Source organism: Urocitellus parryii, chromosome 2 (assembly GCF_045843805.1).
Source record: "Urocitellus parryii isolate mUroPar1 chromosome 2, mUroPar1.hap1, whole genome shotgun sequence".
NCBI classification, from domain to species: Eukaryota; Metazoa; Chordata; class Mammalia; order Rodentia; family Sciuridae; genus Urocitellus; species Urocitellus parryii.
The window spans coordinates 167,250,188-167,500,794 of record NC_135532.1 but is presented as its reverse complement, the minus strand read 5'-3'; the positions used below and the strand labels follow the sequence as shown (position 1 = coordinate 167,500,794).

The 250,607-nt window shown below is 40.4% G+C and overlaps 5 protein-coding genes and 2 non-coding genes across 9 annotated transcripts; 3 read left to right on the top strand and 4 right to left on the bottom strand.

The window, feature by feature from the left end:
• The first annotated feature begins 18,787 nt into the window (after positions 1-18,787).
• Positions 18,788-29,109, top strand: Cd80 (CD80 molecule). The gene is made up of 5 exons (XM_077795532.1): positions 18,788-18,836; positions 18,995-19,312; positions 23,102-23,383; positions 27,331-27,429; positions 29,042-29,109. The coding sequence occupies exons 1-5, from the start codon at positions 18,788-18,790 to the stop codon at positions 29,107-29,109; spliced, it is 816 nt and encodes a 271-aa protein (XP_077651658.1).
• Positions 29,110-39,374: 10,265 nt separating this feature from the next.
• Positions 39,375-61,455, bottom strand: Timmdc1 (translocase of inner mitochondrial membrane domain containing 1). 2 transcript variants are annotated; one of them, XR_003301315.2, is made up of 8 exons: positions 61,038-61,455; positions 59,849-60,014; positions 57,318-57,406; positions 56,343-56,410; positions 44,388-44,466; positions 41,852-41,962; positions 40,281-40,538; positions 39,375-39,488 (listed from the first exon to the last, which is right to left on the bottom strand). XR_003301315.2 is itself a non-coding variant. In XM_026394161.2 (7 exons), the coding sequence occupies exons 1-7, from the start codon at positions 61,229-61,231 to the stop codon at positions 40,388-40,390; spliced, it is 858 nt and encodes a 285-aa protein (XP_026249946.2). In that variant the 5' UTR covers positions 61,232-61,455; the 3' UTR covers positions 39,871-40,387. The 2 variants fall into 2 exon arrangements, 1 of the variants encoding a protein (XP_026249946.2); XM_026394161.2 differs by lacking the exon at positions 39,375-39,488 and having other exon boundaries at positions 39,871-40,538.
• On the top strand, positions 42,152-42,224 carry Trnaa-agc (transfer RNA alanine (anticodon AGC)). Its single transcript has one exon. It is a non-coding gene; the product is annotated as a tRNA-Ala (tRNA).
• A 3,518-nt stretch (positions 61,456-64,973) lies between the features above and the next one.
• Poglut1 (protein O-glucosyltransferase 1) lies at positions 64,974-90,702 on the bottom strand. 2 transcript variants are annotated; one of them, XM_026395737.2, is made up of 11 exons: positions 86,580-86,751; positions 85,756-85,846; positions 83,923-84,066; positions 80,388-80,523; positions 77,983-78,104; positions 74,221-74,280; positions 72,815-72,914; positions 70,123-70,181; positions 68,798-68,965; positions 67,842-67,898; positions 64,974-67,168 (listed from the first exon to the last, which is right to left on the bottom strand). In XM_026395737.2, exons 1-11 carry the CDS (start codon positions 86,662-86,664, stop codon positions 67,012-67,014), a joined length of 1,179 nt encoding a protein of 392 aa, XP_026251522.1. In that variant the 5' UTR covers positions 86,665-86,751; the 3' UTR covers positions 64,974-67,011. The 2 variants fall into 2 exon arrangements, with proteins under 2 accessions (XP_026251522.1, XP_026251533.1); XM_026395748.2 differs by lacking the exons at positions 85,756-85,846; positions 86,580-86,751 and adding an exon at positions 90,656-90,702.
• A 70-nt stretch (positions 90,703-90,772) lies between these two features.
• On the top strand, positions 90,773-118,704 carry Tmem39a (transmembrane protein 39A). Its single transcript, XM_026395730.2, has 9 exons — positions 90,773-91,049; positions 92,397-92,583; positions 100,410-100,632; positions 103,549-103,632; positions 108,988-109,142; positions 111,346-111,694; positions 112,493-112,680; positions 114,613-114,733; positions 117,703-118,704. Exons 2-9 carry the CDS (start codon positions 92,471-92,473, stop codon positions 117,934-117,936), a joined length of 1,467 nt encoding a protein of 488 aa, XP_026251515.2. The 5' UTR covers positions 90,773-91,049; positions 92,397-92,470; the 3' UTR covers positions 117,937-118,704.
• A 5,692-nt stretch (positions 118,705-124,396) lies between these two features.
• Positions 124,397-233,351, bottom strand: Arhgap31 (Rho GTPase activating protein 31). The gene is made up of 12 exons (XM_026394100.2): positions 232,675-233,351; positions 165,186-165,288; positions 162,591-162,735; positions 151,947-152,029; positions 150,850-150,957; positions 150,059-150,201; positions 146,546-146,744; positions 145,070-145,194; positions 143,544-143,606; positions 140,654-141,229; positions 134,417-134,697; positions 124,397-131,360 (listed from the first exon to the last, which is right to left on the bottom strand). Exons 1-12 carry the CDS (start codon positions 232,772-232,774, stop codon positions 128,946-128,948), a joined length of 4,341 nt encoding a protein of 1,446 aa, XP_026249885.2. The 5' UTR covers positions 232,775-233,351; the 3' UTR covers positions 124,397-128,945.
• On the bottom strand, positions 211,970-212,076 carry LOC113188265 (U6 spliceosomal RNA). The gene has a single exon (XR_003301520.1). It is a non-coding gene; the product is annotated as a U6 spliceosomal RNA (small nuclear RNA).
• Positions 233,352-250,607: the final 17,256 nt, after the last annotated feature.

Below are 250,607 nucleotides of genomic sequence, written 5' to 3'. Positions count from 1 at the left end.
GGAAATTCCCTTTTCCATTCAAGCCATGCAATTTCTCTTTATTTTTTTATGAACAGAATTAAATTCCCCTTTTTTTGGAAACTGGAAACCATGACCTTTTATTAAAGATCATTTTTATGTTACATTATGAATAAGAAATGAATGGCTACTGTCTGGTTTACTTTTCCGAAAAATATGCAAGAAGGAAGAAGGAGGAGTGAGGGAGAAGGGAGGGGGTGGGAAGGAAGAAGGAGGAGGCCGTGTACTTCATTTTTGGAATGAGTGAATAGCTCAGTGTGTGTAAGCAGTAAATAACACCCTACTGAACAGGCCGCACCCTGGGGCTCTCCAGGTGGCACTCAGCATGGCCGGCCACACTCTCTTGTTTTGAAAGCACCAAGTTAATCTCTGACTTTCTACAAGTTCATCTGACATTCTCCTTCTGCCCACTCATTGTATCCTTACTGTTTCTCAAGAAACATGAAATAGAAAATGAAAAAAGAGTGACTTTTGACCTTTGTTAGTAATGGGGTGAAATGGGGCAGCCAATGGTTGTAGTAACTTTTCATCCAGAACCCTGGACTTGTTCGGGTTCCAGAGCAGGCAAGAAGTTCAGCTCTCCTGGACACAGGTTTGCTTCTTCTTTTCTTTTACTTTTTTTTTTTTTTCCTTCTTGTTTTGTAGCGCTGGAGATTGAACCCAAGGTCTTATGCATGCTAAGCAAGTGTTCTATCACTGAGGACTCTACCAGCCCGCTCTTCTTCTTTTTAAATCAGGGATTAAACTCAGGAGGCATTTAACCACTGAGCAACATCCCCAGCCCTTTTAATTTTTTTTTATTTTGAGACAGGATCCCATTAAATTGCTTAGGGCCTGGCTAAGTAGCTGAGGCTGCCTTTGAACTTGCCATCCTCCTGCCTCAGCCTCCGGAGCCACTGGGATTATAGAAGTGAACCACCATCTTCTTTTTTAAAAGCACCAAGGCAATAAAACTGCAACCTTCTTTTAAACATTGCCCTTTCCAGTTTCACCACAAAAAAAAAAAAAAAAAAAAAGTCTTCCTTAAACTCAATGAAAATTTCTCCTGCTTGAATTTCGGCTGATTTTCTCCAGTTTGGTTGTCTGTTGCATTCTGAAAACAAAGCTCAAAACCAAACATCATCAGGCAATGGAGGCTCAATAGTAAACCATCTGGCAGGTCTAACAGATCTCAGCTCTCCTTTCCTCTATTCCCTGTCTGTTTTAGCATCCTCTTTGTTATTACTTGTTACTTTTCTCTGGAAACTCTCCATTTTTCTACATATAGTTTGAAACTGGATGTAATATTTCATTAAAGATCTGGGCTCACACAGAAAGAATTGAACCCATAAAGATAATCCCTGGCCCTGCTAGGTCATATTTCCATTCATATTTCACCATGTTCTGTTGGCATTTTCGCCTTCACAGCAGACTTACATTCGGCTTATTGCCCTGGCCTTCATCTGCTATTGCTTGGCCCCACAGCCCTTGGGATCCGTCCACCTGTGCTCATCTCTCCGGGTCTAGTCATCTTTGCATCAATACTGAGCACAGTTCCAGGCACACAGTAGGCACTCAACAGATTGGGGAGGAGGAGGAATGGATTGATATGCTAAATGAGTAGTAGTACAGACATTAGGAGTTCAGAGAAGGGAAAGAGCACACAGGAAGGAGAGACTAGGAAAACTTCTTGAGGGTAGAGCATTTGGTCTGGTCCTTTAAGGAAGGAAGGTGTTTGGATGGGCAGAGAGCCAGGGAAAAGCCTGTCTAGAAAGTGGAAGGACAGTGTGTGGAGATTTACAGGCAGAGAGAGGGCAGATCCAAGTGGAGGAGGGGGAGTGAGCAGTGAGCCGTGTAAAGAGAGTCCTGATTTAAACAGGGTAGGCTCTGAATGTTCACTTCTTTTTTCACTTTAAGCATTTCGGTGATTTCCGTCTCAAAGAACCAGAAAGAGTGTGACAGTGTTTAAGAGGAAAAAGAGGTGACCAGTCTCACTGTCCACCAACTTCAGCCCACTGTGGCACTACTTGGAAGCACTGTGGACTTAAAGCCCAGGTCTGGCCTCCATGAGCTGGGTGAAGACTTTGTAGACATGGTTCTGAGAAGCTGAAGGTCATTGTGGTCATATTACTGGCAGAAATCAGGGTGCTGGTTGCCAGGCGTGTCTTGAAACAGTACCCAGAGAGCTTCTTGTGACTCTGCACCGCCAAGACTCTTCATACCCCCAAATGAATTTCTAGACCCCCTGGGAAGATCATGTTGAAAATGAAAAACAAAACTTCCCTGAAAATTTTTGTCACTGTAATAATGAGTTTTGTTTCCTTGGCAGCGGAGAACCCACAGTGGGAAAGGGGTTTTCCCCGGCATCTAGTGGGACCCAGGATCTTAGACCCTGGGTAGTCAATATGCAAATAGTTGAAATTCACAGGAATTCCAAAGCCTCCCTGCCCTGGGAACTCTAGAAGGAAGAGTAAGAGGTCTGAGCTCAGCCTGGCATTATCAGTTGGAGGCAGTGAAACAGCTCTAAGGCCAAGAGAGGAAAGAGTGAATATCATTTCTAGAGAATTCATGTCATTCAGGGGACAGAGCCAGGATGAGGTTTGCCCACACATACCATCAGGTGTTTTCTAAATGGCAGGGCTGCATCTCCCTTCTAATTGTCCTTTCCTGGAGGGCTCTCTATCACACACCCAGTCTGTAACTGTCTTAATTTCTTTTTTTGGTATTAGGGATTGAACCCAGGAGTTATTAACCACTGAGCCACATCCCCAGCCCATTTTTATTTTTTATTTTAAGACAGAGCCTCACTAAGTTGCTGAAGCTGGCTTTGAACTTGTGATCCTCCTGCCCCAGCCTCTGGAACCGCTGGGATTACAGGAGTGTGCCACCACATGCTGCGTAATTTCATTTTTGATATTTTTCATTGTATAAATATTTGTACTAGGATGAATTTTAATTTATGTGCCTTTCTTTTTCATGGCTTCCAGGTTTTGTGTCTTGCTCTCTCAACCCAGGATTATAAAAAATACTTTCACAAATTTATACTTTAATTTTTTTCCTTAACAATTTAAAACATAATTTCTTTTGCTTTTTACAAAGTAAAACTATGAGTGGATTGAATATCAGTGGGGCTGAAGAACTTAACTGAGCAGTAACTGCAGGCCTGCTCCTAGAACAAATTCCTTTGAACTCTTTCAACTGATTTTTCCTTTTGATCATCCAGGAGCTCAGACTTTGGTTTTCTTTGTGCTGTCTCATACATCACCTCCATCCACTTTGCAGTCTCCAAAAATTTACTCTAGAAATCTTTGGTCCATAGATTATTCTATTCTCATTGTGATTATGGACATACTCTTTCTTGTGTGTGTGTGTGTGTGTGTGTGTGTGTGTGTGTGCATGTGCACGCAGTAGGGATTGAACCCAGGGGTACTTTGTCGCTGAGCTTGATTCCCAGCCCTTTCTATTCTTTTTATTTTGAGATAGGATTTCACTAAATTGCCAAGGTTAGCCACAAACTGGCAATCCTTCTGCTTCTGCCTCTGGAGTTGCTGAGTTTACAGGTATGTGCCACCATACCCAGCAACCAAGTAATTATATATATATATATATATATAATATTTCATAAATATATTTATAAATTTGCATATATTAATGCACCACATCCTATTAGTGCAAAGTCTTGGAAGAGAGGTTTTCTGTATTTTACAATCAGGAAGCGGGAACTAACTGTAAAATACCTAACACGTGGCCCTTTCCTTACAGCCTCTCTGATAAATTCACACTGAGGCACTGATGGCAAAGGTTGTTGAATAAGTGCTTCCCCAGAACACAGCAGATTTTACTGGAACTCTTAAAACTTGAGTGTGTCTTGTGGCCTTTGAAATGTTTGCTCAAATATTGTCAAATGAAATTTATAAAACTGTGAATTTCCTTACTCATTTAAAAGACATCTATAATTTTACATTATTTTAAATATCTACAAAAGATATAATTTCCCACGTGTTATGCCATTTTCCTTTTAGAGAAAAGTTACATCGTTCTTAAACATAATGTGCAAAATCGAAAGTGGCACAAATTTGGCAAAAATCAGCAAAAATACTTTTTCTAAGATCTGAATAAATGTTCAAGAGAACATAAAACACACACTTACCTCTGATATATACCCTTTACTTGAAAATGTACTGTTGCTCTCCTAGAGGTAAGGAAGAAGCTGTTACATCCTTCCTCCTGGTAATTATTCAAATATGCATCTGAGACACAGGCCAAGACCTGGGTGAATGAGAGTGCTCATCAGGCCCCGTCTTATAGAGAAGATGAATAATGCAGTGTGGTCCTTGCACCACGAGGTGTGCGGCCTTCTTTCCATAGCTTCAATATGCCAAACTGGAGGCAAATAGAGCAGTCGTCCTCAAAGCCCTGCCACACACACCCCCCCTTTTTTTTTCTCTCTCCCTTCTCTCTGGGGGGGGGGGGGGGTGTTAGTTTCTGTGACCCTGCACAGGAAGTAGGAGAGACAAAGTTCATTGAATAAAAGCTGCCATTATCCTGCTATCCCAGTCTACAATACATCTATTTCCAATACCATTTTCTACTTAGTAAAAATATGGACAAAACAGGAGGGACACAAAACCCTACCTTGGGCACATGTTATCTTGATTTAAGGAGACCAGATTGATTAAAACACTACATTTCAAATTGTGCCTCTACTTGACACACCCTGAAGTATTTTGTACTTTTCCCCCCAAACATTTTACCACAATCAGATTCAAATTGGGTAAAGGATAAGCGTTTCTTTTTAAATAGGGAGAAGGCCAAAAAATCCTTCTTGCCGTAGGAAAATTTTAGGAAGGAATACATAAATAAAGTGAAAATGTGGAAACTGATTCTTTAAAAATTATTGAAACCCTATACCCTTTGAAAATGGTCAGGTGCCCCACAGGGTAGCAATAACTCAGTTTGAAGACCCAGCCTCTTCTGGCAGGGAAGCACATGCACTGGTGGCTGCCAGCAGAAGGGATTCTTGGGAAGTGGACCTGCCAGATCACATCATATGAGCTGCCACTCACTCTGCAAAAGATTTGCCTTACATGCGGACAATGATTTGCAGAGGTGTGGGATGTATCCTTTTTAGAGAAGGTCCATGCTGGCCATCCCCAGGCCTGAACAGAGCCTAAGCCCAATCCCCATGTGGAAAAATCTTTATTCTTCCATCTTGAGGATATTTTCACATCTCCCTACCCTAGGCACATCTGCAGGCCTTACACCCCTGTTTTTTACTTAAAGAGATCTCAGTGCCTACGATAATGCTGACAAACATAGAACGCATAACAGCTCAAATTGTGAAATTTTTTTCAAAAAAGCTTGTTTTCTAATAGCTTTAAGTCAATAGTTCAGATTTTTCTGTATTATATTACCATGTTTGCCACATTTATGCACCATATCTACTATCATTTTCTTTTTTTCTTTCTCTAAATTCACCTTACTACATTTTTTTTTTTTTTTGGTGCCAGGATTGAACCCAGGGGTGCTTAACCACTGAGCCACATCCCCAGCCATTTTTTAAATTCTTACATTTTTGAGATAGGGTCTCACTAAGTTGCTTCACTAAATTGCTTCACTCAGTTTTCTCACTAAATTCCTAAGGCTGGCTTTGAACTTTTTTTTTTTAATAGTTTTCACTGTGGATGTGAAAACTATTAATTTATAGATTTCTTTTATTTATTTATATGTGGTGCTGAGAGTTGAATCCAGTGCCTCACACACGCTAGGCAATAGCTCTACCACTGAGCCACAACCCCAGCCTTGGCTTTGAACTTTTGATCCTCTTGCCTTAGCCTCCTGAGTCGCTGGGATCACAGATATGCACCACCACGCCCAGCTCACCAACACATCATACTACTTTTGCAATTTTACTTTAGAAGGAAAATTATGTTTCTCTAACATACCAAGTACCTGGTCTTAGCCTGGATTCTCTGGAAAGCAAAGCTAGAGAGAAAGTCCTGAGTAAAACAGTTTTTTTTTAAAAAAAATTGAGCCCAGTGATGGAGGACAGAGAGCGAGACAGGGAAGGAGGGAAAGCCAGCGGAAGAAGCCTTGCCAGGTTGACCACCCTCAAAGCAACGGGTATTCAACCCACCTGGGCTTTCTGGGGAGTCTCATGACACGTCTCTCAGATGCTCCACCTGGGAGCAGCTACTATCTGTTTCCAGCCCCCTTTGGTCAAGTGAAGGCCCTGGGCACTGACTTCCTCACGTTGGGTCCACATGCTTGAATGCAGAACCCCCAAGGGTCTCTCCATGCCAAGGCAACAGAGAAGGTCTTGGTGGAACCAGAAATAGATTGAGAAAAAAGAACAGGCCCCTGCTGGGGGGCTGTCAGATTCTACCTGCAAAGAGGTTTGTGTTCCAGAAGGATCAGCTGCTTGGTCCTGAATCCTCCAGAATCCTACATAGAGGGGCACAGGAGTAGTGGGCAGATGGAAATTGTGGTGGGGGCCGGGGCGGGGGCTGGATAGGAACTGAAATCTTCCTCACCCCATCCCTTGGTGCTATCACTTTGCTCACCTGAGGCGCACTTAACCATGGTAAGAATAAATGGAAACACTGTCCAACTGGCTGCCAGGAGCCAGCTCTGTGAAGATAGAAGGGACATGGGGGCAGAGGGCTGCAGTTAAGGGGGAGGTCTTGTGAGCTGAGCACTCTCCCCAAAGTGGCCACTGTGTATTGGGTAGATGATCATTCCTGCAGCGGCCTAATACTAGTGAAGAGGAAAGAGCAATTCTGACCATGGAAACAAAACTGGAGACCAGCACAGCATTGCCCGGACAAGTCTAGGCTGCTCCCTTCCTCAAAATGGTGCCTCTCCTCCTCTCCTCATCCTCAAGCGCCCAGAACCTTTGGTGCTTAGGTTTGCTAGTTGGTGGTGGGGAGGGCAGCTGGGTGTCTTGCCCAGGCCACACCCTCCCAGGAGGCTGCTGAGAGAGCAGCAAAGCAGAGGAACCTTCCTAAAACACCCTCTCTAGCCCCAGCTTGACTTACGTATTTATGAGTGAACTCAGTCCTCTTCAAATAAAGGGAAGTTGGGAGGGGGAAATGCCACCTCTGGTGACTTGCCATTACTTGTGAGACAGCAAGAAGAGAACTTCGCTGAAGCTGAGTGTCATCCTTTGACTTTTAACACAAAAGAGGATTTTTTTTTCTTCAGCAAGTAAGTACACTTACTATTATCTTACTACAGGGTTAGCTTGGTAGAATAGGTTACCAACAACTTGACTGTTTCTGGAACAAACACAGCACCATGACTGCCTCCAGGGGCCACGTTTGTCCCCAGAAGAGGCTTCTGGAGTCTCTCAGTCCCCAAAGAGTCTGTGGCTTCTCAACGCCTTTAGAGAATCACCTTCAGCAGTGTGGCGCATGACTCTTAAATTTCTTAGGTGGTAGCAAATATTTTTGTAGGCTGAATTCGAGTTTTGCATATCAACAAAATCCTGGTGACTAAGTTCCTCCAGGCGGATCCTGGTTAACATGGACTGTGGCTAATGAGACAATCTGGGATGGCGGGAATGCAAGAGGAAAGCCACATGCCCTCCGGTCCACAGGGGAGTGAGTTGCTGGGAAGAGACTGAGGGGTGACCGAGGAGCAGAGTAGACATTTTCATTTCTCAATTTTGATGCATTTACTGGGGGGGGGGGAACACCCCAGCCTGTTCAAGTTACACCACATGATACAAATAAGCAATGTTTGCACTGTGTCTCTTCTTTCCTCCCTTTTGACTGGTAGAGGTTTCTGTTGATGGCTTTTCTGCCCCTGCAGGAAACATTATCTGAGTGGTGTTCGAGAATCGAGACGCTCACTTTTCTGTTAACATGTTGAGAAAGTTGTTTCAGGACTTTTGACCGACCCCCTTGGACACACGCAGCCCTGCCGGTGGCTCTGTGTTCCTGGGTATGTCTGGAAGATGATCTGAGCTTTCCAGGGTTGGTTAACAGCTTTTGAAGGTCCTTAGGGTGCTCTGGTGGGAACAAAGTTAACCACACCTAATAACTAGAAAGCCATTTCACAGAAGAGCTGTGGTTGGTTCTTAAAACCGTCAGGGTGACCGATTAAGGTCGCCTCCTCACAGAGTTCTCTCAACCTTTGTTTTCCCTTCATGCTCATGCCCAGGTTTAGAGGTCACTCAAGTTAAGATCTCTGACTTATTGTAGGTAGGTGACTGGAGGGTTTTCAACCCACAGTAGACAGACTTTCTTTCCTGGGTGACCTGTACTATTTTCTGTTTCAGCTTCTGGAAATAAATCCACAATCTCTGGAGACTCAAGAGCACTATCCATCCTTGTCAGTGTGTGTTAGAACCATCACCCTTGAACCCTCTAAGTGGAACAATTGAATCACCTTCTGCCTCTGCCTGGTGTGCACCACCCCGCTTGCTCTGCTGCCTTGTTTAACTCCCTTTTGTGTGCTAGGAGGTGCCCCAAACCTCTTGGTTCTGGATCACTGGCTTTGGTGGTCCATCCCGAGCCTCTGCAATCATGGATCCCATATTGATGTGGAAGACACTCCCCAAGCTCTCTTGGCTCATGGTGCTGCTGGCTGCTCTTTTCCACTTCTCTTCGGGTAAGCAACGTTCAGGAACTTAACTAAGTCTTCACTTAATATCTCTGGGGTTAAGAGAAAAGTAGAGCTGTTCCCTGTGCCACCGCTTCTGTCACCTTTGTGAGCTAAAATGGACACATTCAGGGTGTTCCACAATGATTTAGAGCTAAGAAACTGGTCCAGAGAGGTTGTTGGATTTATCTACAACCACACAGCAAGTGAGAGGCCAGATTAACTCAAGATTCCAGGCTTTCAAGAAAGAGGTGGGGAGTATGTGTTTTGTTGTTATTGTTGTTGTTTTGTGGGGTTTTTTTGGTGCCAGGGATTTAAACCAGGGGCACGTTCCACTGAGCCACATTTCACTGAGCCACATCCCCACCTCTTTTTTACACTTTATTTTGAGGTAGAGTCTCACTAAGTTACTTAGGGCCTTGCTAAATTGCTGAGGCTGGTTTTGAACCTGAGATCCTCCTGCCTCCCAAGCTGTGTGGATTACAGGCGAGCACCACCGTGAACTGATTCCAAAGACTAGCTTAGAGCTGTGGCCTTTTCAATGAATACTAGGTATTCATTTGCATGTTGTGGTGCTCCAAGGTGTTGGCCTTGACATTTGGTTTCCAAACTACATCTCTATGCTACAGCTCAGCTGATACGTTCTGCCTCAAAAATTGAACAATAATGATCTCTTCAACTGGCAGGGGGCAGGGAGAATGGTTGAGGAATATAATCTTCTTAAAGTTCAATCTTTCTCTTAATATTTATTATTGTGCCTTGTGGGTTAATTGGCCTATGACATTAAGTAGTTTCTGAATTAGAACAAAATTATATTTTAGTTATTTTTATTTAAATTTTATTTTTATTTTGATACCAGGGATAGACCCCAGGACTCTTAACCAATGAGCCACATCCCCAGCTCTTTTTTAATTTTTTTATTTTGAAACAGGGTCTCACTAAGCTACTTCAGGCCTTGCTAAGTGGCTGAGGCTGAATTTGAACTTCTGATCCTCCAGCCTCAGCCTCCCAAGACGCTGGGATTAAAGGCATGGACCGCTGCATCTGGCTTTAGTTATTTTTAGTTGATGATATAAGTGCGGGGGAGGCTACGCCCTATTTCTCAAAAACAGAGAAGACCTGGGTGCCCTCATGGTTTGCCAGTCTGCAGAGCTCTATCAAAGGTCTTTGTCAGTTTAATCCTGCCCAGAATCCCTAAATTTGAAGGGTAAGGAGGGAAGAGGAGCCGGGCACACAGATGACCTGACTGCATTAGTGGTCATTTTAAGTTTTCTTCTCTGAGTTGCAAGGCTTGCTCTTTCATACCATCGCAAAACCAAGAAAACCACGTAAACATTTCATAGTTTACACATCAGATTTTGTATATATTTGATGGTTATATTATTTTTCCAAAAGGTGTAAAGTTACAGTTTTCTTCTGGGAAATTGGGGATGCATTCCCAATCTAGAATCTTAAACCCAGAAATAGGCGTGAGGAGGGAGAACATTAAAAAAGAGAAAGAGGATGGGAGTTCAAAACCCACTTGAATCAAATGTATGAAATATGATATGTCAAGAGCTATGTAATGTTTTGAACAACTAATAAAAAAAAAAGAGAGAAAGAGGGTGGGGCTGGGGCTCAATGGTAGAGTGCTCGCCTATCCAGTGCGAGGCCCTGGGTTCAATCCTCAGCACCACATAAAAATAAATAAAATAAAACTATTGTGTCCAACTACAACTAAAAAATAATTTATTAAAAAAGAGAGAAAGAAACACACAAGAAAAGCTAAACCAAGTCTTTAGTAATTGTCTCAGAAAAATGAGTCAGAGGCAAACAAAAGAAGAGCTTTGAGTTTAAGAAGGTGCTCAGGAAAGTACCTTGTTCTCTACTTAACATCCAGATTTCCCGGTTGCCAAGTCAGCAAACCAATCTGCTAGCATCTTAGGCCTGAACGCACACTTTGGGCCAGGTAGGCCATAAAAGATGAGCCTGGAATTCCTGTTCTCAAAGAGCTTTGCATATAATTGGGGAAAGCAAAACTAACCACAAAAAGCAAGCAAAGATCAGTGAGGTCCTGAGTCTTGACGGTGAAAATCTGGGAAGGAGGGTCCAGGGTGGCCTAGAGCAGCGGGAGCAGGCTTGTGTTGATGAAAGACAGTTGTTGGAGAGAAGATTCTGGGCAGCACAATAGCCTGATCAAAGGCATCAAGGTGAAGGGCACTGGTAGGACTATTCATTATTTTGTTTAATTATTTAATTCCGTAAACAGTGGGCATTTCCTATGTACAGGATTATTTTCTTGGTCCTCCCAGGTCCTCCTCATATTGTGAGCAAAATGGTCATGACCCTTGCCATGACCATTTATGGCCATTGGGAAGAAGAAGAGGAGAAATGCACTGAATCACTGCACTCAATGTGTGACCACACAGAGATGAGTGCTTTGAAGGCAAGGTACAGGCACTCTCAGAGGAAGTGCTGGTTTCCCCTGTGAAGGGAACTGCAGAGTGAGCAAGGACCTGCAAAGGGTTAGTGATGGAGCATGTCACAACTGGGAGGAGGTCAAGCCCAGGGCCCTTCAGGACTTGCAGACCACAATCAGGAATCAGAGTGTTATTTGCACAGCACCGGGAAACCATGGGAGAGTTTTAGGCAAGAGACTGGCATGGTCTATGTTGGTGCTGTTACTTGATTTATGCATATCAATCACCAGGGGGTCTTGTTAAAAGTGCAGTTTCTAGCACAGGGAATTTTTTAGAGAAGTGAAACTGATTTGCAAAATACTACAATGATGGTTATAAGTCATTATACATTTTTTAAACCCATGACATAAATCACCAAGAATGAATTCTGAAATTAACTGTGGATTTGGTGATAGTGATGGGTCAGCACAGCTTCTTTGACTCTACCTACTATTCCACTCTGGTCTAGGATGTCAATGGTAGGGGAGGCTATGAATGTATGGGGAGGGAGTCCATGGGAAACCTCTGTATTTTCCACTCACTTTTTCTACGAACCTAAAACTGCTCTGAAATATGACATCCATTTTAAAATTTTATTCTAAGTGGTGTTTCTTTTTAGATGAGTCTGGGAGCGGGGCCTGAGATTCTGCACTTCTGATAAGCACTCAGGTCATGCTGAGGCTACTGGATCATATATCTCTAATTCCAGTAGTAAGTCTGAAAATGACATTTAAAAAAAAATAACCAGAATTTCTGAAGCATAAAAAAAAAAATGATGTGTCGGACAGCCAGAGTGATTGTGAAAACACGACTGGGTGGCTTTTTGAGTAGCACCCTTTAGTAACTGACAGTACATGAGGATGATTTGGGGGATGGAGTCAGGGAAATGGATGGATGGTTTGTGTACAATGTGAATTTGGTGAAGATTTACCCAACTGGAGCTTGGGTGTAAGTTGTCCACAGTCTGTGGCGATGAGTATGTGGTGTCTGGCTTTTTTCACTTAACATTATGTCTTCAAGTTTCATCCACGCTGTAGTCTATATCCGAACACTTGTTCTGATAGCTTTGCAAAATATTCTGTGGAAGACTAAATTTTAGAGGTGCATTATTTGTCTAAAACTGATGGTCTTTGAGTTTATTGGCCAACAGCTTTCTCTCCTGGGGGATTAGTTGTCAGGAGTTGAAGTGTTCATCTCAGGAAGGTGACAAAAACAGGGACTGGAGGCTAACACTGTTGAGTGTCCCCAGGGTACCATACAGGAAGGCACTTTGCACACATTCACCAGGAAAGATGATCAGTGTTGCCTTCTATGTCTGCCTTCTCTCCCCTCACAGCCTCTGTTCCCATCTGACTGCTGCTGAGTACAAGTGATCAGATGGGTGCCCCATGCCAGTCAATTACCATGGGTCTGTCCTGGGTGTGGTTCAACAAAGCCAGCCCCTGTGCATGAGGAGAATGGAGATCAATGCAGCATAGCCGGGCCTGTAATCCCAGCAGCTCGGGAGGCTGAGGCAGGAAGATCACAGGTTTGAAGCCGGCCTCAGCAACTTAGTGAGGACCTAGGCAACTTGGCAAGACCCTGTTTCAGAATAAAAAATAAGAAGGGTTGGGCATGTGGTTCACTGGTTGAGCACCCTTGGGTTCAATTCCTGGTTCATAAAAACATAAACAAATAAACAAACAAACAAACAAACAAATGAATAAATAATAAGGTCTATGTAGCATCTTACAGCAGACAGAGTGCTTGCCATCTGGTGCCATGATCACTGTTATGATTATGTGAGGTGGGGAAGATAGTGTGCCCATTTTACAGAAAGGATACCCAAGGCCCAAAGAGTTTAACAGCCTTGTTCATTGCCTAGCCATGCATTCGGGAAGTGTTCTTGGAGCACGTGGTAGGCCAGGCCCTGTTGTTAACAAGACAGTTAATGACAATGAATGAAGCAAAGCCCCTGCTTTCATGGCCCATAGGTACTTACATGTCACATGTATATATACCTGTAAATAGATAGTCCCCATGCAAACAGACATCAGCTGGAGACAAGCTTGAAAAGAAATAAATCAGGGCAAGAGACTAAAGAGTGGCAGGACTGACGGAGCCAGGGAATACAGAGCTGTTAGGAAGACTCAGAGAAGGCCTCTCCCACAAGGGGACACCAGGAAGACCTGAATACCGTCACCCCTGAGCCTTACGGATCTCAGGACAAGACTCTGTGTCCTAGAACATCTTGGGCACTATGAGAAGTTTTCCACCGAATGTTTCATTTAAATCCTCAGCCTGCTGTGTGGGGCGATGTTGAATACCTGATCGTGTACAATGACATCCATGACATAGCGAGGTTTCAGTTACCTGACTTCCCTTCAGAGTCATCGATGCAGGCAAAACCCTTCGGAAATGTCTCAGCCGTTTTCTCATGACTCTGCGTGTATGTGGAGTGGAGCCCCTGAGCACGGGGTGCCAGGCTCCCGTGGGAATTTCCAAATTGCCCAGAAGATTTTCTTCGTTCCTCTTTTCAGTCTGGTTCTTCCTCAGACCGGTGCTGGTGAGCAGAGGCCCTCGGCTGGGAATGTGGAGCTGCCCATTGAGGGTGCACCATGACCTTTTCATACCCACGCTTCTCCTCTGACGGCTGGACAAAAACTTCTTACAAACTATCATTGAAATATGAGGGATTCACTTTCAGTTATGATTTCTCTTTTGCTCACGTTATCACATGAGAATCAGTTAGAAATACTGGATTCTTTGGGGGTGGGAACAAGAAGTTCAACAGGGAAAGACCCCATTATTGGGGGCCCAAATTGAGCTGCTTTCTGTTATGGTGTCAGTCTGACTCATAGCAAGACCAGAATCCTTTATATCCGACACAACCCCTGAGTGACAAAAAGAACCAGATGATTGAACTGGGTAAGAAGAGGGGGGGACAAAAAAAAAAAAAAAAAAGGAAACTCTTACAGAAGATCTTCTCTAAATGTCCTTGGGACTTTTCTATTTATAGCATTGAATCGAGTTAGATTTTACCATGATCCTGAGGGGTGGGTATCATGCCCACTTTCCACTTAAACAAGCAGATCAATCAGGAAGTGGCTGAGCTGGAACTAGTCAATGAGAATGCATAGCCCATGCCCCTTCTACATGCTGTTTTGCTTCCCTTATGTCCCTAAGGGTGTCCAGGTATGTACCTTGACCTCTAACTATTACATCCTCATTATGAAATTGCTCCCCTTAAGTTTATCTCTTCATTTCCTCCCCTTTCAGTTATATTCCCTAAAGCAGGGACTGGCAGTGTTCAGGGAGTCACCAAAGTGGGGAGCCTTAGCTCCTTTTGAGTCACCTCACTTCCCTATGAAAATACCCACTGTCATAAAACCCTCTTCCTGTGACGGAGCCACATCCATCCAGTCTGGTAGACGCCTGAGAGTGGCAGTGGTATAGAAAGGGGATAGGGCCCCACCGTTCTGCTTCCTAAGGAAAAGGAAGACCTGAAGATGCAGCCCCAAATGGCCTTCACACAAGCATCTGGGTGGCTCCAGGGCTCTAGGGCAAGGAAGGCCCCGCAAGACCCAAGACTACGTGACCTCTCTGGGTCAAGGGGGCTTGTTCCAAGAGCCTGGGCTCTAGAGGGACACTGCTTTTAGGTACTGCACAGTACAGGAAGAGCGATCATGCTTTCTGAACCAAAAATCAAAAACATAGACTGATAGGGAATTTTGTGCTATCCATGAGGGCCAGGAGCTAATGAGAGAATGGAGTTGGGACACTAGCATGTTGGTATTTCTAGCATGTTGGTATTTCTAGCATATGCTGATGGGGAAGTGAGCAGAATATTTAAAATGGAGCCCTCAGAGCAAATGCAAGCTATAGGGTAACTGAATGCATGGATTGTAGACAGCCGAGAGCCGTAGCAACAGGAGAGGACCCGCTTAGGGTAGCTGAAGGGGGAAGAAACAGTCCCATGGGGGACTGGATCATGTCTGGTGATGAGGACAGTCAGCTCAGTCCAGAGCCATGGGGCTAACCTAAGCATGGAAAGAAAAGGGCTTTTTCTTAAAGCAAAACAGCTACAGCTAGGTGGCAGTGCTAGGGCAGGGTGGGGACAGAGTCAACTTACTCATTTTGAAACTCAGGCCTAAAACCGGGGAAATCAATAAAAAAGAGAGTGCTTTGAAAGGCTGGGGCCAGAAAGAAATAGATGTGTACATCCAGAGCCGTTTCATTTCCTGAGCTTCATTTTCTCATCTGTAAAACAGGGTCACCAGAATGAATAATTGTGGAAGTCCCTTCCAGATCTTGCATTCCTAATGGTGACTTCCCTGTCCCCTGGACAGAGCACGTTATTCAGTCCTTGTTGCACTTCTGTCCAGGTCTCCTAAAGTCTGTCTTCCTTCTAATAGGACCAGTAGACTACCTGCCTCACTGTGTGTTCCTGCTCGTGTCCCACACTCCTGCCATAGGTGGTCCTCTACGTACTTGAGAAGATGCCTTTCCATATTTCCGAATGCTCAAGATATGTCATCAAATGGAGAGATAGGGAAAGGGAAGATTCTGGATAATTCTTTGCAGGTGACATCCCTGGAAAAGAGCTACCAGTTTGGTGGGATATTGGATTAGATGGCATGTGTGGGTGGAAAAATAGGCAATTTATTTGTCCATATAGTCAATAGTACATTGAAGTTAGGAGGTGACTGCTAAAGTATTGAATTCAACTTTAAGCTGAATAAATAGGAGATAAGGGAGATGACAGCTCAGCTCTCCTAAACCAGTCACACAGCAGATGTCAGGTGCAGTCTCATTTCCTGTCTCAACCCCAACTGTATAAGGAGGAAAGTGAAAATACTCAAAAACCAGGTCAGTATTGGACAGGTAGAGGAACTTGCAGGAGACCTGAGAGAGGAAATAACTATCCTCAGATATCTACAGTCTCATTACATAAGAAGAATGAGGTGTGTTTTGTAAACAGACTTCAACTCAGAGCAAAGCAAAGCCTCCTGGGTCCAACTGCCAAAGATGGAAATAGGATGAGAAGTTAGTAAATTCCCCTTCTCATGGAGAAAGGAAACAGGATTCATATTTGGTGATTGCCTAGGCACTGAATTGCTATTAAACCATCTCATCTAATCCTTGTGATTATGATTGAGAAAATTGGAATTCAGAGAGGTTAAGTAAATTGCTTAAGGTCAAATAGCTACTGTAGAGTTTATTGAACACCAAAAAGCCCATGTCTTTTTCATTCCTACTTACTTACAGACCTCTCTATGAGGATTATATTTATATCTACACTTAGGATTATATTTAAGCTCTTGCTCAGTCCTGAGAGCTTCAGATTCTAAATCAGGGTGGGGGGTGGTGGTACACATTTGTAATTCCAGTGACTAGGGAGGCTGAAGCAGGAGGATCACAAGTTCAAAGCCAGCCTGAGCAACTTAGCAAGGCCCTAAGCAACTTAGTAAGACCCTGTCTCAGCATAAAAAAAATAAAATGGGCTGGGGGATGTAGTTCAGTGGTTAGGCACCCCCTAGGTTTAGTCCCTGGTATCAAAAATAAATAAATAAAACCAGTCAAGTGAAAAGAGGAAGAATCAAGGTATGTGATAAGGTGACAGATGAAGGCTTTATTCCTAGATAAGACAATGAAGTCACATGAGTCAGAGTCTTTAGCTCACCTAATCTGCATAAAAACTCTATCCTTGTTAGCTGGGTGACACACACCTGTAATCCCAGCAGCTCAGGAGGCTGAGACAGGAGCATCTTGAGTTCAAAGACAGTCTTAGCAAAAGGCGAGGCACTAAACAACCTCAGTGAGACCCTGTCTTTAAATAAAATACAAAATAGGGCTGGGGATGTGGCTCAGGGGTCAAGTGCCCCTCAGTTCAGTTCCAGGTACCCGCCTCCCAAAAAATCCTCCATCCTTGGATTCTCCCTTGGTTACAAGATTAAAAGAGTGTGTGTTTATGTGTAAATGTGTGTGCAGCACTGTACCACATACAGTGGGAGGAGAGGGCATGTAAAAGAAATGAGAGGGGAAAAAGCAGGGACTCCAATGGTTCAGTTTTTAACAGAAAGAATATTCCTTGCTTCTCAGGGCAGTGGCATTTCAAAATTACCTAAGCAAGTGACCAGGGAACAGAGACAAGAAAAGACCTTCTGCAAGTGGGCTTCTTGGTGTTTTATGTCTGGGTGCCGTGGCACACACCTGTAATCCCAGACACTTAGGAGCCTGAAACAGAAAGATCACAAGTTCAAGACTAGTCAGCCTCAGCAACTTAGTGAGACCCTGACTCATCAAAAAAATTGAAAGGACGAAGGACTGGGAATACACCTCAGTGGTAAAGTTTCCCTGGGTTCAATCCCCAGTACCAAGAAGGAAAAGATAAAAGGATATCATTTATTCTAAAAAGATATGCTCCTTTGGCCCATAAAGAATGCTTTTTGTTATTGTTTTCCATGCTGGTGATTGAATCCAGGGCCTTTGCTTGATAATTGTGCATTCTACTACTGAGTTATACCCCTAGCCCTCAAGAGTATACTTCTCTTCCTCCTCTCCCTCCTCCTCCTCCTCCTCCTCCTTCTTCTTATTCAACTTAGGGTCTCACTATTTGGCCCATGCTGGCCTTAAACTCCTGGACTCAAGGGAGCCTCCTGGCTCAGCCTCATGAGTAGCTGGGACTGCAGGCACATGTCATCACACCTAGCAGATAGTATAAAGTAGGTAATGTGAATACTGTTGGTTCTCATTTTTTGCAGTACTTATGTTCTACAAATTGCCATACCAGGGTGGGGATGTGGCTTAGTGGTAGAGTGCATTCCTAGCAAGCGCAAGGCCCTGGGTTCAATCTCTAGCACCAAAAAAAAAAAAAAAAAAAAAAATTCCATGACCACTGCATTAGCAAATACTAACCTGAACCACTGCTCCCAGGGAAAATGCAGGGAGCCTATAGTAACAGCACAAGCATCAACTCATCAGCTCTTGTATTATATGTGTTTCTTTGGAAGACCCCTTACTGAACAGATGTTGTTGGTTTACTAACACTGGACTCCCAGCCAGCAGCGTTATTACCCAAGTCCAAGAGAAGCTTACTTCACATTTATTTTCTCTGTAAGGTGCGACACAGCCTCTTGGGCTTAGGAATACCAGATTGCACTTCCACACTGTTTTGGGACCATTTGGGGGAAAAGTGGAATTGGGGATTGAACCCAGGGTGCTTTACCACTGAGCCACATCCCTAGCCCTTTTTATTTTTTAATTTTGAGACAGAGTCTTGCTAAGTTACTGAGGGCCTGGCTAAGTATCTGAGGCTGATGACGGGGATGTAGCTTTAGTGGTAAATCACCCCTGGGTTCAATCTCCAGTAAGGAAAAAAAAAAATAAAACTACTATATGATCCAGCAATTCTACTTTGGGTATGTATCCAAAAGAATTGAAAACAGGGTCTTGAAGAGACATTTGCATGCCCATTTTCATAATAGCACTATTCACAATAAATAGCCAAGAGGTGAAAGAAACTAGGTGTCCATTGACAGATAAATGGATTGAAAAATGTGGTTTGTATATTTAGTGAGATATTATCTTCATTCCTTACAAGGGAATGAAGTCTTGTCATATGACATGACATGGATGAACCTTGAGGGCATTAGGCCAGCCAAAAGGACAAGCATTGTATGGTCCCACTTATATGAGCACATTAGTCAAATCCATAGAAACAACGGTAGAATGCTGGTTACCAGGGCCAAGGGAAAGGGGAAAGGATGATGGTGTTTAAAGGGGACAGAGATTACGATCTGCAAGATGAAACACTCTGTAAACAAACAACCAAACAAACAAACAAAAATCCCAAACTGGATTCTCTCATCATGTTTTCTCTTTAGATAACAATGATCTGAGTTCTGTTGCTGTCTGCCCCTGTAAGAATCTGTATTTAGTAAAAATAAAACCTTGTTGTCTTTGTCTCTCCTTAGGCATTAGCCAGGTGACTAAGACAGTTCAAGGAATGGCAAAACTGTCCTGTAACTACAACATCTCTGTTGATGAGCTATCAAGAGTTCGCATTTACTGGCAAAAGGAAAACAAAATGGTGCTGAGTGTTATATCTGGGAGAGTACAGGTGTGGTCCCAGTACCAGAACCGGACCATTCCTGAAATCACTAACAACCTCTCCCTGGTGATCTTGGCCCTGCGCCTGTCAGACAGGGGCACATATACCTGTGTGGTTCAGAAGACTAAAAAAGGATCTTTCCAAGTGGAACACTTGACTTCTGTGATGCTGTCTATCAAAGGTAGGTGATTTGTTTTCTAATCTGATAGATCCTCCCCCGCCCCTGGTTTTTGTTTTGTTTTTGTTTTTGTTTTTTAATTCGTACTCAACCAGATTCTTTTACAGTCTTTTTAAAAAAAAAAAAAAGATTGATTGATTCTTAATGCCCTAAAAGACACTATGTCTATTGTTTCAATCAGAAATTTTACCCAAAAGGGATGTATCTTATTTCATTTTCTTCTTAGGGTCGGTCTGCAGTGTTCCAGTGCATCCTCACTGATTTCTCAAAATGGAAATATCTGTTAGTGTGCATTTCTTGTACTCTGACAACCCAGAGTCATGGCAATCATCCTGGGCAGTGTAATGGCTTGAGACGCCTTCTGAATCTCAGGAGGGCGTCTTTGTTCTCGTGTAGCTGTGCTATTAACTCCACCTGAGCAGGCCAAATGTGCCTGTAGTGCCTCATTGGAAAAGAGAAAAGAGCAATGCAGGCATGGTTTTCAGATTGTATCTGAACACCTCGTACAATGGCTATCTTACTATTATAATCTAAAGTTTTCAAAATGATAACTTACTGAATATTTGAAACTCCCATCTAACAGCCCCTCCTGTGAAGTTAGAGGTTAGAGAATTGGTTTGATGAGTCACTCCTGCCCCAGAAAGAAGCCCTATTTATACCCTTAGTGTGAAGGGCTAATATGGCTTATATTGGATAGGAAGGAATGTTCCGTGGTCACAGTTTCTACAAGACACTGATGCAGCCCACGTCCTTGTTGAGAAATGACAGCCTCAGCTATTTCCTCGCACTTGAAATTCAAACAATTCTTTTACTTTCTGGGCACTTAAAGCTTTTGTGAAAACCAAACCTTATACTTACTAAAATGTAATGATGAATCTTGATCATAGATGACTTTGGCAGATTCTTAGTGAATTCCTCACTGTTCTTCCCCACTTCAGTCATTAGCTATGAATCTTTTTCTGTGGCAATCAGATCACACCTAAAGCTTAGGGGGTAAGCCAGAGGACATGGAATTATCTTACACTTCACTCTGTTTTTTCTGCTTGTTGTTGGAATAAATGGTTATATGATGATGTGGTCTGAGGAGGATTAAGAAGCTCTCCTCTTCCAAAATGCATTAATTCCTGAAATGCTCATCTTTATAGTGCTCCTGAGAGTTTCACCATTTCTCCCAGAAAAGCCCAGTTAAAAGTGAAACTGTGTGACCTGTGGGAGGTGGCACCACAAACATATTAGCCTGCACACTAGTTAATTACATTAGGCATAGGGTCCTCTAACAGAATGCTCAGAGAGAAGCAGAGTCAAAGAAAAGACAAAGAAGTCCGGGTGCAGTAGCTCACACCTGTAATCCCAGCTACTCAGAAGGCAGAGGCAAGAGGATCGTGAGTTCAAAGCCAGCCTCAGCAACTTAGTAAGACCCTCTTTCAAAAATAAAAAAAAAAAAGAACTAAGGATGTAGCGGATGTTGCACAGCAGTTAAGTGCCCCTGGGTTCAATCTCTTGTACAAAAACAAAGACCAAAAAAAAAAAAAAAAAAGGAAAGAAAGCTGAGCATGGTGGTGCACACCTGTAATTCCAGCTACTGGGAGGCTGAGGCAGGAGGATGACAAGTTCCTGACCAGCCTTGGCAACTTGAATGGGACCCTGTCTCAAGATAAAATAAAAATCTTGGAATAGAACCACCCTTTGACCCAGCTACCCCATTCCTCAGTTCATACCCAAAGGACTTAAAATCAGCATACTAGACCCGGTCGTGGTGGCGTACATCTCTAATCCCAGCAGATCTGGAGACTGAGAGAAGAGGGTCATGAGTTCAAAGCCAGCTTTAGAAAAAAGTGAGGCACAAAACAATTCAGCAAGACCCTGTCTCTAAATAAAAAATACAAAATAGAACTAGGGATGTGGCTCAGTGGTCGAGTATCCCTGAGTTCAGTCCCTGGTACCAAAAATAAAATAAAATAAAAATCACCATACTACAGTGACTCAGCCACATCAATGTTTATAGCAGCTTAATTCACAATAGATAAATTATGGAACCAACCTAGATGCTCTTCAACAGATGAATGGATAAAGAAAATGTGATATATATACACAATGGAATAGTATTTAGCTTTAAAGAAGAATGAAATTATGGCATTTGCAGGTAAATGGAGCTGGAGAATATTATGCTAAGTGAGATAAACCAAACTCCCAAAACCAAAAGCCAAATGTTTTCTCTGATAAGCAGATGCTGATCCATAATGTGGGGGCCGGGCAGAGTGGTGAAAGTAGGGAAGAATGGAGGAACTTTGGACTGGGGGAGGGGAGTGAGGGAAGGGGAAGACTGTGGGGGTGGGAAGGGTGGTGGAATGAGATGGACATTATTACCCTATACACATGTATGGTTACACAACTGTTGTGACTCTGTACCATGTACAGCCAGAGGAATGAGAAGTTGTGCTCCATTCATGTATAATGTGTTAAAATGCATTCTACTGTCATGTACAACTAATTAGAACATTTTTTTAAAAAGTAGAAAAAATAAAAAAGGCTGGGGATGTAGTTCAGTCCTTGCCTAGCATGTGAGAGATCCTGGGTTCAATTACCAGCATCACATACACACATGCAAAAAAAAAAAAAAATCCAAGAAGAGGAAGAGAAAACCTTTTAGGGAGGGCTGGCTCTGGTGGCAGATTACAGTAGAAGACCAAGGACAGCTAAAGATAAAATTAGTGGTGTCCTGGAATGGGGGTGGAGAGACATCAGTTAAAAGAAAACAAAATGGGAAAAGTGACCTACTTCACCCAGAACCATTCTGAATTTTCTAAATTGTGTCCATTGAAGTGGTATTTCTCAAATGTTTATGTGTCTGTAAACTATCTGACTTCGAATAATTTAGAATATGATTTATTTGATTTGTTATTCCAGGTTATAACCCATGTCATAATGATGTGAAAAGAAACAAATGTATGAAAGTAATGATTTGGTCTTATGGGTAGATTAACAAGTAGGAAATAATAATAATGCCAACTAAAAATGGCTCAGGAGGGTGGTGGCTTTACCAAATAAACAGATCAAATAGAAGAGAGGTACTTTTTTACTTCAAGTGACAGAAAAAAAGGAAAAAAAAGGGACAGCAAGGACAAAGCTCTGGTGTCAGGAAAACCTGAATTCAGACCCCAGTTGTTACCTACCAGTTTTGATTTCTCCAGATCTCAGTTTATTATTTATAACATGGAAATTATATTAGGTTACATCTTATAAAGTTACTGACATTCAACCCTTTAATTATATATATTTTTAAGGGACAAGGTCTTGCTGCTTTGCCCAAGCTGGCTTCCAACTCCTGGGCTCAGGTAATCCCTCTGCCTCAGTTTCCCCAGTAACTGGGACTATAGGTGTGCACCACTGTGTATTTATTGCTTGATATCTGACCTTTTTTGATCTATATGTACCTTTAGTGTTGCTGTGAAGACAAAATAAGATAATGTCCAGACCTAAGTGAATAGAGCTCAATAAATGTTTGCTATTTTTTCTGTTTGCCTCTAACAGTCACAAGTACTCTGTCAACATTTAGTCACATGAACCTATTTCTTTCTCTAAGTGCCTTCTGATCTTCATCAAAAGTGGTGAAAAAATGGATACAACCAATTCAAATTGAAGTCTTTGGATTATACACAGCTATTAATGACTTATGAGGAGTTGCAAATTATATCTCACTTTATCATTCTTAATAAAACTAAATAATTGACCAAGAATATAAAGCCATATGCCTAGATATCTGACTCTAGTTCTATCCTGTTCTTTCTTTAGCTGACTTCCCTACCCCCAGCATAACAGACTCTGAACATCCATCTCCTGACCTTAGAAGGATAACATGCTCCACCTCTGGAGGATTTCCTAAGCCTTATCTCTTCTGGTTGGAAAATGGAGAAGAAGTAAAAGCTGTCAACACTACAGTTTACCAAGATCCTGAAACTGAGTTGTACACTGTTTACAGCAACCTGGATTTCAATGTCACCAGCAACCACAGCTTTGTGTGTCTCATCAAGTATGGAGACTTATCAGTGTCACAGATATTCAACTGGGAAAAACGTAAGCCACCTTTTCCTGGGGATATTTTACTGCATGGAATCTGAAAAGAACTCAGCCAGATATGCTTTTAGATCAAACTTACTGATAGTAATTTTACAGTCATTTTAGACACACAAGTTAGGCTATTATGTCTTGTTAAGTTTATTGCACAAATGTGATGATAATGTTCCTAGAATAAATATTCTAAAATTTATATACTTAATAACTGCTATTTATCAGGTAGTCATTGTAGGTGAGTTATTGTAATAATATTGTTTTTTAGTAAAAGCACTAAAATTTGCCTCATCATGGTGGCACACACCTGTAATCCTGTGACTGTGAGCCAAGAGGATCACAAGTTCAAGGCCAGCCTCAGCAACTTAGTGTGACCCTATGTCAAAATAAAAAAAATAAAAAGGGCTGGGGAGATAGCTTAGTGGTAGAGAGGCTTTGGGTTTAATACCCAGAACCAGAAATAAATAAATAAAGCAGTAACATTTGTATTTCTTTGGAATTTCCTTCAGGGTTCTGGCACTTTCTTTTAGAGCAGCCTACCTCAATGGGCCATGGTAAAAATCTTTGTCTTTTGTGACTGAATGTGCTTAATAGGAACTACTGGTTCATTCAGAACCAAGTCTGGTAAAAAAAAAAAATGTGAATGATTAAAAATTTTGTGGGCGATACTATAGAATTCTCTTTCCCTAAGAAATGAGATCATCTGAGATTATAAAATGAAAAAGTTGGGTTTAGAGGTATGTTAAACCCATGTCGGTTATCACAGGAGAACTCAGATACTTGAAATTCATTTTCTAACTCATATGGCTAACCATAACAGAGGACCACTGGGATCCTCCCCCAACCCCCAGCTCCACTCCCAAAGATACATTTTGTTGTCTGCTTAATAAGAAAGACTGTACCAAGCAAGATATTCAGTGGTTTGTAAATATGGAGCATAATACATGGTATGGCTTATGCCTTCTTGTTGTTGAGATATTTTAGATGGCATACTACTTCATTCTAGTGTATCTATTCTAGAGTTTTCAGTCTTGGGGTAGATTCTTAAACTATTTTCCTCAGTAGGTAATGAGATAAAATTTCCTGGGAAAATTAGTCCAATATAAACCAAAATTTGACATGGTTTCTTTCATCAATACTCCAAACTTCTTTCTCAATCATATTTATATATATTCTAAAAATTTATAAAAATAAGATTTGAATCATACAGTAATGAAGGTTTATTAATTCAGGAGTTTTTTTTTTTTTACTTTAGATATTTATCATTAGTCAGCCAATTTTAGATTATCCTGTATGTGGGAATTAGTACAGAGATTAATCAGTAACAATAGCTTGAATCCTGTTTTACTTTGGACATTATTTATGTTTGGAAGATGGGTATATGTGACATTTTAGGACAAAGGTTGCCAAAAATTTTTATGATAAGAGTCAGATAGTAAATATTTCAGACTTTACAGGTCTGAGCTATTCTGCAATAGCTCAGTTCTGCTGCTGTACATGAAGCAGCATTGACATGTCAATGAGTGACATGTCTGTATTTGAATAAAACCTTATTTAAAATAGGTGGTAGTCCAGATTTGGCCCAGGCACTGTTGCTAGCTAATGTGTAGGCTTTGTCTTTGTGGTTGGAGAACTTTAGAGTATAAATACCTTAAATCTCACTAACTGGGCTGCAGACATCATTTAGAGTTGAGTCGAAAGTAAATAATGCATTTGTATGTGGTCAAGGGTGACCATATAAACATACATAGGTTAGGTGTGTATAGTTCATAAAAATGTTATGGGTTAATATGAGTAAACCTTTGCTATAAGAATACCTGATGTGGCATACTACAGCGATGCAGCCAATTCAATGTTTTTAGCAGCTCAATTCATAATAGCTAAACTGAGGAAACAGCCTAGATGCCCTTCACTAGATGGATGGATAAAGAAACTGTGGTATATATACACCATGGAACACCACTCAGCCTTAAAGAAGAGTGAAATTATGGCATTTATGGGTAAATGGACAGAGTTGAAGAATATCATGCTAAGCGATGTAAGCCAATCCCAAAAACCAAAGGCCAAATGTTTTATCTGATCAGTGGATGCTGATCAACAATGGGCAGGGGGCATGGAAAGAATGGAGGAACTTTGGATTGAGCAGAAGGGAGGGAAGGGAGGGAGAGGAGAGGACAGGCAGAGTGTGTGGGGGAAGATGGTAGAATGAGATGAACATTATCGCCCCTACAAATGGGTATGTTTGCAAGAATGGTATGACTCTATACCATGTACAATCAGAGAAATGAAAAGTTGTGCTCCATTTAGGTAAAAACATAATAATCAAAGTAATTAAAAAATACCTGATCTGGTGAAAAAATCCAATAATTAATTAAACAGATTGGGTATATGATTTTTGTAGTCTAGACCTGCCAAATTTGATAAACTTGATAAACTGGAAAGAGGTAAACCGGGGACCCCGACTCATGGTGTCTAAAGAAGCTTTAGGCTCAGGTGTCCCGGCTCAGTGTGCTCTGGCTTCTGAGTCTGCCCCTGAGGTGTGTCATAGCATCCAGGCAGGGCCAGTAGACTGCTGCCAGGTATGGTTCCTTCTTTCCCTCACTCCCACAAGGTCCCTCAGGCTAAATGAAGCTCCCAGGTGGGTGTGAATGGCTTCTGAGAGGACGGGTGTGAGCCAGAGGCTGTGAAATTTCAGAATCCCAGGATAACCAGGTGGGCAGGTGAAGGCCTCTTTGTTATTTTGTGTGTCATTCTGGATGACAGAGGCCTACCTTGGTAATACCTTGATGTCTCCTTGTAATGTAGTATTTAACCAAAAAAAAAAAAAAAAGAGCCAACTTTCCCTAATCTGTCATTAGTAGGTATGCTGTGATCAGAAACACATTCTAGAATAATGACTGTAGCAGCAATGTGTAGGAATTGTCACAGCCTAACACACCTGAGGCAGAGACCAGTTTGGAGGATACTAAGTAGGAAATGAGAAAAGTCCAAACTAAAGCAGTCCCTGAAAGAGATTTGGGAAAAAGCAATCAGCACCAGAGGTACTGTGTATACAAAAGCCCATGGTAGGCTACTGGGAAGTGAATACCAAGAAAACATATCATGCCTGGGGGTAACTAATGGTGGCACTCACTGCCTGGTGAATACAGGTGGCAGATGTGCTTTCGGAAAGAATATAGTGAGTTCCGTTTTAATCAGGTGGAGAAGCCGACCTCCAACTATCTCGTCAGGCCCCGAAACTACAAAATCTGGAGCTTGGAAATCAGATCAGAAATATGATAACACATGGCATTTGAAGCCCTGGGAATGGATGAGATCATCCAGGAAGACTGCCATCCCAGACAGTAGTATGTGTGGGAAGAGAACATGCTAAGAGAAAGGTAGAAAGCAGGACAGAACTAGAGAAGGAAAAATAAAGTATATGTAGAATGGGACATCAGCTAAGTATTAGTAGGAAGACAGTAGTGATGAAGACAAAATGCCTTTTGCAGTATCTCCTCAGACTCTTTCCTTTTTTGTGGGGGATGGGGTACTAGGGATTGAAGCCAGGGGCACTTTATCACTGAGCTGCAAACTCAGCCCTTCTTATTTTTTTATTTTGAGACAGGATATCTCTAATGTCAAGGTTGGCTTCAAACTTGCCAACCTCCTGCCTCAGCCTCCCGAGTCGCTGGGATTACGGGAGTACGCAGCACCAGGCATTAGACTCTTTCTTTTGCTCACTTAGCTCAGATGCAAAAGTTCAAACGGTCCTTCTCATATTCAGTGACTGAGATCTGAAGATTAGTTGCCCTCAGTATGTGTCTGATTGAAGAATTATACAAGAAAGTTGTTAGCAGCTGTGTCTTGGTGGGGTGAGGAGGCACAGAAGTGAATAATTCTCCTCATGTGTATATAGAAGAGGACAGGATGGAAATCAAGCTGTAGCTGACGTTTTTCTTTTCCCTCCACAGCCAAGGAAGATCCTCCTGATGATCAGCTCTGGAAGAGAAAGATCCTAATCCCAGTGTGTGTAGGCATCGCTATAATACTTGGGACCTGTTTCATTTGCAGTAAGTACTACCTTTATATCATCATGATCTCAATTCCTGGAAGCCCAGACTCTATTAGTGTATTTCAGCATCTCTCTGTCATTTTAGCTTATTCTCTTCTTGTTATGGTTTGGATGTGAGGTTTCCCCCAGAAGCTCATGTGGGAAACCATGCAAGAAGGTTCAGAGGAGAAATGATTGGGTTGTAAGAGTCTTAACTCAATCAGTCATTTAGTCCCTTGATAGGGATTAACTGAGTGGTAACTAAAGTGGTAGGGTGTGGCTGGAGGGGGTGGGAATTGGAGCATGGCTTGGGGAGTCTGTCTCTGTTTCCTGAACATCACAGGAGCTGCTTCCCTCTGCGACACTGTTCCTCCATGATGTTCTACTTCCTCTTGAGCCGCAAGGAATTGAGCCAGCCTTCTGAAACCTTGAGCCCTCAAATAAACCTTTCCTCCTCTACAATTGTTCTAGTCAGACCTTTTTAATCACAGCAGTGAAAAAGCTGTCTAAAACACTTCTCATGTTTGAGCAAGTCTATGATAACTTCAATGTCTTTTTTAACTTGTCTCAATAAGTTCTTTTCATTCTCTGCACAAATATTTTTGATACCTACTATGTGCCTGGCACTTTCCTAGGTGCTGGAAGTTAACAAAGACAAGAAGTCAGTACCCTTAATATGCATTCTACCGTGGCCCTTTTATTTTCCCTAATTTTGTATTTTCTTGGAGATACTGAGGCTTGCTAACTAATTTGAAAACATCTCCAGTGCTAATTGATATTTTTAATCTTTGGTTTGGAGTTAGAGGAAAGGCAGAACATCAAGATTTCAAGGGCAAGAGTTATTTTCTTGAAGGACAACAAGATGCACTAATGAAGTTGAGAAACTATATGGTCACAGTTGCTCACCGATGCTCAAGTCTTCAGAACACATTTTTGGATAAAAGATGAGGAAAAGTGGTTGATGAAAATACATTTAGGATATTTTACTCTAGGAAGTTAAACTTGTGGCCTTTGATACATTCTGCCTTAGATCTCTGTGACTAAATGAAGAGGAACTGCTAGGCCAAAGCTATAGCTGTAATTACCAGGAAGGGATTCTGAAACTTCCTGGAGTTGAAATCACACACACTGAGTGAAGAAAATTAGAAGACCACCTTCTGCTGATTTTTCTAGCTTTCAGCACACTCACAAAAATGTCAATGCTCAGAGAAAGTCAAAAGTGACTGTGTTATGAGCAAATTACTCTATGGGTGGGACTCAAGAGTATTTCAAATACAAACTATTCAATCTTACCCTCTAATTCAGGGATCCTCATTCTGAGCACTATTAATATCCACATTTTGGGCCGAATAATTCTTTGTTTTAGAGTGCTGTTCTGTATCCTATAGGATGCTTAGCAACTTGCCTAGCCTCTACTCACTAGGTGCCAGGAGCACCTTTGCCAGGGTTGTGACAACCAAATGTCTTTTTTGAAGTATTACCAAATGTCCTCTGGTGGGAGAGGATGAAAGTTCCCCCTGGTCTAAGAACCACTGCTCTAGATGTAAGACAGTCTGAAGTCTTGCTGAAACACACAGCCATGATTTAAGGTAGACTTAATATCATTTTTATTGTTCATGTTTATCTCCAAGTACTACACATGCGCATGCAGAGAAGGAATGAGGAAGGAGTAGAGATGAGGACGACAGCCCACATTTAAAGAGGACCTGCAGAAGCCTGAGGCTAAACATAATATGAACAGGTAGCTTTCTCTAGCTCTTCTCTACCCCTGTGGGACATATGGGATGGTGCTGATCTGAGGCACTCTTTCTTCCTCTTAGTATCAAAAGTGAGCTCTTTTACTTACTACCTCACCTCAAAAACTTTATTCATATTACTCTAAACAGATTTCATTCAAAATGAAAAATAAAAGCCCCTCTCTCTTCCTTTGAAGGTGCTATTCTGACATCTTTTTTTTTTTTTTTTTTTTTTTTTGTGGTGTTGAGGATTGAACCCAGGGCCTTGTGCATGCAAGGAAAGCACCCTACCAACTGAGCTACATCTCCAGCCTGAAATCTTCTCCTCTTGTCAGCCAACTCAGTATCTTTATTTATAAAACTCCTGAGCTAACTTCTTATTTCAATCATTCATTTTCCCTATATCTCTCACTTTTCGTGGACACAGATTGGGATCAGTTCGTACTGACGTGATTACATCTTCCTTGATTTCTCTGCCTCTTCCTGACAGACTCATCCTTCTGAACAATCACTCAGCCAAATTACATCAAGAAGTATTCTGCCATGTCCTTTACTCACTTAAAAACTCAGAAGAGACCCCAATGCCTACAGGAAAAGTTTTGAAACTTTTAATTCTATATGCCAGCTGATCTCTTCAGTCTAAACATCCTCGGTCCTTACCAGTGTTCACATAGCCTCATTTCCAGGCACTAGATGCTAGTGAATGGAGTTCAAGACTTTTAGATCTGTCTTAGTGACTCTACACACAGGAGGAAATCACAATCTAGGATCTGGAATATTCTTTCTTTTAGCTTTTGTGAGAAATTTAGCTTTTGTGAGAGTTACACTGTTGACTATCAATTTGGTGTTCTCCTAAAAGACAGTGGTCTTTATGTAAGAGAAACATTGGAACATTGAAATCTTTACTGATATCAGGTGTAGAGTATTTATAACACTCATGTTTAGCTTTAACTTATGAAGTTTCAGGTAATCCCTGCATGAGAAATGAGAACCTGTAGAATTTCCTTTAAAAATAAAGGAAAATGAAAAACCCCTTAGGTTTTTCAAAAACACCATATCATTTTTTTTTTTTTTTTTTTTTTGGTAGTAGGGATTGAACCCAGAGGTGCTTTACCACTGAGCTACATCCCCACCTCTGCCCTGCACTTTTTTTTGAGAAGGGTCATGCTAAGTTGCTCCGGGCCTCTCTAAATTGCTGAGGCTGACCTTGAACTTGCTATCCTCCTGCCTCAGCATCTGGAGATATTGGGATTACAGATGTGCGTTAACATGCCCAGCCTACCATGTCATCCTAGTCTTATAAAAATCTCTATGAGCTACTCAGGAGGCTGAGGCAGGAGGATCACAAGTTTGAGGCCAGCTTTAGCAACTTAGTGAGACTCTGTCTCAAAATGAAAAATAAAAATGACTAGGGATTCTTGTCCATGTCCCACACGGGCTGTGAAATTTGGGTTTTCTCTGTGTGGAGCAGGCTGGCTGCGAAATAATGCTAAGAAAAGAATTCGGAAAAAAAAAAAAAAAAAATCACCCTACACAGAAAGTAGTTTTGAAAAGTGAGGATATGATGGCTCTGCAACCCTAGGGGTCCTGCTTCCACACTGGAGAGAGAGAAGAGCCCACATTTGCTTTATTTATACAAGAGGGCTTCTTCAAAGGTTTTCCATGGAATGTTCTTTTGCCAAATAAGGTAGGAGGTGAGCTGTCCAAGCCCAGTGGGTATGCCAACTCCAGAGATACAGAGCAGCCTCCCTAGCCAACCAAAGACTGAGGTCACAAAGTGCTTTGCGTAATCCATTAAGTGGGGGAAGCCTGTTGCAATGGGCAAAGGTGTGACATATGCAGTCGAGGGGAGAAATAAAGAATGTCTATGTGCTAATGCCCTTTTTGATGCTTTTTTCACTCAAATTATTCAATACCATTTCACTCTTTAGGTTCTTAATCAAGAAAACAACAATCCTTAATGCTGAGCCCTGCAATAGACATAATCAATCCAAAACAAATAATTCTAAGTCCATTCTAAGCACTGCAAACACCCTTAATCATGACAGACTCATGACACACATTCCCTCTGCATGCTAAGCTCAAGTGCCAGATCTAAAGTCTCAAGCCTTAGGCCTTAAGTCCAGCAGATGCACATTCACTCAGACCACTGTGATCAGGTCAGGAACCAATGGAGGCTTCTCCTGGGGTGGAGAGAATGACCCACTGAGGAGAGGGTTGTAAGGAGAAGTCACTGTTCTCACCAGGGTCAAGATATGGCTATAGAGTTTGAGAGTGGTGAGGATGATGTAGAGGATCAAGCAGATGATGAGAAGAGTTGGGATGTCAGTCCAGGTCCTCATCTGGCTCTCTAACATGTGGGCATGAGCGTCGGCTGACTAAATGTCTGTTCATTTGCTCCATCATTTATGCTAAATTTTGGGGCTTCTACCCGCCCTTTCATTCCCTATCAGCCATTACCAGGTTTCTCAGTGATGTCTTTTATTCTAGGGTCAGGACATCTGGTCTGGTGGTTTCTGCCCTGATCTCTCACTTCTGACTTTATCAGGGCGAAAGTAAATGACAGTGACTTCACTCTGAGTTTTATCAGGGTTGTGGAAGGTGACTTATCAGGCTATGCCTGATGAGAACATTGGAGGGCTCTGAAGCTTGTGTAGTGGGGACTGCTGTTTTATTTTAAAATGGAGTTACTTAGGCTAAGGCCCTTCTTAGGTTAAGGTCATCCTTACAAAGCCACAAAATGACTTGCCATGCCAGACCAAAATCTCCTTGGTTCCAAGGCTGAGTGGAGGCTTTTCAGATAGCTCTGGGTGGCCCCACACAGGGGATTGTCACCAGCCGTTCTTATAGTCAGAGAAGTAGTTAGATTCAATCAAATCCATTTTATTAATGCTCATCACACGTCAACACACACATCCTAATTCTAAGTCCTGAGTCTATACCCAAGGGTCCCAGATGCTCACCTATGCTAGAACTCGACCCAGGCCAGAGGAGTCTGGTACAGGTGGGGTGGCAAAAGCAATGGAGGTATCTCAGTCCTGTCAGCCCCACCAGCTCACAGAATTCTAGGTTTTTAAAGCCCTCATTCAGCTGTGTCTCCAGATGTTAGCTGGGTGGCGTCTGGGGCGTACCTGGTTACACCCTGGGTGTATCCTCTTACATCACTAACTTAAGTCTATCTAAGTTCTGCAGTTCACATTACATCATTGGCACACTGCTTACATCACTCAATATTTAATCAATAATCAGTATAGTTAATAATCAATTCTCATAATATTTCTGGTACTCATATCAGGGATGAAGCTCAGTGGTAGAGCACTCCTGGGTTTTGTCTTCTGTATCACAAAATAAATAAATAAAATAAAAATGTCTTTGAGCAATATCTTTCTATTTCTATTTTATGGGGAGAAACCCAAGACTCCCAGAGGTGAGTGATTTGGCTGAGATTATACAGAGAAGGAGCTAAAGCAGGGCTCAAACTGGACTTTAAGCTCCTTTCACTACACATTTCTCCAATCTTCCAAACACTTACCCTGTTTTCTTTTTATTTCAGTGTATTGCTCATTTCTTGATACTGAAATCTGTCCTTTCCCCCCAAGAAGACCCAATAACTACCACATGGTTTTGAGAATTTGGCCTCTGAAATTCTGTATAGCCCAGAATTTATTTTCATGTCTTATACCCTTTACAGACTTCTACCTATGGAAAAGGGCAACCATGTCTAATGCCTCTTTGCCCCCCCTCCCCCCACAGGAGAGTCTTGATCAATAGCATTTGATTGTTTAGTGTAACTGCTTTAATAAACACTTGCTTGACCATATATTTCATGTGGAGAAAATTAGTCTAGTTCTAAGTTCTCTCATACTTCCAAACTTCCTTCATATTCTTTAGCTATTAAGATTTATATCTATAACATTACCTCAAGATACCTTTGAGGTTAAAATTAATAGTAATAATTACCTTGAGATTAAAAGTGCACAATTTATTTTTTTTCTCCCTTGCAAATTTAGGGCTTAGAAAACTCATTTATTTATTTTGTTTCCTCAGGTTCCACCTCCGTTTGGGTGAGGTAGCTCTGGTAACCTTGATGAGCTCAGCCTGAATTTTTTTTTTTTTTTTTATATTGAAGGCTGTACCACAAAACTTCATCCCCAGCACACAGACACGTCATCTTTTTCTGTGTTCATTTTTGGGACAGAGTGTTGCTGAGTTGCCCAGGCTAAACTTGAACTTGTGACCTTCTTGTGTCAGCCTCCTGGGTAGCTGGGTACAGACAATAAGCCAATGAGGCTGGCTCATTTAATATTATATTTTTTTTCCTTTTTGCTCTCCAACTTCCTCATCAGATTCGGAGAAAACTGAAATATCCAAAATTAATTTCCTCTGATGTATGAGTGCATATCTTTTGTACCTCAAAGCAATAACGAAGTTGGAGAGGGACAGTTTTAAGTCATAGTTTACTGGTTCATATTGGACTGATAATGTTGGTAAATGACAACAGATGAGTTTGACCTCATTTATAAAATGTTTTTAGAAAGTTCTCATTTAAAATGAGATTTTTTTTTTAAATAGTAAGCTATCTTCTGAGGTAATAGCCTTAAAAGTTGTGTTCCTTCTTGGTGTTCCTGGAGCCTACACAGAATTGAAAAGAAGAAAGTAGTCAACTGTGTTCCTATGTTACTTATAAGTCCTCTTTCCCTGAAACTGCCTTCCACTGGACCAGGAGTGGACCCAGCTAACACCGGGGAAGATATTCTCATCTGAAAATGGAACTGGAGAGCAAGATGACCAAGTTTCTCAAATGTGACTGGATTTAAGATGTTTCATTTTGGCAGCATTCTAATGGGGCCATATTCTAGGAAACATGGGTACGCTTTTAAGTGGTTGCTTTCAGAACAAATCATTGAAAAAAATAAAGGTAGTGGGCTGACAAGAACTTAAGGTAAAGACTCAAACATCAAAAAATAAACAATAAAACTAAAAACACCAGGAGCTGCTGCTGCATTTAAGGTTTACAATCCTTAAACAATATCTTAAGGAAACCTCAAGAAGAAATTTGTAATATTTCAAATATAAATAATATATAAATTATATTAAATTATTATTGTTATACTTGATAACTATGTTAGCTCTGAAGGGTTATGGGAAATAATATGCCTGTAAGACCAAGCTACACTGTCCTTCTGTTTTTCCCAGGGGCTGTCATGTAGGAATATTATTTTCTATAACTCTTCAAGCTCTAATTTTAAAAAGTTTTGCTTTACTTGTATTATTGTGATGTTTTTGTGATATGAATAAAAATATTTTTAAAAACAACTCTTTCCTTTTATAATTTCTACTTGAAAGATTTGGTTTATATGTGACTGTGAATAAAACAACAACAGCTGGGAGCAGTGCTGCAGATCTATATTCCCAGCACCTCGGGAAGGCTGAGGCAGGAGAATCACAAATTCAAGGCCAGCTGCAGCAACTTAGCAGGACACTGTCTCAAAATAAAAAATAAAAAGGACTAGAATGTAGTTCAGTGATAAAACACCCCTGGGACCAATCCCCACTACTAAATAATAAGGATAATAATAAAATTGAACAATGAACAGATTGGCTAACTGCCCCTTTGTCAGCAATTTATAAATGGAATAATTAAGCATCAGATCCCATAGGTTAATGGCTTCAAAACAAATAGGTTCTAGAACAGGGAATAAAATGGATAAACTCTCCGGCCTTAATTCATGATCTGTTACTAAATTTTAGTTTTCCTCCTCCTCCACTTTTTTTTTTTCTTTCTTTCTTTTCTCTTTTCTTTTTGCAATACTAGTGATTGAACCCAGGGGCACTCTACCACTGAGCTATACCCTCAACCTTTTATATTTTGAGATATAAAAAATTTTATTTTGAGACACGGTCTCCCTAAGTTGCTGAGGCTGGGATTGAAATGTTAATGCCTTTAGAGCCCTTCCTCCACCCTTATCAAAATAACCTACCCCTTCCCAATCTGTTGCTAAGATAACCTGTCCCTGGAATTGTCCCTCTCCTACAGGGAGTTATGAAGTTGTTAATTAATACCTCCAGGGTTGCTTCCTGCCCAGATCACTCCATTTGGCTCTTAACCCAGCCCATCTGCTTCTCACCCTTTGGCCATCCCACAGGGCCATCTCCAGAGCCTAGTCTTATGTGTAGAAAAAGAGAACTAAGAGGGAAGAAGTGGGGAGATAGGGATATAGCTCAGTTGGTAGAGTGTTTGCAGTTGGTAGAGTGCTTGCAGTTGGTAGAGTGCTTGCACAAGGCTGTTGGCTCAATCCCCAGCACCACCACCAAAAAAAAAAAAAAAAAAAAAGAGGGAAGAAGGTAGGAAAACAAAGAAAGTCTAGGATGTATAAAAGGGGCAGGACACCCTCATTTCTTGGTATACCAGGATACCAGCTCCCTCCTGGGAGAAACTGTGCTGCTCTCTTTAAATAAACCCTGCTTTATATGCTTGCCTAGGTAATGTTCAAACTTCAACATGTGAGGAAGTAGTTTTGTCACCAAAAACCGGCGCTATCAACATTACTATATCTGAGGTAATAATAGTCTTCCATAGGGTTTCCTTAGATCCCTAAAAGTGGCTCTGCCTCCATGGTATTTCTGGACCCTTCTGAAATTGAAGGACCCTACACAAGCACCGGAGATGTTTATCTGATGATCAGTTAAGGGTAGCCAGTTGAGAACAGGATGGTTGGGAAAGAACAGAAAGCCAGGCCCCAGGACATGCCTGAACAAGCAGGAACAGAAAGAGCAGAGTGCAATTATGTGGTTTTTGGAATGCAGACCTGTACCCCCTAGGTGGCCTATATGCTAGATTTAAAGAAACCAATAAGAAACCTGTTGCTTCCCGCGCGCGCGAAATCTGTCCTAAACCCTATAAAAATCTCTGTATCCCCAAGCCCGTGTGCCAGTTCACCAAAGCTCCGGCTGAGGTTCTACTGGGCACCCGCAGGCGCCTGTGTTTCAATAAACCACCTCTTGCTTTTGCAGCCAGTGTTTCGTGTGATTCTCCTTGGACAGGGAAACGGAGGGTCTTTCAAAATCAGCACAGAATTAAAAAGAAGGAAGTAGTCAACTTGTGTTCCTATGTTATTTATGACTCCTGTTCCACAAGTCTCTTCCACAAGAAAGAAACTTCTCAAATAAGTTATCATAAAAGGATCAGACCCTAGTTGGGTGAGATAGCACAAGCCTGTAATCCCTGCTATTTGGGAAGCTGAGACAGGATGATTATGAGTTCAAGGCCAGCCTGGCCTCAAAATAAAAGGGCCAGGATGTAGATCAATGGAAGAAAGATTAACCCCCCACACTTCTCCCCCATTCAATCCACTGTACCACAAAAGACAAGAACAACAGCAAAAAAAAACCCAAAACCCTGACTCTCCCAGCCCTAGTCACTCAATAAAAGGCTGGGCCAATCTTGTGTTCACAGGCAGTTTTGACTTCTCTTTCAATCTTGGCTGCCGGTTTTCTGTTCTCAAGACTAAAAGGCTCAGGGGTCACTCTAGTTAAACTGGGCTAACTGGGCTGCACGAAATAATCACACAAGAGACACAAATACCTTTTTCTTTGGGGGTGCTGTGACGGCTCCTCTGACCTTAAGGGTCCACAGAAAGAGAGAGCACACGCTCTGACCCCTTTTATTGAGGAGAAGCTATTCAAATGAGGCAAGGGGTCAGGTTTCAGGGGGCTGAGTCTGTCTTCATGATGTCCACTGTCAGCAGGTTGACTGACATCTGAGTAGGCCACACCCAAGGGCACAATAAGAGAAGGGGACACACACAAGGCACTTCCATGGAAGATTCTATCCTAAACAGGGCAAGGGGTTCTATTACAAAGGAACAGGTGAGCATAGCTTCACCCATGGGGCTGTAGCAAGATACACCCATTTCTGTGACTGAGCGCCTCAGCACCCAGCTGGGGAGTAATTCAGTCACCCTTAAGGTTGGCCTCCCACACTTGGCTGTTCCCTTCAGCTGGAGGCAAAGGCCCTTCCTTCTCTGCCCCTGCCCCCAATGCTTTGCCTATATACTCCTGCTCACTTGAAGTAATAAGGTTGTGCCATTAATATAGACTGGACATATTTGTGACTTCCCACAGGGTCACAATTTATTGAATAATAACAAATTCACAAGCTGTATCACTTTCATAGGTTACCATTCTTCAAGTACTGAATGGGTCCCTTGGTAGGAACAAGTCAGGTTCTTTCATTCCAATCTTAATTACTAAGATCTAGAACATTCAAGTCACACATGGCACCTTACACACTGATAAGGTATATAGCTTGCAGAAAAGTGAAGAAGGGTTAAGGTGGTTAGAGTTCTAGGGGGCTGCTCTGAGAGTAAAGACAGACAGCAAATACAAACTCAAGAGATACTGCAAGTGGTCAGATTGGAATTACTAAACATCCCCAGAACTTCAGGGTCCAGAGCAGGGAACTTATTCTAGGCCAAGGTCCAGACAGCAGGCAAGCAGTTTCAAAGTGGGCTGCATCAAACAGGAAGATCAAGCTGAGTGGAAACCTGGGGACTCTGATGGTCTGTTGGCAGGTTGGTAGGTGCCCCATGGGCCCCCATAACCAGTTTTGGGATGCTTTTCCTTTCGTGAATTTCAGGTAAGGGGGTTGTATCTGGTGAGAATAATAAGTTCATGGGTCTCAATTTCTTGATAAGCTCATGCATCCATGTGCTTCTGATTTAAATCAATACATTCACCGGTAGTCATTTTTATTAGCACTATTAATTTATCAGTTTGTGCCTTATGGTTATGCTGTGCAGATGGTGGGGTTTTTTGTACACATCAGGTACGAACAAGGGATATTGTCATTCTATTTTAGCCCATTTACACTCAAAACAGAGCAATCCTAGCAAATTACTGCTTTCCAAAATGGAGTAGTTCAGAGGTAGGCAGGTCCTGAAAACTGCTGTTCTAGTCATCATGGAGTAACTCAAGGCAGGGCACAGCCTGCTCTCCATATTACTTCACTCAGATTCCATTCTTACTGGCTGGCACTAAGTCAAAAGTTCCAATCTCTGGTATCACCTTACAAGGGCTCCTACTTTAGATGCCAGTCGCCAGCCCTAGGTTGTTGCACCTGTGCTTCCTACTGACCAGCTATATAGTTGGGTTCCCATGACATCTCCTTAGGTTTAATTTACTTAAATAGCTTATAGAACAAAAACACTTTACTGGTTTATTATAAATAATATTACAAAGGAAACAGATGAAGAGATGCATAGTTAAGCAGGGAGAAGGGGCACGGACGTTCCATGCCCTTTTTGGGCAGGCCACTCTCTAGGAACCTCCTCAGGTTCAGCTATCTGGAAGCTTTCCAATCCCTGTCCTTTGGGGGATTTTATAGAGGATTTATTACATATGCCTGATTGATTAAATCCTTGGCCATTGGTGATCAACCTTAACCTTTGGTTCCTTTCCCCTTAACCAGAGTTTGTGGGGTGGGACTAAAAATGCTTGCCCTCCACTTCTGCTTGGGTCTTCTGGGTGAACAGCCACATCCCCTCTGGAGATGGATGCTAGCTATCACTCAACTAATTCACATACAAAAAGACATGATCTCTTTGGAGATTCCAAGGATTTTAGGAGTTGTATGTCAAGGATAAAGACCAAATATACAATTCACAATATTATACTTGACCTAAATAATTTCACTTAGTATCCAATCTCAAGAAGATGCTATTTCTTGGCAGGTTGAGAAATCTGAGAGGTAAAGTAAAATGGCTTTGCTATAGTTCACATGGCTGAAATGGAGAGCCAGTGTTCTGCTTCTGGAGCCCATGACTGTAGCTACTATTTACCCATCTCCGTAGACCTAACTCTTGGGGAACAACAGTATTCTTAAAGTAGGAGCAGAGAGGCCCAACACTAAAACAAAATACTAGCAGCTTTCCCCCCTTTATATAGTAGTCTCCCCGAGATACATTTCAAAACCCCCAATGGATGCTTGAAACTGTAGACAATTCAGAACTTTATATAGGTGTTGCTACTAGTGATGAATGAATGGGTAGAACATAGACATGCTGGAAAAAGGAATGATTCCTGTCCTGGGAGGCAAGGCATGAGAGTTTATCGCTCTACTCAGGAAGGCACACAACTCAAAACTTATTGCTTATTTATTTCTGGAATTTTTCATTTAATATTTTCAGACCATAGTCTGAAAGTGGAACTTCCAAGGTGGGGAATGCTGAACACCTAGTCCAGTTTTGTTTCCTTCTCATTTACTAACTGCTGAAATCTGCAAGACAGCTTTCTTAGGCAGCAGCTCCAAGTGTAGGTATGGTGTCTCTCTTCTACACAGCTCCTGCAACAATACGCACACACTTTTTATCAGCAAAACTGAGAGGAAACAAAGTCAGACTGTTTCTTCAATAATGTGACTTACTTCCTTTTTGTTAACTTTGTATTTTATTTCAAATGGCATAGAAGTCATCTTTGATTCTTATTAGAACAAAGCAAAACACTACTATACATTAGCCCACAAGGGCCCAAGAGTTTTACAGACGACCTTCAATTACAGCCTGGTCCTGCTGGCTGGTTGTTTCTTTTCCTGCTGATACCTAGTTTTTTTTTTTGTTTGTTTGTTTGTTTTTGTTTTTTTGGTGGGAGGTGGTAACTGGGAATAGAATCTAGGAGTGCTTTACTATTGAGTTACATTCCAGCCACATCCACCCCCCCACCCCCCGTTTTTTTTTTTTTTTTTTTTTAATTTTGAGACAGGATCTCAGTAAGTTGCTTAGGGCCTTGCTATGTTGCTGAGACTGGCCTCAAATTTGCAATCCTCCTGCCTTGGCCTCCCAAGTTGCTGGGATTATAGATGTGCACCAGCACACCAGGTTAAGGTACCCATCAAAGGACTACATGAGCAAATATACAGCCTATAGAATTCAACTTTAATACTTTGGGAATTTTTTTACTTATATTTGTAAAATCCAGGGTAAAGAAATATAAGCATACAAATGGGTCAAAAGATCAATACAGATATAAGTATGTATTTAAATTTAAGGATAAATAAAATGAGAATTGAGCAGCTCAATTCTTGATTTAAAAAAACAGAGAGGAGCAAGTCACTGCCACTACAGGAGCCAGTGCATACATGTGTCAGCAGGCTGGTCCAATGCCAGAGGAGACGGGCACTGGCATTCATAGCTACAGCAACATAGCTCCTTTGACTCTCCCATGAGTTTCAAGTCTGGAACATTCTCAATCCTTATCATGTTTATCTGGTGATGAAGGGTTTCTAGGAAGGTTTAGCAGGACTTCAATTTTCTTAGCATCCTCCTCAGATTGATTTTTCTGTAGGCTGTTTTCAATTTCCTGAGGGAGGAGCTCAGTAAGTTGCAGTCTGGCTTTCCTGTAATCAAAGAGTAAAAAGGATGTAAGTTATCCATTTCTTAGTTCTTACAGAGATTTAAAACAAAAATTATTTGTCTTACTTTCCCTGCTTTGGTAGGCAACTTATGAGCAAACACTATTCCTTGAGTTTCATATACAATGACTTTTCTCTCTCCTGACCTGTTCCACTCACAAGCCAATCACACATGATTCCCACATTATCAAAACGGATGGTGTCATGGTGAAGGAAGCCATATGTACTCAGGAGTACTAGACAGCAGCTCATTATGCTAATCTTACATAGAATCTGCACAGAGTCTGCACTAAGTCTGAATACCCTACCCAGTAAATAGAAATTAGTGTACCCCAGGAAATGACCAGGTGGGATACACAAAAATTTTCATGCTCCTTCCTCAGTGACATCCCATTCATTAACAGCCACTATGTCTATTCAATTCCTCTGTGCCTACTGCAAGAAGGAAAAAAAAAAAATTTTTTTTTGGCACTGGAGATTGAACTCAGGGGCACTTGGCCAATGAGCCACATCCTTAGCCCTATTTTGTATTTTATTTGGAGACAGGGTCTCACTGAATTGCTTAGTGCCTCGCTTTTGCTGAGGCTGGCTTTGAACTGGTGATCCTCCTGCCTCAGCTCCCAAGCTGCTTGGATTACAGGAGTGCGTCACCATGCCTGGCTGATGTATAATTTTTGAATGTAGGAATTTAACATGTTTTGTATTCCTATAGATGTAAACAACATAGGGGCTACCACTTTTTAAACAAGCCAAGTAAAGCCCCTTGATGTGTATTACTTTTAAGTAATTTTGTATGTAGTCAAGAACATAGGAAAAGAAAAATATGCAACCAAATGAAACTTTAGGTTACAAAGTATCTAAAGAAAGATCCTCACCAAACTGAAATTAAAGTTAGTGCCTTTCATGTTTCTTTTCTCCTTAATTAAAGAGAATAAGACCAAGAAGAGTAAACTTTTCTTACCCGGGTATAATGACATGACATGCCTGTCATCCCAGCAACTTGGGAGGCTGAGGCAGGAGGACTGCAAGTTCAAAGCAAGCCTCAGCAATTTAGCAAGGCCCTAAGCAACTTAGTGAGACCCTGTTTTGAAATGAAAATAAAAATTGCTGGGGAAGTGGCTCAATAGTTAAGAGCCCCTGGGTTCAATCCCTAGTATCAACCCCACCCCCCAAAAAAAACAAAAAAAAAACCCTTTTTTGTGTTGGGTGGCAAGTTAGAGTACTTGGGTCAGCAGAGCATCACCCACCAAACAGCTGAAATTGGAAAGCCAGATCCCCTAGTCTTAACATCTCCTTACCATTCTTCCTGTTTCAGCTCATAGAATGCCTTTCGATCCTTCTGTTTTCTCTCCTGAACAGTCTCACCATAGTACTTCTGAAGTGCCATCATCAGGCCTCCTACAGGAGTGCTGAGGGAAAGTGGAGAGAAAGCTTAGGGAAAGAGTCCTCAGACCCCATGACATGTGAGCAACTCTACTAAGTAACAGCACTGACACACTTGTTCACTATCAGATAAAAGAACTTTAATAATTAAAGCATCTTTGTTAATGTACTTAACATCACTGAACAGTACACTTAAAAATGGTTAAGATTGAGGCTGGGGTTGTGGCTCAGTGGTAGAGCATTTGCCTAGCACGCATGAGGTACTGGGTTCGATTCCCAGCACCACATTAAAAAAAAAAAAAACAAATAAACAAAGGCATTGTGTCCATCTACAACTAAGAATATTTTTAGAAAATCGTTAAGATGGTAAAAACTATGTAATATGATTTTATAATAAAAAATTTGCAGTTAACTTCAATACCTTGCCCCTATAAGTCAAGCTGGTATATTACCACTACAACAAAAATAATGTCAACAGTGGATGTGGCATGTTGAATTTTTTTAATTAAAATTTTTAAAAAGAACCCCAAAATCTATAGTATTACCCCCCCTCCTGAAAAAGGGGTGGGAAAAGGAAGTAGATAGGAAGAGAAAAAGGAAGAGAGAAAGGAGAACGTTTTTTTATTCATATGAATGTCAACTAATGAAAACAGAAGGATTAATAGAATTATCATAACAATAGTTTGTAAACATAGTCAATTACAGCATGGATCATTAATGGATCATAAAAGCCACTAGAGGAAAAAGTTGGACAGTAGGATATTAACATAGTCTTATTCTACAGACACTTAGTATTCATGACTGGAAGGGAATACCTTTGCAATGGATAAATTTAGTAGATACTGCCTTAGCAGAATTCTAAAATAGTCTCCCCAAATTTGCTTTCTTAATTCCTTCACTGTGAACAGGATGAGATATTATGCCTATAACTGCATTAAGTTACATGGCAAAATGGATTTTACAAATATAATTAAGGTGACTATTCAGTTAAATTTGAGTTCATCTGGCAGACAGAAGCAGAAGATTCAAAGTACAAGGAGTACAAGAAGGTTTCAAGGTGCTGCTGCTGGTTTCAAACTGGAGGGGACCTGTGGAAGGAATGTGGGTGGCCTCAAGGAATAGAAAGCAACATCTGCTTCATGGGAAGCAAGGACACAGGGACTTTGGGCCTATCGACATGAAGAGCTGGATTCTTTCAACAGCCTGTATGAGCTTGAAAGCAGATTCTTCTCCAGAACCCTGAGATAAGAGCACAGCCTGGCTAACGCCTTGATTTTTACCTTGTGAAACCCTAAGCAAATAAGCTCATCCAGGGCTGGGTTGTGGCTCAGTGATAGACTGCTTGCCTAGCATGCTTGAGGTATGATTCCCAGAACCACATTAAAAAACAAACAAACGAAAAACCTAAACAAAATAAAGGGTATTGTGTCCATCTACAACTAAAATAAATAAATAAATAAATAAATAAGCAAGCTCACGAGACTTCTGTTCTGTGGGATAATAAGTGAGTATTGTTTTAAGGAGTTAGTCTGTGGTAATTTGTTACACAGCAATATAAAACCAAAGCATCAAGTAATTAAAGTTAATATTACTTAAAATGGGTGACATGTCTCTTGATGTGATACAAAGAGGGTACTGCTTCACCTATGCTGTATTCCCAAAAACATAACCTAAATCTAATCATAAGGGGACAATCAAATTTATTTGAGAAATAATCTGAGCATTATAGTGATAACTGAGGAATTTTGAATATGGATCCTATCTTAGTAGTATTAGAACAATGTTTATTGTAATAATTGTATTTTGATTTCATCCTAGGAGACACTGGTATATTTAGGGGTAAAGTATCATGAGGTCTCAAAAGCTTTATTCAAGGAAAAAAAAAAAAAAAGGAAATGAAAAAACATACTTATATCCCACACATATACAGAGATACAGAAAACAAATGTGGCAAGATGTTAACAATTGGTGAAACTGGGTGAAAGGAATATACTAATTCATTCAACTTTTCTGCAGGTTTGAAATTGTTCAAAATTAAATGTTGGGAAAAAAATTAATCTATTAAGTTAAACCAAACCTAACCAAAAAATTTCATAAAATGTGCCTATTAACTGTTTTATTCTTCCAGCTCCTTCTAACTACCTTCATTCAAATTACAAATAATCTCAGGTATTAGTGATATATAAATAGTTTTTGTTCAGTGAAAAGGAATTTTGAATATAGACTCTATCTTAGATAGCTGTATTAAATCAATCTTAAATTATTTATTGTGATATGTAAAAACAATTAGGGTAGAATTAGAATTGGACAAAGTCACTGCCAATACAAAACTAACAATCTTTTATAGGCTCTCATTATTAAATATGTCCTTTGAAAATGAATGATAATTTTAATAGGCAAGGCATTAATAAAAGATGTACAAATTTAAAATACGATCATTTTAACACTTACCCCAACAAGCCTCCAATTATACCACCAGCCACCAGGCCTCGAATGCCTAAATTTATTCTGAAAAGACCTCCAGTGACAGCTATTTAAAAAGAATAAAGTTAAAATTAAATAATCTTTGAATACAATAATTCCATTTTAAATTTTTCCTTCTATAATACAGTCCCCTAAGTGAGCTTCCTGAGCCTACTATTAACATACCACTACAAGAAAATAGCCCATACATAACTTTCCATCTACCTTGCAGATTCAAAAGAAGAAATCTCTTTTACAAAAATAAACGCTAGGGACTAGGGTTGTGGCTCAGTGGAAGAGTGCTCGCCTGGCATGCATGAGGCACTGGGTTCGATCCTCAGAACCACATAAACATAAAATAAAGATATCATGTCCACCTAAAACTAACAAAATAAATATTTAAATAATAAATAAATAAATAAACGCTATTTTAATGGATCCAATCTCTTCTCATTTTGCTCGGTGTTTGTCTATTTACATTTTAAAATCTGCATTTTATTCACTTCCATCTCTTCTATTTCTTCCTTTTTCAGGGAAAGTTCACCCCCAACAAAAACCAAATCTTCAAGTAGCCCCAGTGGCTAATGCCTTTTCCCAGCCTCATCCAGTCTGCAGCTGCACTGCAGCTCAGACAGGCCTGCAAAGCAATGGCCTACAGTGCCCCCTTGTGGCCGATGGAATGGTATGCACCTCTTTAATTTCCACTGGGATTGCATACATTTTATGTTCATTCATTTTCCTCTTTCAAGAAGCACAATGCAACTAATACCATTATGAATGGCAATATTTGAGGCTTATAGTTTTATTTGAATACTCTATATTTATTCTTTACATTTTCTAAGTGAACAAGAACAAAAATCATTACCCAGAGATAGTAATTTGGTCTTATTTCCTAGTCTTACAAACAAAATCTTTTTATAATGGGGCCACACTGTACATACTACACCTTTTATTTTCTTTGAACACATTATTAAATTTCATATCACTAAATTTTCTTCCACAATTCTATTCCATGGATGTACTACAAATTATTGTCCATCATAGGTATTCTATTTATGGATGTTTTAAATAAAGGTGCAATAATTCCTGTACATAAATCTTTGTACATTAGAATAAACTCATAGAAATGGAATTCCTAGGACAAAAGACACAAAAATTTTAAAGGCTCTTTTTTGGGGGAGGGTACCAGAGATTGAATTCAGGGGCACTCAACCACTGAGCCAGCCCTATTTTGTACTTTATTTAGAGACAGGGACTCACTGAATTGCTTAGCACCTTGCTGTTGCTGAGACTGGCTTTGAACTCGAGATCCTCCTGCTTCAGCCTCCCAAGCCACTGGGATTACAGGTGTGCACCCATTCCCCACAAAGGCTTTTGACTTAAATTACTAGACTGCTATTCAAAAAAGTTGCACTGTTACTTTCCCATTAAAAATATGCAAATGCCCTGTTCTGTGTTCTCTTATCTTTCCCACTTTAATAGACCAAAAGTGGTATCTAATTTAAGTCACATTTCCCAAGTAGCAGAGAAAGATAGTTGTTCTACCACAGGTTTACAAGTTATCTGTGTCATGTATTTGAAAGAACAAATTCATGTTCTTTTTCCTATTTCCAACTGAGATATCCTTCTCTTTGATGTGTAAGAGATTTTACTGATTACCTGCTTACGTTATTTTGGGATTGTTTACATACTTCTGTAGTACTTGATATAGATAAGTTTAAAATTTTTATGTGGCTGAGTCTGCTAATAATTTCCTACTTATATATGTATACATACACATGTGTATATACATACATACATTAACATATACTCCCACTTAGAAATAAGACATACATCTACTTCTATTTGTCTCCAAATATTCTGTGGATTTTTTACGTAACCATTTTAATGAATTTTAATTTGTTTTGTTGTAATGAATAGTTACAATTTCATTCCTTTCTAAACAGCTAATAATTGTTTCAGTCCATGATTCTTTCACCATCAGTCTGAACAATCACCTTTGCTCTAGTTTAGATGTTTGGGTGTGCTTCGTTTGTTCCTGATCTTTAAATTCTGTTTCACAGATCTGCCAATACTCCACTGTTTTTGTTGTAATTTTATTCACATTTCAATTTATAATAGTTGCAAGATCCCCTAATTATTCATGGAAATTTTTTGCTATGCTCACAGAATCTGAATTTTAAAGGCTTTAACACTGTATGAAGTTCTTTTTTTAAAAAAAATCTAATTTTGATTTAAATTATTTTCAATGAAACTGGGTTAACTGTATTAAATGCAACTCCATATTTATTATTATTTTATGATTTGTAATTTTCTTCATAGAAGTTGTACATTTATTAAATTTATTCCTTACGTTACACTTCTGTTACTATTATAAATATAATTATTATATAAATATAATAAATATTATATGAATATTATAAATATAATTATTTTTCAAAGCATCACTCTAGGAATCTATATTGTTTCTTCCTTTCTAAAGCATTGCCTTTGTCCCTTCGGTTAATATATTTTTAAATTTTACTGAGGCATAATTTGCATACCACAAAATTAATCTAAATGAACAATTCAATGATTTTTTAGTAAAAATATTTAATGGATTCAGTGTGCAAAGGTCAGCATATTTTAGAACATTTCCGTCCTCACAAAAAGATTTCTTGCGTCTGCTTGCATTTACTCCTGTTCCCAACTTCTTCTTAGGCAATCTAATTCACTTGCTAGCTGATTGATTTTCCTATTCTGGGCATGTCTCTTTTTCTTTTCTTTCTTTCTTTCTTATTTATTTATTTATGTGGTGCTGAGGATCGAACCCAGAGCCTCATGCATGCAAGGCAAACGCTCTACCACTGAGCTACAACCCAGCCCCCTTTCTTTTTTTTGATACTGGGGATTAAACCCAGGGGTACCTATCCTCAGCCATATTTAATTTTTATTTTTGAGATAGGGTCTCATTAAGTTGCTCAGATTGGCCTCAAACTTGTGATCCTCCTGCCTCAACCTTCTGAATTGCTGGGATTATAAAGGTGTGCCACCAGGCCCAGTTCCATTTTCTTAATAATGCCTTCTTTTGAAATATAAAATTTTGATGAAATCCAATTTACATCAACTTTTTCTTAACTAATTATGCTATCATATATAAGTCTTTGCCTAATAAAATGTCACAAAGTTTTACTCTTGCATGTTCTTTCTAGTTTTATAGTTTTAGCTCCTACATTGAAGTCTTTGATCTCTTAAATTAATTTTTGTGTATGGTATGAGGGAGCAAAGTTCACCCCTTGTACAAGGGACTATGCAATACTCCACCACTCCACATGCCTGCCACCATTGAATTAGTTTGGCATCTCTGGAAGCCAACTGACAAGAAATATAAGATACAGATTTCTGGACTCTCCATTCTGTTTCACTTACCTATCCTTAGACCAATATAGTGCCTTGATTACTACAGTTTTATAGTTTTATAGTAAGTTTTGAAATTGGAAAGTATACGTCCTCCAACTTTATTTTTTTCTTTTTCAAAATTGTTTTGCTTTCTCTGTGTTCTTTGACTCTCCAAATAAATAAATAAATCAGCTTGTTAATTTCTGCAAAAGATATTTTAAGCTTCTTGAGATTCTGACAGGGTTTTAACTTTAGATCAATCTGGGGAGAATCACCTTCTTAATAATATTTAATCTTCACACCTAAAATCTGGATCATATACCAAAATGCTAAAATTGCACTAATAGGATATTAAAAGGTTTATTACACACACAACGAAACTTAAGGAGGAGACCAAGGTAGGTTTCTAATTATAAAAATGATCCAAAAATGGCGTTAAAGAGCCATTAACCCAGGGTGACTGGCCTGGGTTTTTATGGTGGTGGAAGGTAGGATTAGAGTGAAAGCTTTGTACAGACTGGAGCTTGCATGGTTTAAACCACCTGCTGGCACCAATAAAGGTGGCCCATAGCACTTGGGCTTTTTTATGGGAGGAGGAGGAGACAGTATTGGGATTTGAACCCAGTGGAACTCTATCACTGAGCTACAATCCCAATTCTTATTTATATTGAGACAGGGTCTCACTAAATTGCCCAGGCTGGCCTTGAACTCGTGATCCTCTTGCCTCATTCTCCAGAGATGCTGGGATTACCATGCCTGCTAGCACTTGGGCTTTCTTGTCTTTAATTTTTTTTTTTTTTTTTTTTTAAGAAGAGGAAAAGTTGGGCTGGGGCTGGGGCTCAGCAGTAGCACACTTGCCTGGCATGTGTGAGGCACTGGGTTTGATTCTCAGCACTGCATATAAATAAATAAATAAATAATAAAGATCTAGTGACAACTAAAAAAATTTTAAAAATTTTTAAAAAGAAGAGGAAAAGTTTATTTTTGCTCATAGTTTTAGAGGTTTAGTCCATGACTGGCCCGGTCCACTGCTATGGGCCCAAGGTAAGGAAGAACAACATGGTGGAAGGTTGTAGTAGAAGAACTGTGTTCACTTCATGGTGGCCAGGAAGCAGAGAGCACTTGGGCTTTCTTATTGTCATGTTAAGATGTGGGACACAAAGAAAGGGGACTTCCAGTTTTTGATGTGGAATAAGATTAGAATTTATCACTCCATCCTAATAAGTAAAAAGCTAAATAAATTGAAAACAACTACAACTCTTTTCTTAGATCTATCACAGATGTGAGGTCACAAGGTAAACTGTTGACCTCAAAATTGAGAAGGCAGACAGATGAATATAGAGAATCACAACTTGCTGGAGTAGTTCCATGGGAACTGGTATTGAGTAGGAAAACCTGAACTATAAATGACAAATTGCTGGAAGCTCAGAGTAGGGGAGTCTGAGAGAGAAAAACTCCAGGTTGCTCAGTCACAGAGGATCCCACACTGTTGAGTTTTATCTTCAAGAGTTCTACTAAGTTATTACAGTGAAGATCTAAGAAAAATCCCATCGCCCATATTGAACTACACCAGAGCAGCTGCCCTCAAGATAAGTGATTTTACAGATAAATTTATTTATCAGAGGTTTTTATATAAACCTAGGGAATATCCAACTTCAACCTGCTTTAGCCTTCCACGTGGAAGAAGGGAAATATCCAATTCTAGTCTACACTACCCATTTGGTCCCACCTAAGGAAAACATAAGACACACTTGTGAAGCTATCAGAGGCACATGTTTACCGCAATGGAGACCTAATCATGGGACTACAGAAGGTTTTACTCTAGCACACCTTGCCACCACGTTACTAAAGTCCTACTTGCTATAGCTCCTTTTACTTAGTATAATATGCCCAGCTATCAAGTTACATGGCACACAAAAAAGGCAAAATCATCACTTGAAGAGACAGAATAAGTATCTTAACCAAACCCAGTTGTGATAGAGATGTGGGAATTATCAGATTGAGAATATAAATACTATAATTAATATGCTAAGGATTATAGTGGATAAAGTAGACAGCATGAAAGAACAGGTGATACAAACAAAGAAATGGAATTTTAAGGAAGAACCAAAAAGAAATGCTGGAGATCAAAAACTGTAAAAGCAATGAATAATGCCCCTGTATGGGCTCATTGGTAGAAGGAACACAGCTGGTAAAAAGACTCTCTTGGCTTTAACATGTGTCAACAGAAATTTCCAAAACAGAAAAGCAAAACGGTGGAGCGGGGGGGGGGTACTCCAGAGTATCCAAGAACTGTGGGACAACTTCAAAAGGTTTAACATGAGTAGATGGAATGGAAGAAGAAAGAAAGGAACTCAGGAAATGTTTGAAACAAATAGAATCCCCCTACATTAATGTCAGAAAACAAACCACATTTAGGAAACTCAAGAAACACCAAGCAGGATAACTGGCCCCCCAATTACACATGAGCATACCATTTTCAAACTGTAGAAAATCCCAAGATAAAGAAAGAAATACTAGGTTGGAGATATAGTTCAATGGTAGGGTAACTTGCTTAGCATGTGTAAGACCCTGAGTTTAATCCTACACACACACTTTCTTAAGAAGCCAGAGAGGAATAGGGGGACACCTTCCTTACCTGCAAAGATATCTACATAAGACTTCTAGAAACCACACATGCAAAGTGAGAGCAGGGAGAAATATTTAATGTTAAGAGAAAAAAAATCACCAATGATGTTCAATCCATTCATGTAATATTATTACTGATATGGTTGGATTAAGGCCTGCCATTTTGTTATTTCTTTTCTGTTTCTTCTTCAACTCCATTTTGATCTTTCTGACTTAAGCTTCACCCCCAGTCATTGTTATTTTCCATTTTCAGACAGGGTCTTTTTTGAGTTGCCCAGGCTGGTCTCAAACTTGATGATCCTCCTGCTTCAGCTTCCTGGAGATCACAGGTGCTCAGGATGCCCATACTTCTAAAGTTACTGTCTTATTACTTTGTTCCAATGAAACAATACTCTTCTATCACTTTTGTGCTCTTGTTGTCCTATCTGTGGTGTATGTAGTTAAATTCAACGATACAATGTTATAATTATTGTTTCATACAACCTTATGTATTTTTAAAGTTAAGAGTCAGAAGAAAAAAATTATTTTTACAATATTTTATAATAACCTACCCATTTACCATTTCTAGCACTTCCATCTCCTCCTGTGGACTCAGGTGACAATTTGGTGTCATTCCCTTATTACAATATAACTGCACTCTTTCCCTCTCCTTTTTGTTACTATTGTTCCAGATATCATTAAATGTTATATACTTGATATTATATTTTTATTATTTTTGTCTGTTATTCTTTTTAGAATCTACATATTGCCTTTAATAGTTTTACATAACCACCTTTATCAATACTCTTAACTAACTCTTCATGTAGATTTAAGTTAATCTCTGGTATCACTTCCATTTTTAAAGGCAGATTTGCAAGCAATTAATTATCTTTATTTATCTGGCAATGTCTTTATTCTGCCTTTTTTTGGCGGGGGGAGAGGGGTACTGTGGATTTAACCCTGGAGTGCTTAACCACTGAATTATCACCTTTTTCTTTTTTGAGACAGGAGAGTCTTACAAAGTTGCTCAGGATGTCACTAAATTCCTGCCTCAGTCTTCAGAGTTGCTGGTATTACGAGTAAGTGCCACCATTTCATTTTTTATTTTTTTACTTTTTAGTATTGGGGATTGAACCCAGGGGCGCTTAACAACTGAGCCACATCCCCATCCCTTTTTCTTTTTTGAGACAGGGTCTCATTAAATTGCTTAGGGCCTCACTAAATTGCTGAGGCTGGCCTTGAGCTTGCCATCCTCCTGTCTTCAGAATTGCTAGAATGCCTTGAGCCCAGTGAGGAAGGAATTGTTTTTCTTGCTGCTTTCAAGATTTTCCTTGTTTTTCAATAGTTTTAAGTATGACATATCTAGGTACAAATCTGTTTTATGTTTTCCTTGGAGTTTGTTACATTTCTTGGATATGTAGATTAATGTTTCTCATCAAATTTGGGAACCTATGGCTATTATTTCTTCAAATACTTTTCCTATTTCCTTTCTCTCTTTCCACACTCCATCTGGTATACCCATTCTGTATGTGTTGGAATGCTTGATGGTGTCCCATAGACCTCTGATGTTCCATTTGTCTTTGTTCACTTTTTAAATTTTGTCCTTCAGAAGAGATCATCTATCTTCAAGTTCACTGAACTTTCTTCTGCTACCTCAAATCTATTGCTGAATTTTTCCTCTTCAGTAAATTTTAAATTTCTATTATTGTACTTATTACCTCCAGAATTTCCACTTAATTACTTTTATGATTTCTTTCTTTACCGATATCTATATGTTAACTCACTGTCCTCATACTTTTAAGAGCCATCATGTGAAGTCTTTTGTTAGTTATGTACACAGACAGGCCCCATCAGAGGAAATTCCCATTGCTTTTTTCCTAGTGTTTCAATGTGACTTTGTTGTGACTGTTAAAAACTGGACATTTTAAGTAATATACCACAGCAACTCTGGAGTTAGAACATGTCCCCTTTAGGGGCATGGTTGTGGTTCTTTATTTATATGGTAACTTGCCTAGACCAGATTTGTGGAGTCTATTTTGCTACAGAGTATAGCCACTGATGTCTGCTCTCAGTTTTTATTTTTATGTCTCCCATCCTAGGAATTGCACCAGCTTAGTTGTCAATGATTCATTAAAACAATAAGACTTGTATCCTTTACAAGTGAATTTGTCTGTGGCTTAGGGAATACATTTAAAAGTTATTCAGTTTACATATTTTTTTTGGTTTTTACTTTTTGTGTTCACAAGGACTCACATCTACCCAAAAAGTAGCTTGTTAGAGCCCTAACCTGAGTATACTTGGAACCTTACCATGTGCACAAGCTTCCAGGGCATATGGGGTAAATATGATCTCATTATGGTCCTTTTTGGCTTTCTCTCTTGAAGACAGGATCTCACTATATTTCCCAGGCTGGTCTTGTTATAATTATTGTTATATTGTTATTATTAATTATCCCTCTGTCTCTGCCTCCCACACAGGGACTACAGGCATATCAATGCAACGCACCAAGCTGTTTCTTTGGTATTACTGTTCCTAAGATCCTCATTAAAATTCTGTCTCATTCACTGGTCTATGGCTTTTCCTGAAACAGTATCAAAACCCCAGGCTAGCTGTGTGATGTTTGAATTCCTTGATTGAAATTGCTTTCAGCAACTTCCCTACACACGGAATTTTCTGTGCTCTGCTCCAAATGTCAGCCCCCTCGAGTAACAAAACCCTCTCAGCCTACCCTTCCTTTGTGGGACTTCTGCACCACAGAGCTGGAGGCTCAGGGGTTGGAACAGCCTCAGGATAAATCACCACAGACTCATTGCTCTTACCAAGATTCAGTAGACATTCTTGAATAAATGCTTCTCAATTTGTCAGGTGCCTTGGATCAATTTCCAGTATCTTTAAAAAGTTGTTTTTTTGATAATGATTTTCAGTGTTATTGGTTCTTTTTGGGAAGAGGGTTTTCCAAGATCCTCACTAAGCCATTCTGGATGTTGAATGTTTTTTTGTTTTGTTTTGTTTTTTAATATCCAGACCAATGCCAAACAATTATCAAAGAGACATTCTTGATATTATTCTGACTTTATGGGAAATTACTCTAGCATTACACTATCATATAGAATGTTGATTGCTGTTTGAGATAAATATTGATATTGTATCAGATACACCTTGCTTATTTTACAAATCATTTTCACAAACAAGATATATTTATTCTAAGACAGATATGGTGGTACACACCTAAAATCCTACTCATTAACAAGGCTGCCAAGAAGATTGCAAGTTCCTGGCCAGCCTCAATATCTTAGCAAGAACCTGTCTCAAAAAATAAAAAAAGGCTGGAGAGGTAGCTTAGTGATTGAGCACTCCTGGATTCAATCTTTAATACTGAAAAAAAAGAAAAGTCTATTTGGCTGTGTCAAATGATTGTGAAATGAAAAAATGAAAGACAAATACTTCCTATGAATTCATTAAGTTGGTTTGGCAGAGAAGCAAAACAAGTTAACAGCTACCATATAATGTTTTAAGTATTTTAATAAAACTATAGTTAATTATGGAAACACAGGGAAAAGACACCTAAGCAGAACTAAAGGAAGAAAAATGGGGGTGAGGGAGAACTCCTTGGGGAAGAAGCTAAGGCTGACAAATGACCTGGACTTTGAAAGATAAGTAGAAGCTGGGTGTGATGAAACATGCCTATAATTCCAGCAACTTAGAAGGTTGAAGTAGGAGGATCACAAGTTTGAGGCCAGACTAAGCAACTTAGCAAGATCCTTAGCAACTCAGCAAGACCCTGCCTCAAAGTAAAAAAGTTTTAAAAAGGACTGAGCATATAGCTCAGTGGTAAATCGCCCCTGGATGCAATCCAAAGGAAGAAAAGAAAAGAAAGAGGGAAAGGGAGGAAGACATGAAGAAAGAAAAAAAGAAAGAAAGAAAAGTAGGAGCTGAACAAAGTGTTTGCAGGACTGGGAAAGGGTATTCAATAGCAGTAACCAAATCATGTAAAGCAAGAATATACTGGATTTGGAAAATTCAAAATTTATAAAGCTAAGGCCAAAAAGTGGTAAATGAAAACTAGATAAAGAATTGATATTAATGTGATGGGAAACAACAGAAGAACTCCTGACAGAAAGTCTTAAAATCCCAGTCAGATTTTGAAAAAGACAGTGCAATGGCTCGGTACAGTGGTACAACTTGAAAGGCTAGGAAGGACAGCATATTGGAGGATAGCCTGGGCAACTTAGCAAGATGCTGTGACAAAACAAAATATAAAAAGGGTTAGGATAAAGCTCAGTGGCAAAATGTTCCTAGGTTCATACCCCACCAAAAAAAAAAAAACAAAGGAAGACAGGAAGGAAGAAAAACAAAAAGAAAGCATGCACCCAGGGGCAAGATGATGTTAACAATGGCTAAATCCCTACAGGTAAAAGGGTATGTAGTGTTCTTTGTATTATTATTTTATTTTGGGGATTGAACCCAGGGGCATTTTAACACTGAGCTAAATCCTCGGCCCTTTTTATTTCTGATTTTGAGATAAGATCTTTTGGAGCTGCAGAGGCTGGGCTCAAACTTGGCAATGCCCCTGCCTTAGTCTCCTGAGTCACTGAGATTACAGGCATGTGCCACAATGCCCAGCTAATTTTGCAACTTTATGTAAGCTTGAAATTATTTCCAAATTAAAAAAGAAAATTTCAAAATAGATCTTTTAAAAAAAATTTTAGTTGCAGATGGACACAATACCTTTATTTTATTTACTAACTTTTATATGTTGCTGAGGCTCACAGTGCTTCACATGTGCTAGGCAAGCGCTCTACCGCTGAACTACAATCCCAGCCCCCAAATAAAAAGTTTTAAATGTGGCATATGTATGTGTGTGTGTTTTTTTATGCGAGAGAATGTACGTGAGTTAGTGGACAATTGAGTGTATAAGACACTTAGCTTCATTTATCTTTCTGAAAACATTGTGTTTTTTTTTAATGTTTATTTTATATATATATATATATATATATACACACACACACACACACACACACATATATACTTACACCTATGTATGTATAATATACATAAATGTATTTTGAATTGACAAATAGAAATTATATGTGTGTATGGTATATGATATGATGTTCTGAAATATGTATACACCAATAATGGCTAAATAAAGCTAATTAACATAAACATTTCCTCCCATATTCATTTTGTTTGCTAGTAAAAACACTTAAAAAATCTTCTCTCTTAGCAACTTTGAAGTATACAATAGATCAATGTTAACTAGTCACTATGTTGTACAACAAATATCTTAAAACTTATTCTTCCTACCTGAAATTTTGTATCCCTTGACCAACATCTTCCCAATTCTCCCAAACTCCAATCCCTGGTAATCACCATTCTATTCTCCATTTTTAATGAACACTTTAAAAAGGGCATATCTAGTAGAGGAAGAAGCTTTAAAAGAAAAATCATAACTCTTACCACGAAAATATGGTTCTTGCTACTTCATATGACCAGTCTCATCCCAAGCTACTCTTCCCTTCACTATGTTTGAACCACATTAACCTGTTTCTAAGGAACTTTATTGCCATAGAGTCCTCCCCTTGATACTTCTGCTGCTCTTTTTTACATTCTTCAGATGTCAGCTTAAATGTTAACTTTCTCAGAAAGGCATTCTCTGACCACCTACTTCACTTTAAATCCCCTTGTCCTATGTATTTGATGCTTCCTATCACAGGAACCTGTTTTTTTCCCATCCTCATGAGACTTTAAAATTCAATGAAAAAGAAAAGGATCTCATCTGTTTATTCACTAAGCATACCAAGGGCCAAACCCAAAGCTGTCCATAAACACGTTTGTATTGAATGTTGAATGAAGTACGATATGAAGCCAACCAAAGAACTCAGTACTTCTGATCTGCAAGTCCTTACATATTTTCTAAGCCAAATTTGAGGTTGAAAAACAACAAAAATGTCTTACCTCCTGCAATGACAAAATGGCTCATAGCATTTTTATTTCGGTACACAGTTAATCCAGTGTTCACTGAGCTGGGATGGAAGAAAAGCATACAATTCAAAGCATATCCCATTTACCTTCTTGACTGCTGTTCTCATTAAAATGATAGGTATGACAAAATCGAATCTTTTTTTTTTTTTTGAGGGAAAAAAAAAAAACATTCTGGTCTATTCAGCTAGAAATTAGCCATATTAAACTACTGTCACATCAAAAGAGAAAAAGCCAAAAGGAAAAAGACAAAGAAATTTAAAACTTAAGCAGGTTAGAATAAATTCTATTGAAATTCAAAAGAAAAATCACTGTCTTCCTCCCTCAAGCTCTTCCTGCCTCCAGAACACATGAACCTATAGTTGTTAGGTTAAGAAACATTTATTGCTGGGTGTGGTGGTGTACACCTATAATCTCAGTGGCTTGGGAGGCTGAGTTCAAAGCCAGCTCAGCAAAAGCAAGGAGCTAAGCAACTCAGTGAGACGCTTTCTCTAAGTAAAATACAAAATACGGCTGGGGATGTAGCTTAGTGGTAGAGTGCCCCTGAGTACAACATTAAAGGTAATTGTCTCATTTTTCAAACTATTAGTTTTATTTTTCCCCCATCCCTTTTTTTAAAAAATAAAATTCCATTTGATTTTAATAGTCTTATAGCCATTATCATCATCATCAATAAATGATGAAAAATTTTTGAATATTCAGAAATAAAAACATAAAAAATTGAAACAGAAAGGTTTTGAAATTTCTCTTTCTTAGGAACCTTATATGTATTTTGATACTAGTTGGTAGACCTCTATCAGTTATACCAAAAACTACAATTGGATCAACCTCTTACATAAACAAAAGTTCTTGAGAAAAAGGCATTATGAATCCCTTCAACATGTTTTTTATAATCTCAAAAGATGCACTACAAAAATTTCAAGACTCTCTCTCAAAACTCAGATAACTTACTTGAATATAGTCACAAACACTGCAGTTCTCCAACTCCAGCGCCAGCCATACCGAATGAAGCCTCGTGTGGCAGCACGATGCGCACATTGCTAAAGTTTATAAAAAAGCTGTGAGATTCCAAAACACCTTGATGCTTTCCTTATTCTAAAAATTATGGGGGCAGGAGGAATGCCAGCTATAAATTAGTCAGATAGAAATTGTTATGGGCCAGGCTATATGGGCAATGACCAAACAGCTCCATTTTACCCTGGGACTCCATGTCATATAAGAAATGCTTCTCCCACGGGAACACTCTGCCTCTATCAAGAGTTGCTTAGCATAGCATGTTTGGCAACACAAAATGGCAATTCTCATTCAATGTAAAATTGTTCTTTCTTTGGTTCCCATTTTTCTTGGGCAATGTACCCTGCCTGTCAGAGACTGATTGTCTAGACACCAGTAACCATTCTCTAACTCATACTCAAGTAGGGTCATTTCGACCCACTTCCCTTCTGCTTGCTTGCTGCTATGCCAACCTAAAAGTCCCATGGGAAATACCAATGTACCCATTGCATTGTTATGCTAACTGCTGAATTCAGCTTCTGTACCCCTGCTTGTTTGCAGCTATATCAACCCGGATGTGGTTTTTGCAGTTTTTGCCTTTAAAGAACCTGAAATGCTCAGGCTTGATGCTGTTGCTTGAACAGACAGTTATGGGTCCTGCGGGGAGCAGTTGCAGGCCAGCCAGCTAAATAGACTCTCCAATTTGGACAAAATGGACTTGGTATATTTTCTGAGAGGTCTGTCCCATAACAGAAATAACATAAAAATCTCTAGAATTATCATTCTTTAAGTACTAAGGTTTAAATAAGTCTCTTGTGCATCCTGTTTTATCAGGAGATGGAAAAGAAACAGAACTGCCAATGTCAATTGCAAGTAATCCATCAACTAAGTATCTAAGGGAATCTAACTGGCAAACACCATGACAGACATAAATCAGTATTAGACATGTTCTTCATAAAAAAAAAAAAAAAATACTCCCAGTGGCACACACCAGTAATCCCAGCGGCTCGGGAAGCTGAGACAGGAGAATCTTGAGTTCAAAGCTAGCCTTAGCAAGAGCAAGGTGCTAAGCAACTCACTGAGACCCTAAAGTACAAAAAAAAGGCTGGGGATGTGGTTCAGTGAGTGGTCAAGTGCCCCTGAGTTCAAGCCTTGGAACCAAAAAAAAAAACAACTGGGGGGTCATACACCCTTCACATCCTGAGTTCAAACCCCCAGTACCCCCCCACACACAAAAGGATGATGAGATTAGAAAATGGCCATTTGGCAACCACCACAATAATAACTAGTTCAAGCAAGAATTGAATGCCAAAATTAGATTTAAAAAATTGAATATTTACTAATCTCAAAAAGTCTAACAAGTATCTATAAAATACTTTCTATTAGAGAGAGGAAAAAACAGTAATTTTATGGTGGCTAAACTTGGCAGATATCATCATAACCAAGTAACTACAGTAAAAATCACCAGTAAAAGGATAAATTGATATCATGTGCTTCTGATCAACTGTGCTGAGAATACAGTATCAATTAATAATAAGTATCAATAGGGTAACCTGCCAAAAAAGTATAGCATGAGTCAAATTGAAGGGCATTCTACAAAATATATGATCCACAGTCTTCAAAACTGTCAAGGTCAGAAAAGGCAAAGAAAGAGAAATAATTCCAGACTAAAAGAAACTAAAAAGCGGCATAAAAGACAAATTTAACATGTAATCTACAGGTCCTAGATCAGATAAAAATTTTTCTTTACTTTTTAAATAAATGAGATAAGCTGAAGAGCTAGCAAAATTTATATAAGGTCCACATATAATAGTGGATCTTATGTAAATAAGGTAACAGACCTTATGTAAATAATGGTCCACTACAATATTAATTTCCTGAATTTGATCATTATAAGCTAGTTTTATAAGAAATGGCCTTGGCTTTTGGAAATATACACTAAATTATTTATCATGACTATAACTTACTCTCAAACAGTCCAGAAAAAAAAAATAGTATTTATTATACAGAGAGAATGATAAAACAAACATGGTAAAACATTAAATTTTACAGAATCTGGATGAAAGGTATGTAGGGAATCTTGTGCTATTTTTTGCAACTTTTCCTTAAGCCTGATGACTTCAAAATAAAAAGTTAAAAAAAGAAACTTTTCTTGGGACACAGTGATACATGCTTATGACAGCAACCATGGAGGCTGAGGCAGGAGGATATCAAGTCCAACGCCAGCCTCAGCAATCAAGCAATACCCTGTCTACAAATAAAAAATAAAAAGGGCTGGAGAAGTTCAATCCCAGTCATAGTTGTGATCCTATATGCCTATTTTGAAGAAGTCTAATAAACAATGTATACACATTACACATCAGCATTAGGACTTCTGTTGTTATTTAGATTTTTAAAAAACCCTCCTAAACTACAACCTAACAGAATGACTAAGTGTAAATAGCTAAGTTTGTATGCCCCTAAATACTATTTAAATCACCAGTACTTACCACAGCATCAAACCGGTTATGATAAATTTCTGCTTGGCTCTGCTCAATGTAGCGTTGTTTAGCATGAATAAAAGCTGGTATTCCACCATATGCCCAGCCAATGATGCCTGCTGAAGCTGCTGCCCTATAGATATTCTCAAGTTCCTTTGAAATTCTCTGTTGTTCACTAAAACATCAAAAAGATAACATGTTGAGACATTATCCAAAACACTATGAAGAACTATCCAAAATGCTACCAAGCCCGGTGGTGCATGCCTGTAATCCCAGCAACTCAGAGGGCTGAGGCAGGAGGATCACAAGTTGAGAGACAGCCTCAGCAACTCAGCAAGGCCCCAAGATGAAGCCTAAATAAAATAATTAAACACAAGTCTGTCAGTTCCCTTGCTACAACTATCTCCGAAATATTATAAAGCTTCAATTTTAATTTAACCCCTTGATAACAGCGTAGTATAGTAAATTACTTCATGATAGGGTAATCTTTTCACAAGTGATTAATAATTTAATGAATTAAGTTTTTTGAATTATTATAAATAAATCCAATCTAAAGGGTTATCTTCTATTTTAAAATCTAGTTATCTTTTCTTCTATAAGATGATGAGAAATGGCAGAAGGGTGTAGCTAAACACTACACTGGTTTAGCTCAGTGTTACAATGTTTGCCTAGCAAGAATAAGGCTCTGAGCTCATTCTAAGCACAGAACAAAAACAACAACCCAATAGTTGATACTGTTTAATTCTTCCTTAGGCAAAATAAAAAACTGACAACCTTCTCTGGCCCTCTTCAATCTCCACTTGAGGGGCGGTGAAGGAACATTATTGGTCATGAAATACCAACAAGTCTGGGATCAAATGAAATACAAAAAAGAATATTGGAGTAGATTTCTGCAGACAGGGATGTCAGTAGTTTCTAGTTTGGCCCAACTTTTCTTACCTGTAAAATTAGGGCACTGATTTCAATAGGAATACATCCCTATGTACCTAAGTATCCATCCCTAGGAGCTCTTTCAGTGAGTGAGCCTTAACATTAAAAACCTATCAATCAACTATCAAATGGCAAAGTCAAGATACAACCTTCTTCCACAAATATTAGAACCTCTAATCTCACTTAAAAATAAACCACCACCCCTGGGTTCTTGGCCCCAGGCTAACTCTTAAGTGGCCCCTCCCCACAGACCCTGGGCATTTTTTACTCTCTGACAAACAGCTCCCGGAGGCGATCCCAACCGGATTCCGGGTAATAGGGTTCTTGGACTAAGGAAGGCAACTTCTGATTCTCCACCAGAGATTCCGAGTCGGCAGCCACAGCTCCGGCAGCAAAGACTCGGGGGGAAGGACGCCGTGCCCTGCAAAAGACGCTCGGGGGAGCCGGTGGCGGCTCCTCCATGCCCTTTCTCGACCTGCGGACACACACTCTTGCGTACTCAGAACACCAAGGCCGCCTGAAAGCGCCTTTGAAGAGAGTGTGGATAACTGCACGAATCAGTGAGAACTACGGCAGCAGGCCCGAACTAATGCACTGCTTGATCCGCTGCCACAGGACTTAGACATTCTCCCTCTCAGTCCTAGTATCCCTTTGGAGGTCCCAGGGAACACGAAACAGGAAGTCCCGCCTCCGTCAGGACAGAGGCAAAAGACGGGGCTACTGCAGAGACTGCGCAGAAAATACTTCCTGTCGGGGCAGGACGGGCGGCCGAGGTGCTGGACCGCCCCGGAAGTGAGTTAGCAGTCAGTGGCTGCGTCCTCTTTCTGGGCCGCCTAGTCTCACGTACATGGGTTTGGGGCAGGTTTTGCGTATTTGAAGGTGGTCACGTACTGAAGTAGGTTATCGTATTTAAAACGCCAGAGCCGGGCACGGTGTCGCAGGCCTGGAATCCCAAGGGCTCAGGAGGATAAGGCTGGAGAAACACAACTTTAAGGCCAGCCTCTGCATCTGAGGTCCTAAGCAACTTAGTGACACCCTGTCTCAAAACAAAAGGCGGCTGGGTTGATAGAGCCCTCGGGTAGCATGTGTGAGGCCCCGGGTTCGATCCCCAACACCAAGTAAAAGTAAATATAAACAAAATAAAGGTGTAGTATCCATCTACAACTAAGATATTAAAAAATAAAAACATGAGTGTAGCTCAGTGGTTTTGGACCCCTGGGTTCAATCTCCAGTTTAAAAAAAAAAAATGCCAAAAATTCCATGTAAAAGAATCAAGTGCAATTTTGAGTGCAAGTGGAAAGGAGAGATTTGTTTAAAAACAAGTCATCTACACACACACCACCCCCGTATGGAGTCAAGAAGCCACATGGACTGAGCATGATCCATTTCTACCCAGTCTGTTCTTTCTGTAAAGGATCCAGGAGCTGGGGGGTGGGTCCAACATTTGTTTGGTACTAGGAACTGAACTAACATCCCCAACCCTTTTTTTGCAAATTTGAGACAGGTCTCACTAAATTGCTGAGGCTGGCCTCAAACTTGCAATTCTGCCTCAAGGACCTGAGTTACAGGTGGGTGTGTGCTACTACTACCAGGGTCCAAGATTTTGAGATCGCTTTTTTTTTTTTTTTCTTTCTTTTTTGAGTCAGCTTTGGGCATTTCTTCACAACGTGGATTTCATTCCCCTTAGTTCATAAGCTTCTCAGAGGGCAGGAGAATTTCTGGAACTTTTAGCAAGTGTTTTGAGAATCTGATTTCCTATCACTATAGCCTCTGGGAACTTGTTCTTTTGAGGTATAGTTGTTATTAAAATGTATTAATTTTGTTGTGTGCCTGTAATCCCAGCTACTTGGAGGTTGAGGCAGGAGGACACAAGTGTGAGGCCATCCTGGCAACTGATCAAAATAAAAAGGGCTGAGGATATGACTTGATGATAAAGTACCCCTGGGTTCAAGTCCTATACTGGTAAATAAATAAAATTACTATACTTTTTAATATGAATATGGTAAGTAGAATTCTAGGATTTGCTAGCTGGAATTCTATATATAAGACCCAGAGAAGTGTCTGGCTAGAGTGACTAGCTGAATTATGACAGTGCTATTAGGAGACAGACAGCTACAAATGAAACATGAAGTTATGGGAATAATTCTTTGAAACAAGCCCACTCTGTTGACTCCCCCACATCCTCCCATGCTTTCTTTTTACCTGACTTAAGTGGACAGGCACATGCATTCCTCAACAAACTACCTGTTAACCACAGGAGAAATGCAGACCCAAAATAATGTTGATGAGAGGAACCCAAGCTACTTGAAGGGGGAGACTTGTGTGCTTTTTCACAGACCAGATCCTGAAATTTAGGGAGATAAGGACAATTCCTCCTAATCATAAAATCTGTAAGAATTTAAAATTAAGAATCCAATTAGAATCAATCATCATGGGCCAAAGTGACCTAGAGTTGTCATGGCAGTGGGGACTTGAAAGTAATGTCATTTTGCTGTCAGACAAAAATCATGTTGGTGGGACTGCCTGGAAACTTCTCTGGGATCCCCAACAAAATTGGAATGCAGAAAGAGGCACACTGTCCCTTATCATCTCTGAGAGGACCCACTCTCTCTCTTGACTGAGTGCTGCTTTCCCTTTTCCTATCTCTTTAATAAACTGTTGCCTGTTACCCTGAAATCTTTCTGACTTGATTGTAAGAACAGTTTCCCAGAAGGCCCCAGCTCTATAACAGTGTTACGAAGATTCCTCTGGTGTTTTAAGAAAAAAAGTAGATTCTTTGCTCATCATAGCACTTACTCCATTATGCCATTATTTTCTATTTGCTGATCTCTCTCAGTAAACTACTTTGGAGCTCAGAGACCATAGATACTCATCTCCATCTCCAGGACCTACCAGTATCTGACACGAAGTAGGTGTTCAGTAAATATTTGTTGAAGAAGAATTCAGATTCCCTCACTCCTGGCACCAGGTTGCTGTTTATCCCTTGTTAAGTAGAGGTAGAAGTGGTACCAGCATAAGGTCCTGAGGTCTGAAAGTCCAAAAACAATGGCTGTGCAGCCTGCCTTCATGTAAAAAACAAAACAAAACTAAATGCTTAAAATAAACCCAGAATCATCCTGGAATGAAGATGGGGAATGGGGATAGGGTGGAGGTTGGGCAAATGCTGAAATCATTTACATATAACTCAAATATCCACAGGGGTCTCTAGCCTGTAACTACAAATGAGGTCATATTAACAGGCAAATTTCACTAATTCCATAGGTGCTTCCTTGCGTGGGTAACTAGAGACCCTTGTAAGTCTCCCTTTGCTACCCAGTAACTTGTAAAAGTCCCCTGTCTATTGGCTACTGCTCACACTAATGTTGTTCCACCTCAGCTCTCAGACTGTCACACTCCAGCATTTCCTATTTCCCCAAGCTCTTAGGGCTTACCTTCTTTTTAGTACTAGGGAAAATACTCTCCCTCCTCTGAGCTTATCTTTTTGAAATGTCTCAGGGCAACTCTGTCCAAACCAATAGATGTTAGAGGTTTAATTGGACCATACTGTAACACATAACTCTCTCATCAGAATATATATCTGCCAGCAGAAAAACTGATCAGGGAAGGATTTTAGTAGTCACCATTCTGTGTCTGGAACCATTGTCCTAATCCTCAGCCCTTGTTTCTGAGATCTGCTCATAGAACTCAGTAACTTCAGTGAATTTTCTCCCAGGGGTCAATAGGTTCCCTTTCTCAGCAAGGTTCACTGAGTATAGTCCTTGCCAAACACAGTAATCCCAGGAACTTGGGATGCTGAGGCAAGAGGATCACAAATCTGAGGCCAGCCCCAGAAATTTAGCAAGACTCTGTCTCAAAAAAAGGATTGGGAATGAAACTCAATGGTAAAGTGCCCCTGGTTTCAATCCCAGTACTGCCCCTGAAAAAAAAAAATAAATAAATACACACACACACACACACACACACACCTCTCTCTCTCTCTCTTCTCTCTCTCTCACACACACACACACACACACACACACACACACACCTTTGCTATATATATAAATATAAATAAATAAATAAATATATATTTATATTTATATATATATATTATATATATTTATTTATATATATATAAAATCCTTGCTACATGTATTACATTAGTTATATTATACACAACATAAGCCTTTTCCACAAATAGAGAAAATGAATTTTTGAAGAGGAAGAGGTAAGTTTGGGTCTGAGCTAGTATTAATGTCAACAAACTTCAAAAGTTGTGGGGATACAAATTATTTTCAAAACATACACTTTACACATTGTTATACATCATCCTTATACAATCAACACTGAGGTAAACAGATGAACAAGTATAAAATATGAGTAATTTGCTGTATGTAAAGACAAAGATGCCCTAGTTGACTCTTTGGAGGGCAAGTGAGGATTGTATGATCTAATTTTTAACAAATTTTATTCAATCCCCCTTGGAGCCAATGGCTGGGCAATCTATAAATAGAATCTAGTAAAGCCAAATGTCTCCATATCACCCATCCATCCATCCTTCAAACACTTCAGTATTTACTCTGTGTGAGGCACTGTGCTGGACAGTAGACATCAGGATGAGTAAAACATGATTTTCCACCCATCAGTATCTCAGAACAAAAGGAGAAATAGTCAAGTAATTATAATATAATGTGATGTCATATAACGCAGGCATAAGCAAAATATTATGGTAATCCTTGCCTAGAAGAATGAAAGGAAGAATTCAAAGAGAAGGTGTTTGAGCTGCAACTTGAAACAAAATGGAAGTGTTCCCAGAGAAATGAAGCTTTAGTTCCTATTCTAAAAGACAACAAGGCAGGTGTGGTGGCATACAACTGTAATTCCAACAAAACAGGAAGCTGAGACAGGTGTATCGTAAGTCCGAGGCCAGACTCGGCAACTTAGCAACCCTGTTTCAAAAATAAAATAAAAAGGGCTGGGGATATAGCTCAGAGATAGACTGCCCCTGGGTTCAATCCCCAGTACCACAATAAATAAATAAAAACAGAAGAAAAATTTCTTCCTATTTTATTTATCTATTTTTGTGCGGTACTACAAATTGAAACCAGGCCACTCTACCACTGAGCTATATCCCTAGCCCTTTAGTTTTTGAGACAGAGTCTCATAGAGTTGCTGATGCTGGCCTTGCATTTGTGACCCTCCTGCTTTAGCCTACTGATTTGCTGGGATTATAGGCATTGTACCTGGCCCAAATGTCTTTTTCAAAAAAAGGAAAAAAATAAGAAAGGACTCCAACAATGATTTGCAGAACAAATATCTCCTATATAAGTAAATGTAAAAGGTGAATGCTCTGAATTACCAACATAATGATGTATTCCCATATGGAAACTCCTTGTAGTCTCTGCACAATGTTGATCAATAACCCTGATGCTGTCAATTTAAGAAGGAAAAACACTAAAGTGTGCAAAGGGTAAGATAAAAGTTGTTCAACTAAGCACAGTTCCTTAAAGTGTGAGGACTACTTCCTAAATTTATTAGGAATTTTTTGTCTTTTTTTGTTCTTGTTGCTCTTTAAAGAGACAGTTAAAAGGGATTAAAGGCACAAGATGGGAACTTAAAATCCAATTGCAATAATTACTCATGTGATTAGCCCCTTTTTATGTGGCATTATAGAAACCTCCTGAGTACCAGTTTATGCTTTTACAAAACAGAACTCCTATATCATTGCACAGCACAACTGCTGCTTCCTTGAACTTTCAGAAAATGATCCCCAGGTATTTTTCACAAATCCCATAGGGTTTCTACATTAAAATAAAGCAACAGTTATCAAGTCTAGAATAATATCAGAACTGCAGAAATGAGTTGTACTAGTTCCAAGTACTGAATTTTATGTTCCAAAAAAGTGGAACAAAGTGCATCTCTCCTGGACACAGTCATTTTCACAGTGATGAACATATACATGTAGATGATCTGAGGCACACGCTGTGATTGATCATAAGAAAATGAAAGTAGAATCAGATTCAAAATCCACATTTCATGATTCTGGGTCCTTCTTCAGCCAGAGTTGAACTACTTCACATCTCTGTATTACACATATTTTAGATCTTTCTTAAGAGTAGCTCTGAGTGCAGCATGATAAGGAAAATCAGATGTTTGGCTTGATAAAAGGTGTTCAAGGTATAGGTGCCACACTCATAGTAAGCTTCTTACCACAGGATAGCAGATCTGCTGCCATAGGGAGGATTCTTGTCCTATGATGAGTACTACAGTTCAGTTTTCAAAATTTTGGGAACAATCTGGTCATAGCCTTTCCTTCTTGTTACATTATAGGACAGGAATTTAGAGTATTCAGTTAAGAGGTTTTCCCAGTAACAGGTGATGTCTTCCATCTGCAAGTGGTCCATAATAAACTGGCTTCCCCTAGAGGAAAGATTAACAAGAATATTTTGAAACACAGAACTTAACTTAATAATAGCCTACATGTTAATAAGCTATCTTATGCCAAAACTTATTCAGAGTACTTTACATGAATTTAATTAATTTGATCCTCAGAATCAACCCTATAGCCATCATATCTATATATATTTGCATTTATCAATACAACATAACATTTCCCCCCCTAAAAACAAACACATTAATAGCTGGTGATCACAGCTAGGCAAAATGGTTCATGCCTATAATTCTAGCAACTCAGGAGGCCAAGGCAGGATCTAAAAGTTTGAGGCCAGCCTCAGCAGCTTGGTGAGACCCTGCCTCAAAAAAGAAAAAAAGAGCTGGGAATGTAGCTTGGTGATAAATTGCCCCTGGGTTCAATTTCCAGGACTGGGGAAAAAAAGGAAAGAAAATGAAAAAAGTCACTGATCATAAAAAGTACTTATTGAAATATCTTAAAGATTCCAATCTATTTCTATAAAGTTTGGGGCATATTAGTGTGTGGATATGTTTTCCCCCTCCTCTGGAGAGTTTTAACTCTGCATTATCTCTGTACGATAAGCTGATAGACAGATATCATATGGCGATAATATTCGGATAACATTAGCTATGGCAAAATGGGGATGATAAAGTAAGAGAAGGGAAAATGAAAAGAATTTACCTTTCAGCAATTTCTTGAGCTATATCATCATTTGCTTTTACAAATTGCAACAGCTCCCTAAAAGGAAAATAATTATTTGAACTCAAAATGTATAGCAAACTTATTAGTACCAAGTCAGAAAAATCATAGCTTGATCTCTAGATATGTGGATAGTGGAATATTTCTTTAAAGCAAGCCCACATACATATAAAAGGCGGCCTATTATAGATTTGGGACATAATAGAGAAAAAACAGAAATGTTCACAGATATAAATAAGAAATCAAAAGTGAAAACTTCCAACCTGTCTCCAAATTCTTCTTCTAGTCCCTAGGAGATAGAAGTGGGTCCACATTTCTGGCCCTTCTCCAATCTCATCCCATCAAGAGAAAATTTGCCTAAGCTTCACTGGGGTCAATTCTCATGCTATATCTGAAACAATGTTGATAATATAACAAGATCAAATATCCCTATCTTTAGCTTTTGAGAGATTAGAGTTTTTTTTACTTTGTACTGTCTACATGTTATACATTGGAACCAGGATTAAAGCACTTTTCAAATTTAAATCCCACTTACAGCATTCTTAGACACTATAACCACTATACAATATATGCAAACCAAATAAGAGGTGGGAAAAAGCTTTTTCTGGAAAAATTCATCAAGGGTAAATTCCTATGCCAAGCATAGTGATGCACACCTGTAATCCCAGTGACTCAGAAGGTTAAGACAGGAGGATTGCAAGTTTGTGATAGCCCCAGTAACTTAGTGACACCCTGTCTCAAATAAATAAATTTTAAAAAGGGGCTAGGGATGTAACTCAGTGGTGAAGTACCCCTGGGTTCAATTCCCAGCACCAAGAGATAAAAATAGAAGAGTAAATGCCTTGTAATCCCAGTGACTTGGGAGTCTGAGAGAGGAGGATCACAAGTTTGAGGCCAGCCTTGGCAACTTAGAAGCAAATGATAGGATAGATGCTTACTGGACATTGGAGAGGTCTGTTTTGACTGGGATATAGTGAACCCAAGGCTTCAGTTGTGGATAGAAGAATTCTAGCCACTCATCACCAACATGGAAAACAAGTGAACCACAGAGGAAGAGGTGTTTGAACCGGAAACTTGCAGCTACGCCTCGAAAATTAAACAGATACCTACAGGGGAAAAAAAAAAGCAAAATATATTTGATACTCTTTATGCTTGCTGCCACAAATATGACCTTTTTCTTGTTCCCTCCTTCCCTTTTCTCCTTTTATGATTCTCTCCTTTCCCTTTTTATTTTCAGAACACATTATTAGTATGTCTCTGCAAGGTTTCCACAAACAGCCTGCTTTTCCAGGCTTGGGACTACAGGTTGCTCTGAGAATATCAGGGTACAGGAAAAGGGGAAATACCTTCTCCAGACAGAGCTAGATAGGTTCAGAAGCTCGGCTGCTGGGTGGAAAGAATATAGGTTCAGAAGGGATTGTGAATACCTTTGAATGTAGATTTTGGACATATCTGAGAAAATACAGAAATGTGCAATGATACAATCAAAAATCAAGAGTGAAAAAAAAATCACATGCTTCTCTGTATGGGTATAATATCTCTATAGTCATGACCCCAAAGCCCTGTTTTTCCTTCAGTATACCCCCTCTGGTCAAAGGCACTCCCTGTTTCCTGGATGGTACCCTGAAGTTTAGGGAGAAGAACAAGTCTACCCTAATCCATCTTCAAAGAAACACTCCTTGGAAAACTGCTGTCACAGACTATAACACTTTTTTCTCAGCACTTCTCACATCTGCACTCCTGTCTCCAACCAGAGTTGCTCTTACACTATAGTTATCCTTGAGCATATAACCAGCATTTTTACCTTTGAGTCCCCCAGTTATCCTCCTCTGAGCCTTTACTTGTTCAACTAATATCTAGTCCTAGAATTTCATTATATTAGTGATTGATTAATTGGTTGATTGCAGTGCTGGGAACCCAAGCCTCATGCATGGTAAGTACATACTCTATCACTGAGCTTCATCGCCAACCCCTCAATATATTTATTACCCTGATAAATATTCAATCTAATGTCAACTATTGGGTCAGAGGGATATGGAGAGGTAAACTCATCACTTTAACTAACAGCAAGTTCTCTGGAAGCAGGAAACATGTTTCATTCCTCTCTACAGTCCCTGTAGAACTCAGGTCAGTGCACATAGGCCCTCAGTAAAAGGCAGCTAAATGAATCAATGCTAGATATTAGTATTAAAATTCTTACCCAAAGTAAAGCTGTTTCAAAAGAAAAATGGAAACCAAGAGTCAGGAGTTTTAGAAGTCTTACTTGTATTTGCAGTGATCCACAAGATGGACATCCTTAGCAGCTGGCTTTCCCAAGGTATCCTTTATGTGAAAGGGAAGTTATTAGTATTAGTACAAATAGCATTTATGGGCAACCAATGTGCAGCAAGCATTGTAAAACATTTCTTCAACATAATCTCACTTAAGCCTCATAATAAACATACTCAGGAGGTATTATTATCTCATTAAACAGATGAGGAAGCTAAGATTTAAAGGAGTTGGGACACTTGCTCAGGATCACTGGCCCTAAGTAGAAATGCTAAGGTTTTAATCATGGTCTGTAGCACATTTCACTCTGTGTAAATTACACACACAGAAGATCACAAGCAATGGCTAGTAGACTTAGGGATATAGTCCATACACAAATATTTTGGGGCATGGAATATATTTTTAAATAAATATTCAAACTGACTGGACATGGCAGTGCATGCCTATAATCTCAGCTATTCAGGAGGCAGAGGCAGAAACATCCCAAGTTTGAGCTCAGCCTGGGCAACTTTGTGATCATTTGTCTCAAAATAAAATTTTAAAAAGGCTTGGGGAATTAGCTCAGTGGCAGAGTGCCCCTAGAATCAATCCCAAATACCACAAAAATAATTTTTAAAAAATTGACACCATTTATAGTGGCAGGATACTTCTCGCAAAAATCCAGATCTCCAACTTCTCTTAGAAAAAAATAAATAAAAAGGAGTATCTGGCAAACTGGACTCCCACTTCCACTTGGCAGCAATCAAATGGAGCTGTTAGTGCTCTCTCTGACTCCTTTACATCACCTGCTGGCCTTTCAGGGAATTTGATTTAGGACCCCTATGTACATTCCACCCTCCTTAGAAGATAGTAAAATGAACGAGGGGAATAAGTCTGTGTGCTTTTGCTGCCCCCCACAGTAGATGCTAACAAACTGTGTGCGGAATACATTCTTTCATATTTTTATTATTTGACCAGATTTCTTAAATCTAATATTTCCTATTAATTGAAACTATATCAGATTGCCAGAGGTGGTAACCTATTCCTGTAATCCCAGCTATTAAGGAGATAGAAGCAAGAGGATTGCAAATTGGAGGCCAGTCTGGGTAATTTAGCAAGACTCAATACCAAAAAAAAAAAAAAAGGGGGGGGGCAGGGGGTGGACTGGGGATGTAGTTCAATGGTACAACACTCCTGGGTTCAATTCCCAGTACTGAAAGAGAGAGAGAAAAAAAGAAACTGTGTCAAAAAATATATAACATCTTGAATATATTTGATTTTTCCTTAAGAAGTTTCAATTTTATTTATTTATTTTTGGTATTAGGGATTTAACCTGGAGCCACATCTCCAGCCTTTTTATTTTTTATTTTGAGACAGGGGTTCAAAAAGTTGCTGAGGCTGACTTCAAACTTGCAATCTTCCTGCCTTAGCCTCTGAGTCACTGGGATTACAGGTGTATGCCATGACACCTGGCCCATTCAATCTTTTTCTCAGAGCATCTTCATATAGTTTATGGAAATTTCAAGTGAGAAAATAATAGGATTTTCAGATCTTTAATTAAGGCAAGAAGTCATAGTTAAGAGGACACAGATGGACTCTAAACTAATAAAGTCCCAATGTCTGGCTTTGCCTTAGAATTATTTAGGAAATTTTAAAGAAATGAAGATCCCTAGACTCCCAAAGATTTTGATTCATTTGACTCATTGTTTAGGCCCTCTGGTTATACTATATAGTCACAGTAGCTAATCATTGGTTTAAACCAAGGGTTGGGAAATCTCAGCTGACAGCCCAAATCCAACCCACTACTTGGCTTTGTAGAACCGAGGGACTAAACATTTTTACATTTTCAAGTGGTTGGAAAAAAACAAAAGAAAAATATTTTATGTGTCAGCTGTAGTGTTACACATCTGTAATCCCAGCAATTTGGGAGGCTGAGGCAGAAGGATCATAATTTTGAGTTCAGTCTCAGCAATTTAGCAAGACTTTATCTCATTATAAAAAATAAAAAAGGTTGGGAATGTAGCTCAGTGGTAGAGTATCCTGCCACAGAGGTGAATAATGAGAACAGAAACCATATGATCTATGAAGCTCAAAATATTTGCTATCTGGCCTTTTTCATAAGAAACTTCCAAACTCTGGTTTAAACCTTTAAAGTAGTGTAATATAATTATGCTAGGAATAATTTGGCCAGAAAAGCAAGGTGGGTTGAAAAAGAAGAATTTATAGATATGCCAATATTGGTTTATCAAAGTTTCTCTACATTCATCTCACCACTGAGAGGAAACCTAATCTCAAATTCTACCCAGTTGACAATGCTCTTTTTTTTTTTTTTTTCCAAAGAGAGAGTGAGAGAGGAGAGAGAGAGAGAGAGAGAGAGAGAATTTTTAATATTTATTTTTTAGTTCTCGGCGGACACAACACCCCTGTTGGTATGTGGTGCTGAGGATCGAACCCGGGTCGCACGCATGCAAGGCGAGCGCGATACCGCTTGAGCCACATCCCCAGCCCGACAATGTTCTTTAGGTGAACATTCATCTCACCACTGAGAGGAAACCTAATCTCAAATTCTACCCAGTTGACAAGGTTCTTTAGGTGAACATTCATCTCACCACTGAGAGGAAACCTAATCTCAAATTCTACCCAGTTGACAATGTTCTTTAGGTGAGCACATTCACTGCTATAGTTTTATTCAGATGATTGCTGATTACTTTCATAGATTTCCAGGCCTGGTTTTTGGTATACTCTGCATCAACAAGTTTTGGATTTTTCCGAGATAGAAGGATGAGAGGATCCCGTTCTGGATTTGTCCTGAAAAGAAACACAAGACATAAAACTATGTGCCATGGACCATAATACTGTCCCCAATATCTCAAAGGTAAGCAATATTAGAACCCATGCAAACAGTGGATAATTCACTGGTTTCTGTGACAGTAGGGAAGGGCATTCTGAGTACTGCAGCACCTATGTGGTCCAGGCTGTCCCCACTTTATCCTTTAGGGATAGGAGGTATTTGGCCCTTCTTTGCTTACATCTGGTCTTTAAGGACATGCTGTTCTGGTCACTACAGCTACTTCCCAGGAAATGACTTCCCTTTCAGGAAGATTCTCATAGCCTCTATAATTACTAGTATTCAGAGCTGTGTAACTAAGTAATCACCACTCACCAAAATAGCTATATGACTTTTGTTCTGTAGGCTCTATAAAGTCCAGGGCTTATGTAGTTTTTTGTATGTAGACTGTATGTAGAAAAAGTGTTAGTTGTAGTACAGGTAGCAGAGGGGCTTGATATATGAGGGGTCATGGATTCCCTGAGAATCTGAAAAATCACATATCTCTATATAATTTTAAGGAAGTCCTAAAATTCTTGGAGCCCAGATACAGTCTCCAAGTGAAGATTCTGTGTTCTCAAGAGCTGAGAACCAGAGAAATTGGTAAGAGACAGTAAGCAGTGAATAGTGGGCCCATGTGCGTACTGAAGTCCACTTCCAAAGCAAGGAGGAGAGTGGCTAAAGAACGATCTCTGATACACACCACATATGCTACAAAACCTTTCTCCCTTCATGGTCTTCCCTATCATCTGCATCACAGATATTTACTGTGTATCTACGTGCCAGTTACTGTTCTTGGCACTGGAGATATGGAGCTGAACAAAGCTCCCTTTTCCATTTCTCTCTTCTCTCTACTTCCTTCTCCATTTTCGCCAGCCTCAGCCTATGTTATTAAACACTGTTTGGCAGCCACATGGTCTGACAAAAAGTAGGGAGACTTGACTCCTGCTCTTCATTAACCAGCAGAGTGATAGTGGCTACTCCCAGGAAACTGCAAACAAGAAGACATTCATCTTCTGTTCAACATCATATAATCAGTGTCCAACACAGCCTTAGCACTCTAAAAATATCTGTTGAATGACTACTGGAGGAACTTTACTTCTTTGAATTTCAGTTAAATGAAGAGTGATTTGGGCAAAAAATTCTCAATCTAAGATTCTAGGCTTGTACATTTATTTTTTAGTTATTTTAGCTTTCCCCTTTCCCTTGGGATCATGCCCTCAAGATTACTTATATATCACACACTGCTAGGAGCAATTTTTATAAGAGATTAGAAAATATAATCACCTTGATCCTCGAAAATATGCTGTGGAATTTTTCTTTCTCCATGGCCACTGTGCTGCTGACCTAAAAACACAGTTTTTGATTAGTTTCTGTGCTTTTTTTCTCAACTCTATAAGGATATGTTTTAACCATGTCTAAAAATTAGTTCAGGGCTTTATATTTTTAAATAAATCTGATCAAGGGTACTCAAAAGAAAAATCTCACTGGACATGGTAGCACACATCTGTAATTCCAGCAGTTCAGGAGGCTGAGGCAGGAGGATCACAAGTTCAAGGACAGCCTCAGCAACTTATGGAGGCCCTAAGCAACTTAGCAAGACCCTGTCTCAAAATAAAAAATTTAAAAAAGGGCTGGAGATGTAGCTTAGGGGTTAAGCACCCTGAGTTCAATCCTGGTAACAAAAATAAAACAAAAACAAAAAATAAAACAAAACAGAAGATAAAGAAAAAAGAAAACTCCTGAATGATATTACCATCCCTTTTTTTTATCATTTCATTCTTCTGGAGGGGCTCACCAGGAATATCTACATGTCTACTGCCCTGTTAATAAGTAACAACATTAACTTGGTGGGAAAAAAAAAAAAAGCTCCCAAACTCTGAATGGCATGTTGGGGGCTGTTTGACACAATGAAGATTTACTCTCTACTTTAACAATGATATTGATAGAATTAAGTGAAGAAAACTGAGAAGAACATTAGAAATTGAATGAAAGGGAATTCACTCCCTGACTTCATGTTTTGGAGATGTAGGTGTCAACAGATTTACTGACATTTGCAAAGCACCCTGGTATTATTACAGCTGTATGAAATGCTCTAGAAAGATAAAGTTCCTGAAACTCAGGTTTCAGTACACATTAGCATGACCAGCCTTCCTTGCTGAAATTGCTACTCAGCTGCATCATTTCTGACTTTGTTCATAGGAACTGTCCTTTCACAGAAGACTGCAGTACTTATCTCTGAAAAAGGAAAGGAAGGCTGAGTGAATGAGGGATTGGTGAACTATATTACTGGAATGGAGGAACACAGGATGTAGGAACACAGGATGTAGGTTCTTTTCTGATACCTAGTATCATGGAATTCACTTTTGCTCAGCTGAGAGCATTTCTCATTATTTCCCAGGCCCTCAGACCTCTAACCTCAGCTAATCTGGCTCATTTTCTAACCCTTTCTTTTTTCTTTTCTTCCTTTTCTTGGGGGGGGGGGTGGCATTAGCAATTGAGCCCAGGGACACTCTACTACTAAGTAATATTCCCAAATCCCCAATCCTTTTCTTTTCTTTTGACACCAGGATTTAATCCAGGGGTGCTTAACCTCCCCAGTCCTTTTTATTTTTTTCTTTTTATTTTGAGACAGGATCTTGCTAAATTGCTTAAGTTACTGTGGCTGGCCTCAAACCTGTGATGCTCCTACTTCACCCTCCTGAGTCACATGGTGGTGTGTGCCACCATGTCCAGCTTCTCCTCTAGCTCTTTCTTTTTAGATCACCTTTACCTGATCCTCCAGTTCAATGCCAGAACTATCTCTTGTTTCTCCTCATACTTCTTCCCATCAAAATATGAACATCATAGCACTAGATTTTTTTTATTGTGGAAAAATGACAGGTTCATTATATTAAATTCTAACTGAAAAAGATAAAAGTAAAAATTCATTTGGACTCTCTCTACCCACAGGTAAGAATATAAAGTTCTATGAAGAATTTCTTTTCAATCACACTTCTCTATATCAATGCTTTTCTTTCTCTTGCAGAGCTGCGGATTGAATCCAGGATCTTGTATGTTAGGTAAACCCTCAACCACTGAGCCACACCTGTTATTTGGAGTGATTTTATTTCTCCATCCTTACTCAGGGCCCACAGACATTTCTGATTATTACAACTGGAAGATTACTAGTGGCATTTAGTGAGTAGAGGCAAGAGATGCTGCTGAACATCCTATAAGGAATAGGACAGCTTCCCATAACAAAGAATTAAATTATCAAGTCCAAAATGTGAATAGTGCCAAGACTGATAAACCTTACTTTGTATAACAAGTCATTCCATATATGATAAAATAATTATATAACCAAATTGAAGTTTTTTATTCTGCAATTTCTTTAGACATGTATATATATTTATATATAAAAATATATGATCAATAATTATATAACCCACACCTATACTTCCTATGTCCTGGATACTGTTTTATGTATATGCTTTATGTATATCAAATCATTTCCACAACCTTATAACATGAGTTTAATTAACTAATTGTAGTACTGAGGATCAAACCCAGGGGCACTCTACCACTGTGCTACAACCTTTTTGTTTTTTATTTTGAAACAAGTTCTCCCTAAGTTGCCCAAGCTGGCCTTGAATTAAACTGGGATTATAAGCTGGGTGCAACTGCACCCAGTTAAAGTGGGTTTTATTACCCCTTTTTTACAGGCGAACACCTTGAGAGGAACAACTTGATCAGAGTCACACAGCTAATCAGGACCAAGATTTGAATCCAGAGTCCTGGTTTTTAACTCCTTTTTCTACCCTGCCTTTCCATTCATTCATAGTATTCCATTTTAGAATCATGACATAATTCATGTCATCCCTTATTTATAGGTTTGAAAAGTTTCCAATTTTTTTTTTTTTTTTTGGTATCAGGGATTGAATTCAGGAGTGTTTAATTACTGAGCCACATCCCCAGCCCTTTTTTATATTTTATTTAGAGACAGGGTCTCACTGAGTTGTTTAGGACCTCACTAAATTGCTGAGGCCGGCTTTGAACTTGCTATCCTCCTGCCTCAGCATCCCCAGCTGCTGGGATTATAGGCATGTGCAACCATACCCAGCGGTAGTTTCCAACTTTTTGCTCTAAGAAATATATGAGTAAACATCCTAGTATGTACATCTTTGCACACTTGTCATATTAGTTCCTCAGGAACTTATGCTAGCTGGGCATGGTGGTACACGCCTGTAATCCCTAGGACTTGAGAGGCTGAGGCAGAATGATTGCAAGTTCAAAGCCTGCCTGGGCAATTAAATGAGACCCTGTCTCAAAATTTTTAAAAAGGGCCAGGGATGTAGATTAGTGGTATAGTATCCCTTTGTTCAATCTTCAGTACTGCAAAAATAAATAAACAAAACATAATAAAATAAAAAACAAAGAAAAGGAAAAAAGCACCAACACTGAATCATTATTACTGTGAAATATAGCTGGATAAGGAATAAAGGAATACCTATGGCTTGGATGATGAGATCATCTAAAAACCAAAACCATGGAAGGAAGATATCAACAGGCCAAAGTATGTTTAAGTCATGAACAGAGAGGATCTGGAATAAGCTTGCACTTGAGATACTTACAGGATAACTATGCTCCCACATACCTGCCTAAATTATCAAGTACATTTATACTCTTCCAAATATTTTCTGTGTTCTCCCATTACAATATGTTTATTCACTTTCTCTTATTATGAAAGTAATTTGCTCTTGAGATCTTTAAAGTACAGAAATATTTTAAAAGAAAATAAAAGGGTCCTGTAATCTCTCCCACAGAGGCACTGCTGACAGTTTAGGATAGATTCTTCTGCAATTTCTTTAGACATGTATATTTTTATATGTACACAAAATTGCTTTTGCTATGAACAGTCTTATTTTTAACTTAAAAGTCAATATTTTTAAAGTAAAAAACTTAGTTATACTATACTGTTTATAGCCATGTGCCACTACACTCAGCTCTACTGCTTATTTCAACAAAACCCACAAAGAGAAAAATACAAAACCTTTCTAAAGGACCTACCTTACTAGATCTTCTCTGAAGAGGTCCCACCGTCCAAGACCAGTAGGATAAATTGGCCAAACAGCAGGTCCCCCTTCCCAAAATGTCCAAGCGGGATACATGATATCATGGTACTCGGATGTCTTCAACAGAAACAGAAAGGCCATTCTAAGTAAGTCTTGGAACAGAGCAAGAAGAAGCAAACTGCATTCATGACATGAGATACAGACAAAGGCCCTGCTGTAGTGTCCACTTGCCAAAGATACATTTCCCCTAGTCTGCAAGGTCCACACTCTAGACATTACAAGGCAAAAGTGACCATGGGTTAAAATCCACAGGATCACCATAGCCCAGAATTTAGAATAATATTAAAGGTCAACTTCTTCAGTTCCCCAAACTTCTGTTTTTTGTACAGGAGATATACATACTGTTAAGATTTTATTTTAAGGAAATAATCTACCCACTTCTGTCATCATTTTACTGCTATTACATTTGGAGTTTTCACGGCCTTACCAGTTCTTTGTTATTTTCCAGTGGGTCCTTTGAGAGTAAGAACCAGGAAATACAGTACAATGATTAAGAGTGTGGGCTCTTGGGACAGATTGTGAGAGTTTGAATGCAGCCTCAACCGCTTTACAACTCTAGGCAAATTACTTAATCTCTCTCTGCCTCAGTTTTATTTATCATTGTATTGTGAAAATCTTATCAATAATACTCTCTATTTTTAGGCTGATTTTGAATACAAAGTGTCTTAATACAAGCTTAGGGCAGTGTCCAGCACTTAAAAACAATTTAATAAGTGTTGGCTAGTGGTTCCTGACACAGTTAAGCTCACATGGTTGGACAGTAAATCCTCAGCTATTTACTCACTGATCAGGGTGAGAAGTACCAATGGGCAGATAAGAGTATAATCACACATCTTTCGAAGAAAGTTTGAAACCACCTATTATTTTTCTTAACAATATTTTTTTAGTTGTAGGTGGACACATACCTTTATTTATTTATTTTTTATGTGATGTTGAGGATCAAAGCCAGTATTTCACACATGCTAGGCAAGTGGTCTACAACTTAGCTATAACTCCAGCCCTTCATTTGTTACTTCTTATGATTTCTCTGTTAATATCTGGTCACTGATAAACCTCTAACAACTATTTCTGCTTTGGGATTACATGTGCAATATGCTGTTTAACTTCTCTTAAATACTTAAAAAATATTAAGTAATTCATCAAGCATTTCCACATAACAGCTATTCAATGGAAGCTACATAATTAACTACAAAGTTAACATATTAAAATCCCTCCCTTTGAAACTACAAATCGGTTTTTAAAAAATAGAAGGGAGGAAAGATAAAAGGAAAGTTAGTATACTGATGGTCATACTTTATTATCCACAGAAATAACAGATAAAAATAATAGACACCAAGTCCTTACTGACTTACATGGGAGCCTCTATCTGTTCTTCTTGAAGAGTTTCACGACAAACAATGAGACCAAGCACTTTTGAGAAATGAGGCTAAACCATGGACAATGCAATACAAAATGTGGCCTCAGCCCACTTGCAACACAGGAAATAAATAAGTCTAGAGAGAAAGTAAACTGTGATAAAGAAAAAAAAGTGAGAATAAAAGGTCCTTCTGCTTTGGAAAAACCAAGTCAGAGATGATGTTCCTTTTTAAAAATCCATGGGGTTTTCCTAAATCCACTTTCCACTCTTCCCGCATACTATTATTTATTTATTTTGTACTGGGGATTCAACACAGGGGATACTTTACCTGTGAGCTACATCTGCAGTCCTTTTTTGTTTTTTATTTTGAGATACAGTCTCACTAAATTGCTGAGGATCTCGCTACAGTGCTGAGGCTGGTCTCAAACCTATGGTTCTCCTACTTTAGCCTCCCAAGTGCTGGAATTATAAGCATGTGCCACTGTGCCCTGCTTTTTTTTGGTGGGGGCAGGAGGTGGTGGCACTAGAGATTGAACCCAAAGTCACTCTACCATTGAACTACATCCTCAACTCTTCTTTGCTTTTGAGACAGGATCTCACAAAGTTGCCAAGGCTGGCCTTGATCTTGAGATTCTCCTGCCTCAGCTTCCCATGTCACTGGGATTACAGGGTTGTGCCACCACGCCTGGCTCTCTGAGCCCTACTTCCAAAGCCCTGTAGTTTCCTCAGGCCTCTTACTCCCTAGCCTCCATCCCTAGCACACAGACATGTAAGCAATCTTACATTGTTTATGGATCCTCAACTCCATCTTCTCTGTCTTATTGCTCAACCACTGTGAACTTACGGGGACAGAGAACCCACTCCTGGACCTCAGGGGTCATCTTTACTATTACCCACTAGACTCTGCCACAAGACGATGATCTTTTCTCATATTCTAAAGGAACACCCTCCACCCTTCCCTTATGGTTCTTTTTTGCGCTTACCTTACTGAAGGAGAAGACTGGGATGACAGGCTCCATCCATTTAGGAACCTGAGGATAGTCTCGTACATTGATTACCATCTCCATGTCAGGGAGGTGCCCAATAACTTCCAAAATAAAGTGCTCAACACCACTACATCTGTCAATGAGAAAAACTACAGTCACCAGAGTAGTGTCTGCAGAGTCTAGGATAAAGGGTCCCAGTCATACTTCAAAATGAGACAAGCCAGTGTTCAGATCATTAGCTTACTGCAAAGTGTCCTGAAAACAATGCTGCTGCTTCTTTTTTTTTAAAATATTTTTAAAGTTATTGACAGACTTTATTTTATTTATTTGCATGCAGTGCTGAGAATCAAACTCAGTGCCTCAAACATGCTAGGCAAGCGCTCTACCACTGAGCAACAACCCCAGCCTGCTGAAAGCAATGCTTCTGAAGTACTTTACAAAGTTATATTGTATAAATTATCATCTCTAGCTAAGCTATTCCAGCTTATAACACGTAATAAAATTTTCCAAATAAATAATATCTTTGAAGGGAATATGATTGCAACTTCTACTACTTTTACTCTATTCGTTCCCAGATATTTCTTTATTTCCTTTTTATGGATTAGTTAAATATTAACTAAAGTTACAGATTCTGATAGGAACTAGAAGAGCTAATTTTCTAATTGTGTTCCCGAGCTTTGCTTCTCACAAAGGCACTGCTATAGTTTGAATCTGGAAGGCCCCATGTGCTAAACGCTTGGTCCTCAACTTGGCTCTATTGGGAGTTAGTGGAAAATTAAGAGAATTATAAGAAGTGGGTACAGTGAGAGGTTTTAGGTCTTTGGGAGGTGTGCTCTTAAAAGAAACTGGAACACCATATCCATCTCTTTCTCTCTCTCTCTCTTTGCTTCCCAGACACATTAAGGCAAACTATTTGCTCCACTACACACTCTCTGCCATGATACACTGTCTTGCTACAGACCCAAAAGCATTGGGGCCAACTGATCATGGACTGAAATCTCTGAAACATAATATATTTAAGAGAGAGCAGCTTCCATTAAAGAAAGGGACACGCCATTCTTTTCTCTTTTTAAGTTAATTTTCTCAGGTATTCTATTACAGTCATGTAAAACTAACACTGACACCATGTTATTTCCACAATTGTCATAGTTTATGGGGAGAGAAAATCTCTCCTCATTATCTTCAACTTAAATACAGAACACTATTAAAATTAGTTTTTTAAATCAGAAAGAAGTGTTTGCATAATCACAAAGGCTGTAACATTACTTCCTGACTGAACTGTCTCAGGAAATCACAGAGGATTTCTTTAAAGAAAGAGAAGACACACAGACAGTTTAGTTTGTTTCCGCACTATCCTTCAAGGTCCTGAACAGCACCACACTAGGGTAGCACTCCAAGCATTGATCAAAATTTTCTGGCCACATGGAAATGACTGATTTAAGATAATTTTATATACAAGGAGATGATTACAAAAAAATACCAATAGTTCAAAAACAGAGGTAAAGATGATCAATAGTACTAAAAATAAAATGTCATCCCCCCACTATGTACAACTATAATGCACCAATTTTAAAAAGGAAAGAAAATAAAATGTGACCTGGATGCAATGGCATATGCTTGTAATCCCAGTGAATTGTAAATTGAAGCAAGAGGATCACAAATTTGAGGCTAACCTCAGCAAGTTGGTGAGACCCTGTCCCAAAATAAAAAATAAAAAGGGTTGGGAATGTGACTCAGTAGTAGAGTGCCTCTGAGTTCAATACCTAGTACTGCAAAATAAAAGAAAGAAATGTCAAAAAACACATTCTGATTTTACCAATCAGATTGGCAAAGATCAAAAAGTCTGGTACACAATGTTGGTAAGGCTACAAGGTCTATTCAGAGTATGTGAAACAAGGACGGCAGAAATATGAACAGGTATCGCCATCTATCTATGCTGGCAACCTAACCCAGGTTCACAAAATCTGACTATTCCAATAACTTAAGAAAATGGTGAAGGAAGCATGCAAACACACAGAAGCCCCTTTTCAAAATCCAGGGACGGCTCTGTGACCTTAGGGGTCCTGAAAGCAATGCTTCTAAAGTACTTTACAAAGTTAGGATAAAGTACTATCTTAACCTTTATATTGTGTAAATTATTATCCCTACAGAGCCACTGGAAGTCTTTATTCTTATAAATATATAAGATCAAAAATAAGATATGTATCCTATATAGGGTACATAAAAGGCGATGTTCCATGGAACATTCTATCCACAAAAGGGCAAAGAGGTAGGATTAGAAGGAACAGGTGGGTGTAATACAGTCCAATTGGATGACACCCACTCCTGGAGCAACATCTTCCTTATCTGAGTGGAGATAAAGCCCAATGTATTGCAGGGTGCAATAACTGTTCAGTACCCCTTTACTCAGGACTTAAAGGCGTGCACATAGCTTCTGTTCAGAGTGGCTCCTGACAATCAAGAACAACCTCTCTGAACAATTTATTTTTTTATTTTTCATGATTTTAAAAACATATTAATTGACTTAGTTATTCCACTTCTAAAAACTTAGCTTACATATATATTTATAGAAATGCTCCAAGGTATAAGTACAAGAATATTCACTGCAGTGCTATTTCTGGTAGCCAAATATCACAGGGACAGGAGTATGGTGAGAAATAATTTAAATGCCCTCTGGCAGAGGTCCCAATAAAGAAATCCATATATTAGATCATTATACAGCAGTGAAATGGTGAGCTGTTCTCTCTGTACCTGGTCCATAATAGACATTCAGTAAATACCTATACTTTTCTTCCTCCTTCAGCCAAGCTCACCCCTGCTAGGTTCCATCAGCCTGTGTCCTGCAGCTACTCTAGCCAGGGACAGAAGAGACGAAAGGGAAAGGACAGTTTAGCCAATATATCCAGTGATGTGTCCAAACCTCATAAAGAGAGAGGAGATAGACTTCAATAGACGAGCTGGAAGCTGAGCATGGTAATGTATGCCTGTAATCCCAATGATTCAGGAGGCTGAGGCAGGAGGATCCCAACTTTGAGGCCAGCCTCAGCAACTTAGCAAGGCCCTAAGCATCTTAGCAAAGCTCTGTCTCAAAATAATATATAAATAAAAAAGGCTGGGGCTGGGATGTGGCTCAAGTGGTAGCGCGCTCGCCTGGCATGCGTGCAGCCCGGGTTCGATCCTCAGCACCACATACAAACAAAGATGTTGTGTCCGCCAAGAACTAAAAAAAAAATAAATATTAAAATTCTCTCTCTCTCTCCAAAAAAAAAAAAAAAAGGCTGAGGATGTAGCTCAGTGGTAAAATGCCCTGAGTTCAATCCCTAGTACAAATAAGGAAAAAAAAAAAAAAAAGGAGCTGGCAAGAAAAATTCCCAGACATGTGAAAGAGCTTATCAACTCACCCATGGTAGCAGTCTTCTGGAAATGTAAGGAGGGATTCACTTGTCAGGACCCTGAATGGGCTTCTAAAAGCAGTATCAAGTAGGCCTATGTGTAATAAGGTCAGAAGATGCATCTACCTCATAACTCTTACCTTGAGGGAAACATGCAGTCATATTCTCGGTATAATTTGTTCTTAATGATCTGATAATGGGTCCCTAGCTTTCGTCTGACTACTTCCGCCATCATCTTCTTGGAGATTCCTCCTCGGAAAGGAATCAGATCCTCTTCTATAACACTGGAAAGGAGTAAGAATTGTGAAGGAAAGCAGGCTAGAAGCAGTACCATTCCATGAACTTCCCAAATGCATTTACATTTAGTACTAGAGAACACAGTAAACTGAGGCAAAGAGGGGTCAGGGACCGGAGAGTAGTTCAGAGGTAGTGTACTTGCTTAGTAAGTACGAGGCTCTGCATTTCATTCCTAAGCACCTTAAAAAAAAAAAAAAAAGCAATGAGCAAGAATGAGCAACTCTCTTCTCCAGAAGTACGATGGGTAATCAAAAAACATCAAACCTGCAGGGTATGGTGGCACAGCAATCTGGGAAGGCTGAGGCAGGAGGATCACAAGTTTAGGACCACCCTCAGCAACTTAATAAAACCCTGTCTCAAAATAAAACTTTTAAAAAGGCAGGGGATGGGGGAAGGGCATTGGGGATGTAGAAGTAAATTGCTTCTGGATTCAATCATCAGTTGAGGGCAGGCATCAAACACAACAAAAGTACAAAAAGTTAATAGTCAAGTAAATGTCTCTTCTTCTTTCCTCTATCTGGACTGCTTCTTCCTTGTTAAATTCATAGTCCTCTGTTTATGTCATGTCCAAGTCCTCCCAGCCACTGCAAACCTACTGACATATATCCCTTTGTCTGGACACCCACAAAAATTATGGTTCATGTTTCACAGTCTAGCAGTCTATCCCCCACCCTGCCCATACACATGCTCTAAAAACCTGACAGAGGGCTGGGGATGTGGCTCAGCGGTAGCGCGCTCGCCTGGCATGCGTGCGGCCCGGGTTCGATCCTCAGCACCACATACCAACAAAGATGTTGTGTCCGCCGAGAACTAAAAAATAAATATTAAAAAAAAAATTCTCTCTCTCTCCTCTCTCACTCTCTCTTTAAAAAAAAAAAAAAAAAAAAAAAAAAACCTGACAGAAAATAAACTATTTTGTATCTCCCTGGAAGCTCAGTACATAGTAAGTTTGCAATAAGTATCAGGTGAATATTTGAGGAGTCAGAATAATACAATGAGAAGTCACCCTGCTGATGACCAATCTGAGATCCAAAGAAATTAAATGTCTCTTTTAATGTAGTTATCTTTCTACCATACCAAGTTCCAGTCCTAATTTGCACACATTAAAGGTAACCAACATGAAATTAATGATTGGATTCATTGATAAATATGTGCATTCTTTCAACAATTTTTATCGAGTGCACTTACTGAGGTGCAACAAAAAATAAGACATAGACCCAGACATCAAGAAATTTTCAATCCATGGGATGAAATCATGATTCATGATTTCCACAGGATGTTCCACAGGATGAAGTAATGCTGAGACCACAGGGCCCATTCCAGAGTCAGAGCATTTGCATTCCTTAGAATTAAGAGAACCACCTCAGTCATCCTTTCTGCTCTGAATATAGGTTTGGCTCTCTGACTATTGCAATCAAAGTCTCTCAAGGATTATTCTTTTGTTCCTTACCAGGGATTGAACCCAGGGGTGCTCAACCACTAAGCTACATCCCCAGCCATTTTTATTTTTTAAATTTTGAGACAAGAGTCTGGCTAAGTTGGTCTGGAATAAGTTCTCCTTCTGTCTCACCTACCAAGTCGCTGGGAATACAGGTATAAACCACTCCAGCTCAGCTCTCAGTAGGGCACAACCTTCGGACAAGAATTCAACTCAAAAGTCACATCAAAAAACTCACCCATGGTAGCAGCTGCAGTTTTGACTTGAACATGGTTCATAATTCTCCAAAGACCTGTTAATTTGGTCAATAAATATTTTCCACTTTGAACCTTCAAAAAGTGAAATGAGAGTCAACTAAATATCTCTGAGCATTTTTTTTTTTTTTGCTTGCTGTATGCAGATAGGGCCAACAAAAGGTCTACACTTTCAGAAATCCCCTTCCTATCCTACTCTTTGAAACAAAGCACCAGGAAGGATTCTGTAACTCGCCAGCACTTTAGTCAGATCTGCTCCTTTATGGGGCCATTAGGAGTCCAAGAAATTGGAAAATCCACGAGGTTAATGCTCAGCCTTCATTCAGAAGGCTATGGATAAACTGGATGGGACAGAGACTCTCATCTTCTAATCAAATTGAGTCCGATAAAAATGGCTCAATCAAAAGTCATGGACATTAACCTTCCCTTCATCCCTTCTGACAACACACACACACACACACACACACACACACACACACACACACACACACACACTCACACAGCCCACCCACCCGCTTCTCCCAGTGGGTTCTAAGGAGGTACAGAACAGCCGAGCGCGGGCGATACCTCCTGCGCGGGAAGAGGGGTTTCCCTCTCCTCGCTATCACCGAGCATTCCGGGGATGGGTTGCCCGCCAGGGTCCTGGGCAGAAGCAGAGCCCCAGACACCCTCTCTCCACTTCAAGACGCCAGTGGCCGCTGCCCAACTCTGCGCTACAGCGGCCATAGCATCCTCCAGGACGCCTGCCACGGGGGGAGCGCCTCCAGGCCCGAGCCCAGCCGCAGACTCGGCCCTGCCGGGAGCCCACCTGACTCCTTCTGGCGGCCCTGCACTGGGAGCAGGAGTAGCAACAGCAGCCAGAGCCGAAGCCGAGCGCTGATCCGCCGCTCCATCGCCGGCCGACCTGCTGCTGACTCCCTGCCGCCCCGCACAAAGATGGCGACCGGCTCCGCAACCCGGAGACGCGCGGGCTGCACCGCACTGAGGGGGCCCCCGCGCGCGCCCGGGCGCAGGCCTGCGGAGATGCCAGCTGGAAACCAGGAGCCCGCACGCCGGCGGGCAAGTACCTCCAACAACGTCTATTCCTTCCATTCTACTACATATTACAAATATTCTTTACTGCCAGAAAACTGAAGATCAGAGAGTACTTTGCTCCTACAGCTTCACAGTCAGTGACACAACCAAGTCTTGTCGTTGAGCCTAGATTTGTTGAGCATGTGAATGTGCATAGCACAGTTTGCATGGCTACAATCCCAGTGACCAGGGAGGCTGATGCAGGAGAATCCAAAGTTCGAGGCCAGCCTCAGCAATTTAGCAAGATCCTGTTTCAAAATAAAAAATAATAAAGGGCTGGGAAGGTAGCTCAGAGGCAGAATGCTCCTGGGTTCTAGTCCCCAAACTGCAAAAACAAAACAAGATCTCCAAATATTGCAAATAGTTTATTACGAGTCCCTTTGTAATAGGAATTTATAACAGGTGGGTGACTTAGGCATAGAAAAAAAAATCAGTGGTGTTAAATAAAATTCACAAAAAGCCATTATTTGAACTGAGCTCCTGCAGTGTGCACCGACCAGACCAAATCAGAATGAAGTCACTTGACCTAGATACCAGTAATCAAACTGGTCTTTAAATGGTCTCCTTTAACAAAACAAAACAAAACAAAACAGGAGATTCACAGCAACCAATCAGAAAGAGCTCAGTCTAGTGGGCCAGCATAATAAAGAAGTTCCTGTTTTAACCCTCTAAGGAAAGTTAACTTTCATCCTGCTTTTCATTTTTTATTTCTTCATCCCTTTTCTGCCTGTTTAGCTAACCACCTCTGCTCAGATCTTGGAACAACTATTTTCATAGATGAGATGCCACCAGAACAACTATTTTCATAGATAAGATGCCACCAGAACAACTGTTTTCATAGATGAGATGCTGCCAGATTCATAGCTCACTAATGAAAGCCAATTAGATCTTTATTTTTTGACAGGTGACAACATAAAACTGGATATTATACTTAATATTACCCAGATATAGGTTATGTAGGCATGTATTAGTGATCATATAGTTCTTTATCCTTGTATAAATAACCTTAGGCTTTGCAGAACTACATGGAAGTACCAAAATCAAATTTGTGCCCTGGAATTTAGAACTATTAGAGAAAACAAATGCTTCCCTGGAGATAGTTTACCTTTATTTTTTGGTCGGGTCAGGGTGAGTACTGCAGATTGAGCCCATGGATGCTCTACCACTGAGCTACGTGCTCAGACATTTTTTGAGACAGGTTCTCACTAAGTTGCCCAAGCTGGCCTCAAACGTGGGGATGTAGCTCAGTGGAATAGTGCCCCTGGGTTCAATTCCCAGTGCCCCCTTCTCCCCAAAAGCAAATACTGTGGTTTATTTATTTTTTTTCTTGAGTTAGGGTCTCACTAAGTTGTGGAGGCTGGCCTCAAATTTGTAATTCTCCTGCTTCACCCTCCCCAGTAGCTGGGATTGCAAGTATGTATGTAATAGGGGTTCACTTGATGCTTTGACTATATATATTCCTTGTGGCTGTGAAACTTACATGTTTTTTTCTTTTCCCCAAATCTTCTTTTTCCTAAAACTTCTGCTCCCTGATCTTCTTTTCCTTAAACTTCTTGCTTATCTCTCCTCCCTAATCTCATTTTCTCTGAATCACCTCTATAAAAGCCCCCTTTTTTCATACTTTTATGACAGAATCACAGCTGTTGGGATAGGAATCCCCTGCATTTCTCCTTTGCTAGCAAAGTAATAAATCTTCTTTTTCCTTTTTCACAAAACCGTGTCCTCGCTATTGGATTGGCATCGGGGACAAGGAGCAAGCTTTCAGCAACATGTACTACAAGGTCAGGCTCAAATATTGTTGTTTAAAAGTACTTGCTTGAGTCTTCAAATTCATTTCATGTTACATTGCCTTTGATTATCATGATTCAGTCATACAGTAGGTTGCTTTACAAAAGTGCTCAGATCTCTGCATAAATTTTGTTTCTATTTCTATTGGACTGCTTTTCCTGTGTGTGTGTGTGTGTGTGTGTGTGTGTTAGGGGGTATAGAGATGGTACCACTCACTACATTCTCAGTCTTTAAATTTTTTTTTTTTTTTTTTTTTAATTCTGAGGCAGATTCTTACTAAGTTGCCCCAGCTGGCCTCAAGCTTGTGATCTTTCTGCTTCCTCCTCCTGAGACACTGGGATTACAAATGCATACCACCGCTCTGGGCTAGACAGCTTTCTCTTCCATTGTTGCATTACTGGTTCCTTCCAAACCTTCAGGTTTCTACTGAATATCTTTGCCTCAAAAAGACATCCCCCCAAATAGTACTCTCTCATTATTTACCTCAGCCCCTTGTTTGTCTCTTTCATAATACCTATAATTTCTAATTGTTTTTTATATTAAATATTTTCCTCTTTAGAATATAAGCTACAGGAGGGCAGGGATGTACCTGTCTTGATCACTAACAGTGTCTGGTACACAGTAGGCACTAAATAACTAATTGCTGAATGAAGGAAGGATGCTGGTGAACCAACAGAAAAGATCAAAGGAGTTTCAATGTAGCAGGTTAGGAAGCAGTTAACAAACAGCAAATGTACAAAATTCCTTATGGCAAGAAGTGAATATAATGAAAATATGTAATAATCTATGTTGGGTTTTATATATTCATGAATGAAGGCTCTGTGATACATTAGGATACTATAAATATTGGGGAATATTACTATCTTTAGTGGTTTTGATTAGTAGTCATTCTGGCTCTGTCTAGCTGGGTTATTTTTAACAGAATACTTCTTTTCCTCTGAAATGGAAACCATGGTAGCATCTATCAAAGCTTTGTGAGACTTCTCTCTCTCATCTCCTCCCTACTGAAAGTTCAACCCAGGGCTTCACAGATGCTAGGCAAGCATTGTACTGTTTAACTACATCCCCAGCCCAGCCCTACGAGATTTAAATGAAACCTGTAAAGTTACTTGTCTAGTGTCTGACACAGCAACAACCTTCAATAAAAGTTAAGTAATTATATGATCAATATAAGGAGATCCTCACCCCACCCAGTGCTGAGAATTGAACACAGGGATGCTTTACCGCTCAGGTACATCTCCAGCCCTTTTTATTTTTTGAGACAGGATCTCACTAAATTGCCGAGTCTGACCTAGAACTTGCGATCCTCCAAGTAGCTGGGATTACAGGCTTGTGCCACTGCGCCAGGCAGAGGCTTTCTCTTAAAAGATTATGTTTGTGGAGTAGGTAAGTCTTACATAAATGCTCCTTTTAATACTCTTACTCTTCTAATACCAAACTATTGGCTCATCAGGATTGAGCCTAAGGCCTGATGCATGCTAAGCCCAACCTGTATCATTGAGTCTTTCTTACCTCTTTATCTGCCACTTCCTCTCCATTCTCCTGCAAAACTGCCTACTCATTCATGGAGTCTTGGCTTAAACCCCAAGTTCTCTACGAAGCTTTGTTTGGCACTCACTCCACCACCATCTCCAAGTTCATTACTAGAGATAGTTCATTTTACTATATCTGGACCTTGAATATAATAACGTTGCATTTATTGTAATAAACCCAAATTATTCTGTTTTCCCGTTATCTGGTCCTTTCCTCTAGACTCGGAGCTTCTGTGGTATTCACTTTTTAATCCTAGCATAATCTAGTCCTTTACAGTAAGCACGAGGTTGGCTGCTGAAGAGTTACTGAGCCCCTGAAATATTAAATAGGATAGTGATGGGAGCTTAGATGATGTCTCCCAGTCCTTATTTGAATGGGACAACAACTCGTACAGAGCTAGTCATTGTACAACTAGGCGGCCGAAGCCAGAGTAGGAAATACACCCGCCAGCTCGCGCAGGGAAAGTGAGATGACTGCGCAAGCTCATACCGGAGGCTGGAGGTCCATTCCTCCTGCTGCGAGTGCAGTTCCGGGGCTCCCTGCAACTGGGGCGGGCAGCAGTCGCGGAGCTGACGTCATCACCGTGCGCTGCCACGTCTGCTCAGCTCCGCGGTAATGGAGGCTGAGGATGAGTGCTGACGGGGCTGGGTTCTGGTTCTAGCTTTAGCTCTGCCACTGACTCGGGGTCTAGGTCTGGGTCTGGGTCTAGCGGCCTGAAACCTGGACGCCCTGCTTCAGCCCTCCAGGCGGGGACAGCCTGCATACAGGCAGCTGGTTTGGAGAGCTTTAACGCCGGGAGCTAGTTATCTTGCCTGGGGTCCAGTCTTTAAAGCCATCTCCTCCTCCCAGGGATCCCGCCCCACTGGCCGGGCCTCCTCCATGCGTGAGTATTACCTAGCTGCCGCGTCCGACTGTCCCTGGTCTGCTTTCGTCCTCCCGGGTGGGCTACGGGGACCGCTTTGTCGTCTTCTTTTAGGGGCCGGTCTCTTGAAGTTTGTGGTTTCTCGCCATCTACCTCCCCGCATCTCATATTCTCTCTTCTCTCCCAGTGTTCCCCTCATTTTTCTTTCCCTTTTTTTTTGTTGAGCAAGAACCAGCGACCCCAACACCCAACAGTTTGAATGCTGTTTCTCACCTTGGGTTTGTTAGTGTGCAGCCGAAGGCTGTTAGGAATAGGGAACATCAAATCAATCTGCAGTAGTGTTTTGAAAATCAGGGTTTTTCCAGCGTGTGATTCTTCAGTTTTTGGTTGTACTGTTTTAGGAAACATTTGGTGTTCATATTGGCGGAACTATGATTTTTGCCTTAGTTTGGTGAGGACACCAATTCTTTTCAGTGAGGATCTTTGTTACTTGCCTTATAATCTTGTAATTTCAAAATGACGTTACCCGTTTTCCTGAAGTAGGCATCCACTTGAGTTCCTTTTGGTACTTTTGCTCTAACATGTGGAGGAGATACCACTTGAACAATTTACTTTTTTAAAGAGTTTAAGGGCCTATAGGTCCCCTTTTTCCCATCTTCAGCAGTCCTGACAAAACACCATAGAAAAGGGGACCCTTTTTTTCCTGATGAAGAAACTAATTTAGACTTTAAATCAATCAAGGTCAGATTACATGTGGTACATGTTAACTCAGAACAGAATCACTTGATAACAAAATCTAATTTTGAGAATGGGTGCTGTGGTGGGGATTGAATCTAGGACCTCTAGGACTGCTCACATGCTGGGCTAGCGTTCAACCACTGAACTTCATCCCCAGCCCCAATTATTTTAATTTTGAGATTGGCTTTTCTTAGGTTTCAGCTTCTTGTGATTCTTCTGCCTCAGCCTCCTGAGTATCTGGGATTACAGGGGCACACTGGCTAAAGCCTAACATTATGGACAGTGATGAACTTCCTGTATTTCAAGTTACTTAACCTGAAATATTAAATAGGAAATGTTTAAATTGTGGTCTTGTAAAATTTTACCTGACTGTACTTTCTTTCATATGATACAAGTCAACTGACAAAAGAGACAAATTGCAGCTTGCCTAACACTGGACAAAATTTAGGATTCTGACCCATTAGAATCTGAATAGTCTTTTCATTAGAATAAAGTAGGTAATTGACACAGAGAGTGTTTGTTTGAAAATCTGGTTTTACAAGGCCTACTTACTCAGTTTTCTGGTTATTTTGTTACATTGCCTACTTTAAAGATAGTTAACTGATATTTACATTTTTTGTTGTTGTTCAGAGTTGAAACAGGTTGACAACCATTAACGTGGGTTGCAACTACAGGTGGCACTGGAAGCAGACTGGTTCCCGGACATGCCCGGTGGAAGGAGGGGCCCTAGTCGGCAGCAGCTAAGCCGTTCAGCTTTACCTTCTTTACAGACTTTGGTTGGTGGGGGCTGTGGCAATGGAACAGGCTTGAGAAACAGGTAAAGAAGAAATAAAGCTATGCATAATCTGTACTATCCCGTGATCAGTAAGACTAACATAAACATCATCATGGTGTTCAGATAGTTGCTTATCAAGCTTTATTCTTTGACACTGAGGTAGAAATTCTGCCTTTTTAAGACGGAAAGCTTAGCATTTTAGCATACTTTGGAGAGAGAGATGATATGGACTCATGAAGTAAACAAAGCCCTATTCTTATGACTGATAATCCAAATTCTAGTCATTACTTTGTGTGTGTGTGTGTGTGTGTGTGTGTGTGTGTTTATGTTACTGAGAATCAAACCCAAGGCCTTGCATATAAGTAGGCAAGGGCTCTGCAACTGAGTTTCATTGCCAGCCCTAATCATCACCTTTTTAGCTATTAGAAGAAGGGACAAGTGGATGAAAGTACAGGGCAAATGCGATGGTTTGGACTCCTTTCCTTTTAGTACTAGCGTTTGAACCCAGGGGCATTCTGCCACTGAGCCCAGCCCTTTTAAAATTATTTTTTTATTTTGAGATGCTGCTTACTAAGTTGCTGAGGCTGGCCTGGAATTTATCATCTTCCTGCCTTGGCCTCCTGAGTCTCTGGGATTACAGGCATGCGCCACCACATCTGGCAAATGTGATGGTTTATCTGCTTATTGTCATTATTTTTATTTTTTGAGGGCAAATTAAAATTGACAGCTAACATGAAGTTCTAAAATTATAAGTCAGGGCTGGGGGCTGTAGCTCAGCGGTAGAACACTTGCCTTGAACATATTAGGTACTGGGTTTGATTCTCAGCATCACATTAAAAATAAATAAATAATAAATATTTCACTCTCCACTCCAAAATACTTAAAATAAAATAAAATAAATTATAAGTCAGATTTCTTCAAGGGTTTCAAAAATTATTTTGTCAGAAAACTGCTTAATATTAATAAACTGTTAGCTGTAGCCTAAATAAACATCTTAAGATTTGTGTCATGTTATATGAGAATAAAAAATTTGATCTTTTAATATAAATATATTACAAAGTTCCTAATTTTCAGAAATTAGGATGAGCGATTTCTTTTTTGAAGGTATTGAGTATTGACCCCAGGGCTTTGCATTTGCTTAGTTATCACTGACTTACACCCCAGTCTAAGATGAATTTTCTTTTTTTCTTTTATTTTTTAACAGTACTAAGGATTGAACCCAAGGGTACACTATCACTGAGCTATATCCCAAACCCTTTATATTTTTATTTTGAGATAGGGTCTAGCTAAGTTGATGGGGCTAGCTAGCCTTTCACATTTGATCATCTTGCCTCAACCTCTCAAGTAGCTGGAATTAACAGGTATGTGCCACCACACCTGGCAGGATGAATTATTTCTAATCTTATGTGGGGTAACTCACATCATCATAAAGCTTGATCATGTAGCAGTGCAGCAGTGGGTTCAATCCTGAGTACCAAAAATAAATAAATAAAATTTCAAAATTTCTTTAAACTAGAATTTCAGGGAAAATCCCACTGAAATAAAAATAAACTAATTTTTTTTTTTTTTGTATGGTGATGGGAATTGCTTGCATGTAATAGGCAAGCACTTGTCACTGAGCCACACTCCCAGCCCACCAGAACAAATTTCAAAGATTGTGTAGAACTAAGGTTGTAAAGTCAGGAAGTGGGAGATCAGTCCAAGAAGTATACAAATATGCCAGGAGGGCCTGAAAGATGAAATGGTACTAACAGCTCTGAAAATTAAATTGAGATGAAAAAAACTCTGTTTAGGGAGGAAGTAGAAACTAGCTGGCAAAAATTTCTTGTTCATACAATTGATCAGTGCATTGCTGCACTATTACATGATCAAGGTGTTAGTGAGACTCTGCCTCAAAATAAAATGAGCAGCGGGTATAACTCAGTGGTAAAGCACCCCTGGGTTTAATCCCTGGTGCCCCTTCCCTCTTCTTTAACATAGAGTGTTTTAAATTATTTTATTTATTTATTTTTTTTGGTACTGGGGATTGAACCCCTGGGCATTTAAACACTGAGCCACATTCTCAGCCCTTTTTTGTATTTTATTTAGAGTCAGGGTCTCACTGAGTTGCTTTGGGCCTTGCTAAGCTGAGAGTCTGCTTTGAACTCGGGATCCTCTTACCTCAGCCTCCTGAGCTGCTAAGATAACATAATTCTTTTGCAATTAATTTGAGATTGTGTGTGTGTGTGTGTGTGTCTAAGAACAAATATTTCAACTGATTAAAGTGTTCATAGTTTGAAAAATTGAGACTTTTATTGAATGATTCTTTTGTAACATGTTTACCTTAAGAGATTATTTTGGAAAAAAGTTTCTGTGTGGTTTTTGTTTGTTTGTTTCTGGTACTGGAGATTGAACTCAGGGCCTTGAATATGCTAGGCAGGTACTGAGCTACATTCCCAGTTTTGTTTTGTTTTTAACTTTATTTTGAGACTAGATCTTGAAATTGCCTAATCTGGCGACAGATTTTCGATCCTTCTGCCTGAGTCTCTTGAGTAGTTAGATTACAGAAGTGTGCCTGCCCAATTTCTATTTCTTTTCTTTTTTGTTCTTTTTAGAATATCTTTGTTTCTTTTTGTGGATGTGTGTCGGGAGATACTAGGGATTGAACTCAGGGGCACACAACATTGAGCCACATCCTCAGCCTTTTTTTTTTTTTTGTATTTTATTTATAGACAAGATCTCACTGAGTTGTTTGTGTCTTGCTTTTTGCTGAGGCTAGCTTTGAACTCTATCCTCCTGTCTCAGCCTCCCGAGCTGTTGGGATTACAGGCATGCACCACCATGCCCAACATATCTTTGTTTTTTGATGAGATGGAATTGGCTGGATTGGTTGGAATAGGTTATTGTATAAAACCTGGGGTAGAGATATAAAAATATATAAATAAAGGAAATGTTAGATAGCTTAGAATATAGCTTTAGAAAAAACGTATACAAAGAAAGTGTGTCCATATGAGAGAAATCACTTTTGGAGTATCTGTAGGGTAGTGAAGAAAGAAATTGAGTTCCTTAAAAATGGTATAATTTTGATATATTTGATTCTGCATGACATAGCCAATTGGAGAACAAAGCATTTGCCCCTGGTTGCCTGTTTGGTAGATGTTTGTGGCCTAATTGGTAAAGTGGTGAAGTTAAACTTGAGAATGTTGAGGAGCTACTTTGAAAGATTGAATTCCAAAAGTTGCCTGTTGTATTTTCTACCTTTGGGGAACAGGGCATTGTTGTTCATTTGTTTTTTTCATTCTTTTTTTTTTGGGGGGGGGGGTTCTATAGATTAAAGCTGGTGGCTGTCTACTACTGAGTCATACCCCCAGATTTATTTATTTGGTACTGGAGATGGAACCACAGAACTTTACCACTGAGCTATATCCCAATCTTTTTTGAGACAGGGTCTCATTAAGTTTCTGAGGCTGGCATCGAATTGGGATACTTCTGCCTCAACTTCCCTAGTTGCTGGGATTACAGGTGTGTGTCATCATGCCCAGCCAGGATTTGTTCTTGCAAATGTTCTTAGATAACGTGTCTTTTTAAAAAAGAAAGGTGTAGCTGATGGTACACAATTATAATCCCAGGTATTCTGGAGGCTGAGGCTGGAGGATCATAAGTTTTGAGACCAAACTAGGTAACTTAGTGAGACCCTGTCTCAAATTAAAATAACAAGTGCTGGTGATAATAGCTCAGTTATAGAGTGCTCCTGGTTTTACTCCCCAAAGCTTAAAAAAAAAAAAAAAAAAAAGTACTGTTTGTGAGTTTCATAGAGAGTTCCTACAGGGAGATTTTTACTTGTTTGAAGTTTTGTTTGTTTGTTTAGTCCTTGCATATATTTTCTGATAATATCACCAAACATGTCCAAATACCACTGTTTTCTCTGTCTCTTCTAATTTCTCTTTATCCCTTTGAATCTTTTTTAAAAAATATTTTTATAGTAGTTGAACATAATTCCTTTATTTTATTTTTATGTGGTGCTGAGGATCAAACCCAGTGTCTCAAATGTGTTAGGCAAGTACTCTACAAACTGAGCTATCACCCGGGTAAATCTTTGAATCTTTCTTGCTTTATCCATTTGCATACTTAAATTGTGCTGCTCATGACTCCATAAGGACCAGTTTAAAGCCTGCTGCAAGGATAAAGCAGATGTTCAGTATAAACCACCATTTTTTATATAGTTCATCCACAGTGACCCATTCTTTTTTTTGGGTGTCTAGTACTGGAAATTGAACTAGGGGCACTCTACTACTGAGTAACATCCCCAGCCCTATTTTGTATTTTATTTAAAGACAGAGTCTCACTGCGTTGCTTAGCACCTTGCTATTGCTGCAGTTGACTTTGAACTTGAGATCCTCCTGCCTAAGCCTCCTGAGCTGCTGGGATTATAGGTGTGCACCACCATGCCCTGCTGACCTGTTCTTATTATAAGGAAAATTTTATATCAATGGAAGGAACTGTTCCCAGATGCAAGCCTTGTAAGCAGGGCTTTTTAAGGAAAGCTACACTGAATACCTTCCTTCTTTGGAGAGTCTAGAATTTTGGTATTGGTAGGAAAGGATGCCTGTGTAATCAGCCCTCACAATAAAAACCTTCTAATGAGCTTTCTTGGTGGACAACATTTCAAATGTGTAGTCACAACTTGTTGCTGTTTGAATTAAGTGCATCCTGAATAGATTCTTGAATCTATTTTTATAACATGTTAGAAAAATAATATTTTTTCTAAATAATACTTCTGTAGCTATTTTTTTGAGATATATATTGGCCAACTCTGTTTAAAAGTTTAATTTTTTATTGACTCAGTAATTATACCTAAATGGAATATAGTATGATATTTTAATACATGTAGGCATTGTGTATTTATTCACTTATTTGTTTATTTAAAGAACTTTGATGTTTTCCCTCTCCAGCTTTGAACTTTATCAGTTAGATGGAGAACACTTAATCTCATCAGTTATCTTTACATAGGCATGATTTCTTTTTTTCCAACTGGTGCTTTGAATCACTTTGTTTGACCTATGTCTGTTTGGTCTTCTGGCTTCAAGTTTAATAGCCAAATTTATAGAGTGTATTACAAGTGTAGAACTTTTGTACTTTTGTTTTGAATATATTTTTTGAATTCCAGTATTTTGTTGAGTTTGTTAATGGCAGAAGCATGTATGTTCCAGAAAGCAAGTCTGCTTTACGTGGAAACATTTTTATAATCTTTTTTTTTTTAACTCTTAAATCATAACAGAGAGCCAGGTATGCTGGCGTATGCCTATAATCCCAGCTACTCAGGAGGCTGAGGCAGGAGGATCACAAGTTTGAGGCCAACCTGGGCAACTTAAAGAGACCCTGTCTCAAAATTTTAAAGTGGGCTGGGGTGTTGCTCAGCGGCAGAGCTTGCCTAGCATATGTGAAGCCCTGAGTTCAAAAATTATGACAGTTTATCATACTTTCCCTCTTTCCTTATTTTTGACTGAAGTTGAATAAGATTTTTAGTTTGTTTAGATTGGAGGCTTTTAACATTGTAACATCTCATCAGAAATTTTTATTTCAGTATCTTACAGTTAACTGGAGTGAGGCAGTAGATTGGTTGCTGGCATTAATCCTGTGCATTCAAGTCATAGTATTCTTAACTATTCAGAATGAGCAGAGCTCATATTCCTATGAGTTGCTTAAAGTACTATAAGTCCCACATACCCATGCTAGAATTCTATATTTGGAAATTTTAGAGAAGAAAGTAATGCTACTATTGTTCCTTATCTTAAATATGTTTTTTTAGAATGGGGTTTACTGGAGATTGAACCTAGGGGCACTTTACTACTGAGCTGCATCCCAAGTCCTTTTTATTTTTTTCTTTTGAGACAGGGTCTCAGTTGTTGAGACTGATTTTATTTATTTATTTTTTTTTTAAATATTTATTTTCTAGTTCTCGGCAGACACAACATCTTTGTTTGTATGTGGTGCTGAGGATCGAACCCGGGCCGCACGCATGCCAGGCGAGCGCGCTACCGCTTGAGCCACATCCCCAGCCCCAAGACTGATTTTAAACTTACAATCTTATCTCAGCTTCCTGAGTCACTGGGAATTGAGTCTACTTTCCTTGTTGTATAAACAATAGTAGACCTTAGATCTCTGTAACTATCCTGTGCATATAAACAATAGAAAGTTTATTCTTTATCCCTATCTGTCACTTCAAATAGTCTAGCTGTTTCTGACCTATAAGTGAGCTTAGAAGAAAGAACAAAATAGGGATTAATACTTCTATATGTTTGTTTTTGTGTTAAGAGTTGTCTGTTTTTCATGAGTGCATTAGTCTTTTGATGTCTCAACCTAAAAGTATATATTTGCAGTGAACTAAGAAAAGTAGTTTCTGGCCTTAGGTTTATGGTCTGATAGCCAAGTTATAGATGTGTACAAAAATTATGTTATAGTATGAAAAGCACAATAATAAAGACTTACACATATATGATGGTGGCACAAAGGAGAGATGAATAAGTTTGAGGGAGTCGGAGTAAGCTTCACAGAGGATGTGTTTGAAGAGCTGAAGAGCCATTTATTTATTTAATTTTTGTGTGTATGCTCATGGTACTGGGAATTGAACCCAGAGCCTCATACATGCAAGCATTCTACCACTAAGCTGTACCCCAAATCCCTTAAAAGTTTTGAATAATGAGTGAAAAAAGGTTTGGAGGGATTTTTTCAGTAAATGTGTGTGTGAGAAGTTAAGGAAAGTATAATTATGGGGGATATTTCATTTCAAGGGAATAAAGTGCACAGTAAAATAGAACATATGTTCTAGACAGCACGTAGCATGAGTATCGTAGGTGCATGTGGAGGAGTGATATGTGGGGAGGCTACTATATTGAACAGAGGGCTTCATAGAACATACTCAAAGTTTTTTTGATATTATCCTAATCGCAGTAAAGAGAGGTGGAGAGTAACACTGTTATGCCAGGCGGGCACTCTACCACTGAGGCTCTGAGTTTAATCCCCAGCACAACAACAAAAAACAAACAAAAACAGTAAGAATAAGACAGTAACACTACCAGTTTCACTTTAGAAAGATCCCTAAGGGCAGCTTGGTGGGTTTGATGAAAGTAGAGTTGAATTTAGGAGAATTACTGCCAGTAATTTAGATGAAAATTGGTGAATGCTTGAACTGAAACAGTGGATTGAGAAGGGAGGATACAGTTGAAGAAAATTTTGTGAAATAGGATTCAATTCTTTATTTTTCTTTTTGCAGTAGTGAGGATTGAACTCAAGGGTAATTTACCACTGAGCTACATTCCCAGTTTTTGTTTGTTTTGTTTTTCATACCAGGGATTGAACCCAAGAGCCTTCACAACTGAACCACATCCCCAACCCTTTTTTATATTTTATTTAGAGGCAGGGTGTCACTGAGTTGCTAAGTGCCTCTCTAAATGGCTGAGCCTGGCTTTGAACTTGCAATCATCCTGCCTTAGACTCCTGAGTAACTGGGATTTTAGGCATATGCCATTACGCCTGAGTTGAATCCAGTTCTTTAGAAAGTGATTGGATATGGAGTGGAAGAAGAAATGTTCTAGGATCCTGATTTGGGCAGCTAACAGGGTGGGCCACGAAGATGTCTAGCAGGTAGTTGCATAATAGGGGTCTAAAACTCTGCTGTGATATAAAGATAAATTTTATTTTTCAGTATGCCTAAGATGATGAAAATCATGGTTGCATCTTAGATCATTGAGACAATATGTAGAGGAAGGATCCCAGAGTAGAGTCTTGGAGAGGCCATCAGTTAAGGTTAGGTAGTGGAGATAGAAGGGGCTCTTTGCTCTGACATGAAGGATATCACCATTTGAGTTTACCATAGTTTTCTCTTTCAGGAATGGTAGCACTATTGGCCTTCCAGTTCCACCTATCACAGCCTTAATCACCCCAGGTCCTGTGCGTCATTGCCAAATTCCTGACTTGCCTGTGGATGGGAGCCTGCTTTTTGAATTTCTTTTCTTCATCTACCTTTTGGTTGCTCTGTTCATTCAGTACATCAACATCTATAAAACCGTGTGGTGGTATCCTTACAATCATCCTGCCTCTTGTACTTCACTGGTAAGTCGTCATAGGCCTCTAAATTTTTTATGTCACTCAGGTAAATTTTGTTCTTAATAATTTTTCTTCTAAAAACTGGTTTTCTAATAAACATCAGATTACTTTTTAGAAATAAAACTTCATGATAAGATTGTTGAAGTATAAATTAAAATGCAGAAAACATTTAAATAATTTATTGTAATAATATTGCAGAAAGGTTTCCATATCTAACTTTCTCTATCCATGTTAAATTTGAACTATATACTTTATCCATCCTTGGCTAGAAGTTAAATTTGTTTAACATGGGATAGAGAAAGTGTAACATGTAATGTTAACTTGTCATTATGATTAAATTCTAGCAGCTTTACCTTTTAAATGACTGAATTAGGATAATGGTAGCTTCTATAACAAATAAGCCAAAAATTGTATAATGTTTCTAACATATAACAGTCTGAGACAGTTGTCCTGGTTGGTAGGAATTCTTCCATGTGGTCAGTCACGGGACCCAGGGTGGTAAAGACTGCTATTTTCTAACATATGGCCTTTAAGGTGGCTGTAGTTCATTACTATTAGCCATAAAGGTGAAAGAGCAAAGGGCATTTATAAAGGAGAGTTTCTTACAGTCCAGGCTCCCATCATTTCCATATGTCCACTCATAACTATAAGAGAAGCTAGAAAATATTGTACTTTAACTGGGTGCATTGTTAACTTGAATGAAATTGAATTCTTTTACAAAATAAAATTGAGATGGAAACTAGCTATTTCTTAAGAACTTAAAAAACATGTTGTAGGTTTCTTCTGGTTTCTCTTCATTTATTTAGGAGAGCCCTGGTAATCCTTTTTTTAAATATTTTTAATCAGTTTTTCTATAACTTTATTTTACTTATTTATTTTTTAATGTGGTGCTGAGGATTGAACCCAGGGCCTCGCACGTGCTAGGCGAATGCTCTACCACTGAGCCACTACCTCAGCCCTGGCCCTGATAATCTTGATACAAAGAAGGTTCTCCATAGATGAGCATATAAAATATCTAAAAGGCTAGTCAGATGACTTACATGTATGTGATTGGCAATGGCAGATTTGGATGGGTGATAGAGATATTCTTTGGGGCAAAGAATACTTTTGTTCTGAACATTTTGTATGTGTGTTTGGGACTCACAAAAAATCTGAAAACCTTTCTAAATGTGGTAGACATAGAAAAGGAAATGTGGTCCCAAATCTTCAAGATAATATGAGAAAGGAGTTGGGCATGGTGGTGCATTCCTGTAATTCTGGCAACTCAGGAGACCAAGGCAGAAGGATTGTAAATTCAAGGCCAGCCTCAGCAACTGTCTTAAAATAAGAAATAAAAAGGGCTGGAAATGTGGTTGTAGTAGAGCACTCCTGAGTTCAATACTTGTATCACTTGATTGTTCCTAGGATTAGCTATTAAGACTTTTCTTTCTGCTGAAATACATAAAAATATGTTGTAGGTTTTGTTTTTTTTTTTAATGTACTTTAAAAAGAAAAGTGTTAAGTTAATTTCAGGAACAACCAAGTAATGTTAAGTATTGATCACATATATACTTAATATGTGATGAGAGTCTCTGTTTCTTTAAGAATTGTAATGACTTGGTGCCAGATTTATTTTTATTTACATATATATCTATATATATAGATATATATGTATTTATGTATTTTTCCCCCTACCTGGATTGTAAGTTTATTGAGTATAGAAACTATATACTTCATTCATCCTTGACTAGAAGTAGTTTTTTGCAAGGGAATTTGGGCAAGGAACCCAAGGAGGCAGTGCCTTGTTAAATTCTACTATGATGGTAGAAGAAACAAGTAATAATCTCTACCATTTCCATTGCCAAGAGAAAAAAACCTTGATTTTTGTTTTCAGCACTTTACCCTTAGTGTTGAGACTAGTACCTGTCTGGGCACGCCTATAATATCAGCAACTGGGGAGACTGAGATAGGAGGATCATGAGTTCAAAGCCACCCTCAGCAAAAGGAAGGCACTAAGCAAGTTAGTGAGACCCAGTCTCTAAATACAATAGAAAATAGGGCTGGGAATGTGGCTCAGTGGCCAAGTGCCCCTGAGTTCAATCCCTGGTACCCCCCCCAAAAAAAGAAGAGTACCTGGCATATTTAGTTTATTGAATTAATTAATTGAAAAATTCAGTTTTTCATTTGGGAAGAAAATGTAGAAACCTGCAAGCCCTTTGACCATCAAGAGGAAAATATATCTCGATTTCATTGGTTTCTAAGATATTATTACTAACGATTTTGTTTGCTATTATCACAATTTTATATATATGTATGTGTATATATATATTTATATGTGTATATATATGTATATATGTATACACACACGTATGCATAACAAAGGAACTATATATGACATCTAAGTAATGGTTTAATTTTATAGAGGAGATCAAATGTAAGGCATATTTTTAAATAATTATAAAGATTAAATAAATATAATTGATGTACCAACTAGTAGTTTAGTTGATGCACAGTTAGACTAACATAAGTTTGAATAAAGAAACAACCACAGTAACTCCTAAAAACTATGAATCCTGACTGATTTAATTTGACACATAATAAATCAGTTAGTTTAGATGAATTATTATTGTCATAATACTTTGGGTTATGACTTGTTAACTCAAAGCTATCTTTTTCTTTTAATATAGTAGAGTTTCAAAAAAAAAAAAGGATAGTAATACTTTCCAGATAGTCTAAAACAGTGTTTGGAAAGTTTAAGCAATAAGTCACAAAAGGAGAGGTGCAAGGTAGGCAGTCTCTTCATGATCTCTCAAATTTCTGTGTTCTGTAAGGGTAGGATGAACTAAGGAAGATCTTTTGAGGGAGCAAACCTCTGTTTGTGTAGTAGTTCAGCTTAATAAACATTGTATTTCTTTTTGATGACATTCTTTGTTTCTTTTATAGAATTTTCATCTCATTGATTATCACCTGGCAGCGTTCATTACAGTGATGCTCGCAAGGAGGCTTGTGTGGGCCCTCATCTCCGAAGTAAGTTTATTCACTGTGTTCTCCTACTTGTTGTAACTTGTAGTTACTAGAAAGGGTTCAGACTGAAAATGTAAAATGTCCAATATAATTTGAAAACAACTTTAAATTAATTTCTTTATTCCTATGTGAGTTGTGCTAATACTTTATTTTTTTTTAAAGAGATAGTGAGAGAGGGAGAGAGAGAAAGAGAGAGAATTTTAATATTTATTTTTTAGTTATTGGCGGACACAACATCTTTGTATGTGGTGCTGAGAATCGAACCCGGGCCGCACGCATGCCAGGCGAGCGCACTACCCCTTGAGCCACATCCCCAGCCCCGTGTGCCAATACTTTAAAAAAAATGGTTTCCTGCAATATATTTAAAATTCAAAGGTGCAATAACTCAAGAACTATTAGATATTGAATTTGTAGGAGTTTAATTTAAACTTCTGGATTTGGGGGCATAATTTTTTTAATTTTAATAGTTCTAGGGAAATAGGATAAATTCAATTTTAGATAACATTCACTTGAAATGGTTTATATGCCATTTGTGAAATTTCCTAACAAAAAACATTTGTAGCCAAGTGAGGTGGTGCACACCTGTAATCCCAGCAACTTGGGAGGCTGAGGCAGGATGATCACAAGTTTGAGACCAGCCTCAACAACTTAGTGAAGCCCTAAGCAACTTGGTGAGATCCTGCCTGAAAATAAAAAATAAAATGGGCTGGGGATGTGGCTCAGTGAAAGTGCCCCAGGTTGATTGGTTTGTATTTATTAAAACTTAGAATTTAAATTTATTAAAAGTTAGAATTTTTAAAAGGCAATGTTAAAATTTGCCTAGGAATAATCACAAGATTAGAAAATAAGTTTACTGGACAGAGGAGGAAAGATTTGGAACATTAAATTATTAATTTAAAAGTTGCTGGTAGATTTGGCTTTGGGTATCATTTTTCATATAAACTCCAGCGAGAGAGAAAAATGTACTTTCATAAGATTTTATATATTGTACCCTAAAGTGTTTATGAAAACAAAAATGTTAACTTAGCTAAAGCAGCTAATAATTTGGATCTTGGAAATTATATTTCAGTTTGAAATTTTTAAATGAATAGTTACTGTAATGAAAATCGAGAGTTTACTTTTTCTTCCAAAACATACACAGAAGCCTTTGTGAGTATAAGCTCTGATTCCTGTGATTACAGATAATTGAAGATGTTAAGTCATGATCTAAAAGCCATTAAGATAACTGGAAAATAGTGGTAGTGTTGGTAGAGAACTGTTTCTCCTGGTAGGAAAGGATGTAACTCAGCCTTTCTCTCAGGTTCAGTATTTAGGTGATGAAAACAGGTACTTATTTTTGGATATATTGAGAAAGAACTTTCTCTAGAAGAATAGAATAGATTTTTTGTTTACATCTGTTAAAACAGGCAGGAAATTATTATGTTTCATCTGTTCAGTTGCTTAGAAATGGTATTGGCATATGTCAGTTTAGTTGCTTCATGTTAATGTGTAAACCCTTCATAACTATAGTTTCTACTTTGCTGCTACAAAGTCTATAACTTGAAGCATTTTATTGCCTTTGAGTGTGTGTATGGTACTAAGGATTGAACCCAGGGCCTAGTGCATGCTAGGCAGGTACTCTACCATTGAGCTACATCCCCGGCCTTTTTTATTCTATTTTGAGATAAGGTTTCATCAAGTCACTCGAGCTGGTCTCAAACTGTGAACTTCTTGACTCAGCCTCCCAAATTGCAGGAATTACAGGTGTGCATCACTGCACCTAGCTTCCTACTTTATTTTAAACACTGTTTAAAAAGCATTTTGTTTGCTGGATGTGGTGGTGTACACCTTTAATCCCAGCAGCTCAGTAGGCTGAGGCAGAAAGATAAATTTTGCTAGCTTCAGCAACTTAGTGGTACTCTCAGTAACTTAGCGAGATCTTGTCTCAAATTTAAAAATAAGAACTGGGTATGTAGCTTAATGGTAAAGTGTCCCTGGGTTCAATCCCCAGTACTCCCCCCCTCCATAAAAAGGCAGATAGAGGGAGCAAAATGTATTTGTTTATATACAAATAACTTGTCCCTGGAAAGAGATATGGAGTAATAATGGACTGCTGGTGGCTGGGAGACAGGAGCAGCATGAATCACTACTAGCACTCTAGGATTTGTCTTTTGAGTGATGTGGTTATATTATCTATTTGAAAATTTAAAATCGGCTATATAGTGATTCTTTCCTAATATATCTAAATTAATTGATTAAACCCATCATAATCTTTTTTTCCCCTTCCATTAAAATATGTTTGCATTCTTATATCACAGAAAAGATTGTAACCCTGAGAAAGACCTTTTTGGGGGGGAGGGTACCAGGGATTGAATTTAGGGGCACTTGACCACTGAGCCACATCCCACCCCTATTTTGTAGTTTATTTAGAGACAGAGTCTCACTTTGTTGCTTATGCCTTGCTATTGCTGAGGCTGGCTTTGAACTCACAATTTTCCTTTCTTAGCCTCTGAAGCCACTGGGATATTATAGGCATGCACCACCATGCCTGATTGAGAAAGACCATTTTTTAAGGAGAGCTGGAGGTAATTAATTTGAAAGATAAATATTCAGCTGGAGAATTCAGCTGGACAACCACCTCTCCGCCTAGCTAGACTTTTGTTTATTTACCTCCTAGCCAACACTGCTTTTGTGTACTTTCTACACAAGACTAAAAATAAATCCAACTATTTTACCAACTTGAGGCAACTCTCTTAAAAAAAAAAAAGTTTTTATTTTATTTTTATTTGTTTGTTTTGTATGGGGTCCTTTACCCCAGCTACATTCTCAGTCCTTTTTTCTTTTTTCTTTTGAGATAGGGCCTCACTAAGTTGCTGAGGCTGGCCTTGAATTTAAGAACCTTCTACCTTAGCCTCCTGAGTTGATGGGAATACAAGTGTTCCCTAGCACACCTGGCAAAACATTGTTTTTCTAATACAAAAACAGTATATTTTATTGAAAAGATTGAGATTGTTAGACCCTAGAATGTAAAGCAGAAAATTGAAAATTACAACCTCATTACTGAGAATCACATTTTTGGTTTTATTTCCTTCTAATGTATATATATATTAAAGATTTATGTACATATATATTTAAATGTATTTATTATAGTATTATGAATAATTTTCTAACCTGACTAGCTCTTATTTGTCTTTTAGGTTTCAACACAAATATTGCTTTCTAAGAAAGCCTTCCCAAGTAGGGTCTCCTATTACTTATTCTCCTGATAACTTATGCTTTTCCTGTAACACTCATCACATTATAAAAATAATTGTCCAAATTTAAGTTTAGTATGTGTTTTTCTTGGCTGGGTAGCTTCATAAAGATAAGTTCTTATTTGTCTTGGTTACCACTGTATCGCCAGGGTCTGTCACATATAGCACAGTGAGTGGTTAAAGAATGTAGGTTCTAGAATAAGACAAAATCAAACTCTGCTGCTCTGCTGGCATGGAGTAGAAACAGTCTTTTATTTCTAACCTTGTACTTTTGAGAATAGAAGTAATAGAATAACTCCAGGGCTTACGTAACTTCCCTAGACTTTAAAATACAAGGTACATTGGTATGAGGTACCTATCAAGGGAGTGATATAGAACTATTTGCCATGCTATGACTGAGAACAGCTTGGGTCTTTTTCATAGTTTGAGGCTTAAGCAGTTTATTATGGTATTTGTTTAACTGCTTCACATTTTGAAGTACCCATATATACTATGTGTCTCTATAGTTTGTATTATCCCCCCACACACACACAGTCATGTGTCACCTAACTATAGAGACAAGAAAGACATCACTAGGTAGATATCCTCATTGTGCAAACATCATAGAGCATATTGACACAAACCTGGATATCATACCTTAATCATTCCTTGTGGCCTCTTGATGTGATCAAGAGCTGTGGTAAATGCAAGCTGTGTAAATTTGCTGCCAGAGTTACACAGTATGGTGTTTTATAGTAAACTTTATTTTTTTTTTAGTGAGTAGGAGCATACTTTTAAACAGTGTATTAAAAATATAGTAAGTACATAAACAAGTAATAGTAATAGGCAACTATAGTTGTTTGTTTCATTATCAAGTATTACGTACTTACTATATAGGACTGGAAACACAGTAGGTTTGTTTACACCAGCATTACCACAAACACATCAGTAATAGTATGTGCTTTGATGTTATGGCAGCCGTGATGTCACTAGGCAAGAAGAATTTCCAGCTTTATTTAATTATTATTTATTTTTATTTTATTTTGAGATGTGGTATTACTTATATTGTCCAGGCTGGCCTCTGACTCCTGGGCTTGAATGATCCTCCTGCCTCAGCCTTCTGAGTAGCTGGGATTGCAGGCATGTGCTGTGCAACAGACTCTCCCTGTAGTTTTATGGGACCACAAGTTTTATGGTGGATTTTTTTTAAAATATTTTTATTCTAATTTGTAAGTTTTATGTTTTGACAAATATATTTTCTTACTATATTTGGTCAGTTTTAAAGATTTAGGATTTAAGAAGAATATTTGAGATATGATATAAAGAATTAGAAGTATTTATACATTATTTATTTATTTTTTATTTTTTTAGTTATAGATGGACACAATATTTTATTTTTATTTATTTATTTTCAATGTGGTGCCGAGGATCGAACCCAGGGCCTCACACATGCGAGGCAAGCACTTTACCACTGAGCTACAACCCCAACCCCAGCCCTACACATTATTTTTGTATGTGCAAAAGTTAAACATATAGAGGTCTGTCAAAGAAGATGTGATTATTTTGTAAAATTTTTGTAATATTTTAAACGTCAACTCAGCAAGCAGATTAGAGGTGAGAATTCAAAGAAAAATAGAAGTACTCTTGCTGCTATTGAGGCCCTTGGCATTCTAGTAGGAAGTAAGGTAGATAAATTATTGGCTCTCCATCTGTATATACATACAAATCACCTGAGAGATTGTTAAAATATAGATTCCTTGACTCAAATTTTTTCCCCCTACATTCAAAGAGAAAAGTTGTTAGGAACTTACATGTTCATAAGCAACTCAAGTGATTCTGATGACTGGTCCATGGACCATACTTTGATGAGAAACCCTAGTGAAAACAAATTAGATGATAATGATGAAAAGTTGAAGCAGGTCTGTGTGGGTACAAGGAGGAGATGACTAATTGCCTGGAGAGGGTTGAATTTTCAAGAATTAGGAAGATAAGGTGGGATGAAACAGTTTTCTTTTATTTTTCTTTCTTTCTTTTTTTTTTTGGATACAGTTTAGCTTCCATTTAAACCTACTACCCTTATTTATGTTACATTGCTTTTAAATAAGATAATTTATAAAATTTACCTTTGATGCTTCTAAACTTTCAGGCCACCAAGGCGGGTGCAGCATCTATGATTCACTACATGGTTCTGATATCAGCTCGCTTGGTGCTTCTCACTTTGTGTGGATGGGTACTTTGTTGGACCCTAGTCAATCTCTTTCGAAGCCATTCAGTACTTAATCTCCTCTTCCTTGGCTATCCGTGAGTACTCCTGTTTTGCAATTAACAAATCTTTAGAAGTTTTTTGGGTCATGCAAATAATACTATAAAAACAAGGGAGAATTAAATTCTTCAAATATAAATTAAGAGTTTAAAAAATTTGAAAACTAGTGTATATGATAACCATATAATTTGTTTTCTAAACTAGATTAGTTGAGACAACAGACATAAACTAGAACTATCCTAGGGAAACTGAGAAGTATGGCTGTCCTACCAGTGGAGAGGTTGCGATACTGGGGATTGAACCCAATAGTGCTTTACCACCAAGATACATATCTGGCCCTTTTTTAATTTTAAATTTACAGGGGCTGGGGTTATGGCTCAGAGTAGAGCGCTCACTTAGCACGTGCGCGGCCCTGGGTTTGATCCTCAGCACCACATAAAAATAAACAAAATAAAGGTATTGTGTACAACTAAGAAATAAATATTTAAAAAAATTAAAATTTACAGTGCCTCACTAAGTTGCCTAGGCTGACTTTGAATTTGTGATCCTCTTAGACTCCCGAGTCCTTGAGATTACAGGTGTGCTATAGGTGTGTACATTTGTGTCATCTAGTGGAAAGTATTTATTTATTTTATAGTACTGGGGATGGACTCAGGGCCTCATGCATGCTTGCCAAGCACTCTGCAGAGTTACATACCATGTCCTTTTGAAATTTTGAGACAAGGTCTTGCCAAATTGCCCACGTTGGCCTTGAATTTGGGATTGGACTGCCTCATCCTCCTGAGTAGTAGGATTATAGGTGGACACTAACACAGCTAGTGAGAATATTTTAATTGAGCTCTAATTAAGTTTAATAGGATTACCATCATCAAAATGGCTAGCAATCTTTTTCAATTTAAGTATATAAAGAAATAAATTATTATTATTATTATTATTATTATTATTATTATTATTTGGTACTGGGGATTGAACCCAGGGATACTTAACCACTGAACCACATCCTTAGACCTTTTTATTTTTTACTTTGAGATAGGGTCTCATTAAGTTGCTGAGACTGGCTTTGAACTTGGAATCCTCCTGCCTCAGCCTCTCAAGTTTCTGGGATTACAGGCATGCCTCACTGTGCCCAGCATTTATAGTTTAAATTGTAATGAGGGTCCAGGCACAGTGGTGCACACTTGTATTCTCATTGACTTGGAAGGCTGAGGCAGGAGGATCACAAGTTCTGGGCCAGCATACATACCTTAGCAAGATCCTATCTCAAAAAATAGAGCTGACGATGTTGCTCCGTGGTAAAACACCCCTGAGTTAAATTCTTAATACCAAAATAATAATAATAATAATAATAATAATAATAATAATAATAATAATAATGGAAGATAGAACAAGAAAAAATAATCACCCCAGAATAAAAAACCTAATAAACATGTATGGAGTGGTAAAATCTGTGGAGAAAAATAACTGCAAAAGGAGAGTGCTTTTGGGAGTGGGGTAAGTGATACACAGTTTGCAGGCAGGAGAGCCCCTCACTATGGAGACATTTAAGTTGAAGGGCAAGCCATATCAAAAATTTCTAAACATACACAAAGATCCACATTAGGAGAATACTTGTCATGTTATTTATGCTAGTGGAAAATAAGAAACAACTTTTTTTTCTGGGCTGAGATGTAGCTCAGTGATATAATACTTATCTAGCATGTGCAAGGCCTTGGGTTTGCTCCCCATAAAAAATGTCATGTGAAACCCACAGAAACAGCATGTTTCTATCAAGTGAGAAATGGATAAATTATGTATGTCAATATATGAATCCTATAATGTTTTTAAAAGTTCTTACAGAAAAATATTTAGACATAAGAAAATACCCATTGTATACACACAAGGTGAAATAGCAAGATGCAAAACAGTTTGTACTATATGAGATCAAATACATAAAAGACAAAAGCATACATGACTATATATAAAGTTTATATGTTGGACAAATGTGTACCCACTAATAAAAATGATTATTTCTAGGTAGTTTATATTTTGTAATTGAAACTTTTTTATTTTCCTCTTTTGCAATGAATATGTTCTGCTTTTGTTGTAAGAAATGGAAGACTTTCCTTCTCAGAAAAGGAATTTACCCTCGGAAAGTTCCTATTATGTTTACTCTGGTGCATCAAGACTGTTATATTGACATAATTATACAGTGTTCTTAGGTGTTTTCTGTGGTATTATTTTCATATTTACCTTGTCTTACAGGTTTGGTGTTTATGTTCCTCTCTGTTGTTTTCACCAAGATAGTAGAGCTCATCTTCTTCTCACAGACTATAACTATGTGGTACAGCATCCGGCGGTAGAGGAAAGCGCCTCAACTGTGGGTGGCTTGGCCAAATCCAAAGACTTCCTCTCCTTATTGCTGGAGTCTTTAAAAGAACAGTTTAATAATGCCACACCCATCCCCACCCACAGCTGCCCCCTATCTCCAGATCTCATTCGAAATGAGGTAGAATGTCTGAAAGCCGATTTCAACCACAGAATCAAAGAAGTTCTCTTCAACTCCCTCTTCAGTGCCTACTATGTTGCATTTCTCCCTCTGTGTTTTGTGAAGGTAAGCAGATATTTTGCTTTGTGTGCTCCCTGGATTGTGTGTGAATTAAATAAACTGGGTATTTCTTGTTTAATCCCCCTTTTCTCTGTCTCCCCTTTGGCAGCCTGGATGGTGGAGTTCGGCTGCATCTGGAGTGCACTAAAACCGCTCCTGGTTGGCGGATAGGTATTTCCGTATATGTGATGCACCCCGTGGTGGTCCCCTCTTTCTTTTTTTCCTTTCTTTCCAATTTTTTTTCTTATTTTCTTTTTTTTTTTTCTTTTTAGTTTCCGGGGAGAGTAAAGATTATAATTATTATAGGAAAAAATATGTAGCAGCTTAAGAGAACCAAGGATTCAATAAAATCCAGGTTATTGTGATTGATCTAACAGGGTTATGAGGAATTTCTTGAATTTAATCTAACCTTTATTTATCTAAACTTCAATTTACTTCAGTGGAGAAGAAAAATGGTCTGGATGTCATTTGGGCCCAAAATCTTTTGGGACATTTTAATGTCCTTCCTTCACCCATTCAGAAGCACTTCTGCAGCCGGAGTGGTCCTTCAGAAGCACTCGGTTCTTCTAGAAAGGAAACACTTAAAATATAATTGCCTCTCCCTCCCAGCCCTAATTCATACAGCCAGAAAGTCAGGTTGAAGGATTTTGGAGGACTCTGCTCTTGAACTTTCTGCACGGACATCAGGACAACCAGTGCATGTTGACTAAGTGTGGCATTTGTCTGCAGGGCATATATACACGTACCCATCCTGTGTCTGATGCTGGTGCATGGATCATTTCTGTCTCTTTTGATCTCTTTCAGAGTACCCAGTACTATGACATGCGCTGGTCATGTGAACACCTCATTATGGTGTGGATCAATGCTTTTGTCATGCTTACCACACAGTTGCTGCCATCAAAATACTGTGATTTGCTACATAAATCAGCTGCTCACCTCGGCAAATGGCAGAAGCTAGAACATGGGTCCTACAGCAATGCTCCACAGCACATGTGAGTAGCTAGAGGGTAAAACCATGTAACACGTTTCTACATGCTGCTGATCATGTTTATTTGCTTTGTATGTCATTCTGTTCTTGGCTTTGAACATTTTTTAGTTTTTGTCTACATGGATGCTTGTCATCATTGCTAAACTGAATACAGGATACATTAACTCATTTCTACCACCATACCCAGCCCCTTCTCAAATGCGTCCTACCTTTCAGCTGCCCAGTCACTCTAGAGTGTATAATTTGTGCCCCAAGCAGTACTTCAGAGTTGTCTTTCAGTCTTAACTGTTTGCCCAAATTCAAAGAGTCATGATATATTTTAAATTCTTTTTATAAGATTTTTAAGGTTTATCTTCTCATTTTCATTGCCACAGCTAAGTTGATAGCTACTCATCTCACACCTAAGACAGCTGGACTTTGCTTTTCTCATCTTTTCTAATACATGCAGATTTGGATTAGTAATTTTTCCTGCCTATAATTTTTTCTGTTTCTTTTTCTTTTTTTTTTTCCTTCCTAATCTCTCTACTATTTCCCTGCCTCTCCTGTATTTCAGTGAAAACTGTCCCTGGCTGTGAGTTCTAAGTATTATTCTTATTGTGTCCCCTTATCAGACATTTCTCTGCATGGCCCCTGTGATCCAAAGTGGCTAACTTTTTTTTCTGTCACTTTTGAGTCCATCATCATGCCTATCTCTCAGACCCAGACCATCTGCATCTTCCTCCCTTGTGTAATTTGAACATTTCACAAATTTCATCCCCTACCAGTTTTTTCCTAATTAAGTGGGACAGATTGAGGTGACCTTCCCTTCCCCTCTCCCCCTCAGAGTTCTCCCTTCAATTATCTGCCTTGATGTCTGATACAGATTAGCACAGGCCTTCAAGCCCAGGAACTGAAAGAGATTGGGCCAGGCTGAAAAGAAACCCGACTGTGGGCAAAGGACAGATTTCAATAAAAATTGAAAATACAATCCACAGTACTAGTACTGTACATCTTCAGGCTACTGATGGCACATGGCCATGAGGTGTATCATCACTTTAATGCTGGTAAGTGTGAGCAAGGCTGGCGGAACATTTTCTGAACTGGGGAAGCTTCAGGGTGCTAGAATATATTTTTTAACATATCTAAACTGCTGCCCCAGTTCTTACTCTAGGAAACTAACCTTTTGAAAATCAGGAAGAAATGAATTAACTTAGGTTTGTTTTTTTTTTTTTTTTTTTTTTAATAAAGCTTAACCTGAAGATCCCCATCCCCATCCCAACTCCATTACATTGATGCTGAAAAGACTGAAGCTTTTTCTTCCCTAACTTCTTTTCCCTAGAGAAACCTCTATAAAAATGAGTCCAGAAAGCAGTAAAAAGAAAACTCTGTGTCAGTACCTTGTGTGTGTCTTTGTTCTACTGTATAGCTTCTCACATCTTTGAGGTATTTGAATTATCTGATGAGCAAACTGATTTTCAATAAGTTTTAGCGATATAATTCTACAGTGAATATCACATTAGTTTGACAGTGTGTTAATTTCTTCTCTGTTCTTGTTGCCATTGGCTTTCTCCTCTTGTTTGTTCCCTCTATCATGTCAACCAGTAGACTGTTCACTTGGGATGGAGACAGAAGTCCGCCTGCTTACATTCTATTTTCTGGCCCATGGATGCCTTACTGAAACGATTTTATCTGCTCATTCTGCTAAGCCTCTTAAGTCCTTCAACACTGAGTTAACTGTATTACTTTACAGTCTCTCTGACTACATAGCAATGAAGTTTACCATAACAGATCCTTTCTAACTCCTTCAAGTTTGACCATGGAATTACTATATTTTCAGAATTCAGACAGATGAAGCCTTGAATATTTAATTCCTTTCATAGAAATATAACTGGCCTTGCTAGACACAGTCTTATTTGTAATTGTCAATATGCTAACATTGCATTTCTTTCTCCTTTAGTTGGTCAGAAAATACAATATGGCCTCAAGGGGTGCTGGTGCGGCATAGCAGATGTTTATATAGAGCCATGGGGCCTTACAACGTGGCAGTGCCTTCAGATGTATCCCATGCCCGTTTTTATGCAAGTACCATTTATTTATTTTTAAGCATAAGTTTAGGAGTAAGTGTTAGAAGGCCATTCTGTATATATGCACATAGCACAGTGAGTAACACATACTAGGAATTTGAGGCATGATAATTTTTGCTGTAACTATAACAATGGTCCTGGGCCCATGGAGGTGTTTTCTGAAAAGCAGTTTGGAGGTCATATATCATTATTGTAGTCTCAATAGCTTGGGTGGTTTCTCTAGTTACATTGGAATTTATTAAATGTAATTTTGCGTCAAATAAGCTGTCCATTATATAAGACTTCCTTTTTCATCTTACAATTTTATTTTGTAATAGTTGGGTTTAGTGATGTCCTTAAGATATATTGTATCTGTGTGTATCTTTAAGTAATATTTAATATAGTAATAATGTAGTTTTTATTAATTTTTTTATTTGTCAGATATTTGTGTGTGTTATTTTTATTTTTTTCTTCTCTTTAAAATACCTTAACTTACCCCTTTGGAAGTCAGACAAATGTTATGATCTATAGCCTTTTATCTTTACATGGATTCAAAAGAGAAAAGCTTCAAAGTTAGAAAAGGAAAAAGCAGTCTATCCACTGAACCCTGCTTCTTTCTCACTTGCACTTATGCATTGGATTATGTTTTATGTGGTCTTTCGTTTTCCAGAAATTCTGACTCTAGGAAGCAGCACTTTTAAAGGAAAGGCCAGCTGGTGGCCAGTGGGAGTAGGGAAAAGAAGAGACCTGCTCAGGACTATTCTTAGTAAAAATGTCCGTAGTGCAGTGCATTGCCTTTGAGTAGAGATCATATCCTAAAATAGAATTGGAGATTAAAAAAAAAAAATTATACTTTTCTCCCTCAGTTCCTTGTGAGGATACATGGACTTTTTAGTTCTGCAGGTGTTTGTTACCAAGGGACCTTTCAATTACATACTGGGAACTTGCATGAGGGCAGGATATCTGTAAATATATGATGGGGAAGGAGGGCAGGTTCTTAGTTGGGAGGAGCATGGGGAAGTTAAAGGGCCTTGGATGAGGAGACCACAGTGGCTCCTTCTGAACTCCCATGAGCTTGTCTTAAGATGGGAACAGACTCAAGTCACAACTACATAAGTATTTGATTTCTCCACAGGATACTTATTTAATTTAGATGGCTGAGTTCCCTGGGGCATTAATGGCTTCTGTTCATCCTTGTTGTCCTCTTGAAAACTGTAACAACAAAATATTTTTGTTAGAATTTTCTGCTTGAAAAATAAGTATTTTTCTTGCTAGTGTTAGACAGCTGAAGAATCAAGTAGAATCTATGGAAGAAAGATTAGGCAAGATAATTAATTGCTGATTTTGACCAAATAGTTAGTGCTTCTAAAAGCAGTTGTTGAGCCACCTGTATATAAATGACCTGGCCACTCTTGTTCCCGTCTCCTTTTCCCCCCAATACTAGGGGTAAAATCCAGGGCCTCATGCATGCTAGGCAAACACTGTATCACCAAGCTAATCCGCAGACCCCCTTTTTTATTGTATTTCGTGAGAGGGTCTCACAAATTTATCCAGGCTGGCCTTAAACTTGTGATCCTCCTGCCTCAGCCTCCCAAGTAGCTGAAATTACAGGCTTGTACCACTGTGCTTGGCACCTGACACACTATTTTAAAGTAGTATTCAGTGCCTGTATCCCAGTCTTCTAAAGGATCTTAGGAATCTATAGCATTTTCATATTTGGAAATGGTTCTTAAGCAGATTGAAGTTTAAGAACACTCACCTTAAATGTGTCTATTACCAATAGCCTTTACCCTTTAAAACCTGTCTACCTTTCTCCTTATTCAGTTTGTAGGTTACTGGCATGTTTAATGACACACCTTGCCATGGAATCTGAAATAGTTTTTCTGAATCCTTCTAGAAAATTAATTGAGCCAGTTTTACGTATGATACTACTGAAGTATCATGTAGTAAACCCCAAGCTAAAGATTTTCTTTTTCCTGAAGAAGGGCCCTGAGACATTATGTACCTTTCAGAGGGGTCATGAAAGTTTGGTCTTCATTCTCAGGTTTAAGTTCTTGAGGTCAAACTTCCTTCTAAATTAGTTCTTTTAGATCTGAAATTAACTACCATTAATACAGTCTCTCCTTATCTAAATTTAGGACTTGACTGGCTGAGCTGAATTGTTAGATAATGTTCCTTTGCAACCTGTGACCTAATGCCTTTTTATTAGTAAACCTGGATTTAGCTCCTTAGAGTGAAGAATTTGATGAGAGTGAAAATAGTAAGCCCAATGTGTAATCTTAACTCTGGTTCCAACTCATTTTTCCTTCCTTCCTCTTTGCTTTGTCTTTTTGCACTCTATTTCTCAAAATTGAGAAAAAATAAATAGTAGAAGCATATGTTTTATAAAAGATTTCAGTAAGTGACCATCGTGAGTAAAAAGTTTAAGGAAAAATAAAAAAACTATGGTGTTGGTATGATAATACTTCCCTGAACTTATAATACTTCCCTCTTTCTAGGTACTTGTCTAGTGTGAGTATTTGGTCTTAGATTATCCCACAAGCTAAGAATAGCTTTTATATATTTATTTATCTATTTTATTTAAAAATTTCTTGTAGTACTGAGGATTGAACCCAGGGCCTTACACATGCTAGGCAAGAACTCTACCACCAAGCTGCATACATCCTTAGCCCTAGTTTTCACATTTTTAAATGGTTACATTTTAATCAGTTATAATCCTACATTATATCCTCAATATCTTCATTACATATTGATTTTCAAAGTGTGAAATATTTCCCATTTGTTGCTTTATTCCACCCTGTCTTGGATAAATATACTTGTTCTTTTGGACATACATATCCCTCTTTTTATGTCCCAGGGCAAACAGATGTATTTTTTATTGTGTGTAAGAACTCATAAATACGAAATTACTTTGGAAAAATGAATTCAAGAATAACTTGAGTCTTTCCTATGAAATAACATTGTGTTTTTTAACTTCCTTACAGTTCCTGTTTCATCGTCCATTAAGGCTGTTAAATCTACTAATCCTTATTGAGGGCAGTGTTGTCTTCTACCAGCTCTATTCCTTGCTGCGGTCGGAGAAGTGGAATCACACACTTTCCATGGCTCTCATCCTCTTCTGCAACTACTATGTTTTATTTAAGCTCCTTCGGGACAGAATAGTATTAGGCAGGGCGTACTCCTACCCACTCAGCAGTTATGAACTTAAGGCAAACTAAGCTGTCTCTCAACAGTGAGGGAGAACTCAGATAAAAATATTTTCATACGTTCTATTTTTTTCTTGCGATTTTTATAAATATTTAAGATATTTTATATTTTGTATACTATTATGTTTTGAAAGTCGGGAAGGGTAAGGGATATTAAATGTATCCATAAACAAGGTGATGTGATCTTTCATGTGTTAGTACATTTGAATAATACACGTGTGAGAGGTATGCCTCTCTAGTAAAAAGATTGATTTGTTTGTATGACTCTTGAATAACTCTTTCATTTTGAACAATTTCATGTATCACTTGGTGTGATATGGTACCTTTGTGTGTCTGCTTTCCTTCCAGTCCTTTTCATTATCTTTAGTTCTCAGCTGGCCAGTAATTACTACAGAAAGGGGGATGAGTAGAGTTGCCTTCTAGCACCAATTTCTTTAAATTTAGTTGGTTAATATTACTAGAAAAACTACAAAAGAGAGTAGGTTCAGGTCTTGAGTGGGGTTCTCTTTGTTGCCCTTCTGAGATGGGGGTCTTAGCTGATTTATTCTAACCTTCAATATTTCAAGATATTTTTGAATCAGCTATTCCAAGACTCGGGGTTTTGCTGTCACTTTTCCTGTTTTTTCACTTCTTTTGCTTCCAAAGATTTTCCTTTTACTTGTTTGAAATAATACTTTTAAAATCTAGATTTTATAGAGTGTCCATATTCATGAGGGAGATGATAAATGTAAATGTCATGTATTCTAGAGTATGGGCAAATGGAAAATACCAGGTGATTGGAAGAATGGGCAAGTCCTCAGCTAAACAGTCTTGGATGTTTGGAGTTATGAAGGGAAGTGAAATACAAGAAGTTACTAATTTGTCCTCAGAGAATTTGATCTATATCCAAAATGTATATTTTGAATTTCATACTCCAAAGTTGGTGATGTAGCTCAGTGGTGGAGTTCTTGTCTAGCATGCATAAGGCCCTGGGTTCAATCCCACACTGCAAAATTAAAAAAAAAAAAAAAAAAAGAATGAATGAATAAATTAATAAATAAATGTACTACAGAACTTTCATGTTTGTGCGCATTAACCCTTTAAGTTAATACCTCCCACATTTTTGGCAGGCAATATGCTTAGTCCATTGATATTTTCACTAGTCATTTAAACTTCTGAGGCCTTGTTTTGGAAACCTAAAATAGCATGTCATGTGTTTTCTGTGTTAATTTTTTTTTTTTTACACTGATGCTTTTTGTGATACAAAATAAGACAAAGTAAAAATATCAATCATGAGTTCATAATCTGGCTCTAAAAACAATCCTTGCAGCGTTCTCAAAAGATTTTCAACAAAGGAAATAATTTAAGGAGTAATTTATCTATATAACTACCCAAGGTAACTTTTATGTCTAACCATGTCTTCCTTAAACATTTTGGTCTGCTTTTTAAAGTTAAAATTATTTGGCATTTAGTCTGAGTCTGTTCAACATTCAACAAATATTTGTTAAACGCCAGACACTCTTATTTGGCATTTGGGATATAACAGTGAATAAGAAATAAAAAGGCCCTACCCTCACAGAGGTCACAGGGTATGCGGAGTAGATCATTTGGTAAGTTTATGTACAATGTTTCCTGGTAGCAGTGATAAGTATAGTAAAGAGAAAACAATCAGGCAAGGAAATAGGAAGTGATAGGAATGGTACTATAAGAAAGCATCTTTGAGATGATTTTTGAGCAAATGTTGGACAGAGCAAGACATATAAATAGTTTCGGTGACAATTTCATGTTATAGTAGCAGTAAGGGCAGTGGCCTCAGGTAGGAATATGTTAGTACATTGGAAGAACAAGAAGAAAACCATTGTATTAGGTTGTTTACTATTTAAATTGATTCAGCCTAAATGCGATTCGATGGGCGGGAAAAGAAGGGCAGGAAAGCAAGGGCAGGAAAGCTACCATTTCAATGTGCTTTCCTTAGGATCTTGAGGATGTGTTTCTCTTGGTTTACAATTTTATGAAGTTAGTTCATAAAAGCAAAATGGGTGGTATGGGCAGATATATATCATGGAAAAGGCCCCATCTTGGTTCTAGCATTTACGAGTTAACCAGATAACACTAGTTAGAGACAGTAAACAAGTCTTGTAAATTAACACGATTGCCCCTCTGGCTTGATCTGTCTTTCTCAAATCCTAAAGGAGTAGCCCAAGAGGACCAGATGCTAGGCTGGCTGAGTGAGTAGATACAAGAAGTAAATTAGCTTTGGCTAATGGAATTGAAAAATCCACCTTGCTCTTACCTCCAGATATGGCAGCATCAGGGGAATAAAAATCCTTCAGTTCAGTGTGCTCTTACACATTCCAACTGTTCTTTGTAGGTATCTTATTACAATACAGATCACGTGAGACAAGGGACACCATTTTTTGCTCAGTGATGGTAGAAAATTAAATAATGGCCTTTTTAAAATATATGTTTGTACATTAAAAGATGTATGGAAGGAAATGTGTGGCAAATAATCAGTTGGGTAAATTTGGGGTACGAGAATAGGAAAGAAAATGCTGGCCAGTTTTCTTTGTAGCCTAAGGTGGGTAAACGTCTTGGGAGTAGAGGAGGGTAGTACACAGGAATGAGCATGATAGAAATGTTCCTGGATGTCCTCTTTGCTCTGATTCTGTTTATATTCCCTAAGCCACTTTCCCCTCCCTATTAGTTGCCTCCACCACTGCTGCCTTTCCCCCTCATTTCTATTTACTGGACAGTTTTGTGCCAGACTATACTGATTCTTAGTCACAGTGGTGTTCCAAGTTTATTAACTAATAGAAGGCAGGCATTAATCAGTTGTCACACAAGGGTGTTCCATAGTAGAAGTATGAGATAATGGTGGTGCTACAGAGAAGGGAGTGAGCAACCTTGTCTTGTGCAGGTGAGAGCCATTTGCAGTTTCAGGCAGGGCTTTCAAAGTGGTACACAGGTGCTTTTTGGAAAAAGCATAAGGAGTGTACCACAGATGAAGAAGGGAGAGGTGAAAACAGTGAGCACAGAATATACAAAGGTCTAAGGTGTGGGCCAGAACTAGGTATTTAACTAGTTCAGTAATGCTAGGCACAAAATAAATCACAGAAGGACTTGAATTCCACATTAAAGAGTTTGAATTGTTATTATTTTGTAGGCTGCCAATTCTCAAAGAGATTCCCTGGACACTGCATCAGATCTGCTAAGTCAGAATCTTGAGAGTAAAGTCCAGTAATATTGACTTTTTACAAGCACTGCAAGTAATTCTTAGGCAGACAGAATCTGGTAACGTTTTTTAAAAATGTTTTTAAGTTATACATGGAAACAATATATTTATTTTCATGTGGTACTGAGGATCAAACCCAGTGCTTCACATGTGGGAGGCAAGTGCTCTGCCACTGAGCCACAACCCCAGCCCGCTGGTGAGTTTTATAGCCAGAAGACACCTAATGCAAGATTTTTAAGTTAAGGAATAACATAAGGTTCAAATGGTTCTCAAATTAGGGGTCTCAAAGTGTAATCAATCTCCAAACCAGAAGTATCAGCATCACCTAATTGGGAATTTGATTGGAATGGAAAATTTCAACCTCTAAATCAACTTGAGTTGGAATTTCTAGGTAGAGCCTAGTGGTCTTTCTAGGTGATTTTGAATTGTACTAAGGTTTGAAAACCACTATCTTTAGATGACTTTGGCATTAGTATATATGATAGATTTGGAGAATGGGGGCAATGTCACTGAGACTTAACTCTGGGAGAACAGTTAGCCAGCCATTTCAGAAGTCCATGAAAGAGAAAAGGACAAGAATGGCTCATCAGTGTGTTGAGTGGTAGAAGCAGCCTTAGGCCTAAATAAGATGGTCTAGAGAAAGAATGTGAAGTGAAGAGAAGGAAGGACAGATTTCTGATGAATAATATTTAAGGATAGAAGAAGATTTCAAGTGAACAAGAATAAAAAATAGATGGCTAAGAAAGGAGGCAAATTGGGAAGAGCTTCAAAAAAGGAAGATCAACAATATCAACTAACAGGGAAGTTGAGAGCTTGAGAAGTGACTGTTGGATTTGGTTATTAGACTATTGGTGACTTTAGCAAGATAAACTTTAATAGAATAAGATGTGGATGTAGCTCAGTGGTAGAGCACTTGTCTAGCTAAGTGCAAGGCCCTGAGTTCAATCTTCAGTAGCGCACACAGATTTAGTGGAGAAATGAATGTGAAAGTCATGTTTGTATTGGTCTAGAGGAATAAATGAGAATGAAGCAGATGCTGAAGGTTGAGGAAGTTTCAAGGAACATGGATACAGGTGATAAAATTGAGGAAGATATTTAAGATAGAAGAGATTTTAGTATGTGTATGTGTTGAAGGACATAAGTCCAAAGGAGAGGCTGAATATATAGGAGAGAATAATGGGAGGATACTGAGGCATAGGAGCTTTGGGAAGAGGGACAGCACTTCCTTTAAAGTAAAGAGAGCTTAGGTGCATACATATATGACTAAGGGGAAATAACAGTGGGAAATTGAAGAAAGACATCTGATATCATGAACTTGTGAAGGAATCCTTTGGAGGGACAAGTCATGTAGGAGAGGGTAAGAATAGAGGGTTTGGGGAATTAGGTCATTCCTGAGGTAGGGGACCATAAATATTGAAAGGCTTTCACACTGTGATTTCATTATTTTCTGTGCTCTAATCCACAGACACAGTAAAGAGCAGAGAAGGTGGGTGGTAAAATCCCAGATCCCTCATGGGAAGTTTGCCAAGCAGGTATAGCTAAAGGACTTTTTGTTAAGGGAGTTGATGGTCTTGTCGGGAAGAGGTGAGATGATGCACCTGGAGATCTAGAAAGGTTAAGGGAAGAAATATGAAGTCTGATGAGTGTGCTGTCAGAGTAGGAGTGGGCAAGGCATTGGTAAGTTGTATAAACGGAAGGAATAAAGTAGCAAGATTTTTTTTTTGGGGGGGTGGGTTTCTTGTTTGTTTTTGTGGTGCTGGGGATGGAACTCGGCCTCTCATATGCTAGGTAAATGCTCTGCCGCTGAACTACACCCTTGGTGGGAAGTGAGAATTTAGGATCACAAAGTTCTGGGCTGTGAAACAATCTGATGTAATTTTTGAGTTGGTCTAGAGGAATGAATGAGAATGAAGCAGATGCTGAAGGTTGAGGAATTTTCTCCCTGCTCCCTGAATACCACCTTTTCTGTGACAACATATGCCAGGAGATTATATTTGCTTCCTGTCCCCTAAGCATCATTAACACATTCAAATAAAAGAATAGTCCTCCTTGACTTGTTCAAGTAATAGGAAGATTGAGTTCATGAAGCAAAAGGTCAAAACAGTAGATGTAAAAAGTTGTAAAAAAAAATTGTAGCAAGGGTATTAAGTGGGTTTTTCTTTAGTACATCAAAGTCATCCAGGATGATGGTGGGATACAAGGTAGAAGAAAAAGGGGAGCCTGGTATTAAAAATTGAGAAAGTTAGGGGGTTGGGTCGTGGCTCAGTGATAGAGCACTTGCCTGGCATGCATGAGGCACTGGGTTCAATTCTCAGCACCACATACAAATAAATAAGATAAAGGTTCATCAACAACTTTAAAATATTTTTTAAAAATTCGATTAAAAGGGGCTGGGGATGTGGCTCAAGCGGTAGCACGCTCGCCTGTCATGCGTGTGGCCCGAGTTCGATCCTCAGCACCACATACAAACAAAGATGTTGTGTCTGCCGAGAACTAAAACATAAATATTAAAAAAAAAAAATTCGATTAAAAAAAAAGATTGAGAAAGCTAGAACATGGACTGCATCATGGCCACAAAGAATGTAAAAGTGAAAATAGGTGGATCCATAAATTTGGTAACACGGGTTTGTTTTTGTTTGTATGAGATGGAAGAAGCAAAGGTGCAGAAGCAATAGTGAGAAATTGGGTAAACTTCCAAACGTTTGTATTAGTTTGTTGATGTGGAAAATGTAGCCTTTTGTTCAGGGAAAGAAGTGTCCTCAAAGAGTTTTATTGAAGACCAGGAAGTGGCACTGACATTCAGTGAGGAAACTAGGTTGTGTGATTATTCTCCCTGCTCCCTGAATACCACCTTTTCTGTGATAACATATGCTAAGAGAACATACTTGCTTCCTGTCCCCTAAGCATCATTAACATCATTCAAATAAAAGAATAGTCCTCCTTGACTTATTCAAGTAATAGGAAAATTGAGTTCATGTCTGTGCAGTGACCCATGTGACTCTTTAAACTCTGAAGTTTTGAGAAGCAATAAGCTTTTCGGCTTCTATCTTTCATTATATCATCAACTGTATTGGATATTTGGGTGATGTGACTGTGAACGCAAGAGTAAGAGTGTGAAATTGTAAACATTTGACAATTATTAAATTAAAATAGTAAAAATAAGAAAAATCTACTGAAGCAACTCATCAGGACTTTGGCTGTTAAGGCCAGACCTTGAAATAACAAAAAATGACATCAAACACAACAAACCGGAACAATGAGTCTGATGGGTAGAATTTACTTTTCTGATTATTGATTTTTGGTGACCCAGGTCTTCCTCTAGCTCATAGTTCCATCATAAGCATTATATCATTTATTAGAGTACATTTTAAAGCATAACAAAACTTTTAATTACATTTAAAAGTCTATGAATAGGTTTAATATTTATACTTTTTAATGAATAGAAACACATTTTGATTATATCTTTGGAAACATTTGTAGAGCTCAAAAAACAGCTGCGCTCATGTAGCTTTCTAATGGACTCCTTTGGAAAAGTGCTTTACTTTGCAGAATTATAAGCCAGAAAGTACAAAGGCATTAAGTTAATGCAAAGCAATGTGATTCGTCCAGTGAAACATGGCGATGGACTTGGTGAACTTCTTTCACTTAGCTGTGTCCTTCTTCACTGAGTTAGGGAAGTCAGCCCTGCATTGCTCACATACTTCAAGGCTACTAAAATGATCTACTGTGTGCCAGTCGACCAGTGTGGCTCCCAGGTTTGTTCTATCTGGCTTCTCCCCTCTCCCCTGCTCTCCATGCCTGCACAGGCATTTACCCCCTCTTCTGGCCTTATTTTGCTAAGAAAGGTATGGGTAAAAGAGGACACATTGTTTGTCATTCCACATTTTGAGCTGGCCTCCAAGTGCCTAAAATCATACTTTTGGCAGCATTTAAACTCCAAGATTCATGTTATCATCAGATAGGACCGGCCATGATAGGATGTGGTTCTAATTAATTCTAGTGGGAATTGAACCTACTCTGAACTTCTCTCACTCCAATCCCAGACAAATGAATCTTATGAACAGTTTATCTTGGGCCTCTGACTTGTCAGAAGGAGTTAACTTGCTTTGCAGTGAATTAAGTCTCTGAAATCTCTTCTTAAAAAGTGTGGAATAAGGATCTCACCTTATTTGCAGAGATCCAACAGAACTTAACAACTGGACCAATCAGGACCAGAAGAAAACCTCAGTTGCTTGCCACTCAATTTTTTTTTCTCTCTCTTTTTTTTTTTTTTTTTTTTTTTGCAATACTGGGGATTGACCCTAGGGGCACCCTACATCCCTGAGCTACACTGACCTCATCCCTTTTTATTTTTTGAAATAGGATCTTGCTAAATTGGCCAAGCTGGCCTCAAACTTGTGCTCTTCCTGCCTTAACTTCCTGAGTTGCTGGGATTGCAGGCACATGTCACTATGTCTGGGCCACTCTCTAATTTTTTTAAATCAAAGCAAAGTTGTCAACAGCTCATTGTCTCACTGGTATGGTCTGCTGGATTTACAATTATGTTTAATTGTGTAACATCAGTAGGTCACTTGAATACGATTAACAATCCTATTGAAATAGGCTAGTTGCTATATTTCCCCCCATTTTTGCCTTTGTTTGGCAGTTAATGGTTTTCAACCTTGCTCTTGATTGTTTATGGGCTGTTTCATTTAATATCATCCTCCCTTCTTCATTTGACTCCTCAAAACTTTAGAAGTACCAAGGTACCCCCTGCACTGTTGTTAACTCTTAACAAATATTTGATGAGGATGACAGTATATTTCTAATGTCTGCAAAATCCTGAATTTTGACCTGGATAATATTTTGAAGTTTAAGACTTAGATTAGGTTAAGAGTGTCTTGATGAGATTCTTGGTCAAGTTGCTTCATATTCCAAGTGAAGCAGAGAATTAAAACCATATTCCTTCTCTCTAGTCCACTTTGGCAAAAAAAGAAAAAGAAGAAGCAGCCGCCGCCACCATCGCCTGGAAGGGCCATTTTGCAAATAAAAATGGGTCATTATTTTTTTAAGCAGTCATTAATACTGAAAGAAAACATGCATGCATTTCACTTCAAAATCAACGTTTAAAATCAGTCACCCCCATTTTGAGGATTGATATTTGAAGAGTTTGATTCTGTAACCCTTTCCAGGGAACCAGGCAGATCTTCCTGAAAACAGCAGTACTTGCCCTGCCCCTCCCCTACTCGGAAACAGGCAATCTGATTCCCAACCAGCCATTTTTAGGGAGTTCATTTTTCAGAGCCCATGTGGGTGGTCCAATAGGTAATCCCAGGGCATTTTGGGAACCTTTGGGAGAAAATTATGAGTTTTCTTTGCCATGAAATGGAATTTCATCAACACTAGGCTAGCCCAGCCCACAGGAATTTATGAATATGTTTCTGACCTTGACAGGATGTGAGATAGTTAAGGAGGAGCAGCAGGACACAGAACGTCCGCCTCCAAGCTCTTCTGGAATTAACTGATTAGACAAGCTTGCAGTAGGGAATATCTCCAGACAGCTGCCAGTTGTGTTGCATGGGTGACGTCCGTATACCCATGCACCTGAAGGTGATCCAATAAATAAATGCCAGTCAGAGGAACATGGCAGCCATTTTATAAATCTAACATAGGCATCTCAACCCTTACAATTAAAGTCAATTGTTAATATGTAAAGGGTGGCTTCTCAGTCTATCCCCAAATAAAAATATATCCTGTAAGTATTACAAACAAAAATTTAAAACAACCATAAAGTAGTTTAAATATTTCATTACTTGGCTCAGAGTTCTGATGGTTGGTGAAGTGCAATTCTTTCCCTCTCAATGCCTAGAATTTGGTCCTTATCAAAGCATAGACACCAGAAGTACACTGGAACAGATACAATTTATCTGCCATATTTCCTGATAAGGTAGGAATGTGCTTTTCTTATTTATGGGACATGGCCTCTCTCATCTTTCACCACCATGTTTCTTCACCTTGCTTGCCTAGAGTAAAATGCTATGTTCTAGGACGTTTCTTATAAGTTGATATCTCACTAACTATTGGTCCCATGTCTTGCTCACCCAGAGAGAAAGCAAAAGCACTCACTGAAGCCCCCTTTGATGGCTCTCTTTTCTCACTCATCTCAACATGAAAGCAGAGCTCATCAGCTGACTTAAAGTTACCCTTGCCACAGACCTGGCTTAAAAGGCACAGGAAAGATTTCAAAACTCTCAGATTTGTCAGGGAGAGAAGGGGTGAGAGAGAGAGAGAGAAAAAAGAGAGCGGTCAGTGCAAGGCATCAGCTTCCAGTTTCTCATTGGAGAAGGTGAATTCAACTCAGCCCCAGCCCAGACCAGCTGTAGCCTTGGCTATGGGTTCTGCCCAGAGTCACTGCTAGCCTTCAGAGAAATGTCTGCAATAACTGAGCTTCTGGATAGAATTCAGCGAGGCTTGAATCTGAGAAACGGTGCCCTATGAAGCCTTTTTTTTGGAGAGGAGAACCAAAATTCTGCCAGCTTGTATATTAGTTCTCCTTCCTCCATCTGAAATGCAAAGAACCATGAAAAATTCCAAACAACTGAAAGAAAATCAGATTGGTTTATTGCTTCTGCTTGCATCCAGACAGAAGGAAGAGCAAGTTTGAGGGCCTTAGATGGTGGATGAAGAGAATTATGGAAGGGAGACACATGCCTCAAATCTGAAACAATATAGGGAGAGGGAAAAAGAAGGGACCCACTGTCTAAAATGAAATACATTTTCAAGGAGGGGAGTGAGTGGTAGTGATGTCCACTCTGCTAGGATTCCTCCTTGCCTCCCTTCCTGTACTGCTGGGCCCAGCCCAGTATGGAAGAAGAGTAAGGCTGAGCAGGAAGTGTTTCCTGCTCACCAACTTAAATACATTAAGTTCACAGTGTAGGCTTTGTGTGGGGCTTTTCTCTATGATGACATTGGGTGCTTACACCCTGATATTATTAAGGAGGATGATACCTTCACTTCACAACTGCATACATGAAAATTTTGATTCATTTCATTAAGAAAATCCTCAGCTCAGTCCTCACTTGGCCAGCTACTGGATTTATAAATCAGAATTCAGAACAGTGGCAAGTAGGGTCCCAAATGAAATGCACCAGAAAGTCTGTAGTTTGTGCCAGTCTCAGGGTTTGCTCCTGACTTATAGATTCTGATTTTCTATGCTGGTATATGGAGTCATCTTTGACAGATCTGCAGGGATTCCAGGGAAAGAGCATGGGTGAGTTTACCCACTTGGGTATCTAAATGCACATTAGTTTGCATTTCCAAATCTGCTTCTATTTTGGATAGTTCACTTTTTCAAAGCTTATTAGAAAACTGATTTAAGAACATATGCTTTAAAGAGCAGTAAAAAGCATGAAATACAGAGAAGGCCTTCAAATCTCAATAGCATTTTCCAAACCTGCAAAGGATTTTTCTTTTTTGCAAAAGACAATTACTATAGCCAGCTCTCAACAGTATAGGTAATGGTGGTAGGGGAGTAATGCAGCTTACATATGAGACCCCAAATTTCATTGGAAGCAAGAATTCCCTCATTCCTTACCTAAGCTTTCCCACTTGATCATACAGACTTATCTAAATATCACCTTTTGGTCCTTTCCTTGACACTCTTCTGGTAAAAGGATTAATTAGTGAATAGTCAAAAGGCTGAAAAAAGAGAAGTCAGAGGCCAAAATAAGTCCAAAGTTAGATAATCTGTGCTGGAAAATGGCAAGTCGGCCCTGTAATAATTTCCAGATGAATCATGATGTTTTTTTTCAGACACCAGCAACTGAACTGATCATTCTATTTGCCTCCCACTTCTTCCATCCAGAATTACTGATCTCCGCTGGGGCTGGTAAAAACAGCTGGTCGAGGTCTCTAGTCTTTGGCCATTCTTAGGGATGGTCATTTTATTCCTAAGTGTAACCCCTTCTGGTGTGACCCATGTGTTTTCTGCCAACTCCCCACAAAGAAGGCCAGGGGAAACTGTCTGAGTGGGACTTCTGATAGGAGACAGCAGGACCTTGGAATCTGTAACTGTGGATGAGGGAGGCAGGTGGTCCATGATGGGGAAAGGAGGACTGAATAAGATTAGGCTCTGAGGTCTTCCTGGCCTTGACCTGTGGAAAGGCTTAGAACCCCCAGATGGTCGCTCTATTTTTGAGGAAAGAAGGTTGTCCCCAGATGGCTCTGTTTCTGATGTGCGCTTTCTGCATTGCACTACTGCGTCTTGGGTGGAGAGGAGATTAGATAAGTCTGATTCTGGAGAAAGGGTGGGTCCCTCACAAATGCAGGATGCAGTGGTATCCATCCGTGAGGATGCTATGGCTCCTGTATCTTGCTTTGGTTTCTCTTCCCTTGGGCTTTCCAGGGAGGAGGGAGAATCACCTTTGGCAGATTTCTGAGAGGTCCCACTAGTTGAGCTGGATTCCTCTTGGCTCCTCTCCAGAGGCTGAGCCACACTCTCCCCTGTGCTCTGAGAGGGCAGGGGCTGTGGGATCTGTGTATACTGAATCTTGGGTGGGATGACTGGCACTGCCCTGGCCTGACACATTTTGACCATGAAGGAGGTTCTCACAGCTGACACACTCACGGGAGCTGAGTTACGGCGGCCTGTCAGGGCATGAGCAACAAGGTCCAGGTCCTGGGTATCCTGGGAGTAATCTTTCCAGGAGTCTGCTTTACAGTGAGATGAGGTCATCCAGGTGAACTTGGGGTCTCCTGATTCACAGAGCTGCATTCCAGGTGAACTAAATGAAGCCCCATTCTCAAGCCGGAAGAGGTCAGTAATGGGAATGGCAGAGTCCAAGTTGAGGGAAGAAGGCCGGTTTTTCCCTTTTGAGGGGCTACACTCAGTGCTCTTTAGCTGTAACTTTGGGGGGTCTTCTTCAGGTGAGGTGCTATCCTGAACCCTAAGTGAACTCTCCTTGCTATTTTCTAGCCCAGGAACACCAGCTTGCTTAATCTGGTTGCTCTGCCCAAGAAGTGGCCCGAGCTCCTTTCCCTCTACTGGGGTGACTGGGCTGATTGCTGCTGGCTTAGACTGAACACTACCTGGTCCCTTCTGGCTGGGAAGAACCTCTTCCCCTTTCAGGTCAGAGAACTCTCTGAAACTCTTCAGGGCTTTCTCATCCCATCTAGTAATCTCTCTCCTGGCTGCCTGAGGATCAAAATTTCTCTCTGTTTCAAGATTAGCACAGCTGCTGGATGGGATGACCTCAAGAGTCCACGGACTTGTAATGGTAGTTTTGCTATCCAGAGAGTGGCTCTGCCGAAGGCTGGGCCTGTGAGAAAGCCTCTTCTCCAATCGGTGGCTCTGCAGGCCCTGCACCTGGGCCTCCTGAACTTCTTTCAGTGTGGGAGAGTGAAGAGGGCTTGTCACCCATTGGGGTTCCTCCCAGGGCTCCACCATCTCCAGGACGTGCTGAGCAATGTCTGTCACAGTGTCATCTTCATCACAGTCTGAAGGCTCCTGTACTGACTGGGCTACATCTCCCTCTCCATGTGGGGAGATCTCAACCTCCTTTGTTGGGCTTGGAAAACCAAGGACTTCCCCCTCTGGAGCAGCGTTCTTTGAAGTTTGTTTTTCACTTTGTCTTGGAGTGACCTCCTCTCCCTGACAGAGACTAGAGATCCCAGGGCTATCTTTGGACCCCGGCTGCTCTATATAAGGATTTGTCCTCAAATTCCTGGATGGATCTTCTCTCTCAACACCTCCCTTTGACAGCAGGATTCCAGGCGCCTCCTCCAGAGGAGTTGGAGGGGGAGGAGCAGGAGGAAGCGGAGGAGAGAGATTCCCCGGGCGTCCAGCCTCAGTCCTTGCCGGTGGAGACGCCTCCTCAAAAGGAATTATTTCTAGAGGAGCCAGAGTAGCACTGTCTGGACGCAGCCCAGACTCAGATCTGTGGACTCTGGTTGACTCTGGCTTCTCTCTATTGGCTGCCGCCGCAGCATCCATTGTACTCTGATTGGTTGAGCCCTTAGTCCCCTCCTCCTGGGGGGCGGAGACTGGAGAGGGGGCGGAGGCAAGAGAGACACTCCCAGGAAGCTCTGGGGAAGCAAAGGCCCCTGGACTTGACTCAAAACTGGGCAGAATTAGGCTTATCTTCTGAACAGATGGTGGCAATGACGCAAGTTCCTCCTCAGATTCAATGATTTTAAGCTCCTGTTGAATCTCGGGCCATATCAGGGCATTAGCCAGATCATCTTCATCCTGAAAAACATCAAGAAACGTATTAGTTCCTTAGAATTAAGGACTCTGAGCATTGTCATCTGCCTTGTTTTCGGTGATAGTGAAGGACGGGACAGTTCCCTGCCTGAGCTACCCAGCACATAAGAGATGTATAATCAGTAATAACTGCGGATGCTTGATTGCTTACCGTGTGCCATAAAATACTTTTATCTTCTTGTTTAATTTTCCCAGAACCATAGGAGATAAACACTGCTATATTCTCATTACATAAATGAGGCGGCCTATGTTCAAATACATTAAGCAATTTCCCTAAATCACAGAGTAGCAGACCAGGGTTGAAATCCAGCTCTGCCTACAACAGAACAGAAGTGTTTAATCCCTGTGTACCGTTGCTTTAAAGGAAACAAAACAAAATAAAAACCTTAAACCTGGTCTCATTTAACCTTAGATTTACTAGAAGATAGAATGAAATCTTTCCAATAAAGTGAAAATATTAATTCTTACCCTGAAACCAGCTTTCCAAATACATAAGTATAATTCTTTTGCTTATTACTGAAGAAATGCGTATTACACACAAAAAGACTTTTAAATACATATTAAAACAAAGAAGAATACAAAAATAGCAAAATGTCATATTCCTACTATTCACAGACACCCACTGTTAACATGATCGGGGTATTTCCTGTGGTTGTTGGACTGCCTCCTGTGCCATCTTGTTTACTGTCCTTGTTTCCCCTTAAGTCCAGCTTCCCTTTGTCCTTCTCAACTCCCTTTCCCTACATAAAGCCCAAAGCTGCAGAAAGAAAAAGGATGGAGGGAGGACCAGGAAAACAAACTTCAGTATCTTTAGTTTCTTGTCTCAGGGCCTAATTGTGTCCCAGAGAGAAGGAGCATCTCCATCCGGTGGGGGTGCAGGCCTTTCTGAGAAATCTGATCTCTGCCACCTCGAATACCTTCTCACCTGGCTCCAATCACATGCTGTTTTAGAGTCCAGTTCCTTTTATGCTTGTTTTATTTCCAATGGACTGTGAGCTCCTTGAGGTCAGGGATTGTGTTTATTGGTGTTTGATTCCTCAAAGTCAAATGGTCCTTATATACTGTTGAGTGGCTGCTCAATAAAGATTGTGTTGCATTGAAATTGATTCATTGTTTTGAGTTATTTCTTTCAGATAACTCTTATTTGGTCAAAAGTAATCTGACTCTACTGTTCTATATGATTTGTGCATAGTTCTATTTTCCCTACTAAACTGCATCTCTTCAGAGCAGGACGGACCTTTTTCTTATCTCTTTACTTTCCTCAATACCTACATTAATTAATCTCTTACTAAGGAATCAATAAGTTTAGACTCCTCTGTACTCCACTTTCTGCTATTTCAGTACAAGGACCACAATGGAAATTTTTCCCCAGAGCAAAAACCTAGGTGATGTCTTTGTCTTTTCTTCCTCCTCACTCCATATCCAATCCTTCACCAATTCCTGGTCATTCTACCTCCCAAGTAGCTTTGGACTCCTTCCACTTCTATCCCCAGATACCACCCCCACCCCCATCACCAACACACACACAATGTAGCCACCTTCTAACCTTGCTTGGTTTGCCACACACCTACTAGCTTCATAACTGACTTCCCTGCCTTCTCTCTTGCCTGTCTCCTCCTCACAGAATAGACTAACCCATTAAGAACAAAACTCGGAACATATCATATACTTTTCCATTGCCTTTACGCTGATCCCCAAGCCCTTCCACACAGTACTGCCCAATGTGGCTCCTGCTTCCACCTCAGCTTTACTTTCTCCAGCTATCCTGGCCTTGTTCCAATTCCATGAATGTTTCAGGCTCTCCCACCCTAGATCCACCACACATCTTGCTCTTTCTGCCTGGAAGTCTCTCCCTTCCTATTGCACTCTACCGTTTTCTTCTAGGTGAGGTTCTCGACCTACATATCTACTCTTCAGGGAAGCTCTCCCTCACCCTGGTGACATTCCCCCTATGACTAGCTTAGGTCTTTGTATCATATGCCCCACTGCACTTCAAACTTCCACTTCACCCTGGAAATTACCTTTCTCCACTAGGCTGTCAGCCCTAAGAAGGCAGTGACCGTTTGGTTCATGAAGTTATTCCAGTGCTCAGCAGAGCACCTGTCACAAAGTGGGTGTTTAATACATCTTTACTCGTTCCCTTGAGTTTACCCTAGTTCTTCCAGTACTAACTTTCTCTGCTTCTTAAAGCAACTCACACTTGGGACCTCCTCATAAGAATTCAATCCCCATTCATCCTTCCCCTTCAACAAATGCCAACATCTCTTATAGGAACCTTCACTTAGGCTTCCTGAAGCCACCATGGCACTCGCCCTGACTTTCAGCATATAGTCCCCTTATGCATGTCCTAGAAACAAGTTAAAAGGCAATGAGCTTCCTTTTCTCCTTTGGCACACTGCTTTGCTCACAGAGATGCCTCCCAGATGCAGGACTCTTCCCTGGGCATTTCAGGAAGCCTTGCTCCTTCTTATGTAAGGACATCTTACAAAAACTTGCTTGGAAAATTTCACCTCTACCAAGTGAACAAGGTTCTGTCAATTCTGACATCATATTTTTACTTCTCCAGAAGCCACAGGAGGAAGGGATTGATCCTGGAAATCTTTCAGATTTTAGAAACAAGTCTAGAGAACAGCCCATGCAGGCTGTCTGGGAGATGAGGGCTGGATCATGTAAATGATCATTCTATTTGGGCCTGGGATATGACAAGCAGGTTTTGTGCTGCTTCTGGGATTGAGTGCTATTATATTTCAATGACAGGTCACTGGTTTATGTTAATCCCAGGTCAGAGATATTTAGAATTGAGTCTGTTCTAGGAAACCTGAGCTGGATGGTTCCTTTCCATTACTCCAGAATCTCTGAAAAGTCCACTGCGAAAAAATTCCAAGCCTGATTAGAAGTGGGTCTCTTAAAGTTCCTTTGGCAAAAAAAAAAAAAAAAACATTAAAAATATATTTTTTAAATCTCCTTTAAATTGTACCAAGAGTCCTCAGCAAAAAGAGGACTCTACATAGAGTAGTGAGGAGGCAGTGCGCCCAATTTACCATCTCATGGAGAAACATGGCTTCTGTTCTGATCCCGGGGCACTCCTGCAGAACGTTGGTCTCCACATCCTCAGCCTCTCGCCTTTCCTCAACCACCTTCTCCGGATTCATCCTCTTCTCTAATTCCCTTAAATTTTGAGAGCCCAGGGAGATCTCCGAGGTCTTCTTCTCCTCCGTCTGGGTACCTGGCTCCAGGGAAAGGCTTTGGTTGCATTCCACTGTCCCCAGGCCTTCAGGTCCTGGTGGGGCATCTTCCAGAGCTGCCTTCTTAGTGATAGAAGCTGCAATGAGGATGTGAGTGATTAGTTCAAGAACTTCAAGAGAGGCTGCTCCAAGCACAGCCACCGCCCTGCTTCCTGGCCTGCTTCACAAGATGGGGTGAGGGCAGGGAGAATCCACCCAGCTCACTGCCACTTACATTCTTTTTTCCTCCTGACAATGTCCTGGCCTCAGGTCCCAGAGACACAGACTGTTAGGGATGGGAGGGACCCAAAAGAACATCTAGTCCAGCAGTTCTTAATCAGGAGCCATTTTATCTCCCTCCCCGCCTCCCCTTGCTGCCTTCTACGGACACTGACAACATCTGGAGACATTTTTGGTTGTTACAATGTCGGGAGAGGTGAAGCCAAGGATGCTGTTAAATAAATATCCTCTGATGTATAGCCCCCTACAACAAAGACCACCCAGAGCAAATGTCAGTGGTGCTGAAGCTGAGGAACACTGCTCGAGCCTATTCTTCTACTGCACAAATAAATACTCAAGCCCTGAGAAGTCAAGCTGGGTGCCCAAGACCACAAAAATCTGCTGTTCACTCCAAGCAGCATAGAGATCTAATAGCTATGGTTGACAGCTACAATCAATTCGAGTATGAAGCTCTGATCTCCTAAGACAAGGAGAAGGGAGACAGACCTCAAATTTGGCCCCTGTTGCCTTGCATGAAAGAAGGACCAATTTCACTGCAGAAGACTGTTTTATTCCACTGGAGTGGAATAAAGACTAAGCAATGCACCTAGGGTGGCACTTAGCACACAGTACGTCCTTAATAAGTGTTATTATTTACAGTAAAATTAAAGAAACCTGGTTTTAAATTCTGATTTCTCAATAAATTTTACAATCTTGGTCCAAGGGCTTTGTGATACACTCTGCTGAGCCAATGTGAGGGTTTAATAGATAATGCAGTGTAGTGTCTGACATGCAGTATCTGTAGAAAAATTGGTCAGTTAAGAGCAAACTCTACTCATGACTATTTGTTAATTTGGTGACTTAACTCCAAAGTGCCATACCATTTTGCCATCTTTGCAGCTAAGCCAGACCTAGTGACAGCATCCATATGTGTACTAACAGTGCTTTCAATTGACCTTAGTGCTGTTTTCTTTTGTGCATCATTTAGAGGCATATTTCTTGAAATTTAGTCTAATCTCTAAGTATGTAAAACATTCAGAGTTCAAATATTAAAACTATATAAAAATTTTTTCTTTCATTCCTGTTCCTTCCATCCTGTTCCACATTCCCACTATCCCTTCTGTTTATGGCCATTTTTACTCCTTTTTTTTCTGCCATATTTATTTTTTACATTTGCACAGATATTTGTATCCATAAATATTTTCATTCCCCACCCTTATTACACAAAATATGGTATGTGCTATTTTTCCTTTGCATTTTTTCATGTAATGACTTATCTTGAAGTCCATGGCATATTAGTATACAGGGAGATTGACTGTTAGGATGTGATGTATAGCCCCTATACATCAAGGGGAGCCCTAGTTTGGGCTCCCCTTGGCCAGTGATAGCTTACTTGGAAGGTGGTGCCAGGAAAAAGGAGTGAAGAGATGAGACAGGGATGGAGAAAAAGTCAATAAAGATGATATCATTGAGCTGGTTACCATTATGAGCGATTGGGACTGAATTCCTGATACCCCTGTGAGGAGCTGTTTATCCCTCCAAAAGGTGCAAGCATTGGTCATTTATCCACTGATTTCTGGCTTGTATCAGTTGAGAGCTGCCCCAGTTGATTCTCCATACTCTAGACAGTCCCAAGCAAAGGCTGAGATCCTACCTTCAGAAAAAGTCCCAAAGCAGAAAACTAGAAACACAAAGCAGACACTTGAGGGGGACACTTTTGGTGTTCAGGACCTGTCCCCCACAGATGCACAGGACTTTGAAGAAATATGTTACAGGGTCCACAAACCTAGGGCCTCTCCAGAACTCAATGCAACCAGTTATTCAATCAATCTCCTCATGATGAGCATCTAGCTCATTTCCAGTCTTTTGAGATCATGACAAATTATGCCAACACCCATACATTACTTTGTACTTGTGCGGCTATTTATTTAGGATAAACTCTTGAAAGTAAGTCTTTGGGGTAAAAGGGTAAATGCATCAGTAATTTTTTAAAAGATATTTTTAGCATTCTACTGAGGTCTATTAATTGAAAGAGTTTGTCAATATCTCTTTTTGTAAAGTTCAGTGTCTTCTGTTCATTGACTGTGTCCATTTTTATGGATTTGTGTGTGAGGCGTGGAGGAAGGGCTTGTGCTAAATGTGAACTTGTTCATATCACTCCCTTCCCTGCTGACAACCCACTGACAACCCTGGGCCTCCATTAGGACATACAATGACCTCTTTACTCTGGCCCAACCACAGGTCCACCCTTTTCCTATCACTGCCCCTGAGAGGCCTTGTAATCCTGTGCTCTGGTCCTCCCTAGGATTGGAACTTAAGCAATCCTTCAAGACACAGATCTAATACACCTCTTGTGAGGATTCCCAGGCAATCTCTTCTTCCTTCCACCTCCTCCAGCGCTGGGTGTTTTTACCTCTGTGGTACCCAGGCATCAGGCACCATTATCTTTGTACATGTTCTTGGCTTTCATCCCAGGGTAAGTTTCTCAGAAAAGAGGCAGGATTTATGCCTAGAAATTGCCTACTAAGGACCTATGAGTCCAACAAATTGTTGTTGACTGACAAATTTGGCAGATATTTCAAAGTTACAAAAGACTCTTCATAGCTCAAAAGGGTTTCCAGCAGGGGAAAAATTATGCACCAAATAGCGACAAGAGAGACAGAGACTATGAACTGCTCCTTCCTCAATATCCATTCTCTTTTTTATTTAGAACTAGAACCTTCCCCACTGCCCACATTTCAGCTAGACACATGGCTATGCAGCCAGTAACAACATTCCCCAGCTTCTCCTGACTATGTTGAGTAAGTATGGGCAGATGGGGTTGAGAGGAAGTGATGTGTGGAACTTCTGGGTTACACCCTTGAGGGGAAGTTACTAGGCTTCCTCTTCTCCTCCCCATCCCATGCTGGGAATGTGGATGTTGCGGTGATAGTCCCATCCTGACCAATGCAGACAAGGACAACATTCTTGGGCACTGGTGGAGAGCCTGGGACTCCCGCCCCCATGATCTCCAGGAGCACAGCCACCCACCTCTGGAACTGTGCATATGATAGAAACAAATTGCTTATCTTTTTTGAGCCATTGTTTCAGGTTTTCTGTGTCTGGCTTCTACGTTAGCCTATCTTAACTGATAGAACCATGGGTTTATGATAGAAGCTTTCTCCTGGTTGAAAGAATACAGCAAAACCAATGTTCATAGGTAGAATCATATTTCAGATGCACCAAAATATAACTATATAAAAAATTCTATTATAAGTTTTTCAGTAAAGGAATGAGGCAACTCCTAATAGCTCTTGGGAAAATTCCGGACTTTTGTTTATCAAGATTTCTTAAAGCCATATGGTTACTCTGACCTTCCACTAATGAGCATTTCTAGAAGAAGATGTAGAGAGTTTGTTGTACCTTTTAAGCCAGTCCATAGCTTCACATTTACTTCAGAAGGATAAGTTTGTTGTGGCTCCTGCCCCCAGCTGAGAATGAGGTTAACAGGACATAGCCTTGAATCATGTAAAAGTCAGATAATCAATTATTATGAAGACACTAATTAGTCCTTGAGTTTTTTCACTTGGAGTAATTAATTACTTAATTATCAACACTTTAGCTAAAGTGCAATACTTATTATATCTCTTACCTTTTGGGTATCATTAGAATTTCACTTATTTTGGCTCAGAATAGGAGAGGTAGCTTGACCAGAATGACTAAAATAACCTGGAAAATCATCTTTAATTTTTTTTTCTTTTTACCCACTGCTACTAATCAAAAGAAAGAAAAATATTTTACTAATGAAGTTGAAATTTTTCACTGGGAATAATCATGGAAGAAGATAGGAAATTTAAATTGACCTAACTCCATCACAGAGACGGGTGAGAGGATCTGTTGTCCCTGAACCTTCTAGCATCTTCCTGCAGACCTACCTGGCTGCCTCCTATAGGGTCGCTCATTCCCAACTGCCACTGGTCACAGGCAGGGAAGCAGGCTGGAGTCCACATTACTGTCTCCCCCAGACCAAATCTAATGCTGATTTGATATTCTTATTTTCAGAAAGAGAGGGGAGAAAAAGATAGCAGACTGTGTCCAAAAGACCCATTGGACCCCAGTACCCTCTTTTTTGAAGTCAATAAACAATTTCACAAAAGTTTTTGGAAACCCTGTCTTCCTCCCTTTCCCCCCTCATCCTGCTCGACCCACACCAGCCCATAGACCATTCTCCCGACAAGACATCACTTGATGCCTCTGAGTCTTTGCTCATCTGTGCCCCATCCTGAAGTCCAAGGGAGGAAAAGATGATTAATACTTATTGAGCATCTTCTATGAACTGGACCATGGACAGGTATTTTATGGACATCCTCTCATTCAGACCTTGCCGCAACCCTTGAGATTGGAGCCACCCTGCTTTGCAGATGGACAACAGGTTCAGAGATATCAGCCAACTGCCATTGTCACACTGCCCAAATGCAGTAAATCTGGGATGTGAATCAGCCCAGTTAGGGTCCAAGTCCTACACAATCCCATTCAGTTGCCTCTCAGCCCCAAATGCCCTTTCTCATCTTTTTTGCATGGAGAAATTCTACCCATTTATGAACATCTACCCCAAATGTCACCTCTTCTACATGTCCCTGGAGTCCCTGAGAGGACTGCATCTCCTTTGTACCCATGCAGTCCTTCCTGAACACTTATTTATATTTCAAGTACCTAAGCGCTCCCTCACTTCAAGAAGCTGGAGTAGACTCTTCTGTGGCTTCTATCGGCTGATCCTTCAGTGCATTTTGCTTCCCTTCCTAGTTTTCAGCTCATGAGGGAAAAGGGACCATGTTTCAATGATCTTTAACTCCACAACCCACAATAAACATGCATGGAGAGAGCATGGGAGAGTCACAAAGAGCATGAAGTATTTGTTTGTTTTTAAAAATCTGGATTCAAATCCTAGTTTTTCCACTTCCTTGCTATGAGTTTTTGGGAAAATCTCTTAATTCCTCTTTAAGCTACTGGGAATATTAACTCCCTGTACCTCAAATGGTTGTTGTGAGACTATGTGAGATGATACATATGGAACACCAGAGAAAACACCTGACCACACAGTAGGTGCTGAAAAAAGTTAGCTAATGTTAACTGAAATAGAATCATTGTTAAGTCACAGAACACATGACGGTTTGACTGTCTGCCATCCTTTCCTTTCTGGTTCCATCTATTTCCATTTCAGGTGGCTCAAGTTGGGCTGTCCTTACTCCATTCAGCCTGGAGACTCAAATCTGGCCCATTTTACAACCTATTAACCTAGCAACAGTGATTGGTGCAAGGTTGGGCCCGGCACTCAACTAGACCCCATCAGAATCCTCCCTGCATTTGACATAAGGAAATTGAGGAAAAGATGCTCTTTCTCCAGGCTGGGTTTACTGGCCATGTTTTCTATAGATATGAGGGATGGATGGATGAGGAGAGGATGAGTCTGGGAGAGCTAAATCCCCAATTCCAGCTTTGTAGCTCAGCATTCTATACTGTGATCTTTTCCTGCTGCCTTCTCACTATGAGCAAATAAAATAATAAGTAACATTTATTGGGTAATTGCTGTTCTAAGAACTTTGCATGAATTAATTCACATTTACAACTCTTCTAGAGAAGGTAGAATTATTAACATCATCATTCCCATTTTACACATTAAGAATCCAAGGCACAGAGAAATGGCAGAGCCTGGATTTGTATTTAGGCAGTCTGGCTCTAGAGCTCACAATCCCAACCACTTGACCTCATTGCCTTGCAAACTCTTAAAAAATATATATATATCAAGGCTAATTTTTCTCTCTTGCCCGGGAAATCTCCCTCTCTCCCCTGTTTTACCTGTAGAAGTCTCGGCTCCCAGTGGTTTCTCCTCTTCTGGCCAACCTCCGCTCTCTGACCCCTGGAAAGAAAACTCTTCTAGGCTGGACAGAGACTGCAACTCCTTTGGGGGTGTTCTGCACGGGGTGCTGTTGGTGCTGATTACCGCGGACACTCGGAGCGGCACGGACACCGCAAAGGGCTCGGAGATGTTCAGTGCCTTGCGCTGGTGACGCGGCGAGTGCTCCATCTGGAAGAGGCTGCTGGTGAAGACGGACTTGCTAGGGCTGTCGCTCGAGGTATAAAACATACCCAGCATCTTCGGGGCTATTTGCTCGCTCTCTGGATCCTCGATGGGCCGGAACACCTTCAGTTGCTCCGGTGGGGGACGGATCTGAGTGCACTGAAGTTGGCTTCGGTCGCTGCTCACATCAAAGCCCCCCTCCGCGCCCGCGGGCATCCCCTCCTGGCCCCATTCACCCTCCTGCTTGCTGAGGTCACAGGAGCTGCCAGTGTTGGTGGAGTGCATTTTCGTGGCGGGAATGAAAAATCCACCGGTGGTGACTGTTCGGTTGAAATTTCCTTTCGTTTCTTTTCCTAGTGAAAAAGAACAGGCAGGTGGTCAGCAGCCTGGGTACACACACAGCTTCAGGCCCTCCGGTAAGAGCAGGCACATCACAGTTGAGTTCTGGAAAGGTGTAGCAACCTAGCAAGGGCACACTATCTGGATGAAACTGAGTACCTGACATTCAGTTGGCAAAGGGAGCAAACACTGCTCCCCTTCCCCTCCACATGCTGGGGATTGAACCCAGGGGCGCTTAACCACTAAGCCACATCCCCCGCCACCCCCACTCCCCCCCCTTTTTTTTGAGATAGGGTCTTGCTAAATTGCTGAGGCTGGCCTTGAACTCACAGTCCTCCTGCCTCAGCCTCCCAAGCCACTGGGATTATAGGAGTGCATTTTCTCATATGCACAGAATTTTGGCACCATCCTTTGAAAGGTCCATTTGCTGCTGTGCTATACTCTCAGTTCCAAACTCTGCAAGGAGAGCAGCTTCCATAAGCAGGCCATTTTTAAGACTGCTACCCAGCACTAAATGTAGAATTTTTAAGACATACTAGCTCTTTTTATTATGCCATTAAAATTTTAACAGTTTTTTCTATTTGGTCTCTGATTTTAATAAGTCCATCCCTCAGTCTCCAAAGCAGCAGTTACATTAAATGTAGATTGTGGGGGAAAAATAGATGGGGGTGGCAGAATGATGTTTGCTCAAAAGGAAGAAGACAAAAAGGGCAAAATAACAATCTTGTTTTATTTTAAAACTTCCAAACTTATTATTGCATGTGTTCTCTGGCAGATGGACTCAGACAGGGGTTTGATTTCCCAGCAAGGAAACCAATGCTGTTCTCAGCTAGACCTTTCCCCTTTTCCCTGGGCTTCTTCCTGTTGATTCAGAGGCTGAGAAGCTAGAAATGTAAATTAACTAAATGTTAGAAAGCACAGTTGTGAGGAGCAAGTTCTTGACTGACTTAAGTAGTGAAGGCAAAGGAAAGTCCAAATGGGGACTAAATAAGCTGAGATGACATGTGAGTTTCCAGGGCTCTGGGACATGATTTCTAAATTGATAACAAGCACAATGCTGAGTATCTTGCATAATTTTATGTTTAAAATTCTTATGACCACACTGTAAAGGAAATGTAATCATCCCCTTTAACATGTGAGGAGACCGACTCAAAAGATAGATGACCTGTCCAGCACCCATGTACGTCATATGCAGCAGATGATGATATATTAAATCCTGCAAGAACTTTCCTAAGAGGTTTCAAAACCAAAGCAAATGGATGAATATAAACAAAAGAAAATGCTAAAAGTGTCAACACCATTTAAAAAGATCTCACCGAGAATTTTCAGGTTTAGATTTTTTTTTCTTTTTAAAGCTGTTTTGCGGGGCTGGGGTTTGGGCTCAGTGGTGGAGGGCTTGCTTGGCATGTGTGAGGCACTGGGTTTGATTCTCAGCACCGCATGTAAATAAATAAATAAAATAAAGGTCCACTGACAACTAAAAAATACATTTTTAAAAAAGCTGTTTTGAGTATTTCCTGATTCTCATGTTGCCTCATTTATCAAAGAGAAAAATGTCTTTCATTAAAGGCACTGGAAAATCATGGGATAAATATACAGTAGGTTGAGCAGTCTGCTGCCAGGGAAGCCCTTTGTCTTGTAGTTTGTAATTGGGCTTGTTGGTTTCCTTTAAAAAAAAAAATAGAAGAGAAGGAGAGAGGCAAATCAGTCCTTAAGGCTAGAGCTGTGAGAACAGATATGGTTTCATGTCATTTTGGTGATGCATGTCACCTCATGTGTAACTGTCCACATATCTACCCACAAAAAGGAAATCATGTGCAAACTGCACACACCTAATGCACAGCAGGTACTTGCTCCATGTTTACTGGTAAATAATAAATGAAAGAATGATTCTGCCAATTCAGAATCATGACTTGGCAAGCATTATGAAACTCATACCTACAGAAATACTCAAAATTCAAGACAACCATCTAGGCGTAAAGCCATGAGGCATAAACCAATCAATACTTGGCTCTTCTTTCTGCCTGAGCTGCTTCTGCCTTACTTTTCAAGTGTTGACCTTTTATCTGGTTTAGGTTTGAATGAAAAGTGCCTGTGGTCACCCTTATGGCTAGAGAAGTCTGGAGAAAAAGGAAGGCTCTTTAGGTCTAGCTGGATGATAGAGTAGAGGATGTTACAGCAAGAGCCAGGTGAAGCCCTTGCGTTTGAGGGACTGGGTGCTTCTGTGTGATCACGACCACGGAGGAGCAGCCTGACAACTTAAGCCCGGGATGAGCTCCAATCTTCCATTTGTGATCCCCAGCTTAGAAACTAAGTGTACAAACTCACCTTCCACAGGCACTGAACACAGAGAGTCCATGCTTTTGGCTGGTCGGATGGTAGCCTTCTCCACTAAAGACAAAAGAAAAAAATATTCCTGAGGAATGCATATTAAGAGGAAGCATTCACAACAGTAGGTCAGGTTATGGGCACACAAGAAAAAAATTCTTTTAGAAAAAATTTTCAAGCTTTTATGTTTATCTCCTCAGAAAACATTCTCCCGGTTCACTCTAGAAGTTCCTACTTTCTTAATCAAACTGGGCCTACAAATAAGGAACATTGATAAATCAAAATTTTATTAATATTTTACAGAGAAAGGAAAATTTTGCAATTTTGTCAAATAATTATTAGCAAATGAGGAGTCCTGAACCTAATTTAATTGTACAAAAAGTATCCATGGGTCCCAGGTAACCCCTCCTAATTGGCAGGCTAGCAGCAGAATTCTTGGCTGTAGTCAAGTCTATCAGCACCCAGGAATTTGGTACAACAGGTGAGAGGGCCAGGGTGGGAAGTGGGGAATGAGCATCACTTTTCTCCACAGGTGCACATTTGTTCCTTGAAGTCTGTAGCGTGGTTGTTCCTCCAACAAACTCACCCACCAACTCATGCTGGGACAGATTTCAACCAAACCAAACTTGCTTTGAGCACCTGTTATATACCTGGTGTGTTCTACATATCTTTGTAAGCTCCCACAGCAGGGTTTTGGAAAAGTGTGGCTTAAATGAGTAAAAACTTACTCTAGGCACAGTAATAGTAATTGCTATGGTTTGAGTGCACCCCCTGCCCCAAGATCATATGTTAGAATCTTAATTCCTCAGTACAGCAGTGTTGTGAGGTGGGACCTAGTGGGAGGTGTCCAGGTCATGGGGACAGTGCCCTCATGAATGAATCAATGCCTTTCTCCCAGGAAGGGATTAGCAATTTGCAAGAGCTTGGCCCCCTTTTAGTTATTCTGCACTCACTTGCTTACATTCCACTTTCCACCATGAGTAAAGCAAAATGAAGCTTTCACCAGAAGTCAAGCAGATACCAGCACCATGCTTGGACTTTCTAACCTTTAAAACAGTGAGCCAAAATAAAGAACTGTGTTCTTTATAAATCACCCAGTCTCAGGTATTTTCCTATAGCAACAGAAAACAGACTAAGCTAGACATGTTCCCAAACATCATCTCTTTTTAGAGAGCTGAGCGGGATGGAAAGTAGTTTCTCTGAGGTCAAATCTTGCTAAGAAAAAAAGGTGGGGCGTCAGAAGCTGAGCAGAGCCCCAGGACTATAGCCATTGAGGTCATTCTGCATTCAGACAGATCAGGGTTTGAATCTCAACTCTGCTGCTTTTGGGCTCCTCAGACAAGCAGCTTAGTGCTTGGCTTTGATAACTGTATCATATTTATGTAAGATGTTAGTACTGGAGGAAGCTGCATGGAGGATATATAGGTTCTTTGTGTGCAATTTATTTTAAGTCAGAAAAAAAATATTTTTTTAACAAAAGGTCCCCCTGATTCATTTATAAGTTTTTCTTTCAGGGTCTTTCTTACCTGAGAGCCTCTGTCCTCTCACAAATACACTCCCATTTCTGCTCAGCTTTGATTTGGAGTCTGATCCAGAACGTCCCAGGTTAAATATAGATTTCCACTTCTTTGATTTACTGGAAAGCTTTCTCCTAAAAAAGTCAAGCCATAAGAAGTTAATTTAACTTGTCATTTCAAGGAGACTGTCAAATTGAGAAAGATTTCAATCGTCTTAGTTGTGAGTGGTTCTGATATTTTAGGAAATTCCCCTCTAAAATTCAAGTTGAGCCTGACTTTCACACTGTCTGGAGATGCCCTCGGTGACTGAGCTAAGCTTTCATGAGTCAGAGCAAAGACCCTTTTTTTCCAGGGCCAGAGACAAAGCCATCAGTTAGAGGCAGGGTTGGTAGAAAACAGAGGCACAGATTGGGAGACTCAGGTCATCAGTAACCACACAGTTCTGAATTCTGATAGGAACTCAGGTAAGAGTGTAGCCCTGGCTCTTCAAAGATACCAATTCCCATCCCATCCCCCCACCCCACCACCCCTGGTTCTGGGGATGGAACCCAGGAGTGCTCTAACACTGAGCTACATCCCCAACTCTTTTTATTTTGAAACCAGATCTTGCTAAATTGCTAAAGATGGTCTTAAACTAGAGATTCTCCTGCCTCAACCTCCCAAGTAGGCAGAATCACGATCGTGTACCACCACACCCTTAGTATGTCTTTATAATAATCCAAGACATGTCTGTAGTGCTTGGTGGGAAGTTCTGCATTTGGCTTATTTTTTTTTTTCCCAAGCACTTGGCCTTGAGGTGTGTTTTAATAGGTGCCATTCTTTGGAGTTTACCCCAGTTTCTCTGACTGAAAGAGAAAATGTACTTAATGTTCCTTCCAAGGCATTCATCTTCCTGATCCCTGGGAGGGAGTCTCATTCCCCACTGATTTAGGGAGAGGTAAGTGGGCTCAGTTCCAGGAGGGCATGATCCACTCACTGAAGGAAACAGGGGTTTCTCCCCCAGAAAAGCTCAGGCATGCTGTTCAGTTTACAGTGGTCCCCTTTGTCAACTTGGCCTCTGTCTTGGATTCTTCCTCTGTGCCTCCTATAATGTCATGTGGGTATGGAGACCAGGCTGAGGGTTCAAGTTTTTCTTTTCGGTAAACTTCCTCTTGTAACCACAAGCCTATTTTGTCTAAGGAGTAAAGGATTTAGTTTGACACATGACAAGACTCTCCTCCTACGACCCCACTCCCATCGTGGTGCTTGGGGTCTTTGTGGGACATCGGGGATCTCAGTCATTGTCTGAGACAATGAGTGATGGACGGCATCACCAGTGGGAAGAGTGCACTGCGGAGACAGCTCCCTTCTCTTCTGCAAGTTTTCTTTACACACCCGCTAGACGGCATCCCTAACCCACACTTCCATCAAGACCCCAAGACTACCTCTCCTCCTCTGTCTCCCTCCGCTCTGCATCCCCCAGAATTTTAAAAGAATGCCACTTGCTTGTTGTCTGGTAGCTCCAGGACGGTGTGGAAGAGGGTGCCCATGGGAGGCACAATCTCAGGCAGGCTGTTCTCCCTCCTTTCCTTCCGGGCAGGATGGTCGGTAGCCAGGTTGCGGGCCTGAGCTTCCTCCAGGCTTACCAACTTCATGGGCAGGGACAGGGCTGGCAGCGTCAGGCTCTTTATGATGGGCCGATTTTCTATAAAGAAAAAGAAGAGCTCAGTCTGGGAGGAGGCCCATGCAAGTCCAGCCAGATTCACCATCCATAGCCCCTTAATTCTGACCTCACACCAAGGGGCTGAGTGCTAATTCTGGCTTCTCTTGGGCCTGATGGGACCTGGGGCTGAGGCTGCACACAGAAAACTTGCAAATCTTCTAGCCAGACTAGCTACAGGGCAAACAGGGCCCTCAGGAAATAGCTTCATTTTCTGTACTATTTGGAGGGACCACTCATTCATTCATTCAACAAATATATGTAGAGTGATGACTATGATCTACAGTATAAAGTGTGGGTCTTTACTCCTGAAACCTCTGCCTAGTGCTTTGGTGAGATGGATATGTCTGTCCAGTCACAGAGGTGGCCTGACTCAGCAAGGGTAGGACAGGAGCCTGCCTGCCCATCCTCCCTAGTGCTGGAGAACAACCACTCCAAGACAGTTGAAGGCTGGAGCCTCTAGTTCCCCTGGATCACCTAGGTGTTTATCTCTATAGGAAAAGCACATTTTACACACCACACTTCTAAGAGAGATATAGCTCTTTACGTACCTCCCAGTTATCTTCTAGTGTGTGTAGCTAACGCTTTCCTATTTTGTGGTAGGAATGGAATTGATGATGACAATCAATGATATATAGGGTTATCTCTTTTCTACATCAGTGGTTGTTGGGGTAGGGGGGGTTGCATAACCCCAGCAAAGGGCATTAGTTAATGTCTGGAGACATTTTGATTGTCATGAATATGTGCAGGACGGCTACCGGCATCTAGTAGGTATATATCAGGGAAGCTACTGAACACCACAAATTGCACAGAACAGCAACCCACAATAAGAATTATCTGGCACCAGATATCAGTAAAACTGAAGTTGAGAAATCCTGATCTAAGTTAAAAAGAAGCCAAAGTTTGCTTCTATTTAGCCTTTGGTGACTTTGCCAGCTTTCTGTGACTTCTGAAGGTGTGAAGAGACTTGCGGACAAGTTGGATGATGACACCATTTCTCTTTGCAGAGCATGACTCACTCTAGTGGAAGGAAATGAAGACACTGAAAAGGACTGGTAGAAAATGGGAACAGTAAGTGACAGTGGGGTGTTGCCAGGAAGATAAGCACAAGAGCCATTCTGCAGGGCTGTGGTTAAGTACATCCTGTGATCCTGAAAATATTTCAGAACGTGTCTGAGTTTAACCCAGTTTTCCAACTTAACCTAAAGGAGGGTGAAAATGTTTAAATTTAATTCACTTCTGGTATTTGTTGATAGATTCTAGATTATCATTTTCATTAATTATTTATTGACTTACATCACTTTGGGAACAACTGGGACAATGGGAAGAATGTGGACTGCAGGGTGGGAGGCTGAGATTCAGTAGCCACATCTGCCTCAGTTCCTGGCCTGCTCATCATCTCTGCTGAGATATGTAACAGCCATCTAACTTCGTGATTCACAGAAGAGCTTGCGATTTGTGCTCCTTCCCCTCTCTGTTCTATGTCTTTGGAACACTTATCCCCTAGATCCTCACTTGGTTGATTTCCCTGTATCATTCAGGTTTCAGTTCAAGGATCACTTTCTCAGAGGCTACGGCCAAAATAACACTCCAAAGTCACTAATCATTGCATTACTGTGATCTATTTTCCTCTTGTTTTTTTTTGCAGTGATAATATATATTTTTTTATTTTTTTAAGATGATAATATATTTATTTATAAGATATGTTGCTGTCTTGCTGCTCAGATCATAGTTATGTGCAAGGAAGCTACTTTGTTATTTTGTGCACTGATATGTCCCCAGAGTCTAGGACACTGCCTGCTATATAGGTGGTACTCAATGCACACTGTTTTTTAATAAATCTTGTAGCTATCACAATCTCTCTGACCTCAGTATTCTCATCTATAAAATAAAGGTATTGGATTCTGATCCACAAAACTGGAGCATTGCATAAATTTAACATCCTAGATGTCTCTGTTAGATGACATGTATGTATTGCCTGGTGAGGAGAATGCCCCTGTTTTTTCTTGGGATATTATGCACATCATATTCTGTTTGCAGCCTTCATAAGCTATTAAGTTAACAGAGAAGACTGAGCAGTAAAAGGAGCAGGAAAAGAACTAACATTTACTGAGGGTTCAAAACATGCCCTATACATACTAAAACAAGTTTTTGGAGCCAGGAAGACCTAGATTGGTACCCAAACTCTCTCAGTTGAGTCAATTGCAATAGATTATTCTGGTTTCCCTAAATATACTAACTGAATGCACAGAACAGCAACCCACAATAAGAATTATCTGGCACCAGATATCAGTAAAACTGAAGTTGAGAAATCCTGATCTAAGTTAAAAAGAAGCCAAAGTTTGCTTCTATTTAGCCTTTAACTGAATGGGAAAAATGTTTTAATCAGTTAACAAATATTTTGAAGACATGGGTCTCATACACCACTGACCAGTAGTGTCTGCATCACCTGGAAACTTGTTAGAAATGTACATTATCTGTTGCACTATAGGTGATTGGACTAGAAACTCTGGTCCAGTAATCCATGTTTTAACAAGTCCATCAGGTATCTCTGATGCACACCAATGCTGGAAAACCAGTTTCATTCACAAATGAGAAATCAAGAAAACCAGGCATCTTGATCAACTGAATTTACAGTTTTTACAAATTAGGTTTGCAGGAGTTTAAGCAGCATAAGCCAATTCTCTCCTAGCATTTATTGTATCATTATGAGATGCCCATAAGCACACATATTCAGTTTTGTATGCTTACTGCCTGGCACAAGGTAAAATGAATGAAGCACTCAGGAAATACATTCTGAATATGCATGTGGGTGTGAGCCTACTACCTCTTAACTCATTCACTTAAGACTTCAAGGCAATGGCATATGGTTCTTCAGAAACATCACAGTGAAAGTAAATCATCAAGGAGAAAAATGTTGCCCTTGCCTTTTTTGATGACCAAGAGTTTAAGAACTCACTAAACCAATGGAACATTTTTCTAGTTCTAGTCCACCACACCACATTCATGGGGTAGGTTATGTGTTCAACCAATCAAAAACGTGCTAAAGCCACAGACAAACATACCATATTTTCACTGCACACCTATACATGTATATATGCAGGATTGCCAGACAATGACAGGCAGTGGCCAGTGTGTGTGTGTGCGCGCACACGCACACACACACACACGCACACACACACACACACACACACTGGCCCAAACCAAGCTCACCCTCACTTATTATTGGGCCCTATAACTAAGGCAAGAAAAGATAGGCTGGTGGGATAGATGGGGTAGATGCCAGGAGGAGTCATTACCATCATTCTCCAGAGACGCAGGAGCATCGTTGCTGAAGATTTGATCCACATGATTCAATATAAACTCAATCACCACTTGCTGGACCCGGACTGCAAGGAAGGCTGCATCTCCATTGCAACCAGTGGCCTCGATTTCTTTAGACCTGAACCGTGGAAGAAACATATTTACTGACTGAGTCTGCCTTACAACCTGAAGCAGTCAGGAGAGCCAGTGGGCCTTTTACACAGGCATCATCTCCTAAATCACTTTTAGAATATTTTAACTCTTAAAACTGATCAAAGGGTGTTTCCAAAGGCTGTAAAGCCCAACCCACTGAAACTTAAAACAGTTATCTGGAATTATACACTACAAGACTATAAACACTATCCCTATCCCATAAACATACAGGATCCCTTCCCACCTCCACTCATTAGTCCCGTGGAGCAGGTCATCTTTTGCAAAGTCACGTGAAGCAGTTGATTCAAGTTATAGCAAGTTGTACCCCCACCAAAGCCAAGAAAAAGCCAATGAACCTAGAGAAAACAAAGGCCTTTTCAAGAAACTGTAACATACAGATCTATAACTTTAGCCACACCTCGATCTAACAAATGCCTTTGGAACCCAGAGTTTCCAAGTTAGCAGCCAAACAGTTTAGGTGATTAAAATCACCCTTAGTTGACATGGGCTATAACAAATTACTAAGCTACTAGTTTGTTTCAAAGAGATTCAATTTTGAAGAATCCAGGTTTCATTTGCTTTGGTGGGCTCTGAGCCCACCAGGATGGGGTGAAGGTGAGGGAGTGGTGTTTACCTGAGGAGGTTTGGTGCCCACACCAGGGCCAGGTTCCTGGCATGCATGTTGGTCTTGCTGCTGAAGGAGGCGATGTGGGCCAGGTGTCGAATCAGGTATTCCAAGGTCCTGTAATTTATATATATATGTATATATATATATATATATATATATATATATATATATTTTTTTTTTTTTTTTTTTGACAAAGCACAAAACCACAGGGCCTGTGTGAAGTCTGAAATCTTGTGATAATTTCTAAGTTTGGATTTAAGAGACTCTACTTCTATCTTATGAATTTTGAAGGCTCGTTGGAAGTAAATTTCTGGGCCATGGCATCTTGGCCTGGGGTGGGGACAGAGATCAGTCTTCTTAGAAGCCAGCTGAGTCCCACAGAGCACTAGCTGGAGACAGAACCAGGGAATCACAGATCTCATGGCTGAGGAGTCTTGGTGACCATTTGCTCTTCTAAGACCCTTCAGGGTAGCCTCCCCACAGTCTTCAAATAGGTTCTCTCTTAAGAGCCCACTCTCTTTTAAAAATTCTTCCAGGTACAGATAAGTTGGTACTTGTTAGGAAACTCATCTCATGGATGAACAACATGTGACTGCTAGGAAATTCTTTCTTACACCACATCAAAATCTGCCCCCTTGTAGGGGTGGGGAACCCTGGGAAAGGGGGTGAAATTAGGGCTAAGCTGTGAGCATGAAGCCAAAGGAGGGAGATGATGTAAGGACCAGTACTGATGAGCAGTAGAGAGCTCAGTCAGCCTAGGGCTCCAGAGCCACAGTCATCCCCACTGAAGAGCCATCTGGGTTTCCATCTTCTGGTCTTGCTATAAATCTAGGTGAGAACCAAAGATGTCACTGACTTTGTATCAGAATGACTTCCCATGGGACTCTTGATGAGCGCCCTGCTAGTGACTTGGGAGACAGGCTGCCCTTTACTACAATGACCCTGGTCTGGTACCAACACAATTTGATAACAGTGACCTACCCACTCATTTCCTAATGCCCCCAGGAGAGCCATTGTCCACTGAATTTGCTCCCATTTATCATGCCACCCTACCATTATACCACACTAAGAGTCCACATATTTCTTTTTCCAAGGATTCTTACCTATAATGGGATGGGGGAAGCTCCTGGATAATATTTTGGATTCTGGCCAGTTGGCCTTCTTCTGGGCAATATGACACTGCCTCCTGTGGAGAGGAACATGAAGTCACCCAGTGAGTGCTCAGGAACATGAACACCTAACTGGCCTGAGCTGTTATTACTCAATCCCCCGATTCCAGGGTCAAAACTATGCTTAGAGGGCAGATCCCCCTTCCTAAGGGCATGCTTTTCTATGAAACCAACCAACCAACTACAATTTCTGAGGGTTCCCATTATGAAGCATCTCATAGTGCATGCACTTGGCAATGGGTGGGTTGTTTGGGTCTCTGAGTGTCTTCGGATGGCTGTTGGTGTGTGGGTAAGGAAGTGTAAGGATCTGCAGGACTGGGTGTGCTCCTTGAGCCCAAGCAGACTCTCAGAGATTCACTCGCATTCAGAGAGATCAGAGACAGAGTGAGAAGTTGAGCCTGCTGTCTCCACAGGAGCACAGGCCTCTCCACACCTAGCCTATCACTATTCCATGACCTTGAGTCCTCAACTGCTGTCTATCCTGGAAGCCAAGAAGCAGAAGAGATGTGCCTTCCTCAGCAGGGATAAGAGCTTTGTCCCTGAGACCTGGTGGCCTTGCCCCAACCTGCTTTCTGGTTACTTTTTGCATGGGTATTCTGCTCTCCTCCATCAGCACAGGGGAGGGGAGACAGTAATAGCATGAAAACAGTGTGCTTACAGGCCGGCCCTTGCTCATCTCTTACCTGCCAGAGTTGCTGTACCAGGCAGGAAGTTCCGGCTAGAGTCCCCTAATTCCAGCCCTGTGTCCCTGTCCTGAGAATCTGTCTAGTCTGTGCCCAGGCTCAAGGGCCTCTCCAGGGCAGAGTGTGAGTGCTCATGAACTGCAGGATCATGAGCACTCACTGAGTCCAAGGCAATGGCAATCACTTTTTTTTTTAACTGATGTGTAACTTATGTATATTAAAAATGTGCAACTCTTCAGCTACCATTCCATGTTTTTTTCCTCATATGTAAATGCCTGAGTAACCCTACCTAGACCAATATGTGCTTTAAAAGGGGCTCTTGATCTTTTATTTTTCTATTTATTTTGTAGCACTGGGATTGAATCCAGGGTCTGGCTCATGCTTGGCAAGCACTGTACCACCAAACCACTCCCACCCCCACCTTGATCTTGAATTCATAGGCATCTATATGGCTGATGCAATCTAATATTTCCTTTTGGTGTCACACACTTGTTTTATGTTTGCATACTGTTGTGGTTTGGATGTGAGGTTACCCCAAAAGCTCATGTGTGACACAATGCAAGAAGGTTCAGAGGATAAATGATTGGGTTGTAAGTCTTAACCCAATCAGTGAATTAATCCCCTAAGAGGGATTAACAGTGGTCACTGAAGTGATGGGGTGTGGCTGGAGAAGGTGGGACTTGGGGGCGTGGTTTGGGGGTATATATTTTTTTATCTAAAGAGTAGAAAAATCTCTCTTTGCCTCCTGATCATGATGTGAGCTGCTTCCTCCCACCACACTCTCCCGCCATGATGTTCAGTCTTACCTTGAGCCTCAAAGAATGGAGCCGGCTTTCTGTGGACTAAGACCTCTGAAACTGTGAACCCCTAAATAAACTTTTTCCTCCCCTACAATTATTCTGGTCAGGTCCTTTAGTCACAGCAGTGAAAAAGCTAAGACAAATATAATGCCTGGTGTAATAATAAAATGCATTTTTTAATTTAATAAATAACTGTTTGCTGCAATACAACCAAAACTGAGATTCTAACAAATGATTTTCATGTATTATTTATCTCCATTCAGTCTTTGGCTATCATTTCCTGGCTGATATTCACACTCCTAACTGTAGTTTTTAGGCACTCATTTCTCATTAAGTGTGGAAGGCACTAACTTTACTTACTCTGTTTGCCGTGCCCTATTCTGAGCCACACCTCTAGGTTCTAGCCTGACTTAGAGGAGTCCTGTCCCAGCCAGGACACCCCCAACCCTCTCACTTTCTCCTTCTAAGTCCAATGTACTTATCTAGTGGGGTTATCAGTCAGTCAGTCTCCTCTGATAGAAGGAAAGCTCTCTAAAATGCAGGAATGTGGTAAGTCCCCATTTACAGAACAGTGCTTGGCACATTATAGGTGAATCTTACATGGGGACATCATGTCAGGGCTTTGTCCACCAAGTTTTTTCTATTTACCCTTTTTATTTAATTCAAGTCACACATATATATAGAAGCCCACCATTTTAAAAGGCAGTCAGAATTCTCTACAGGGTAAACTTGAGCTCTCTTTTCCTCAGCAGAGATGGGGGGAAACGTGGGGCCAGGAGCATTGACAGTCTCAGGGGTCCCAACCTCCTGCTGGGTCTGCCAGCACAGAGAGATCACAGCTGCAGGCCTTGCTTTGTAAGACCTGAAGTATGGAGGGCCAGGGGCAAGGGTGGGGCCTCCAGGAAGTTCCCTTTCTCTTCCTAGGAGTTGTTTCTCAGAAAATAGGATTGTGGAGTGGACCAACTGCACAGTTAGGGAGAACCTCACCAGCAGGGCAAAGGGGAGCGGCTGTAGGGAAGGGAGGGGCTGCCGAGTGCCTGTGGACCTTCCTAGTTCTGTGGTGCCTGCAGGGAGGGCTGGGAGGCCTCCCTCCTTCCTCTGCACCGACAGGATGGAGCTCTGCAAAGCTTTGCACCACTCCCCTTTCAAAAAATGTGTCTGGGGAATAAAGGTGCAGGTCAAGTTATCAATCCTGGTGGAAAGTTCCTTTAACGTTTAGGAAGCTGTTAGTCATCTTTAGTCTCCAAGATGGAGCGCAGGCTTGCCCTGATGCCTGCAGGTCCCACTTGGGATTGGTGTTTATTTCATCATTCTCAGCCTCTCCCCATTCCACCCGAATCCTATCTCGAAGCTCTCTAGATCCTTGTTTTTCTCCTGGAGGGGTCAGGTCACTGCACATTGATTTTTAGTTTCTTTACTTTCCCTTGTCAGGATGGCACAACTGTCACTGAAACTAGGGAAGAGGTGTTGAAATTCTGACCTTCTTTTTTTTTTTTTTTTTTTTTTGCCTGTAGGAGAACTTCACTCAGGCCTGACAAGGTGGTACTGCCCATAATCCCAGCTACTGGGGAGGCTGAGGAAGGAAGACCACAAGTTCTCCAGCCTCAGAAACTTAGTGAGACTCTGTCTCAAAATAAAAAGGGTTGGGAGGTAGTTCAGTGATAAAGCACCCCTGAGTTCAACCCCCTCAGTCTTCCAAAAGAGAGGACTTCACTCCACATTAGCCAGGCCAATCTGGCTAAAGGCTAAATCTTAACTGAATCTATGAGTTCTTTCCCAATCGGTTTTAACAAGACCAGCTTCCTGCTCTATGAGGACTTGGGAAAAGGCTGGGATCTGGTCCTGGTGGTAGGGCCCTTACTCAGGGTTCTCTTTCCCCAAAGCTACCACTGCTACCACACCTCTGCTGCCTGGAGAGCCCTATCTATGGTGACTCAACACAACCAACCAGGAATTCTCTCTTCCTGCTGTACCTAGCTTCAACTTCAAGTTTAATTAATTATTTAAAAATTGTTATAAACCTCTTTATTGTTTTAAATTATTAGATTTTTTTTTTAAGAAAGGACATTCATGTGCAAGATAAAAACAAAACAAAATACCCGAAAAGATAAATAGAGGAAAGTTAGTTTTCCTTCCAACTGCAGACCCTCAGTCTCCAGAGGTAACTACTCTATGTCCTTCATGGGTCTTTTGCATGTGACTTTGGCATACCCGTGGAAGCAAGCAAGTGATCTGGCCATCTGTGAGTTTCTCTTCCGAGTCTCCCATCACCTTCACTTTGCTGGCTAAGTGCTGGCCCACACTGGCTCTGCATGTTCCCTCAAGCTTGGCATGGACCAAGCCAAGGGCCTTTGCACCTGCTGATTCTTCTTGCCACCCTCTTCCCCCAGATACTTGCGCAATCTGTTCTCTTGCTTCATTGTCTCTGTTCAAATGTCACCTCATAGACAGACCTCTGATTATCCTAAAACACTGTCCTTTCCCCCACACCGTGTTATTTTTCTTCATAGTACTTATCAACAATTCTCATTATAACTCTATACCCTACATGTGTTTATCATCTTTCTTCGTCATTAAAATGTAAGTTTCACTAAAGCAAGAATAGTATCTGTCTTTCTCACCATTAAATCTCCAGCCCCTAGAACTATGCCTGCCAATTGTATATAGTAGGGAAGCAATAAACATTTTTTGAATAAAATAAGTGATTACATTAATATTTTGCATTGTGCTTGAAAGCACCAAGCAGCTACATTTGGGCCACACTTCCAGGACAGTATCATCTTAGGACCACTTTCCACCAGGATGAATACCAGCCTTGTTGAGGTAGCTTCCCTGGACTTTGGGCTCCTGGCTGGGTGACCAATCATCCTGGTTTGCCTGTTGAAGGATTTCTGCTGATATGGGACTTTCAGTGTAAAAGGTGGCCATTGGCCCCTTTGCAATCATCTTAAACTCATGCACTAGTTGTTTGCCTCTTCATTTAGATGATGTGTGTAGGTCAACAGCAACCTACCAGCAAACATTTACTAAGTAATAGTTACCACATTTTCCAGTAGCTGAAGAACAAGGAAAAGAAACACACTAACTAATAAAATAGTTTGTGTCCTCAGGAAGCTTACATTTAATGAGCGAAACTGATACATAAAGAAATGATTTCAATTTAAATATGTAATTATAGTACCTTCCCTAAAAACTCCAAATCAGCAAATTTTTCTACTTTGGGTGTAAGAATTTTAGCTTAATTGATCTGAACAAAACTGATTTTTTTTCCTAAAATAAATGGTGTATTTTTTTTCTGATAAAAATAAAGCATAATGTGGTAGGCTGAATAATAACTCCCAAGGATACAAGGTCCTAATCCCTGGAGCATGGAAATGTTAAAGCATTTGGACAAAGAGTCCTTAAGGTGTGATTAAGGTAAGGACCTTGAGCGGGGAGATTATTCTAGACTATCTGAGTGATCCCTAAAAGCAGTTTAGGAATCCTATGAATGAGATGCAGAGGGAAATTGACACAGTGAGAAGAAAAGGCAATGTGACCCTGGAGGCAGAGATGGCAGTGATGTGGCCGCCAGCCAAGGAATGTCAACCAACAGCTACCAGAAGCTGGGAAAAGCAAGGAGTGAATTTTTCTCTGGATCCTCTGGAGGGAGCACCAGCCCTGCTCAAACTTCAGGTTCAGCCTGGTGAAATTTATTTCAGACATCTGGCTTCCAGAACTGTGAGAGAATGAATTTCTGTTCAGTCACTTGATTTGTGGTACTTCATTACAGCAACCACAGGACACTAATAATGTACTAAAAACTAAAATATGAAATTTGCAAAAAATAAAAATCACCCTTTATTGCACTACTCAGAAATAACCACTATCCACCTACTTATATAGGAAGCATAAAAGAAGTGGTCTGTTCCAGGCCTCTCAGCATCAAATATGAACACTGGAATCATTTCCTATTTAGTTTTACATACTGATTCCTGCCCCCATTTAACTTTCTGTTGTGACTAATAAACATTCATAAAAAAATATAACTCTTCTTGGATACACAGTTTAAAAAATAGATTTATTATTTATTATATCCAACTTCTATCTTGTAGATACAATAAAAATTTGGATATTATATATACCATTGCAATAAAAATATTTAGAAACCAGTTATTTGTGTATACACCTGATTATTACCTTATTGTAGAGTCCTAATTGTAGACTTATTGGATTAAAGAATATGAACATTTTAGGAACTTTGACAGTAATTTCTAATGACTTTCTGGAGTGTTCATCAAGTTTATATTTCCGGTAAAAAACTGTAAAGAGTCAGTCTTATTATGAGCTTACCAGCATGAAATGATAATGTTTAAAAATTTTTAAAAATAAGCAATATATTTTCCTAATAATCAACAATTTTAAAATATTTTCTTTTTCTCTGAATTGTTAAAGTTCTTTGCTTCTTTGTTTAGAGGAGTGTTATGTGATTTTTCTCTTTACATTGATAAGTAGGAGTTATATATAAGGAATATTAATCTCTTTTGTCATTTTATTATAGTTTTCATAGTTAGCCACTTGCTTTTTAATTTTATTAATGTATTTTCTTAAATAAAATTATTATTTTCTTAAATTAAATTATTATTATTATTTGCAGTACCGGGGATTGAACCCAGGGCCTCACACATGCTAGGGAAGTGATCTACCACTAAGTTACATGTCCTGATATTTACTGAGTTTTTTAATGTAGAAAAAATAATGTACAAATAGTTTAGTTGGTTAAATTTGTCTTTGTAATTTTTTTCCTTTGCTTTAATTGTTATTCTTCTGTACCCTGAAATCTGCTAAATGGTAAGAATTCAATTTGATTTCCTCCTCTCCAACAGCAATTATCCTAACACTGTTTATGGAACTCTTCCTTCAGTATTTCTTTTATTATGTTATTTATGTTATAATACATAGGCATTGTGTTATTTACTACCTACTCAAGTATCACTGCTTATAAGTAGCATGGGATTCATGAGACAATTTTAATCTTTACCCCCACTTACCACTTGTACCACCCAGACAAGTCTCACTGAGCCTCAGTTTACTCATCTATACAACAGACAATAAAATCTACTTCATAGAGTTATTTTAAGGATTAAATAAAATAATACTTATAATGAGTTTATGATATTGTAAGCACTCAACAAATATCAGCTATTATTGTTACTATTATTCCACCAATGTTTTTTTTTCTAATTCTCTCATTCCATTCTCTTCTTTGACTTCAGCTGAGCAAGTAGATTTAAATAAATTATTGTGAGAATGCACAACAATGTAACACAGCTATTTTCATATCCATGAAGGTTGTTTATATTATCTTCATTACTATGATCAAAGAAATCTATTAAATGATAAATTCTGCAACATGGTTAACTTTGCTAGGTCCTACTTCTGTAGAATTCGTAACAAAACATTCCTATTTTATTTTTTAGTGTCAATACACTGCTTAAGTACAATGTCATTTTCTTCAAATTTGAAGACAAGTTGACAAAATGTTGCTTTAGTATATTTCAATTGCTGTGAGAGAACAACATGACCAGTTCTATCAGGGAAGGGAACAAGGAGAGAGAAATGTGCGTTTTGTTCTTAGCCTGTAGATAAGACCTAAGAAGAAACATATTTCTAAAGTTTCTAGATAAGAATTCCTATCAACCTCTGACTACAATAGAATAGATAGCATTTAGGAGAAATTAGACTCACTTGATTCATTTTCATGATGATATTCTATCACATTCAAAGATGATACTATTATACTGACAAGAGGATCACAAATATGTAGAAAACAATGGAGTCTTACAATTAAAATAGCAATAAGGTATTGTTTTTAGTTAATTCAGATTGGTGAACAATTTAATAAATGGAAAATATCCAGTATTGGCAAAGCTGCAAGGAAAGCACATTCCTGTTTCTCTGGAGGACAGTTTGAAAATAGGGAACAGAATTTTAAGTAAGAACTTTTTACTCAGCTAGTCTGCTTCAATGATTTTTCTCCCCTAAGGGTGCAAATAGACAAAAATGTAAATGTGTATAAATGTTTATTATAACAGTCTTAATAAAAGCAAGGTATTGAGAAACCAAAAACCTAAATGTCCATCAGTGGGAGACTGGTTTCAGAAATCATGTACCATCAGAAGGATCACAAGTTCAAAGCCAGCCTCATCGACATAGAAAGGCCTAAGTAACTCAGTAAGACCCTGTCTCTAAATAAAATATAAAAAGGGGGCTCAGTGGTTAAGAAACCCTGGTTTCAAGCCCTAGTTCAAAAAAAAAAAAAAAAAAAGAAGAAAGAAAGAAAGAAACCATGGCCCATGTGAAAGAATTCTCTGTGACAACAGTGTCTCTTTACATTTATTAACATGAAAAGATTGTCACATTGTTGAAATGAAAATGTCCCAAAACAGGAATATATTGTATTGAAAAGAAAAAGTGTGTGTGTGTGTGTGTGTGTGTGAGAGAGAGAGAGAGAGAGAGAGAGAGAGAGAGAGAGAGAGAGAGAGAGCGCACCCATACTAAAGAGTGAAAGAGAAGATGGCAGATACGCTTGAGTGTGGGATTTCCACAGGTGATTTATACCTTATCCTTTATACTTCCTTTATATTACCTTTTTTTTTTTTTGTACTGAGGATTGAACTCAGGGGCACTCAAACATTGAACCACATCCCCAGCCCTATTTTGTATTTTATTTAGAGACAGGGCCTCACTGAGCTGCTTAGTGCCCTACCATTGACGAGGCTGGCTTCGAACTCGAGATCCTCTTATCTCATGCTCCCTAGCTGTTAGGATTATTACTTTTTAAAAAACACACTTTTATTTTGATCTGGAAAAACTTAACACAACAAAAACACTATGCAAAGAACAAAAGACTGAAGGAAACACTCAGAACATGTTAACACTGTAGTCTTTGGTCCTTAAGGAAAGACCAAGGGTTCCTTTTTACTTTCTTCCATTTCTCAAATTGTCTACTATGACAACTCTACAACCAAATGTATGTGTTGACTTCTGTAGTGGTCAATGTTTACCCCTAAGTTTTTTTTTTTTTTTTTTTTTTTTGCATGTGTGAGTTGGTCTTTTTTTTTTTTTCATCAAAACATTAATGTATTTTTAGTGGATAAAATTAGGAAAGTTAATGTGTAGAGAAGCAAGAAAAATGATGTATGATCCCATCACTAAAATAAATGGGTCAGTCTTTTAAGCATCCTTTCTTTTGATCCTTCTTAAAATTAAAGCTATATATCTGGGTCTGTTTGAATTTATCATCATGAATATTTCCTAGTATCAATGAAAACTTTTAAGTACATATTTAAAGACCCAAGCCTGATTTTAAGAAATAGCATTATTCTTAAAATAAAAAGAGAATAAAATTATGGCATTTTCAGGTAAATGGATGGAGTTGGAGAATATTGTGCTAAGCAAAGTAAGTCAATCCCCCCAAAACAAAGCCATATATTTTCTCTGATTATGATGGGGCAGGGGGCATGGGAAGAATGGAGGAACTTTGGATTGGGCAGAGGGGAGGGTGGGGAGGGGTTATGAGGGTAGGAAAGATGGTGGAATGAGATGGTCAATTACCCTAGGTACATGTATGATTGCGGGAATGCTGGATCTCTACACTGTGTACAACCAGAGAATTGAAATGTTGTGCTCCATTTGTGTACACTGAATTCAAATGCATTCTGCTGTCATGTACAACTAAGTAGAACAAATTTTTTAAAAAGAAGTAGCATTTTTTTTATTCTTTTATCATTTAAAATGGAAGAACTTTTCATATGCTCAAAATAAGTAAACCACAGAACCTGATGGTGGCACACGCCTGTAATCCCAGCAATTAGGGAGGCTGGGGGAGGAGGATCACAAGCTCAAGGCCAGCCTGGCCACTTGGTGAGAACCTGTCTCAAAAATAAAAATAAAAATAAAAAGATACAAAGGACTGGTGGATGGCTCAGTGGTAGAGTGCTTACCTAGTATGTATAAGGACCTGGTTTCAATCCCCAGTACCATGAAAAAAAATATTTTAAAAAGATGTTAATTACAGGGCTATGAGCATGATCCTCTCTCACTGTTAGAACCTAGATCTGGTCCTTACCAATCACCACAACTCCTCCAGATTCTCAATTTCAAACTTCTCCCTGTGACTCCCCTTCTCCATCACTCCATAGACCTACTGAGATGAAGAATCCTTTAATCTACTTCTTTAGTGTTACTCATCACCTTATACTCTTGCTTCTCTTCCTGTCCAGACTAAATCCCATTGTCAGTTGTGTCAATGGTACCCTGGTATATTCTCAAGTCTCCCTCTCCCCTCTTTTGCTAGCGGAACACCAACTTTGGGTAAATCCAATTCTGCCCACTCTATACTTCTACTCATGCAACACAATGTTCAAGCCCTATTCTTAATGATATTTCTGCAGACATCCTTTAAGCATTTATTCTCTTTTTAACTTGCCCATGGGTGTCCAATTTGGTGACCATATAGCTACTTGATAGGAGTTTTGCTCTTGTCCATTCATCCTGCCCACCAACCCAATAAACTGACCTTTCCTGTGCTTCCTCTGGATTGCTTTTCTCAGTTTCTGTTCTCTTCCCAGCTTTCTGACCTATCCTCTTGAGTTTTGTTTGTTCTCACTCCCTTCCCTACCTACCCACCTCTTTCTCCAACCCCCCAAAGAAACAGAAGGAATAGCCTGATGGAAATGAACCAGTAGTGCTTGCCTAGCATCAGGGGTCTCAGGTTCCTGTCCTGCCTCTGCTGAGTGACCTTGGGCCAGCCACCTCTCTTCTCTGGTTCTCAGTTTCCTCCCTATACAATGAGTCCCATCAGTTGAATAAACATGGAGATAATTTAATTCAGCTCTTAAAACAAACAACATGATTCTGAAAATTCAAGAAAGAAAAATTTAGCGGACAGTTCCACTACCTTACATTCCTTACCATACCATCCACTTCCATCACCATGCTAAGATAATGTCAGCCAGCTAGTGAGTACTATTATTGTTATTTTAGTGCTGAAACTCTCCTTAGCCCTTTCATGCATCCCACCCGGCAACCATGATGGAAATCCAAACACTCACCGTGAATTTCCCATAGAGCTCATAAGTCAGGAGGGGGTTGGGCAGCTCCCTGAAGTAGAGCTTGCAGAGGGAGCCCACACAGTGGATGTCCTGGAGGTACACTTCCCTTGTCAGATCTGGACATTGATCTGAGCCAAACTCTTGCCTGAAACAACACAGACGGAGACATAACAATCCCAGGGAACATGTGTTCCATGTCAGCAACTGCTTGGCAGCTGAGGGGTAAAAAGAGCCTACAATGTGATCCAACTGTATTTTTGACCTTGAATCTACTCCAGGCCCAAGAAAGTCACGGGAAGGCTTCAACTTCAGGTGTGACTCTTCCTTGCAAAATCTGCTGTGATTGGAAAGACGTAAAGCTCATTTACAAGTGGATAACCTGTGGCATTCTATCCGCAATCTCGGTTATTAGCATGGGGAAATATGAAAACAATTTGCCAAAAGAGCCCATTGAGATTTCAGTAATTTTCCAAAACATTGCTCAAATGAAATTCCCTTTCTTATAAGAGAGACCAAAACCAGGGTGGATCAGTCAGTTCATTATCACTCATCTCCATATACTGATGTCACAAACAACTTAACCAACTATCTCGTTGATGCTCAATGGAACCTTTGAGGCTGCCTGATGGTGATTCCCATGGTATAGATGAGCTTGTAACTATCTTAAACACTCCACAGTGGGTTGTCTGGGAACACCATCTGATTCCAGACCTGGTTTACAATCAGAAAACATTTCCTGAAAAGGTTACATGAATATACTGCCTCGAATAATATGTAGTTAGAAATTAAAAATTGGTTGAAAAATGATGATGATTCATATAGAAGTTAGGCGTCTTGAGAGTGTTCACTTGGTCAGTAAGGGAGTGACAAAGTCAACAGGACTCTCAGAAGCAGAATTCTCAAAACAGCCCACTGCACATTCTATATTGCAGTTCTGTCCCTTGAAAAGGGCAAGGGGATCTCTGATGCTGTCAGGAACTGAAAGCAAGCAATGGGGCCTTGAAAGGAGAGCTGCACCATGGCTTCATGGATTCATAGGTGTATGTTCTAAGAGAACAGAGGGAGAATAATGTAGAGCTAATTTATTTAGCCCCCAAATTTCTCTTGTTAAAGCTAAAGCCAGTTCTTAAATGAAGAAGAATTTGTCACCACCAAAAGGTCTTACCAATAGTGGGTAATGCACTTCAGAGCTAAGAGTAAACCATTAAGAACCACCTGCTGCTGGGTACAGTGATACATGCCTGTAATCCCAGTGGTTTGGGAGACTGAGGCAGGAGGATCTCGAGTTCAAAGCTAGCCTCATCAATCACAAGGTGTTAGGCAACTCAGTGAATCCCTGTCTTTAAATAAAATACAAGATAGGGCTGGGGATGTGGTTCAGCGGTTGAGTGCCCCTTGAGTTTAATCCCTGGTACCAGAAAAAAAAAAAAAAAAAAAAAAGAACTACCTGCTGTTAGAAACTGGAGGTGTGGCTTAGTGGGAGAGCACTCGCCCAGCATATGGGAATTCCTGGGTTCAATCTTTAGCACCATGAAGGAAAAAAAGGACTTGTTTTTTAAAATAAATCTAAAAAATGGCACATGAGTAGAATGATGTAAACAGGTATATTCATTAAAATCCATGGCTGTAATCAACAAATTATTTTTCTTAAGAGTCATTGTTTCACCAGGAATAAAAAGGATGTTTTCTTCCTTTGATAAAATTTAATTTTAAGTGAGGTTTGGAAAGGAGGGACAGAAACCAAATAGGAGGAAGAAGAAGAGAGCTGAATTATCTGCATAACCTATTCATTTACACATTATTCTTACAATAAGAATGTTTTTATGGTTTTAAAAGTTGACATTTATAACTATAGAACATATTATAAGTATTTAAAAATAACCACCAAATGAATTTGTTTTGGCATTAAAAATATTATGCAAAATACATAAACCTATTGCTTTAGTCATAGAAAATAAATACTTTATATGTACTACGTACATATGCTACATATACTCTACACGTATATCTCTGTTGTGTTAAAGGTTTTTGCCCTCTTAATGTGATAGAAATTTCTTTTAAATGTTTAGGATATACCCATAGAATTAGAAATGGTTTATCCATTAGTAACTTTAAAAATACCAGTATCAAAGAAATGAACAATCATGCAGACTTCTGATTTCTCGACCCAGTAAAAATATCAAATGTGTGCTAACTGGAAAACACAGCCATTCCCCAGCTCTGAACACTACCTAAGGAGACCTGATCTACCCGAGCTTCTAGGTAGGCAAAGGAATGGTAGTACATCACCACGTTTTCCTAACTTGTCATTCAGGTCATTGGAGTTATCAAAACTGCCTAAGACTAAACCTTGCTCAAGACAAAGAAACAGATTAAAAATTCCAGAACCTATTGCTGAAAAGGATTTTCTCAGGCTGGGGAGCTTCTTCCTTAAGATTAAGAACACTGGGCATCTGAAAGCAGTCCCATTTGATCTCTGGACACCACCACTGTTCCCACCATTCCTTCAGGTTTTTCATACTCCCAAGACCTGCCAACAGAGGTATGGACAGAGGGAGGATCATGGAAGAATTCTGGTGCTTTCTTTTTGTTTACCTTAGCCGTTGTATGTTTGAGGTGACTCCTGAAAGCCGGTAGATTCCATCTACAATGCCGTGAGTCTCTATGAACTCTGCACAGCTCTTCAACACATATGGAACTATGTAAAAGAAAAGGAAAAACAATAAAGTATTAGATGTCAATCTGACTGTCTTTTATGGATATCCTTTTAAAAATCCTTGTCTCTTCAAAGAGGAGTAAGTATGGAACTCACATAAGCTACAAATGGAAATAATTACTTACAAGTGGTAGGTGAGATTCCTTTTCTCTTTCAAAAAATCATAGAGTTTTGACAAAGCCTAGAACACTCATGCATATGAATATGAAAAATACGCAATAATTTAGATATCTGATGCCAGAGGTGATTTTGGAAATTCCACAACTCAATCTCCTCATTATACTGGTTCTCTACCAGTGACCACTGATGTGGTTTCCTGCCCACCATCATCATTATCCCCTGGGCACTTGTTGGATATACAAATCTCTGGCCCCACCCCAGAACTATTGATTCAAATTCTGAGGGTGGGGCCTGCAGTCTAAGTTTTAATAAGCAGAGTTACTTGTGGATAATTCTGATGCAACCTAAAATTGAAGAACCACTCCCTTATTTTACACACAAAGGAACCAAGACAGGTAAATTTACTTAACTCACTCACCATTACTAGTTGCTTATGAAAAGCAGTTCACACTGGGAAGAAAAATGCTTATATACTTATAAAATATAAAAGACAAATAAGACACAAAATTGAATATACACTGAATTCAGTTATGTTAAAAAAAAGTAAAAGAAAAAATTGTGAAGGAAAAAATGACTGGAAGAAAATCTGACTAGTGGCAAATGCGATTTAAAGATTAAAGTGCTAAAATGTCTTTTTAAAGGTGAGAACCTTTGCCTCTTCCTTTTAGTCATTGACTTAAGTGGACCACATGAAAGGGACTGACATGGCCTCTTGGATTCCTGCCACTCTTGAGGTTCAGAGCCCTAACAGATGAGCCTGGCATGCAGTTCTCTCCTCAAGGCTGACCTTGGGGAACTCAGCCAATTTGGTGACGCAGAAAGCAGACGCAGTCCTTTCAGATGTACAGAGAGAGCAGCCAGTCACTTGCCACCTGGGTCCCTGGACAGGACCATCTGAATTCCCCCTGTGAGAGAGCAGGGAATAGTGGTTTGTTGGGGAACAATCCAAGCCTCAGACTAAGTCTTCAGTGATTCCTGGAGGCCTAGAGCTGATGCAGGCCCCATAGGCTAAGGCTTGAGTAAACACTGTGCTTATATTCTCAACACATATCCAATCCATTATTTCCTTAAATTAAACTAATACTAATACTAATGCTTATTGCACAGGTTCACAAGTACACACAATTCCAAAGTGGACTGGACCTTTGTGTGGGAGACACCAGGTGTTCAGATTCTGCATTCTACCTGAATTCCCTATTACAGCACTTTCCAAGCTCTCCCTCCCATGTGCTTCCAGGTGCTCAGTAATGTTCATCATACTTAAAGTATTCAGTCCATCCCTCAAAGGCTGTCTGTGCCCAGAGTCACTCCCTTTGGGGGACACACCCATGTTTTGATCCTAGCCTATCCTCCATGACTGAAACTGGGGAGAAGATTCTCAGTTAACCCAAGTGCAAAGTGGTCAGGGAGTGGACCTGGGATTGGAATTATTGGAAGAGCTACGATTAGATGTGTCTTAGAAAATAGGGCTCTTGGTAAGATTTTTGTCTCCTACCCTCATGCAAATAAAGAAAGAGTTCCCATGCTTAAAAGAACACACACACAAACACACACACACACACACACACACACAAAAAAAACAAACAAACAAAAAAACCCTCCTGTGCACAATAATGACAACTCTCTCCCCATTCCACCATGCTCTTCTCTAACTGGCCTCATGTGGTCTATGGCTGAGAGGGCACATTTGGAGGCCAAACTACCTTTCTAACCTTTGACAAAATGTATAATGATTCTGTTTCTTAATTCCCACATCTGCAATATGCAGATAATAGTGATACTAACTCATAGCTAGGGCTGAAATTATACTTGTGAACATTTAGCACAGACCCTGGCATATTAAGAAGCTAAAAATAAAATACATTTAAAAAGCTCATAAAAATAGTAGTGACAACTACTATTTCTATGTGTAGCTTATCTAGGGTACAAATTTATAATTTGGTTTTCTTGGTGAAAACAGAGCTTGCCTTCTTCCATCCAGTGGGCTTATACCAGTCAAACCTCATCTCAATTCTTTGGGATGGTGCCCTTTGGTAAACGTTTCTATGTGAGAACAATTTTGCTTCTTCAGGATTTCTTTTCTGCACACTTAGGCATATCTTTGTAGCACAAAGGCAGTAGGAATCAAGTACACAGATTGTGAATTGGGGGTATGGGTGTCAAGCTTGGCCTGGGGCATTTGAACTTACAGATTTGTTTCATTGGGATTTTTTCCTTTTTTGTCGTTGTTTTGTGGTGCTGAGAATCACACCCAGGACCTCATGTGCAACCTCTTTGCCACTGAGCTAATCCCCAGCCTCTGCACTTGTAGTTTGTACTGAGGTGTATGGCTGTTGTGCTGTGCAGAGCACCAGCGAACTTAAGAACTCTGAGCATTCACAAGTAGGACTCAAACAAAAGCCTTGGACTTAAAGAGTCTTTATAAAGAACATCCTAGAAAAGGGGCAGTACAGTGTCATCAACTTGTCCTAGCCTGTCCTCAGAAAGGGACCTCCTGGTATTCTACCTCTCAGCACCAGCAACTCAGGCTCTGTTTGTTTTAAAGGTGGGGAAAAACACATTCCATTTACTCTGGCTTTGGTACAGAGGCCCTAGAACCTCTTGTCTACAGCTCTGTTTGAGCAGGTGGCAGCAGCAAAACAACCCAAGGGAAGAGGCCCTGTGGAGTGCTAGCTTTCCTGGATTCTCATTTGGGCTGAGTTGGAAGGTATAGGGATTCTCCTTCAGGCTCGCAATGGGAAAGGATTCATTTCATCTCTGTGCAATCAACTACAGCAGTGGTTCCCAAACTGTACTTGGTCCTGGGTTAGGTCTCCCCAGCCCAGCCAAGGCATCCTCTAGGGATCCTGATGCACTTGAAAGTTGAAGAATCACATCTAGACAGGAGCTTCTCATACTTTGATGTACATGCACAATACCTAGGGGATCTTATTAACATGCATATGCCAATTCAGTAGGAAATTGGGTGGAGGGAATGTTGAATATTTGCATTTCTAACATATTCCCAGGTGATGTGGGTACTGTCAATCTGCAGCCCACACTTCAGACTGCAAGAGTCTAAAGATAGTACTAGAGGAGGGTATTGCAGAGGCTACTAGAAGTTTTGTCTCAAAGTCTCAGAATTCTTTAGACTATTGTTTCCAATGTCCAACCAGATTGAGGACACCAGAGGATTCTGAAACAGGATAGAAGCTTGTTACAAAATAGCTGAGTAGTTATAGATGGAAAGAAAGCTCCATTGTCAATTTAGGCATGGGAAGGAGTGACACTGGAGGTTGGAGTCACAAAGTTACTTCTGTGGGATTTATCCTGGACCCAAAGAACTTTACATCTCCTCCTACAGAGGTACACACAGTTGCTGATTATAATATAATATTATAATCTCTTTGAATTTTTTCACTTATGGTTCTCTAACTACTCCCCACTTTTTGGTTTTGTTTCGTTTTTCCTGGATCAGTGATCTTAAAAGTTAAATTTTAATCTGAGCATAAAATACATCTTGAGGTGATTCCTGATGGAAAGGAAAAAATCTTACCCTTGATTTAGGCTTTACGGATTATGAAACATTATAAGTTCTTTTGTCTCATTTGATCTAACCCTAAACTTATTAATAATAATTCTCCTCAATTCCTAACTTCTTCAAGGGTTTGGTGCAGAAAAGGCCAACAGTCAAATCATTTCTGAGTCCCCCTCTCCCCAGAAGTTATGTTGTCTCAGTTCCCTGTGTGGCTGGGAGTTGGTCAGAACTGGAGACAGAGATTAGAACAAGCATCATTTCATTTAGTCATTTATGTGGTCATATGGCCACATTCTTTCATACTACATTAAACCGAATTTTTGTTTTAGGGAAATAGGCACCTTCCCCAACTGGCCTGGCCCCATTCTGGATTTTCTTCACATTCGTCAGGTTTCCTCCCTTCTCTGGGTCTTATATTCCTGACCTTCAAAGTGCACATATACAATGGAATATCATTCAGCAATTACAAGGTGTATCTCGAAGACATCGGGCTGAGTGACAGAAACCAGTCCATAAAAGAACACAGGCTGTGTGATTCTGTTTATATAAAACTGGAGAAAATGCAAACTACTTTGTAGTAAGAGAAAGCAGAGAAAAGGCAAGAGCTAGGGATGAGGAAGGGGTCTGAGGGGACTTTGAAGCATGATGAATATGTTCATTAATTTGTTTGAGGTAATGGAAAGGACCAAGAGCCACTTGTGGGTGAAGAATAATGAAACCTAAGGGGAGAGGCTCTGGAGTGGGGAGAGGAGGCTCTTCACAGGGAAGAGATCTTTGAGAACCTATTGCAACATGTATGCGAGGGGGGTGGGGATTTTAAGCAGTGTTGTTGAGTCCTCTCTTTGGCATTTTTCCAAGAGATGCAGAAAAGATTTAAAGACCTTCTCTTTTCCCTGTCCCTCTTCCTCTGTCTCATCATCCCATGCTCCTTCCCCGCTGGCTTTTCCTGCCTCCAGGTCATGGTCCAATTTCCCCTCTGAGTCTCTGAGTCTAAAGAACTTCTTTCTACTCTTTCCCTCTTGGCCTAATAGGGAATTAAAGAGAATCTTGAAAATTTCTGGTATTTATTTAACAAAGTACAGTATAATATTTTCTGTATGAATAACAAAAACAAAGAATCACTTTTTATTTTGTAAGGAAAAAAAAATTAAATACGTTGAGGCTTTAGCCAGCCCTTCTTGGAGAAAAATTTTTCTTTAAATTGAGATAGCTGGGTGCCATGTTCCATGCCTGTAATCCCAGGGACTTGGGAGGCTGAGGCAGGAGGATTTCAAGTTTGAAGCCAGCTTGGGTAACTTAGCAGACTCTGTCTCAAAATAAAAAATTAAAAGGGGCTGGGATATAGCTCAGTGGAAGAATGTTTCTGGGTTCAATCCAGTAATGAAAAAAATTTTGAGATTTAAGTTCAATGCAATAAAATTCACCCTCTTAAAGAGTACCACTAAGTGGTTTTTAGTATATTTACAAGCTAAGCTACTGCCACACTAATTCCAGAACATTTTCTTCACCCCAAAAAGAAACCAAATATACATTACTAGTTCCTACCGATTCTTCCTTCTCTGGTGTCCCTGATCAACTTTTTGTTTCTGTGGATTTGCCTGTTCTAGACATTTCATATAATCAGAATCTTGAATATGTGGCTCTCCTGACGGGTTTCTTTTACTTGGCATAACGTTTTCTAAGGCCGTTCATGTGTCAGTACTTCACTCATTTCTGTAGCTGAATAATATTCCAAATAATATCCTCATTTTGGTACCCATTCATCAGTTGGTCCATTTGAGTTGTTTCCATGTTTGGACTGTTATTAACAATATTGCTATGAACCCTTCACATGCAAGTGGTTGTATGGACATATGTTTCCAATTTTCTTGGCCATATATCCAGAAGTACAATAGATGGGTCACATGATAACTCTGTATAACTTTTGAGGTCCTGCCAAATTGTTCTCTAAAGCAGCTGTGCCATTTTACATTCCCACCAGCCAATATTTGAGGGTCCCAATTTCTCCATATCCTTGTCAACACTCCTTGTCTTTTTAAAAAATTATTATTATTATAGTCATCCTGGTGGGTGTGAATTGGTATTTACTGTGGTTTTTGATTTGCATTTCTTTGATGACTAATGATGTTAAACATTTTTTCATGCTTTTCATGCGCTTATTGGCCATTTGTATATCTTCTTTGGAGAATGTCTGTTCAGATCCTTTGTCCATTTTTTACTGAGTTACTTATCTTTTTGTTGATTCATAAGAGTTCTTTATATATTCTGGATATGAGACCCTTATTAGATACATGATTGGCAAATATTTTCTCCTATGCTGTGGGTGGCTTTTATACTTTTAAAAAATTTTATTTCATTTTTCATTGACAAAAAAAACTTTGTACATATTTCTGGTCTTCTTTGAGACACAGAGTTTTAAATTTTAGTGAGGACCCATTTATCCATTTTTGTTATTGTTGTTGCTTATTTTTTGGTATCAGGAGAAAAGTTGTTTGTGAGGTAGATAGTCTACATCCTTTGGTTCATTATTCACATACAGAAAATGATACTATATGTAATGCAACTGTTCTTTATTCTTATTGATCAAAACATATAAATTCAAGAGCATTATCCTTTAGTAATACTAAGCCATTATCCAGCTCAGAACATTTCTGGAACCACTCTGAGAATCGCTAGATAGAAGTCATCCATAAAGAGCTCAATTATAACCTTCTCCCAGGAGAGAAAGGATGAAAGGAGTGCAGAATGTTAATATTTCCCTCGTTTTCCCCATAGGGATCAAAGCCATTGGTTTACTCTTATTTCACTTTCAAATTCATTTTGGGGGGATGTTTCCTCTTGAGTTCCTACAGCAAAGACTATACTTTATCTTTTGAAAACAGAGGTTTGGTTTTGTTGTTCTCCTGCCTAAACACCTCCCATGCATGGTTCCCCACTGAAGAGAATCAAGTCTGACTGTAGCAGGAAGCTGAGGTCTTCCACTGTCTGGCCACCCTCCATCTTGCTGCTTAGCCCTGGCCACTGAGCTCTTTTTCCCTCTCACCCCACCCAGGAGGGCTGTGCTCTAGCCAGACTCAGCAACTGCCACTTCCTGAACATACTTGGGGCTCCCACTTCCCTGGCTCCCAGGGGATTTTCCCCAGCCTGAGCCCTTTGCCTCTTCTCTGCTGGAAACCTCCTCCCACTGGTTTTCAGCTTCTCTCCAAAGCCTTCCTCAGGCACAGCTAGCTTCTCCTTCCTCCATGTGTGCATCTCTCTGGTGCCTTCTCCCTGTAGAAATGTCTACATTCAATTCGACTGCAAATTAAAGCTACACAGATGTTATTTTTCACTTCTCAGACTGGCAGAAATACATGAGTTTGATAACAGAATGGGCTGACAAGCCTATGGGAAAACAAGCACTGCCATGCATCGCTGGTAGCAGGGGAGAGGGTTACTATCTCTGGAGGGCAATTTGACAATATCTATCAAAGTGACACATTCATATAGCCTTTGACCCACTGGTTCCTCCTCTAGGAATTTATCCTACAGATGTTCTCATATATGTGTTAAGTAACATATATACAAGATTACTCATTGCAGCATTTATAATAGCACAAGATGTCTATTAATAGAAAATCACTAATATAAATGATGGAACATTAGTAGAGATGATAGACATTCATAATATGATGTAATAGTCATTTAAAAGAATGAGAGAACTTTCATGTATTGACATAGAACAGTTTTCAAAATATATTGTTAAGCATAAAGATATACTACAAGATATTTGCGGAACAAATTCCTAGAAGAGAAACCACTGGACCAAAGGGTATGTATTTGTCATTGATAGACATTGTCAAATTGCTGTCCGGAGGTGATGCCAGTCTCCCCTGCAGACCCACACAAAGGTATGCTAACATACCTTTGAGTTCAATCCCCGTTACCCCTTCCCCCTCCAAAAAAAAAAAAATGTTCAACATCTCTAGCATATTTTTTAAAAAAAGAGAATAAAAGAATAGGTATAAACATTTGTATATGCATTCAATATCTGTGGAAGAATATAAAAGAAAGTAATAAATTCATTTACCTCCAGGGTAATAGCCTCACTCCTCACTGTATGTTCTTTTGCACTTTTGAATTTTGACCTATAAGAATATGTTACTTTTTCTAAAAAATTTTCATAAACTCAATTCCAAAAAAATCTACTGCAAACCTACTGTGTGTTCAGTACTAGTTGCAAGATGTCACCTTTTTCTTGTTTTCTCTGTAACTGAGCTGTGAACTCCTTGGACAGCTTTGTGTCTTACTCATCTAGAATAGCCTTGAAAACACAAACACTCAAATTGTCTTGCCGAGAAGTAAAATCAAGAATCAATAAACGGGATGGAATCAAACTAGGAAGCTTCTTCACAGCAAAGGAAACAATCAATAATGTGAAGACTGAGCCTACAGAATGGGAGAAAATCTTAACCACACACACATCAGATACAGCATTAATCTCCAGAATATATAAAGAGCTCAAAAAACTGAACACCAAAAAAAAAAAAAAAAAACCAAAAACCAAACCCAAATAATCCAATCAATAAATGGGCTAAGGAACTGAACAGACACTTCACAGAAGAAGAAATATAATCAATCAACAAATATATGAAAAAAATGTTCAACATCTTAGCCGGGCACTGTGGCACACACCTGTAATCCCAGCGGCTTGGGAGGTGGAGGCAGGAAGATCATGAGTTCAAGCCAGTCAATTTAGAGAGGTGCTAAGCAACTCAATGAGGCCCTGTCTCTAATAAAATACAAAATAGGGCTTAGTGGTCCAGTGCCCCTGAGTTCAATCCCCGTTACCCCTTCCCCCTCCAAAAAAAAAAATATTCAACATCTCTAGCAATTAGAGAAATGCAAATCAAAACTACACTGAGATTTCCATCTCACTCCATTTAGAATAGCAATTATCAGTAATACAAGCAATAAAAAATATTGGTGAGGATCTGGAGGAAAAGGGACACTTGTACATTGCTGGTGGGACTGCAAATTTGATGCAACCACCATGAAAAGCAGTATGGAGATTCCTCAGAAAACTTGGAATGGAATCACCCTTTGACCCAGCTATCCAGTTCCTAGGTTTATACTGCAAGTAGTGATGTAGCCACGTCAGCACAATTCACAATAGCTAACCTATGGAACCAACTTAGGTGCTCTTCAATAGATGAATGGATAAAGAAATGGTGGTATAGATACACAGTGGAATATTATTCAGTCATAAAGAAGAATGAAATTATGGCATTTGCCAGTAAATGGTTGGAACTGGAGAATATCATGCTAAGTGAAATGAGCCAATCCCAAGGAACTAAAGGACAAATGTTTTTCTCTAATATGTGGATGCTAATTCACAATAAGGGGGGTGACTAGGGAAGAAAAAAGGTACTCTGGATTAGGTAGAGGGGAGTGAAGAGAAGGGAGGGGAGTCTGGGGGTAAGAAGGATAGTAGAATGAATCAGACATTATTACCCTGTGTGCACATATGATTACACAACCTGTGTACCTCTACATCATGTACCACCAGAAGAATGAGACGTTATACTCCTTATATGTGTAAGGTGTCAAAATACATTCTGCTATCATAACTAATTAGAACACATTTTAAAAAAGATTTTTAAACAAATTATCTTGCTGAACAGGAGATTGACCATTTTCTTCAGGCAGATTTTCTCTGTTCCACTGATATCTGGTTTCTTCAAAGAAGAAACCTCTTAGAACCATCAGGCACTGTTCAGGTGGCTCTGCTCGCTTGTTTGCTTGTTTCGCGGCTCTCTCTATTCTACAGTCATAGCCAACCACGAACCAGGTGAGACCATCTGCACTTTGAAAATGGGAAAGCGGATTCTTAGAGAGTGTGGGCGAGTTGCCCCACATCACACAGCTGCCAAATGCAACCCAGCTCTGCCAGACTCTGGAGCCCAGGCTTCTCCAATGATACCACAGCGCTGGGGAACAGAGCAAGCCTGCTCTACCTGCCCTGGCTCAAGGCCTCCTCCTCAGAGGGCAGCTCCTGTGAGTGGGAAGCCCAGCATGGAGGTGTGATCTGAGGACAGCTGGTAGGTCCCTTGCCTGGACTCCTAAAAGGCTTGATATTCTACCATTGCAGGCCCTCCAGTAGGTGTTCAACACCTTGTGGTTAATATCCACCTTAAAGCGACTTTTGAAAAAGTTACAAATATGGATCAGAAATGAAGAAAGATACACACATTAAAAAGAGTACATTGTGATTATTTTAAATCATCTTCCCCTCGCCCTCCGCACATTAAATGAGGACAAGTAACATACACTGAAAGTTTAATAGTAGTTATTGCTGGGCGATGGCAAATAAATTATTTTTACTTTTCTGTAGTTTTCATTTTGGTTTTCTGAATATTCTGTGATAGGATATAGTAAGTATTTTTTTCAAATCAGATATTTGAAAAACAGGCTTTATTAAAGAAGTCAACGGGGTTTCTGAAATCAGTGAGGAAATTTCTAAATATTTGCATAAGTCCTTTCTAAGACCCTATTGAGGTAATTACCCCTCACTAAACAGAAGTGTTTGCCTGACCTGTTGGCTGGGGTGACCAGCACTAGCTCTGTTGCACTGTAAGGCCCAGCTCCAGATGGCTGATTGCACCCTGAGGGTTATTCCCCAGGCTCAGGGGCCAGGGGCAACCTGGGTCCCCTTCTCTCCTCACTTCAGGTTCAGATGCCAGGTCAGGTCTCTGTCTAGGTCCTCATTTTATCCACACTCTGTCTCTCATCTCTGCAGGGGCCCTTGGGTCTCTGCTCTCAAGGTGGCCTCTTTCTTTTTTCTTTTATTTTGTGATACCTGAGGTTCAACCAGGGGTCACTTTAACACTGAGCTACATCCTCAGCCCTTTTTATTTTGAGATAGGGTCTTGCTAAGTTGCTGAGGCTGGCTTTGAACTTGCAATCTTCCTGCCTCAGCCTCCCAAGTCACTGGAATTACAGTTCTTGTGCATCACCACACCCAGCCAACGTGACCTCTTTCTGATAACAATGATTTTCCTTCTGCCAAAGCAGATATAGGAAGGACAAGAATGTAGAATAAGAGCTTTGTGCTCAAGGAGTGGAGCTGGGAACAGATGATTACTGGGTAGCTACTAGGTGCCCATCCTGGAGTTATCCACTTTGTATCCATTAGTTGTACCCAGTGCAATGCTCACAAGCAACTTAGGAGGGAAATATTTATCCCTGTTAGGCAAATGAGAAAACTAAAGCTCAGAGGTATTAAGTAAATTGGCCAGGATGAAAATATCAAGCAAAATATGTTAAGGGCCCTAGACGGGTGAAAGAATATAAAGAAAGTTTTTGAAAAAGATTACAACATGGTGGGGGAAGTCAGGTGGAGTTTTTAGGAAATTGTGTGCATTTATAGAGCACTGACTTCACGAGAGGGACCATGTAAGAGTGTGGGGACAGGATCCTCACACTCGAGGGCTTGTAATATGGTGAGGTGATGCACAAGAACTCTGATTGTGGTGCACGGGGACAACTGGAGATGACAGGATGGGATGGGATGCAGCACACACTACAGTGCATGCAAATTGCTCCATTAGGCACTTGGCATAAAATAAGCACTAAGTGTCACTCACTTCCTCGAGGCAGGAAGAGCAGAGAATGATATAAAGAAGTTGGGATTATAAGAAATAATGTGGTGAATTCCTCTGGTGGGAGAAAAGAATAAATTGGGGGATTTTTTCAAATGAAAAGGTTGCATTTTATTTTGATGTCTACTGCCAGAACATCTTTCTCTGGCTTCAATGATGAGGTTCCCCTACTCTAAAATACTCAATGGCTCTCCATTGCTCAAAGAGTAACATCCAATCCAGACCTTCAGCAACCTCATCAGGGTCAACTCCAGAGTTCTTCCCTTCAAGGAACAGGCCTTTGAAAAGGGTGCAGAGGAGTAATCAGGAGGGAAAGATTTGCCACAAACACGTCTCTCCAAAAACAAGAAAGAAGATGACCCTCTAGCGCCAGTAGAGAGGACCTCTTAATGTTGAAAAGGAAAGTAAGGAGGCTGCCTCTTTTCTAGCTGCTGCCTAAAATTTCTTTAAGAAAGGTAAGTGCCTTTCTGATGGGTTGAGGGTGGTGGAAGTTTCTTGGACCACACATGGGTTAATAAACCTAGGGGAACAGCCAGGGAGGGACACTCACAGGGTACATCTGTGTGTGTGGGGGGGTAGGGGTGGCTGGGGCTGTGAGGAAGGACCATGCAAAGTAGAGAGAAAGGCCAAGGTGTGATGAAGCTGCAGGCAAGGAAAACCAGTAAGGCACCTCCTCCTGTTCCCCCATGTGGCCTGGGGCACCGAGCGAGCCTAATTCACCATGCACACAAACTGGGCACACAGGATTCTTGTCCTGTTGCTGAAAATGAGGGCTGCCAGGCTTTGTGTAATGTATAAAGACTTTTTTGGTCCATCCATCCTTTGTTCTCAGAGGAATTTTAGGGTGGCCATCCTTCACTCCAGGGGCATCCTTGTGGAGGATGGAGAGATCTGTCAACTCCCCAGCACATTCCCAGGCTTATCCTGTGGGCAACAACAAATCATTTAAAGTCAACTGAATCCTTGATTGAGCTGCATAACATAGAGCATAGTGAGTTTAAATCACTCCATCAAGAGCTTATTTACAGAATGACAGCTTTCTTGACACCTGCTCCTTGGGATGCCACTGGGTGGGGCCCTTTAGCAGTAATGGGTAGAAAAGATGGCGACATTCACCTCCAGAAAGAGTCCAGAGGTACAGGGGTTGTCATCCGAGTGGGTTAACAAGACTCAAGCAAGAAAAATAAACCTGGTTCTGGAACTGTATGCTTCACCAACACCAGTCATCTTAGGAATGAGGACAATGTAAATTGTTTCTCCTCTGAGTATGTCCAGCCCACCTGTTATTTCCACATGCCTTGAGGGGATGGACTGTCTAACTGCTCTGTGGAAAGCCATACCTAACCATCATTATTTTATTTAATTCTTACAACTCAAGGTGTACACATGACCATCCCTATTTTCTGGACAAGAAACCAAGATTCAGTGAGGTTAGATGATTCGCAGCTAGCGGCAGAGCTGGGGTATAATTACAAGTCTGTCTGAATCCCAAGTTCATGTACTTTCCAGTGTATTTTATAAGAATAACCCCCATTTGAGGGAAACCAACCAAGGATGGGGAAGACCTCAAAGCTGCAGAAAACAGAGGTGATTTCATGACTAAAAGCAATTTGATGAGGTAGAAGGACTTAGACAAGGCATGAAGAAACCTGGGTTCCGGTCCTGCTCTACAGGTATTAGATTTTAGACCTTCGAGGAGAGTATTTCTCCTCCTGTCTGAATTACACCAGGAATCTCTCAGGAACTAGGTGCTGGGTATGCATTAGTTACAGCAATATGAAACAGCTGGGTGTCCCGAGCCAATCAATGCCAGCCTGACTTTCATCAGAGCTAGGAGCAAGTTCTGGGTCTAAGTGATTGCTAATGTCCATTCTGGGTCTAACATCCCCGGATCTGTCTGGATGAAGCTGGGAGAAGTTGGATTAGAAATGAAGAAGTCAGATTTGATTTTTACTTGCAAATGTTCAGATCCTTACTTAGACTGGTTCTGGTTTACATCTAGGTTTTTAGTACAAAACATTAGGGTGATTTTTTTGCCCCCCCCATTTGTATTATTTATGATTCCCCAACTTACACCATCCATATGAACAGACATATCAATTAAATAAAACATAACTTTCAGTCTCAGAAGGTTTTCACTTGTCTCCTTTGGTCTGGCTGGTTCCCATTAACCCCACACTATTTTTATTTTTATGAAGGCTGGAGTCCTTCTGAGACTTAGCTGTACATGGTTCTTAGTTCCTCTGAAGCTCCTCCTTCCCCTCCCTGCACTGATATGACTGTGCCCTTCCCTTGTTTGTTGTACCTGCTGTTTCCTGGGTGGTATAGCTTCCTAATGATTTCCACATGACTTCTTCTCATTTCTATATTTTCTAAAATCAATTTTGCTGATGGGAAATGGGGAGCATTAAAAAAATAAAAAAGACTCCACGACTCCATCGTTGGCTGACTAAATCTATGTGAAGAACAGCCAGGTAGTGCTTATCAGCTCCTCGCTGCACCCCCACCCCCACCCCAGCATCCTTTATTTCCTGCCCAATATTCCCCAGCCATGGGCAGCCATTGTTTCCAGAACCGCTTTGCTTGGAAGCCTTGGTACTGAGGCCTCCCAGAGCTTCCTGTTGTTACAAGGCCTCTTTTTCCTGCTGAAAACAACGGAGCTTCCCTGCAATATGTAACCCTTTTCAGGCAACTCATTTCTTTTGCGAGATCGTTCAGGGCTCATACAGACGGGTGCTCATTACATTTATTTTAAATAATTTTTGTTCAAAAATTATTATTGTAGAACGACTGTATGTTCTTTGTAGGAAAAAAAAACTGGACCAAAAGAAAAAAATAAATCATCAAATCTCACCCCACCCCCACCCCCATAACACTGAAACCTCTTTGGTGTTCCTGTTCAAGACCATGTATTTACAGCCACAGAATTCAGCAAGGGACGTGGAGCTTGCACAGGGGACCACTCCCAACAGTCAAAATTGCTGCCCAGAAATGAGCTCCTAGAGGATCTCTTCTATGGGTGTGTAAAAGGGCCCCCCAAGAAGTTTACCAAAAGTGAAAATTTCAGAAGATTCCCTGCAAATTCTCAGGAGTACCCTTGGAGGAACTCTGAGAGTGATCCTCTAAATAGTTTTTTTTTTTTTTTAAATTGGGAGGAGCTTATGGAGAATGAAGGTGAGGGGGTCAGGGAGGAGGGACAGCAACACTGTGTTGGGACTCTTCAACCCATTGTCTCCACAGTAAGCTTTTGAAAATACAGATCTGGTTACATTTGATAATAACAGGGAAAGCTGAGTTCTTTATGATCTCTCTCCTCCCCCAACACCACCCTCTCTAGTCCCATCCAGCTCCTCATAGTTTCCTGAAGACCACCCTTCACTCCTTGGCATCCTCCTTCCCCACATTGAAATGGGCTCAGGAGATGTTTGTCTCCTATTCTTCAGGATCCAGCTAAGAGAAGCCTCCTTAGGATCTCTCCTGAAACTTCAAACAGAATAATCACCAAAAGACCTGACCCCATGCTCTGCTGCACTGTCTAGGTGTCTGTACACTCAGTTATAGTCCAAATCACTATATTCTAATTTCTAGTTTCTGTTTTGCAGCCCCAGGGAACACAATGGAGGGAGAAGGCATAGAGTACCCTGGAGACTAACACCTCTCTTTCTACCTCTATCTCTGACATATTCCAACAAAAAGAGGCTTCTGCAGACTACATATCATCCCTCATGTACAATCAGGCAAATGTTACTAGCTATCTGTGGTTTGTTAGAACAGCATGGGATGATGATATTCAAGCTTTCACCCTGAATTTTGCAGAGAATATTTAGTACTTTTGCAATGTCCTCTCGGATGACCTGCATTCATTCAGAGGTTGGGCACTGCAATTACCCGAACCTGCAACCTCTGTGCCTCTTCCCCTGTTATTGAATTTGCTCTTAACACTGTCCTCAGAAGCAATTTTCACCAGATATTTTTAGAATTAAGGTCCAACTCTGAAGATTGCGCAGATTGTGACTTGGAAGGGACCCAGGGTTGACCATCTTGTTGAACCTGCTTGACTCAATGCCAGAATATAGAGGCCCCAGAAGCTCAGGGACCTTCAACAGCTTGATGGTGGCAAAGTCCTAGAGTTGGTGACGGAAAACATAGGACTGGAGTAATTTGAAAAGTGATTGAGATTTTCTTTCTGTCAAATTTGATTACTGTCCGATTTGTAGGCACTTCCTGAGAGGAGGAATGGAAAGCTTTCACAAGATGAGGCTCAGGTTCTGATCCCTTTTCTCTGTAAGGTAGCAGAAGGGGTCAGGGAAGGGGTCAGAGGTGCCTCAGGGCATTCTGGAAATTCAACAGGCCGTCCTGGAAGCTGTGCAGGGAGACTGCTCCAGCTTCTGCATAGGAGGCCACTGCAAAGCGTCCATGAAGGAAAGGATGGCAAGGCAGTTGATTTTGAAAAGATCTGTCAGGATGGATTAGAAGCAGAGAGACCTTCTAGGAATAGGTCCCTTCCTCTGGGAAGCCTTCCTAGTGAGGCTATTTAGGGAGATGGGGGAATACCTGTTTTTAGTCTTAAAGCAACTTGTACACAGTTAAGGCTTAATTGAGGGTTTAAAAAAAAATCTGCCTTTCCTCTATCCTGTAATCTTTGTTTACAGTCCAGTAATTTCCCCAGGCCTTGAGCAGTCCCAGGAACCACCCAGAGAACACACTTGGATGAATGAGTGAGAAGGAAAGGCTAGGCCTAACTCACTGGCATCACCCACCTGAACACCGTAGGAGTGACAGTGTCATCATCTTAGCAAAGGTGGAATAAGCCTTGGGGGTGCCTATCTGTTTTTTCTTTGTCTCCAGTGCTTTTTTTCCCCCTTCCTAAATCCATATTTATTTTTACCTTTCCAGCTATCCATCCCCACTCCCAAGCATCTAATCCATGCTTATTCCTACTTTGCATTTATTGGTCAGCCAGAATCCTGGCATGTGAGACTTGGCAAGTGACCTCAGACCATCTTTTTGAACCTGCTTGACTCAGTGCCAGAAAATTGAGGCCCCATGAAGCTCAGAGACCTACCCAAGTTAACTGCTCAACAGTAGCAAAGCCTTAGAACTGCTGAGAGACTGAAAAGAAGGAGCAGGAGTAATTTGAAAAGTGACTCAGATATCCTTTCTTTCTCAATTTCAGAATTAGGGCTTAACTACCTGGTAGACTTCTTTTGCCCCAGACTAACTCTTTTATGTCAGAAGTAATTTAGGGTATTTAAGCTTAGACACACCCTTAGTGGTCAAAGCAAATTAATTATGTTTATTGTAACCCTACATGTAAAACACTGTGCCAGACTTCAAGGATTCAAAGAAGTATCTTCTATTTACAAGACACTGCCCATGACCTCAGCTTATAGGCTAGTTAGTTCAATTACATGTAGTTAAATTGCGGGTAGAGCAAAAACATCAGGGAGAGCCCTCTCTTGTTCGTTCTGCAGCCATGGGGCAGGAGTCATCAAGTTTAATGACATCTTCTAGAGAGAGGAGCCAGAAGGAGTCGGCTACCAGGCACTGTCTCTCCCTTGCTATAAATTTGCTCTCTTCTTAAAAAGCAAGTAGCTGATCCTCCGCAAGGGGGAGGGGTTTGTTTATTGTTTTAAGGATCTCATGATTCCTGTTTAAAGAGGGTGTAGGCTTGCAATGGATTGTCCAGGGCTTAAATTTACTGAAGGGAGATGAAAGTAGTAGGCCGTAGGGTGTGGTCCAAGCTGGGAAGGGGTGGCCTCAAGCTAGGGGCTGTCTTGGGAACACAGAGGCAAGCAGGCCTGAGCTGGCTGAGGAGATCTGAGGGACCTCCCTGGGGATCAGCTCTATAGGGAGAATGGACCACCCCTGGTGCTACAGGGCCCAACAGGAAGGCAGTCAACTGGTCAGGCAGGCCCTAGGCAATGTGACCGTTCTCAATATGCAGGATCTGGCACCTGAGTGTCCATGTAGAAGAGCTGGGCAAGGGTTGACAGTCCTTTGTGACTTAGTTGGCATGCAGACTTCTCCTTGTTTATGTCCCAGCATTTAGCTTGGCAACCCTGAGCTACATCCACTTGGTAGTGTCCTCTCACCTACCCTACCTCAGGCACGCAGGATGAGGAACAGATCAAGGGAGGGGGGGATCCTGCCCAGATCCCCTTATATTAAATCAAACCATGCTCATACAACCCCTCTCCTCAAAGGCTTCCCAGATTCATCTGTTTATCAGGTATTTTTGGCACCCATTGAACTGGGTGCTAGGGTACCAAGCACGAAGCATCAAGCAAAACAGGAGGGCCACCTCCACGTAGCTTTGCATCTGATGGGAGGAAGTTTATGAAAACAAATCTCCTTTACTGTTCCTGGCTAGGGGGACTAATTCTGAGTCATCATGCCCAGATTCCAAGCTCCTCCATCCAGTCTTCTGCAAATAGAATACTATCACCCCTTATGCTGCAGGTCCAGTTCACTGTGTTACTCTGTTACTGTGGACAGAGGCTCCCTTTTACTTTAAAACATTCCTTATTTGGGGTGGAAAATTAAATGGTTACTTTCCCTATTTGTAAACTGGAGTTAATAATAAAATGGCCCTTATAGGATCATTGTGAGATTTTTGTAAGGTGCTTGAAATAGTGTCTCAATGAGCTCCCAATATATGGACAATTGGCACTGTTATTTTTATTGTGATTATTGTTCCATTAACCTTGGTCCTCTATTAAGGAGGGGGTCCTTATGTCCCGGCCAGTTTTATACCTCTTTGTGTTTCTAGCACCCAGCACCATGCCCTGCACAACTGTCTCCATGTCTACCTAAAGGGATTGGGCTACAGGCTCTTGTCATATAGAGGTGCACTTGGAGGACCACAGATTGGTGGACTGTCTGGAGATGCTGTGTCCCATCTAGTCTCACAAGCACAAGGCAATGGAGGATGTTCCCTGCATTCATTGAGTAGGGCTGACCAATAAAATACAGGGCACTCAGTTAAATCTGGATTTCAGATGAACAATGAATAATTTTTTTTGTACAAGTATATCCCCAATATTGCATGGAACTTATGTTAAAATGGTTTGCTGTTCATCTGAAATTCAAATTTGGTTGAGCATCTTGCATCCCTATTTGTTATGGGTGGCAGCCCTGTTTTTGAGTCCCTCTGCCACTCTTGGCTGCAGTGTTTCCTCTAAGCCTCATCCTCACAGAGTCACAACCACCAAGCTTCCCTGACTCCTATTTGCCCTATAGGCCAACCCCAGGCCTATCCATGGGACACCTCTCACAATTTAGCTCCCTCAACAGCAGGAGGAACTGAGGATGGGGTGGGCAGCCCTAAGTGCAGACGTGTCAGGAAACCACACTGCTCACGGGGCCAGAGGTTTCGGGATGTCCAGAAATGCCTGTGGGCTCCCCTTCTTCTGGAGAAAGGGGAAACTGTTCCCCAACCCAGTGTCTAGGAGAAAAGTGAAAGCAAGAATTAAGGCAGCCTTGATATCCTAACAAGACCTCCCCTTCCCATGGGTGTCCTGGGTTTCTAAGTCTGCTCCTGCATGTCACACACTCCTGGTGGCCCTTCTCCTTGGCAATTAGGCATATTTTTGATCATATGAATATGTGGATGGGTGGGGGTATCTTTAGAGCACTCTTTTCGACAAAGCAGCACTGAGATGTCAACCTATCTGTAAGTTCAAGGAATATAAAGTTTTGGAGTACCATCTCCCCTTTTCCTTAGAATATTCATGGTGTGCCAGGTATGGGCTAAGTGTGTGTGTGTGTGTGTGTGTGTGTGTGTGTGTGTGCAACTTCATTAAATCCAGACAACTCTGCAAGACAATTATAACTATCCACATTCTACAGATGAGAAATCAGAGGCTGAGAGAGCTTTTCCTCCTTACTGAATATTATTCAATTGTAACTGGTAGAGCATTCTTTAAACTGAGTCTATCTTCCAACCCCACTCTGCCTACTCTTCTGCTTCTTTTTTACAATCCATCCCAGCACCTACTATGTGCTCAATAAATATTTCTTGAATAAATGCATGATTAACTGTGTAAATATATAAATGAATATAGCTAGACCTAAAGAGCCACATTTACTTCTGTAGACTCACTTGACAATAATCAAGAGAATAATTTGTTATGATGTACCTCAATGTTTTTTAATTTGAAAATTCACCAAAGTAATTTGTGATCAAGTATTTCCTGGCTACTAATTTCATTACAACATTTTATGCATTTGTTTTTAAATGAAAATGTTTTGATTGTAGGTTCTGAGTTCAATAGACCTTGACACTCCTAGTTATTTTCTGCATTTCTTACAGCGTTTGGGGGTAGTGTATTCCCTGCGTAATTCAGGATTCAGCTGGCTTTGTGAGAATCATCCTTGTGGGATTCTCAAATCACTGCCTCTGGCTGGTCCTTGCCTTTTGAAGAACTTTCCTAAGACATGCTCTGACCTTTAGTTTTATGTGAAGTAGCAGTAACCAGTGGTCTCTGCATAGCTCCCAGTATTCCATTGAGAAATTTATTTCTTCTTTTGATCTTGCTGTACATTTGGTATTAATTTTTTTTCTTGGTGTGTTTCCATTTATACATGAATGACCTCAGTCTGTTTTTAGCCGAGCATTGCTAGAACTGGATGAAGACGCAGGGCTTATTAACAGAAATCCTCAAAGCCCAGTTTACAATTACTCTTTCAAAGCCCATAGAGTCATGGCACACATTCTGTTACGCCTACCCACACGCATGCACACACCGAGTCACAGGATGCCAAATGTGAAACAGAGAGAGACTTTACTTTGAGGAATGTGACAATGAATTTAAAAAAAGCAAAACAACCACTATCTTAAGAAAAAAGTGGTGGGGATCAGGTTGGGCACAAGCTGTGACATCAGTTCTGGGGGTAGTTTCAGTTAACATTCTGAGAGTGTTCAGAACTCCTGGTTTCATGTCAGAAAGTGAGAGGACCTCTGGGAGACCCCTGAGAGGCAACAGGAACATCTTGCCTACAGATTTCTGGTTGTTTCATAATATCAGTGATGGATCTTTTCCTCATGTAGCCCTACAAAATCCAGTTACTCATTGGAATATATTAAAAAGATAGGAGTCATGCTGTTCTCAAAGCAGATTCATGTTGTTCTCAGAGAAGACAGAACTCCCTGTCTTCCTCAGAACCACATTATCAGGATTAACAATGCCAAGTTTGAGGAGATTTTCTTCTTACCAGCTGTGTGACCTTGAGCAAGTTTCTTAATCTCTTAGTGCCCTAGTATCCTTGTCTGTCAAATGGGGAGTGTGTTAATTGCCACTTCACACAGTTGCTTAGTCGATTGCACAGTAAGTGGAGCGCTAAGGACTGTGATCATGTATAAAAAGCGCTATGTACAGGTTTGCTATTATCACCATCAGCATCAGCAACAATGCAGCTTAAGAAAACCATGGATGTCTTCTCCTTGCAGCTTCTGCAGGATTCCAGAGTTGGATGCTGACTCTCTTTTCCATGTCTTATTCTGCCTTGATCTAAATTGACCCATATCCTTGCTATTTCTGTTCCTTTCCCCAGTGAATCCTTACCAGCACAGCATACTGTTCACTATGCCTAGTATACAGGAGCTTCTTGGTTAGTAATTGTCCAATTCCAGTCTCTTCAAATGCTATTTGAATGTATCCTGCTTCTCTGACTTCCTGAAACCCTTGATTCCAAATATCTTCCTGAATCATGTATATAGCCTTTTTACTCAAAACTTTGTGCCCCTCTAAGTATCGAGACTCATGCCTTGAGGCTGGGGATGTGGCTCAAGCGGTAGCGTGCTCGCCTGGCATGCGTGTGGCCCGGGTTCGATCCTCAGCACCACATACAAACAAAGATGTTGTGTCCGCCAATAACTAAAAAATAAATATTGAAATTCTCGCTCTCTCTCTCTCTCAAAAAAAAAAAAAAGACTCAAGCCTTTTTTCATTCAACAGATATTTTTAGGCACCTGCTCTGTACAGGTTCTGCCAGGCTCTGGTGAGGAAAGAAATCCTGTGATATCTCCCATGCCCATAAGGAAAGCTCATGCAGACATTTGAGCAGCTCTTCCGGCCAACTGAGCAACCAAGGAAAGAAACAGGGTATTGTAAAAGTGATCTTGTGCTTTGAAAAAAAAAAATGCTCCAAGAAACATTAGCATACTTATGAGAAAAGCAAGGCAAAATAATAAATCTGGGATTGTCTCGGATATTCTTGGGCATATGGTCGACAAAATTAAACTGGTCCAGGAAGAGATTCATTTCAATTCCTCCTGGAGACTGCAGCCTTGGCTTGTGTGCGGAATGAGCATCTACAACCACATTGATCAGTAGGCTGGGTATCTCATATCCATGGTGTCTGGTCTGATCCTCACATTGCCTTGTGAGGTAAGAATTATTCTCATTTTCAGAGGAGGAAACTGAATATCAAAGAAATAGTTTCTTTGTCACGTCACACAGCTGGGAAGTGGCCCAGGCTCTGTCTACCCTGTGTAGCTGACGTGACTGCTAACAGGGTCAAACTGCACCTGTTTTCAAGATCACTAAAGTTTCTCCTGCATCTAATTAGTCACTAAATCCTACTGGGAGTAGAGGTAGTGTTTGGAAGAGATATCTCTGAAGACCTTCGTGAATCTCCAAATTTTGGAATCCTTCTAGGGCAGTTAATTTTCATAAAACAAGAAGAGAATAAGTCACTTTGAGGGAAAGCCAGTGGGGTCAGTTAGGCTCTGTTAATGGATAAAGTATTAATTTCTACACACCAGACACTCGTAAGATGAACATACAGTTTAGCCAAACCAGAAATAAGACATGTATCTCATTGTGGTTTTAATTTTGCATTTCCCTAGTGGCTAATGATGGTGAACATCTTTTCATGTGCTTTCCATCTGTATACTCTCTTTGATGAAATGTCTGCATGTGTTTTTTGCTCACTTTCTAATTGGATTGTTTGATTTTTTTTTTAACTGCTGAGGTATGAAAGTTCTTTATGTATTCTGTATACTAGTCCTTTGCCGTATACTTGATTTGCACATATTTTCTCCCTCTCTGGCAGTTTGTCTTTTCATCTCTTATCAGAGTCTCTTGTAGAGCAAATTTTAGTTTTATGAGGTCCACTTTATCAATGTTTCTGTTTGTAGATCATGCTTTTGATGTCAAGTCTAAAATTCCAAGATTCCTAAGATTCTCTTTAATTTTTTTAAGAGTTTTGCATTTTATGTTTAAGTGTTTGACCATTTTTGAGTTAACTTTTTAAATAGGCATAGGGTCTATGCCAAATTTCGATTTTTTTGAACTGTGGCTTTCTAGTTGCTCCAGTACCATTTCTTAGAAAGGAGATCCTTCCTCCTTGCATTGCTTATGCACCATTGTTAAAAGTCAGCTGTCCGTACCTGAGTGGGAGCTATTTCTGGGTTTTCTATTCTATTCCATTGATTCGTGTGTCCATCCTCTAATATTACACTGTTTTTATATTGAAGCTACATATGTATTAAGCTAGGCCTTAATATTAGGAAGAGTGATTTTTCCCACTTTGTTTTTCTTTCCTAAGATTGTTCTAATTAGAGGCCTGTGCCTTTCCATATAAATTTTGGAATAAGCTTATCTATGTTTTCAAAAGTAACCTTGCTGGGACTTTGAGAGGAATTGCATTAAACCAGTAGGTCAATTTAGGGGAAAACTGATCTTTCCTACGTTGAGTTTATAAGATTTTTTTGATTTGTTCCTTCTTCATTCCTGTAACTGTCACCCTGGAGTAAATATTTGTCAATGCCTAAATTTCCTGACCAATCTTATAACTCACCTTTTGGAGTGTGGTCTTCTATTGTCCCCATTCAGCCTGCCTAGGGTTGCCAAAAAAAAAAAAAAAAAAAAAAGGAAGCTCAAGCCCTCCTAAACCCTCTTGTTAGGCAATCTCAAATTGCTTTCTCCTCCAGACCCATACCCAGATTTACCCTCTTGTTCAAATTCTCCAAACTTACACTTCTCATTCAGTCTTAATGTACCTAGATAATTCATGATTCTGGACCTTTCTTTCCCTAAACTTATAACCTAGCCAGGAATACCTCCCGAACTGTCCAACTATTTTGATCTTCTCCAAATTCAAGCTTACTCAATGCAAGAAATAATCCCCAGATAACCTAGCCATCTTGTACATGTTTATACACAGTAGCAGGCCTAGCATATCTGACATCCAGAGCAGGTCTTTTTTTTTTTTTTTTTTTTTTTTTTTTTTTTTTTTTTTTTTTTTTAGTTGTAGATGGACACAATACCTTTATTTTGTTTGTTTCTATTTTTATGTGGTGCTGGGGATAGAACCTAGTGCCTCATGCATGCTAGGCAAGCACTCTACCACTGAGCCACAACCCCAATCCCCTGAAGCAGGTCATTTTTAATGCTACCCTCCTCTAGAGGACAGGACAGCATTTAGCCCAGTAATAAGTGCATAATATATATAGTAAAAATTGACATTGTTTTAAATTTTTTTTTTTTTTTAGTTTTAAAACAATTCATTTACAAAGAATGAAGTTATATTTAAAAGATAGGCAAATCTGGAACAATATTCAGCATGAACTAAAATTTGTACTTATAAAAATAAAAATATATCTTTCATTTGCTTTGTTTCATTGTTTTAAATTTTAAACATAAATAAAAACCTCAAGTGTTCACATAATGATATGCATTCTGATTCTCCCTGATTGTGATCATTGTACTATTTTTGATAACTGTTTAAATGAAGACTATTAATACCAGAGATTGAAAATGCACCTGACATGAGGTCAAACAATTCAAACCAGTATAAGCATGTTGTTAAGATAAATATTTACTGTTGAGTTTACATATGTTGGGAGCTGGCTTTCCAAGTAGGAATTCACCAAGTAATGTCCATATAGAAGACAATGTTTATTGAAGGATAAATAACTAGATATATACTAATTTGTTATTAAAAGACAAATAAAAATATGCGAATATACTAAGTGTGTGTGTATATATATATATATGTGAGTGTGTGTGTGTGTGTGTGTATTACAATTCATAGTACTTCAAAATGTTAACACAGAGTCACCATATGAATCAGCAATTCTACTTCTATGTACATATATTCAAGAGAAATAAAATCATGAGTTTGGGAATGGGGATATATAGCTCAGTGGTAGAACTTGCCTAGCATGCGTGAGGCCCTGGGTTTCATCCCCAGCATTGCAAAACAAAACAAAAATCTCATACTTCTACACACAAACTCATAACCAAATATTAATAGAAGTGTTTACTCATAATATTCACAAAATAGAAACAACTCAAATGTCCATCAAATGATGAATGGATAACTATATTCTAGTATATTCATATAGTGAAATGTTATTCAGCAATTAAAGGACTTAAGTACTGATATATCTTCAAAAAGGTATTGTATGGGTCCATTCATATGAAATGTTCAGAACAGGCAAATCTACAAAGATAGAAAGTAGATTAGTGGTTGCCTAGGGCTGGGAAGTAAGTGGGGATGTAGAGGAACAGGAAGCAGATCGTTAGTTAGAGCCGGGCTTCTTTATAGGATGATAAAATATTCTCAAATGGTATTTATGGTTATATTAGGGATTGAACCCAGGGCTTTGTGTATGCCAGGCAAGTGCTCTACCACTGAGCTACACCTTCAGCCCTTTTATTTATATTTTATTTACATTTGTACAGATTTTAAGATACCATATATTTAGGGTCACACTAAATTGTTCAGGCTAGCTTTGAACTTTCCATCCTCCTGCCACAACCCTCTCCACCACCCTTACCACCCCTCCAGCATAGCTGGGATTACAGGCCTGCATCACCAGTTTAAAACTTGTTGTTTGTTTGTTTGATTGTTTCTGTTTTTAAATAATATCAGTAGGGACTGGGGTTGTGGCTCAGTGGTACAGCACTTGCCTAGCATGTGTGAGGCACTGGGTTCAATTCTCAGCACCACATATAAATAAGTGAATAAAGGTCTATCAACACTAAAATAAAATATTTTTAAAAACCCAATAAGTGTAAACACTATAATTGTTTAGAACTTAGACCAACAAATGATGTTAGGGGAAGGCGGGGAGTGTGGCTCCACAGTAGAGCACTTTCCTAGCATGCATGAAGACCTGGGTTTGATCTCCAGCACCACACACACACAAAAACCAAAACACAAAATTAAAAAAAAAATTGAGGGATTAGGAATATTCTATCAAGGTTATTGTTAGATTACTGGTGCATGGTGATTAAGAAAACCAGACCTGCTCCTGGTTGGCTTCATTTTTAACTTCTCTGCAGGCGATATGTTCCTTATTTCAGGTATGCAGGGTGACCCTTCCCAGATGCTGAATCTTGGTACACAACTGTTAAGACATCCAGTGTGAGTCTACACCCCATATTATCTAGTTGGCTGATAGAAATTGCTTATGTGCAAAGAAAAGTCTAATTTGAGACTTATAATAAATTGTATTTATTTATATTAGAGCTTAATAGTTATACATAGTACTTTGGTTCATCCTGAGACTTGACAATACATTTTAAATAAAAAAGAGGTGACACCCTACTATTGGGGGGCCAGGAGACATTAAAAATGAAATAAAACTTTTTAAATGGTTAAATGATCATTGATAGATGTTTTAGTCAAAAATCCCTCTTTTTAAACTTCATTAAGTCAGGATCGGATTTCTTGTGCTCTGGGCCAGCTCCTGACGCCCATTTGCCGAGCGGCTGTCACAATACAGCCAGCCCTGTACTCATGAACTGGGAGCACCCCATACACAGAAATGCCTGTCATTTTTCTCAACCCCCAAACAATAAGAGTTCCTGTTGCTATGGCTGTGGAGACTTGGGGTTACCTCACCCTCCAGCCATAGGCCAATGCCTTTGCTCCTTGGAGTCCAGACCCCTACGGCAGCATGGCTGTCATGTTGCCCCTTCTCTTGACAGGGACCCCATCCCGTGGGAGCCTATGAATTCTCCTCCCCAATACCCATCTCTTCCTCTCACCTGCCGTCCCAACCTGGGGAGAACACATTACCCCAAAGATTCCAACTCTGCCCTGTCGTGGTCACTCATCTTCTTATTACCCACTGAGCTTAGAGACCTGACTTGTGTCCTATCAATGTCATTAATTTATATCCCATTATCCTCAGTGATAGTCCTTGTTTATTCCCAGTGTGTCAGTTCCCATAGTATGGACAAGTACTATTTTTAAAGGACTTTTATGTACATTGATCATCTTCTGTGATTCTTGCCAATTTTTCAGGGCTAGATATTATCTCCATTTTGATAAGACTGAGGTTTGGAAAGGTTAAGTAACTTGTCTGAAGTCACTCAGCCAGTAAGTGAGAGAACTAAGATAGAAACCTATGGTTTCTGCTTCCCATTCTAGTCTGGTATTACACAGAGCAGTTGACCACAATGAAATTATAGTCTACAAAGACTTCTGTTGGTTGGGCTTGAAACCTAACCACTATTTTAGACCTTTGTTTTTTTTTTTTCCACCATGGGAAAATGAATTTCAAATTCCAGGCAATCAACATACAAGTGTTCTTCTGAAGCAGAACTAATTTTTAATTTGAGGGCTGTCTCTATTGTCTCCCCACTGAGGGTTTTGTTTTCATCGGTTCCATTATCATTCTGGTCAGAGCTCAAAGAGAGGACAAAGTCTTTGGGGTTATACTTGGGCCCATTGCTTGTTAGATGTTACTTCAAGCAGATTTACATTTTCTAATCTAGATGAAAGGTTTATTCGTAGAATGAGTTCCATTATCATTCATATGGTTCACTTCAGTGCCTGGGAATTAGAAACTTCTCAATAAATATTAATTGAATTCATTTTTTCTTGTTTGAAAATTGTTTTTTTTAATAGGCACATAGTATTTGTATATAATTATGGGATGTAATGTGGTGTTCCAATACATATATGTATTACATGAAATGATCACATTAGGTGCCTGGCATTATCTATCACCTCAGACATATATCATTTCTTTATGTTATGAACACTCAAAATCCATCCTATCATGCAAATTACTTAACCTCTCTGACCCTCAGTTTTCTCCTCTGTAAGATGCAGGCCACATTATAAAAAAAAAAAATGAGGTTATTCTAAGAATTAAATGATGAACACATGTTTATAAAGTGCCTAATGCAGTGATGATGAGGAGCCAGCCTGAGATATATGTGGAATGTTGCTATTGTTTAAATGGGGTGGGGGGAATCAGGCTGACTACAACCTGGAAATATATCCTTATTGCCCAGGATAGTCCTTGTTTATTCCCAGTGTACAGGTGAAATTATTTGTAGCACTTCCTTCCACTTGTAAGGTGGCCCAAATGGATGATAAATTACAGGGTCATCCCACCTGGCTGGCAGGGGCCAGGAGTTGTGACTTTAAGAGGACCACTATGCTCCAAGGCTGGAGCTCCCAAATCACAGGGAAATCTGGCCTTTGTCAGTACCATGGAGCTGAGAGCTACTGTTTGGATGTTTCCAGTAGCAGCATCTGGGTTCCCATTGAGGTTCTGAAGCCAGGAAAAGAGCTTACAGGGTTGAGGGAGCCCAGCCAAAGAAACGAGCAGTCACGCAAGTGTCTGGTCATCCAGGAGCCCTGCCAAGGAGCCTGGCCACAGGGCAGGGTAGGGGCTGAGAGGGGGCCAAGATGGCAAGCCAAACAGGAGGTGAGAGGGAGCTGGGAGACAAGTGTCAGGGACACCGGCGAAGAGGTCAGCAGGAAGGGCGATGGGCCTCACTGCGCTGGGGCAGCAGTCTACGCACAGGGCCCAGGCTCCATCCTTCCTCTTCTTTCAAGGCATTGAAGCACTGTCTAGGGTATGTCCAGGTCTCACCCTCTATGACGCTGTGCACAGGTGCCAGGATGGACCAGGGACTCTGACAAGACTGTTGGTGATAACAAGGACCAAGCAGGAGGGGGACAGCGCCATTTAAATCTCCCAGGCATTGCTTCCTCCACTCAATAGTGTGGATTTGCCACGTTCAATATAGCAGAATTGGAAGCTTATTTCGATTTTACTCCGGGGTACTTGATTTCTCACAAAGTTAAGACACTCGTCATAATGACAATGGTCAAAAGTAATGGTCAAAAGTCCTCCTAAAACAAAAGGCATCCTGACAGAAAGGAGGGAGCAATGGGGCAGAGCTAGGTTCTATCCTGCTTCTGCCTCTTCTTGCTTTGAGTCACGGGAGAAGTCCCCTCACCTCCCAAACTCATTTTCTCACTTGTCAGTGCAGATGATCACATGTGAAGATAGAAGGGAGGATAGGATGCAAGCATGACAAAGACCATGGAGTGGCCAGCAATACAAGCTAGACGTAGCTCCAATACAATAAGAACGTAGAAATAGTTTCTAAAGTAAATATCTGTCATTTTTATTAAGAAAACACTTAGAAAATGATATTACATTTAAAAAAGAATATGGTTGGGGTAACGGAATGCACACATCCCAGTATATCAGACTCCAGATAACGTGAAACATAAAGAAATACTCTTTTATACTGTGGGAGATATGTCCACAGGAGTTGATAACTCTTCCTTCTTTCAGAAACTTCCAACAGCTAGAAAACATAAATATCTTCCCTAAAGGTGGGGATAGATACATCGATGACAGGCTCATAGTGATATAGTAATATTAATGGAAATTCACAGTCCCCTTTAAGGAAGAATGATTATTCTTTGTAAAAAATACTCCTGGTTTGAACCAGAAAGACTGGGTTGGGCTATTTTGGTCTGGTATTTCCAACATGTGGACCAAAGAGTGCCTTTGATCAGGGCAGTGTAGTATTATAGAAAAAGCTCCGGCTCCTATCCAAGGCCCTGGCTGCTTCTATACAAATTTAGGCAAGTTAGCCTCACTGAGTCTTGGGGCTCTTACCTGGAAAATGGAGGCAGCAGAATCTACCTAGTAGGTTGATATCTATTAGGCCACCAGATATCAAGTACGGTGCTTAGCATGGGCGGGGGAGGGAAGGTTCTATTATCACTGTCTGTCTAGCATTGCCAGGAAGTCAGTGACAAAGACCTTGGTAATTGCCTGCTACTTGTCAATGTGAGAGAGTAGTGGGGTCAAGGCTGCCAAAAAGACGGATGCAGTCACACCACATGAATAGAATAGAGGGCCTGGAAGTGTGTGTGTGTGTGTTTCAGAGAGAGAGAGAGAGAGAGAGAGAGAGAGAGAGAGAGAGAGAGAGAGAGAGAGAGATATCCCTGTGTGTTCTATTTCAATTAGACAAATCTGGAGCATTGCCTGCAGCTCATAGAAGCTCATCTTAAAATACACAGACTTCAAAGGAGGAGGATCAAGAAGAGGCCAGAGAAGCTAAAGACTATCTCATTTGGAGAAGGATTGAAGGGCGGGGGAATTAAATCTGGAAAAGAGAAAAGCTAAAGGCAAAGAGATAATTATTTTCAAATACTGAAGGGTTTCAAGCAGAAGCAGGTGAAGATGTATTCTCAGTGACTCCAAAGACAGCAATGACAGGGGTACTGTTTAGCTCAATAATCAAAAGCACTCTCAATCAAATACAGCTCTTCCCCCTGAAGAACAAGCTGTCTCACGAGGTGATGAGCATATAGTCCCAGTCAATGGTGCAGAAGGCGGTGGAGTCCCCAGATCTAGGATTCCTGCACTGGATAGGATTAGCTGCCTTATAAGGTTCCTTCTGAATCAATTAAACCTTAATAGAGCCCTGTTTTTCATAATCCTGTTAAAATTGTTTTGTCCTTATTGAATCATAGTTTATAAATCTCAAGTTTTTCACAATGGTTATTCAAGGTGATTATTCCTGAAGACATAAAAAAATCAGAAGACATAGCTAATTTAGAGCATTAAAGGAGTTTTTGTTTGTTTGTTTGTTTTTCCTGGGGATTGAACCCAGGTGCTCTACCACTGGGCTACATCCCCAGCTCATTTTTAAAGTTTTGAGACAGGGTCTCACTAGGTTGTTTTGAACTTGCCAATTCACCTGCCTCAGCCCTCAGAGTTGCTGAGATTACAGGCATATGCCATGGGTACATAGTTAAAGTTGTTTTCCTAATGTCATTTTATTCAGAATGTTTATGTATAGAATTAATGAATATTTATAAGTTCCCAGGTCAGTGAATATATACCTTCTCTGACTCTCCCTTAAAATCCAATATGGAATCAGGGTTCCATTTAATAGTTTTGTCCAAAATTTAAGGTACTTTAAAATTTAAACTCTAAAAAATGTTAATATCATCTCACCTAACCCCTTCCATTTTATTCCTTTCTCTAAAATTGTTCTACAGTTCAGATCGTATTTGCGTAAAACTGCAGTACCCTACACTCACACAGAAGGAAACTGACTGAAGGACGGATTTTGATCCTCTTCCCCCCCCCCCCCCCCCCCCCCCCCCCGCAAACACAACCGTGTGGATTACATTAGAGATCTCATCTCAAGCATAGAGCGCTACTGATTCAGGGCAGAAACAATGTCCAATTATTCATCCTGGTGCCCCTTGGGCTAAAGACAGATTCGCAGACCCCATGGTCCTAGCCAAACATCCTTCGACTTGTTTGACCCTGGGCAGACCATCAGAAGAGGACATTTAAAACATGTCAGCAGTTTCAGAGGGGCACCCAATGACATTTTAATCTGAAAGATTATAAACAACCTCACTCCCACCAGCAGCCGTGCCACGTCCTGAGGAATGTGCAGCGTGGTGGATCTGAAGGAGCCATTGAGGAGGAGGGCAGTTTTAAAGTGCCCTGGTCAGGCCAGAGTTTGACAGTTGAAACTATTTTTAATGCTTTCAAAGGCACATATTTTATAAATATATTGCACACACAGAGCACAGAGATGTTTCTGGGCATTATATTTGTACACAAAAACCTATTTAAAGCATTTCAGAGTCCATTCAGTAATGACTTCTAAGTGTTGTGGGTAAAAGACAAAAGAGAGAAAATCAAGAATCCTCCCTTCAGAACCACGGGATCCTCTCGCTATCAGACACCTGAAGACCATCTCCACCTTCCCCATTGTGTCCACGAGTAAGCTGGGATTCCAAGAGGGGTGATTTGCTCAAGGATCATCATTAAATTAGGCCTAGAATCCAATTTTCTGAATTCTGTGACTTAAGATCATATTTGATGATGAAAAGAAAACATCCACACTGTCAACAACCATAAAACCACCCTAAAAAGCCATAGGGGCAGGGGTGGGGAGTCCTGGGTCTCATGCCAGCAAAGGCAGGCACATCCTGCCCTATTTTCTGGCCACTGCAACACAGACCACTGGGTGCTCACACGGGGTCATGGGATTATCATCCACTGGCATGGAAAGTAAGAGGCATAGTCATTCCTAGTAAGGGAGCAGGCTGAGAGCATCGCCCTTTTGGCAAAGATTAGAACTAGCCATACTACCCTCCAGGACTCTGCTGCTCTGGGTAGTCTGGAGTCCATGTCTTGATCCACTGAAGATTTGGAGAGGTATAAGGGTAAATCTGCAAATCCCACCTCCAACATTTTCCCAGTGTATACCTCCTCCCTTCTAATGTGGCTTGCTCGTTTCCTGAAGGCCCTCAGCACAGTACTGACAGAAGAGATGAGATCAGTTCTAACAATCAGACGGCTGCATGGAAATATCGACCACACCCCTGGTTTTATGAAGCGACTGGCTCACTGAGTCCTGAATGACAGCGGAAAAGCTACTCTGTATAGACACAGCCTCCTTCTCTTCTCCTCTTTGACTCCCTCAGTGTCTTCATCTGTTTACCCAGACAGGGTCTTCATTTACCCGCTTCCTCAGCACCACCGAGGACTCACACAATGAGGCTTGGATAGTGCCCCGGTGAGGACACTATGGACGCACCACTCAATATGCTCATGGTTCAGTCACAGAACAGTCTGTCCTTTCATGGGCACAGGGGAATGAGCGCCAGCTCTGTAAGCGGGCACGCAGGGCATCCTCTGTCTGAAGGCCAAGTCCTGTTCCCAAGTTCCCCATGGTAGCCTTGGATACAGTTGGATGGGGGTGGGAAAACACTGTGAGAAGCCTTTGTCCCCAGAGACCCTGGGGAAGGAGGGTGCAGATAGCTGCTGGGTTCTGGGCCTGGACAAGGAGAGGAAAGAACTGCAAAGAGACCAGAACTTCTGCAGACCTAAAAAGAAAGGACAGGCCCATTGCGAAAAATATTCTTAATTTTCTAGTTTTGCTTCAGTGACTTCAGAATGTCCCCTTTTTAGGCTGCAAGGGCCCCCTATACAGGAGGTCTAGGAGGTGCCTGTGCACCTCATGCATGTGGTTCTGGTCATGCAATGGCACATCAGGTAACCCCCAGTGAGTTGATGCAGGCTGTGGTGATATGTGGCTAAACAGTGAAGAAAGACAAACTTGGCAACCATCTGTCTCCATGATCTGAAAGGCACAAAGGTAGCAAGGACCCCAGAGCTTAGGGGAGCCTCTGCAGACTGGGCATGCTGGACTTGCTTATATTCTCAGACAGACTGTCTTGCTGTAGGGTTTTTAAATTTTGTGTGTGTGTGTTTTTGTACTGGGAACTGAACCTACGGGTGCTTAATCACTGAATCACATTTTTTTTATTGTGAGACAAGATCTCAGGGTCTCACTAAGTTCCTGAGGCTGGCTGTGAACTTGTGACCCTCCTGCCTCAGCCACCCTAGTCGCTAGGATTATAGGCATGCACCACCACACTCGGCTGCTGTAGCGTTTTTTAAGTCCCTTCCAGAGTATATGAGGTGCCTATATGATGTCCAAACATGGATGATTTAATTGATAGGTAGTTCTAGAATCATAATAATGATGATTTTTCTGGGACTTATAATTTAAATTATCTACAAATATCCTAGATACCTACTTATATGATTTCATTTCTTTTCTCTAACAATCCTGGAAAATGGGTATTATTATCCCCTTCAATGAATGAAATCAAAGCTTCAGAAAACATGGCTGCTTAACTAGAAAGGAGCAGAAATAATGTTCTCACCTAGCACTGTCTTTTCCCAAAACTTGTATCTTTATGATAATTAGTATAGATAAGAACATGCATTCAAATTTAAAATATCTTATTAATATTTTATATTTTCATTGCTATATAATGTGCATTGAGTTTTAAGTATCACTTTTTCATCTCTGAGGGTACAACTCATGCCCTAAAGCTCAGGAAGCATTGTATGCCTCAAATGTAATGTGGCTGACAAAGACATTGATGTATCTTAGGCTGCATTAACAGAAGTAAGGCATCTAGAAAGAGGAAGGCGAATACCATCCCACACTTCTTGGTTCATAATGAGCATTATGCTCATTCTTAGGGATACAGTTAAAGAGGGGCACAGGGAACCTGGCATGTCATAGGAGTCTGAAGTGATCAGGGGATCTAACTTTGAAGGTGAGTAGACTCTAAACCAATGCAGAAAAAATATGCAGAAAATTTTCCTTTGCAGAAAAACTCAGGAACGGGGGTTATTTGGCTCTAAGAAGAGTCGGAGTTTTGGGCTATGAGCTTGGATTAGGATGGGCAGGCAGGAAGGAAAAGGTATATCTTCAAAATTTGAAATGGGTGGTGGGTAATAAATAACCCTAGATCTAGTACTAATGATATTGTTCACTGCTCAATAGAAAGAAGAGCTCTCCAATACATGAGACTGTTCTCAGATAGAATATTCTGTTTTGTGAGGTAATGAGCTTCCCATCCCTGGAGCAGAGGCAGGACTGGGTGTTTGTGTGACAGAGGAGAGTCAGGCATTATGACTTCCAGCACCAAATTCCACAATCCACTAGTTAATTTACCATCATAAATATCCTCTCAGAATTTGTTTTCTCCTTCTTATGATTTCATTTGCACCTAATCTGCTATACACCATGAACTTTACTCTTTCCTTTCACTCCATTCATAATTATATTTAACAATACTTAAGCTAATCATCAATGGTTTTATGATCTTTTGGAAGTAATTTATCTTATTTTTTATTTATTTTATTTGTAGTACTAGGAATTAATCCCAGGGGCACTTTACCACTCAGCTACATCCCCAGCCCTTGTTATTTTTTATTTTGAGACAAGGTCTTTATTTTGAGACAGGGTCTTGCTAAATTGCCAAAGCTGGCCTCAAACCTGCAACTCTCCTGCCTCAGCCTCCCAAGTAGCCAGGATTATAAGTGTGTGCCATTGATGAAGGCAGCAATTTTAGATACATGATCTCTTTGATTGCTCATGTTTTTCTTGGATTTCTAACATGAGGGCATTGAAAATCAAATCTCTGGTCCATGGCGAGAGTAATTTACAAATTTAGTTCAAATTTTTTCTACCTAATGACCAAATCCTGTTATATTTTCCACTTCTCCAATAGGACAGTAGCAAGATGGATTTTTTGTTTTTGTTTTTGTTTTTCTCCTGCCTCTAAATGGTGGATTCCCTTGTGCTGGCAACACCAGCTGTATATGCATTCAATTGAGTTCACTTTTTCATTCAACAAATGTTTGTGGAGTGTCTGAAATTGTTCTAGGCACTGGGAAAATAGCAATGAACAGTATAAGCAAATCCTCTCTTATTATGTGGGGTGCCTTTTAATGGAGGAGACAGGCAGTAACAAGATTTAAAAAATACATATACATATGCATGTGTAAACCATACAGATAAGGGGATGGTACATTCCTATAATCCCAGCTACTGGGGAAGCTGAGGCAGGATCACAAAGTTGAGGCCAGCCTGGGCAATTTAGCAAGATCCTGTCTCAAATTAAAAAATAATAATAATAAAAAAAGATGGGGAATGTGGCTCAGTGGTAGAGCAGCTCCTGGTTTAATCAAAACCCAATACAGGGCGGGTCGGGGCGGGGAAGCAGTTCATGTGCAGTGGTAAACACCTATACAACTATAATTCCAGCAATTTGGGAGGCTAAGGCAGGAGGATCACAAGTTCCCAAATCACCTGGGCAATTTAGGAAAACCCTTCTTCAAAAGAAAATAATAATAAAGAGAAATATATACAAGATAAAAATATGAGATGGTGACGAGCTCTCAAGAGAAGATTATAGCAGGAATGAGTGTGTGGAAGAGGCAGGGGAAGTGAAAGAGGGTGTTGCTATTTAAATAGGGAGGTGAAGTCCCTTTAAATATTAAATAGTGGGAGCTTCACTAAGAAGGTGACAGGGGCTCTAAAGTGCCAGAACATAACAGGCAGAGGGGACAGCAGATGCAAATGCAAAGCCTCAGCTGTGTTCTGAATCCCTGCTGAGTGCTTAGCATCATGTCAGATGCACTAAAACACTGGCCTCTGAACATTAGGATCTTGCAGAGGAAAGAACACATCTGTACCCCAAACAATAGGCAGTTAACTGCCAAGTGCTAAATTGGGCAGATCAGATCACTGAAAAGCTTCTCCCCTTTAGTTATACTGGAACAGCCATTGTCCTCTGAAACACTCCTGGCATGCCCCGACGTCCTGGGCTCTGACTGTGCCACCACCCAGGCTAGAATGCTCTTCCCACATTTCTGCATTGGATTTTATACAACCTCAGGCAGGACTGGTGGTGCATGACTGTAATCCTAGTTACTTGGGAAGCTGAGGCAGGAATATCACAGCCTGGACAACTTAACAAGACATGTCTCAAAATAAAATAAAAAGAGCTGTGGATGTAGCTTAGTGGCAGAACTCTCTGGATTAATTCCTCATATTGGGGGCAAATTTTTTTATATGACCTTGAAGCCCACTCAGACTTGTCCTCTTTCTTGAATCTTTTCCTGACCACCCAGCAACCAGTATTTTCTTTTTCTGATTCAACAAGTTAGACTTCCTCCCAACCGACAACACTAGATAGAACCTGAATTTCAACAAGATCCACAGGTGATTCGACGTGAACACTGAGAGCTGAGAAACTGTTTTTTTTTTTAAATGTGGTCATTTATCATAAAACCAGGGGATCTTTTCAAAATTCCTTTACCTTGTTCCACTTTTGAGATTCCAATTTAATCCATGCGAGTATGAGATGGCATCAAGACTTTTTCAAAATTTCCCAGGTGATTCTAACACGATAGAACAGTTTGAAAATTACTAGTAGCTCCTCTCTCATTTCCTTCAAATCCTTCTCCCTGCCCTACCTGCCATAGCTGTCCAACAGCCTGTCTTTAAGCCAAGTCTTTTTTTCCCCTTGAGGTGGATTCTTAGGTCTATGGCACCAGGAGAAGCTGGTCTCCCTTCCACTCCACCCTCCTCTCCTGGCTCAAGGCTCTGGGCTCAGCCTTATCAAGGCCTTCACAGAATGAAGGATGGTAGCAGGGACAGAGGGAGGAGGTGAGCTCAGAGCAGACTCCCAACTCAGCATATGGCCCCTGGAAAGGCCTTGGGCAAGCTTTAAATACCTTCTCTGTAAAGGGGCAACAACAGTATCTTTCCAGTCTGCCTCGTGGAGTCACAGGGTCTTGAGAAGATGAACAGAGATCACATGTGAAAGCATTCTTAAAATAGTAGAGTATTCATGGGCCTGAAGGCTGGGATGGATTCCTGTCCAGTCGTCCTAAGATACTCATTTCAAACTTAAAAATTTTAATTTCTCTTATTTTCCAAATCCAAGCAAAATTTTGTCTTAGCAACCAAAAGGAAGGACTAGAGCTTGTGTAGCATCTGTGCTGACATGTGACTCAAAAAAGTCACAACTTGCTGCACCCTCCATTACTAGATGGTAGTGATTCTGTGACTTGAGGATATTTTAATTTTACACTAACCAATGAGGCCTCATTTAAGATGAAAGTCCACACTATGCTATTACCAAAGTGAGGAGTAGTAATTATCACCTACCCACATGGTCTAATTTTCATCTTTTAAGGAAAAGTATAGCATTCTCATTTAGCCATTCTGTTGATCTGCACACTAAAAAGACTGAATAACACTGGCTTATTCAAAATAAGTTCTTAATTCTACTAAAAAGAATAGTCCATTAAAAGTCACGCTCAAACTGGGCTTGGTGATACCCACCTGTAATCCCAGTGACTTGGGATGTTGAGGTAGGAGAACTGAAAGTTCCAACCCATCCTCAGCAACTTAGTGAGGGCCTATCTCAAAATAAAAAAAGATTGGAGAAGTAGCTGAGTGGTAAAGCACCCCTGGTTCAAACCCCAGTAACACAAAATAAATAAAGTCACGCTCAATGTTAAGTACCAGAAACTAAGAATAGATACAATTCTGTTGCCTTAATCTAGACCAAGAAATTGAGAAAATAAAGTATGTTTCCTCTGCCCAATCATTTTTTCCCTTCATCTATCCTTAAAATTTCTTTGAGGCTCTCTTCTGGCAGGTTTTTATTTATTTTTTAAGAAATAGATACAAATGTCCTTGGGAGGGGCAACAAGAACCAGATGTTGAGTGGAGCATCTGTACTCATCTTTTGGATTCCACAGATCAGGTTTAAAAGCTTTGGGGGATCCACATAGAATGGCTCATTTAATTTTTCTGAGAAAGGACACCAACCAATAGCAATGACAACTACCTTCATTTCATGAGAGAATGGACAGTTCAAAATAAATAAATAAATCTATGAAGAACACGGTCTCAGCATGAAGGAGTGTCCTTTCCAGGAAAGGACAATTATAACCTTAAAATTGTGATAATATAACCAGATAAATATATTACATGGCCCTACCTTTCCTATGGGTGTGCATTTGTGAGCCACTATGCTGGAGGACTGGGAGGGTTTAAAGTAAGCTGACAATGTTTGGGATCCTGGAAATTTGGTGGGGCCAAAAATAAGAGTCTATTCTAAAAGGTGGAAAGAAAGAAGAGAGGACAGAGAGAGCTACAGTAGTAATTTTGCCTAGGACTGCAAACAGATACAGATAACTGAAGGCTAGGCTACCAGACTTTAAGGAAATTTCATTCCTTGTCAGTAAGCAGGATGGCGGGAGCCCCACCTATCATAACTGAAGAAAGAAATCTCAGTGGTGGAGTCCTCCAGCTAACTTTTCTCTTTCAGGCTGACTGTATCCTCTGTCTCTGAAGGGACCCTCCTCCCATTTCACAGGAGGGAAAGGGAAAGAGAAGGAGAGGAAATGTGGAAACAGTGTCCACAGCTTGAGCATAAACTAGAAATACAACTTAGATGCAAGGAGGGGAGACAGAAATCTTACTGTAGGTAAAGACTTTGACAATGAAAGGAATCCCTGCCTACTTTTTAAAGGACGTGAGCCACAAAAGTGACGCAAACATTTGTTTTTAAAGATGCTGTTCATTTTGCCTTGAGAACCTGAAGCTCAGAGGCGCTGCCCAAGGCTACTCAGCTGGTGAGCTCCAGGACCTAGCCCCCAGCCCCAGCTCCCAGGGCCCCCCACCTCGGGCGTTTCCTTTGGCCTCCCTCTCTCAGCTCACAGCTCTGTCCTGTGGAGCAATGAAAACAATATCCCGAGGTCATGAAGTATCCCCACCACCACCACCACCCCTTTCTTTCTTTACTGTTACTAGACAGGTTTACCATCCTCCTGGATGGGGTAAACAGAAACGAAAGCAAAATAAAATAAAATTTAAGAACTATCACTTTTGCTGCACCTTCTTCCTTCTTGCTAAGACTGGATCAGGCCTGTACCCAGATCCTGGGCTTGAGAGCGCACGCGCGCTCCTGTGTCCTTGATGTGGGCGACAGGCAGGGCCTCTAGCGGCCCCAGGGCTTCCCCACTCCCCGGACCCCTGCGCTGTGCAGCGATGCCGGCTCCGCCAGGCTCGAGCACCTCTCCACAGGCGCCCAGTGACTCACACGTCCCAGAGGGAGTGCCGGGAAGCGGCCGCGACACGCGGGGGCGCGAGGGCTTTCCCACCACCGCAGCGTGTCTGTCCCCAACGCCGAGAAGGGGATCAGAAACCGGTGGGCGGAGTGGCACGAGAGGAAGTCGCGATGCGCGGGGCAGAAGTCCGGGTCCTTTTTCTTTGGAACGTGGCATTGACGTTGTCCAAGCTTAACGTGGCCGCCTTTGGGGACTGACGGGGCGAGCGCTCAACTAGACCCCAGGGCAGGTTAAGGAAGGGCACTTGTTGTCCCCACCCGGGAGACAGGCCACGGGAGCGCAGCGCGGGTCTGGGAACGGGACCTGGAGGAGGTTCGGGCATCGCTGGGCGCAAGCCCCCTTCTCCTCCCTCACCCCTGACTCGGAACCTCGCAGGGCCTGACTTGAAGCCAGGTCAACAAGCAAACGACCGGAGGAGCTGGCTCAGGACGGCCTCTGAGCAAAGAGGGCTTTGGAAGGGAATGGAGTGAAAAGAGCCGTTGGCCAAAGAACCCCCGCCCACCTCCCCTTCCCAGCCAGCTCTTTCTCCATCAGAGATTCCTTTGTCCTCAACGTTGGCCTCTCAACACCCGCCTGGGAGGCTGGGGTGGGAGGTCGCTGGGCAGAACTGCAGGAGTGGGAACAAAGACGGGCCGCGGGTGGGGGCCTGCTGGGGGTTCCCATGGACAGCTCACACACACCCACAGCTTGGCCCTCCGAGGGAAGGGCCACGAGGAGGAATGGGGCGAAAGCTCCTATCAGGCCAGGCAAGTTCATAAGCAAAATCTTGGCTCTTAAAGAGGAGATAAAGATGAAGAACACGGTACAGCAGTTGTCTCTGTAGATTAGGCACTGTCTCTATTTTGCATTATCTCTAGTTTCATTTGTCTCCATGATAAATGCTATTTGTAGAGACAAAGAAAAGTCAAAGTTCCAGTCTCTGGTCCCAGCTCCCTAAACCCGACTCCCATCTTTGCTTTGTCAGCCTCATTATATTAATTAATAATCATCAACCCCTTTTCTTTTCAAGTTAGTTTGAGTTGCTTCACCCCAATCAATAGAGTCCTGACTAATAATACACCTTTTTATCCAGTAATTTTACTTCCCGGAAGCTACTCCAAAGAATTATTATAATAAAAGAGTCATATGCCTCAAAATATTCACTATGATCTTCCTTGTGATATTAGAGAAATTGTAAATATAAATGTCTCATATCAGAGGGGTCAATAAACTGGTATATTTATAAGATAAAACATTTCAGGGCCTTAATGTTTTAATAAGATTTATATTAATATTTGTTATAAGATTTGATAACAAATATAGACTTAGGTTGTAATGGGAAATAAGTGAGATGCAAAATTATATATTATATTAAATACACTGTGTAGAAAATACACATAGAAAAGAAAAAAACAAAACAAAAAACCCTGGAAGAAAATTTACCAAAACATTACATCTTTGAGTGATAGAATTACACCCAAATGTTTTTCCTCTCAATGACATATATATTCTAGTTTTTCTACACTAAGGATAAGCATGTATTATTAATTAAAATATTAAAACACCGATTTAAAAATTGTACATAAAAATAAATAACTGCTGGAAGTCACCAGGCCTGCATAAAAGAAGAAAATGTAACTAAGCAATTTTTCCATTAACTGGACAATTTTTTATAATAAAAAAGGGTACATGGAAGTTAAAGGGATGGGTAAAATTTTATGTTCACAAGATATTAATGAAAGGGAAGGGCAAGCCAGGAGTAGGCCAGAAGAGGAAAAGATATCTGCACTCTAGAATACACAAAAAAGGAAATGATGAAATGGAAGCTGATTCCTGATTGGCAAGGACACACTGAATCATGGGTAGACATGAAGAAGATTGGAATGGAACTTTTAATGGCAAAGAACACATTAAGAAACATGAACTTAAGGAGATAAGGGTGTAAAGGGTAAGGTAACAGCATCATGAAAAAAAGGTTTTTTCTTTTTCTTTTTTTTTTTTTTTTTGTGGTACTGGTGTTAGAACCTGGGTCCTTGTACATGCTAAGCAAGCATTATGCCACTACGACACATCTTTAGTCCTTTTCATTTTATTTTGAGACATGTTCTCCTTAAATTGCCCAGGCTGGCTTCAGACTTATGATCCTCTTGCCTCAGTCTCCTAAGTTGCTAGGATTTATAGGCCTAAAAAAATCTTCACAATAAGTATATTGTAATTATCAGATTATTAATCTTAAAGGTAAGTGTGGAAAATGAATTGAACATGCTCACATTTGGCCTGACATTGTTGATACTAAGATTTTTTTTGGGGGGTGGGGAGTGGGCGGTTACCAGAGATTGAACCCAGGGGTGCTTTACCACTGAGCTACATCCCCAGCCCTTTTAAATAATTTATCTAGAGACAGGGTCTTGCTGAGTTGCTTAGAGCCTCACTAAGTTGCTGAGGTTGGCTTTGAACTGGTGATCCTCCTGTCTCAGCCTCCTGAGCTGCTGGGATCACAGGTGTGCCCCACTGCATCTGGCTGATACTAAGATTTTTATCCCAACCCAATCAAGAATGATGATTATGTTTACTGGGGGTTGGAAGAGGCCTGACAATCATGTGGCCCCCATATCTTGGGCCTGTTCTTCCTTTGCAGAAGCATGCTGTGTGCCCCTGAAGATCCTTATGAGCCGTAGAGAGCATATACTAATTAGCAAGGTTTTCCCCACTTGAGAATTTCCCAGTCTTGTATGAGGGTCCAGTAGAGTGGAGAACACTGCAGTATTCTGTGAGTAACCTAACACTACAACTGTACTTTGAGAAATGGATGGAGTGTGAATTCTGTTGAGGACCTGTGTTGTGTTAGAAGACAAAGATCTTGTTCTGGGAATGAAATCTAGGATTTTCTGGATGGTGGATATAAAATTCACCAAGCCATCTACAGAAAGTCCTGTCTGGGCTTATGGACATCTCTATAGTTCCAATTTCCCTCCTTTTTTTTTCCCCTGCCAAGGGAGATGCCTTGCTGACTCACCTTTTTTGCTGATCTCACCATATGTGGGCTTTTTATCACTTTCCCTCTCCCACTTATTGAAAATTGTACCCTTTCATAGGGGATGAAATGGGAGACTTTGGACCTTCCTGGATTCATGGCCTTCTTCTATCAACACTCTAGATCTCTAACACCGTCTCCGTCTCCCTCCATTCTCCTCAACCTCAAAACCTCTTTTCCAGTCACTGGAAGAGATTAGAGGGGGCAGGGCCACCTACACAGGGTTTTTTTTTTTTTTAATTAACAATTTTTCTTATGACATTGTGGATTGAACCCAGGTTCATTTAACCACTGAGCCACATCTCCAGCCCTTTTTATATTTTATTTTGAGTCAGGGTCTCACTAAGTTGCTTAGGGCCTCACTAATTGCTGAGGCTGGCTTTGAACTTGCCATCCTCCTGCCTCAGCCTCATAAACTGCTGGGGTTACAGGCGTGCACTACTGCACCTCGCCCACCCAGGGTTCTTTTCAAGCTTTTGAAAGAAAAGGCTACTACAGCCAGGAGACAGGATGTGTCAGCACTAGGAAAATGTTAGGCTTTTTCCTAATACTTATTGGTTAAATGAAGATAAAGGAGCACAATATTTAGGTGAGGTATGACTTTGTGTTGGAGCCAAGATGGAGGATGAGAACTGTCTTACTTGATATTCCACAATTCATGGGATACAGAGAAAGGTTATCTTCTTAAGATGTCTTGTGCTACAATGTGATTCCTTAATACCTTATTTCCACAATCAAATCAAAGAAGGTAGCAGACAAATCATCTTATTTAAAAATTATAATAGCAGAACAAAAAGCACAGCTATTTACTTTGACTAAAATTATAACACCAACATAAGCATTTCTATGACACTTGGTCTCACAAAATAGAATTGTCTGACCTTGTCCTGAAAGAAAGAAAAGACACCACAACCAGCTCTTTAAAGACTACTTTTTAAAAATATGTGATGAAATCCAGAAGGGGCTTTTATCTCATAACACCCATACCAGAAGATTAATCTCTGTGGCTGGCGTCTCGTTCTGATTGGGAATATGTTTGAGCCCAGCTTTGGAATCCTCTCTCTTCAGAACATCTGCTCCACAGTTGTTAATGTTTGTTTGGTATTGCCCCAAAGAAGGCAGCAGAAGGGAAGAATTCTTAACAATGAGTCCCAAGATAGATTAGACCAGCAGCGGTGCTTATTTTGAAAAGGCATTTTTTGGGAGCAATCTGACCTGTACATGAAAAAAAAATGCACAGGTCGTTGGACTAAGAGATGGATGTCCATCTAATGCTGGAATGTAGTTTAGCTTGTTTTTACCACTTCTCAAAAATTTCCCAGAAATATTTAAATTATTACTGCATTCCTCACTAGCAGAACTTAGTTTTTGAATTTTTACAGATTTGAATGTCTAACTCTAAACTAAATATAAGAGAAACTTTTACAGTATTCTAATAGAAGTATGCAAAGGTTAAAAAAAAATTCCTAGCTATAAAGAGAAAGACTAACTTTGGTCTATCATTTGTAAATTTCTATACCAGTCAAGAGGAGAACTGTCAATCCTTTTTTCCATGAAACTGGGCTAAATTACTTGATAAGAAAGTAAAATATCTCCTTAGTTTCCTAAAATGAGGACAAAGCACTTCTTACTCCTGCATTTGTGGAGTAAAAAGTTATACAGAAGACAAAACTCAAGTTATTGTGTGATGTTTCCAGGAGAGATCAGAGTATAACTCTTCTGTCAACAATGTCATCTTGAAGTTATTCTTACCACACATTCAAGAGTTCTAAGGGGGACAATGTATTATGACTGAATTTTCACTTAGTGAAAAACCTTTGAGACCTTGCATTTGAAACCGTAGAAACAGCTGGGTTTAGGTTCAAAGCTCCAAAATTAAACTGAAAGAGGGAAAGACCCTAATCCTTCAGACCATCTGTTCAGAAAACAGTGAAGGAAATGACAACAGAGCCTTCAGCTAGGAACAGTAAGGCCCTCCCAACTGAAATCTGCAAGCCCCTTTCCCCTGCCCACTTTCAACTGGTCCTCTCAATATCCCAATGAGGTCTATCAAGCTAACATTTTTATCCTCATGTTACAGATAAAGAAACTGAGGCTTAGAGAAGAATCTTACTCCATGTCACACCAAACGTCATTACAAAGGGCAGGACTTCCACCTAGCTGACCGCTTCCAAAATCATAACGTTATATTATATTCCTCTGTATCAGCTTCCGATCCCCATTCTTCCTTCCTAACCTCCTTTCTTTCTTTTCTTCTTTCCTTTCCTCCCGGGTTAATTAGGATACATCTGTAGTAGCAGATGTTGCTAGTGTTCACCTAAGAAACGTTTTTATCCATGATGGCAGGAGGGCTAACTATTCATAGAAATCTACAGCAGTGGCATTCATGTCAGCTTTATAGTTCTGCCTTATTTCTTTACTGTTTCTATTGATAACAAAAACTTTATGTATCATGTAAAGCATACAACAACACATTACAGATCAGGGCTGACCAGTTTTTGCCAGATAACGTGTGTGTATATGCTGCAGGGTTTTTACAAAATGTCTTACCCAAAACAAACCACATGCACTGCCCAGAGGAAGGGTTCTGGTAAGCCCACAGTGGCCAATCTGAGAAAGGAGGTATTGGTGAGGCCAGGCAGAGCAAAGGCATGAGGGAATGGGAGGTGCATGGTTAGGCAGGTGTAACCCTCAGACAAAAAAGTTTTGCTGATTTGAAGACTTAAGCAGCACAGGTTTTCAAACTTATCTTTTTGAGCATAAAATTCTTTGTTCAGATTAATGTCATCCAAAGCATTAAAACCAACAGCACTGAAGAAGCAGAGCTCTCCAGAAGCAGGGGATAGAACCCTAGGCTCCAAGGCCTCTCTAAGACCCTAGCTATGGGAATAGCATAGCACAGATTTAAGGTTATTGGTACTTAAATATGCCTTAAAATAATCAGGCAAAACCAATTTTTTAGTATTAAAGTCTGGGCCCCTTAGCAACCATTTTGCCAAGAGCTCCTAAATCAAGTCCACTCCAACTCAGGGATTTCAGAGAGAAGAGACAGCCAGCAGGGATTCCTCTCCTTCCTAGAAACCCGATTACTTATCTTCAGAGCTGAGTTTACCTTAAGTAGGACAGGGGCTTTGAAAATAGATTTGGCTTCCTAACCAAATTGCTGGGGCTTATTGGATTGCTGTGGGCCATGTTCAGTTTATTCTGACAAAAGATAACATTTTTAAACAGAGAAAATTATTCTCAAAAGCTTCCCTCTGTGCGGCACTAAAAAACTGATCATACTTGATGTTCCTTTAACTAAGCACCATTTTCAAAGCCCAGTATTTTTGTGCTCATTATCTTTTCAGAGCCCCACCCCCTGAGACGAGCTGGATAGATATCACTCTCCCATTTCAAAGATAAGGAAATGAAAGCTGAGAAATATGAAAAGACTCTCTCAAGGTCACTTATGACTAACATAAGTTTTCTGATTCCTGTCCAGAGCTTTAAATATGCATGATGTGTACACAGACCTTCCATCCTATGCGATGGTAAATAAAGGTCACAGATTTAGTGTTACCAGTTCTCTGTCCTTGGGGAACATCAGTGACCTCATTATATTGCAGATCTAATAATTACCAGCTTCATCTACTTCACAGGATACTGAAGAACAAATGAGATGGTCTGGTAAAGTACATGATAAGGGTCAGGTACACGTCTTTCTCTCCTACCCCAATATTTTGGCAGGTTCCCTATCCTATTAACTTGGACCTCACTTTTCAAACCAAATGAAATTCGTTTCACACTCTCTGCTGGTATAGTGCAAGTCTTACCAATGTCGGCAGCTGGCCATTGGCCAGAGCAGACAGCTGGCTATGCTTTTGCACAATCTCAAACCAAAGCTCTTTTTCTTTCCATGTCAGAGATCTGAGGATGCACTGCCAAAGGTTTCTAAGGCTTCTTTACCAAGGCTGTAAGCACTGAGGATCAGGCTGATGCTTAAGAAGGACCTCAGGGGAGTGAGCAGGAGGGAAGTGGGCTCTTTGTGGGGTCATCAAAAGCCATGGTTTTGTCTTCTCCTTGGCATAATTGGAACACAAATTTGCTACATTCACTGAGGGGGAAGCTGTTTTCTCCAGCTAAATTTAAAGAGGATGATTTTGTGGAGTCAGATGGCAATTTAATAGTTTTTTTTAAAAATAGGAGTTCAAAATCAGGTCTGGGCTTTTTATAGATGGAGGCCTCATTGGAGAGAGCAAGCTGCAGATGATAAAATTTGTTTGATGAGAACAAAATCAGAGTAAAGAGAGTTGGACTAATTGAGAGACTATGCATGCTTTGATAAAATGAAAAATCTTTGTTTCCTCAAAGTATAACCATTATACATGTTCCTTATTACAAAAAGAATTTCAAACAACACAGAAACATATCAGTGTATGCAGAAGAAAGAAAGAAGCATTTATTCAGAGAAAGCTATTGGTAATGCTTATGAATCAACCCTTCCAGGCCTCCTTTTATATGTAGTTAAAGTGGAATTATACTGTACAGGCAGTTCTGTGGACTCTTTTTACTTAATGTGTTCTTGGATATCTTTCTATGCCATAAATATATGTATTTATTTATTTTAAAATATGAAAAGCTTCACTAATTTGCATATTATCCTTGCACAGGGGCCGTGCTAATCTTTTCTGTATTGTTCCAATTTTAGTATATGAGCCGTAACAGTGACCACCATGTCATGCGTGTAACTAGCTGTATAAAAAGGATATTCTTCTCAAGCTGTGAGATAGTCTTACAAATCCTCTTCCCTCCTTCCCTCTCAGGGATCCCTGATGCTACATGGTTCTGAGACACTTACCTATTTTTTCTGGCCAACATGAACAGGCAGCCAGAAAACACCACCAGCCAGCTGCATCTTTTCAGGCAAATGACTTTACCCTCCAGGGCCTCAGGTTCACCATGGTTTAAATAAGAAGTTTGGATAGAGATTTTCTAATATTCTTTCATCTCTAAGATGTCATATCAGCTTCTAGTTCACTTATCTCTGTGTTTGCCTTGGCACTGGATAATCCTGGCCCTGTGTGAAAGGGGCCCCGTGGGGAGCCCCAGCTATGCACCTGGATGATGCACTTGAAGCCCAGAAGAAACTTTGCTGATAGCAGATGGCTGAAGCTGGCAGGGCTGGGGGGAGGGTGAACAAGGTTGTATACAGGAGTTGCGTTAGGGAGAGCAGCTCTCCTGACTTCCTGCCAATATGGCAGGGGGTGATATCTATATGGAGGCATCAAATTCATAGCATACTTGACAGCCTTTGGGGCCTTTAATTTGCTTTTTGTTTTAAAGCCTCTTGCACACATTATCTTATCCAATTCTTGATCCTCATTTTTAGATGAAGAAAACAAGATTCAAAATCAGTGTTGATTTGCCTAGGACCACATGACAATTATTTGCAGAATGAAGCCTCAAATCAGTGGGTTTTTCCTGCACCTCCAGTTTCCACAGTGATGCACATAAATACGTGACAGATGAACACGTGTGCAAAATATCCACATAGAATGCACTCTTCCACTCTGTGTCATCACAGACCTGAGACAATATGACCCTTCCCTGGACTCAGTCTTTCATTCAACAGATATTTATAACCATTTTTCTAGACACTGTTACACAGTTCCTGAGCTCATGGAGCTGACCTGGATTACCTGCAGTCTAGGATAAGGTAGGGATGGAATGGAGGGATGGGTGTTGTATCCAGTCAGTGTGATAAGAGCAGGGCTGGACAAGTGCAGAGCAAAACAGAGCACACAGAAAGGGCACTTCACCCTTCCTCAGAGGGATGAGGGAAAATAGCTTGCAGGAAGGGGAGGTATCTGAGTGTGAAGCTGTATACCCTTCACATTCACTGTAAGAATCTACCAATATAACTATTTTTTATTGGTATGAATGGAGTACATTTGTCTTATGCATGCTGAGAAGTCATTGAAAGGTTTAATGAGTGACACTGATGACAAGTTCTTATGAAGACATTCTCCTTTTGCTCACTGTAAGAATCTACCAATACAACTGTTTTCTGATTCTACTTTAAGGTAGATTCTAGCTGTTGTTTTTGCAAAGACAGAGATGTTCAGCTTTGTATACTTCTCTAGTTTAGGCCATTTCCATTCACTTGCTTTTCCACTCTGCCTGGATCCCTGTGGTCTGTGCCAGGTTGGTCTGGATAACCACTGTGATCAAGATGCCATGGATATGCCAGCATGTGGGCCAAACAACTTCTAACTGTACACTGCTCTCAGCCTCCACCTTAACCCAGGACCAATACCTCCACTGACAGAATAATAATTGACCAGAAAACATCTCATCAATACTGGAACACAGGAACTGGGGTTGTAGCTCAGTGGTAGAATGTTTGCCTAGCATGTGTGAGGTATTGGGTTCAATTCTCAGCACCACATTAAAAAAAAAAAAAAGATATCGTCTCCATCTACAACTAAAAATATTTTTTAAAAATACTGGAACATAAATTTAAACTATAATTAGAAATATGTGAGCTAGCAAATTCTACTCTCATCATAGGTAAGGGGAAGCTCTATTAATATTCAGCAAGTTATAGATAATAGAAATTACCAATGAATGATGCATGGCTCATACAACATAGTCAATAAAAAGACAATTTATATCAATATTTAGACAATAAGGGAAGTATGTCTATTTTCTTGCATATATCCAAAGTCTCTTTGGAAAGATTTCCAGGAAAATTAGCAGTAATTTCTTCTGGGGAGAGGACCAGAAAGGCTGGTGTCAGGGAGGTGAAGGAGATTTTTAAACTATACTTTTTAGCATCTCTTATATTTTCAACCACAGGAATGTGATAGTTGATTTAAGAGAGAAAAATAATACTTAAAAAATCATTCAGGCATGCAGTTAAAAGGAATAAGTTACAGTTATAATTACAAAAACTGCTAGTTCTTGGGGATCTATTGTTATTTGAAGAAAGTGTTGCAAACGTGTGATATGACTTTATTTATCCACTGTGTATTTTTTAGTATATGAACAGAGGCAGATCTATGCTATCCAATGCAATAGCCAATAGCCAAATGTGACTCTGTATATTCAACTTAATTAAAATGAAAAGTTCAGTTTCTCAGTGGCACTGCCACATCAAGGGCTCAAGAGTCACATGTGGCTAGTGACTGCTACCTTGGACGACACCTACAGAGCACATTTCTACCACTGAAAGTTTTGTTGGACAGAACTAGTCTAGATGAATCATCCCTGACAGATAATTGACCTGTGGAGCTATAATAACGTGGACAGGACTTCACAAATCTCCATATTATTTGGTATTTATTTTACAGTTACTTTTGTACTTTTACAAGAGAAAAAGGATGGCTTGCACCTGCAGCAGGTATTTACTCCTCATTACAGTGCATATTTTATTATTTTTTTCTTGACTCTTGACATTCCTCTCAGTAGCCACAAAGAGTGGCCAGGAGAGCTGCATTAGTTTTGTGTCACTGATGGCGCTGAGGCAGGCCAACCTTGTAAAGAAAAAAGTGAGCTGTACACTTTTGGAGGTTCAAGGGCATGGGGTAGACACAGGCTCAGGTCTGGTGGGGACCTTACAGCATAGAGGAAGAAGCTAGACTGGGAGCAAGAGACCAAATCACATAGAGAACCAGGAAGCCAGAGCACCCAGGTAAATCCCAGCTGATGTAAGGATTTGCTGTTAGACCCCACCTCTTAAGGGACCCATCACCTCCCAGTGTGACCTCCCTGGAGATCAAGCCTCTGGCGGACACTTAAAACTATATCCAAAGGAGCTACTCTGGTAAGGGGGGTAATGGAGATGACCATTGTCCAGAATGGACACAAGCCTAAGAGCAGCCTGTTAGGCTGTGGTTTTCCTCATACCTTGGCTTGCTCCCTTCTGGACTGTTTTTCAGTCATATGGGGGAACCCCCCCCCAAAAAAAAAAAAAACCAGTTTAAGGGCCGTTTGGCTAGAGAAGTAAGGGCTGAATTATTTTTAGTTCTTGGCACTCTGGAATCTGGTGGAGACAGGGAAGGCGCTGGACTGGAAGGCCTACCTCCAAAGAACCCTGAGGTCTCCCAAGAGACAGGGACCCTGGAGGGTGGGAAATGACACTGCTCCAGGGTGGGGACACTCATCCTGGTGGAATAGGAGGATAGAAGGCCAAGTTCAAATGCAACCTTGGAGTAGAACTGGGGCTATCTGCTCTGGGGCTTCTCAAATTGGAGGAACGACAAAGATAAAGAGAAAGCTGGAAGAAAGAGATCAGATGCACTAGAAGCAGGACCAGGAAGCAGGTGGAAAGGAACATGACAGTTTTTCACCTCAAATAAACCCTGGATTGGAAATGTTAAACATCCTCCTGGTTGTCATCCACAAAACAGAATGAGATGAAATTTCCTAAGATTATAAATAAATGAGACATACTTTGAAGCTCTGGTTTATAGTTGCTCTGGGCATGTCAATCTCCCTCCACCTGAAGAAATGTATTCCTTGGCGCAGTTTCAGTTTTTTTTTTTTTTTCTCGACAGAAATAATAAAAAAAAAGAAAAAAAAAAGGACACGATATTTTTAAATGTAGCTGTTTTGAGATTTCGCTTCCTTTATCAATCTGGAATTTCAATGGACACATTTGTCTTCACCCCTCTTTTCCCTGAAAGATTTTGTTTGTTTGTTTGTTTGTTGTTGTTGAGATAGCAGGCTCTCCATAAGTTGTTTAGGGCCTAGCTAAGTTGTTAATGCTGGCTTTGAACTCGCAATCCTCCTGCCTCAGCCTTCCCAGTCACTGGGATAATAGGCATGCCATCCTGTGCCTGGTTTCCCTGAAAGATTTTAAAGGGTCATTCAACAGCCACATATTCCCATAAACATAGTCCAGGCTGGTAGGCCCCTTCACCCTGTTCTCTTCTGAGAATGGCGATCCTGCCATACTGTTTTATACCTCTACACCTTTGTGTGTGCTGTTCCCTCTGTCTGGAGTATCTTCTCTTCAGGAAGAGACCACTTGCCTTCTACTCATAAGATTCAACTCCTCTGAATCAGAACTGATGTCATCTACTTCCTATTGTGGTTGGTGTGAAAATTGGTTGAGGATGTATTCATCTCTTGCATGGAATTGTGATTCCCCCACAAGGTCAGAAAATGCCTATTCATCCCTGAGTCCCAGTGGATCCAGTGTCTTAGTAGATGTTGGTGGCCTCTGATGTCCATCTCATGCTGCACTCCTACAATCACCATACCATTCCCTTTGCTCAAGTTAATGATATCATGAAGCCAGTCTCGTGCTACAGGAGAAAAAAATTGTGGTAGGTTGAGTAATGCTCTCCTCCCCCAAAGAGGTTTACATCCTTATTCCTGGAATCTGTGGATGCTGCCTTATATGGTAAGAGGATTTTGCAGATGTGATCAGTTAAAGATTTTGAGATGGATTACCTTGGATCATTTAAGTGGCCCTATGGAAACCACTGAGTCCTTCTCAGAGAGACAGGAGATCAGCAACCAAAGGGGAGAAAGCAATAGGAGAACAGAAGCCAAGGAAAGAAAGGTGGGTGGCCCTGAGTGGAGGCATAGGGCGACCTATGAAGCTGGTTCCTTCTGGAACCAGCCCTGTAGACACTTAGTGCAGTAAAAACAGAGAATGACCTCAGTCTTCAAGGAACAGATTTTCTTTCTATCAAGGGAGGAAACAACCTAGGAAACAGTCGTTAGAGGTGAGAGGTAATGAAGGTCCACATTTGAGTGGAAACACTGGGAATAGGGCTAAGGGACCAATGGAGGGGTTATACTGGCATTAAATGTATAGGAGTGTCTGGGAGCTGAAGGCAGAGGGTGGGGAGTCTAGGCTCCCTCTGAACCCTTGCATTTGATCACTTTCTGCCTTGTTGGATTCCAACATGCTACAAGCCCACCCACTTCATCTAAGTGTCTGTCTTTCCAAACTCTCTTTTCTGCTTTAAAAATCCAATTTCTTCAAATAACTCCAATTTAGTGTTGGGAAGAAGAAGCTGATTAGACTAATTCCTTCTAAGATAAAACCAATGGAGAGTGCCTTTAATCTTCCCAAGTATGTGAGCATTTACAAGGCATTATCTAATTCAAAGGGCCCTCTCTCTCTCATTGGTAGATCTCTAAACCCTGTCACCAAGACAAGAACTCCCTATGGGGTGAATCCCTTGGTTAAGAATGTTTTCTGGGATCCAGATCTTCTTTCTTGCATACCACTGGGTGACTCTGAAATGTTTTCACATCATCATGGATTACTCTTCTGGAAGCCCTTCAGGTTAAGTCAATAAGTCTGTTCTTTGACCACTTCGGACCAACGAGCCTGGATTCCCTGTGCAGCAGGGTACTAAGTTACCCACTGTTATGGCTTGTTCTCTGTTAGCCTCTCAAGTGAGGGCCTCCTCTGCTTAACTACAGGGCAAGTTAGGAAGGGATCATGGAGTGAGGTGGAACAAGACAGGGCCTGGTGAACCTTGATTGTAAGCACAGTTATTGTGGTCTTAGGCATATCACTTTACCTCTCTAAGGCTCTATTTTCTCATCTGAAAAATAGAGGCAATAATAATACCTGCTTCCTATCATAATCCTTGACTTCAAAACATACTACCAAGCTATTATAGCCCAAACAGCATGTTTGACATAAAACAGACACATAGACCAATGGAACAGAATATTGGTCCCAGAAATAAATCCACATATTTATAGCCAACTGATTTTCAATAAAGGCACTAAGAACATACATTGAAGCAAGGACAATCTCTTTACTAAATAGTGCTGGAAAAACTGGATATCCAAATGCAAAAGAATGAAACTAGATCCCCATCTCTCACCACATACATAAACCAACTCAAAATGGATCAAAGACGCTGGGCGTAGTGGTGCACTCTTGTAATCCCAGTGTCTGGGGAGGCTGAGGCAGGAGGATTGCAAGTTCAAAGCCAACTTCAGCAATATAGCAAGGCCCTAAGTAACTTAGAGAGGTCCTGTGTCAAAAGAAAAAATTGTAAAAAGGACTGGGAATGTTGCTTGGTGGTAAAGTGCTCCTGGGTTCAATCCCTAGAACCAACAAAACAAAACAATGGATCTAAGACTTAATATAAAACCCCAAATTATGAAACAACTAGAAGAAAACATAGGGGAAGTGCTTCAGAACATTGATCTGAGTCAAGGTTTCTTGGATAGGACCCCAAAAGATAGGCAACAAAAGTAAAAATTGACAAAAGGAATTGCATCAAACTAAAAAGCTTCTGCTTAGCAAAGGAAACAATCAAGGTAGTGGATTGAGAACCTATAGAAACATTTGCAAACTATTCAGCTGACAAGGGACGAATATTCAGATTGTACAAGGTGCTCCAAAAACTCAACAGCAAAGGAAAACAAATAATCTGATTAAAACATGGGCAAACTGGAAGTGGCAGTGCACACTTATAATCCCAGCGACTCTGGAGGCTGATACAGGAGAATGGCAAGTTTACAGACAGCCTGGGCAGCTTAGCAGGACCCTATCTCAAGATAATATAATAAAATGTGCTGGTGGTGTAGCTCTCTTGGTGGTAAAGCACCTCTTGGTGGGAAAAGTCAAATGATCTGAATTGACATTTCTCAAAAGAAAATGTGCAAAGAGCCAAAAGTATGTGAAAAATGTTCAATATTACTAATCATTAGGGCAATGCAAATCAAAATCACAATGATAATATCATCTCACTCTAGTTAGAATGGCTATTATCAAATAGAAAAAAATTTTAAAATGCTGGTGAGAATGCAGAGAAAGGGGAACTCAAACTGTTGGTGGGAACGTAAATTAGTACAGTCACGATGGAAAACAGTACAGAGTTTCCTCAAAGAACTAGAGATAAAATTATTTTATGACCCAGCAACTCCACTACTGGGGATAAACCCAAAGAAAAGCAAATCAGTATGTCAAAGAGGTCATCTGCAGTGCCATGTTTATTGAAACACTATTCAAAATAGTTAAGATGTAGGGTTGACCTAGATGTCATCAAACAAATGAATGGATAAGAAAATGAGGTATATACATACCGGAATATCATTTACCCATAAAAAGAAGAAAATCCTGTCATTTGTGGCAACACGAATGAGCTTGAAGGATTATGTTAAGCGAAATATGTCAGGCATGGAAGACAGATGCTGTATAATCACATGTGGAAGCTGTAAAAGGTGATCTCAGAGCAGTAGAGAGTAGAGCAATGTTTACCAGAGGCTGCAAAGGGTGGGGGTTGGAGAGAGGATGTTTAAGGATACAGGGATGCAGTTGGTGAAGAGGAATAATTTCTGATGTTCAGTAGCACAGTAGGGTAACTATGGTTGATGACAATTAATTGCATATCTCAAAAAAAAAAACCTAGTAGAGAGGATTTTGAATGTTTGTAACACAAAGAAATAAATGTTTGGGTGATGGATATGCCAGTGACCCTGATGTGATAGTTACACATTGTAGGCATGTGTTGAAATGTCACACTGTACCTCAAAAATATGTAAAATTATTATGTGCCAAATAAAAAAATAATACCTGCCTCCTAAGGCTGTTTTTAGAGAACACATGAATTAACATATGCACAAGGCTTGGCAGGAGGCAGATTCTCAATAAATAAGAGCATGGTTCCAGCTCTTCTGTGGCTCCCTCAGTAGCCAAGGGGCTGAACATGTAATATTAATAGATGGCCCTTAACAGCTTGTAATCTATAAACTTTGCTCAGGACAATGACATGTTCTCCACAGACCTAGACTTTATAGGGCTTTTGTTTGTCTGTTCTGTATCCAGGAGTCCAAAAGGGAATTTAAAGAACATTTCCAGCCTCCTTTTTTTGGTGGGGAGGGGCGTGTAGTACTGGGGATTGAACCCAGGGCCCTGCGTATGGTAGGCAAGTGCTCTACCACTGAGCTACACTAGGAGTATTTCTGATAGGGTACCAAGTTGGATTAAAATAACGTACTCACCAACTCTCTGGATTGGGGAAGACCTGAAAGATTACCAAGTACTGCAATCCACTCAGTACCATAACTTTCTGGAAGGTGGTAAGGAAAATAATGCCCTTCAAAGATGTCCACACCTTAATCCCCTGAGTCCTGTGACTTTGCAGGAAGATGTGATTTGATTAAGGACCTTGAGATGGGGCTAGTATACTGACGGTGGGCCAAATCTAATCACATGTGTCCTTGAAAGTGGAGAGAGCCTTTCTCAGCTGTGCTAAGCAGGAGATGCGACTTGGGGAGAATAGTGGGAGGCATGCAGTGTTGCAGGCTTTGAAGTTAGAGGAAGGGAGCCTCCAGCCAAGGAATGCAGGTGGCTTCTAGAAGTTGGGAAAGGCATGGGAATTTTTCCCTAGATCATCTAGAAAAGAACACTCCCCTGCTGACCTCTTAACTTTGATGAGATCTGTTTTGGACTCCTAATTCTACAGAACTGTAAGTTTGTGTTGTTGGAAGCTATGACATTTATGATGACTTGTTATGACAGCAAGAAGTAGCTAACACAATGGGCAACAAACACAAAAGCCCAGAGAGGGCAGCATGGTCAAGTCCCTACCTGCTAAACATTCTTAGTAACTGCACTTATCATCTGTAGCATTTTATAACCTGTCACGAGTTTGATCACCTTCATAAATGTATTTCTGTGTACAAACTTAAAATGTAGCACAGAGAAAAAATATAACACTCCATGTCCTATATATAATAGGACCCCCAGAAGAGTACAGAATGGATCCTTGATCTGTCTCCCACTCCCAGCTTCTGTCTGTACAGCCCAGGACTGAGCACAGTTTGCAGGTATTCACACTTAGGTTTCCTCTCAAGCCAGAGTGACCTCATTCAGTCCACTTCAGTCAAAGGGCAAATGGCCAGGCATATACGAAATGGCATCTGCCTAGGCCTCACATCATTGGTTCAATGATGGAAATAGGCTCATTTTTTAGATTTATAATTTTCCTGAAATACAGATGGAAGCTAGAAGGCTGGACAGGTGTCACTACAGTTATAGCCTTTTATCATGACCCCTCCTCCTTTTTATTTTAGATTCCTTCCTTTTTCTGATGACTAAAAAAAAAGGTAAAATTTAGAAAGTTTGCCACAGTTCCACCCCAGACATATTTATCAACAGATAAGAATCTTGAAACTAGCTTTTTTTTTTAATCCATCCAATTAAAGAAAATAAATAATTTTGTGTATATAAGGGAGACGAAAGAAGAGGAAGAGGAGGAAATGGGAAAAAAGGCCCTGGGAACACAGAGAGGCCTTGGGACACTTGCTCTTAGCTCTCACAACTTCCCCATCTGCCGCCCAGCTCAGGAACCACATTCCCAGTGACGAGGCTGAAGCAGGATAAGATTTCCAGTCACCAAGGAAAACACAACCACAGTTAACACTTACAGGAAGTTGTCGAAACCCTAGGGAGTGCAGTAGCTCCTGTGATCCTCACAATGACCCTAGGTCCCATTGACATCATAACCCCTTTACAGATGAGAAAACTGAGGCACAGAGAGGTGTGGTCACTGGCGCATGGTCACAGACCTAGCACATGGGATTTGAACACAGGCAGTCTATCAGCAAAAAGCCATATGCTTAACCACCTTGTTAACCTGCTTCTCAGAGACAGGTTAACTAACATCACTATACTGCATGTATTAATGCAGGAAAGCAAACTCACAGATTTGTTTATTATTTCCTCCCAAATAAGGAGGGAAAGAGAGGGACTCTATCAAAAATTCAGCAAATTAAAACATCCTATTCCCACAATAAATACTAAAAAATTTCTTTTTTCTGATTTAAAAAGTAAAAATCCATGTTCACTGTTGACATTTGGGGCAATATAAAAAGTACAATGAGGAAAAGAAAGTCATGTGGCTTTACAGAATTTCTTTTTCTATGACCTAGGACCAGGTAGGTATCTCCCTGTGAGATCAGTAGCCCAAGGATGCCATTATTGAGCCTGGAGGATTATCTTTGAAAAATGTGGCCTTTCACCCAGACTTACGAAAGCTGAATCTTTGAGGGACTAGACGTCAGAATCCTGACAGGCAGCTGCACTTCACAGCTAACAGCCTCACAAACTCTAGCCCACTCAGTAGAGATACATGTTCCCCATGGACCCAGACACTGCAGGACCTAGGCAAACACCCTTTGAAAAATTCTATTAGATGTTCATTTGGTTTTAAGGAGTACAAAATGGAATTTAAGAAGTATTTCTAAGAGTGTAATAAATTTGACTAATATTTAATTTTAAAATTTAAATTTAAAAGTAAGAATTATATTGTAATTCTCAACCCTGGTTTTTGAAAGGAAAAGTTTGAGAATAATTGCCCAAAAGCTTAAGCGTGGTCTAGAATTCTTGGGTCCAGAATTCAAACCCACACTGTTCTCAGAGATTCCCCTCCCTTCCATTTTGAAACCAAATTGTCTTTAAGGACAGCAATGACAAGGGATTGTGGAAACCAGGCCCCATTTGAAAGTCAAGGTTCAGATGGGGAAATACAGGCCTCTTGCAGATTACACCATGGGTGTATTTTCCTGACCTCCAGGCACAGGCTCTATGCCCAGGCCAGCTATAGCATTCAGGGCTCCCCAGTAGGGATTACGTCCACAGCTCTGAATGTGATTCAGAGACTTGCGTTTCGCTTTGCTTTTCCAGAAATCAAAATGGTTGCTCTCCATCAACCCCAGGCCCATGCTCTAGCTATTAGCCAAACGACAAAGGATTTCCCAAATATGGACCCAAAGAAGCATGTGCACTTTGAAGGCTACAGTGAAGCTTAAATAGCTAAAACTTATTAAAAAGAAAGCCAACTATTGACGCCAAAAGCGTGCATCCCTAACAGAACAGCAAGACAAAAGCCAGAAAGAGGAACAAAAATATGCATTGTAGGGGAGGGGCCGGCAGGGAGGTGTAGATTTATATGGAAGAGTTGACATCATTGTTTCCCAATAATAATCAGCATGCAGGAAACAGATGGGAAAGAAGTGGTGGAAGGGGCTACTTATGGTAATAGGGCATGCTCTCTGTTTTGAATGCTGCCATTTGGAACCTAAATGTTTTCCTTTCAAAAACCAGGGTTGAGAATGCTATTGCCAGAGGTTTTATATTAAAGTTTACTAAATCCTACTGAACTTATCGCCCTGGCAACTCACAACAAAATGGAGCTCTGCATATCAGACCTTGTTTTACGGGATGCATAGCCATGACTACTTTGGTCCAGAGCAGCCATGGAAAGGGAATAGACATTTGAGTCCTGCTTCTCCCACTTACTGGCTGGGAGACATTTGGTAAGTTACTTAACCTCCCTGAGTTGGTCCTCATTTATAAAATAGGGGGAAAAAAAAACAGAACTTTCCACATATGCAAAGAGAAGAAGTTGAGTTTGGACACTTATTCCATACAGCTTGATATAATTAAGAAACAAAATGAGGGTGATCAGTTAGCTTATTTTAAAAGTTTTGCCTTTTAAGTGAATTTCTTATTCTTCTGTCTGGGGCAGGACACAGACACTGACACAACCAGCCAAACCAGTGGCCATTCTTGTTATTATCAGCTGCTCTGCCCTCTCTCCTGAGGGTAGTTTTACTCCTGTCACTGAAAACAGGCTTCTTTCATTCCAGCCATGGTCTTCTGCACTCCCAGTCTGGCCACAGTCAATCACTCTCAGCAATCTTCCTGTTTAAGGGTCCTCCCCAGGATGCAAGAAGGAGTGGCCAATTCCAAGTGTCAGGCAGAACCATTCGGCTTCTGGAAATCAACCACCTCTCTCTGCACACCTGTCACTCCTCACAGTCAGATGATGCTGGTTTTATCATTTTACTGATTTCCCCTACTACCATCAACCTGTTCTGATGGTTCTCTTTCACGCAGCAACCTCACATCAGCATTCCCTCCTTATACCTCCGCCAGAACCCTTGTTTCATTCTTCTGGATACTTTTTAAGTTATTTTCTCATCTCATGAAACTTCTAGGCCAAGAGCAACTTCAGGACATCTCTATAAACCAAACTGGGTCTAATGCATTAGAGTCCATTACATGCCTACTGCCTTGAATTGAAGATCTCATACCAGATAGTTTCTGATTAAGCCAGGGAAAGAAAGATGCACAATCACACACTGTATTTCAATGGCCTTTCACCAAAGCTATGAATTTTATTGTGGTTTGCCAGAATCCTAGCTTACGTGTTAAAATATTTTTTAGCATCTGTAACAGAACTGTGCTCTACTTTTTAGGGGAAGGGAGACATTCAACCCTCTCCCTTTGGGAGGTGGTGGGGAAGGGGACCGCCAAAGTCGTTCTGGGCCAGCATCAGATCATGGACGTGGTACCAGGGCCTGGCATGCATCAGTCAAGCTTGAACTAGAACAAAGAGTGCCTGAGACTTGATCCCAAAGACTCAGTTGGCTCTGGGGACCAGCCAAGAATGTGGTTCATACCAAGGAGTGACTGTTGAGGCACCAGGAGAAAGCCATGTTTCTGGGGAGTTCCGGGCAGGTCCTGGGTTGATTTCTATTCAGGAGTAGCTGTCAACCCCATGGGACCACTAAATCTTGTATTCCTGATAACAAGGCACATTGGCAAGGTCCCTGTCCTGAGTTTCCTAGAAGGGCTCTGACACTGGTTTCCTGAAGGAGGAAAGAGGGTCAATCAATCAATTGCTGAGTGTCTGCCACGGGCTCACCCTGAAGGCACAATGAGCAACCAAATAGGTGGGGGCTGCCTAGTGCCATCTGCTTTCTGTAGAGCTTGCCACCTACTCGTGTACTCACATTGTCTATCAGCAAGAGAACAGCAATTAGAATAGAGATCAAACTGGGTGTTGCTAACCCTCAGGCCATGGGTGTTCCCAGAAGGAAGTAGGACTGTGCTGCAGTGGACAGAGAGGGACCTGGAAGGAAGAGGAGATCCAGACAGACTGGAAGGCTTGTGGCACACATAGGTGTATATGTGCACAAAGCAACTTACAGAGGACAAAGTGCTATGCAAATGCCAATTGTCATTATGACTATGTCCTTGGCCTAAGCTAGGGAAAAACAAAGCAAAGGGAGAAAACGTCTTATAGGTTTTTTTTTTGGGGGGGGGGCAAAACAGTAAGTTCCAAATTAAGAAATATGCTATTCTGGGAGATATAATTTCTGCCTCCAACTGTAGCCTTGGGAATCTGACATATCTAGGTTGAAATCCTGCCTCTCTTATCTCCATCATCTTGGTAAATTATTTAATTTCTTGGACCTCAGTTTTCTCCTCTTTAAAAAGAGGATTAAAATCACTAAGGATTAAAGATGTCAGAAATATTAGTAAGTATAAAAAGGACTGGCACATGAAAACAACACAGATAGTCACACTTACTACCAATAAAAATACCACCAAGGTCTGATGTAGGTCTCAGCCTTCACTTCTGGTTCCCTTCTGTCCTCCAGGAGACCACCCCTTTCTCTCTTTCCCTTCAACCATTCAGCAGCCTGATGGTCTCATCTTTCTCTATCAAAACTTGCTTATAGCGGGGGGGGGGGGGGGGGGGGGGGGAATCTAGCACCAGTATTTATTTTCCTCTAATTACAGGCAGCCTTTTTCCTCCTAGGTTTTTTTTTTTTTTTTTTTTTTTTTTAAATTTTAAGCCTTAGCTAAAATTGCAGCCTGGAGGGAAGATTAGAGGGACAGGGGGTGTAGTGCCAGCAGGCTGTGACCCTATCTCCACCGGTACCTGAGGTTAGCCCTTTGGGGGAGAAACACCCAGACCAGTTCAATCCAAGCATAGCACTTGCACTGGGGCATGGGGAGAAACAGCTTTGAGAACTGGGTGGGATTACAATTCTTATTACAAAAATATACCACAATTTTTCATATCTGTTTATATATAAAGTATGTTGACACCCAAATCGAGTCTTCATACATGTACGTTAGATAATGATGTCCATCACATTCCACAAAGTACGTGTACGGAGGCCTGAATTGGTGTGAACATATTCTATATACAAAGATATGAAAAACTGTCCTCTATATGTGTAATAAGAATTGTAATGCATTCTGCTGTCATGTATTTAAAAAAATCAATAAAACTTAAAGAGAGGGTGAGGGAGAGAACTGGGTGGGATATGTACCTTTAAGCAAAAAGACAATTAATTTGAAGGATGGGGATAATTGAGGGACTGCTGCGTTTGGCTTAAATACATGACAAGCAATATATGGTGGTGTTGGGGGCAGGGGCAGCTCCGTGTTCCTGGGCATCAAGTTTGGTCTAAAGGAAAGTGTTCTGGGAAGAACTGGAGTCCTGAGACTCAGAGGCCAGGCTGGGTAGGCAGCTCAGACGTAGTCTCTTCTGGAAGGAGTGAGCAATCAGAAGTCCTAACCAGATGGTCGTATCACTATTTTGTTCCAGAAATATTTAGCTACCATATCTAGAGGCGAAGTGTGTGTTGGTTAACGATTCTCATGCCCACACTGAGTTTTGGAACTTTCAGCCCCACCCACTGCTGCAAAGCCACACACACAGCCGGAAAATCCCAGGAAATCTTTCTGTAGTGAGGGGATTCCTGAGAAGCGTCCCCAGCAAGTGCTTCAGAACTGTCTGGATCAATCAAATTCTGGAATTCAGAATGTTTCCTTTTCCCAACAGAAAATGTTCCCAGGCTAGCCTACAGATGAATTAAGGAGGGGATCATAAAAAGAATGCATCAACAACTACAGCTCTGATGACACTGGAGAGTTTGTCTGCCACTTCCAGCATCATCTATAGGGAAAAGACTTCTGTTTTCAAAACATTTCCCTTTCTCTGCCCCAGTTTAAAAGCAGTGCTCCCTAACCCCGCCTCTCCCCTTCCCAGTACATGGCTCTCTTGGATTTAGGGCAGGGCTGTGTGACAGGGGATTGAGCTTCTTTAGCAACACCTATGCTGGGGCCTCTGGAAGGTTGAAGGCGGCTGGGTGGCTGCCAGGGTGGGTGGGTCGCGGAGGAGGAAGGGCGAGGCTGTCCCTGTGGTCAAGGGCTCTTGGCAGAGGTCTAAAGAGTGGACAGGAGGGAGGCATGTGGGTAGGTGGAAGAAGCCATTTCTATTCTCTGTGTGGGCTGTTTGTCATATCCAGACTTACACAGCCAGCTGCAGCCCGCCCTCAGGGTGATCCAGTTTGCTCCAGGCTAAAAGCCTTACCCTTCTCTCTTGGAAATTCCTGTGCCACTCTGGGAGTCCAAAGGGAAGCTCAAGCCTCCTAAGTTGCTGCTCTGTCTTCTCAGCTTCCCACCCAGGACTTGACTTCTCCTTTGGTCACCGCTGGCTGCAACTCTCAGGTTTCTGAGGGCGCTTTTGTTTCGGGTTGACGTTCTGCTTCTCCATTACCGTATACTGATGGTCCACCTCGCAGTTACTCTGGGAAATCCCTGCAGGAACTGGCCTCTGCATTCAGTGGGGCAAGTAATCCTCCTTCCCTTCCCTCTTAGGGGATCTAACCAATTCCTTTCCTTCTGTCAGTGGAGCTTCAGTTATGATGAATGTGCTGGAGCAAGTCCAGGTGTTATGATAATAGCTTATCATGAATATGCCCTCTGATAAGTGCTTTTCCTATACTGACTCATTTATTTTCACATCCATGCTGTTATTGCCATTGCACAAGAGAGGAAACTGAGGCCAGAGGGGTAAGTCACTTGCCCCAGGGTGACTCAGCCGGGAACAAGGAAAGTTGGAATTCTATCTCAGGTTGTAAGGTTCTAGCAGTCGTAATAAGAGCCCCCAGAAAGGGTGGATCAGGGAAGGTTTCCAGAATCTTCTGAAGTTGAGACCCAAAGGATGTGGAATTAGCCAGGGAAGGTGTGATAATGATGTGCCAGCCAAGAAGCTGGGAAGGAAACAACTAAGCCAAAGAGAATACCCTTGCCCTTGCTCTCTATTTAGCTTTAAATCTTATCTTGAACAGAAAAAATATTTACCTCTTGTACTGAGACTTAGCTTCTGTTTATGTTTGAGTATCTCATTTATTTAATCAGAGATCAAAGCTTTCCCATTTTCTCCCCCAGGTTCCCCTTTAGTCAGTTAACTTCAAAGTTAACTGGGACATTAGTTTCTGAAGATTTGTTCACATCCCTGAAACTCAATTTCTTAAATCTGGAGCCCATTTTTCTTTCTTTCCTGCTGAATCTAGCACAGTGTCTTCATAAATATTTGCAAAATAAAGGAATAAACAAAGTGAGGGACTCGTTTACCATCAGAAATGGAGTACGGCTACATCTTAAAAGTTCCCACTGGCTTTTAGCCTTGTTCTTTAAAATACTAGAGCTTACTTTCATCAAGTTTAAGATTACAATTGTACTGGTTATTTATTTACTTGTTATGGACCTTCTATCATCCCTCAAATCAAATACATATGTACCCTATATAAATATATATACATTTTTCTTCAACCTGGTAAGAAGGAGAAAAAAAATCCTTAGAAATAAAAAGGTTCACAATTCTCATTAAATTCAGAGGGAGCATTTAAATGGCCAAGGCTACTTCTCCAAGAGAAAATGGTCTGTAAACCCACATACCGCAGGCAGCAGTACTCTACCCTGGCTACATATCAAAATTACGTGGGAGAGATTCTGAGAGGAAACCTGGGAATCAACATTTTTTTTAAGTCCTTCAGGTGACTGTAATCACAGAGATCCACTAGGCCAGAGTGGAGAGCCACTAAGCCAGAACAATATCACTTTCTACCTGAGTAAGATGAACAAAGATGGCGCAGAAGAGTGAGAAAGTGGAGCCAGCAAGGGGAAGAAGATACTTTTCCCCCTAATCTTCCCTTACTTGTCCCCTGGCTCTTGGCCCTTCATTTCTAAGCTCTGTTGGAAGACTCAGAACCCTGGGCTCATCAGGGAGAGGTAGGGAATGATTATGGACACACCTCGGCCTCTCCCACAACTTCTGGACCACAGGTGACAGCATGATGGGTTTTTATTATGAAGCTGCAAGCAAGGGTCTTCATAGTCAGTGGTCAAAAAGAAGAAAAATAAAGCTATCCTCTTTTCAGCAATAGCAGCAAAGAGTGATCTCCCTCTATCCCAGACAGGAAGAGAAAGTTAATAGCTGGTTCCCAGGGGAGAGCTGGGGGCCAGGGGCAGCAGCCACTGTGCTGGAGGGGAAGTGAAAGAGGCTCTGGCCCAGTCCGTCAGGAGCCACTGCATGCCATACTAGGGTATTTTTACTAGGCTGGAGAAAAGTAGTCAAAAGGGGAAACTAGACTGGGCTGGGGATGTGGTTCAGTGGTAGAGCACTTAGGTAGCACGTGCAAGGTGCTGGGTTTGATCCTTGGAACTGTTAAAAAAAAAAAAAGAAAAAAAGAAGGGGGCTATTGTCCCTTAACACGAGGCCTATAAGCTGCTGGAGATGATCAGAGTAGGGACTAAAACTGGCATCTCTGTGGATGCCTGCAGAAATTGTATACATGTGTGTGTGTGCGTGCACCACTAATGGAAGGAGTTTCTGTTCTTCAACAGTTTCACAAAGATTAAGGGTGACAACTGGCCCTGAGTAGCATCCATTCTAAGCTGAACACCTATTTGTCACCCATATACCCTGTTCTGTCAGATCTGTCCAATTGCAAGTAGCAGGGAAGGGCCTTGAGAAGTTACAGGAGTGACTGACATTCATCTTTGTGCTCAGCCTATGTCTTCCTGGAGTTCCCACTCAGGGGTGTAGCTTTCTCACATCGAGATGACCTGTGCACAGCTAATTGTCACCAGCTTCATCCCCCACTCCAGTGTGGCGCTTTCCTTCCCATGCAAGCACAGGGGCTGTCTATTTCCTCATCTCTCTGTTCTTCCCGTCTGCCTTTGTGATCCCAAACTTGAATCCATTTTTCTCTGTCTCTAACCAGGTCTCTTGCCCTGCCCTTGACCTCCAAAGTTCAATGACAGTGATGTCAGTCTTAAAGGTCCTCTGCAGCTTCCTAGGTTTTGGTTATCACCCTCATTGTCACCACAACATTCTGAGATGCTCTTCTTCTCTGGTGGGGAGAGGGGCAGTGCTTAGCTCAGCTTTTCCTCCTGGGGAGCAGAGTTTTGGGGAAGTCCATGAGGAGGCTACTTTACTTTAGAGAAAATAACTAGAACTGACTTTCTTGATGTTACACAATAGCCAAAAATAAAACTATCCAACTAGTGTTAACTGTGGGGTAGAGGAAATACTAATTACTCTCATTTATATAGACTGCTTTTATGCATGCTTAATTTCCATCTAGCACAATAATGTGGATCATTAAGTGGGTCAGTTGCCTTTCTTTTCAAAGATGAACTGTGTTCAGGTATGTTCAGTTTTGAAAGTTCGCTGATCCTGTGGCAGAGCTGTCTGCTTTCAATTTAGGGGGAAAAAATCATTAGAAGAGAATGTTGGCTTACACACAGAAGGCAGGGAGGGGAAAGGCGCCTAACAGGTCAGGACCCTTTGCATCCCTCATGATTAACTGTGTGACCTTACCTCTCCAGGCTTCCTTTTCTCCCCACCATGGTGGGAAGCACTGGGTACTGACTTTGACTACCCCCCACCTCCCCGCCATTAAGCAGTAGCTTGCTTGCTTGCTTTCCTTTCCTTTTTTTTTTCCTAAATGAAACATGCAGAAGCAGAAAATGTTTCCCAAAATATAAAGCAGGTGAAAGAAAAAAAAAGAAAGCCATGTAAGAGTATCTCTGAGGTATCTGCACAAAACACTGGGGTTCAGGGTCATCTGATGATCAATGACTTTGTAAGAAGTGGCCAGGCTGGCAAGGCCCCTTATGAACTCTTACAGCTTTGGAGGAAGGGTCAGAATAACACCCATATGATGGAAGGTGCTCCTAGCATAGCTGGAAGTTAACCTGAGGCCACTGCAAAAACAGGTGGAGGGAAACACTTCATTCTAAACTTCTGACCATAGTGGTTAAGATGCATGCTTGGCATTCCCTCACACTCAAAAAAAGCTCAATCCAAGTGATTGCTATTTCAAATTGACCTTTCCAAATTGTTGGTGAGAATTAAATGAATTGACTCAGTTATGCCTCAATTTCAAAAGAGGCAGTTTTGAAACCTGTGGTTCCCTGAGCTCTAAAATACTAAGCCATTTGTCCTAATGACACAGCAGACTCTGAACTCTGGAATACCACAGGAATATCACACCACTGCAAATTACTAGGGGTGCTGAGTCTTCAAAAAAAGGGGAAGTGAAACAAAAGCTCGGCTCTGTTTTTGAGATGCATATTTGATATGGACAAATTGAATAGTTTCTGAGATTATTTTCCTGGAGGCATTTATTCTGCACAGCTACACAGCCCTTAAGTTTTTCCTTTGTTATATCTATCTATGTATAAACACATCGCCTCTATAGTGGGCTATAATCTCTCTCACTGAAGCTTCCAAAGACAAGGCCTTTTTGTCATGGGTAAGTGCAGGGCCAGTCAACCTGACAAAAGGAGTCATTTAATGCTTAATTTCCCCAACTTTCCTATGATTAAAAAAAAAAAAAAAGGTCTAACTTCAAATGCTGTAATTGTATTACATCTAGATTGTTTTCTTTCTCCATCCCCCAACAAATGTTTAAATTGTCCCTAGTGGCAGGGATGTTCTCCCCCACCCCACACATTTTTTATCAAGCCAACCTTGAAAAATGAAACACTCTCCTTTTCTCTGGCTTACCCTATTTTAAAATTGAGGCCCTTTGACCTTTTCAACAACACACTTCTTGCCTGACACACCAAATGCTAATTTTAAAGACAGAGGAGGTAAAGGGTCTGGGTAGCTGGGCAAAGGATGCGGGGAGGTTCTATATATTTGGCATCAGCTCAGAAATTCAGAAAATGTTTGTGCAACCACTCCCCCAGCCAGGATCCCAACCCCCACCCTCATCACAGGGCCTTCTAGCACATTAATAAAAAAGGGACGTGAGAGGATGAAATCGGAGAGCCCAGGAGGACAGTTAAGGGGGTCACGATTGTGCACCCAGGGAAGCCCACTGTTCACTGGCACATGTCTACGCCTCATCCCTCCTTTCCTGCATCCAAAGTTTAGGATCAGGACCTCTTCGGCTCCCACCCCCACCCCCAGAGGTGGCCAGTTAAACTTTGAAGCAGCGCCGCCCATGAACGGCTGGTATGAGACAAATTGACACTGCTTCTGCACGTCGAGGTGGCAGCGCTGTGCACCTTAAGAATCATGTATGTTCTTATTTTAAAAGGAAAAAAAAAGAAAGTTCAGCGAACGCACAAGCCTGGAACACATTAACTTGTAAACTGAATCGAACACACCTAAAGAGAATCCATCCCCCTCTCAAACAAAAAGAAGGGGTGGGGGGGGGGGAGGCGAAGGCACTTTACCATCTTGTCCTGAGCTTTCCAGATACTCCGTCAGGTCACAGCCAAATGCACTGGCGGCCCCCTTTCGTTTCAGCTTCTGCTTGGCACCCTTGTTCTTCATGAGTTAGTCCCAAAGAGGCTGCCCCTCCGTCTCTCCCTCTCTCTGCTAGGCACCGCGCGGACGATGGTCTCCGGGGTTAGATCACTGGCTGCAGCGCGGCGCCGGGGGTCCGCATGGGCGAACCGAAGGACTTGGGCCGCGGGCGCTGGGCATGGACCCCGAGGGGTTGCGAGCCCGGGTGCCGGCGCGCGCGGGCCGGGGCGCGGCGGGGAGCGCGGCCGAGCCAGCAGAGCCTGAAATCCACCCCGCGCGCCTCCAGGGCCGCGGTGCCTGAGGCCGTGCAGAGCTGGCAGCTGCGGGCCGGCTCGCTTGGGAGTGTCACTTCCTCACTTGGAGTCGCTGGGACTTTCACAGGCGCCTGCGATGTCTTCGGCTGCTTTTCCTCGGCTTCAGAGGGAAGGCGAGCTCTCTCCTCTTCGCCTTCCTAAGTGTCCAGGAGAGATCGCGAGCGCGGTGAAGGCGGCTTTGGCGAGGGGCAAGGAGACCGCCCCGGAGCTGCTGTATGTCTCTGCCCTGGGCCCGCTGTCTTGCCTTCAGACGGCTTCGGTAAAGCGAAAAACAAGCATCCTGTCTCCCTCGCCCGCCCTCACGCCTTCCTTTTTTTCCTGTCTTACAAATCCTAGGATCATCCAGCTCAGGAAACGCTGGAAGGAAGTTAGCTAGGGAGGGGGGCGGAGGGTGGAAATTTTTGGCAGCTCCGTGCTCGTGTGTGTATGGAGCTGGAGGAAGTAGGTGGGTGGGTTGAGGAGTACCGGTTGGGGGAGAGAATGCGCTCTCCTGCGGGCCGTTCTGCGACTTTAGAGATAGCTCTGGGCGGCCCAGAGGAAATCACCGCTCTCCTAGGAGGACCCGCAGCCCGGCCGCCGCTTCCTGCCCCTCCAACACAGCTCTTTGAAGAGGACAGGAGGAGGTGCCCTGGCCTTCTCCAAGGAGGGTGCGGGATGGGGCTCTCAGAAAGTTCTGCTTTAGTGTACTCCTCACCGTCATCCTATCTCTGACACTTTCTATTTCGGTGCCTGCCTTTCTCCGCCTCAAACACCTAAAGAGCAATGACAGAAACAAAGACCAGGACTCCAGCAGAGAGACCTACCTACCTGACAGCCAGCTGGTCTGCGCTGGCCACTTCCATCCCTCCCGGTACCCCAAGCCTAGCTGACTCCCCAATCCACCCTGAAGTAAGGATACCCTTGGGTTAGAGTAGCTTCAGCTTTGTTTCCACTGCCCCAGAAATCTGATTTCTGGTTACAGATTCACACACATACACACCCCACATGTGCAGGAGCAAATTTATTGCAAAGTGTGCTAAACGGAAGTGCTTTTGGGGGAAAGAATCTGGGATTTAAGGGGCCTCTGAGATTTTAGCAAATTGTAGAGAGAGCATTCTCCCAGATTGTTTCATAATTTGTCCCAAGTTGTTTTAGGAGGACATGTTTTTCCTTCTCCAGTTGGACTTGAAATTCCTTGACTTCTGTGTACTCAGCACACAGTAAGCACTCAAATTCTTGTGATTTAACTATTTGAGGATTAGATTAAACTTCCTGTATAAATACAAATCCATATATAGGCTTGAAGGGTAGAGACAATCTCGCAGCTCAGATTGCTGGCAAAAGCTTTATGTATAGTATTTTAGTTACTGAATCCCTTTACAGTCACTTATATATCACCATGACAGTTTGTGAACTTTAACACCTGACCTTTTCTCTATGTCAGCTCACAACCTGATAGTTACCTACCAAATCTGGCTTACAGATGTGTTTGTCTTGGTGCATCCATGTTTAAATTAAAAAAAAAATTAATTGTCAACACTGAAGAGTTAAGAGATTTTTGCATAAGTGATCTGGATTTTTGCCTTCTCTTCCAAAAATGGAAGATATGGTTACACCACAAGTGCATTTCTATATGGCAAGGATTGGTGATGCCAGGTTGTTACAACTCCCTTCGGGCTACCCTCTTTAGAGAGATGAGCCTTCCAGTTTTGCAGCCTCTGCTGCCTGTCTTCCCCTCTTTACACCTGCCTGGCCTCTGCAGTCACTTGAGTTTGTGCCCCTCTGTATGGGCTCTTCTTCCTTCCATTTTTCTGTCTCAGTGATACCAGCATCATCCCAGTAATCATGGTGAGACATCTCCACGTAACCATTGACTCATTGCTTTCCTTCTGCCCCACCACCAAACTCGTCCTGCCTAGGCCCATGAGTCCTTCAAGATGCCTCTCAGCTGAGGTTCTTCTTTTCCAGGCCTACTCAGTGATGATCATTCACTCCTCAGTTACTAGAATAATTCCTAGTGGGTTTTGCTAAGCACTTCTTCTGTCCTCTGTATTGAAGGCCTGACACATCCTCCTGGAGCACTGCTATTATATGACTGCTCACTGAAATCCTTCCATTTTCTTTCCTACTGCCAAGGCAGCAATGTTTAAGCATTTTGTGAGCTGTTTGGAGAATATCCAGTATGGCATTTGATATAATGGCTTGTTCCTCCTTTTATTTATAGAGAATCATTTTGTAATGAGACTATAATTATCACTATTAACATTTGTTTAGGAGTTTACTTTAGCATGTATTACTTCATCTGATCCACAATGGATTTCATCACTTTGTCAGCAAGGGAGAGAGGCAGAATGGCACTTTTTTCCTGGGTCTAGACCCCCAGGACACAAATTATGGATAAATTGTTAAGGCCTGTGAATTTCATTTTAAATCTTTAAAAATATTCTTTTACCTTTTCATTTTGAAATAATTTTAGTTTATAATTCTTTTTTTTTTCAAAAAATCGTCAAAGAATTCCCATCTACCCTTCACCCAGCTTCCTCAAATATTAATCTTACATAAGAAGTACAGTTACCAAAATTAGGAGGTTTACACTGAGAGAATAATACTAACAAATCAACAGATGCTATGAAATGTGAACCAACTTTTGATTCCATAAAGTTTTTATTAAATATGGCCTTTCTCATAGTAAAGTCAATTAGCTAAATATGGGAATAATGACTTATAAGTAATTATCAAAACACTTCACAGTGTAACTTTGCTATTTATAAGGTTCCCTTAACCACCACTGAATCTAGCAGATGTAGTTTGTGGGGAAATGGGGCTACCTGTGTGAACTAATAAGGCTAGTTACCAACCTTATCAGCCGTCAGATTCTTCCATGCTTTATTTAGAATTTCCCCAAAGGACTCCATCTTCATAGGCTTTTTTAACTTGGAACACCCCCAGAGATCTTTTGGTCCCTGATTCACAATAAGTTGGTTCAAGTTGTTAAGGGTTCAGGGTGGAGATAACATTGAGTCCCTGGCAAGGTGTTCATTGTGCCTATTCTGATTGAACAAATTTTATTAGAAATGTGCACTGGTGGGTTTTTTAAAAAATCTCTGTTTGTTAACCCTTGATCATTATGATGTGATGAATTCACAGCCTATTAATTCAGATAATAAAATCACACAGTGACAACCTCACTTAGGGATCTGGAAAATGTGCTCCTTCCCATTTGTTCCCCGTCCCCTCTCAATGTTGAGCATGACCTGTGACAGATGCCAAATTTGAATTTCACCTTTCTCCTAGAAACCTTTTTTCTACTTTTCATTCTCTTTCCTTCTTCCTCTTATTTTTTGCTTTTCTCATTTCTCTTTTCCCTTTCTTACTCTAAGGTGATTCTTCTATGGGACTGTGGAAAAAATTCAGATTTGGGTTCCAAAGGGTTTTTCCACCAGGCTGCAGATTTCCTAGGGCTCAAGGTTATATGGAGATAGCGTAAGAATGTTAACTTAAGGGAAAATAAGCTATTTGGTGATACTGTAAATTATGCCCTCAGCCCATTGTCATGGTGCAGACTTGCTAGGAAAGCACTTTTCTCACAGGGAGAAACCACCGAAGAATTCTGTGGTTGCTTACAATCCCTCTTATTTCTACCTGTTGAGGACAGATGCCTATTGAAGTGTACCATCTGCTCCCTTCATCACCCAGAATGCTAGCTAGCAATCACCTTCGCTATAAATAAATAGATATAGAAGACACAAAGCAGGTATTGGGACGTTTTATTATCACTCATGATCTTAACTTTTCTTTTACCCTGTTTGCCCATAAAAATAGACTTGACTATGGACAATTTTAGCATTCTCCCCCATCTCCTAGTAATTTGTTTAAATGTTCATATATGATTCCTTGGCCATGGACTGCCATGAGTGTGTTCTGAATATCAAGTTCTAGGATGCTGGAGTGTTACCTCATTTTCTTGCTGAATACATTTCTTCCCCCACTTCCTCTCCATTCCTACCTCCACAGCTGCCCCTGTTTTAAAGGTGTTTGTGTGGTATCTACTTTGATGTGGTGTGCCAGTGGTGTCTTTCAGACAGGCCTTAAGCCTGACCTCAGCCCAGCTATCAATACCCTGAGGTTCTGAAGCCAGTAGAGGATGAGGGTAACTAAAACAAAAAGGCTTCCAGAAAGTTTTGTACCCCAGACTCTGTTGTTGCATTTCCCTATATGTGTGTTTCTAATCCAGGTTATACTGCAAATTTTTGCTTCTAAATGTCCAAGTGACGTTGAACACTTTTCCTTAGACAGTATGGGGAATGTGGAGCTCCACATTACCAATCCCTAATCAGATGTCACAGAGATTGTAAGTCCAAGTGGAGGAGAGGCCAACTTGATGGAAGAGAAGGATGGGAACTGTAATCAGTCTCCCACCCTGACCAACTGACTGACTTCCCATTGCTCCACCATCTCCGTGACTATGAAAGCCAGCATTGCTTCTAAACGAGCTTCCAAGGGCAGAGCAGTGCTGTGTTAAGAATGGAGGAGAGGGGACTTTAAATGGCCACTCCCAGCCTGAATGTTGAAGAACAGACCAAGTCATTATTGCAATATCTATTCATCTCTCCCTCCCTGCTCTCTCCCTCACATTGTGTATTTCAGTTCATTTCAGTTCCTGGAAGCTGCAAAACTGCGTTAGTCAGGGGAAAAAAAAACTGGAGGCACTGCTTCACTCCCTGAGAACATAAATTAGTTACTTTACCACCAGTCTGTCATTTGGGGGTAACAGGGGTAGAGGGTAAGAGCATACTTAGAAAGGAAAGACTTGGTTACAAATGAAGTCTTACTTTCTATAACAAAACATCAACTGATTGGTCTGCCATCTCCTAATTTAAAAGCTCAGACTTTTATTTGAAAGACTAGATGTCAAAGAGATTGTAAATCCAAGTCACCTCCAGCTTTATAAGTTTGGGAGCTGGTAAGGGTAAAAACTATCTTTTGGAGAAAGATAAAACATAGTTCTCTACACATCAAGGACCATATCAGACCTTCAGAAGGAAATGTCCTTTCATGATATAAAATACAGGGCCAAGTAGAAATTGAGAGGGTAGGACTAGAGATGAAATGAGACATCTGAACATAGTATTTGAAATTGAGAAATAAAAATTTCCCCACCAATATTTTAACTATACTCTAGTTTTTGTGTGTGTCCAATACTGTATTGTTCAAAACAACAACAACAAAAACAAACAAACACCATAAAGACATTTGATCCATTTGCACAGTTGTGGCATTAAATGAGACTTTAGTGTTTCAGAAATGATGAACACACCAGGCTGCACAAGACCCCCTTGTCTCAATCCACCATGGGCTCTGGACACTACCAAACAGCAGCAGGATCCTTCCTTCACATGGCCAGAGGGAGAAACATGTCCTGGGTTAGATTACTATTATACCCACATTTGAATCTCCACAGGGTCTAGCCTTTAGCTCCAAGTCTGAATTTGGCTTGAGGCCTCTATTTTTGTGGCCCAGAAGGAGAGATGTAGGGGCTGATCTCCTCGGCAGCAGCCCCAAGCAATTTGGCAGGGTCTGTTCTGAGGACCTAGCAATAGGTTCTGAGGTCCTTGTCAACAGCTGGATTTGAGACAAAGCCCCCCACCCCCATGTATCTGGAAGTTCCCAAACTGGATAGAGCCTTTGGGTAAAAAAATCCTTCATTCCTTGTAGAACACGGGAACCCCCAGGGTAGAAAATGACTTATTTCAATAATCTTGGGCCTCACTCCACCTCTGTTTCCCTTTTTATTCTCTTCTCCTCCTATTTGGGCACATTGCCCTTTTTCTGGCTTGGAGAAAGACAGGCATGGAAGGAGCAGAGCTGGGTTCGGAGCTCCATCTGTCTCCCTCCAGGGTCTCTGAAAGCTGTAGCAACCGATGTTCTTAGGTGGGTGGGGATCTGTCCCCGCCCCGTTCATTGTGTTCCATAGTTTCCTGTACACTGCCTGTAACCCTTTACCAATCTGCCAGGCGCCTTTTAACACAAAAGGGAGGAGATGGGGGGAGGGAGTGCTGAGGAAAAACATCCCTATAAATAGCCCTCTTGAGCAAAATTGTTTTCCCAATACACAGTTGTTGTTAGGCTTGATGCCCCTTAATCTGCCTCAGCATGCTCCTCCCCTTACATTTTGGTCTTCCCCTGCATACCTGGTTTTCCTATTCAGTCCTTTCGGTGACAGGTGCTATAGAGGTACTTGTTGTAAGCTTGTGCATCCCCACCTGCTCCTCCCGGCTCTAGGCACGTGGGCTGTGGGCTCAGACTGCCCTGGGTTCCACCTCTGGATCAGCCTATTATTTGCTCCATGACCTTGGTCAGGCAAATTACTTAACCTCTCTGAACTTCAGTTTCACCACCATCTGGGTAGGGGTGATAATATCTACCTCATAACTTTGCTGTGAGGATTAAATAAGCTAATGAAAATGCCCAGTACTTGGCCTACACCTAGGTAAGTGCTGGATACGTAAACAAGAGTGATTTTTATTACTTTCTCACAGAGCAAACCTTCTGTTTCTTCCTGTCTTTATCCAACTTTCTGGTGTCTCTTTTCCCCATCCTGGTTCCTTGTCCCACATAAAACACATTTACAGGACTTTAAGTTTATTTAATTTTCTTTTATTTATTTATAACTTGCCCAATTCCAACATGGCTTGAGATGATTTGTTTTAACATTTAAGTGCTTGGAATCTGGAGAGAGAGTAAGACTGCCTCTTCTTAATCAGTTTCCTGACATGAAAGGTACATTTCTTTCTGTGTTTCTTTGGGAACTAGTTTTAATCGTGGCTCACACTCTTCTTACATCTCTGCAATCCCAGGATCTGCTTTCATTCCTACCTTGGACACATAGTATACAGAAATTAATATGGGGATAAGAGTTATAACAGGTTACAGATAAAAGTTACCATTGATATTTGAATTCATCCCTAAAATTATGAACATTTGTTAGTGGGATAATGTAATTTTATTTTTCATTGTACTTCTGGGATGTATATTTACAAGGTTGAGGGGTTTGGGAATAGTGGGGAAGGGGTCCTAGTTTGTAATCAAAAATCACACTTGAAAAATCCCACATATATTTTAGGGAACATTCTATTTTCTGCAATATTCAATGCATAAATATTTAATTCTTCATATTGATTCTAAAAGAAGCTCATTAAATACACAAAAAAGCTGATTTATGTGTATGCCTTTTCAAACTAAGGTGTGTGCATATGTGTGTATGTGTGTGTGTGTGTGTAGTGTATATACATGTATACGTATGTCTATATCTATGTTGTTTGTCTATGTTCATATTTATATCCATATGTTGCACATTAATTTGATTTCATGGGAGGGTCTCCCTGATTTCATGGAACTTGATAAGTTATAGTAGCCACAGGTTTTAGTTCTAATTCTATGTATTCAGCAGAACTTCTTCAATTGGTATCTACAGTGGGATGGTTTAAAACATTCTAGAAATCAGGAGCAAGCTTGTGTTAGAGTTTGGATGTGAGACATCCATCAAAAGCTCAGGTGTGAGACAATGCAAGAAGATTCAGAGGGGAAATGATTGGGTTGTAAGAGCCTTAACCCAATCAGTGAATTAATCAGCTGATGGGATTAGTTGAGTGGTAACTGAAGGCAGCTGGGGTGTGGCTGGAGGAGGTGGGGCATTGGGGCATGGCTTTGGGGTATATATATATTTATATCTGGGAAGTGGATATCTTTCTCTCAGCTTTTTGATCATCATTTGAGTTACTTCCCTCCTCCACACTCTTCCACCTGATTTTCAGCCTCACCTTGAACCACAGGGAATGGAGCCAACTGTCAATGGACTGAAACCATGAAACCATGAGCCCCTAATAAACTTTTCCTCCTCTATAATTGCTCTGGTTGGGTCCTTTAGCCACAGCAGCCTAAAAGTTGACCAAAACACCTGTATTTACTCTTAAAATGATTTCCCACATTTCCAGGCAGTTCTAGTGCAAACATTCTGCTCCATCTTCAAAACATATGCCAAAGAATAGCCACCCCTCATTTTTTCTTTAGAAAAAATGGCCAATGTTATGGGTTGGATTGTGTTGCCCAAAAATTCATATGCTGTAGACCTAACCTCTATGTGTTAGTCAGAAAGAAAAAAGAAATGTTACATGTTAATATATGATGGCACAGAATAAGCATTCCAATTCCAAAAGAGAGAAATAGGAGCAAAGAAAGAAGGGATGAAACAAAAGCAAGACTAATACCCAGCCAGGCAAACATTAGGTCCCATAACTCCATGCCCAGCCTCTAGGGCACATGGTGATGAGATGTGAGCTCCAAAGGGCTTGTGCAGCCCTACCCCATGGCCTAGCCAGTTGCAGTCCACATGACTTCTCTCTCATGTAGGCTTCTGAACCATGCAGCTTCTGAATCAGCAGCTTTCCTCAGCAGATGGTCCATGTTATTGACATCTCTTAATGGGGGGGGGGGTGTTAGTCCTCCATTCCAGCTTTGGCTTCACCTTTACAGCCTTATGCAGCACCCTCTTAGGGGCTGCATGCAAGGATTATGACCCTGCCACACTTTTCCTGTATTCTCAGGCCTGTGAATTTTCAGTGGAGGCCTCCAACACAGCCCAACTTCAGCATCCTTCATTCCTACAGAACTGGCACCATGGTATGATGCCAAGGTCTGCCACCTGCTCAAGCAGTAGCCAGACTCCATTGGAACACAGATGTAGCAACCTCTGAGTGCTGGAGTGGCTGAGCACAATGAATTGAATTCTTGGGGAAATACTTCCCAGACACCCCTGTGTGATCAGGGTACCCACATAGTCTCAGAAATGAGTTTTCACTTTTACACCATTGAGCCTGCCACAGGTGTGGTCTTGCCAATTCCTGAGATACCCTGCCATTGTCTTGTACAAAGTGTTTAACTTCTGTAGTGGAGGTAATCTCTTCAGCAAACATGCTTTCCTTGGTCCCAATTTCACATGTGCTTATTCTCTGGTGAAACTGCAAGTTTCCCCAAATCTTTCCTTTCCACTCTTTGTTCCTGATTATCACAGTAAAACTAGCAAGAAGCTGCTAAAGGCTGCCATGCCAATTCTTGAACACTGTGCTGCCTTGAAATCTCCTTTGCCAAATTAATCAGTATATCACCTTTAAATTCAGCCTCAGAAAATGTAAACAAGTACTTTGCCAGAATGTAACATGAATGGCCTGTAGACCAATATCCAATAGAGTGTCTGTTCCCTTCTGAAACCTCATGAGCACAGCCTTTACTGTCTACATTCCTCTCAGCATTCTGGTTATCTGAACTCCCACCAGAATTGCTCATTAAGCTCTACTTACAGCATTCTAAGTTTTCTCCAGCCTGCCTCTTCAAACTTTTCCAGATTCCTCCTGCAAACTAGTCCCAAAAGTTTCTGAATCCTATAATCAGGTTAGTCACAGCAATGACCTCACTCCTGGTACCAATTTCTGTGTTAGTAAGCTTTGCTTTACTGTGACCAAACTATTAGCAAGAACAATTTAGAGGAGGAAAAGTTTACTTTAGGCTCACAGTTTCAGAGGTTCAATCCATAGTCTGCTGACTCCATTGCTCTGGGCCTGAGGTGAGGCAGAACAGTATGGATGAAAGGCATGGTTGAGGAAAGTTACTCAGCTCATGACAAATGGGAAGCAGAGAGGAAATACAAGGAACCAGGGACAAAATGTATAATCCTGAAGGCATACCTCCAGTAATCCACTTCCTCCAGTTACCACGTGCCTACAGTTACCACCCAGTAATCCATTCAAATTATTCATCCATCAAATGTATCAATCCATTGATTAGATGGCTTGATAATCATTAATAATAATATAATCATTTTGCCTCCTACATCAACACAGGAGCTTTTAGGGAATGCCTCATATCCAAACCACAACACCCTAATTCCTCAGAAAGTAGCCTTATTTGGGAACTAGAATGGTTGTGATGTAATTAGTTAAGATGCTGTCAAACCAGAATAGAAAAGGCCTCAAATATAATATGAATAGGCTTCTAATGTCATATAAAGTGGAGTATTATGTACACAGACACTTATACATGGAGAATATCATGTAAAGAGGAGGCAATTGGAGTGATTCTTCTACATGGTAAGAACCACCAAAGATTACCAGCAGCCCTCAGAATCTTGGGAAGAGGCATGGAACACATTTTTCTCACAGCCCCCCCCCCCCCCCCCCCCCGTGGACACCTTGACTTTGAACTTCAAAAATCTAGAACTGTGAGACAATAAATTGTCATTGTTTAAACCATCCAGTTTGTGGTGTTTTGTTATGGCAGCCCTACCAAGTTAGTACAACCAACATAATTAAGGAAAAGAACCACCCCTGGTCTTGCACTGGAACCTGCTTGTTTAATGATCAAATTGGAAACAGCCTAAGTTTTCTCAGAAGTCTCTTGGTATCTCCTTCCCCAAGGAAATACTTATATCTCCAGCTGGTATGGATGTTAAACAATTTTGTACACAAAAAAAATGCTCATTTTAGCATGGCGTTCCAATGGAGGTCAAGGAGAATTGCTACATAAACAGCCAGGAACTCACCTCCAATTGTAGAGAATGGTGAGATGTGGGAGGTCAAGGATTTCTTCCCACAGACAGTAGCCCCCCCACCCTTATTCACAGGAGATATATTTCAAGCCCCCCAGTTGTTGCCTGAAATTGTGGAAAATATCAAACCTTATATAAACCATGTTTCTCCCTATGCACACATACCTATGATAAAGTTTAATATATAAATTAAGAATAATAACAGATTAACAACATAAAATAAGCCAACTACATAACAATACACAATATTACTTAAACTTACAAATTGTTTATTTCTGGGATTTCCCACTTAATATTTTAATACTGTAATTGACCATAGGTAACTGGATTAAGTGAGGACTACTGTACTTTACCTTTTGAAGGACATCAAAACCTTTTGTGGGGGACACCAGAGAAAGAAAGTTCTGTGAAGCCACTGTAAGCCCCGAAGCCTCCCTGAATAGGCCTCTCTGGCTCTGGCCCCTATTCCTCCGTCTCCTCCTACGAGAAAATAGAATTGTTGTGATGTAATTACTTAGGATGCAGTCAAACCAGAAATTTGGTTAGTTATCTCCCTTATCTTCCTTAAATATCCCAAGGCCTGAACACTGAGACTTTTGAGTCTATGAAGTCTATTTACACGGAATTTTTTTCGTTGACTTGGCCAGTCAATCAATAAATTTACAGAGCATCCTCTGTGTGTCAGGCTGACAGAGGTTTGGTGCCTTGGGGAAACAAAGTTGGAAAGACACCATCCATGTCCTCAAGGAGCACTTGCTCCAGTGGCAAGAAAGCCAAGCACATCGTGAGATAAGGAGCATGGTGCATGTGTTCAAGTTAGAGTGTCCTGTTGCTGGAAGAGTCAGGGAGGGCCTCTCAGAGGAAGTGATCCTCATGGAGACTTCAGTGGATCTGCTCCTACAGATCTAGGGGAGAAGGTTTTCCTCTAGAGACCCAGAGGAATGTGAGACTGGGACTTGCTCAGGGGAAAAAAAAAGCAAGTTAGTGTGGCTGGGTGTGGGAGAGAGTGGTATCATATCTAGCTGGTGCTGAGAGAGGAGCCAAATACATGTGTGCTAGAGAGTGAAGTGCATGATGGGTCTTGTAGTGGGGAGCCATAGAGAATTTTCAGCATCTCAGTATCAGCTAAATCTGTCAGTGATGTTGCTGGCAGGAAGGAAGGTGGGAAGCTTCAGGGAAGAACACAACATTCTTCCTTGGCTCCTTCCCTCTCAGCTTGCTGAGAAGTAGAAAACATCCTGGTTGGATGGCCAACTTCTAGAGTGACTTGGAGTCAGATCCTGGCCTTGTCACTCATTTCAGTCCTATGATTAGTTTTGAATCCAAGACATGAAATCAGATAATATAGTAAGGGAATTTAACTTATCTGCATAAACTGCTATTTTACATGAAAAATACATCATGGCAGAGTCTAGATATGGAGCTATAAGTGTAGCTTCTATTCCTATAAGTTGTTTGTAAGACCATCATCATAAAGTTAATTTGCATACTCCCTGAACTGTATACCTTGGCCTTTCAGGAATTTGGTTTGCGTTATTGAAGTGTCCCAGGCTTCCAGAAGAGGGATCTCATTGACATTTGAGATGTAGGTTTGCCATCTAGTGGGCATTTTTTAATGTGCATGCATTACAAATACATATATGAAAGGGAGGGGAATCTCTTGAAAACAGAAGGGAGACCAATAGAGCAGGGAAAAGGGAGAGGGAAATGAGAGGTGAAGAGGGAAGGGGGAAATACTGGGAGAAGATATAGGCCAAGATAGGTTGTTACATTGTGTACATGAACAAATATGTAACAATGAATCCTATCATTATGTATAATTGAAATGCACTAATAAAATATGGAAAAAAACAAATACACATAGGTAATACACATACCTCCCCCCACAGTTTTTATCAATTATTCTTAATCATTCTCCTTCATCAAAACACTTCCCTCTTGGTAAAAGCATCTTAGTTTATACGTGTCAGGTGTATAAGAATGTTTTATGTTATGTGTGTTTGCACATACAGTAGAGAATAATAATATCACATGGCAGCCTTTTCAAATTTTATGTACTCTTCCACGTGTACCTTTCTTGCTTTATTTAAGAATTACTGATAGAGAAAAGAAGGTTCAGTGATGTATCATCACAGTACAGGCACAATGCCTGTTCCATAGTAGAAACTCAGTCAACATTCATTTCCTTCCTCTTTTCTCCACATCCTCTCTCAGAAAAACTTCGTTCAAAATGACAATTTCAATGTGCATGTGGTGTGTGAAGCATCACACCATATGTGTGAGCTTTGTTAGCTCAATGAATGAGAAGACGAATAAAATCCAGTGCCTATCTTTAATATGCTTAGAGTAGAAAACTTCTGGTTTTGCAACTAGATTCCAGCAGATAATGTCTTACCTATTTGGGAAAGACTTTCTTAAAATTCAAATTTGGCTTCTCTTTAGAAATACTATTATATTGATGCTAAATTTCCTAGAGTAAGAAGAAGGATCTTTGTAGTAAGGGATGGAATGGGCACCAGGAGCAGTTTGATTTATATTTAATGGGGCAAAAAGTGAAGAGAGTGAAGAAAATAGGCAGGGCGGGGGATGGGGGTGGCGGGGGAAAGTAGAGGAGTAGAGACTGTGTGGGATATGTTTTGTAAAATTTTGGAGAAAAGGAGGAAAGATATTTGGGCCCAGCTACCATATGGTGTGAGATATTGAAAGAGGGTCAGAGAAAGAAGGTTTGAAGAGGTTTTGTTTTGTATTATGAATGGAATCCCCTTTTGATGTTTTCATGACATTGCAGAGAAGATTTAAATTGCCTTTTTGTTATTTTTGGATGTGGGTTAGTATTTCTTTGGAAAATAGCACCATGCGGAGACAGGCTGTGAAGTGGTTTAGCTTTATCTGGAAAACATAAATGTTCAGACCATAAAACTTTAAAAATAGACACATTATACTTTCCTCATGTGTCTCAAGCCTAAAATTAAACAAAACTAAATTGATAAAATTAAAAAAGGAATATTTATTTAAAAGTAATATATGTGTTTGGCTTAAAACTTTTTAAAGTACAAAATAGCATTAAATGGAAAGAGAAAAAAGGTAGATTCCTGCTTCAGACTCTTTGTTTTTAATTCTTTTGATGGTTAGCACTAAAATTTTAGTTCCTATGCTTACACCACTGTTTCTTGGATTTATGTATTTAGTGTCTACTAACTCCATGCTATGAATGATGAGAAATATAGCTCATTTACACTACCTCTCCAGTTCCTTCCCCCTTTATGTGTTTGGTAAATTATATTTTTTTCTCTACTTTCCTTTTGGTTATCATTATAAATTTAAATGCTGTGCTTAAACTTTGAATTCCTGCTCTATCGATACAGAGAGTGTCGTAGTCAACTTTCTGTTGCTATAATACAATACCTGAGTCTGGGTATAAAAAGAAGAGATTTATTTGGCTCTTAGTTCTGGAAGCTGAGAAGTCCAAGATGGGGTAGATGCATTCAGTGAGGGCCCCAGGCTGCTTCAAATCCTGGCAGAAAAAAGAAAAGGCAAGGGAGTTCCTAAGAAAGAAGTAAAACGGGGAGATTCAGCCTCCCTTTCTAACAATCCACTCTCTCGGTAACTACTTCAGTCGTGTGAGAATTAATCCAGTCCTGTGAGAACTCACTCAGAAAGGCATCAGTCCATTCATGAGGACTCTGTCTCCCATGACCCAAACTCCTCCCATTAGGCTACACCTTCCAACACTGCTGCACTGGGGACCAAGCCACAGTGTGAGATTGGCAGGGACACACTATGCTCAAACTGTAACAGATAGTCACCCTTGATTCCCTACAAGGCAGTATGAGAAAACAGCACACCCAAACTACTCTTCACCTTTTCCAGCCTGTTGACTTCCACCCCAGTCTCCTAATCAACCCACCAATTTCTCTTGTTTCTATATTTATGTGAGGGTTTATGACATTTGCATTTTTTCCTATATGTATAATTAGTTTTGTGCATTTTATCTGTTGATTGATTTGACAATTAAAATCAATAAATTCGTTTATGGCTTATAGTTCATGCTTATGCAAATATTATTTGCTACAGAATAGAGGGTGTTTGGCTCAGAAGATAGGATACCAATCCAATATCCTTAAATACAATATATGCTCTGATACACGCTATATATGTTCTATACATGCTCCTATACAAAGGAGCATGAAAGAAGCAAATGCATTTAACAAAATCCAGTATCTATTCCTGCTAAAAATTCTCAGCAAAACTAAGAATGTGAAAGAATTTCTTCAATCTGATAAAAAGCATCTATGAAAAATCTCCAACTAACCTCATGCTCATGATGAAAATCTGAATGCTTTCCCACTAAGACAAGAACAAGACAAGGATGCCTTTTGTCACTGCTTCTATCCAATATCCAATATTGTACATAGATGCAAATTTTCTAAATGCAATTTTAACAAATTAAAAGGGAAATTAGATTATGACCAAGCAGGATTCATTCCAAAAATGAGAGTTTTAACATTTAAAAATCAATCAGCGTAATGCATCATAATGTCAAACTAAAAAAAAAAAATATTTTTTAAAAGGATAAAAGGAATCCAGATTGAGAAGAAAAAACTGTCTATTAGTTTATTGTCTCTGTAGAAATTCCAATGAAATAAAGATAAAAAGCTATCAAAATAAGTGAGTTTGGCAACATTATAAGGCACAAGATCATTATATAAAAATGAATTGAATTTCTACATACTAATAATAAACAATTTGGAATTTAAATTTTAAAATGCCACTTATAATACCATGAATCCCATTAGGGAGACAGATAAACCAATAGTAGAATGGGCAAACTATAAGAAGGAATAATGATAGATAAGGAAATGCAAAGACATCTTTATTTTATGAAAATGCGTTCATCATTTTCACTGCTACTAAATGAAATTCAAATGACAATTCAAAATACGCTGAGTCAGTAACACAGATTTTTAAAAATTGTATGAACAAGATAATAATCCCCAAGGGCTGACCCCCAGTGACATGCTTCCTCCAGCCACACCCTGCCTGTCAACAGTTACCACGCAGTAATTCATACAAATTTATTAATACATCAAATGGGTAGGTCCACTGATCAGGTTACAACTTTCATAATCTGATCATTTCATCTTTGGACATTCCTGTATTGTCTATCAAATGAGTTTATTGGGGAGACCTCACATCCAATCTGTAATATTGACTATAATCATAGATTCGTCCATTTCTTTTCACAGTTCTAACAATTTTTACTTCATATATATTGAGGCTTTCTTATTATTAGGTTCATAAATGTTTGAATTATTTTCTATTTTTTTAAGAGAGAGTGAGAGAGAGAGAGAGAGGGAGAGAGAGAATTTTAATATTTATTTATTTATTTATTTATTAGTTTTCAGTGGACACAACGTCTTTCTTTGTATGTGGTGCTGAGGATCAAACCCGGGCCGCACACATGCCAGGCAAGTGCCGCTTGAGCCACATCCCCAGCCCCGAATTATTTTCTCTTAATATATGATCCCTTCTTTTATTATTATAAAATTACCTTCTTTATACCTTTTTCTTTACTCTGAAATTTATTTTGTTGATTTTGAAGTCGCTAATCTAGTTTCTTTTGTTGTCCTTGTTTTTGTTTGTTTTTTGGGGACTAGGGATTGAACTCAGAGGCACTCAACCACTGAGCCACATCCTCAGCCCTATTTTGTATTTTATTTAAAGACAGTGTTTCTCTGAGTTGCTTAGTACCTCACTTTTGCTGAGGCTGGCTTTGAACTTGCCATCCTCTTGCCTCAGCTCCTGGGCTATGTTTGTTTGTTTTTGTTGCTAGGGATTGAACTCAGGGCCTTGCAGATGCTAAACATGTACCCTACCATTTAGTTTCATCCTCTAGTGTTAACATGGTATATATTTTCCCATTCTTTTACTTTAATCTTATTTGATATATAATCTTAATATTTGAAGTGTAATTTTGTAAAAAGAATATAGTGGTGTTTTGCTTTTTTTAAAACTCCAATATAATATTCTCTACCTTTTAATTGGGGAGCTTATATGCTTTTAGATTAATGTAATTAGTGATATGATTAGGTTTGAGTACATCATCTTGCTATTTGTCCCACCTATTATTTGTTCTCTGTTATTTTATCCTGGGAACTCTGTCTTGGTCTTTTGGAACCTAGGATCTGTCTCCTTAATCCAGGGAGCCTTTGAGCCTCTGCCTCAGTTTTCTCTCTCTCTGCTGCAGTTTGGAAACTCCCTCAAGGTAGTAAGCTGGAAAATTGTACTTACCTTGTTTGCTTCCTGTCTCTCCAAGATCACCACCATCCTTTGTTACCTGATATCAAATGTCTTGTAAACTGATCTACATTGTGTGTGTGTGTGTGTATGTGTGTGATGTGGTGTGTGTTTAAAGATGCCTTAGTGTGGTATGTGTGGTATGGTAAGTGTGGTTTCTGTTACTTAATCATAACCAGTAGGGGATGTCCATTTACTGTTTTTTCCAACTTTTGAGATTTGGTCTTTTTTCCCCTTTTCAATTTTTTTGTTTTGAAAAATTTCATTCCTTAGAAAAGTTGCAAAAATTACTCAATGAACAAACTATACATTTTAGCTCCACCAATTGTTAACATTTTCCTACATTTGTCCTTTCTATTTCTTTCATATTAATTAAACCGTCAAGACACTTCATCATTAAATAACTGCTAAGAAAAAGACATTCTCTCATACAACCACAATACAATGATCAAATTTGAGACATTTAATGTGGCTAGACTATTATTATCTAATATGTGATGTGTTTTGATTAACTATTGCAGTATATCAAATGACTGCCATACTTAGAGTCTTAAAATAATTTATTATTCTTGAATCTCTTGATTCTGTGGTCAGGATTCAGGTATGGCAGAGCAGGGGAGGCTCTTCTCTACTCCATGATATCTGGAACTTCTGCTAGAATGACTCTTAG

Bases quoted from the DNA above. Each gene is read 5' to 3' on its own strand.
- Poglut1 (XM_026395737.2), bottom strand. From the start codon at position 86,664: ATGGAGCGGCGGATCAGCGCTCGGCTTCGGCTCTGGCTGCTGTTGCTA. The intron at 85,847-86,579 runs GTGGGCTCCCGG...CACTTTTTGAAG, and splicing joins GGGCCGCCAGAAGGAGTCAG to GTTCAAAGTGGAAAATATTT. The intron at 80,524-83,922 runs GTAAGAGTTATG...TCTCATTGACAG, and splicing joins GACTGCATGTTTCCCTCAAG to ATGTAGTGGTGTTGAGCACT.
- Cd80 (XM_077795532.1), top strand. From the start codon at position 18,788: ATGGTGTTTAAAGGGGACAGAGATTACGATCTGCAAGATGAAACACTC. The intron at 23,384-27,330 runs GTAAGCCACCTT...TTCCCTCCACAG, and splicing joins GATATTCAACTGGGAAAAAC to CCAAGGAAGATCCTCCTGAT. The intron at 27,430-29,041 runs GTAAGTACTACC...TTTATCTCCAAG, and splicing joins TGGGACCTGTTTCATTTGCA to TACTACACATGCGCATGCAG.
- Timmdc1 (XM_026394161.2), bottom strand. From the start codon at position 61,231: ATGGAGGAGCCGCCACCGGCTCCCCCGAGCGTCTTTTGCAGGGCACGG. The intron at 56,411-57,317 runs GTAAGTTATCTG...CTTCCATCCCAG, and splicing joins GTGTTTGTGACTATATTCAA to CTCAGTGAACACTGGATTAA. The intron at 41,963-44,387 runs GTAAGTGTTAAA...ACTTTCCCTCAG, and splicing joins ATAATTGGAGGCTTGTTGGG to CACTCCTGTAGGAGGCCTGA.
- Tmem39a (XM_026395730.2), top strand. From the start codon at position 92,471: ATGCCCGGTGGAAGGAGGGGCCCTAGTCGGCAGCAGCTAAGCCGTTCA. The intron at 109,143-111,345 runs GTGAGTACTCCT...CTTGTCTTACAG, and splicing joins CTCCTCTTCCTTGGCTATCC to GTTTGGTGTTTATGTTCCTC. The intron at 114,734-117,702 runs GCAAGTACCATT...ACTTCCTTACAG, and splicing joins TATCCCATGCCCGTTTTTAT to TTCCTGTTTCATCGTCCATT.
- Arhgap31 (XM_026394100.2), bottom strand. From the start codon at position 232,774: ATGAAGAACAAGGGTGCCAAGCAGAAGCTGAAACGAAAGGGGGCCGCC. The intron at 150,202-150,849 runs GTAAACACCACT...TCCACGGTTCAG, and splicing joins TGGGCACCAAACCTCCTCAG to GTCTAAAGAAATCGAGGCCA. The intron at 146,745-150,058 runs GTAATGACTCCT...TTTTCTTTATAG, and splicing joins TGCGTCTCTGGAGAATGATG to AAAATCGGCCCATCATAAAG.